We start from the raw sequence: 207,844 nt of genomic DNA, 5'->3' as shown, positions 1-207,844 counted from the left end.
AGACACTTTTTTACAATTTGTAAAAAAAAAAAAAAAAAAATCAAAATATCACAGAGGGACCTGTAAAGGCATTGCTGAGGTTTAGGTGATGTCACATGATTTAGGTGATGTCATTTTAATATGACATCTGGCCAGTATGGAGCTTAAAGATTATATAAAGATACAGAAACTTGGTGGTACATGGAAAAAAAAAAATGGACTCACAGACCCCTCAGAACTATCTGCTGTGTCATTAAAGAGGCCCACACTGACTAACCCTAATGTGGCTTTGTTTATGCATTGATTGATATGGTGTACAGTATCTGTATTGGCAGGAACTCAGATTCAGAAGTATTTCCTCTAGTTTATGATATATTTACATTATGTTTTGTCCATGTTTGATGTAAATATTCAGGATAACTGACAGAAAATAAGGCAAAGCTGAATAACTCCACTTTATAAGGTAGCATCTTTCTGAATGTTAAACACATGCTGTGAGACACAGGTACTCATGTCTGAACAAAATAACCTCTCTGTTAGCTGACATGTCATCACTTCCTTTGCCTGTGCCATCAGACAGTTTTGACAGCTCGTCTGGATCCAACGTGACGCCTGCAATTTGTCTGCATGACTGACGCCGCTCTACCTGCTCCCTGGTTCTTTTTCATACTCTTGTCTTTGGTTCGTGGTCAGTTTCCCTTCTTTTCCCTCTGTGGCGTCTTCCCTTTGTGAATTCTCGCCATCCAGATACTGTAGGATCAGACTGAGGATCTCAATAGCAGAAATGTTTTTAACAACTTTTTTTCTAAGGGAAAATAAGTGCATACAACAGATTAACTAGTCATAGATAACTGTCCCACAGCAAACCAGTGTTTTAGCAAGTTGGTAAAACACAATGTAAATGTAAAAAAGCTGCCTGGTGGAAGTTACGAGGATCAGTAAAGATCTGAACCTTCACCTCTGCTGTCTGACACTGAAGCAGAGAGTGCAGCAAGTTTATTCCTCCTGAAGTAAAGACTTAAAACGTACATAGTAAAGGCGGGTCTGCCTGTGGTGTCCCTCTGCGGGGACTCTCCTGCTGCATGATGGGAAACCCTGTTGATAAGACGATTCAATTCTTTTTCTTCTTTGGAAAAAAAAAATAGTGTTTTTGATTTATTTTATTCATATTTTTATGTGGCATGGTTTTGCTGACAGCTTCAATATTTTCTTTTGCATTTTATTTCTGGAAAGACTTCCGGTGACTTTAGTGCAGAAAAGTCACGAAACATTTTCCTGAAGACGCTCCGAGCGAAGGGCCCGCTCTGACTTAAAATAGATTACTGTGAAGCTTTTAACAGCCTCCAAACTAGATGAACATTAAAAGACAAATCTGGAAGCCCTTTGGTGGAGCAACATGAAAGGCTGCCTTAAGGTTACTGTGCACAGATCCTCTGCTGCTGCATGGCTGCAGAAGCTGAAGAGCTGATTTCTCCACTGACCTGCGCTCTCGCTGTGTGTGTGTGTGTGTGTGTGTGTGTGTGTTTAAATACCAGTGTGCTCGGGTAACCCTTCCTCTTACTGCCAAGGCGTTGCTATGGCAACAAATTTTTTTCTCTGTTGGCCTAGATGGGCAGGTAAATTAAAGGGTAAAAGAGACAGAAGGCAGACGGGTCAGGAAGGCTTCAAAGAGAGCCGTGTGAATGAGCGACACAATTGGGGCTACATGATAACTGATTTAATTTCTTTGGAGAGCCCGAGTGGGGAAAAAAAGAAATGAGTCTCCTCAGCTCAAGTTCAACAATCCATGAAAAAGAGACGGAAGAAATAATTTTCTAATCTTTTCAGGAGGGGAACTGAGAGCACGCCTTTAGGTTTTAACACTCAGTGCAAGAGTCAGATATTTAAAAATGAATCCAGCCAAAGTGTGTGATTCAATGGGCCTGTGTTTGATAACTCCTGGTGCGGAAATCACTGAATTTGCATCAGCAGCTTGAAATGATAAAGAAACGTCTGCCATTAAAAGTGCATCTGAATATATGATCAATCAAATCCAAAAATAAATGATCAAATAAATAAAATTAAGCTCCTGATGTCCTGCAATTTTTTTTGTTTGCTTTTTGTGTGCATAAAATAAAATTCACTGAATTCATCTATCATATGTCTGTGTGTACAATAATCAACAAGGGAAAAACTGATACTAACTTTGATACTTTGTCTCTTTTCAAACTGTTGTCATTTTCTTGTGTCTGCTATGTTTCTAACATTTTTGTGTTGCATTAAAAGTTGCATAAACACACATTTTCTTTGCAGCAGCATAAATGCTTTTGTCGTCGTGGGAAACGGGAACCATATTTTAAAAAGAAACTACTTTGGTTAAAGTTTGGTTAAAAAGGAGCTCGAGTTTACCGACCTGTTTGTACTGTTTTATGCTTACATGTGTTTACTCAGAGTACCTGCTTTGAGCTCGTCTCCCTGCCCACCTGACCCACTCTCACCCTGCACAAGAAGACTTTATCTCATTGTCACTTATCTGACCAACGGACTTTTACTTTGTAGCTTTCTGCACTGTGTGCTGTGCTGGAGCTGATAGCAGAACATGCACCGTTTTCCAAGGTTGTAAAATGCAGTCATTAGATTTCAGTTGAAAGTAAATGACTTTACTGACCTTTCTAAATAATAATTACAAAGCTCTAATTCTCTAGTTTCAGCTTTTACTGCTAATTATCGTTCAGTTGAGTGAACTTTCCGTTCTAAAAGGTGTGTGAGAAGCTGTGAAGGACATTTGTTTACTCTTACTTTTAAAATGTGATGCACAAAATAGTTAATTAGCAAACTGGCTGTGAAAATAACTGTTAGTAGGAATTAAAATGCAGACTGTGTTGCTTGGCTGGGATCGATGCTTAGAAAAGAGGAGAAAATTGTAATTTTTCAGCCTTTCATGCACAACTGGAAGGCAGAGAGATGCTGATGCTTCTTAAACTCTTAGCTTTTCGTTTGAAATCGCTTCTCTTACAGGTTTGAATCGCGGCCTTTGTGAACGGAGCCGGTCCACTCTCACCTCGATGTTTAGTCTTTTTTTTTCTTTACAGCAAAATGACATGCAGCTCAGGTCAAGTGGTGCTTTACAAATGCCCTCAGATAAAAAATATGGTCATGTTGGCTCCTTGTCAGCCTGACCGACTTTCAGTCAGTGCATGCTGGGATAGCTTTAAGGGACGCGGTGACCTTCACTAACACAGGCCAAATGAAACTGCACATGAATTTGTAGCTGTGGCAAATGAGACTGAGATACAAATATACAGGATACGGAAAGGAAAAATGTTTCACCCTCATGTTCAACACACTGAAATCCAAACTCTCACAAAAATGATGAGTAAAAAGAGAGAAACAAGTCTCAGACCTTTAAACACCCAGTGTTTGGTTTTTAATATAAAAGATATTTTTTCTAGTGGAATGTTTGACATTATTTCTCTCATCCAATATGTTTTAGTCTATGACTTCTTTTTTTTTTTTAACAAGTAAAATTTAAATTCCTGAGAGAAAATTATGAGAAGAAAACTCAAATCTAAGAGAAAAAATAAAAAATTAATATTTAAAAAAACTTTTTCCTGAGGAAGGAAGAAGTAAAAGCATGAGGAAATCCTCCACAGATTTATCAGGAAAACATTGAACACAGATTTTGAAGTTATGAAGAATAAATTACATATTTATATGAAAACGAGAAAAAATGAGCAAATTTATAGGATAAAACCCACAAAGTTAAAGGGAAAAACTGTCTTTGATCTACAGGGTTGATCTACCACGGCTGTTGTCTTCTTTAAAATAGTAAAAATTTGGTTTTTAAATTGCTGATTAGCTGTTCGCACTAAAAACTACTTTTTAATTAATTTAACTACAAAAATTTGAAATGCATTGCATTCCACATATTCCTCCTTTCATTCATTATATTCAGACTTATGTGTCTCTCTCGCCCCTGTGGGCGGTCTTTATCCTTCAAGCTCGGGTCCTGTACCAGAGGTCTGGGAGTTCGAGGGTCCTGTCTTTCTTTACGAGCGTCGCCATGATCCTATCGTTCAGGTCAGTTCCTCTCACACTCAATGCTACTTCTTCAGTCATACTTGGGGCTTGGTACGCAATCTCAGGTGGGGGTGATGATGATATCTCCCCCCTGACCTGTTGTCATGGCTCCCCCTTGCTGTAGCATATGTGTCGTATCTAGTCAATCTCTAGCTGTGAGAGCAGTTACTTCTTCTTAATATATATCTATATATAGATATATATATATATATATAGATAGATATAGAGAGATATAGATATACATATACATTTTCTGTCTTATTTCTTTATTGGAAACGCTTTTGAGACAGACCCGAGCTCTTTTGTCTTTTTGGCTCGCGTATATCACTGCAGGTCCTAGTTTACCCTTTGGATTAAGCATCGCATTAGTGGGCTCACTGGAATACAAAGTGAAGCTTTGCTATTTAGCTCAGTTGTCTCTGGTTTGCTGCCACCTGTATCCAGCCAAACTGGAAGAAAATCTGTTGATATAATGCCTGTGACAGCAGAATTAGGCTGCTTATGAAGTTTTCTTTGGACCAGAAATCTAACACTGACAAAGCAGGTGATTACTGTTATTTTGTAGCTGCCAAACCCAAATAGAGGTGCTTCCGTTAGGGTGAGGAAAGCCAGACAGCTCGCACACAGAGCAATCAGTTAGCAGCAAATTACTTGGGTAGATCATGTGTATGACTCATATTGTCAGTGTTTTGCCCTTTGGGAGCGCTGCAGCCACCAATCATGAACCCAACAACAAGCTAAGCATCGTAATCAAATCAAACCCAGTCCAAGAATACACCGTTGACACATTACAGCATAAAAGTCAAATGTTTTCACTGCTTATACGCTTCAAATGCTTTCCACATGTCTTTGTATTCCTTACAAAGTCAACTCACATATTTTCATAAAAAATGGGATTAAGTCAACGTTAATCAAATTACTAAACACACTTTAACTTTTTAAGGCTAAATATCTTCAACAGGAAACTCAAATTTGACAAACCATAACCAACAAAGATGGATCCCTTGGACACTGAGGTGTGCTGCATTCGAGGTGTTTCCTGTCTTGTGGATGCCTAATTGGCTGCTACACCAATAAGGTACTTATAACTTCCTTTTCCCACTAGGTGGCACTTTGACTGTGACTAAATATTAACATCTAGATGTCTCCAGATTTGGACTCAAACATGTGACGTTTGGAACATGTTGGACAATTCACCTTTGAGTCATAACAATCTCTTGTGCTGTGATGAATGATTGAAATTCAGCATGCTACAACATCTTAAATTTAAAAGTGTAGACTTCCAGTTGGATTTAATGTACAGACCCAGGAGGAATTTTTTTTATACATCATAGATTTTACATGATATGCTTGGATTTCATAAACAAAGGTGTAGTTAAGTGTAACGCCACGGCTGCTTCATAAACATTTTGTAGGTGGTGCTGAAGTCATTTTACAACATAAGACCCATAGGTAATGAAAGCTCTCATCGTTTCAGATGTATGTTGACAATTTTCGAGAACTTTTTAAGCCTTTTTGACCCCTGGAAAAGAACTTCCTGTTTCATGGTGAATCACTGTTGAATGAAAACCTTAAGAAACATCCCGGTCAGATGATTCTTCCTGATACTTTTCAGGAGGATGTTTCCAACCTATCTCACAGATGGCAGCCACAAATCCATGACTTCAGTACAACCAATCAAAATAAGAATTTGCAGATATCACTCTTATGGAGAATTCTGATGTACATTTATTCCGTTTTACATGGATCTTGTAAAATATGACGATCTGAATCCTTTCACTGTTCGTACGTCGTAAAATATTGAAAAGCTGTGCATGGATCAGTGTGGATGGAACAATGTCACCTCCGTCACAACCTTACGTTGTTTCACAATAAAGTGCTAGAGGAATACATTTTATCACCACCAGGGATTAAAAAAGTCCAGTTGCACCTGGGTTGTACGTCACCTACAGATTTTTCAGTTTTGCCTTACAATAACTGCACCACAAATGTGCCGTACAGAAGACAGAGAGCTCTAAAAGCTATTTTTACGTGTACAAATAGAAAATTTTGGTGTCAGCATATCAGCGTGAGCATAGAGTTTACAGCACTGGTACTGCACTGACGATGTGACCCAAATTTTAGTATTTAGTCTGCCAAATGGAGTGAGGGGGGAAGCTTCAGATCAATCCTTATTTATCTCTTCACTCTTCAAACATCACACTGCACATGATAACTTGAACAGACCCTGAGCAACTGCTGCAAGCTGGAACTATAAGAGACAGAACAACTAGGTCAGCTCCTATATTCACATATTTGCTCTCTTTTTTTGTCAAATCATAACTGTTCACACTGTAATATTATCAGCATGACAATGGAAATAATTTGAATTTGACAGGAATTTATTTTCACGTTGAGCAGAGCATCACTGCTCTCTCCTATCTGTGCTCAAACCAGTGGTCATCAACCCGCTGCACTCTTGGTGTCACAGCCTCGCTATTCTAAAGTGGAGGTAAAGGCAAAACAACTTTTTCATGTCAATATATGAAATGTAATACATTTAGAAAAAAACATAATGCATGCAGTTGTTGCTACTACAGATGTTTCTAGACACGCCCCCTCAGGACACGAACATGAACACGGTTGTGTTGGTTTTGTTTTTGCTTTCCATCCTCCTGTCTTTCTTGGTCATACTTGCTTTCATGGTAAAATAGTCTCCTCACATAAATACCTTCCACTCATCCTGAACCATTTGCACCAACATAATGATATTAAACGCACACAGTTAAATGAAAACAATAGAAATGAGTACAATGAAATTATCACGAAGCCACAAAAGCTTCACTCGATTATGATTTTTTGTTATTGAATTATACAGGAAGGAAATTCTTTCATCTCCTTTCATAAGTTTCAGTTATTTAAGATGATAAAATGTACGCCTTTCACTTTTTATGTGTGGATAATTAAAAAAAGGAGAATATCTTGTCACATTGTGCCATGTTGTGAATTTAATTAAAACTGAGCATTGTTACATCTGACATCATAAAATCCCGCGGTGGTTGGGCTATAATAAAACGATTTATGACACAGCTGCTGCGCCACTATCATATTTAATTGACGTCTCTTAAAAATAAGGCTCATTTTTGGTTAAATGCCCGTTTCCTTCAACTCCTCTCTGCTCTCATCTCGTCCTCACCTCCTCCGCTTGTGTTTCTGGTAGGAGTTAATAACACATAAAGAGAGGAGTCGAGGATGTGCGGTTTGAGTAATGAGAAAGGCGGCTCATCACTTTGCTCCTCTGTCAGTTTTCAGTTTTCACTGCTTTGTAATTGTCCGCCCCACCCTCACCAGTTTCATCTACACCCAATTAGGCGGTTGCCCTCGTTTGAGTGTGTCCAGCTCTTCCTCGTGTTGACCTCATGTTGTATGACCTCCTGGACTGCCTTTCCCCTGCTTCTCTCACCTGGATTGTTTACACAGTGTCTGCCTTCCTGTGCCTGACCACGGACTCCCCTGACTGTTAAATTGACCAGTATTACATAAAAAATTTAGATATTGACTCAGTGATAACTGAGAAGCATAAAAAAGAACAGCCGACAATTTTGTTGGGCAGCAACAGAAAGTTGAAGTAAAAAATCTATAATATATAGCATCTTAATAATTCTTTGCTGGTACTGCATCCTTGGCTGAGTGTGTTTTAGTGTTAAAATTTGCAGAGAGCAAGATTAAAAAGAAATGGCACATACTTGTACAGCACTCATTATTTCTCAACTGTTTATTTTTTGTGCCGGAGCTTTTCCATCCTAATTAATTAGTCAATATGAGCCCTGCTGCAGCAGCTCCCACAGTTCCAGTGGCTGCAACGCTTTCTCTTCTTTGTCTCTCTAAATCATTACATGACATCCAGGAGAGCCATTCAAATCTGTCCGCTCAGTCTTAGAAATGCATTAAAATAACATAGCGGGGTGTTTACCTGACCCACTTTTGGCATAATAACTCACATTCACGCAAGGATCAAAGTGTCTGTCTGCCCGATTCTTGTGAAGCCTAAAAATAGAAGAACTGAATTAAAACCAGAGCAGTGACAAACAAAAGGTGTTTGAGCCATTTAGCAGGGGCAGGGATAGCTCAGCAGGTAGAGTGGTGGCCCCATGATCGGGAGGTGGTTCAAATCCGCTGCCCACTGCTTCACTGAGTGAATGGGTTAAATGCAGAGATCAATAAAGTAGACATTCTTCTGAACCCAGATGGATGGCATCTAATTGAAAGGCAGCCTGAGACCGTTTCAATAATTTCATCCGTATTTAATGACAGACTTGCCCAATATAATATGTTAACACACTGATACATTAGTTTTATTGTTTTAATGACAAGGTGTCTTTGATTAATTCTGGCTTTATGTTGTTTTTTTCAGCAGGAGTTTGAAGCTTTTGATTCTCAGTTGCTAAAATGCCTCATCTATCAAGCTGTGGATTTAATGACTGTGAAACATGCTTTATTTCACTCTGATGTTCTCTTCTCTGTTTTTATATCCCTGTGTCTATCCAGGTTCGCCTCCTATCTGTTTAAACTCCAAAAATCCTCCTCCCAAACTACTCAGGATACCTCAGCTCTCTAAGGTATTGTGAGTTCTGCAGGCCTGTACTCATCCTGCATTTGCTAAGCTCATTTTTGGAAATGTCCAGTTATCTACAAGCATCTCTGAATTGATCCTGGACCTGACTGAGTCCTTAATGTGGGCTCTCTGACCTGACCTATAGCATAAAGCTGATAATGGAGGCCCAGAGCTGGCTGCTGGCACACCGCCTACGCCTGCAGCCAGCAATTAAAAACATATATAATTCATGGCTGCTGACCATGTAAAAGTCCACTGTGCTCGTGAGCCATCTTTGATCATATCTGTGGTGCGGTGCCATCAGATTTGCCCACACAAAATGTGGGGATTGTAAAGGCTGTAGCTTAAAGATGGTCATAACCACTGTGACGTTATAGTGACTGTATGCTGTCATCCAGCTTCGCTCCGTGCCCTCACAGGCTTCTCTGAGGTGGAGCACGTCTTTCACTAATAAGGAGGTTGGTGGAGTCGCTCCTGATGCATTCACAGGCGTCTCAATGTGTGTGAATAGATAGAAGTGCTAGAAAGCACTTAGAGACAGAAAGAAGTGGTTTCACGAGTGAACGAGGCATGTTGTATAAAGCACTTTGACTGCTCAAGTAAAAAAGAAAAGTGCAACACAAGAACCAGTCCATGTACCATTAAGTGACTTCCTCATGCAATAAGTTCCTCTCTTATCATATACTTTCTCTAGTTCCACAAAGACACAGTGCAGCTCCTGCTGACCTTCTCTGCAAGTGGCCTTAATTGGCATGACAAAATAAAGTCACTTGAGTGAGTGCATCAGGCTTTTTGACAGGAAATCATACAGGAATATTTGGAATTATAACTGCTGCATTAATTTTGGTAAAGCATCTGAATAAGATTGATGACCACCGTGATGATAACCAGGACAGCAAACTAACACGACGACTAAACTTTCAAAATAAGAGCCTGAAGTGAAAGTAAAATGAGCACAAATTGTGCAAATGAGTCGCCATTTATGCTCACGTCGGAAATTATCTGGGAAATAGTCTGAAAACATTTAGACATTTTCAGCATCATCAAATTGATAAATCTTTACCTTCATGACATTACAAAGGCCAGATTGTGCTTCATTCACTGGGTTTAGTAAGGTAGTAAAACATATTCCCCTAGCAGAGAATCTAAACTGCACTTAAGGATCAAAGAAAATGAGTCATTTCGTCTTATGTTAAACCCAGAACATGACCTACTCCTGACCAGATGACGCATTCGGCAAACATTACCATAGTGTGTTATTCAAGGTTCAGTTTATTCAGGTAGTTTTTCTGCTGTGATGTGATGCCACCACGATTCTTTTCTCTTGCTGCTCTAAAAGTACAGGTAGACTTTCATGACACTAGTGTAACTTTCTTTGACGGCATGCGTTATCGTGACAGGGGTGCCACTTTTTCATTTTCACCCGTGAACCTTCAGCGGGTCTGCGTACAGCCCTGCTGTCACTGGACTTGAACTGGTGTCCCCTTTTCCTGACATATGGCAGTTAACAGGGACACCGTGAGTCCTTTTGAAGTTCTCTCCACCTGCCTCTTCATCTGTCTGCGGGTAATTGCTGCCGCACGGCGTGGCGTATGTGGGGTTACAGCGCGTGTTTCCAGCATCGCGATTCATTATTCAGCCCCCCTGGCCAGACGTAGCAAGAGAGCAGCTGCTCTTCCTCTCACCGGTCAACCAGGAATCCATGAATCTCTAATTATCCTGTCATCTCTGTCTGTCTCTCTGCCTTTCCTCTCTTTTTCCTGTCACTGCTCTGTATTTATTCCTTCTCTCTTCATCTGTCTGTTTTTCTGCTTGGTCTGTCATTCAGGCCTGTCAGCCTGTCACCCCCTCAGTCTCCTCCTCCTCCTCCTCTTAGTGTTCTTTCTTTTAACCACAATCCCCCCTCCCGCATTCTGCACTGCTCTCCAAATTTTTGCTTTACATTTAAATATTGCAATCCAGTGTTTATGAAGTCAAAATCTGCTTTTAATCCACCTAAGAAGCATGTAAACAAGCCTTTTTCACCCCTCTGTAATTACATTTCCACTGTTTCTCTCTCCTCAGGGTGCATTTGTTTCTCGCTAAGCTGTGGCTGTGCGCGCTAATTGCTTCGCCACCTATAGAAAAGTGCCTCTGATGTCACCTCTCAATGAGCTTTCGAGAGAGAAATCAAGGCCGAGCATACATCACAATGTTATATGTTTCTATTAGCCACCTGTGACACCTGTGGGGGTGTGTATGTGTGCAGCAAAGTGAGGGCGAGTAGCTCAAGGGCAAAAAGCACACACTCCAGAGCATTATGACAAGCACACGAGCGTCCATCCATCCCCCCAAGGCCCAGTGAGTGCCATCTTTAATTTATAGCTATGTTTTATTTACCAGCACGTCAATTCAGGCCACTAGGCAACAAACAAGGCTCCGTGTTGGCGGCTGTACAGCATCCTGTCCACTCTGTCAGAGCACACATCCCACACTCGTCTCTTACATAAAAGTTTTAGTAAACTTTGTTCTAAGGTGCAGCAAAATTAAGAAGTTCAGTTTACACATCATTTACACACAAGCTACACTCATTAAATTAAATGCAATTATAACTGTGATCCTTTGATTTACATTATTGTATGTAATCATGGAACTGCATCATGTTACTTATCGAAGAAATTTGGCTAGCGAACCAACTTCCACTCAGATATCAGTGTTTCTGCCATTAGAAGCTTTGCACCCCAGGCTCGATTTATGTATTTTCTGGAACACAAAAACTCATAACCACTCACTGATTTATCTTATTAGCTAGTGATAGCACCCATGTACTTATCAGGAAAGTGTTTGCACAGGTCGAGGGAGGTTTTCCTGTAGAGTTTTCTAGGACTCTAGGACTTTTTGCAAAGAGGTGAGTCACCCCCTACTGGCCATTAGAATGCAGGCCTAAGGGTCTTGTGCACTGGCTTCATTATTCACAGTCAGAGGCTATGCACATGTTTTATACTGTCTGTGCTGGAAGTGAGAAGTGAACTTTTCCCCTAATTTTCATGGCACCCCTGTCGCGATAACACATGCCGTCAAAGAAAGTTACACTAGTGTCATGAAAGTCTACCTGTACTTTTAGAGCAGCAAAAGAAAAGAATCGTGGTGGCATCACATCACAGCAGAAAAACTACCTGAATAAACTGAACCTTGAATAACACACTATGGTAATGTGTGCCGAATGCATCATCTGGTCAGGAGTAGGTCATGTTCTGGGTTTAACATAAGACGGAAATTACTCTTTTTAAGTGCAGTTTAGATTCTCTGCTAGGGGAATATGTTTTACTACCTTACTAAACCCAGTGAATGAAGCACAATCTGGCCTTTGTAATGTCATGAAGGTAAAGATTTATCAATTTGATGATGCTGAAAATTCTAATCTGCTGCTAAGTCTCTTTAATGCTGCTGGAATTACAGCTATTAGAACACAGAACACACACCAAGAATACCTGCTCAATAATTAAAATCAATTTCACTTTATCTGCCGACAGACTAAATCAATTTCCTCGTCTCCCTTATTAAGCTGCAGGACCGTGACATTAGATGTATTCAGTTTAAAGTTCCCGAACTCGAATGTGTGCAGTCGTCACTTTAGAAACAAACAGCAGCGCTGAGAGCACACTCGGCGATATAATAATTCACTTTTAATTAAAATGTTTATTTTACTGCGCTGTGCGATAAATCCCACGATTAACAATTTTCTGGAGCATTAATGTCTTGTCTTTTTTGAAACAATGTTGCATTTTACTGTTACAGTGGGAGAAATAATTGTTTGATACCCCGCTTGATGTTTCTTGTAGTTGGTCACCGGGTTTTCACGCTTAGGATTTAGGCTGTGCAGAAAATTTTAGGTTTAGTCGAGCCGAGTGCATAATGGAATTTCGTTCGTAGCGTAGTCCTCTGGTCATTTGCTGGTGTTGGTGATTAGCTGATGAAAATAAATGTTAAAGAAAGGAAGCTTAGAGGGAGAATATTAGTCACGACTTATTTTAAAGTTACAATCTGTTCAGACACATGGCAATAATAATGATTTCATAGATGATAAATTCTAATCAGTGCTTATCATATTTATTTTCTATTATACTTCAGTGCACCTGTGTTTCCAGGGGAGTTCAGGATTTCTTTCTTACTTTCTCAGATGCTGTTTTGTGGCGGTCAAACTTTCCCCGCTCGCTTTCCTGGAGATCCTATTACCAGGTGTCACAGTGTGTGTGACGTACAGCCTCTCTGACCCTGAACACACACACGCTGTCTCATTAATTCATGGCCTTCAACTGCAGATTGAATTACAGCCGGTGCTGGGCCAGGATTTACTTTGACAATATCCCTTTGTAGTGGACACACCCATGCACACACACTCACACACACACAAAGATAAGCTGTGTCTGCACTGTTTCATCACACACGCGTACCCAGCACTGTTCTTGATATCCTGATATCAGTGTTTTCTATGCCACGCTATGCTTGCTGTTATTCATTATTTATCACGACCATTAGTTTGTCTGAGATACATCAGCATCCCCCCCTTTCCTTCACCCCCAATTTTCTGGATTCCTTTTCATCCTCCGATCGATCGCTTCCCCCTCCTCAGCTGCACAGGGAAAAGTGTCAAACCCACACAGTGATGCTGAATTACTGATGCTCCACACCACAGTATATTCCCACAGACACATGTGAGCGCACGATTCGGATCCTGTGCGTATCACGACGAGATCAAAGGCAGCGGGAACGGGGTGCAGTCCCTTTAAGAGAAGCAGGACGGGGAGGGCTGTGCATCCATAAAAGATGAGTTTATTCAGTGGCCATGCTAAGACATGGTTAGGAACGCCTCTGCACTCCGGCGTTCTCTCATATCCATCACAGGCGCTTCACACACTCACGCTGACACAGCTCCTGAAGAAGCCGAGACATGGACACGTTGAGAAGAAAGGGATAAAAACTGGACCTGAAGAAGAGAGGAAGCGGGAAGAAACAACAGCAGAAGAAGAGTAAAAGGGGAAGAAAGAAGAGGGAATAAAGAAGATAAAAGAGAAAGTGTGCAGTAGAGGAAAGTAAACAGGTGCATCAAGGCGGAGAATGGGCAATTCCTCCTTCCCAGGCATGTCCCCTCTCTCTCCGTCCATTCTGTAGTTGCAGGTATTTCTAACTTGAGTGCCTTTCTCTGACGTGCTGGGGGATGCTGGGAAAGTACCGCTCTCCCTCTTCTTCTCTTCAGTGTTTTGCTGTCTGTGTTGTTTCCACACATGTATCTTTGCCCTGCATGTTTTATGGAAGAAGACTTTTTTGAAGCTTCTCCAAACTTATTATTTTTTATTCATTTTCGAAACAGCTTCTGATTGAGTAACCGCATCACGTTGGAATAACCAGTTTTGAGTGCTGCAGTCCATTTTGTATGTATGAAAAGTGCCTTTGAAATGCATTTCAGTGCAGATATTGAGAGGACTCTGTGTGTATTTGGGGGTGTGAATGTCTGCTGGTGTCGGTTGCGTCTGGCAGCAGTTCTTGTTTACTGCCTGAGCGGATGGGAGGCTGTGGATGTCCTGGCTCTCAGAGGCTGGCATCTGGACCGGAGTGAAAGAGTGCTATTGATGGATTTACTGAGGCTGCTGTTGCTGCTGATCAGAGAGGAGATGGAAACAGTGATACAAGCAGGAAGAGAGCTGGACATTAATGCAGTGGCTGAAAAATATAAAAGCGGTGGAGACAAACACATCTAGTAAGCATATGTATCACCACTTTGATTCTTGGGTAGGTGGAGGAATGATCTAAGTGGATTTTTCGCATCTGCATTAAACTCACACAGGTAGCGCTTGGGTTTTTCTCAAAGTCCCTAAATAGAAGTCGGCAGTGAAGCCAAAAACTAATCTCTACTCTCCTCGTAGATTTTCAGCCATCTGGAGTTGGGAAGCTCTGCAAATGCCCGAAAGTCCACATACACTGATCAGCCACAACATTAAACCCACTGACAGGTGAAAAGACTAACACAGCTAATCTCACTGTAAGGCAGTGTGCAGCTGGTGAACCTTGGTTGTTGGCCTTCGTATGGACGCTGCTGACAGTATATAAACATTGCTGCAGACCAACCCCACCCCATGTCAGCAGCACTCCCAGTTGGACAGTGCTCCCTGCCAAATCTCAAAAAATGGCTCAAGAACAGAATGAAAAGGTTAAGGGATTAACTCAGACTCCAGTTTCCCACTCACAGAATTTCTGATCCTCAGGAAACCCGTAGAGGTCCTGTATCTCTACTCCAGCTCTTTAAAGCTAGCCTAGGATATAAAGTAGGTTGTTTTATTATTGTGGTTAACGGCTTAAAATCTGGCTTTCTCTCCATACTCTAATCATTGTGTTGTTCCTCGGTGAGATAACTGATATAGCTACTGTTATATAGTTACTGGGAATCCCAAATGCGGAAAATATATAACGCCGCTCTCTCAGCAGCATCGATGTTTCTGAGATGATGGGAAAGAACGTGGACTATACCACCTGAGAAGACAAGAATAATGATTTATCCTTACCTTAATTAACTATAACCCAGTGGTTCTCAGCTGAACTGCTAAAACTGTATCTATCAAAACAAGTGGGCAAAGGTGGTCCCGTAGAACTTCTAATCATGTCTGTAGTAAAATTATTTGTGACCACGTTTTCCATTTAGTCAGGCAGAAATATATTTTTATTAAAAGTGAAAGGCACAAAATAAAAATAAAGACTTCATCAAGTGACCAAAACCAGCAGCGAATAGCTCCAGCAAGAAAATGGCGATACAGTGCCTCTGTTTAACGCCATAAACACGTCCGGCGGTGTAGCGGTGCTGCTCAGCCATGTGTTCTAATCTTCCACTAACAATGGTGCAGTGAGGCACAGAAGACTAAGCTGCAGACAATATGTTTGTAGGATCAATTCAGTGTTGGGTTTGTTCTTTTGTTTTTGCTTTTTCTCTCTCTCTCTTCATGGGATTTGCTGGCAAGATGCAAAAACAAAGTCAACCACCCTTTAATGGCGTTCGCTCATCCAGATGAGAACATCACATTTCCTGTGATCGTCCAAAAAGAGAAGACAGTCTGACACTTTTTCATTTTCAGGTTTTTGTCCATTTTAATGAGTTTCCAGTCAAATATAAGTACAGTTTGGACCTGATGGCAGTCTCAAAAAGCTTGGTGCTATGTTAGCTTTCATGCTAGTTGCTAGTAAGAACGCTAGCATAGCATTGAGGACAGTCACGGTAAATCTTCATCAGTTTGACTAACAACAAGTTTTTAATTTTTCTCTGTGTCTATGTATATGCGTGTACTCCTCCTACTCCTTTTATACTTACAGTATACTTCCTGTTTTATTTTGTTGTCCTTGAGTGTCATATTTAGTTTTGACCTCCTTTCTTTATTCCACTGAGCTCAGTTCAGCCCTTTTGAAAGACAAAAAACTATTTATTGTTAACGTTAATGTTCACATGGCTTTTATTATATTTCCTTTATCCCACTGAAGTGCTTCTTGGATGGTCAAATCTCCCAAGTTGTTACGTTTTCCCACCAATTCTTTTAAACAAGAATGTAGAAATAACACGGATGCTGCAAGGCTGGTTTATTTTTACTGGTCGGAATATTAAAACAATGCATTGATAATTGTATATATAAGGTTACTATTTACCAGGATTGCTGCTAATAGATTGCTTGTTTAAAGAATGGATCACTTTATTAATTACTCTTGTTTACTCTGCATCAGAGAGCTGGAAAATCTGGATTTCTGCAAACTGCATATTCATGCAGGTGTCTGAGAGGTTCTGTAAGGGCGGTGTAAATACCTCCACTGTGGTGCCAAGTGTTGTTAAATGACCTTCTTGGTTTTTCTAAGATGACCGGGATGATCTTTCAGAGAAGATACTTATCTCTGTGATTCAAATTTAATGATAATGTACAAGAGGCACAGACTGCTGCTGCTGCTGACTGCAGGCTGGCAGAGTGCAAAATGGAGGTCTTCACTATCTCTAATCGCTATTGATTTACATGATACCCTCTTCTCTTTGCTCCCACTCTGCACAAATCTGTGTCGGAGCAAGAAAAGACCCGAGTCTCTTGAACGCGTTGGGAGACGCGGTTTGGAAAAACAGCCAGCTATCTTAAAATTCAGCGTTGGATATTGAGGCCTGTCACATCCCGCATGCCGTTTCACTCAGAAATCGCTGAGAGGATTAATTCTGAAGTGAGCGTTTTGAAACGCCAACTATACAGTCGCCCTTGAACATCTCAAACTTATCTCCTTTGTGCCGCATGACTGTGTGAGTCATGTCACCTCACTGACATGGCAGAGCCCTCCCCAGCTCCCCAGGAGGCTTTGACAGGGGCGGGGTTGCCGGGTGGCGGAGGTGGAGGGGAGCAGATCAAGCGTGCTGGAATCACAAGTGACTGGGGAGCAAAAGAAAAGGAGACAAGAGGCTGGAGGATCTGTCAGGGTGCTGAGGAGCGTCAGCCAAACAGCAGTTTTCCCACGTCAGCCTGATCAAACTTGTTGACATCTGGAAGGAGATGGAAGACAGACAGAGAAGGAGAAGAAGAGATGAAGGGCAGAGGGAGGAAGCTGCAGAGCAGAGGGTGCCGACATCAGAGAGCTGATTGATGCAGAGCCACCAGGTGAGGGTGAGCTGACTGTAATATTGACTCAGGGGATGTCTGTTCTCCCGAGAGCTGCCTCGCGCTCTGGCATTCAGAGACTCTGCTGCCTTTTCATCCTCGACGTTCAAGCGTTCGACTTCTTTTCATAAGTCAAAACAACATTTTTAAGAAATGTGTTTTCAGGCACTGAAACTGCAGCTTTATAATTGTGGAAAACCATCTGAAGAAATGTCTTCAGCTCACAGATGGCGAGCGGTAAAAAGTTAAATGTCTTTTCATCGTCTACAAACATCTCAGACATGAAGGTGCTTGACCTGCTTTCTCTTTCTTAATCCCTGGATTTACTTTTCTCACAACTTTTACACTATTTTCCGAGTCGATCTTTAACATCCCCGTGAGCTCGGTTGGACTGAAATGGAAGGACAGATATTTGTTCACTTATTTACAATGAATTATTTATAAAAAAAGTGCTGAAGTGAAAGATACTCCAGAGATTAAAGAGACTCTTTTAACCCTTGCTTTCTGTCTGGACCAAATTTGAGAAAATAAACCTAAATTTGACTGCTTTTCCTAAAGCGACCCACAAAAAGTTAAAACATGGTAACATTTTATGCTGTTGTACAAGTGCTACAAGTTTTTCAGGCTGTTCTGTGTCAGATTTGATTCTTATCCTTATCGTATCTGTTCAGGTGGATTTCAGAGCCACTGGTTTGGGTCAAATAAGCAATCGTAGTTTCTCAGAATTGTGACACGTCTGGGTGTATTTCTGTGGGACTGTGATGGCACCTTATTTCTCCAGGTTCCTGCAGCAAGATGGAGTTTGAAGGCTCCAATAAGTCTCAGAGTAAAACATGGTGCACATAAGAAACAGAGGTCATACAAAGGTCAAAGGGCGCCTCGAAGAGTGTGGGAAACACTCATCCCTAGCCTACATGAACAGGGTGTGTTAGTTGGTATTGAATATTGATTATATTTTTACATTGTCAGGGGCAGGGTCTGTGACCCAGCAGTTTTGAGTCGGTTTTGTATTTTTGTGTTCTTATATTGTGTTGAAAATATGTTAAGTTCTTGTGTTGCTGCTATTAGTTAGGATTTCGTTTCATTCTAGTTTGTCTCCTGATTTATAAGTCTTCTCTTCTCCTCTTTGTTGTCATGTCTATGTCTCTCCATGTTTCCTGTTTTATTTTGAAAGTCTTGTCTTTCTATGTTCAAAGTCGTTTTTTCCCAGTATAGGTTCTAGTTTTTGCTTACTCCCCCTGGATGATTCGCCTTGTTTTTATACTCATGTTTTCCGTCTTCTTCCGTGTCTGCATTTGGGTACGTTCCATAAACTCACCGGCGTGTCCCGCCGTGACATGCATCCTAAACAGAACAAATGGAAGTTGTTAATTTTAAAAAATGCTCTTCGTAGTCTTCGAAATTAACGAAAGATTAATCATCAAGTTTTTAATGCCAGATATGTTGTTTACATATTCTGTAGTTTAGACTTTGTTGTAGACACATTTGTGACCAAAACAGCCCCAAACCAGACTGTGAAGGTGTAGAATATCACCAGTATGTAAGGATAAGACTCGGTTTTACTGATGAGTACTAAGAACATTAATACTGTGTATACTGACACCAGCCTCTGGAGTCAGAGTTTGTCTGACAGCTGGCTCACACTGAGCAGTATCACAACAGCGACGTGAACAGCCTGCCCATAAGGAAATATGAGATGCCAAGGATGGGAGGTAGTTGGATAGCAGCTCCTGAAATTCCAGAATAAGACCAACAATAAATTTATTTTGTAATCTCGGATGTGGAAATAAATAAAAATATGTCACACAGTATATCTGCGTGGCCCGCCCAAGTAACGGCGCTCCAAATCTACCTCAAAGCAACTCAACCCCATAATGCAGACACTACATAGTGGCTAAATCAGTACTAGCACACATTTCACCCTATGATGTGCTGAAGGGGCCGGTGTACTGACAAAACACCCTGCCTATCAAGCTGCCCTACTTGTTGTTACTGCTCAAAAACTCAAAACGGCCATGTTTTCAGTGTTAATAGTACACGCCTATTATTTGATCCTACCCCGATCTCGTGCGTGTGAAAAAAGATTAGTATTATATGTTTTACTTCTTTATTACAGTTGATACTTGTTTCTTCTCAAGCCAACATGCGTTTTGTTTTTGTGCAAAAATACTCCAATTTGGATTCTCAGTTGAAGTCTTATTTCAGGTCTTGATTGAGTACTTCTGATAGTGAGCTCAAAGTGGCTTCTACGCTAAATATTTTCAGCATGTAGATGTTACCGACTCTTATCTGCATTGTGAAGGTGGGACACAGCTTGTATCCTAAAGTGTCTTTGTGAAGTATGAATCTTCCTGTTGTCTGAAGAGAGACTCTCCCCTTTGAAAACTGCCTTTTGAATGGAGTTCAGGACGCGAGCAGCACCTGTGGAGCTGGCAGGGAGTCTGTTTCCTGTTCAAGGACACTTTGTCGAAGTGAGCCACACTAAGTCTGCTCTCTTCAGTCCTGCAGAAATGCTGCCATTCATTCACTCGTTCATATAAAATGGATATTGATGGAAGTTCTTTTTATTGGTTGACTGTGTTATCACTGTAGAGCCCGCATTTAAGAGCTGCAGGGCTGAAATGGAGCAAGACTCTTAGCCAGTAAATGTGCATAATTAAACAATCTCGGCCTTCCCTTTGAGAGGAAGCAGTGAAACATTTATGACACAACACATCAGAGTGTTATTAACAATAAATCTCAGTTAATTTGGCTCTGTAAAGCTGACCGAGGATCTCAGCAGCCTGTCTGATTTATTCACAGAGTGAATGAGGCTTAGAAAGCTCATCAAAGCCTCACCTGAGTGGCTCAAGGTGTTCGAGACAGGATGACCTTACTTTGCTTGGCAGCTGAATTCTTGAGTCTTGCCGGTGTTGATGCCTGAATAAGCCGCACAATGGCAGGCCACCGCAGTACTCCACCTTTAGATCAGCGCCACAAAAAGAAAGGATGACCTATCTGCTGGTGCTGTGATCTAAATTATAGCACAATTTAGATCATAAAGGCAGACCAGTGTTCAATGAAACTTAAACTGCACACACAGTCTGAACAGCAGTTTGTGGCAGTGATGGTTGACGTGTTTTATAATGCATACATTTAGTCTTTTCTGGTACCTGGTAGCACATGCTACTTGTTACCTGCCAAATTATTGTCATGGTGAGATTTGATGCTTCTATACAAACAGGAAAAACAAAGGTGACTATAAGAGCTCTGTGTGCCGCTCCAAAAAATTAAAAAAAATGAGGTCCAAGACCTGGAAGTTGTCACTGTCAGATATCCAGCCTATTATTGTGTGTTGGGATGAGATTAGATGAGACTGTACAAGCTGGAAAAATATGCAACCAAATAGTGCTCTGGCCTCCAAACTGTGTGGGGAAAAAACAACCCAAAACCAAAAGAGCAAAAAGGAACCGCTGCAGAATGAAACTAGCATGCGACAGGTACGCTACAGCTATTTGCAGTCATTTGGAGAGATGAGTTAAAAGTAGGGTTTGGTGGTCTGTGCTGAACAAAAAGCGACGCACTAGAAAGTTCCTGTTTCTCAGGAACAGGTGCCCGAATGTGATGACATGGAACCTCCACTGCATCACCCATGATGGAGAGGACTAATGTTGGAAAGTGGACATCACATCAAAAACCAGACATACAGTATTTATCTTACTGGCTTGCTTTGTCTATTACACGGTCAGACATGTACTTATATACTTACAACTACTTGCAGTTTTTACATTGTGTCTTAAAGGCTTTAATGTGACAAATCAGTTCAATTAAAAAAGGTCACGTTGTTTAAATGTGACCTTTTAGAGGGAAACCAAATGCTCACAAAATAAACCTCCAAATTGCAAATTAACAAAGAGATTTTATCCTCAGGTCTTGATTTGTGAAACACTGGTTTTGATCTTCCTCATGCTCCGAAGTTTGTTGAACTGGTTGGCTAAAGGTAGCAGTGACAGACAGATGGTTCATCCAATTACCTGCCAAGTATTTAATTGCCAATGATGACTCCTCAGATGGCTCTTTATAAATAAACCATCTGTCCAATCAGGTTAGTCATGATCAGGAGAGTCACCACATTAGACTGGGGTTTCTTTGCAGGGTGTTTCTGTTTTTGAGTCCCACCACACTGTTTCTAGGACACTTTTAGAGCATCAATCCATCCACTTTAAAATTTTACCGACCTGACCTGCTTTAGGGCCCGGGGTGCATGTGACTTTCATCTTGCAAGCTCGCCTAAGACTGCTGCATTAGGCCATGCATGGCAGAGAAGAGACGGAGGATCATTCTTACAGGAGACGGTTGTTATTGGATGCTGATGATCTGTCCTGTATATGAAGATAAATATAACTGGCTAAAAAAGAGGCATTTGGCGAAAAAACCAATCTCAGAATGACAAATAGGAAAGGCAGACAAAAAGCAAAGCAACCTTTTTATGTTTTTGCTGGCGACCGTGTCATCAGTATTTATGCCATCCGGCTTCCAGTTGCTATGTGGAAGACAAATGGTCAGAATAAAGCAGAGAATTGTCTCTTGGGAAGGAGATTCTGGTTGCTTTTGTTATAAATCAGCTTAATTGCAAACTACTGTGTCAGATTTTTCTCGGTAGCAGCCTGTTCCCATTTTCTCTTCCAATTGGCAGTTTCTGGACATAAAGTGCTGATAATGACCTCAGGCCTGCTAATGTGTGCACTCTGGTACGGTATTTTCACATTTAAACTCAGTGAAAGGTTAGACAGTCGACCGTTTATCACAGTTTTCACAATAATTATACGTTATTGTGCAAGGCTGGACTTTTTAAATGCACGTGCTTGTAGACGTGCTTGATTACCATCATTAGTCAGTAGATCCCTGCAGTATGTATCAGCCTGAGTGGCATTACTAATGTGGCAGATGTTTGGTGGTGGACATGCAGCTCTTTAATGATTCTGCATGTTATGTGTTTATTTGAAAATGTGCTATGTACCACATTAAAGAGGCGTTTTTGTTCACCGGAGCCTAAAATATGATTTATTTTCATTTTCCTGCTTTATTGGGCACAAGGGGAATGCTAACAGAGCAAGAAATGGCTGAATTCTTAGGGAAAATTAAGATGTGAAATATAAACCACACCAACAACAGCAGTCATTTAGCACACAGTCGACTTGCTGTACGATTACATTAGAACTCGCAACACACGCTGACAAATGAGAATGTCAACAGTGTGGGAGGTTACCTTTGAAATTACAGAGCCATGCAGCTGCAACAGAGTCTTAATATCTATGACAACAAAGCCCACGAGGACCTCAGAGACCACTCAGTAGGAGTGGGCAAAATTGTAAACCAATTTACACATAGAAGTTTCCAGCAATGACTTAAAAATTTGGTTTAAAGTACTTACTTAATGAGGCTGAAATTTTGGAGCTCATAACTGACAATATCCTGTTGCTTTTAAATCTAAATTATATATCAATATCTAGGATGCACTTCTCTACTCTACTTAAAGCAAAAGCTTTATCGCAAAGGTCGTTTACTTAACTGCAAATTTTGCAAAGCTTTTTTGTTGTTGCAACATAATTTATTCTTTGTCTCTTGTGTTTAGATTTTAGTTTTGCCTCAGTGTGCTTCTGCCTTTGGTTTTGTACCTTTTCCCAGCCTCAAATAAACGGTTCGCCTTTTGTTAAATTATATTTTCGTTCCAGTTCCTGGTTCGCAGTTGGGTCCTCTTCCTCCCTCCACACGGTCTGCCAGTGCAAACCGTGACAGTACCTGTTCATGCATCTTAACTTAAGCAAAACTGCCATGACTTTGCAGGGGTGGATCAGGCTGTAGAGTCATCTACTAAGACGTTTGGTGGGTTGCTCCTTGGCTGCTTAAATCCACACCAAAGTTTCCTTTGCAACCCTGAGGTGCTCCTGATGCGTTCATTGGAGCATGAATGTAAGAAAGCACTTAGACATAGAAAGAAAAGTGCTTGTATGAGTGGGTGAAACGAGACATAATGTATGAAGTGCTTTGAGTGCTCCAGTACAAAAGCACTATATAAGAACCAGTCCATTTACTACAGGTAAAACTGCACACTTTAGCTCGCCAGGCTGAATGACCTTTGCACAAAAACTGCACTGCACCAAAACAAGTGTTAGGACAAACAGGATAAATGCTTCTTCGGCCAATGATTCATTGTTAATGGGTGTTAGAGGAGCTGAATTTCATTCCCATTCCATTGTTTCTGGTTCCCATGTTGCCGTGTCTTCCCCTTTACACGTGTGTTGCCTGAGGGCTGCATACGGGTAACTTCTGTGCTCCTCCTGTAGGCTGCACAATCGCTGACCTCCTTTCCTCCTGTGGTTACATTTTCAGCTCAAATATCACTGAACATGAACCTCTCACCCTGCTGTGTGCTGACGATGTTTGTTTAAATGATCATCACTGTCGCTGATGTTCTTCCTGGTGGTTGCTAACCAGTCACTGTTTGGGTTTTTGCTCCTTCCTGCCTGTCAAAGATCGTCGTTCTCTCAGGCTTCGTACTCATGCTTTACAAAGCTGCTCCAAATCTATTAGAACCATTTCCACGTCCTGATTAGCTCTTACTGTGACTTGCAAATTGACTTTGGCATATAAAATTGGTGAAATGCCTCTTTAACTCCCACCAGGGACTTGTTAAATGTTAACAGCTTGCAGACCTTTTCTCACAGCACACTTTTCTTGCCATTGTCCCTTTCCGTGGTCTTCATATTGTGCATGCTGGAACACTGGAGAGCTCGTAAATGTTATTAGCTATACCTGTAGCTGTAGAAGGTCAAAATGCCTGCCGTGAAAAGGGTCTATTAACTTTTTAACTTCTTTAATATACATGATTATTATATTAAAGTTCACAGTAAGGCTCTCTCTTGTTTTAAATCTCAGTTGTTGTTCGAGACAGAATCCACTGTTACACTTTAAAGGCTCCTTTGAAGCAGGCCCAGAGTTCCCAGCTGTGTATATTTAGTTGATGTTTGATTCCTAGCTCATCAGACACGTCGGCCAATCAGCTCGTCTCTGCAGCTTTCTCGTCTCCCTCAGCAGTCGGGGTAAATTCGAGAGCAGCATATGTTTTTACACAGGTGCTCTTGCATTCTTCCGCACCGTCTCTGGAGACGTAGCTCAAACGGTCTTTGTTGTAGCTTTGAAATGCTATAGGAGAGGCGTTTAAAACCATCATGGAGAAATGTGTATTCGAGGAGGTTATTTCAAGGTCTTCCTGCTGCTGTCACATACTCTCCGGGTGCAGTAGGAAATTCATAGACTAATTTGACAGCGCTCCCTGAGAGACTGACTCAGATATTCATCTCCAGATTTTTACAGCTGTAATGTTTTGTCCTTGATAAGGACTGCTATTTCCGTGGTATCTCAGGTAGAGAACAGCCTATCAGATGGCATTGCTGTCTCACGTCAGGTCACAAAAAGCACAAAGGAATCTGCTTCCAGGAGACGCACACTGTCACAGGTAGTGAGTATGCTGCAGGAAATGCCTCAATGTGTTTGTCTGTCTGTGTGACATTGATTTGGACTACAAGCACAACACCGCATGTTGCTTCATATATTCACAATTAATTGGGCACGCTCAGCGTGTAGCCAGACCCACTCTGACACCATAAAACATATTGCGTGCTGTTTCTTTAAAGGACAGGATTATATAGTGAATTTTGTAACCTGAATTGCACAGAAATTGATTTTAGAGATGAGAGCGAGTCTTGGTGTGTGACAGTTTGTTTTCTACTCAAAGTGAAAAACAAAAAGCAGCTTTTACACGTCCGCTGCAGATATCTGCGAGAAAAATAATGAGTGCAAACAGAACATAATGTTAAAGAACAACATATTGAGCTCCAACACAATGACTCCCTGTTCCAAGCATAGACTGCAGTTAAAAGATGGGAATAGGTGCCCTGACCCTCCCTTCTCTCACCAGCAGAGGGCAGATCCTCTGGTTAATAAAGGAAGTTTGACTGCCGAGAAGTACACAGGAAACCACCGCTCATGTGGTTTGTGACCTCAGTAAAGCTGATGAGCTAGTTTCATATCTTATTGTATATAATGTGATATTAGTTATTTAAATTACGATGTTATTCTACGCTTCACATAGGATAAGTCGTTAAAGTAACGAGTTTGGTCTTGGTTTCAGTGGCATCCACTCTGACCAAAAAACTCCATGTAAAACTTTTTTTTTTAATGAATAAAACTATTATTTTATTTGAAAGTTAAATACATTTCTAATGGACAGCAGGGGGCGTCTCCTCCATTTTCAGTAAGATATCTAGTTGTGAAGAAGTCACTGTGAAAATTTCTCTCAGTTTCCTTGATTCATGACCTCAGTAAACACTTAACTGAGACTGTAAAATCATCAGTAACAGCTTCAGGTCTGATTGAACATAAAACAATTTCTAAATTATGATTTTTATTAGTGCAGCCCGATGTTTACAAACAAGTGGTTTATGTCATGGTGGCTACTTCCATCTTTTATATACAGTTTATAGTTTCAAGTTTTCTGCAGCTCTCAATCCAAGAAATGTCGGCTTTTTGAAACATGACATAACAATTGGAATCTGCTACAGCTGGCTTATTTGTGCATATTAACCTATATGTTTAAAGGTATAACATGGCGCTTTTGTTAGTTTGTTTGTAGAGAAAACAAAGCAGAAAATTATAGTATGGAGTAAAAAAGCACAAATAAAGACTTCACACTGCTGTACAACTCTGCAGAAAGGTGATGCACTGCTATTTGTCTGCTATGCATTGTTGTTGTGGAGTAAAACTAACGAACAACCAGCAGACACTGACACTTAATTAGAGAATTTCCTGATGACTAATGCAGTAGTTGGACAATTCTCTTCTTCTGACAGACTCTTAAAGCAGTCAACATCGAGAACAAGCTTATGGGCAGTTTCAGCTTTGCTCATACAAATATTTGTATGTATTTAAAAGCCATCTGAGACTTTAAGCCAAATTCATCAGTAATCAAAATGTGTTTAAAATGCAGCTAAAATCTGAGGCTCTTTGCTTAACATCACAGCTGTAGCTAACATTTCAGTGCCGGTCTTTGCAGCACAGAAATGGATTGTGTTCATTTACGAATCCATTTCCATTCTTACATTACATGCTGGCATGTTTGCACAAGTGAGGAAATGAAATGGACTTTGAACCTGGCAGGTAACTAAAGACCTCAAACTCTACATTGATGATCTCAGGTCACCGTATCTCGGTCTGTGAAGAAAGAAGAGTAAAGAAAATCTTAACAGATTAACTTTAAAGAAATACTTTATCTTCTGAGATATTTCCAGTCTGTGTAAACAGCCTGCTTAGATGCCGCCATCTGCTTGCACACGTCATGCGGTTGTATGTGGAATTGTTGTGAGCAGTTTGTGTTTCTACATGTGCTATACGACAGCTCAGATCTCCCTCTGCTCTTTGGTATCTCTTAAGCTGGCGTGACAGCTCCGACACGTGTCCTCCGAAAGCAAACGCTGCAAATACCGCTCGGCAGCGCTGATGACTAAATTACAGTGAGCAACAGTTAACGAGCTGCTCATTAGCTGATTACACAGAGTAGCCCTCCTTAAACCCTGATCAGACTGTGAAATGAAAAGCTTCTGTCCTCTGGAATAATGGATCTCTGAAATGAGGAGAGAGACTTAGAGAAGGACAGAGGGAGGAGGTGATATCATTAGAAAAAGGCTGTGAGGTATAAAAAAGTTTAGAAGACAGACTTGGAAAACTTTGTCATAAGAGTTAATACCGGCAAAAAGAATCTCTAATGCATTTAAATCTTTTAAAAATGATATCTGCTTGTTAAATGAAGACATATCGACTCTGTTTCTGGATCCAAGTGTGCTGAAAGAGGTTCGTTTGTTTAAAAAATGCTAAATGTTGCAGTGCTTTGTCTCTCTTTATATATAAAAAAAGCTAGCACTAATCAAACATGTTTTTAAGCTAAGTTTGTGAAAACTGATGAAGGTCCGGGCACCGAATATTTAAACTCCTTAAAGAAGAATCAGTTTTTGTCCAACTAAGAGGTAAGATTAGGATCGGGTCATATTGACTGACTTTCTCTTACCTGCATTTGAGCTCATTTTCAGTGGGTGTTTTTCTCACCACATGATGGAATTTCTTCTTGCCAATCACTTTTATTGAGAGCTATGTTACCCTCCTCCTAAATCTTTACTGTGCTGGTGTGTTTATATTATCCCAAACATAGCTGTAGCTAGCCACCGGGTAAAGATGACCATGCAGCGCCCCAAAAACTTAAAGGAACACTTTGAAAACACATCAGATCTCAATGGGAAAAAGACGTTGGATACGTTGTTGGATACTGATTTGGACTGGGTAATGGGTTAGGAGTGAAAAAAATGACACATCGTTTGATGGAAATTAAAATGAAAACCGGCAGAGGTTTGAATTCACAGATACTTAGAAAATCAATGTGAAAAATAAAAGATTTGGCAGACCTGTTCATTTTGTCGAAATATCATCGCAGGAATTCGGGAGTTCACATGGCCCTACATGCTTGTATCCATCCCTGACAATGCTCCTAATGAGATGATGGATGTTGTGCTGGAGGATCTCCTCTCAGATATTGATCAGGGTATCGCTGAGCTCCAGGACAGTCAGAGGTGAAACCTAGAGGTGTCGGTTGAACCGAAACATAATGTCTCATGGCTGTTCTGGAACCCAGTGGAACCCACTGCATCAGTGTAGGGTCTGACAGTGGCCCAAGGATTTCATCCTGATACCTGATGGCAGTCGGGTGCTGTTGGCCAGCCTGTAGAGATCTGTGTCCCTCCGTGGACCATCGATGATGGTCCAAGTCTTCCTCAGAGCCTTTTTAAAGCTGCTCTCATCTGTGAAAAACACAGTTCTGCCAATTGTGTTATTCTGTGGAAAATGGCAGTCGGGCTCCACGGTGCCAGACAATAAGCACAGTGCACACTAAAAGAGGTCGAGCCCTCAGGTTTGGTGAGAGATATTCACACCAGCGTCCTGCTAGAGGTCATTTTGCAGCTCTGGCAGTGCACAAAGGAGCAGATATCAGATCTGATGGGTTAAGGACCTTCTACAGCTCTCCTGGAGTAACTGCCTCTCTCCTGGAATTTCCTCAATGCTCTTGTCTTCCTTCGTTGCTGCTTACATACAGAGTTAGTTACAAGTTATCATCTTTAGTTAGGAACTATCAGCTTTTTCATGGATACATGGATGTTAAGCACAGAGAACATCCACACTGATAACTTTATTGGAGCTTAAAGGATTTGAACTGTTCTGTGTTTGTTTGCTTTTAGGAACCAAAGGAGCATTTGAACCTGGCAAATGACACATTTAAGTTTATGCATTGTTTTGCATTTACAAGTAGAACAAGAGCTTTCATTCCAGGCTGTAATATTTCATATTCTATAGATATACTTAACATGGTACACTTTCTGTGAAAAAAAGGTGACGCCGTCATTCCCAGTGTGGCTCCAGCCTGTGGTTGTGTCAGTGCCACCCCAGCCTACCCTTCAGCCATGATCTGGGCTGAGAGTCTTACCCAGTTTTCTTTTTACTGCTGGTCAGAAACAACTAGTAGTTTGACTGTTACACAAAGTGAAAAAGAGATTTTTCAGTAGAAAAATAATAAAGAATGAGGCCGAACGCCTGATAAGAAAACTAATCAGTACTTCCAGCTTTGAGAAAAGAAAATCTGTTGAAATAAATCACACAGATTAGCAACTGCAGGCAATTCTTTTCCTACCAGAATCCACCTTTAATCATTTGGGGACTTGTGCTGCAGGTTAATTTATGGTACAGCCAAGTCCCGAAACCTCTTAGCATTTAGTCTTTTATATTTTTTTAATGAAAACATCAAACAGAGATTAAAACCACTGATGGGTGAATGTCATCACTCCCGCCGTTACAATGCAGTGTTCTGTTGGGAAATCTTTGGTCCTGGTGTTTACGTGGATTTCTGTTGTGAGCACAAATCTTTTGCTCTTGTTATTCTCAGTGTCAATGTTTGCAGCCAGATTTACATTTGAGGTTATGATGCTGTACTGCAGGATGAAGCAGACAGAAGCGCCTCAGTTTACTGCTGTTGCTTCACGGTGCTTCGCTGCTTTTCTGGGGCTCTTATTTCACAGCTGTCTGAGACCGTAAGCACTTCCCAGGTTTTATTAGATGCTGCTGCTTAAGGTAATAAACAAAGTTTGTTTTGGCTCAGTTAACCATAGCATCATGTTCGTCCACAGATACTAACTTTCAGGTTTTGTCTGATGGATGGCTCTGTCTTATGTTTCAAACTATTTTTGGAAGTACACATTCACGTTCTAAATGAACGTGAAATTGCATCATTTATTTTGTGCTTTGTAAAGGTTTACCGGAGTTTCTCACTTTTCCACTGCAGTCCAAGCTGGCAGAGAGCACTGGGCAACGAGGCACTTGGATGCATTTGCTGCAGTCAGAATTGCAGGTCACAGGATGCCCAATGGCTTTTTTCCATACATATATAAACAGCTTAGAAATTATTTTTCATGTGTGGAGAGCTAGCAGGAAGTCATTTCCCTCAGCTGGGGAAAAGCTGGATGTAAAATCTTTCTCTCTTTCATTCATTCACCACATCAGGTTTATTAATAGTGATGGCTAATGTTGAGTTTTTGCAACCAAATGCGGTGAAATGACTGTAATCTTCACATCTATAACATGTTGCACACTTTCTGACATAAGCAATGACTTAAAGTGAGTAAACTGTACTTGTTTGAGCGGTTTTAATGTAACATTTGAACTTTAATTTACTTTTAGATCGAACTTTATGCAGTTTTTTTTTTTTTTACCTTATGAAACGTTAAGAATGAGGCTGGACGATTCTGGCAATTATAAAACCAAGATAATCAAACACAAGTGTTTTCCGTCACAGTGACGTCTTTTCAACTCTCCCTAAAAGCACAAACTCACTAAGAGTTTAGTTCTTCTTGAGCCAAGATGACCCAAAGAAAGCCTTTGGTCACCAGCATCCATCTAGAGGAAGTAATTCACAAAAGCTCGGGTGTCCGCGAGTCTCTCAGCTGGTCTGCTTTCAGCAGTAACATGACCAAGGAGATCTGACAAAACATGGAGTGATATTACATGCTCATTGGCTGATGACAATCCCACAGCAAAGTATAATCCTTCTTTTTCTTCTACTGATTAAGTCAACAGACTGCACGCCACGGATTGCCTGGTCGGTCGCATCACTCGATGAGTCAGGAGACCTTCACGAAAATCATAAACCGGGCAACAACGGAAATGGCTACACAAAAAACATCACTGTGGTCCGTGAGTCTAAAAAAAGCCACATGCTGAGCGGTGGTACCATCGCCTCCATGTCCTCCGTTGTTGTGTTGCGTACAAATGTCGTCACAGGACTTTCTGCTGTATTTCTATAACAACCCTTTGCACATAAGGTGGTACTTCATTGTAATGGAAAACAACCAAAACAGAGTAGACAATGAGACCAGCAGGTACTAGTGGAAAAGGGCTATTAGAGTCACCACTTAACCTAACCTCAGTAACTGCGTGGGAAAAGACACGTAGCCACATGGTGGAGTCAAACCCAGGACCTTTTTGCTGTGAGGCAACAGCACTAACCATCGCACTACTGTGGCGCCCGGATTACAAAATAAACATCATTTTGTTGTCAGTAAGACGTGAAACCAGCAAGTTAGACTGTATCATGAAAATATTTACTGAGGTCACAGAAGCAAACAGATGTTTTCACCTCGCTAACCGTCAACATCACAAGAGCCATTTTAGCTCCTCCAATCAAACAACAGGAGTTAAAGCGCAGCACACGCAGGTGTTGGGGAACAGATAGGTGGATGACAGATGTAAATGGGATTGGGAGGATAAATTATCACATATAGTATATGTATTAGTAAGGTTATGGTTAACCCTCATTTTAATGTGTGGCTGCGAGCAGCATTCGGCTGAAGAGCCACATGTTGCTTCATAGAAAGTAGAGTTGCCCCCTGCTGACCTTTAGAGAGAATACAGATGTGTAAGAAAAGAGAATATAACTTTCTTATAGTTAAAACAGGTCCAGCAGCAAATAGCTTTACTACTTTCTCTCATGTGTGTTTGTATATAGAGCTATGTGATTAAAGCAAAACCCATAATTACTGTGCATATGTTTTGATTGATAAGTGTAATCTCGATTACTTAAAAATTATTAAAATAAATGGTGCATTATTAAACTTAAAGGACATGAGCATTTCTACAGGGGATTTTCTGAAACTTTAAAATTAGTCTGATTAAAAAAGTAATGAAATAAATAAACGAGGAAGGAGTTCGACCCAGACCTGTAAATGTTTTTGACCACCGGTAATGATTGTTCCACAGGTTTAGGTATCCAAACCTACTAGGACTTAATTGTTATAGATCTTGTTGCGAGTGAGTCTGGACTTGTGGCCAAAGAGTACCTTTAAAAAATGGCAAAAAAAATTTAATCATGTTATGATGCTTTTCTTTTTTTCTTAATAACTGAGAGTTGAGTTCGTAATGGAATCTGATTAATTAAGAGTGTGGTCGATATCTGAGTGCAAACATGGGGATATGACTTTCTGCCACTGCTCTTCTCAATCCCTGCCACCCGTTAATCAATCAAATTAACTGATGGATGAGTTTGGTGTTTGTATATTCTCTCTATGTGGGTCACTTTGGCTCTGCTTCGCTCCGGTCTATTTGGGTCAGGTCTGGCAGGGCTTAGACTCCCATCTGATTAGGTCTTTTTTGGAGGGAGGGGGGATTAATCTATACATGCCAGGACCAGTCAGATTTTCCACAGTAGTGAATCTGCTCATAGTTTGCACATAGAAACAGAATGTAGCGCACTACACAGTAAACTGGGAGGGATTTTGGACACGGATAATGAAGCATGAGGAAGCCTGGGAAGCAGTTTTGGCAGATGCACTTCAGCTGGTCGAAAACGTCCACCGTCGCATATCATCGTCTGTTTTATGGACAACAGCCTTTTGAACTTTATTACATATGCATTTATTGTTGTGTAATATTATCACATCTAAGGCAATTGTTTCCCTTTCACTCCTGCACTGAAACTAGTCGAGTGCAACTTTCACTGTACTGAACAGCAGATTTTCTTTCTGTTTTTGGATCACTGGGCTGGATGTTTGTTGCTGAATTTCATGTTGTTTGTTCATGTGTGGGAGCTGATTTAAGATTTGGATCTTCAAACACGGAGAAGTGTGAGGGGAAGCATGCCTATAAGCCTCCGCGATGTAATCAGCAAACAGTTTCTCGGTTGTATTTTCTCGGTCTCTTCCACTTGTCTCGCTACATGTCTTGCACATAAACACAGCTGCAACCCCTCTCCTCCAAAACGCACACACAGACACTCACAGGATCTCATCTTTTTCTGTGCAGCCCTCGCTTTCCTCAGCAGCCTTGGAGAATGATTTCATTGGGATGACAAGTGTGCCTCTCCCTCCATATTTCTGCCACCCGGGCCCCCAGCCTGCATCCAAATGCAGCATGCAGCACCATAGGTCCTCTTCTTTTTTTGCCTCTCCCCTTCTTCTATCCCTGTCTGCCCGATCTGATTTTAGCTCTGCTGAAAGTAACATTTCCTTCCAATCACAACAACGCCAGGGTTTACTTTCCTTCTTCTCCCTTCCCCTCACCATCCCACTTCATCCCCCACTGTCCACTAAGCAGAAAATGGGTGCAGGCGCCGTTGCAGGCTATTATCTGTTTGAGCTATCTATCTTGATAATTGACCAGTGAGGGTAAACGTGATGGTGATCGGCGTGACGCTAATATATTCTGCCAATTTGACGTACTCATAATCCGCCGGGCTCCAGTATCCATCCTGCAGCCATCCCGGCGAAGCGAGTGGTTTGACATGTTGGAGCTCTGTAGCATCATGGATACACACAGAGTAGGCTGAGAGTGTGGGGGTGGGTGGGGAGAAACTCTGGGGCTAAATTAGGAATCGGGAGCGTTTGAGTGGGCATGAAGGAAGAGGAAATTGGTCTAAACATGCAAAGAAACACAGACACATACAGATGGATGTAGCTCTGACAAACTGAAAGCCCAGCTAGAGGAAAAAGGCATATCTTAACATCATGACCAATTTGCTCTCTATGCTGCTGATTGCTCTTGCAGCAGTGAATAGCAGTGAAAGTGACTGACATAAATAGGCAGCATGCAGTACATCTGCAGCCAGTGAAGAGAAGATGCCTTTGACTCGTTCCACCTGGCACGACAGCTGGAATTATTGTAAAAATACCTGAGCAGCTTAAAGAAGGCCTATTCTGCTTTTACTTATTTTTTTGTCATCAATATATATGCAGCTGCAACGCTGTTATGTTCAAGAGTTCCTGAACCCACGCAGTGATTTCCGGTATAAAATGCCCAAGAGCTTGAAGAGAGCCATCTAAAACGGGCTTTCAGTCCTGAGAATTAACAGGATCAAACTCATTTTACTTCATGGGCCACGCATGTTAGTGGACCAGGCCAGTGGAACAACTGCAATATTGGCCTACAGCCCAGATATCCATAAAAGTTGGGATGCTGTGTAAATGTAAACGAAATGCAATGATTTGCAAATCTCATACGCTCATATTTTATTCAAAACAGAACACAGAAAACAAATGTTTAAACTGAGACATTTTAATATTTTATGAACTATATTAACTCAGTTTGAATTTGATGGCAGCAACATGGGCCAATAAGAGACTGGAAAATGGTACTACAAAGTAGGATCATAGGGATGTACTACGAAGTAAGATTTGAGGGTGAGCGAGCTGTGTCGAGCTTAAAGTCTGAGCTTTTTGTGTCACAAAAGTGGCTTTCTTTTTACCTTAATCACCATGGAAACTTATGCTGAACACATAACCTGGTCGGGAGCAGTATATTTTCCGAGTTTCGGTTTAAACTCAGCTGGAAGTGCCACATTTTCACTGGTCCATTTATTCACAGCGTGTTGTAAGTGTAGATTCACTGCTGGGGAAATATGTTTTATATGGGCAAGTTAAGCTGTACTAAAACCAGTGAACGAGGCAGAAACCGTGCGTGTATTAATTTAGTGATGCAGAAAATGTCTTATACTTGATTCTAACCTGCTGCCGAGTCTCTTTAACACTGCTGGAAATGCAGCTCCCAGTACACAGCACACACCATAAATACCTGTTCAATCAATTTAATTAATTTCACTTTGATTTGCCAACAACTAAAATACTTTCCACATCTCTTTATTTGGCTGTGAGACTTTAACCTTTAATGTTTAAATGGGTCCAGTGTAAAGTTTGAGAGCCCTAATGTGCGGTGCTCACCTTGGAAATAAACAGCAGCACTGAGAGCTCACTCGGTGCTAAAATAATTAACTGGAATGAAAACGTTTATTTTACCGCTATGTGTGATAAACGATTTTCTGCAGCATTAATTTCTTGTCTTATTTGCAACAGTGTTGCATTTTACTATTTGATTTTTTAGCTTCGTTATAGATCTTTAATCACCGTTTTATCATCTGATAGCATCTCTGATGGTGGCGCTCATAGGGATCATTTTGTGAGAAATAATACCTCCAAAACAGCCGTTTTTATGTGAGCTCACACAGAGCCTGAAGCAGAGAGCCCAGCTTAACAGGGAAAGTTGATAATCACAGTCAGGATAACAGTTAGCTTTAACTGGGGTTTTAGGTTTTTTCAAGCCAACAACACAAAGACAGTCATGATGAACTTGGTTCATAGTATAACCCTCGGGCATGATTGGGTATAAAAAAAGAGTTTCTTAGAGAGCCCGGGTTTCTCAGAGGCAAGGAAGGTCAGATATTCACAAATCTACAAAAACCTGCATCTACAAATTGTGGAACAATTTTGGAAAAAATTCTTCAACATATAATTATGAATATCTCATCATCTACGTAATCAAAAGATTCAAAGAATCTAGAGACATTTCTGTGTGCACGGGACAATGCAGAAAATAGTTTTTGGATGCTGCTTTAAAAACAGACATGATTCTGAGATGGAAATCACTGCATGGGCTCAGGAAAGTCCAGTTCGCTCTGCCATTCACAAATTAACATTAAAGCTTTTGTATCGTTATAGATGTTGAAACATGTTTTAATCAAGTTGGTACGGTTGTTGTCCTTAGTTGCAGTAATAAGTTGACAATACACTTTAGCTGTTAGCAGTGCCATTCATTTGACCTGAAACCTTGAATCTTGCTAATTATGTCCCTCCATCTATTTTCTATTTTGCTGTTTTGTTAATTTCATTTTCCTCCGTCTCTTCCTCACATCTTCAGAACTGCTGCATTTATTTTTAGTTTCTTTATGTTGTTTTCTCTCAGCTTTTCAGCTCTACCTTTTGGTCACTTCTTCCACGCTTAACTTTTTCTTCATGGTGCACGAGCGCACAGCGAAGGTAGGGGAGGGTGCAGTCGCATTAAGAGATATGATTGGGTATTCCAGTGAACAAATGGACTGCTGTCACTGTTTGGTGCAGAGGCCCTTCAGGCCAGTCCATCAGCCCAAAGTCAGATTACCAGTCCAGCCCTGGGTGGGACTACATAAGTGTTCCTTTTCAAGCATTAGTTAGGAAATTCACTTTGGAATTCTTAGTTTTGAAGATTTTCCCAAAACCTCAGGAACACGGTGGCAATATTAAATCTATTTAACTGCGGTGTACTTCGTTTATAACCCAATTGTGGCATTTTACTACTTATCTTTAAAAAATCATAATGGTAACATCAGTATCAAGTTCTCTTGCTCATTAAAACCTTTAACTGTCTACAGTAATGTGTCTTTAAAAAAGTCTTATGACTTTATGTTATACAGCTCAATATAAAATCTGCCTGCTCTAAAATCGGATTTTCACTGCAGGGATTGGTCCTCATTCAGCTGCAGGAGCGTTAGTAAGATCCCACACTGTTCTTGGGTGATGAGGCCTTGCTCTCAGTTGGTGTAAAATATAATTGCATAGTGTACTATGCGGGGTTGGAACTGATATTAATGATCTTCAAATGTCTTATTTTTCCCCTCCAGCAGTCTCAAAGTCAAATATATTCAGCTTGTTATCACAGAGGAGTAAGAAAACTAGAAAATATAAAATTTTATGACACAGAATTGGATTGTGTGGTGGAAACAAGGCAGAGGTCGCACACATGTAGAAGAAAGGAGACGCACTCATGCTTTATTATATAAATAATACCACATACAGATGGGGAAATAATTAAAAAATAATTAATGCTCGTTTACAAAGAAATTAACAGTCTCTAATCTTTACTGTAGTTTATTTTTAATGCAGAGAGACAGAAAATCAACCAAAAATATACACTTATACAAACTTAAACATTTATTTGCATGTCATTAAATGAAATCTGTATTTGAATCCTGGCTCTTGAGCTCTTACTCAAGATAGTTGACTTGCTCAAGTCTGGAGTGGTCTACAAGACCATCAGCAAGAGAAGCTTGGTGGGACAGTAATAACTGCTGCTGCGATTATTTGAAAGTGGAAGAAATATAAAGTGACCATCAGTCATCCTCAGTCTGGAGCTCCATGCAAGATCTCGCCTTATAGGGTGAGAAAGATCATGGGGAAAAAAATGGTGGATCAGCCCATAAGTACACGGGAGGAGCTTGATTAATGGAGGCTGGAGACAGCTGTGACCACAGTCACTAAGAACAGCATTGGTAATGAATGGAAATCTTGCAGCACCTGCAACATCCACACGCTCAAGAAGGCACCTTTAACCTCCTAGGACCTGGCGTCCACATATGTGGACATCACATTTTGGGACGTCTAGACCAAAATACTTTACATTACAAGGACATTATACTGCCACTGTTCTATCAAAATTTGAAACAAATGTCCTCATATGTGGATCTCATTTTTCTCAAAAAACAAAAATTACATTCTTTAGGTCCCAAGCAACCCAAATAGCAAAGAAAATTAAAAATGCATGCCATGAAAGAGTTCGGGTCTTAGGAGGTTAAATGATCCAGAGAAGGCTCGGGAGAAAGTGCTGTGGCCAGATGAAACCAAAATCGAACTCTCTGGCATCATCTTGAGCCGGGAGAGAAATATGTACGACCCAAAGAACACCATCAGCACAGTCACTTGATCTCCATGTTTTTAATTTAGCTGCTGTTGACTTCAGTTCTTGTTTTGATCTACTGTGATCATAAGCTCATGTAACTTCCTTCTCCAGCTACAATTAAGGCGGTGGTCTGACAGACCGTCAGAACCTCTAACTTGAGGGTGTTACAGAAATGAGTAACGGGCCCTTGGCTGATAGGCCACTCCTCTGCTAAGTTGACTGACATAAAGACTTCTTTTCAATGGATTAACTATCGAATGTTATGGTTTTCTAGGTGGTGCAGTTCACCAAGAACTTCAAGCTTCAGTTCTTTCTGGGTGAAATTCTAATATTTTATTAGTAGCTATTACTTTGCGATAAATCTGTGCAATGCACCAATAACATTTACAGGATGAAGCTGTTGGACCAAGCTAAATGCTGTTAGCTTGTTAGCCAAATAAGACTTAACTTCTAGCTCAAAATATTCAACATGACTGTGGTAAAAATTTGAATGTTTAATCTTCAAAATGTGCAAAACCAATTCAAAATAGGACTGCACACTAACAAACTGATGGTAGATGGCATAATTTCCTCAGATAAATATGAAGCGGGGAAACGGGCTAGCCGATTAGCATGAACTGAACTTTCAAAATGAGAATGAAGGGAAGCTGCCTTTGCTTCCAGCAAACCTTTCTACATTTGGTTGAGTTGACCCTTTTAACTTTAGAAAACTGAACTCTGACAACATGAAAAAGTTGGAAAGTTTAACCTCAAGACATCATTACCCAACGCTGTAGTCAGTACCCTCTCTAACACGTAGCATGGAGCCTGTCTTGATACGCTGCCAGACTTTTCCAGATGGGATAAAAGACGGTCTGAGTCACTCACAACATTTGCATAGTGTATCTCAACGTGCTGCCAGAAACGGGTACACAAAACTTCAAATGCAGCTGATGCCGCTTCACAAACAAGCCGCGACTCAAATCAGTGCGTCAGCGCCGAAATGACATCCGAAGGTATTACTGCGTCCTAAGTGCTCGTAAAAACAATAAACACGCATGTCTAAATAGCACAGCTGGAGAGACGGCCTAATCACTCGGAGTCACTGCGACACAAACGAGCGCGGTGGCGTCGTTAAAAACCTTAGCAAGTGGGGAGATAGAGTTGTAGCAGTCATTAAGGGCAGCACTGCTCTCTGCAATTCTGGCTTATCTACTGCAAGGTGGAGGCACGGGGAGGGTATTTCTGCTCGGGGCTCATGTGCAAAGCTGAGATACAGAACAAGAGGGAAGTGGAGGGAGAGAGAGGGAGAGCTAGAGCTGGTTCATTTGCAGCTCGTCCCTGTAGACTGTGGAAAGGATTATACTCACAGAGAGAGAGAGAGAGAGAGAGAGAGGGAGAGATGCACAGGCTCTGTCTTAGCACACACTGAGTACCCAGCCTCCAATCTTCTACACTGCACTGTGCACTCTCCCCGTCTCCTCAACAGCACTCACTTCTCTCTCTTTGCTCCATCACACACACACACACATATACACACACACACACACACGCACACACACACACACACGTGCAGACACAAACCCACCAGTGCCATGTAGCCTCGGCCAGAGGGGGACACCAACCTGCACAGGACCACGAGCCAGGTACGCTGCCTTCATTCATTCAATTTTTTTCGGCTCAAACTGCCACATTATGCACCAGCTGATTTATTTTTATTTATTTTTTTGGGAGGGTGGGGGGTGTTGTCGCTTTTAGTGATCCAGCCACTCACTCTCTGCAGAACACTCTGCATGCACCAAGATTATCTGGCTTCTTTGCATAGCCCCCAAGAGAAGCAAAAAGAAGAGATATCAGAGCTGGAAAGAGAGGGAGCAGCCAGAGGGGAGGAAACGGGGGAGACCAAAGTAAGCGGTGCATGTGCAGGGACCAGCTAACCTGGCTTGACCTTCACGTGGACGGCAGCTCACTCACTCACTTTGAGCACCTGTTCAGCAGTGCGTGGGACACTGCCCACTAAGACTTCACATGTAAAAACCAGCTCTTAAAAGGCACATTTAGCCCCCCCTTCCCTCCTCCCCAACACTTTATGTCTTCTCAAGAGGGCCGAGTTAATAATCATTCGTTCTGAGCGCGCTCAGGGGACTCGCTGCGGTTGCTTGAAATGCAAATGGCCAAGCGAACTGATTATTCATTCTTGTGAAATTAATTTGTATTGGTCACAGAGGCAGCGTGCTGGAGGGGTGGGTGGGCGGAAGGGTGGGCGGTTGACACATGCTTTCATTGCAATCTGAGGATTCATCTGAGAGATTTCCTTTTTTGCTTTTGCCTCTGTGAGGTGTGTCGAGTTTGCGCACAAACCCTCACGAGAGCAACACCTCTGACTCCCAGTTTGACTTCAGCTTTTTGAAGTGGATGTAGCACTCTGTTTGTATTTTTCTTTTCTGGTGACTCAGAGCGCGGGGCTTCAGAATTCACTTTGATGCTGGTTTCGAGATCAGCCTCGTACATCTCGAGACTGCAGGGGCCTTTTTCTTGTTGGAATATTTTGGAATGGAGTTGCGCTGGCCTGGAGAGGAAAAGGCAAAGCGAATGAAGTTTTAATCTGAGTCATTGCTGACGCTTTCCTTCTGATTTCTTTGATCTGTAGCACTTAGCAGAGAGTCAGGGCTGTCTGACAAATAGCTGCAAGATCAGAAACAAATCCTCGTGTTCGGATGGAGCTTTTCAAACAGCTGCAATTCTTCTTTGTGTTCGGGGGTTATGAAACACTTGGTATTAAAATTAAATGTGTGCAGTTTAAAAAGACTCTCAACATTTTTGACTTTCCTCATTCGCTGCATGCACTGATTCTGACTCCGATGCTTCTGATGGTTTACTGTAAACTGGCCCGTGGTGTTCTCAGTCTTACAGATTCTCACAGACTCACGCACAAACGCAGGATGACCTCACACTCTGTCAGAGGTGTTAAATTTATTTATTTTTTCTCTCTGCAACAACAGGGAAAAACCTCACTTTATTGCCACGTACAGTAGCGTCAGATTGTTCTTTTTTTGGTTTTAAACACAGGAGGCTGTGAAAAGATTCACTAACAAAACCATAAGTGCATAACAAAGTTTGAGTGGGAATTACCAAACATATGTACAGTGAGGCTGTGGGGACTTAAAGCACAAACAAGGGCCCACACTCCCACCACACACGCCGGAGCTGCACAGCTGCCATTTAACAAACAATTAGTAATGCAGTCTGAAGTGAAGACAGCAACATGTTTGAGGAAAGTATGGACTTACCGCACCGTTGACTGTTTCCCATACGTACGCTCAACTTGAGCAGCTGCCAGGTGTATTTGGCAACTGTCTTTAGCATTATATTCTATCGATCAGAGACAGAGATGCCACCCGCAATCAGTTTGCTAAACTTAACCTCTCTCTGAATCTACTGGAGAGATCCTCAATATTGTCCAGCTGATTGTGCTGTTGGATCAGAAATGAAAAAGATATAATGCTTTTAAAAGGTGCTGTAGTTGCATAAATGGGCATTGCCCATTGCCAGGTGGTTGCTAGGCAACTTGGTGACATTATAATATGTTATGTATAATTCAGGTTTCTGGACATAAAGAAAAAAATCTTCGCTATGGAATTAAAAGGACAGGTTGCTTTCATAAGGTGTTGTAGGTGCAAAAAAAAAAAAAACAGGTCATATATATTGCTAGGTGGTTGCTAAGCAACCTGAGGGTGTTGTCATATAGTGTAAGTTTTGGAGTGGAGATGTACATTAGAAGTGAAATAAAAATGATATATTTTTAAGATATTATACATTAATTCTTTCTAAATATGGGTCATTTGACTCTGTTGATTTGTGGTTGCTAGGCAACATCACAATGTCATAATATCTGATATAGATAAGAACCTTAATGAGTCTAAAATGTGTCTTTTGGGTTGTTCAGCCTTTGATATTGTAGGAGTTGGTGTAGAAAGAAAAGCAAGTAGAAAGTATAGAAAGTATAGAAAATATTTGTGCAAATTCAGACTTTCATGATTATTTTAAGCCCGTGTGCCTATATAAATCTGTCACCTGGGAAACACTGGACTAACATACCTACATATATTGTGGTCTCTTCAGCAATCACTGGAAATTGTTGAAACTTTTAAATTACACACCAGCAAATCTGTTTTTCATGTATTCTGCAGTGACCTCGGTTCACAGCTGCAACAACTAGACTGCTTTTAAACAAAGGCAATCATTCCAAAAAGGAAAAGAAATGCAGGAACTTTGATTTACTGCTGGTTGATCTGATGATCTTGTGTCATGGACGACCTTAATTTGGCAGACTCAGATTAGCCACAGTATTAAACCACTGGATGGGTCAACTAAGTGGCACTGAGTCTGTAGTAACAAATAACTGAACCAGGACGCAAGTTTTCCAGGGACATAATCAACAATAATTCTGTCACTCAAATGTAGGTGTGCTTTATCACATGACTAAAAAAAAAAAAAATTAACAAAATGAATGTCTTTGCTGTCTGAAAATGCCTACGCTTAGATAAATGCACAAAAGCATGATTGGATGTGGCACAATTAGTTGCACAATTGATGCCAACCTGTAAAACAACAAGGAGCGTCAGTTGACAAACATAAAGTTTATGATACATTTGGCCAGAATCTGTCCTTTAAAACCAACAAGGAACCAACAGTTGCTTTAATGTCAGCATGACGTAGCTTGATCTACTGCATATCTGGAAAACTTGTACAGGCAGAAGCCACAGCTCTCCTGAACCTTGAATCACAATCTACAGAAAATTCTTCAGCAGCAAAGGTAGTTGTAGAAGTACAACTTCTACAGGAAGAGGATTTTAAAATGACCTAATACACTTTGACTGGTATTTGACTCTATAGATGCAGGTTTTGTGACTTTGCCAGCTCAAGCCCAAACTACACTGTTGCTGAAATATTCATCGGCGGGGGCGTTTCCAGAGGGGATGCATTGGAGTAGAGTAATGTTAATCTTAAATTGCCTAATGTCATTGATTGAAAACATGGAAAAGAAAAGTGGTGGAATGTAACTTAATGCTTTAATTGAAGTACTTTACCACAGAACACTTTCAATGTCCATTTGTCTGTTTTCTCAACTACTTATTCATTCATCCTATACTGCTGACTTCTACTTGTACTCGATCCATGTTCGATCCATCCACCCATCCATCATTTTTCTTCTGTTTATCTGGTTGTGGTGGTAGAAGGCCAAGCACCGTGCTCCAGTTCCTCCTGGAGGATCCTGAGGTGTTCATAGGTAGATTTCTGGGTCTATCCCTGAGTTTCCTCCTAAGTGTGCATGTTTGAAAAACCTCCTGAGAGCTACATCTAGGAGACATACTGGTCGAGATGCCAACCTTTTGACACAAAGGTGCAGAAACCCCTCCAGATATCTGAGTTCCTCACCCTTCCTTGCAGGAAGCTCTTGTCTGTGGCTGGATCTGCAGTCTTATTCTTTCAATAACTACCCACATCCAATCATTAAACTTGGAGTATTGTGCTACTGTGAATGCCAATCCACCTTCCTCACTCGTAAACGCGACCCTCAGATATTTGAATACCCTAGCTCGAGGCAAATACTCTCCCCCAACCCAGAAGAAGCAATACTAGTTATTAAAACTAGTTATTAAAATTATATTTATTTACTTTTATTTAATTATTTACTTCCTACTTTGCACATTTTAAAATAAATCCACTGAAATATGATCCTTTATTGTTAGTCATCTAAAAGCAACATTAAAGTGATAAACACATGAATGAAATAATCGTTATGATCACGTATGTAATAAAAAGTGCTGTTGCTTTAAGAATATGTCTTTTACTTTACGTGAAATTTTTAAATACTTCTTGTGCACTTTATAAAATAGTTACTAACACAAAGTGATCTTTAAACTCTCTGGGCAGTGCAGCTTTTCCTATAATACATCTGTATGAGGCCACGAGCTGCACATAAAACCCAAAATCATACCTAATGTTTTCTACACCAGCTGTCTGCACTGTATCTGTTTTGATCAAATATTCCCATTTCCATTGGGCTCCTCCTCATTGAGTTACTCGCTTAAAAAGTCCCGGAAACGCCTCTGCAGTAGTGCACCAACTGTGCTTTGTTCCTCAGCTGAAAATAATCGCAGAAAACCAAAAACTGCCTGAGTGAAGTTTGATTAAAAACTTCAGTCATGAGGAAGGCTTTATCTTATGGTGAAAAGTCACTGTGCTGACACTGCTGATGCAGACACTACACAGTTCAAGATGATTCCCGCGCTGATTTACACAATCACCTGTGAGTGCCTCGCTTCCAGACAGCCATGTAATTGATGCCTAAGCACCGAGCACCAATCAATGTAGACATTACTGAAGCCTTTAGCCATGCAGCTGCTGTGCAGAAGTAGCTGCTGCTTGTGGACATGCTCAGTTGCCAGTCGGGTTTCAGTCATTAGCTCTACCTCATCGAATATGTAAGAAGGAAAGTCAGAGGTGACACCAACAGTGCTCCAGGAACATGACCCACCGAGCCACCGGGGCACGGCCTCCTGTTAGACAGACCATCAGGGTGTTGTTGCCCCTATATCCGCAGGGAGGCTGACCTGGAGCAGACACTATGATCGGCCCTGGCTCCGAGCCCACTGAGCTGTCAGCCTCGCACGCCGAGGGCTAAGTGGAGACGGGGGACATGAACAGCATGGAGGAGATCAGGGATAACGAGCAGATACGGAGGTAGACTGCAGTCTGTCTGAGACTGCCTGCATTAGTGAAGCTGAAAGAGAGCTGCAAGGCCACTGAACTGAATCATTGTGGGGGTTTGAGATGGTAAAGTGAGACCAGTTTGGGTTTTTCAGGGTTTTTTTTGCCATAGTGTGATTGTCCTATTGTCCCCGTGTGTCCAGTGAGCTATGCTGTCGTCGACAGGATGTGTAGATGGGGTTAATGTGCACTGTGGAAGCAATATCCACGCTCTATAATGCATAATGTGTAGCCCGAACACAAAAAACACAAGTGAGCTACGACTACTGCTGCTGCTGCGGCTGCTGTGGGAATTCTTTTCCCATACAATAAAGAAAAAGTAACCAGCAGGAGAGTCTGGCTCACAGACAACAATGAATCATGTAGCCACCATAATTAGTGGCTATAAGTGGGTGGATGTCAGCAGAATAGCTCAAACAGCATTAAGTCATAACATTTGCCTGGCTCTTGACTTTCTTCCTCGAGGGTTACAGTTTGACTAACGCCTTCTGTTTTTATATATTCATGAAACGTATCATCTGTCTCTTCTGCACTCTTCATTGTACCCTCCCCGTGCACAGCAGAGTCCTACAGTGACAAACACACGTACACACCCTGTGGAACAACAAGTAAAATCCTGTTAGAAAGCATGGAGCTGAATGTTTTTGCTGTCAGGTGATGATGAAGAGGTGCACACTGCATTCTCAAAGCGTAACAACTACAGGGTTTGTCCTCCTGTCTGACTCAAAAAATGGTCATAACCAACAAAAATAACCTCATAAAACTTAAAACTAGCAGCTGAGGCCAAAAACGTTCAGGAATATGTTTAGGGAGGCGACAGATCGGTGATGAGCGGTGGTGGGTGTATTTCCACTCGCTTCTATATGGTCCGAAGCTTTTTTGAAACTAGAGACAATGCCCCCTGCTGGTCATTAAAGAAAAACATCGCTACTTCCATCCCTTTTACACTGCTACACAGGTTTAAAATAACTACTTTGGGTTTCGTTTTTGTATACAGATGGAAGACGTTCTGTCTCATCAGGTAAAAACAAGTGTCAGGATGAGTTGGTGGATGTTTTTTCACGTGGTTATTTCTGGATTTGGCTAATATTTGTATACGTCTGACTGGCATTTACTTCATTATCAGCGACTGTGAGCTTTGAAATTCAAAAATATGCATATGTTGACTGGCAGGCAGGCAGATGCAGACATTACTGCACACAGACTGATTTCTTTGAAATGGCCTCCTCAGCTTAGTGGATTTCCCTCCTGCTTCACTTTTCCTCAGAGCACATCAGTCTTGCTAATTGCCTGGCTCGCTCCACTTTCTCCACACCCGTTGACTTATGGCCATTGATGTAACATGTTGCCAGTTAGGAAGCTGCTCATGTGCAGACCATGCTTGTGCACCATCTGCAGGCAGAGCATATTTTTAGACGCTATACCAGGAGAGGATCGTTTTCAGTAAAGTACTTTTATAAAGAGCACCATCTGGTTATGAACTACAAATTAAAACAAACCTTCTAATCACTCATAGACAGGGCTCTGTATTTTTTGACAGTGTAGGGAAGGAGAGCCTCAGAGGAATTGAGGTTTGGCAGGGAAACTGTTCTCATGATATTTGGTGTGTGTCTCAACCGCTACAGCAAAAAGATGTCCCGTATTTCACATTTTGACAAATCAAACTGGATGTTTCAGTGTTCTAGTTGAGACATTTTAAAGTGTTTCCCAACACTGTCACCTGCATGAGGAAAACACTCAGGACTCTTCCTTCTGTCTAAATCTAAGGCGTACATTACGCACAATAATAAGCCAACAGGAGCTGGGTCAAACCAGCTTGGGGTCCAGTGTTGGGGAATAGAACCACTGTCGGTGGGACATGGACAGGATAATTGTACACTCACCAGCCTTTTTATTAGGTACATCCGTCCAACAATACTCCCAAACAGCTCGGTGTTGATGCGTTAATCTAAATCAGATCCACAGACTGTATATAAAAGATGCGCATAGCTATCACGCTGTTACCTATTAACAATCAAAATTTTGTCTTGAAGCCTCACGTGTAACATTTTTGACTGTTTGTGTTTTTTATGGCACAATAAGTTGCCATGTTTGGACAAAAAGGTGGAGTGCTAATTTATCAGCTTATGCTAGCAGTCTCGGTTCACGCAGAAGCCCATATGTGATCTTTTAATATAATTATGGGCACAGAGAGACATATTTTAGGTTAGTTTTATTACAAATGAGATGCAGTTGGCTCTTAGCGGTTATAGTTTTTACTTTTATTTAGCTTTGATTTTAATCTAGCCCAAAGACCAGTGAGCTCACGCTTTGACATTTGACGTCTGTCCTTCAACAATTCATAAAAATCCTCCTCGAGCAGTGAAGTCGTTTAGTGAAACTCACGCACAGTGATCACCTAATGGGTCTTCATCGAATTCAAAGTCAATAGCTTGTGAAATGTGTTGGATCTGTTGAGTCAGATGAGCTTCTACGTCAGTTCAGTTGAACTTTGTTTGGTTTCCACGGTGGATTTGCTTCTTTCAGTTTGTTTTTCGTATGGGTGGCATTTCTCAGGGGGAAGATTTAAACAGCATCTTTGATTTTTATTTAACTAAAGTGTTTCTTTCACTCATAGTTTGAACTTTAGAAACCTCAGCTATCGAATCCCACCCGTCACAGAAAGTGGCCACGCCCCTCAAATGAAGTCATGATAGAAGTTAAGCGGCAGACTTTAGTCTCTGTGCATTTGTCATGAAGGGTGAAATTAGCCATAAAGATCAAAACCATTAACTTGGAAGTGGAAGTGGATTGACTCGCTTTAGGAGCCAGCTTGAAGTGGGCAGTCAGATCCATTAATCATCTAATAATTTCCTTTGAAGGCTAAACTGCTGCTAAAATTGTTACCCCTAAAAGCCTCAACCAAAGTGTTCAAACCCTCTGAACTGAATTTTATTCTGAAGGATTTTGACTGTTTGAACTCTCAGCACCTCAGATGCACGTCTAACTTTGTTAACGAGACTTATTTTATTTTAATTGACTTTTATGTTTTGCAGGGTTGTAAAATATGCATACAGTGTCTTTCTGCTCTTATCTTTAGTCTACAAAGGACAGACTGGAGGCCTTTCTCTTTAAGTAAGAAAGTCTTAGTAGATTTTCTCCATAAAAAAGCTTTTGTTCTGATGAAGAATTTGAGCATTTTTAAGCAGAAGTTGTCATTCATACAATACAAACTGATGCCAGTATAGTTTCTAATTGTGAGTCATCCTAATTTAGCACACTCCTTGGTTAAAGCTGCTTGTGTCTGAAAAGAGCCTGCGGGTTATTTTCTCTGCTCTCCACCTAAACGCTAAAAAGAATCATCTTTTATTTGGTCTTTGTTGCGGGAGTCGTCTGGCTCTGTCACTGATATTTATACACAGGGATGCTGATGTTCTGTCCCAGTGTTTATTTTATAAATGAATCATGCCCGTCAGATTTCAAAGACTCGAGGGTTGCCCTAGTTGCAGATGTTTTGAGTTGCATGCATTAATTCTGAAGAGTTTCCTTTTTAAATGAGATTTCCTCACACTGAAAAGAGTGACAGTCAGATAAAACGAGTGTGAGCACAAAAAAAGTACTGCCATTATAGGAGGATTTAACCATTTGCGTGCCTCGTGTTTGTTGGTATTTATGTTCAGTGCTTTTGCTCTCCTCTGTTTTCCCTGCTCTGTGACACAGCACAAAGCCGAGCCAGCAAGCCAGCACTCATCCAGCTGGCTGCCTCCCAGAGCCCAGTGTGAGTCTGATTAGTGGCCACTAATAGATCTCGATCCCTGACTCATCTGTCCCACTGTTCGCTCAATGATACCAATTACTCACCTTCAGGATGTGTCCTGGGCTCAGACAAGCCAAAAATATCACTTTCTAATTACCAGGACTTCCTCTTGGGGTCGGAATTGATGTCAGGCGTGGGACCGTGGTTTGGTCTGTGAAGTGGGAAAGGTGTAAAGCTGAGTGTTGCTGTAGGTGCAGTAATTTGGTGGTGAAACCAAAGAGGGATGTGTATTAGCTGTCTGGTCTTTGGGGGCAGAATTCAATCGTCTGTCTGTGATAGAAGGTAGCCGCTTGATAACCTCACTCACATACCTACACTCGCTCTTTCATCTGACATCCTCATCATGCGCTCGCTCGTCCTGCTTTAATGGCAGCAGGGATGGACCCCATCCTGACTGTTGGTGTATTGATGTACTGAGTGACTCAAGAATTGGATACTTTGACCAGGATGAGCTGACATGAGTGTAAAGTTTGGGGAACGAGTAGCAGCCTCACTGAACATACACGGTTAGATGATCAGAGAGATGACTGAGCCTCAGCTGTCCCCGCCCCTCTTCCACAGACTGTCCTGAATTATCATTCTCTTTGAAGATGGATCATCAAATTTAAGATCTAACCCCCAGTCATGCTCAGAAATCTGCCGATTGGTTTGTTCTCGGCGGAGCAGCTGACCCAGCTGGCTCTGATTTTCAGAGACGACACCCGGAAAGAAAGCGCCGACGTACGTGCGAGGCTAATGTTGATGCAGTGATAAATGTCAATGTTTACTGACCGTGTAACGACGTCAGCTGTGGATAAATGTCACGCCCGATTGTTTGTGATATAGATGTACCTTTATTAAAGCCCTCGTTCCTCATTTTCATCAGAATCAGAATCAGAAATACTTTATTAATCCCGAAGGAAATTATATCAATCCCAGCGTCCCGCCGACTGTGACCACACAGCCAGGAGACTGATGGGCACGGCGTGTCTTTGGTGGAAAGGCAAAGAGGCCGACGGTGTTCTGGAAGTCGATAAAAGCAAGTTTATGACACCCTGCCATGTTGAAAAGGACACATAAGAGACTTGCAGTGTAACTAGGCTATCAGCTTTCTGTGAACGGCTACAAAGCACATTATTTGTCTGTGCTTTTACAGTGACACAGAAATCTTTTCTGATGTGAGACAGCCTTTCAGAAATGTTCAGAAGCAAGCGATCCGATGCTTCCAACTGCTATCATCGTGTTTCCCTGCACTCTGACTATACTTGGGCTGTCCGTCTGGTTTATTTGGTGATTATTAGAGTAAATCAGACAAAGATGTGATTGATTTTACAGTCTTAGTTATTCAGTCACTGCTAACCAGCTCCGGCAATTTCCCCTGTATTGTTTGTTTATCACCAGGTTGGTCGGTTTGGGCTCACTAAGGCTGCAAGCCCAAATCATGGTTCAGTAAGTTCCTGCAGAGGATGAGGAACTTACTGGAAGGCAACTGTGGTGTATATGTTATCTGTCAGGGTTCAGATATGTGACAGGCACGATTTGGACCCGAATGCAGGACTCGGGAGACTCCAAAAAGCAGCTTTAATGCTGAACTCTTCCAAAAATACAATAACATAAAATAGCTGAGCAAGAACAAACAATCCAAAAATAAGGAATCTCCAGAGAAACATGGAACAAGGAAATACACAATCACAAGGGCTGATGCAACAAAGGGCAATGAAAGACACAGACAATAAATAGAAAACAGGTGAAAACACAGCAGAAGTCATTGAAATAATGAGTGGAAAATTGGAAGTTAACCTAAAAATGAGGCGCAGCGAACAATAAGTCACAAAATAAACCAGGAAACAACAAACTGAGGAATCACAAACAGAGATGAAGACACACAAGGATACAGAGAAGGTTGGATTACCTAATAATCCGAATATAAGCAGGAATCAACCTCAACAGAGACCAGACAAGGTAACAAGAACTAAAGAGAAAACACACCTTCAAGAGCTGCAGAAACGTGACAGTGTTATTTCGTAATTTAAAAAAGTACAGTCTAATTCTATGGGAGACACTTTATGGTCGTTTCTCATAAATACAGCATCTCCGAGGATCGGCTGGATGAGCTTCAAAACTGACGCCGCTGTTGCTGATGTTCTGACAAGGATCTTTTTGAAGACCCATTGGGCCCAATTTGTCTATCACAGCGCTGTGATCACAACCCTCAGGGTGTACCTTGTCAGCTGTGATAGTCTCCCCAACCTCACAACCCCCCTCGGGACCTTGAATTGGATAAGTGGTTAAGAAAATGGATGGATGGATTTTTCTGTGAGAATGTGTATTAATTACAGAAGTTTGAAAGTACAGCTTGTAACTGCATTTTCTGAAACACTAGCCATGCAGGCAAGTTAGATGGTTGTTTGTAGTGAATTTCGTGCAGCTCGCACGCTTTATTCATTGTGTGGCAGCTTTTAGTTGCTTTTCAGTAGCTGGGCCCACGTCCTCATTTTAGGTTTGACAGCGTTTTAGTAGGTAAAAGTGAATGTTTTGACATAAATGGGGAAGGCCTCGAAGGGGACTGGCGATGGCTCCCGGGCCTGGCAGATCCCCATGCACTAAATAGAAATGAAGAAGCTAAAGAATTGAAAACAAGGAGGGACGGTGGGGCACGTGAACGAGAATGAGCAGCTTGCAGAACTGGGGGAACCTATATAGATGACAGCTGGAAGGAGTGTGTTTGGAGGCGTGGTCCTGCTCCTGAAATTCTGATACATAATCTCCAATTATTCAAGTTAGTCTGCTGTAGTTGACCTTAAAACGCTGAAATGTACATTCACATTTTAGCTATGTTTTAGAAGGTATTATGGGGTGATAACAATGTTTGAAATGTGGAGCTCTTTCAGCTTTTCATTACCATCTCTGAACATCTGGCTAGTATGGGACAGATGTCACACACAGACATACGGTAACACAACAAAATGAAAAATCATGCTGGAACACTAAAATTAGGCTCTGATATCCATCTCCACGATCACTTATCAGTACACATTAGTTAATTGTGACTATTTCTCAACATGCTGTTGGATAATGACATCACTGGTGAACGATCAATAGCAGCCAACAAAGTGAATATTGGCTAATACTTGATGTTTGCACTGATTTGAGTAGAAATACTGTAACTTTGCTGTGCTCACAGCCTGTCAGGGTTTTAATTACAGGGAAGAAAATGTGCACTTATATTCTGAGCATACGGCTTTTTCTTTTCACCTTTTCTATCTTTCATTTACAGTTAATCTCCATATTATCAAATGCAAGTTGCATGTTGCTGCAACGGAGGTTTGCCTGGTGCCTCAGCGGTCATGTCAGCGGGGGGATCCGGGGGTTTCTCTGTGAATTTCACATTCCCGTGGCAGCGTGCTTGGTATTTGCTCAGAAGTTTAGGGTTTTTTTCACTGTAAAAAGAAGTTTTCTTCCCATGCACAGTGGACGCTAATGCTTTTGTCACTTTTTACGGAATCAAACTCAAAGTAACGTCAGTACTTCCACGCTTTAAACGCTGCACGGTTGTACTCTCCCTGCACTCTGCATATTATCCATTGTTGATCTGCACACGCCGCACACACTTACATCATTGCCATGAGACACTCTCACAAACAAAATCAGTTTAATAATGCAGTAACACAGCGTGCTTATGGGAAAGTAACAGTAATCTAATTACTTTTTTGCAATAGTAATCCCTTACTTTATTTATTTATTTTATTTATTTATTTCATTTAGAAAGAGGGGCAATACATATTAATGAACATTTTACAAATGTAAATATGCCAGATTACAGCCTTGGGCTCATTTCCATCTGCATCTGTAACCGGAAGGTCGCCGGTTCGATCCCTGGGCTCTCTGTCCTGGTCGTTGTGTCCTTGGGCAAGACACTTTACCTTACTTGCCTACTGGTGTTGGCCAGAGGGGCCGATGGCGCGATATGGCAGCCTCGCTTCTGTCAGTCTGCCCCAGGGCAGCTGTGGCTACAACTGTAGCTTGCCTCCACCAGTGTATGAATGTGAGAGTGAATGAATAGTGGCATTGTAAAGCGCTTTGGGTGCCTTGAAAAGCGCTATATAAATCCAATCCATTATATTAGACAAGCAGATTTAAATCATTTGAAATGAGTAAAATTTAGAAACTTGTATTTATCTAAAATTTGACAATACGAAAAAGGTTTACTTTACTCGCTACTTGAAAAAAGTAATCGGATTACGCCCATCTCTGAGAGTAAGTGACTGCAACTGGTTGCAGGTCTAGTTCCCAGTAATGAAGCAACCATTATTACTCACGTATGATTCATGCAGGTTTTTCAACCGTGGTCAAGTTGAGTATTTTTGGTGCACCCGTTTGAAATTTGTATTTCATGGCGTTTTGAAGCAGGAGATGTTGTGAATAGAAATGGGAGTGGTAAAGGAGGCGTGGGAGGTGGACAGAGGAGACAGAAGACAAAAGGCCAAACAGGTGAACTTGCTTTCTCAGCAGAGGAGAGGACACGGAGTTACCAGAGTGCAGCAGTGTTTATCTTAAGGATGTACTGCTAGACTGCTATCCACACACAGGCAGTGCTGGGCTGTGGAGAAAAACCTGTTTATCAACTCTGAACCTTTTAAAACATCTCTATCGATGTGCTGTCATCATTTAAAGGTAATACGCAACAACAAAGCTCAAAGAATCAATGTAATCTGCTTTTATTGGCTAAGCAAACATACACTGCAGGTTTGCTTTTTTAGCAGCAGCTGCTGATTTCTACAGCTACACAATTACATAATGTGTTACAGCTGCATCATTGTCCTGCAAATCCCCTGTGTGTTTGAATTCAAATCCACCGTGGGAAATGTCAACCTCTGCCTCGACAGATAAAACTACAATTCTGTAAGTCGACGGTGTCTGAGTGTAAACACATTACACGGCTACTGCTGGGAAAAAAATACCCTAAAAAGGGGCAAATATTTCAGTTTCATTTAGCAAAAATCTTACAGGCTCTTACATAATTTAATGTCATCATCATCATTAGGAATTATTGACATAAACTGTGGGAAGCTCTAAAACATATATTAAAAAATCTAAAGCTATATTGTCTCAGAGGGGTTCCCTCTGTACTTCCACTTTAAAATGTATGACTTTGAATCAAGCATTAAATAGCCTTAGTGTGGGATTAAAAGTGTCTTAAAAAGGCCAAGTTATATTAATAAAAATTTATTAGATATAATTGATTATCTTTCCCAAGCTGCTTGCTGATGCCAGAGGAGCTGATGCAAGAGAAATTTCTCCAAAGGGTTAAAACTTCATATTATATGCATGAAAGTGTCGGACTTCTAAAACTGACTTGACAAAATCATTTCTAGGGAGAGAAAAAAGCAAAGGAGATTATGAGTAAGAGTAGATGCTTGTTTACTTGTTCAGGACGACACTGGTAACATTTCCTTCTTAGCCAACATAAACATGAAGCAGGACTCGTCTTTGTGTGAATGACTTTTTATTTTTAGTAGTTTTATGAGAGATAAAGATGATGTGCAGGTGAATCCATTTTAGCAACCCACTGCACTCATTGTGTCACACTGTCTCTAATATTATAGGAAAGTAAATAAACCACAATGTGAGCAACTGATCTGTACAAATAGTAGAACTAACCATGGCAGAACATGGATACCACATGACCTTTACCCCAGAAAAAATGTTTAGTGTGAACGCAAAACCTCACACTTGCCTGTAGTGGCAGGCAGGAAACTTTTGGGTCATGCTATAGTCCAGTGTTTCCCAACCTTTTCGAGCCACAGCACCATTTCACATTAGAAAAATCACACGGCACACCACTGGACAAAAATGTGGCAAAAAGCATATTGATCATTTTTCCCCGTGCACCAGGTGTAGCAGAATTGGCTCAGGTTTGTCCCCAGTATACCGCTTTTGGCTACTACTCTTGCTAGGGCCTTCATCTGGGTAGGAATTTCCTCCAAGATCCAGGTCAGATTGACTACTTTTTCTTTTCAAATATTTGTCTTGTTATTATGCACTGCCTTGTTTCACTCCCAGCATGCAATTTCGTGTTCGTCTTCTTCTGTTTTAGTGGCGGTTGGCAACCCATTTAATTGGAGCAAGCGGTTGTTCTGCCCCTTACTCACGCCGGTCGCTTAGAGTACTAATCAGGTGAAATCAGATAATCTTCCACGGCACACCTATGTGCTGCGGCACATTGGTTGGGAAACACTGCTATTGTCAGCAACTGCAGACTAAAGCACTGCAAACGCTGGTTTGTATTTATTTAACATTGCATGGTTTATCCACCAGAGGGCACTCTGCAGATTGCCTATGGCAATACATGCATTCGGAAAATCACACACAAAACAACCAGCTGACCCACGCATAGTTGAGCAGAGCATAAACTAGTACGCAAATAACTACACACAACAAATATTAAGGAAAAACATTTGTGCGTTATGTAAATATTTGTCAGAATCTGTTCTGCTACTTTCTTCACCTCACCTATTCACAAGCGTTCATCACACCCGATGGGGAAACTAGGAAAATATTTGGAAAACTGATGTTAGTTTGCTAGAAATCCAGGTGCTAGCTGGGGTAGCAGCTCAGCTTATGGCAGATCAGCTGATACTGTTCTTCCTGCTCGCAAATCTCCCTTAAATTATGCTATTTAATCTGCTTTAGGCTCCAAGCCACTTTGCAACCCACCTCCACAGTAGTCACTTCTTTTCCATGAAATTTCTGCTCCCTATTCTGTCAGCTGATTTCCATTCTGTGGCGTTGCTGCTGTTCTCCTCACCTCTCTACTCTGCCACATGTGCAGCTGGGAGGGTAGGGATGTGTTAGGAATGAATATTTAAAGTAAAAATACTGCTTGATATTCCCTCCCAAGATTGCTCATCCCACTCCTCTCTTAAATGACTGTGCATAATTTTGTTTGACATGCTAGCTTCTTACCTGAAAGTTACAATGTGAATATTTTATTTATTCTCAGAAAACATAGAAAAAGTGACTAGAAATGTAAAACTATTGCTCACAGAGATTTTCAACATCAGCTAGAAGTTAAAGTTACTGTGGTACAAATGATAAAGCTGTAATAAAAAGCCAGTTGACAGTGTAGGCTATATTAGATCTGAAACTATCAGCCGATTAATCAGAAGACCTACATGTAGCTATGATAGTAAATGGAAAGATTTAACTATAAAGGCAGGTTATCAACGAGATCACTGCACTCACTGTCCACTTGTTGTATTTTTTGCAATATCATCCTGATCCAGTCACGTTAGCTGATCCCTTTTTCTAGACATACAAGCAACAATTTCTTGTGTTTTGGCGTTTTCTCCATATTCAACCTGCAGTCTCGCCTCTCTTATCTTCTCTATCTGTGCTCATCAGAGAATCAGTCAAAGCTGATGTTGCCTGAGGCTTCACAGAGCAGTCCTGTTCAGGGTTAGGTGTCCTTCAGGTCTATTTAGTCTGAAAACTGACAAAGGGTTTTGCAGCTCAGCTGTATGAAGCTGGACTCAGTGGTGGTGTGGCTGTAATATGGGTGGCTGTAATAGTAGGAAACATTTTAACTGCTATTTTGAGACACGGCCTAACTGTTTTTTTTTTTTTTTTAGTAAATAAATTATAAAACACTCTGAGGAGTGAACTGGAAGCTGAACTCAAGGTCAGAGAAAGTACCAGGGACTGGTAGATCTTGAAATTGTTAACTCAGGGTCCCTGTGCTGCATGGTACATGCTCTGCTCTGCCACAGTAGGAGTACTACTGCTTTTCCTGATAATAATTGCTGTAATTGCACATCTGAGAATAGTAACACTGTTAAATGTAGGCGGACATCTTACCTAAAGGGACGACACAGGCTGTTCTTGATACGGGTGATTCTAAGGTTAGACGTATGAGGCAATCACCTCGTCTTTTTAAAGCTCCACGCAGCCACATGCTGCTTCCCTGTGATCCTGAATGCAGCACCTCGCTGCTGGCAACAGTTTGGAGAAATTTTGTATTCAGCGAAGGCAGAGCTTGTTCCATTTATAGCCTGCTTGGAGTTTGCGTTCTGATCTTGTTTGGGTTTTATTTTAATTTTCGAGTGCCCCGGAGAACTGGATATTATAATTTGTGGATGGAGGAGCACCGTTTCGTTCTTTTTTTCTTCTTCCTCGCACTCATTCCTGCCACAGTGCCTTCCTCTGTAATTAATGGTCTCTGATGAGTAGTGAATTTGTGATGGGGAAGTAGAGAAAAAGACAGAGTGCACTCGGTTCCAGCCACTGGCATCCTTCCAATAGCTCATACTTGGAGTCTGATTGAGATTATGTAAAAATGATGAATGAATAAATGAGTGAGTCACTGGGAGGAGGGCTGAGAAATGAGGGAGAATTGATTAAAGTGGGAGAGAACGAAGGAAGTCTTAATAAACTGTTATTCACTGTTCATGATGGAAATATTTAAGTGATATTAAAAAGCAAACCGAGTACTGAATATTTCAGTGGGGGGTCATGTTTGGCCTGACATGCTGTAATGTGGTTTAGAGATTATTTCGTTTTAGAGCGTTAAAATGGGAAAAAAGAACGTTCCCGACCTATACTGTGGTTTTGGGGTAAATTCCTTGATGCTAATTTAATAAAGTACTCCTCTGTTACAAGTGGCAAACCTACATTGCTGCAGGTGACTCTTAACATTCTCTGACTCTAAAAAGAAGTACCTTACACACCAATAAAAAGGAGAAGTATTTGTCAGACAAACACCTGGCTGCTTATCCTCTTGATTTAGCTGAAAGTCAGTGGTGGTGATAAGCTGCTACACCTCTGCACTGAAACGTGGAGGTTGAATTACTTTGGGCATCTTGCTAGGATGCCTCTTAGGTAATGTTCAGGCGTGTCGAGCTGAGACGAGACCCTGGAGACGTGCTGGAGGGATGATGCCTTTGGTATGGTTATGCCTCAGTGCCCCACCTAGAAGAGCCAGAGGAGAGAGAGAGCTGGGCATCTCTGCTTAGACTACTTTCTCCACAATAGCAGCAGGGATGGATGGATGGATGGATGGATGGATGGATGGATCTATAGATGGATGCATGGAAGGATGGATGGATGGATGGATGCATGGTTGGATACATGGATGGATGGATGGATGGATTGATACATGGATGCATGGTTGGATACATGGATGGATACATGGATGGATGGCTGGATTGATAGATGGATGCATGGAAGGATGCATGGATGATGGATGCATGGTTGGATACATGGATGCATGGTTGGATACATGGATGCATGGTTGGATACATGGATGGATGGATGGATTGATAGATGGATGCATGGTTGGATACATGGATGGATACATGGATGGATGGCTGGATTGAGAATGATCATGGATGATGGATGCATGGTTGGATACATGGATGGATGGATGGATTGATAGATGGATGCATGGTTGGAGGTGAATTTTTCTTTGCAGTCTTGCAGCAGATTCGCCGTATACTGCACTGCTAGACTACAACTGCTGATTCATTGTTAATGCGAGGGCTGTTACACACAGCAGTGTCATCACCCTGTACTGCTGTAACAAACTCCGGCTTCTAAATCCAACATTCAGGGAGCAAAAATAATCTGAAGTAAATCTGAGTGAAGCACAGACGAGTATGAATGATTAGACCTCCACCCAATGAAACCATAAAGCTAACAAATGGCCTCTGTCAGACTCTTTGGCCAGCAGTGGCCAAGGCTGTGCTGCTGACACACACTTTTACACACTTAGAGGCTAGTAATGAGAAATGTTTGGACGCAGCCTTGAGCAGGTTTTGGAATGAGTTCCCGACAGCTGAAATATGGCATCAGTGGCCCAATCACAATCATTCTCTGGCTTTTTAGTCTCCCCTCAACTCTAATGAACACAGAAGAATGAATCATGCAGGGAGGTCAGCATGGCAACTTTGTATAAGCATGTGTGGGAGGAACAAACATCTTATTCTGTGAGTTTGCATTATTAGCATCCAGTAGAGAATGAAACAGACAATTTAATAGTTTAAGGGGACAGAGGGATTTATGATCTTGATATGGAAGGCCAGAATAGTCGAGTCCAAGTTTAGGCTTGGTTGTGATAAATGGAGGTAATTCCTTGGAATTATCCTCAGTGGGCTTGTACACAGGGTTTGCATCCATGCAAGCAAGGCAGAAATATGACAGTGACATCAGTGTCAACTTTAAAGATTCAACAATGTGAGTAAAATAAAACAATTCAAGGGCAATTCATCAGATGGACTGGCAGCACCGATAACAGCTGAAGAGCCGTAATAACAAAGGTGGTGCCAGTAGCAAGCTGGGAGGAGGTGGCAGCCCATTAACCATCACCAGGAGCAATAATAGCATGGTGGAGTTAAGGAGAAAAAACACCATGCAGGGCTGTAGCTGCTTTACACACGGATGAGTAATGCCATGATTTAAGTAACACGAGCTGCTCTGGGTTTTATGTGAACATTTGCCTACTTGAATTTACTAAACAAATGAGATACTAGAGGGAGGACTGGAATAAATTCACCTGAAATCAGTATGCAGTAAAACTGAGGCTCAAACGGAAAATGTCAGCATGTTCAGAGATGCTTTTTTAAAAGGAGATCTGATGAGCAAAGGTCAGCCATTAAAATCTGTCATCGGTAGGAGGTGGAAAAGTTTTGCCAGGGCTTCAAAACCTGTCGAAGGAGCCCAGAGGGGCCGTCAGTTCATTCAGTTATGTAAGAATTATGTAATCCAGCACTCATTACAGATAAAACAAGACACGGTGCTCAATTAGTACATCACCGGTGAATAAATTCAGTTAATATATGCAGGTGCATGTCCAAAGAGGGCCTCTCTTTCAATGTCAGGTTTATCCTCTGTTTTATTTATTTATAATCAAATTATCTGATTTCCTGTGGGATCCCCTGACTCAGTCCCCACCGCATCACCCAAATGGAAACTTTGGAAATGCCTCTGAAATATAGACTCACCCAACACTTTTTAGGTACATCTTGAGACCCCCTGGTGTCTCTGGAGCTGCCTTTGTTCTCTGTGGCACAGATTCAACAAGGTGCTGGAGAAATTCCATGTTCACATGAAAACATTGCACAGTTGTTGCAGATTAATCAGCTGTACACCTGTGATGTGAAACTCTCATTCCTCTGCATGCCAACGGTGCTCTGTTGGATTGAGGTCTGGGGACTGTGGAGGCCATTTCAATAAAATGAACTCATGCATCTAACTAAATGCATCAAATTCCTGCCATGTGATTGGCTCATGACATACTTGCATTAGCGAGCAGTTGAACAGGTGTACCTAATGAAATGGCTCATTCATGTATGTAGATGATAGCATTAAAACCATTGCATTTTCTTCAGGGAAACACAAAAGGAAACATTTTCCACAACTGGCTGTGAATTTGGAGAATTTTGGCCTCCTTGACCTGTTCTGGAGGCGCTCCTGAAGGCACTTCCTGCCATCAGGGAGGGCTGTTACCATGGGGTGATGTTTGGCAGCCGCAATGTTCAGGTGTGTGGTAGTAACATTCAGATAACCATGTTTTCCCAGCAGGACCTTACACTGGAATGAGTAGAGGTGTGGGAATATCAGGTTTCTGCAACTGTCTTCCACCCAACATCTTTGCATCTCCTGCCAAAGACAGAGAGGAGGGGGAGAAGCCATCTGTTGAGGGCTAGTTGAAGGTGGTGTCCCAACATCTGATAAGTACTGCATCAGTTAACCAAATCATTTCTCTCTCACATCCCTAATCTGAGATAATTTAGCACTAACCAGAGTGCAGAAACTGCATTTATGAGATGTGGGATGTCCAGTGATTTTGCCATTAAGAGTTCTTAATTCCAGTTAATAGAGTTTAATATTTTCCTCAGTCCTTCCCGCTGTTTTCTTTTTGTGTCTTTTCCTGTATCAAGTTTGTTTTTGCGTCTGAGTTTCCCGAGTTACTGTTACCTTCTTCCTGTTTTACTTTGATAGTTAGTTGCCGTCTGTGTCTTGTATCCAGTTTTACTTCCTCCCCTGTGGTTTTATTGATTGTGCACCTGTGTCTCATTTCCTCCCAGCTGTGTCTAATTCTTTTGATTAGCCCTCAGTGTGGGAGTATAAATGGTGTTGTCTTCCCTTTGTCTTTTGTTACAGCAACTGTTTGTGTTCTTTCTCTGTTTCCTTGTGTAACTTCTGTTGGATTTCTTTGGCTTTATAGACTTACTCTTGGACTTGGACACACATATCTGCTTGCCAGTGCTGAGTAATGAATTAATAAACACACGCAGAGAGTCGAGAGGTGCAGTTCAGTGACTCAGAGTAGCGGATGAGGCCTAGCAGACAGCGATGGGTTACAACTACCTGCATGTGGACACCTGCTAAACGGGCCAGATCTCTAAATACAGTTTGGATAATGTACTTTGGGGTCTGCATCATTTTCATAAAGGAATGAACCTTCCACAGAGGTGAAATGTGTATCTTGCAGCAGGCTCTAAACACGTTTGTTCTGCTATAAGTTTGGACACGTTAGCATGAGACTCATTTTTGGAGCCTCCAATGGCCGTTGGAGGAACTGCACTTTATGCCAGCACTAGCTTCACTTTCAGCCCTGGAGGTTGCTGCTTGGTCTGAACTAATTTTAGCTGTTAAGCTGTACTGTTGTACTCTGAGCACCGACTACCAAGTGTGTCTACATTTTGTGATTGAGTCACTGCGCTTTTGTTCTCCGATTAAAAAAATAAATCTGATATTATAGCAGGCCTGATCTGTAAAGACTGAAGTTTGGAGGAATTAAAAAAAATAATTAAAGCTTAGTTTGGAGTTGATTGCTTCTGTAACACAATTGTCATCAAACTGAAACTCTTTCCAGAGGAACAAATCTAATCTCGACAATCACACAATCAGACCGTTTCACATCTTTTTTCTTCATTTAGGAAACAAATCAAATTTTATAAGTAAAGACAACTGAACAAAACTGGGACAAAAGAGAATCTTATGACTGGAAAATGGGTCGGCTGTTATTGCCCACTGCCCCCAGCTGAACACTGGTTTTACTGGGCAGCTCCCAGTTGTGATTGTGTGTATTTGTTTGCATGTCGAGTTCACATTTTCACCAAACGGCTGGACCGAATAAGTCACGCTGAAATGTGGGACAGATGTTGTTGCACCATCACTGTAACACAGTTACTGTACAGTAAATCCCAGCAGGTATTGCAGCAGATGACCAGCAGTGCTCAGCCTGGTAAGATACAGCGTCTCTTTGCCCCACATACAAACTCCCACCACCTCCCCCTTTACTGCATATTGTGTTTGCAGAAGGCTTCACGTAATTTAAAGTGACAAGCCCCTGTCTCGACATTCCCTCCGTCTCTCCTGATCCCCCCACCCCCACTGCCTCTGTTTTATAACCTTCTTTTCTTTCCTGCCATGGATACACACCGGTATGTTGCTGAAGAATTACATCTGTGACCACCTCGGACGCTTTTCTTTCAGACTGTACGGCTACAAATATTTCTGTTGCCAGGCTGAATCCACAGACTGGCAACATTTCGGATTCACAGGCGCGAATGCAGACGAGTCATGGTGATGCACACCCCGACCCCGACCATTTCCAGAACCGTGGAACTTTGAACACCATGGGAACTTTCTGAGTGGTGTTTACTCAGCATGGCACTATCATTATGCAGCTTTAGATGGATTTCTAATAAAATATGCATAAATTATACATGCAAGGGCATCTGTAGCTTCAAGCTGTATGACAGTTTCTTAACTTTGAGTTTATAAAGTCAAAAGTCTTGCGTTAGTGCATCTGTGCTGCTCAGCAGGTCAATAAGAGGACCCGACGGGACAGATCAATAATGCACAGAGGCTCCGGCCGTCGAACGCTACACTACAGGGCCTGTAATTTACAGTTTGTTTGTAGTCCACCGCCGGTACATTATGTGCCTGTGTGTCTCGATGCATCACTCCCACTCCCATTAGCTGCAGAATAAAGTCAGGGGATGTGGCTGAAAACTCAACAGATAACCTCTGATCAGATTGAAGCTCTGTATTTGATTCAAATACCACAGGGTCAGCGTACTTGCTGTGTTTTATCAGATCCTCCTGCAGTGCTGCTGCTGTTTACTTTCTTCCTCTCTCTCTCTCTTTAGAGGGTTTAAACACTTTCATCATGCACAGCACAGGGCTGCTATCCCTTAAAAGTGGATACAAGCACCAAAATCTGAGAGTTTACCCTGATGCCATTCATTAGAAAAATCCCATCAGCAGCTTGAATTTTCTTGAATTGTCAAAATAACCATCGAGCAGCTATTTTACTGCAGAATTTTGACATTTCTGAAGTTTCACTGATGATCTCTCTATTTCTGACCATGACTAAGTCAAATTTATTCCCCAGAGCTTCCTTTACTTATTTCTTTTAATGAAAATCATCACAAACCTGCAATGGATCCATCCTGGGGATGAACCTCCCACCTCAACCCTTCACCATCAGCTGCTCTTTGTTATGCAGTATGGCCCTCGAAGAACAGCAGCTATCTAAGCGAAGCCTTTCAGTTGAAGAATTTTGCCAACAAGTGGATTCTTTTATTGATTAACTTCACTTTTATAACTTAAACCTGACTGTCAGTGCTGTGCTCTCTGTTAAGGTGGCAGAGCAGATATATTCCCTCAATCCTCTTTTATGTGATTGATGATTTTCTTTGGCACAAAAAAAGGCCAAGACCTCAAAGCCAAAAGCTAAAAATGAAATACTCTGACGGGGTTTGCAGTAAAGGTTGAAATTAGAAACAATTTCCACAAATGAACCTTTTTATTTATATACTGTGCAGGAGAGTGAAATATTTCTGCTTCATCCTCTTACCAAACATTTCAAAACATGTGGTTCGGGTCATAAACTCAATGAGCACATGAGTAAGTCAGGTGTATCCTGTTCCTTATCCTCTCCCTGCACATTATTTTCCTTTCTGTGTCTCCTTATAACTTGTGCATAAATAATGAAACTAAGCCTGTTCACTCATGCAAACAGCGCGCCGACTGAAACGGATCACCTCCACGAGGCCAGCCGTGCTTTATGCGTCAGCGGTCACAAGGGGGCACTAAACTGTTCCCCATGCACGGAGACTTCATTCCCATTCATGTCACTGTTTCCTTGACAGACTTTGACACGTGTGTGAGGCAGCGCTGCTGTCATGTGATAGCGAGAGATTTTGCTGTTCGACAGTTTTTTCTTTCGCCTCTGGGTTCCTGGGATAGTTGCAGTTGTTGGAATAGACAGATGTTCCCACTGTTTTCACACGGGGTATTTTGCCGGAGGTGTGTTTGTGTAACAGAACGACAGCAGTGTGTGTGTGTGTGTATGTGTGTGTGTGTGCGCGCGTGTGTATAGGGGGAGAGAACAGAGTGTTTTGTTGTGTACTGTGCAGGTTGCTGAAGGACAAAGTGAGTTTTTATGGCTGTTACTGCAGTATCATCGTTGGCCCTCACATTAACACTCACTGCTGACAAGCCTCAAGGTCCAAACTATTAACTACAGCATGTTTACACAGTTGGATCAGTGATATCAGAGATAACCACCTCATTCACTCACAGCCCAATGAGCAGATTAAAGCACATCTGCCTGTCCATTCTTTTACCAGCTGACTATAAACAGCATGTACAGTACATGCTACTGGAGTCTTATAATGCTCATGGAATGAAAGCTCGAATGGTGGAATAACAAATGACATTTATTACATTTAATTTTTATTACATTAAAATTAAAAATCTCTTTCATAAGAGTGTGCTTTCCAAGAATCATGAGCAATAACAATTAAACACAGAAATGGCTTTAAATTTGTGGAGTTCTTACTGATCTGCTGTTTGGGACAGATGGAAAGAATCTCAAGACCTAAAACAATAACTTCCCACATTTTTTTTGATGAATGCAATTCAGTAAGCGAGACAAGAATAACCTTATGAATGATAACATACAGGTGGTTGAGTGCAACACATGACACAGCGGACATAATGCATACTGACTGCTATTTTGTTGCTAAATCTTTTGCATTGTTTTTAAGCAGCTATTAACCGCAGAGTTCAAATATCTGTTCGGGTGTAAAGGGATGAATCTGTGCCAGTTCATCCGATGGCTCCCACCTGACCATCACAGACTTGGTTGGGAAAGATGGCCAGAATAAAACAAAGATTCAGGCTCTTGTTGTCACCCCCCCAAAATGTTAAAATCCCATTAGTTTTAATTATCAACTAATCAAGAACTAATGATTTTTTAGGTAAATCTGTGATGGTCAGGTGGGAAATGTTTTAAAATGTTGATGAACTGAGATGGAATGACTCCAATTTCAAGTGAGTTTCTCTCTCGTGCAGCTGCTTTTCCTGTGGTATCGTGTGTACTGGTGCACATGAGCCTGAAAATCATGCCACTGTTTTCAGATTTCATCGTAAGACATGATCTTGTTACCAAAGACATTTTTCACTGTCTCACCATTCACTCTTTAAATTCCCCTCCCTTCCATCTTCTGGCTGCAGGTCGAGAGAAGAGAAAGGGTCCCATGATCTCTGCCGGCGATGCCGAGTTCCCCCGGGATTACCACACCCTGGCTGCCACTGGTGGCCGCGGGGCCCGACGGTTCCCCGACAACAGCAACGGGGGATTCACGTCGTCCTCGCTGGACCGCCGGCACAACTCTGTGGCCGCCAAGAGCCTGGAGGCCCTGAACAGCATCCACAAGGCTGACATAGAGCGTCAGCGAGACGCCATCATGGACCTCCAGAAAAACAAGTTCTCCAACAGCCCCAGCATGTCACAGGGCTCCCCCGCTGCGGGCCGACAGGTACTTTCACACTTTCTGCTCTGACGTGAACAAACCAAAAAGAAACAATGAGCGGACGAATACTTCCCTTTGTGACATGAGTAATTATAACCGCAGCAGTGGTGGTCTTGGCACTTTAATCCTTGTTAATTCTACTTATAATGAGCTAAATCTCTCGCATTCACTCCCAATTTCCATAAAAATAGAAGGTGGGATTATTTTCCTGTTTCCATCAATCCTCCTGAGGACGATTGGTGCAGGATACACCACCTTCATCGTGACTCATACTGTTTATCTTAGCAGGCGGAAAGAAGTTTCTAATCAGTCGGCTGCAGTTTATGTGGTTTCTTTTATAGTTTGTCAGGAAATCGAGCGAACAGTCCTGCGAGAATACCTACAGAAGGCAGCATGCATACGCAAAATGATGAAGGGAACTCAAATGGCAGGTTTTTTAAGTCACAGTAGACACTTTGCTTTCACTGTGAGCTTCTGTCTTGTCACTGATGACAACAGCTGAGGTTATTGGAGTTAACTAAAATGAAAATAAACCAGGCGTGAAAAAAACACATTATAAGAATAAAAACTAGAATTCTGAAATCAACAAAAACCACCTGAAACCAGATTTTACTGCGCTGTCACTTTAATAAAAGCCCTTTATCAATCCAACTGATCAACAGCTTAAACATGACTCGATTTTTTTTAACTCCGACCATCCAATCTACCAATCGTTTTTACTCAGAGATCGTGTGTTTAAATTCAGAAGACAGAAATTCGATATTTATTTTTACCTTCTCCTGTATAAAACTATACAAAGGGTCAGTTAAGGTTTGCTCTGCTGCCTCGGTGGGGGACTAATTAAATCGACACCGTATACTTCACCTAGTATGCTCAAACCCACCTCCTCCGGCTCCTTTCGATGAAGAGGTGTAGCAGCTCTACTCCGAGCCGCTCCTGAAGGAGCTGCTCACCCTGTCTCTAAGGGAGAGCCCAGACAGCCTTTGGAGGAAGCTCATTTCTGCCACGATCCTACTCTTTTGGCACGCACAGCTTGTGGCCATAGACGAGGGCAGGAACATGGCTGTTTGTGTTTCACAACTTCCTCTCATTACCACAGCAGACTGATACAGCATCCACACCACTGCAGAAGCTGTGCAAATACATCTGTCAGTGTCCCGCTCCACTCACTTCTCACTTGTAAACCAGAGATACTCCAGGCAGGAGAGGGCAATCCAGCCCTTTCCAGTGGAGAATCACGGCTCAGACTCAGAGGGGCTAATTCTCTTTCCATGTGCTTCACACTTGGCTGCTCCAAATCGCCCCAGCGCAAGCTAGAGGTCACGTTTGATGAAGTCAGGAGGCAAGGATCGTCTGCAAAAAGAAAAGAGGATGATATCCTCTGCCTCTGCTCCCAGCAAATGTGTCCGGTATCGCTGACAGGGCAGCATGTCACAATTCAAATCATAAATATATCCATACATATCCATATCATATGAAAGGAAATATATAAGACATTGGAATAAAATTAGTTTGACAGTGACTTTCATCCATGTAGCCAGCTCCTACGCGAACAGATCAGAAAGAGTAAATGAATTCAGTACAAAAAGCAAAATAATTGGTGGTCATAGGGAACAAAAATACACCATCTGTTAAAGTTATTGATGCTTTTCTGGTCCTGTGCAACATTTTAATTGGTCAACAGATTTCTAGGATTGAACTAGGACTGATTCAGTGGTTTTAGAACCTCCCAGTAAGGACTTGTTTCCTTATGAAGTCCTAATTTGATCAATAAAAGCTCATATCGTGTATGGATTATGACACAGAGCCACATCCACAGTTTTATACAAATCTAGAGGGGGGTGCATCCTCGGGGGAGGTATGAGTGCTCTCCGAGGGCTGTCGGCTTCTACATGTGAACATTTTCTTCCTGAGAGATAATAGCAGCACATCGGCGGGCCTGCAAACCCAAACAAGAGCATTATGTGGCGAGACGCCTCTGGGGCTTTAGACACACGGATGCAGTGGAGGCATGTTTACGACCTGCTCGCTGGGCCAGAAATGGCCACCTTCTCAGCGGTTATTACCTGAAAAACGTCAGCAATAGAATATGGAGAAAAGAATTGAAGTGAGACAGCGAGCGAATGTCAAAATGTGAGACACCTCCCTTCATCAAATCTCCTCCCTCCCTTTGCTCTGTCTTTTTTTTCTTTGCTTCATATTCTCAGCTTCACTCTGCCATCCATCAACGCATGCTCTCATTTGATACCTGTGACAGATGGTCTGCTGCAGCTCTTCTCTGTTCGGCTTTAGGGAATAGCATTCAGCCATAGGGGCTTATTTTCAGTCTTTCTCAGAAGGAGATGATGTCATATCTAAAATGCGGGGCTGGAGCAAACAGCACCTGCCGGGGCTACAAAAATAAAGAAAAACCGCCGTTCCTCTAATGGCCACTTGAGTCTGGTTTCAAAAACGAGTCAATCCCGACAGACTTAAAATGTTAAAATGTACAACTTTACAGTGGAAATAGACATTTTCAAAACCCAGTGTGTCATGTCACGTTGCTATGTCCATTTTTCATAGTCTGTAGGGTCATTTGTGTCATGAATAGATTCATTTATCAGTTTTCTGATTTTTACCCCTGGTGGCTGGAACATGTACACTATCTATAGAGACCAAACATACTTTTAGGGATGTAAAGTTGAAAATTTTAACGTGGGGTTTATTTTGGTTTTCCAGAAAACCTCTGCTGGCCATTAGAGGAACTACAGTTTATTTCACTTCCATCTTGACTTTTTTTGCATTTATCTTTATTAGCACCCAAGGTTTCTCTAAGTTATAAAAGCAATAGATCCAATAAATTTAGTCCTTTGTCAGGACACATCGTCATGTAAACTTTAAAAAGATCCTACTGTACTCAATCCTGGTGCCAACCAGTGTGATGCTGTACCTTATTAGTGAAGGAAGAAGCCTGAATGACTCATACGAATGGTCAGCTGAGCTGACCTGGATCTGTTGCCTGAGAGAAAGTCAGAGGGACTAAAATGTCTCTGGGTTTCATGAGAGGCTTTTCCAGGGTCACAGAACTGGACTTGGCCTAACTTTGGTTTTCTGTGCAGGAGAAATGAGGGCAAATCCAGGTAGGGTGCAAGCATGCCATCCAACTCACTGCAAGCCGAGTCGCTCTGACCAGCTGTTGTTTAAAGAAAGCTCCAACATATAAAGGAGGGCCAGAATCCAAAGTGCTTGTTGAACCCCCAAGTTAAGGTCAGGCTGTCCTCATTCTTATGGGGAAAAAATGTGCAGATTTGTCAAAGGCTCTACTGTGTCCTAGTTATACAGAAGACATTCCTGCACCGACTTCTGGAATTACTGAGATAGTGCTGTCAGTTTCAACACATTATTTTTCTGCAGCAAACGGGTGCATTTTACCCCAAACAGGATTATTATATAGGCCAAAGTCTGCATTTGGAGCTTTGAAGGCTGGTGGTGACATCAGTTGCAGGTTTGTCCATCCCATCAGAACATTTACTTTCCACGTTGTTTGGCATTTCTTTCACTTGCAAATTTTAGTTTTTCTTTCACTTCTTTTTAGTGCTTTAGAGACTAAAACTCGGTTAGAATTGGAAAAACATTGTGGTTTTTATAAAAACCTTCAGGAGAGAAATGAAAGAAAAGACAAAAATCCCTTCACAACAATATCCCTCCTTATTAATAAATGATGGTTTGGGAATGACGATCCCACCTACCAACACTATAACCCAGTTTGTGAATGAGCCACGCCGGCGGTTGTAACAAAACAGCAAAGACCAACCTGGTTGTTGACCATCTAACATCTTTACATAGGCTTCCTTTGTCTCTGAACTTGGACTGTTATCTCTCTGCATCCAGTGTTCCCATTGGATGAAGGCACTTGGTATATAACGGCGTGATGAAAGCTGCATCTGACCATAAAACATCCTCATCTGATTACAAAAAAATGGCTAACAACTTGATATTCACAAGTTGTTGGACAATAAGCGCCGCCTGCTTTAGTGTTTTATTCAAGAAGATATGAAAGTAGTGATTGAGCCCATAAACAAAAGTGTTTCCTGAGGTCAAAGATTCATAGTTTTCCAATAGACTTCTATAAAGTCTGATCTCTTTTTGCAACCGATCACCGCCCTGCTAGCCATGAGAAAGAATGTGTTATTAAGGTAATTCTGGATGGGCTTGACTTTTGAGACTCAGAAGCAATGTTCCCTCTAATTTTTCACGTGTCTGAGCGAACACACAAACTCCCTGAGCGTCCCTTGGACCACTGTGAGCAACAGCAGACGTGTGCACTGTGGTCACGCCAGCATCGAATCCATCCAAGTTACATGGTTTATTAAAATAATCAAATTACAGCATTTATGTTAGACTACTTTTAATTAACTGCTTTAGCCCACTTACAATGAAAATGTAAAAAAAAACTTGTCCATGACCTGTGTAGCATGTTAACACTATTGGAAGGAAAAATAACTTGAACTCCAATTTTGAAAACACAACTTTCTTTTTTTTATTTTATTTTTTTTTTTTTATAAAGCTCTGACTTGTATTATGAGTCTGTGGTCTGGGAGAGAGTCTGTAACTCTGCAAAATACAGTATATATTGACCAATGTTGGGCAATTAATTATATAGTTACTTCTTCAAAAAAGTAACTGAGTTATGCAAACAAAGTTTTTTGCAGCTGTTTACCTAAAAATGCAGCCAAGGCGTTTTTTTTTTAAATAAACATTTCAAACTATTTACAGAACAATCAGCTGTTCTGCATCAAATTATTTGTGCCACTCCTAAAAATAATTTCTGTCCACTATGAGATGAAGGAGAACAACAGCCTGATACCTGCAGGCCTGACAGCAGGAGATGTATCACTGCTGTAACACCTGTAACATTCAGCAGTCACCTCATGGTGTCTAACAGTTTGGTCAGGACTGGACCGGGACAAAAAATCGGCCCGGGCAGCAGTTTAAGCAGAGACAGCCACGCCTCCCTCTCCCCACCCACCACTTCTAGCTGTCCTGGGACACTGAGGCATTCCCAGGGCAACAAACTCAATCTCTCCAGCCTGTCCTGTGTCTGCTCCGGGTTCTCTTGCCAGATGGGTATGCCCAAAGCACCTCACCTATAAGAACGTGTCCTCTGTGCCCCTCCCAAATGCCCGAGCCTATCTCTTAGCCCAGGCACATTTATGTATTATCACCTAAAGCAAAGAATTGCTGAAAATATCACAAATACTTTCAGATGTATTCTAGTCCCGACCTCATGAACTTTGTCTGTTGAGCAATGAGCAGCTGTGCTATTAATGTCTCCTACAGTCTGTGGCGTCATCCCTGTTTACAGCAGAGGAGTCCTTCCTCCTCTTTGCTCTGTGGCGGGCGGCTAATGCACAGACTGATTGATTACCTGTCCTGATTCCAGCTCTGTATTTAACACAGGCTGAAATTGATCTTCTCACATCACCCCGAGAACGAAAGCAAACAAACCTGAGCATTCTCCCTCTCCTCTTTCCCCTCCATGTGCTGCGTTTATTTACCCAGACCACACCTTCTTTCTACTGATGAAACAGGGTGGACCGAGGGAGAGGGAGAGAGAGATGGAGAAACAGGTGGAGTCTGCTGTCGTCATGGCAACCCACCGTTTCCCCATATAAGGCAACTGAGTGATATCATATGGTTGGCAATGCCTGGGCTTTGGAAGGAGGCACACGCTGTACTGAGTGAGAGGCGGCAGCAGCGGGAGAGAGAAGGAGCGACAAGGAGGGAGGGGTCGTTTTATCGTCTCTGTCCGGGATGGAGGGGGGCAAGATAGAGTGACAAACACAAGAGGACACAGAGAGAGAGAGAGAGGAGGAAGAGGAGGGTGAGGAGGAGGAGGAGGGGTAGGAAGACGTGCTAACTGCCTCTTAGGCGCTACTACGGGCACCGGCGAGGGGGGACTCTGGCGGATTCTCGGGGCAAGGGAAAGACACACACACACCAACACACTCACACACACGGAGAAGCCGCAGTGGAGAAAAAATGGAGAGGGGGGAGGAGGAAGAGGGAGGCGTGTGGAGCGGGAGGATGCGCCGTCTTTAAGTAGAAACGGTAACTCACTCTTTTTCCTGTGTGGTGCTGCCATGACTGTGACGCTTGGAAGGTGATGGAGAGGAGGGTGGTGGAGTAAAAGTAAAGGTGTGTGTGTGTGTGCTCCTCATGTATGTGGATGCAAAGCCAGGTAGAGCTGATGAGTGCACACACCTCTTGTGTTTGAGTTTGTGTGTGTGTGTGTGGTTTTTTTTTTAGAGGGGAGGGTCCAGTTGTTGTCATGTAGTCAGGTGAGGGTCAGGTGTGTCCGAGGTGCCGCAGTGATGCATGTGTGGACGCGTGTGAGGCTGGGAGTGCACATGTGTTGATGTGTTTGGGCTTGGAGAAGGAAACAGAGTGATGTGAGGGAGGGAAGGTGGGGGTGACGGGGGCACAAAGATGGCTAGTTGGCATGCAGGTCAGGCGTGCACGTCTCTCTCTGCTCATCCCTCTCTTTCCTTTCTACGAGTCCTGCCTGTCTCAGCGTGTATGTGCGCCTTGGGATTTCAGCTCAAGTGACTGAGAAATATTGCAGGCAGTAATCACCGAGTCACGGTGCATAGGGGGCCTGTTTGCGTTAGATGAGACAGGTTTTATGTTCCAAAAAATGTCCGCTTGTTGGTGCATTAAATTATCTGTGGAGTGACTTGGCGGTGGATTCCTTTTCTTTTCTTTTCGCCACTCCAATTTAAGGCGAATAAACGTGGCGAGCAGGTGATTACCCAGCACACAGCTCGGTGCGAATGGGAACGTGTCAGAGATTAGAACACAATGGGTGCTTGACTTTGCAATTATCAGATGTTTGTTGCTGTTGCTGTAATTCACACGAGAACCTGGGAGAAGGACGGTGACATTAACGCCTATTTTCCTCCTGCTGACGTGTAATTATGAAGCCGGCGCGCAAAAGTGCCTCCGAGCTGAAAATGTGAAGCCAGCTGGAGGTTAGAGGTTGTAAGCTCTACATATAGAGAAATAATCCTTGACAGGATTAAGTTTCTTTGGAGAGAAATAGTCAGAAAGTGAAATTGGGATACATGAATTTTATTTTGATGGCAACCTTTTGATGACGAGAGGGCAAATTCAGGCAGGATGGCGATTAAACCAGAGTTTTTCCTACATCCTTTTCCTGCCGCTTGCATTGTAATGAAAAGTTTTTACTTACTGGGGTTTAAATTACTCGAGCATAGCAGACATTTCTGCGTATCAAATAATCAGAAAATGAATAACTTTTATTATCAAATAAAGAAACACACACATGCTGGATGTTTTTAGGAGAAAAATATGCATACTAAATGTGCTTATGTGTGCAGCTACCCCCCCAAAAGCCCATTCTCAGCCAGGAAAACCCCTGTGTATGAGATATATTGCAATATTTTATATGAAAGCAACATGTGGGAGCAATAAAATCTGTACTGATTACATTTAAAAGCAGTTTCACACAACAGAGCAAGTGTTGAAGAGGTTAAAGCTTTAGCCATCCTTATTTTCTTCATTTTTATGGGCTAAATTTCAAATAAGCCAGTATTTAAACACACATTTAATCACATATTCTACCTGTCATATGATCAATGCTAAACTTGAATGAAAAGGGAAAAGGAGGAAGTTAAAAGCTCCCTCTGAGATTTCTTCATTTGATGAAGTTGTAATATTTGAAGATGTGTTATGGTCAGTATTGATATGAAGGTTTCTTCCTTCCATATTATACTGGAATATTGATTTCTATCCAGTATTCTATATAATTAAGCTGAAATCTTCTACATTTTGAATATCAGACCTGTAAGTCACTGAATGGTGATTTAATGGCCACAAAGACTGTTTGGGAAGAAGATTCAAGGGTAACACATGAGGCTGATGATGGGAACAGGCTTTATTGAGTCATTGGTACCGAATCAGTGATATGAGGTGATGATGATGTTCTTTAGTTATACCAACATAGCTGCCCATTGGCTCATGGGAAACGCCGGCAATACAATAGGACCCATTTCTAGCAGATGAGGGGAAATGCAATCCAAATAAATCCAACATCAGCTTCAGACTACACACCCTGATTACGGCTGGATGGGGAGAATGTAGGACGGCTCTTTGCGATGGGAACAAAACTGTTCAAACCTCTATTGTAAGTCTTTATGAACAAAAAGCAGCGCTGCTTCTTGAACTCAGCACGATGTCTAAATAGAAAGACGAGTAGGTTCAAAATTCTTCCCTTGATTTCTGCACGTTGAACCAATAAAAACACGAGCTGTCGGGCGTTTTTTTTTATACCATTAAGCATCGTACAACTTCAATCAGAGCACAGCAGAGGAGAAACGATGTCGCCTCTGTAGTTTGTTGGAGTATATAGTCAGTATTACACACATGGCTCTTTTATGCTCCATGTTTTTGAAAATTGCAAACGACTGCCTTCTTCCCGATGATGTCGTGTGCGTTGTGTAAGACGCCCTGCGTGCTTCGCTGGGGAGGAGTGAGCAGTTTACCAGATCTCTCAGGCACGATGTTATGACTCTAATATGTCACAGTGACCTTTAACAAATAAGGCCAGGAGATTAATCAAATTTGACTTTCAGTTCTGGTTTCTGGCTTCGACTGGTTATAAAATCCAAATAATTGTGATTAAAGACTTCAGCTGCAAAACTAACTGTAGGTAAACCTGTGGAAGGGTTAATAAGAGTTGCATTTGTCTCCTGGTCACTTGGGGCCTTTCACCTAATTTGAAAACTGACAGCCAAGTCACCGCTTTCTATTGGCTTCCCTTTGCCTCCATCAGTATGACATCATGTGACAGAGATGGCCACCTTCGCCAGAAAGGCTTTATGGTTAAAAAACAGGTGCTAGTCTTTGATTTTTTGCTCCCTATCAGAGTACTCTGTGTCCCCAACAGAGCTTCTTTTATCCATTTACTCTCCAAACGAATTTTATTTAAAATGGTAAAATGCTTGTGCGTCTGTCTCTTGGATCCTTCTGATCATATAGATAAGATAAAAAAGCAGAAGAGAAAGCAAAAAAAACGAATACATTTGGATTAAAAATGTGCTTGTGTGAGTGTTAAATGTTTGATTGGAAGTGTCTGAGTTAGGCTGAGGCACACTGAGGCTGGGTGGCATGAGATCAGGTACAGCATGATGGCTCTGTTTTGGTCACCAGGCTTGGAGAGCGGCCTGGAAGCCTCACACTGCTCTGAAATCTGGGTCACGACAGCCCACAGGCCTGTTGAGGTCTTTGTTTCCTCTGCCCTGCTTCCTTCACTCCATATTTAAAAACAGCGAGATGAATTTTGCAAAGTTTAAACTTGAGTTTCCAGGAGAGACAAGAGAAAATACTGGGGATCTATACAGCTCCCAGAACAGCTGCTCAAACAAGAATTAAGTTCCACCTACACCTTCATTTTAATTATTAAGGGAATTTGTTATTTCAAAGCTCTCACCGCGTTTTAATGAAGTTTAGACGCACCGACAGAAAGAAACCCACCTGTGCTTTATTAAAAACACCCCAAACTGCAAGTCGGTATTCAAATTAAAAGCCCTGAAAGCACATTTTCTCAATCAGCTTCTGACTGGGAACGAAGCGCTCCAGAGTGAACAGTTTCTGCTTTTTACATGACAGATTTTCTATATTTCTGTTTTGTTTTCGCTCTGCTCGTCTCACTGGTGTTCAGTGTGAAAAGGTGCTTCCACGTATGTCCACCCACCAGTCAGTATTTTTGGCAGCTTTTTAAACAGAAATGCCAAATGACAGTAGTGTGCTTGTTTTTGAGAGTGGAAGTCTCAGCAAACTAGAGGTCATTGTGTTTGAGGCTAAGACACCTCTGAGCATGTTCACATTCCCACTCATGAGTAGTCATTGTGGAAAAATGTTCTCATAAACATATCTGCTGTGGCAGGTACCAACACAAAGGTCAGATTCGGTATTTTGTAAAGTCTTTATACGTGGCAGGTTTGGGGATGAGTGCGATCCAGTCACAGACTGTATGAAAAAGATGGTTTTGCAGATTTTCGCCACCGTATAAGACTTGTAATTCTGCCTCAGGGTCACGGGGGGTCTGGAGCCTAAGCCTGATGCCGGGCTACACCCTGGATAAATCACCAGCAGGGTCAACCGAGAGAATTCAATTCATTTGGATGCAATTCAGTTTTACTTTCAGTGCCAAACCACTACAACGGTCAACTCAAGGCTGTTTATACAATACAGTAATAAAGAGAAACCCAAAACAAACAAATAATCAAGTGAGCAAGCACTTGGTGACAGTTGGAAAGAAAAACCTCGTTTTAACATGAAGATCCTGGCTCAGGGAGGGGCAGCCAGTTGGGGACTAATCACCAATCACCTTTTTGTGTGGCGTTTGTGGCTTCCTTCCACAGTCCGAAGACATACAGGTTCTTTAGTCCTCTGACAGACCGGCAACCTGTCCAGGGTGAACCCTGCCTCTCACCCTGAAACAGCCCTGGGATAGGCTCCAGTCCCCTTGCAATACTTAATTGGATCTAAAATAATATCATTACCCATATAATGTAAATACAGACTTTATTTTCATCTAAACTGTAATTTGCATCAATGTGCTTGAATTTACTTGAGTATCTGTTTTGTAGAACAGAAGCAGAGAAAAACAAAGGAATTAAAAAATGTAAAAACTAGCTTTTTCTGTTGCTGCCTTTACTGCAGTGACTTTCTTCTGAATTCTTCTGGACAGTATAAAGATGGAAAGCAGTCAGTGAATCTAATCAGTATCGTTTTAACATTACCTTAAATCTAATTTGATCTTTTCTACCCTTTATGCAATCTAAAACTGACCATGAACACCACAGCTGCTCCGCACCAGAAAATTACTGTAAACTAATGATGCAAACTAACCCCCCCCTTTTTTTTAGCTGGTATTCTATTTTTGCGAGGTGTTTCACAATAAATAGTTGTTCAAAAAAGCTCTAAATAAATAAGGACATTACATGTCAGCTTTAAACTTCCAGCCTATCAAATGTCACTGAGCAGTGTTTACCTTTAAATCTAATCTCCATTCTTCCACTCCTGACTTGTCTTTCTTGCATCTTTCTTGCATCTTTCTCGCATCCCTGAGTGAAGTTATCTCACTTTCCTTTCTCTCAGTTTGAAATACAGCAGCTGTACTTTTAGCTTGCAGACACACTGTGTATCAAACAGGACAGAAACAGTTTGTGTGTTTGCTGCTATATGAGCTCATAGAAATGATGTATTTGAAAATAAATGCCACTTAAAAAATGTTACTTCGCTTTATGCTTTATTCTTCATTCCAGCCCACTCTGACGTCTGAATGTAGTAAATAAAATTATGCATGGATTATGTGGGTTTTTTTTTTTTTGCCTCTCATTGTGTCTAATAAGCACCAATACTGGATTTTCTTTTATGTTTCTTTGTCCATTCATTTCTGGAGGCAAACAGTGATGTAAAAAAAAATAGCTCCCCTTAGTTGTCTTAAACCTAAAGTAATGAGTCTGTAGGGAGTAAAAGTAAAACGTTCTCAGAAAAGCAGATACTCAAGTAAAGTACAAATTCCTGGAAAAATGAAGTATTTGTTAGGGTCCACCTCTGCTGGAAAGCTGTAGTTTTTTTTTTTTTTCTAGTTAACTGTAACTGGTTAACTGGTTTTCTAGGGTTTCCATCTCCCTGCTCCCTCCCATCCTGCTGTTTCTCTCATATAACTGCTTTACTTCAGTTATGATTGATTGGACTGAACGTTTGTTTAATTTCACCCAAGTTGACAGATTTTCTATGAAACACAGTCTGCACACTAAATCCGTAGTGTGGCTTTTTTACAGTCTTCCTTACTTCACCCCAAACCAGTCACTGCAGATGGCCCCGCCCCTCACTGAGCCTGGTTCTACCAGAGGTTTCTTCCTGTTAAATAGGAGTTTTTCTTTCCCACTGTCACCAAGTGTTAGCTTATATGGGGCCATCTGGTTATTGAGGTTTATACTCCATTATTGTAAGTTCTTTAGCTTAGAATATGATTTCAAGGAGCAACATGGCAGCTCATAACAACAAGCTAATTACTGCATAGACACTCCAGCTAAATGCTGAATGAAGCAGTTGCTCTCTGAGCTGTTGTTTTCACCATTTCAGGTGTCCTTATGACAAAGATGCATTGAAGAGTGAGAATAAATAGCGGCAATTCGAGCCACATGTGTGATTTTTCTTCTTTCTAGATTTGTACAATGGGTAGCTCAGTGCAGTTGGAAAGATAATTATTGATTTCATCTTCTGGAATCAATAACTCATATTTGAAATATTGTAGAAATACAAACAATGTCTCTTTCCAGCTGTAGACAACGAGTTGTAACATTTTTCATCAAAATTCTCTGATCTGGACAATTTGATGAGAAAGTGTGCAGAATGAGAGATGTGTCCTGAAATGTCTACAAAGTGCAACATCAGAAAAACTGAAAAAGTACAAAAAAATTCTATATATGAGATAAAATCATTTCACACATCACTGTTGGTCTCCTGCTGTTTATTGTAGAAAACTGTTGGGGAAAAAAACACTTTTTCCCATTTAATTCCATTTAGGAAAAATATTTGTTACACTGTATAACTTCAGTTATCTAATGTCATCTAATGACTTCACGCATCAGTAGTCTTGTGAATATGCCTGCCAGATTAGGCCATAACATCTGGAATCCCCAAACCCTCCTCACACACTAAATGGGGTGGCTGTAGCTCAGGAGGTAGAGCAGGTCCTCCATGAATTAGAAAGGTGGTGGTTCTATCTTTGGCTGCTCGAGTGTGCATGCCAAAGTGTCCTTGGGCAAAATACTCAACCCCAAGATACTCATGTATGTGAATGTTGGATAGAAAGCACTTAGGTGTAGAAATAAGCGCTTGGGTGAATGAGGAGTGTTGAACAAAGTGTTTTGAGAACTTACGTATAGTAGAAGAGTCCTGTATAGGAACTGGGATTTTACCATTTAAATAGGAAAACCTAGTCAAAGAGATTTTTTTGAAACATGCTGTAAACATGTTGGACATTTTAACATGGAAGTCTTTTGGAACCGGCCTCACGTGACCATTAGAGGAACTTTTTTGGCTTTATTTTTTCATCTGGGAGGTCGTCAGATCCATTTTCTGCTTGTCCAGCAAGGGGGTGTGGCCAATTCTAGGTGTCATTGATGTCATGGGCTGTGAGGTGGGGCAAACACAGGACAATTCACCTGTCTACAGTAAGCATGTAGTTTTTGTCATGTTTTCTGAATTAGGTGCAAGTGCAACGAATTTGATACTCTAGTTACGTGAGAGTTTCACGACTCTTCTGTGATCCTGACTTTTTAAAAATAAAATCTGTCCATAATCTGGCAGACAGGCATATAAAGACCTGGCAAAGCATTCAAAAACACCTCTGTGGTAGATTCAGCTACAGCAAGTGAACCTAGGATCACATTTGTTCTGCACTGTGTTGACTTTTTCTCTGGACTTTAACTTTGTTGCTTCCTTTTGTAGTCATGAATATTTGATGCCATGCAGCAGTGTTGTAAAGCGCTGGGGCAACTGCATTACTATGATCAGTTCTGCACACTCACTTCTCCTGAAATTGTTGCAAATCGTTTGTTGTCACAGCTTTTTGTAGATTTTTTAGAGTTCTGTATTGAAGACAGTGCAAACTGAGATCTGAGCGTGAGAAGATAGCTTTGCAAACACGGCGCTCTGTGATATATTAGAATGCACTGAAAGGTAATTGAGCTGGGAGCAGTTAGGAGAGGTGTGTTCTTCCACATGAGTAATGATTTATTGTAGTAATGTAGATGGTAATCATACAGCACAAAGTAATTGTGGAGAGGGAGTTACGCTTCTCAACTCAGTGCTGCTTTATTTTGTAAACAGCTAATAGCCAAAATGTGCTGTGCTTTAATATTTTTCCCTTTAACCTTTGTTCTTGACTTGACTTGGTTATAAGTCAGACATTCATCATTTACTGTTGACTCAACCTCTCACAGAGGCCTGACATCAATCAGATATTACTGAGACGTGTTGTCAAATAGCAATAAAATGCAATTATTAAACATGTGACATCTGGCTTGGAAAGCTCCGTGTTGTTGATTTTAAAGGCTTACTTCTATGATGAGTGTGCTAATTTAAATCCCACTTGGTAGATAACAATGGAGTAAGGTCAGACTGTATAGTGTTGTTGGCGGTGAGTAAGCCCAACTGTTTTTTTTTTTTTTTGGAAAATAAACGAAATAAATCCTGATCACAGATCTCTGCCAACGCTTTTTAATTCTCTCAGTTCGTTATTTAGATACTGGAAAATATCAACATTCTTCAAGTCCTCCGCTTAAATGTTTGTTGTTGCTGCTTCAGTGATCTATGAGGGATCTGCTTGGTGCTTCTGGTCCAAATGCAATTATGGGAATGACTTTATTTTACTTTATTTGACAGAAAGCTATTCCACAGTGATTTTTGACCATTAGATAAACAAATGTCTCTGTAAGTGAATGAAGTCCCGATTTACAGCATTGGTTAGAATCATTTCTACAGTTTTAGTTTGAAAATTAAACAAAAAAAAGGAAAATTCAGGTGGAAAAAAACATGAATTGGAATTAAAAAAAAATAACTGGAGAAAACTGAAATAACTTTAATGTAATGTAATATGCTTTGTTCATATTGTTTAACATACTGTCATTAAAAATGTCTTAAATGTTAATATTTTTAAACATTTTAAGTATTTGAAGTAGAAACAAAACAAAAATAAACTCGAAATGAACCTTCAAAACCAATGAAAACGACAAAACTACGACGACACACACAACAAAAGTTTCTCTTTGTAGGGATACCCCATATTAACCACATACGAGAGTGTTTCTATTTTAAAATATCACCAAACTGCTCATTAAAAGACAAAGACAGATGACTTTTAACCAGGAGAGCTGAGTGCACGATGCACGGGGGACTGTTGAGTCATTGCTGCTGGCATGTTTGGTTAAGCTTAGGCACTAAAAAGTCTCAGATATGGAAGAGACTGTGATTTGGTTACAGACAGAACATTTCGTGATACCAAACACATGCTGGTTAGTAGCTGACAAGTTGACAACAGCAGCACATATTTTGCTGCTGAAGGCAAAAACAGCCTGTTGAGAATCAGCATCAAATACACACACAGTGACACGCTGGTAGACATTTTTATTGGGTTATTTTTCATCTACCCACAAGTTCAGTAGTCCGTGCAGTGACGACTTAACTGTTGTCTGTTTTTTTTCCTGCCAAATATTAAAACAATTGAAATAAAAGGTTCCTTGAAATAGAAAAAGAAGCTACGTGTCGAATAACAGACTTTTCATACACTGCAAAGGGGTCTTCAGAGTACCAGCATCCTTTATGTGTATTGTCTTTCTCACTATCATAAAGATTTGTATGAACATGCCTGTCTTTAGTTCACTCATTCAGCCAGCATCTACATATAAGTGAAAGTTGAGGAAAATAGTGGCCGGTGATTTCTCTCTTCATTCAGGAAAGACTGGCTCTGATATCAGTCATCATCGAGCATAACATTTATTCAGTGTAAAAGCTGTGGGCTTTACTTGAGTGGTTTCACCCTTTCTAGCAGATGTTGAACCTGCTGCAGGGATTTGAATTTCCCCTTCGGCTACAAGAGCAGATGATGAGGTCTTCAGTCAGTGTTCGAGTCCATCCTGCAGGTTTTTAATGGGACCTGGTGTTTAAGTTCTTCCACATCAAAGTGAGAACATTTTGTTTGGTTTTGTGCACAAAAGTGTTCGATGGGAATAGGTGAAACTGTTTTAAACTGTTTTAAAAAGTAAGACTTCGTAAATTAGCTCATGCGTCAGTTCAATAAGGAAGATCTGGATCCCTCATCTTCCTGTTTGCTCGGGTGTTCAGCCGCCAGTCTGTTCTTTACATCACTACCACTTTCCCACGCTGTCAAACTCAAAGCTGTCATCATTTCATTAATCCAGTCGTTTTCTTTCCTGCCTTTTTTTAGCCAGTCAGCCTCCAGTTTGCATCCTTTATTCTTTCCCTCGTAAAGACGAGGCCTGGCGACGTCCATGGTACCCTTAAGGACGAGTTTTGAAACTTCAGTATACATAAATAAGGACTTGGTTTGAGGACTATTAAAATAGTTTCCAAGGGTAGCTCCAAAGCTAGAGACCTAGACCCTATACTGCAGGTGCCCAGTCCTAAATCCTGTCACCACTGGGATTCCATTCTGCCACAATGGATCATTGGAGTCTAATTGCCAAATACATTCATTGATTTCTCTGTCTCAATAAATCATGTTCAGTTCTTCCAGATGAACTAACAATTGCTAGTTTGCTGAAATCATTAAGTAAATGAGGAGATTGATGATGCTACTGAAGGGTTCCCTATAAACTTCAAAAATAGGATTGGTTGTAAGGGATTGGACAGCCTGCCTGTAAGATCACTAATAACCCAAACAGTTACCACCATGGACTTCTTAAGGTGGAGCAGTTCACCCTTTTATAATGCACACTGTGCTTCTCAAACATAACAACAATACAGCTGCTGCTGAGAGATGGAAAAGCACTCTGGGAAGTTTATTTCTCACTTCCAGTTTGGATAAAAAAGAAGGTAGACTGTCGGAGAGCGTTATTCACATACAGTAATGAGTGATTTAGCCGGCTGTAATTAGTGACCATAGAGAGATGGATGTCTGCTAAATGGCTAAAACAGTATTAAATTATGGTGTCATAGCACAGACGTCTTTCATAGACTAACCCATTCGTTTGGACGAGATAATCCAGTGTCTCTGAAAACTGCTGAACTACACACACCTTAATCTAGGCAGATTAAATTTATTGCACATCTAATAATATTGGAGACAATGCTTTAACATAAGAATTCCTTTGCTTTGCAGGCAAGTAACGCTAAGTTATCCGCTAATCCTAGCTTGTTTGGGCTGCATTCATAAAGTTGAATGAGAGGAACGCAGAGATGCAGATACCTGCTAATTAGTGCTAAATAATCAACTGTTGCACACATTTCTTGGACAGTCTATTCTTTGATGGCTGTTTTAATCAACAATACTATTGAATATTCACTGGGAAGTATTAGACTGTACTAAAACTATCCTCAAATGTCCAGCACGTCTGTCTCCAGTGGATCTAATTTTTCGTCTTTTGAACTTTTTGACAACTATCATCTTTTGATTTGCATATTTTTCCATTTTTTGGAGGAACGTGTCATCTCAAAGACAGATGACGTTTATTGATCTGATGCCTGGTTGTTAATGAGTTCTTCTTCCATTACTGCCACCTTCTAGCTGTAGGAGCAACTTACATCCCCCTTGTACTGAAAAACCAAAGAAAAATATATATATTCAAGAGAAAACATAGTTGGTTAAACTTCAGTATTTTCTAACTAACTTAAAGGAAATGTAAACATTTGAAAATCATGGTTCTTCCCATCTGTACCTCAAGTTATTTTTCAGATAAACAAATAATCAATAACATGCACACGTGCATTTTTCAGCAGGTATTTAACCTATCTGTGTATTGTACAGATTGAATGCTCCATCCTGCACTGTTGCCTTAACAGTCTCCTGCAGGGCGTGAGAGGTGTTGTCCAAAATGGACATTATCTTGGCCAACAGATTTCTGGAACACTCTGTAAGCATGTCAAAGGAGCTTGCAAAGAAAAGCGTCTGGACTTTCTGTAAGCATGTTTACTTGGGAGTTTATGAGTATTGACTTGCTTTTGGACTTAATTTTTGACTCTTCACATTTTCGTATTTCAGTTTAATTTTCCAGTTCGGTGTCTTTATGCTTTACCACCTTGTTGGTTTTGTCGTTTTCGTAGAGATTATTAGCAATACCAAATCAGATCAAACATCAGTGCAGAAAGGTGGCAGAAATTTGCCCTGACTGGGTCATTCAAATACTTTTGAAGGGTCACACAGGGTCGTACTATGGAACGTATCAATTCATGAGCTCTGACTGAAGGTGACGGATCCGTGCATAAACTCTCTCAGTGTCTGCATCTTCAGGAATCAGAGTAATGCTGACCTGAGCACTGGCTTCCTTCCAGATCAAGTAAAAATGGCAGCTTGTTAATCCAGTGTCTGTGCATTGCTTTAATCCCGGTCCTGGGTACACGCCAGCAAACTCTGCAAGTGAGCCTGTGGGGCTGGTTTTAGGAGCTGCCTGGCCCTGCATCATTAGTATGTGTGAAGTCACTGTAAACATTTGATTAATTGCTGAGAAGCAATTACAAGCAATTAAAGTCCTATTATGATGGCAGTGAAGGACAACGCAAGTTAATCTGGCTATCATCACGATAATTAGCTCATCATTTCCTCACCAGGCCTAATGTACAGAAAATAATAAATAAAAAGGGTAATTTTTGGTTTTCTTGCTTAAGCTTTGCTACAATGTGTGGGCATTTTAAGCAAAGCGGCCTTTGTGTTTTGGGGCATATCATTCTCGCTGTGTAAAAACGACGTACCATTAAACCTCTCAAACTTCATTAGGCACACTTTGCGGTATCACTTGCAAATCTTCGCATGGCGACTGAGTGACAAAGCATTTTCTCTCTCTGTTCTGGTTCTAACCAGTCGGTTTTGTGCTTTGTGCATTTCTAGTGTGGCATTTGCAGAAAAAAAAGTCTCACACTCAGTCGTTCTTTTTCTCCCTCTTTCACCCTCCCTGCCCCTCTTCTGTCTCCTTTACTCTTTGTTTTTCTTTCCTCCCCCTCTAGCAACAACCAAACTACTGGAGCTTCAAGGTCAGTGCCAATATTGTGTTTGTGTTTCAGCGTAAATCTGTGCCTCTGTGTGGATTCGTCTCTTAATAGGATAACTCCATTGTGTCTTTGCATGCCTGCTTCTCCACTGCATTAGCGCTGGTCACACGTTGGCACTCACTTCTGCATTTAACTCTTTTAACACTCTTGTGCTGCATGCTGCGACATTTCTCCCTCAGAGTGTTCACATAAGAAAGAAAAAAATCCCTGCATGAATCAAATAAGTGCTTTGGTTCACTTTAAACTATGCAAGTAAGATTTCTGATATGCAATTATTGAACACAATATGCCTGTTTCATCAAATATGAGGCAAGAAAAGGTCCAGTTCAGCCTGAGAGCTGCTGGCTGGAGCTTAACTTACTGCTGCTGCTCGCTAAAATTTCCCTATAAAAAGGCACTGTACCAAGCTTGTTATTGGCTGTCTCCAGACCTGCAGATCCCTGCCTACAACTCCCATGTTGTCTGTAATTCAAATTAGGCCTGGTGTTGGTCTCCGATGGTAAAACTAAATCAATGAGAGTTTAGCAGGCAGGATGTGCAGTGGGATTGTCATTAGTGACAGAAATATGGATCAGACTGATTCTGTTCTGCAGGTTGTGCAGATGAATTATTCACCTGTTTGATTGCTGTGATAAATATTTGTTACTTGCATCATAACTAAAGCTAAGATTCCCACAGATTGAGATTTGATGTATGATATGCAAATATGTGCACGCATGTATGGGGCTAGTTTTGCTGTGCACAGGGTTTTTATCAGCAGTCTTTAGATGTATTACCTCTCTGAGTTTCTTCTGTGCAGGCAATGTAAGTGCCACGCACTTTGTGACAATCAATATTTGAGCAACAGAATTAGCCGTTGCTCCATCAAGTTTTATTATCTTGTGAAAGAACTTTATCGCCAACATTTTGGACCTCATCTGTTGAAGGTAGTCTAATTCGCCAAAGCAGAGCGAGGGCTATGATAAGCAGCTGCAAGATGGTGAAGTATAGGGAGTAACTAATTCAGGACCGCCACAATAGCAATGTGGCCATCGGGGAGGTTGGTAGACAATACAACAGCAGTCCCCAACCTTTTTTGCGCCACAGACCGGTTTATGTCCGACAATATTTTCACGGACCGTCCTTTAAGGCGTCACCGATAAATACAACAAAATAAAACCAGTACCAAAACATTGAAGATTTATTCATAACACACAGGAAAAGTCCCAGGGAAACCGAGTTAACGATAAAAAACGATTCACACCCAAGCCTCAACTCTTGTGGCCCGGTACCAAACAACTCACGCACCAGCCGGGGGGGACCGCTGCGATACAAGACAGCTGGTTTGCAACCGAAGACCAAAAGGGTTGTTTTTTTAGTAACATGGATAACTTCATCCATTCTCTGAGATGGATAAAGAAGATCTAAGTCTATAAATAGGAGTAGCCCACCAAAGTAAAGTCTGTGTAGGAAACATCGTGAAGTGCGATCGTGGCTCAAGAGTTGGGAGTTCGCCTTGTAATTGGAAGGTTGCCGGTTTGAGCCCCGGCTCCGACAGTCTCTGTTGTTGTGTCCTTGGGCAAGACACTTGACCTGTTGCCTACTGGTGGTGGTCAGAGGGCCCGGTGGCGCCAGTGTCCGGCAGCCTCGCCTCTGTCAGTGCGCCCCAGGGTGGCTGTGGCTGCAATGTAGCTGCCATCACCAGTGTGTGAATGCGTGGATGACTGGATGTGTAAAGCACTTTGGGGTCCTTTGGGACTAGTAAAGCGCTATACAAATACAGGCCATTTAAATGAAGTGTCAGATCGATCCGATTTTCAGCCTAAGCCTGACAGGTTGTTGACAGACACAAAATTCCTCTGAATCTTAACGACTCTGATGATATTTGCACAGATGCACGTGTACCTGTAGGCAGGGCACAAGGTTTTTAGCACCAGAAGCTTTCTGGTTTTCATTTCCAGTCCGCTTTGTTGTCAGACTTCTTTTGACCATTTGTGTTTGAGCAGCCTCAAAGGTTAACCAGCAATCTTAAAATTTATCTGCCACCATAAACGATGCCTGGTGGTTGGAGTGGGAGGTTTTGGCCCGTGTAAATTTTTTGCTTTTTTTAATTTGTGGTTAAACTCCTTTATTTGAAAAATAGTCTCATTGAAGCTTTTATGACTACAGTGATGTCTGTGTACTGATAGTGTTTTGGTTGGACTGTGGGCCAGCTGCTTGTAGATACTGCAGAGACATAATGTCTTTCCTTATCTGGACAGTTGGAACAGGGTCATGAAACTGCATGATCACAGCTGCTGCAAAATGTCTCTCCCATTCTCCTTGATATCGAGACAGTTCCCACAATAATGTTTGCTTCAATTCATCTGCATCTCCTCAACAATTATTTCTGCACGAGGTTAATCCTGGTCTCATTGTAAATTCCATAACAACCTTGATACCTGCAGGCTATCCCAGAAGCCCCGAAAAATTTGCCTTTTAGGCTTAAGCAGTCTGAAAGGCGTAGTATCCTCCAACAGTAGAGAACCCACTGATCTGGGAACCGTGCATCTATGTTTTAATTTCTCTGTTTGGTCATTGTTTCTGGTCCAGCAAAGAAGTGCATAAACGTAGAGTGTTTTGAAATATACTGTAAAAAGATGCAGACTTTGGCTACCATATTTGCTTCAACAGTTCATGTATTCAGATTACATACTCAGTAAGAAAAATGGTGCATTCCATCCATCAGTCCTGTCACCACAAATACACCATTAATCCTCTTACGTTTCCTTTAATACAACCAAGAGGCCAATTTAACATTTTGAGTCTAATTTCTTAACATCTAGCGCACAGATTGTCTTTAAATTTCCAGCACGTTTTCATTTCCCTTTTTATCAACTTTCAGCAGAGTTCGGTGCCTTTAAAGGCTATGTGTACTTTCTGTGCAGGCATAGGCTGTGAAGGATATCAGACTACCTCTTGGAAGTGTGAACTTTACATTTGGCGTTCTCTGTAGCGGCGAGAAAGGGATGAATGTGACCTAAAGCTGGAGCATATTACCTTCTCATGCATGGATGGATGGATTCAAAAGAGTGATTCGGACCGGAAGCGAGCAGCAGAATCATTTTCTCGTAGAAGTCTTTACACTCACAGGGTCGCCCTCTGGTGGCCCTTAGAAAGAATGAAGGTGTAGCTCTTTACACCTTGAAACCTTGCATCAGAAGGTAGTGAGGGTGGTCTCCAGCTGTGCAGTTACCCTTGGAAATACAATGGAAACTATTCTAACCTATTAACCAATTAAAAGGTAAGAAAACTACAGGTGCAGACGAGGTCATCAGATGTCGTCTTTATGGGGGAAACAGTTAAGGGCTTCAGAGCCCATGTTCTTATTTCCCTGTGATGGGCTACCCTGGCTTTTACCCAGTAACATCTGGGATAGGCTCCAGCCCTCCCAGGACCTTGAACTGATTAAGCAGTTTAAAATATAGATTGATGACTGCATTCATCTTTTAAATACAGTTTATACACAATTCAGGAACCTTATATAAGTGTAGTTAGTAAACCTTAGTAAACCTTTAGGTGTCATTATCAGGCATCCACTCCCTTAAACGTATTTATAAGACATTTTTAATCAGGTTATTTCAGTTCAAGGTGCTTTAAGAATGATTCCCATGAAGAATAAATGTAAAACAAAAGAAAAATTCTAGTTTAAAGTAGCATATAATATTTTATTTAACATGCAGCAACTGAAGTAAATAAAATAAGATAAATAAAAGCAAAAAAAGATTAAAAAAGATTAGCTAAATGGAAGCCGTGAAGTCATTAATCATGCCCTCTTATTCTTTGTGGTTTTATTGAATGCAATCTGGACTCAGTTACACACTTAGTGACAGAAAATATTAGAGATAGGATTAGTTGACATGTAGCAAAAATCCAGAGCCAAATTTAAACCCACGCTATCACAAACACGCGGTCTGCTATCCAAGATTATGAAAACACTCAGAGACCCCTGAGTGCGCCCTTATTGAATCCAGCCATCGGAATGAAACCTTGTTTCCGGCTGGAGTCGGAAATTTCACCAAGCGCTGGCGAGGCTGCAATGCAAATCGCATGACATGAAAGGATTAATTTGAAAACAGGCCCATTAGTGGTCATCACTCACTGCCAGCTTCAGCGGCTGTGGAGCTACCAGCTGGTTTCAAACCGAGGAACTTGCTCCCACTCTGTGAAAAATTATATAAAGTGACAGAGCGAGTTTACATCCAGCATCTGCAGACAGTGTTTGTGCCTTCAGCTGTGTTAGCACAGGCACGTTTGAAGAATGTCACTTAAGTTCAAGTGTCAGCTAAATAATAAGAAAACGGATCATTCAGGGTGAGCTGGAGTGTGGGCAGACTCCAGGTTTGTTGTGCGTCTGTTGTTGTGTGCGGTCTAATCATAGATTGTTGCCACTGTGACATCACCCATTGGTTCTGAAGCCTTGGCGTTACCATTTTGGCCCCTGCTATGTTGTTGTTTTAGAGCTAGTAGCAACCATATACAAGTTATTAGCAGAGCTTGGTTAGCAAGGTGCATAGCTGTAGAGCACAGGTATCTAATTATTGCTAAATACAGACTGATTGGACAGTCTTTACCACACAGGAAGCCGTATTATTTGTCACACAATCCCAATAAAAATGTTCCAAATGGCACCAGCAGCACAAAAACCTGTTGGGAGATCTAGTTCTGTGTCTCGAATTAGTGGAGATGAGGCAAATCTTTAACTTTTAAGACTTAAAAATATAAAAATGGGTTCATTATAAAAATCCTCATACACCATACAGATGTTTATATGTAAAACTATCCATAGAGGCTAAAGCTGCTTTTGGTCCCAGGCTGTGAACATATTTATTTCTGCTGTAAAGTTGGACATTTTAACATGTGAAGTATTTGGACGGACTTGGTTTTGGAGTCAACCCCATGTGGCCGTTAGAAGAACTGCAGGTCCACTTTGGTTTTTATTTTTTAGCCCTGGAGGTTGATGACTGGGTATAATAAGTATCACATTTCCTGTAATTATGTCCAGAGGATCAGCAATTAAAACAAAAGTCACAATAATTAATGAGCTGATCTTACTAAATGAATTTCAGGTGATTTAAACTGAGCTGGAGGCAGCTGCTACAGGCGGCAGATGTTCTGTGTGAACACTCCTGCTCCTGTTTCTGGCCCCAGACAATAACTTACTCTGATGTTTGAAGTTTCCTTTAGCTTTGAATTTATAATTTTGGGTATTTTTATGTTTCATTCTTCACCTCATGCACATTTCTGTACCTATTTTGTGCATTTTGCTGTGTGTGTTTCTGTGTGTTACTAGTCTGTGCAGCCACCAGTTGTACATCTGCGTGTGCTGGCCAGGACACTCTTGCAAAAGAGATTTTTAATCTCGAGAGTCATAAAGGTTTAATAAATAAAAAAATGAATAGCGATAAATAGATCCCGCTGAGGATTTATGTGCCTCAGTTCTTCTGAGATATTAAACTTTAATAGCAAACAAAGAAATTAGATTGGAATTGGGATGCTGTTTATAAAAAGAAAGAGTGATTTTCGCCCCACAACAAACCATTTTAACCTTTAGTATATAGATGTGGAGTCAAGTTCTTCAGCTCACATAATCATATCAACACTATTAATGACTAGATAAACTGAAAGTAGATGAGAAAACAAAGCAGTTTTTTCAGACTTGACAGTTGGAAAATAGAAAAATGCTCAAAGGAAACAGTTTAAGTTGTTTTGTGGAAGAAGAATCAAATTTCTTTACATCTCGGCCATGTAAGGATCAACGTGAGACTAAAATGCATTATTAGTTCCACATCAGGCTTGAATAAATTATGCACATTGAACGGACCCATGTGACCCTTACTTTCATTGAGCTTGTGTTGTGCATGTGCTAACCTAAGCACTTACTGCAGCTTACATCATCTTAACCATAAAATTACTTGATAATCTGAAAGGCATCCTTGCATACCTACTGCTGATGCAGCAAATCTGAACTCTGCTCAAGGATTTTCTGTAATGGAACAATGAGAATGCTGCTGCTTTTTGAATTAAATGGGATGTGAAATGTCAAAGGATAAGGTTGAGGGGATAAAACCAAAACTAACAATGAACTTGTGTGTCTGTATGTGTGTGTGTGTCTCGTTCCTCTCTGCAGTGGAGCTCCACCCCTGTCCAAAACAGCTGTCCTCTTTACCATGAACACAGCAAACTGTAGTTTATATATAGCACCTGCACAACATTACACAAATATTGTTAGTCAATACAGCAGTAAGGATGCTCTGAATTAAAGTTTCTGGCCCTGGAGCAACCTTAAAAACAAAAATCAAGGTCAGTGAAATTTTATACCTTCATTTGTAGAGAAGTTAAAGGTTGTGCTGCTAGTAAGTCCAACTCATTCACACCAGGTAGCAGTTTGCAACATGACAGAGCTGACCACGACGGCTAATATGTTCAAACCCTCCCCTATGGCCACAAAATGTAGGTGTGACTGCAGGGCAGACCCAGAGTGGACTTGCGAGGTTATCTCTAAGGTGGCTTTGGAAAAACTCAGCATTCCCTGTAAGAGCTGGAGGCAGTGGCTGAGGAGAGGGAGATCTGAGAAGCTGTGCTAAGATTCCTGCCTGTAGGACCAGGACTCAGAGACCCTGCAGGATGGAGCTGATAAACTATCTTTGCTCTGTCCAGCAAAGCACCTAACCCATAAATAACCCCCAAGAAAAACACTGTGCAAGTGCAAACAGTTACTTCACTGCTTCTCTTTGCATTCACTGAACAAAGATGACATGTAGAGAGGTGTGCCTGCAGCAGGACTGCAAGACCTCACACTTCCAGGCTGTATAATTAGTCTTTGTCCAAAAAATATCTTGACTTTTTTTTTCTGAAGTCCCTACTTTTACAATTACCTAAAAACGCTGTATAGCTCTACTTTGTGGTAGAGAGGAGCATTCATGGTTCCATCAGTTACAGCAAGTCGTGCAGGTCCTGACTGTAGGACAGCAGCCCCAACATCATGTTTAACTGTTGCGGTGATGTTTTTTATTAAATGTGTTTAGTTTTAGTCCAGATGGGACTCAAAAGTTGAACCTTTTAGAAGATTTGTCTCTTTTCAGTCCACAGAATATTTTTCCCCCCAATTTTTTTTTCTTTGGCAAAAGTTGAGCTGTTGTGTTGTTTTTCATCAGTCTCTTTCTTATGGTTGGATCATGAACTCTGACCTTAACTGAGGCAAGTGAGGACTGCAGTTCTTATTCTGGGTTCTTCTGTGACCTCCTGGGTGATGCATTGATGTGCTCTTGGAGTAATTTTGGTAGACAGGCCACTCCTAGGAAGGTTCACCTTTTTTCCAAGCTTTCTTAGAATTAGCTATTTTGTTAACTACATAATGTTCTCTAAGACAGCTGTTTGTACATCAAAGTACAAGCAGAAATTTCAAGCCATCAGCCTGTATATCATCATACACTTTGCCAATTTTCCTTCTCGTCCCATTTGTACTCACCACTCAGTTAGCATACATCTTGCCCGGACCTTGTCAGACGATTTAACATAGCCTACCAAACATATTGTTGCTTTTGGTTCAGTGAGGACTCTTTCAAAGGAGGTCAAACTTCTCTAAGAACTAATGCTCTTTAGCTTACCTGGCGCTATGTTAGCATTCACAGCATGTCTTTATCCTGTCTTCCTTCTCTCACCCAAACCGGTCGCAGCAGATGGCCCCGCCCCTCCCTGAGCCTGGTTTTGCTGGAGGTTTCTTCCTGTTAAAAGGGAGTTTTTCCTTCCCACTGTCGCCAAAGTGCTTGCTCATAGTGGGTCATCTGATTGTTGGGTTTTTCCCTGTATGTATTATTGTAGGGTCTACCTTACAATATAAAGCGCCTTGAGGCGACTGTTGTTGTGATTCAGCGCTGTGTAAATAAAACTCAATTGAACTGAATTCATCAACTTCTGCTAACAGGTGATGTGCTCTGTCCCTGGGCCGCCTGAAGCCCTAAGACATTTAGCTTTCATGATATAGTGTCCTGAATGTTTGGAGCTCTTTTGGTCTCATAATTCCCACCTATGGGCGCTGCACGCCGTTACCTAAACCCTCTTTGACAGAATTTTCTTTAAGGATATTTAACAGGAAACAGATACTGAAGCAGCAAATTAATTCATTCATAGCTTTTGTGCAGTTTTTCATTGCAGAATGTTCAGTGGTCAAATATTCCCACCCTGCACCCAGCGAGAACCACTGTTCAACAGCTAAATTCACTGCTGTGCTTTTTAAGAGAGCAATAATCTTAGAATAAATACAATTATTTTGTAACAGGCGCTCAGTTAAGTCAAATGAGGCAAAAGCATCAAATTGAAAGGCACTGGAATTATCCTTGACTATACATGAATACACAAAACAAACTATTATTAGTTTCAGACGATGTGGGAGGGCTTACGGATTGATTAAAAAAAACATCCAAGTTGAGTCATTTGCAGAAGTAGCACACAAAAATTGTCGATTAATCCACGGCTGAAAATAGTCCTTAGCAAATCGAGTATTTCCTCCTTTGTGCTATAAGTGCCCATCTGTTTGTAAAATGACTGTGCCTGTTTTCATAAAATGAAAGTGTATATTTAGGAGTATTTCTTAAATACTTCCAGAAATCACTGAGCTTGAGAGCTGAGCATCAGAGACAGGGTAGGGACAGATGGGCACATTGTCGGTTTGGGTTTTTTCAGAGGATCGTCGACAATAAGAAATTAGAGTGACGGCTTTATCCTTTAACACAGACAGACAATAACAAATGCTCGGCTGTGCTGAAAGTGCTTGAATATCGGTGCTTAATTACATATACATCCAGCATATGTACTTTGCAAAAATAGCCTCTTTTATTTTGATATATGGCTAATCTCTCGTGTTACAGTTTGCATCTCGTGCTCCTTTCGTCATGTACGTTCACAGTAGCTCTCTCGCTGCCTCGTCTGTTTAGCTGGTGACAAACACACATGCTGGCTTTTTTCCCATTCTCCCCCTATTTGTTGCTGGTCTGCTGCCCATACAGGATTGGTTATCGCTCCTCTTCCTCTCAGGGAGACGGGGAGTCTCGCCTCCTCTTCTGATGCAATAGAAACCCCTGCAGCAGTGCACCGCTGTGCTCATGTGTGTGAGGCTGTGTATGTGTTTAATAGTCCCCTGCTATTCCCCCTTTGATGTCTCCAGCTTGCTAAATGCACACAAACATCGGTGGCGCTCGTACTGATTGGACGCAAGCAAATGGGAATATAGATTCTTATATTATATCACACATTTCCTCTCACACGCTCCCCTTGCATGAGGATTTTCAGCTCGTCAGCGGGGCTGAACATGGATTCAAACACCAGGCAGCAATTGCTGCTGACAGTGTCAAAGACACAATGGAGCAGAGTGCTGCATAATTCTCCTCTTTTCATCACTCCCAGCCTCACTTATACAAATATTAATGCTGCATTTTACATCTCATGTCCGCTTGTCTTTCTGTCGACAGTGGCCAGAGTAATCACCGCCTATTGTCGCTTTTTCTTTGCCTTGGTGTTTAATTTGGGGCGGGGGTGGGGGGGGGGGGGGGGGGGGGTGGACCATACTGTGGGGCTTAGATAGGGAGTGGGGATCCTACTGAAGCTGCATCCAGTATTGCACTTGTTCATCAGCCTTCTTCGTTACTGAGGGAATGATAATGGGGCCTACTGGGATTATTTTGTAACCATAGTGACGAAGCAGAGGAAATGTTTAAATATGCATACCTGGCTTTATTACATCTTGTGTTCCTCAAACCTCACCGATGTTTATCAGGTTATGTCTGTGCAGCTACTAGATTTTGTCATTTTTATAAAACGGATCAAAAATTTGCATGTTTCATGTGAACAGAAATATTTTTCTGTGGATCCGTTTTAAAAATATAACGTGTACATGTGAACGTAGCTCAAGGCTGAAGTGGCAAAAACGGCAGTTCCTTCGGTTGTCGTGGGCATGGTTGGTCTTATTATTATTATTATTTCTATTAAATACATATATTATTTGTCACATAAACAATACAACATATAGTGAACATGCAGTGAAATGCTGGTGTCTGAGCTGTGGGCAGGATGCAGTCGTAGGGAGAGAAGTTCATTCATTCAGCAGGGGTCCAGAGTAGAGGCGCTTCTCCTCCTTAAAAAGAGCCAGTTGAGATGGTCCCCTCCTGGGTCAGGTGTTCCAGGCATGTCCTCCCAGGAGGAGACCTGCTGGATAAATTATATCTCTCATCTGACCTGGGAATGCCTCGGTGTTCCCCAGGATAAGCTGGAGGAGGTGGTTGATGAGAGGGAGGTTTGGACCTCTCTGCTTAGGCTGACCTGCGAGTTGTCTCGGGATAGGTGGAAAAAAATGGATGGATGATTTGTTTGTTATTATTTTAGATGTTTTTTTCTTTTATTGGGATGGTTGTCTTATATTATAGAAAAATTATATGCACAATGCACCACACATTTCAATGGCAACGTGATAATTTAATAATGTGTCTTTGTATTTAACAGCTCATTTCAAGCGTTTTTCTTCTTCGTTATCATTTTAGAGTTAACGTGTTCATAAGCAGCACTAAAAGGATGATTAAAGATGATTAAAGATTAAAGACAGTTTTAAAGACAGTTTTTGATATTGTCCATTAAAAAGTAATCAAAATTTATTTTGATATCTGAGTGTTTCTTAGTTTTACACTAGTTGTTTCATTTTTTTTCACCAGGAGCATCCCTGTTAGATTAGTGTCTGCTAGGAAGCTAAGTGGAATCACTGAACTGGACTTTTCCAATGTGTTATTGCCTTTAAGAACATTTTATAGTCTTTTTCTCTTCTCAGCAGTCTCGTAAATGTTTCAGTAATGAAGAGAATCATCCACTAAAACTTTTATTTTCATTCAAAGGACATTTTTTAAAGGATTTGTCTCTTTTGGGAGCCCAGAAGCATTGCAAGACACTTGTTCGTCTTTCATGAGTCTTACACAGAGAATATGGCAGACAGAGCAGTTTCCATACAGAGACATCCCCAGACTACCCGTGCCATATTTGTCCCAGTGAGCTAGCTCATCTCTAACGCATTCAGACAACAGCTTCTGTGGCCCTCGTGCTGTTTGGCTGTTGATATGATGCTTGGTGGAAAATCGCTATTCCCCAATCTGACTCGGAGAATAGCCGGAGCGTTTTCCGCCGCTAAAAGGCTTAGGAGGCCGACTGCTGCAGCGCTCCCCGACTGGCGCTGCGCTGAGGCACGTGGCCAGAATCACTTATTGACACTTCACTGCCATCTGCCAAGACTGCGAGGTTTGTTTAGCAGGCTGAACTCTGTGGAAAGCAATAACTGGATGAGAACTTCCCTCTAGATTTTATGTGAAAGAAAATGATCCTTCACTTTAGGCTATATAACTGAAGTAATGTAGAGATGAAAGGCTGTATTTACACCCCAGACTTGGCTGGCTGTAGGGTTCACAAGGGTTTTTTTTTTTATTATTTATTTTGTAAATAAACTAAAAATCGGGTCACATACACTTTGATGCTAAAGTATAAAAGCTCAGATCAAAATACTTCAAAATTGTCAATAGGGAAAATCCGAGCAGGGAAATGAGCAAAAGGCTCCCTGCTCTCATGGAGGTTTTGCCTCTAACTCGAAAACAAGTGCCCTTGAGCAAGGCAATTAACCCCCAGCTGCTCCTGCGAAGCTGCTCTGTGGGAAATAACTGCGGCTGTATCGGGCAGCGCACCACTGAACACATCACGCGTGCTCCTCCTTCACCTGCCTCTCCCCCCTCGGGCTGTTGTTGCAAAGATGTGCGGCCTGCCGACTCGCATCTTCCAGCCGAGGCTGCTTTGTAAAAAGTCCTCGTATAATGTGGCACCCAAACATGCCGTTAGGCGGGTAGGGATTGGGATGCTCTCAGTTGTGAGTCTCACTGGAAAGGAATGCCACGGCATGTAGAGGTAATGTCCATGAAATTGCTGGGTCCAGGGGTGTGGCAGCTGTGTCAGGGGTGGGGGCTCTGCACAGCTGTGCACAGCTGCATCTTAAGTCAGTATCTTGTGTGTTAGCTGGTAGTAACCATTCAGAGTTGCCACACTGAGGTTTGGAAAGCATCAGAAAGAGCTGTGAATATTTTTACAGAAGCCTCTAAAGAGATCAAGGTGAGGAGCTAATGAAGCTGAAGCTCTTTTCATGCTTTTAAACAAGAATCTGGAAGTAGAGGTAAGGGTCAACTGTGCTGAATGGAACATGATATTTAGTGTAAATCTTTTCAAAAACTCAGTGAGAGGTTTTTAAGTTATAAGTAGCACGATATTGTGTTTAACTTGATTCATACTCTTAATAACACCACGTTTTTTCTGCCTGGTATTAACTGAAATTGTTTAACATTAGCTGAACTGAGAGTCGTGTTTCAGCTCGCACTGAGGTAAAAATCTCAATCTGTCATTTTCTTTCCTGCAAAGAATAAATGTTGTTTTCAATAACACTTACAAAAATGTCAAACGCACACTTGCCACCATGACACCAGAAAGGCTGTTAAAAAAGATTAAAAATCAAAATATTCACACTCTGCTCCTCACTTGATATTTTCTCTTTTTCAAACTGTTCTCTGTACCAAGAGATGGTTGTGTGGGAAAATCCCAGTAGATCTGCAGTTTCTGAGCAGCCAGTCTGGCACCAAGAACCACGCCCCCCTTCAAAGTCACTAAAAATCACCTTTCCTCTCTATTTCCTTCTACTTAGCAGGTCCTCTTGACCACTTCTATATGCCTAAATGAGAGAATTAGTGAGAAAATGTTAGTTTTAAGGAATCCTGGAGTCCTGCCAGTCATGTGACAGAGCTCGAGGGGCACCTTGACACTTGAACTGTCTGCATTCCCACCACATTCGCCCAGATCCCTGCAGAGATGCCTGCTGGTCTCTGGAGGATCACTGGGGGAGTTTTAAAACAGTAAAACAGCACAGGAATGATTAAATATGGTGCTCAGGTGGGGATAAAAGGTCAGACAGAGGTCTGAGGGGCCTTGACACAGAAATAGTTGAGCCAAAATTGATATCCAACAATAGCCAACCAAGTCACCATTTTCCCCACATCATTCTTCCATTTTAAATAATTAGGGTGATTTTGTTGGCTCAGGATTGTTGCCGTGATCATAACATCGCACAGAGTTCACCTCTCCCCGTGTTGGCAGTAGGAACAGACCTGGTGAGCAGCCAGCTGCTTGTTTATTGTCATGGAAAAAAAGACACAGCAGATGACTAATGTTTCAAGATATTAAATTGATTTCCACTTAAATTAATATATCATATTTCATGTGACAGATAAGAAGTGGCTCGTTACTGATAAAGTCAGGGAGAAAGCAGGTTTTTTAAGTTACTGCCTCGTGTTACAAGCTGTTGAACCACAGACTGTGTTTCACACAGGACCGTAGAGTCCTGCGCAGGTAACGCATCATGGTCTGAATCTGGTGTTTTTTTCTTTAGTCATTAAATAGTGATAAAGCCCACACATTTCCATCTGTGCTGGTAACAAATTGTTGGTTTGGTGCAATTGAAAGCCGGGTTTACACGAGTACATTTAAAAAGACATGAGCTCAAACTGCAGGTGCCTGGAATAAACCAGGCTGTCCTTTGCAGTACAACACCGAGGAGCATTTTCTACATAAAAAATGTATTAATGGAAAGTTGACAGTTTTATTCTGTAACGGCTCATATAGTCTGACAAAGGTGGAACAAGTGAAATTATCCACGTTGTCTTCCTTCAGTGATTACAGTTCAATTTGAAAGAGAAAGCCATGTGATTATGTGCACCGCCCTTCTGCGCTCATGAAATTCATTGAATCTCTCATGCAAGAAAACGTATGCACTGGATGCTTCAGCTTTCAGGGAAGACTGATGTTTAAAGCACTCCGTGTAGCTGGATCGACTTCACAGACCTTTGTGTCCATTGCAGAGTAATAAGACTCTGAGAATGCCTCCTTAAACAAGGAGCCTGAATATATTCAAGCTAAACAGAGATCAGGACAAAATTTATTGACTGCAATCAGTCAGTCCAGTGTCTCAGCAGGGCTGGAGCCTGTCCCGGGTGTCACTGAGCGAGTAACCCATTTTATTCATATTAGGAATCATTTTTTATGTAAAAAAATAGCTTATCCTTATTTTGAAGAGCTAATGCTAGCTTGATTAGCAAGCTGTATTCATGAATTGTATATGAGCAAGCCACAAACGCCTGCTAATTAGCGCCGAGTTGTAAACCATCCATCCTTCCAGGACTTCTGCTGTAATTTCTCCAGCATGCCCTGGGGTCTCCTCCAAGCTGGACATGCCTGAAACACATCACTGTATAAACACATCACTTTATGAACACATCACTTAATAATTCATTCACAGAGCAACAATTTGGGGTTCAGTGTGCTCACCGTCTGGCCAGGAGGAGCAACGCTCTTCCACCCCTGCTGGAGCCCCCGCTGCTGCCACCGTTCCCAGTGTGTGTAATAATAATCATTCACAGTTTATTTGGTGTGTCCTGCACCTCAGCAGGGAGGATTCGTAAACTGGTCTCTTAGTTAATGCAAAAACAATGTAAGCAGTGATACACGGTGGCTAAAAAAAATAATCTCTGTCGGAGTAGTAGAGTAAAGCAGCAGCTTGTCACTGAGTCAGGCAGAAGAAGAACTAAAGGTTATGTGGTTTGTGTATAAGATCAAGTCACTGAACTGAAACACTCTACTGTGTTTGCACTGATGGTGCTTTCTGGAGCATTTTAATGAAATTATTTCACCATTCCTGTGGGCTGCTGTGTGAAACAGACCATCCAAGAGGTTTGTGAGTCAGATTTAGTGAGTCGAATTATTGCGTTTTATTATTCTGTTGGGGATGAGTTGGTACCCCGAGTATCACGGGGCCTTGTTCATGAATTGGGGGAAGAAGGAAGGAGAGACTAACTATGTGTTGGTTCGGCATCTGCACTGATGTGCTGATGCAACACTGGTCTGCTGTGGTGAAGAGCGGGCTGAGTGTGGAGGTGAAGCTGTCGATTTTTGTTCCTCACTCTCAGTTATGGTTATGAGCTCTCGCTAGTGACTGAAAGAAAGAGATCCCAGACACAAGCGTCCATCCAGAACGTCTCCCTGGATTATGGGCGGTGTTATTGGAATGGAGATGGTGTTTCTGCCTCTAAAGTGTTTGTCAGTATGCGGGCTGAACCTTTCTCCTTCAGAACCCACACATCATTTAGCCTTTGATGCTGCGCCTCGACATCAGAAATGATTTCAGTAAAGCACGAGATGAAAAGAGTTGCTTTTAATCACTTCAGTGTAAAAACGAATCACTTGGAAGAACAGGCAATAAAAAGAGCACTTGTCATAATTTCAGAATTGCTAAGAGCACTTTTCTTTGAAACATCTGATTTTTTTTTAATTTATATATCTGATTTAGCGTTATCCGACCTTTCAGAGGTTCTCTGGCTCTCTCGAGGCCTTAGCATTACACAAATCAATTTTATGTACACTTCAGATTTGAAAATTGATCACGCTTTCCATGAGATTTGAAAAATATATCACTGTGCATGTGTTTCTTTGCCCAGCTTATCACTGCAGCCAAAGTCATTTTAATGAGTCTTGTGAGGGGAGTGTGAGGGAGGAGGTCCTCTGGGAGAGATCCTGTGGGAAGCTTTATTGACTGTTACTGTGGAAAATAAAACGGCGGAGTTAAACGTACAGCCAAGCTTCACGTCTGTCTGTTAACCGAAATTAAAAGAGAGAATCTTTTTTACTCTGTTTACTCTCCCCTTTCTCTGGTGAATATACGCTCTGTTTCTAACCCTTATCTGCTCTTTTTCCCTTCTTCCCTTCACGATTCGCTGAACACAAACTTTATAATTCCCGGCTCTTTTCTCCCCGCCAGCTTGATTCTTGTGCGCTGGAAGGCAGAAGGTGTGCAGTGTCTGGCTGTCGAGCGCACTCCGAGACCATAAATCTCCAAACATATGAGAGGAGGCACACATAGTCTGTCAGCCTGTTCTCGGTGTTAAAAGACATGTGGGTGCATGTGTTTCGCCATTTTTTTTTAATTTAAAGGACTCTTGAAATGATATTAATGAAGAAAGAGCAAACCCCCAAGAGATAATTTAGTGGAGCAGACTGTAAGTGTGCATTTTATCCTCAGATTTGATGTCTTTTGACGTGATTGTTGGCGTTTCCTACATGTTTGCGCACACATGCGTGGCCCGCTGTAGCCTCCAGAAATCAAACAGCACCCATAGAGTGTTAGTGAGGACTAAGCAAAGAGCACGGATGCATAAGACAATTGGGGCTGGCTTCACGTGGCACTGTGGGAGCTCATTACTGTAGTCTTTGGGCTGGAAAATGTCTGTCAGTAAGGATTCATTAAAAGCCAACCTGCTGCAGGAGCTCCTGGTAGGGCTGTAATGAGAGGTCCTTCTCAATTTGGGCTTCCCAGTGGTTTCAGATTGGACAGGTGAAATATTAGCAGCAATCTGCATTACAGATAGAGGGGCTGTCCAGGCCAGAGTTTGGATTTGCTGGAGTCATTAGCATCACAATGCCCCAGTTGGCTCAGTTTTTTTTAGGAGTATTTGAAACCACCAGGCTCTCGGTCACGTGCTCTGAGCCACCAGCAGAATATCATCCACTTATTTCAGCTTCAGAAAGATTTGTCAGCACCAGCTGCTGCCTCCTACATATCAGAACATTTAGTGGAAACATTGTTTGAATAGTTTTTTGTGTCCCATTAACGCAGGCGGCCCTGAGTTTGACTCGTGGGTTTGTTTAACCTGGCTGTCTGAGCTGCTCTAATTTTAGGCTTCGGCTCACTTTGTTTTGAGTCTCTGTGCGTAGATGAAGACGTAAAGCTTCTTTGTCTGAGGTTAAATGTGTGTATTTGTGCTAAAAGCAGGTTTTTACAGTCTCTTTTGTTTCTTTGCATTGATTTCCCGAGGCCAATTTTGTTTGCTTTCTGTTCTCCATGTGTTTTTGGTGTCAGCTCATTGATCGCTCTGCATCATCCGTGCTTTTATTTTTCTCTCCTGACTTCTCGACTTCTGTCTCGCAGACTCGCACGCCACGTGTGACACGACTCAGCCCGACACAGCCAGCTCTCGCCGACCAGGCCAGCAGGGTATCCTTCGCGTCAGCCGAAAATCTGGAGAGCATGTCAGACCCTGATATTCCCATCGGCTTCAACAGGATGAACCGGCTCCGCCAGAGCCTGCCGCTGGCCCGCTCGTCCAGCCAGGCCAAGCTGCGGGCGCCAGGTCAGTCCGCTGTCTTTGAGTAAAATTGAAAAATTTCATATCTCTCATATTTAGATTGTGTCGAGGCCCATCTGTGATATCCACTCAGCAGAAATGACGAAAACGACTTGAACCTTTCCGATTCTGTGCAATAAATGAGATCATGTAGGGGTTAGACATGTGCACGTACAATCTGCTCACGGCGATGATGACTACAAACTTTCTACAATAAAATCCAAAGATGTTTCAGGAGATTGGAGCCTTCAATTATGCAGACAGCTTTTAGTTTCATTCAGCAAAATTTTTATTCAGACTAAAGTTTAAAATCTTGACATTTTAGGGTGTGGTTGTCCTTTTTTCCTGTTTATTCATAAAGTCTCTGTAATGTTGTTTTAATAGTAAATTATTTCAGTGGGAAAAAAACACCTCAGTTGTCATTTTAAACTCTGTGCGGGTGAAATCTGTTTCTCATTTCTTTGAACCACAAATGAGAAGTCGCGACAGGATTCATCTCCCAGTAATAACATTTACTTTTTTTTATTGCAGTCACACTTTCAGACTTTTTTGGCTGATTGGTCAGAGATAACAAGCTTGTTACTCCAAGGATGGTTCCCACTGCTTCTCCAAACTCTGAGTTAAATTGCTGACTGCAGACTGATGATTACAAAGAAGTGATGCTTGAGAGAAAAACACTGTTACAAGTACTGATTTTTTTTTTAATGTTAGCTCATTTTATTTGAGGCTTATTTTTTACTTCTAGACTAACTTTTGAGATTAAAAATCTTTATTTGTGCTGACATCTCTGCTGGTGGCCATTACCGAGACTCCTTTGATTAAAGGGGAGCTTTGCCAACAGCTCTTGGCTTAAATTTACCCACTGCTGCACCCATTGGCTCAGTGAAATCCTCAAACCAGAGAAAAATGTAGAGCAACAGACTCACAAGACATTTATCGATATCAATGCTCCCCCAAGATGTTTTTTTTCACCGCCCAGAAACCCTGACACAGGTGTGATGTGATGACTGACCTTGTTTCCGAGTCATTGGCTCCAGCCCCAATAATGCTGGGAACCGGAGATCTTACAGCCGAGGCAATGCAAGTGTAAAGCAGGACCAATGGAGTCAAGGGACTGTCCTGCTATCTTTATTGAACTATATGAGGGTCTGAAGGTTAAGTCACATTTGGTGGCGCGCTCAAAGGCACAAGTCAGAATTACTGTGCCAAAATTCAGCAGTGTCTGTAGCTCAATCTTTAAAAAAATAGTGTGGTTTCACAGACTCGCACAGAAGGGCTGGGACTGGAGGGATGTTTGGCTGCCCACCTCTCATTAGAGAGTGATAACCCGAGCCTTCAGACATGCACTGCACCCCTGAAGCTTCGTAAATATTACCCAGGGGAGCTGAACGTGAGAATAGAAGTGTCAGACTCGGTTGGATCAAACATTAAACGGTGTTTAATGTTTGATCCAACCAGCTCCAACTCTGGAGCTGGTTGGAGTACTGTGTGGTGTCTGAATGAGCACCTGTATGAATAGAACAAGTCATTATCCACAGAATTTATGACAAACAAGTGGGTATCATGTGTCCTCGTGTACGCTCTACCCGAGCATATCCCTCTGCTAAAAGTATTTCCAGGAGTCACAAAAATGTGCGAAAATGTTTGTAAATGAGTCCCAAATCACCGTTAGCACTGGCTGTTCACTCAATTTCAACCCATCAACCCCATTCAACCCTTCTAAACTGTTGTAGTTTGAGCTTAGCATAAGCACATCCTGACTGAGCCACTGCACAGCTGTGGACACAGCTTACCTTGACTTATGAAAAGTTTCTGACTACAGTTGGTTACTTGCACAGCAGCTTCCCCTCCCGAGATCCTCAAACAAACTACACGTCAGGTCCTTTTACATGTTTGACCTGTGAAACGCAAATTTTAGTGCTTTCGCTGCGATTCGATGCTGTTTTCTGATTCCCTTTAACATTTTATTCTCACCATTCGTCTCCACTTTCTTCCTGGTTATGTTTGGAGCTTGATATGAGAGTAAAGGTTGTCTGATTCCAGTCACTGATTCAAATCTGTCCACTGAGGTTTCATTTCATCAACAGTCAGCACAGCAGGCGGAGCTAATTGACTCTTATTTTCACTTCTTCTATCAGCCTTCATTTGTGGACGTGTATTGACAACCTCACTTTGATTGATACGTCGGGCGGCCATCACTCGCTTAATCTGATTTGATGTTTCTGACAGGCAGCCGTAAACAAGACACATTAGCTCTGTTCCTGTACGGCACTGTCCTCCTTCAGGTAATGTTTGAGTTGACTGAAGGCATCGAGTGTTAATCTAGTGAAGCTGGCGAGGCCCTCTGAGTGTCAAGTGAAAGTCAGACTTCAGTGCACTGCCTATAGGAGTGCTGAATATAAACAGAGCTGTCTAATGCCTCCAAATGATCTCGCCGAGTTACCTGTCGTCTTTGATTAATGGCCGTGGCAGCAAGCGAAACCATTTCCTCCTTAAAAGCATCTTTATAGCATTTGCAGGACACAGAAAATGTAGGACAAGCCAGAAAAATGTCAAGAGTTTCAAATGTTTTATACCACATAAACAGCATATTAAGATAAGCATCAACTCTCTGTGAAACGTTCTATCATTTCATTTCATGTTTGCTCTTCTTCATGCTTTACCAGGCTGTAGCGCAGGCGTCAGTTTTTTTTATATTATCCTCAATCGTGAGCTAAAACCCCAAACGTGTAAGTTGCCTCCATCCTTAGGGATATCTCACCATCACCTCCGCCCTTCAAAAGGTTTAAACTGTTCTCTAAAAACGAGCCTTTTACATTATAACACATCTGAGTCAGTGTTAATTTTACTTTCTGCACTTGGAGTCGGTGAGAATTTCACTGCGTCCACTCGGAATTCCAGCTTCCATTTAAAGTGAGGCTGATAATTATGTGTTGCTCCATGTGACTTTTCGCATTTCACAGCACAGCAGTGTGAGCCTTAGCTATAGTAGCCTCTTTATTAGGTACATCAATACATTTCGTCAACTGTTCTGCCATCACATTCTTTTTTTATTGATCCGCTTTCAGTTACATGTTTTATAACAGACATCACAATCTCAGAATGTAAAGGAACAAGGAGAACAAACCATTAGAAATATGTCGATGTCGATGTCGATAATGTTGTTTTTATCCCAGCACCACTGTAAACAGATATGTTCTTTAAGTGAGAAACTGCAAAATGAACAGGAGCTGGGGTGAAGGTGGGTTGCAAAGATGCTTGCATATCAACACCAAATGTGCACAGGCTGAAGCAGCTTGAATTATGGTCCATGTTTAAGCTACTCAATTGGATGTGCATATGGGCATCACCTGAACTGTCAGCTAATATTAGCTGGCACTGACATCAGCTGATCTACAGAGCTTATCCCAGCTGAAACAGGGCGAGAGGCGGGGTACACGCTGGACATATCGCCAGCCTGTTGCAGGGCAAACACAAAATAGACTAGTCTGAGCTCAATTTAATGGACGGTGTGCTTAAAAGAGCTGTTTGAACCCGTTTTTCAGCCATAGAATAGTATTTTTAAAAGCTGTTGAAATGTGTGATATCACACACACAAAGGCATCAGCACCTTTCCTTTCAAGTTAATGACCACACACCTGTGCAGGCTGGTTATGCCAAAGAAGTGCTGATTATTGACATCAAACTTGGTCAGTAGACCCGAAAGCATAGCTCACTGTTGAGTCTAAAAACCAAGTCATGACGTCTTGATGCTTAAATCCATCTTTTGCACTGGAAGACCCACAAATTAACCACCCAGCGTGCCACAGGCTGGGTCTCTGACCCAGCGCGCTGAGTGTAGTTGGTATTTGTCTTATGTCTGCGAAGGTTCTCAGTCATCCAGGTCATCGTAGTCAAAGGAGCTTGCAAAGAAAAGCGTCTGGACTTCTTTAAGTTGCTTGAAGACGTTTCACCTCTTCAAGCAAGGTGAATCACATGATAAGGTGACCCCACCTTATCATGCGATTTCCTGGTGTGGGTGGGGCCAGGTTTCACAATGAGCTCACCCGAAACCCTGCCTGATTGGGACCCACACCCGTTTTCACACCTTGGCTCATGTGATTAGAGGATCATCAGGAGGTCCTTTATCCCTCTGTGGGGGGATACTCCCACTGGGTTTACATCTGGGACTCTCCGCCATTTGACCTTAGAACTGAAGAAGCTTCTCGGATGAGAGGTGAAACGTCTTCAAGCAACTTAAAGAAGTCCAGACGCTTTTCTTTGCAAGCTCCTTTGAATAATGTCTATAGGTTTTTCTTAGTTATATATTTTACCACTGCTTACAGCCAAATAAAGGCTCGCCTTTTGTTAACTCCTGCAACTCCTCTCTGCATCCGCTTCTGGGTCCTATAAACAAAACACACCGGCGCACCCCGCTGTGACACAGCGTTTCTTTTGCCCAGAAGCAAGAGCATCAGTTTTTTAATTTTAGTCAACTAGTGATGCAAATCCCAAACTGGACACTTCAAACCCAGTGCATGGCTGAAAAAACCCAGTGCAGGTCATAGATAACTTTGGAGCACAATGTGCTTCAAAGCTCGGTGGTGTCTAAAAAGAAAAAAGTGATTCCTTTCATGAAACATACTTTCATTTGACAAACATTAGTTCCAGTGTCGTGCTGACTTGGGGTGAAAAACGAATGTATCGCATTTTGTCAGCATTTCTCCATTTGCCATCAGACTCGGCTGCTTTCTAGGCTGTCGGGAGACTTTGTGCTGCACAAAACTAAACGTTGGGTTTCATCGTGATGCTGCTGCTGGCAACATTAGATCTGCATCAGATTAACTTATCCTGGGTCAGTTATTACCACCGAAAAAAATCGCCTGTGTCTATACATTATGCACTTAATAAATTATCGTTGACCCTACGGGTTTTATTGTAAAACAAGTATGAAATGCCTTTGTGTTGCATTAAAAGGTCTCAGAAAGTCTTGAATTTAATTTGGTAAACACTGCAGAAACCCTGACTAATGGTGAGCAGGAGGAACATTTACAATCTGACCACTGACATTTAGATCAATCTGCAGCACAGCATACAGGCCACGTATAATTAAACAGGAACTTAACACTAAAATTCATTAAATCATTTTGTGTAACATATCGATTTTGACCTCAGTCTTCAGTATTTATTCCAACTAATTTAGTTAATTGCCTTTTTTTTAACAGTAAATTAAGTTGAACAAAGTAAAACATGTTGTACTCTCACCCTGCTCCCACATATGGGTTTCGTTGAGATGGAGAGCTTTAGATCGGAGGTGGTAACGAGGGAAGTGCCTGCTGTATAGACGGTAAGAGCAGCGCAAACGGAGGGATTATGCCAAGCAGTGTGCTTTCAGCTAAAATGGATGATTATTAGCTGCTTCTACACTGTTGAAAACTTTAAGGTGAAAATTGTTCGTACGCTCTCTGCCTTCATCACCGACTCCAAACTTCACCCCACCCCCATCTACCACTGTGAATCTCCCCCATTGCTCCTCCCCATCCATAAATGCAGGGATCTTGTTCCTCCAGCTTGGGGAGGAGACTCGCAGGGTTCACCTGACCCACGAGCTGACCAGCCTGGACACTCTGAGGGCCCTCATCGTGCACATGTTCCCCCAAAGGCTCACCATGGCCATGCTCAGGTAGGTCGACATCCACGAACGCAGGATATTAACACGTCTGCATGTTTATCGATCTGTTTAGATCTTTTACAAACGTTCTGCAGTGCGATATTTACACTTCATTTATGGCATGTTTTATAAATCAATCTCAAGGTCAGAGGCTGTCGGTGATTCATTTCAGCTCCATCCTCAACCAGCCACACATGAAAATTCATTTCTTTAAACAGATGGGGGATAAAAGCAGGAGAGGGCACTGAAAATGACGATGACTTATATTTTTCTTTAAATATCCTTTAAATGCCACATTTCATTTCCAAAAATGTCTAAAACAACCCTCAATTTAATGTTTTTGGTTAGCTTAGCTTGCTAATGCTGACTACTAATTTCTCTCCATGTAACCAGAGAACAACCCCAGAATTGAACTCATCATATATCATCATATTTTTGGTAAAAATGAGATATGTAGCTTTATCAGCTAGATTTAAATCAACCTTATTTTTGATCTATTTTCATTTTAATAACTTTTGATGGTGAAGTTCTACTAAAAAATTGTGAAAATATGTATTTTAAGACCAGAAATGATCACAGAGAAGATTTAGTTTTTATATATGATTTAATAACTGTTTGAATATTTGAAAACCGTGACCATCATTAGCTTGTCGTGCTGCTCTTTTATCGCTATGTTCTTTAACCAGAAAGGAAACGGTTTGGCTACCATAAGCCATCTCTAATGGGTTTTGATGTGATGGTGGAAAGTGAGCAGACTGTAAAAAGTCAACGGTCCTTGTGTTAATCTTGTGTCCATCCACACATTTTGCAGAATTACTTAAATAAAACGACGCGATTCTGCACCAAAAATCTAAAGGATTCTTCTATTTTTCATGTTAAGCCACTAAGTTTGATAAATTCAGCCTATTTTTTTTTATCAACTCTTGTCTTGGTTGCAGCAAATACATATAAATAAAAATCTCATGTGGTGTCTTTGGTTTGAAAGTTGCACTGCTGACCAACACCAATAAGCTGCCCCATTCATTTAATCTTAGCTGCAATATGTTTTTGAACACGTGTGCGTTCAGGACAAAGAACTGGGTCAAAAACATCAATAATCATTTTCATTAAGTTCTAAATTTTCATTTCTCTCTAGAATCTCCCATGTTAGTTATCCACAGCACTTTTTTACCTTTAAACACTGAACATTAGATTTCTGATTAACCTAATATCAGTCCGCTTCCAGCTGATTCTCTCATTACGAGCACCTCATGCAGTTAGAAATCCTCCTCCCACTCTCCAAGTGAACGTACATCACTGTATCATATTAGTGTGTAACAGATGCTGAAATTGTCTTTGCATGGACTGTTTATCAGTGTTTGCGTCTTTTTGTGTGTGTGCGTTGACAACTATTGATATTCAGGTCTCCCAGCACGGCTCTGTTGATTAAAGATGAGACCCGTAATGTCTTCTATGAGCTGGAGGACCCACGGGACGTTCAGGACCGCTGCGTAATTAAGATTTACTGCAAAGAGCCCATCTACAGCACCTACCCTGGACATCACAACCCACACCTGGCAAACGGAGACCTGCGGGTAAGTGTGAGTCTGCGTGCACACAAACGCCTGGAGGAAAGAGACAAATAAGCCTTGATGTTCAAAACATGGGAAATAGAGAAAGAGGGTTAAACGCTACAGGTGCATTCATGAACAGCTTCTCCCATTTTTCTCCTTCTCTCTGGCCGTGAGGACAGCGTGTGTCTACAGAACTAAAAGAATAAACTTCGCCAAGGTCAAACACTCATGTTTTTTACTCCTCAGCTGTTTTTAAGCCGCCAGGTGAGAGGCCGGGTGGGCGGCGTGGACACCCAAGTTTGTGAAGGCGATAACTCAAGAACGAGGCGACATCAGAGTTTCATATTCATATCATTGGTGTACCTACTAAAAATCTTGGATCACTTTGGGTCTGGCGAGGTGTTGTAAAATTTTGAAGTTGATAGCGGATAGCATAAGTGTTTCTACCATGTGGCCGCCAGTACTTTTATTATTTATTGTTCATTTAGATGAGGAGATTTTTAATGCTGGATTTTCTGCTTCCCTTTAGGGTTAGAAATATGATAAACATTCATGGGTAGAGAATATTTCTGCTATTTAAAATTGCAAAACACCAGTAGACCAGGAGGTTGAACAAAGCCCTAAACCAAAAGAAATATGGAGTTTGGAAATTTGCCTTTAAACGTCTTTAGAAATACAGTATCCTACTTTAATAATCAGTTCTCTGTTTAAGTGTTTTACCAAAATGCAAAGTAAGGGCAGAAGATGATCCCTTTTCTTCATTGCAGACTCACACTCTGTGCAGTCCTGTCATAAATAATGTTTCATAATTCCCTTTGAAAACTCTTATTCATATACCCTCACGCCCACATCAATCTCCCATGAAACACTGATTTTATATCTCTTTACACATGCTAGTTTGCATTACACAATGTGTTCAGGCTTAAGTTAGTTTCATTCACTCGTCGAGAGTGAGTCATGTGACTTTTTCCCAACACTGAGCCTGGACGAGCGCCAGTCTTTCACATCTCCCGTGCTGAGTGGGCTGCATGCCAGCAGACTGCAAAACTGCAGAAACACTTCTCTGAGATGACACTCGTACTCCAGTTCGTCTGAGGACTGACTCGTGGATGCAGTCTTTTAATTGCTGAAGCTGAGGTATTATTTCCCTAACTTCAAATGAAAACAGTTCCCACCGACTCACCATATGCACATGCAAGCTAGTGCTGTTCAAATAGACCAGAGAGCCAAACTACCATTACAGCCAGATTAAATATGGCATTGCTTCCACAGGAGAGCAAATGAATGCAGTGTATTTCAACCTAAACACGTCTAGGAAACAAATAATAACAATATTAATACAAGTTCTGCTTTGGGAAACATGGGAAAAATCTCCCCAGTAGTCAGTCAATCATTCAGTCAGAACTGTTAACATTTCAAGATTTAGGGATTTCTGGGATTCTGAGGGGATCAGTCTGGGAACCCATCATCTAGTCTGCTGGCTTGGCCTTTTGATGCTTTCTTTCAAGGCTTTCTGGGTGGCCAGCAGTTATCTGGGGGGACACTTCCTGTTGTGTCCACAAGTTTAATGGATTTAAAAAGCTAAAATCTTCCCAAACAAAATTTTTTTTTTTTTTACACTAAACACTATTAATAGCCGTTAGACTACAAATTGAAAGCATAATGCTAATAATCTTGTCCTTTATCCAAAGATAATGAACATCTATGCACAGATATCTCTTTGGAGCGATTCATTTTGACTCATTTTTAGATCTTCCAGAGTATAAAAGATGAACATGCCTTACAGGTTTGAAAGGTGAAGCCTTGATACCTGAATCCTTCAGTAGGAGCAGACTCATCTGATGGCAAAATAAGTTCTGATTGTGAAGAAGTCCTTCGGATGTCCTTTTTTTCCCCTGATGAGTTTATGGAATCAGTCACTAGATTCAAGCATAAGCAAGTATTTTGGAGACGTTGGGAAGGAAAAACTCCCTTTTTGCAGGAAAAAACTTCTGGCAGAAGCTTAGGATGTGCAGCCCTCTGCGAGGGGAGGAAGACAGGACAAAGACTGAGATTCAGTAATGAAATATGAAGTTCATTTTGTAAATTTTGATCAATGTTTGAGTAATAAAGGAGGCTGATGCTTGGTTAGGGTTTGTGTTAATGACTGGTCAATCACAAGTCATTAACCAAAGTGTCCCTCGGTTTCTCAGAGAGGTCTCAGTTTTCATTGTGCTATAAAACTACTGGTGTATTAAAATGTACTTATCAACCCATCTTTATTTGAGCTGATGATCAGCCGCCTGTAAATCACATCCTCCTGTCCAGCAGCCACAGTGGGATTTATTTTAACACATCAATCAGTTTCTGGCAACATAAATGTGGCATCTGCTTCATTAGCATGATTACTAATGCTTCATGCATTTTGTTACAGCAGGAGCAAAGCAAACCTTTGCATGTCATTCATTTTTCGCAGCGTTGGCATTTTCAGCACAAAACCCCGAATGCATTTTGTTGCCTCCTAATTACAGTGTGATTATGGAAATGAGGATCTGCAATTTAAAGTGTTAGAGAACGCTCCTTTTATAGGATAAAGCAAATGATGAACTAGATAAATTACATTACAGGAAGGCAGACATATGCAGCGCACATGCTGTGAAAAACGAATCTACGTATTTAACAGCTGAAGTGAGGCGAGTGCCGTCGGCAGCGGCGTGTTTTCTGACACATTTCGGTGTTTCAGTTTGCTGTCTATGAAACATCCTGGGGCTTTTTGTTTGCGTGTGTGCATGCGATTGGTTTACTGTCGGCCTGTGTGCGTGATTTGCAGCTGCCCGCTAATGCGCTGGAGGTCAGCTGTTCCCAAGGGATTGTTCCCCGTCTTCAGCTCTGAAATCTTCGTAGCGTTTTACAGTCTTATCAAACCAGCAGGCTTACCTTGAGCTGGATGTGTGTGAGGTGCATTGTCAAGGTGAGGACGAGGACGTGTGTGTGTATGTGTGAGCTTATTGAACTCTTGCCAGCATAGCCAAAGATCACTCCCTGATTGCAGGCCACAAAAGCATGACGAGGATTACTGAAGTCGGCCTGTGTGACTGGAGAACAGAATGAAGAGGAGATTGATTGGTAGATTTCCCACAGCGGGAGAACGGGCAGTTTTGAATGGCACAGTGGGATGAAGCTTTCAGGAGCGCACCTGCGATAGGCGTCTTGCGACTTTAGGGGGTGGAATGAAATGTCTGCATGTCTTCGGCGCACTTAAAGGATGGTGTCGATACGAGGCTGTTGCTAAGATACAAGATGGAAGATGATGGCCCCAGAGTGCTGCGAGGCTGTCCACTGGGTGTTGTTAGAAAAGACCCGAGGGTTATTATGTGGAAATATTGGCTTTTCAATTTGCATCATCTCCAGGAGAGATAGCTCTGTGCGTCACAAGCAATTACAGCGTCGTCTTCTTTTGTGCTTCTTTGCCGTATCTATTACTCTTCTGTCTGGTCGCCTTCAAAGCACGGCTTTTACTCACACCCTCCGCTCCCCGCTTTGTTTTGTCTTTCAATCTGACATGTGGGTCTGATGCCAAAAGATTATCCCTTCATGCACAGCCTGTCAATAAAGCATCAAGTGCAACTTAAACTGCACTCAGAGGGGCAATTTAGAGTCCTTCCTGTCAATCAGGAAGTGGCATCTATGAACTACTGACTGTTACAGTAAGTTGCCCTTTTTTAAAGAAATAGCTAGTTGTCAAGCTGATTGTTGAATTTCTGAAAAGTCAAAAACTGACAGACGTTATGGGTAAAGCATTCTAGTATCATTGTGAAATCTCTGCCTCTCCTTAACTGTGTTCAACCACAGTGAGAACAAATTGTATCCCTTCCCCAAAGTGATTAATGCCACCAGTGAAATCAGACTTGGACGTTCAGTCGCTGCTCTTCTGATGGTGCAGATAAAACCATATACAGTGCGTGATCCTTTTCCAAATCTACCCTAATACCTGCCATCAATAGATCTCTTTAGCTTGAAAACTGCCTCAAAAACTTCTGAATTGCAGACAAGAGGTTACCTCCTTTTCCCGTCCAGAGATTTGGAGAGATGTGGATAAAAGAGAGGTGACATGCTGCAGAATATGTAATGTCTTTTATATAATAGCAGTGTGATGACGTGCTATAATCATCAAGTCTTCTTCATTTTAATGCTGAACTCCACAACAACTAGCTCGCTTTCTCTGGATGCTTTTATAACATGATTTGATTGGCCTGCAGCAGCTAAATGACATTTAATCTTCTGTGTTGTGTTTGATTGAATCCACTGTGTACAAGCGCAAAACACGAGATTAAGAATATTTTGTGAATGAACTGATTAATATCATTAGAGAGTCAGGAGTCAAGTTTAGGTTCTAAACTTGTTTAGTTTGAATTCATGATTATTATATGAAGTTACCCTAACAGAAGCAATAAATAATAAATATAATAGCACTCTTCATGGCCTGTAGGTCCATTATGGTTGCTGCGTTTCATTATTCATGAATGTGAAAATTTTTAATCTCCCCGGCTCAACATCAAATTCCTTTTTCCTCCACAAATCGCACTTTTAGTATAACTTTAAATTTTAAACTGTTACTTTATTGATATTTCTAAAGAATCTCGTTATTGGATTTGAACAAGTCGTTTCAGACCTCAGAACTCCATCGAATTATTAATAACTATAATGATATTCAGCTAGGTGACGGACACCATCCTCAGTATCGCACTCTATTTAAACCTCACTTCCAGGCCCATGACAGCTGTCGTGGGATTGGAAGTGTGGACTAGAGATAAGATGGGGAAAGGACATAAAATCAGTAAAGCACTGATTCAGTCTGTTAACACACTCACAATCTGTCCAACAACCTGTGAGATTGCAGCAACTTCCACCAAAGAGTTTGTGACTATTTTGCCTGTTCATGTTCAGTAACACCACGTCTCTGAGTTCTCTCTATGCACCACCTCACTCATGCAGACTCCCAACATGTGACGTGGTATCTCTTCCCTTTGACTGGGTAAGAACGGATAAATGGCTTCAATCTCATAATGTCATTTACCAATAAACCATTTTCTTCAACATTCAACATTGGCGAGCCTCCCATGTGGCTTGAACAAAAATGAATACAGATCATTTGGTTTAGCTGCGTGACAAATCCCTCTTAGCCCTATCCAAACACTTAATGTACATTGCCTATATTATGGACACATCTTAGTATTCAGTGACTTTGCTAATGATCTAAAAGCACAGTTGCTGACTTGTTTAGCAAAATTTACTGTGAACAAAAACAGTGGAGCCGCTAAGATTTACACAGGCCAAAAGAGTTGACCTTGATTTTTGCCACTGTAATGTTATCCAGGTCTGATTCACTGAGGCAGCGGTCTAAATAAAGATGCCCAGACCGACCTTCTCGCCTCCAGCTCATCTGGGGGGATGCTGAATCATTCTCAGGCAAACCAACTGACATAATTGTCTCTAGTATATCCTGGGTCTGCCCTGGGGTCTCCTTTTAGTTAGATATGCCTCAAGGAGGCCTTCTAGTCAGATATGTGAATAACCTCAAATGACTCCCTTTGATGCAAAAAAAGCAGCAGGTCTACTCTAAACCCCTCTTGAGTTGCTGACCTCCTCACCCTGTCTCTGTAACTCTAGATCTCGTTTGGAGGAAGGTCATTTCCACCACTTATATTATTGATATTAGTCTTTTAGAGACTACTTTCAATTCATGGCAATAGGTGAGAGTGAACCGACTATTAAATTTACTTGCAGTGGTCCTAAAGCACCCCCAAAAGGATTCCCCAAGGTTCCACACAAAGCCTTCTGCAAGTTTAACAACCACTTGTGGACTTGTTGGGAAAAACTCCCACACGCCTTTAAATTTTCACGAGAGTGTAAAGAATAGATGTTCAACAAAGCCCACAATGTTCTTCCCAAATTATACTTTTGACTTGTGGGCAAACTTTCCAGCACCCTGTACTGATCTGTACTCGATGGACATGTGCTATGTAACCAGGAATAACAGTTATGTTCTTTGTTTGTAGAGGGAGATGGTGTATGCACCCCAGGACTCTCCACCCAACCGCCGCCTGAGCAATCCACCGATGTCTTCCCAGCATTCATCTTCCTCTGCTTCCCCTCCCCAAGGCTCACCGTCCCGTGCTCGTCTACTTTACAGTGGCGGAAGGCCTTCTTCCTATGCCGGGCCACACCACCACACCCACTCCCTGCCTCACCCTCACTCCCAGTCCCACCACTCCTCTCCTCACCAGCAGCCCCAGCTCCACCAGCCCCACCAGCCCCACCAGCCCCACCACCCCCAGCCGGCCTTCTGCGCCTCCTCCAGTGCCATACTTGAGCGCAGGGACGTGAAGCCCGACGATGAAATGGGGGGATCCAGAAGCATGGTGCTGCTGAGGGGGGATGATCGTGGTGGGGGCGGGATTTACGCAGACCCCTACACTCTGGGTCCAGATCCGAGTCGGCTTAGCCTCGCAGGGGGTCCTCACTCTCCTTTGCCAGCAAGAGCCGACCCATACGGCTCCTTATACCGCCGTGGTGGAGGTGGGGGTGGTGGAGGTGCTGCATCAGTGCGTTCACTCACCTCCTATTCAGCAGCTGCACTACAAGGAGAACTGATGGAAAACAGCGCTCTCTACAGGCCCGGAGGACCTCTTTATAACGATGCCTATGCTGCGTCTCTGTTGGCCATGGGGTTGCGGGTGCCTCCACCCTCCTCCCCGCAGAAGATACCTGACATGAGAGATTCCTATGGAGCAACCATGCCCAATCGGGGTTCTCCAGGGAGACAGAGTTTGCGAAGAGACTCTGTGACCTCTTCTGTGTTTGGGGAAAGTCCCAAAGCCCGGGGTCAGGGACCAGGACTGGGTCTCACCTCAGAGCAGCTGTGCCTGTTGGCTGGAGCCGGAGGGGATGGAGGTGGACCTGGAAGCTTCGGCTCACCTCTGCTGGGGAATGAGACAGAAACCAGGTACTTATCATTTTTTATTAATTGCTGGCAATTCATATGTGTATGTGTGGAGGATGTCTACTTTGTTTTCCTATGGTAATGTTAACAGACTTCATGAGTGATTTTGATAATTTTGCCATTAAAACTAGAAATTACTCGCACCTTACCAACAACCAGTTTGTGCTCAGAGCTTGGTGATCTTGCATCTCTTCTAATATGAGATTGTCAGTACTGTTTATCACTGGTAGATGTGCAGATTTATGAATCACTCCCCAGGTGCTTTATTCTTATGGTAGAGATTAGTGATCCTGAGAAGCTTACATAGAGAAACACGTGAGATTGCAGGTGAATCACGGGCAAAGATGAGGACTTCAGGGATATCTGCTTATGTACAGTTTTAAGCAAGCGCACAAGCAAGAAATTAGATATATATGAAGACAAATCGTATACAACAGTTATGACCAATCTCAAGTACTATAAAATTTGTACAGTTTAGCAGAACTGATCAATATTAAAAATATGATTAAAAAAATTATGCTACTATCATAGTTATGTAGCGGTGGCAATGTGTTTTAAAAAAAATGGATGCAGATATTTAGTTTTGTTCTAAAGCCTCAATTGTGGCATATTGCCCACTGCCATGTTTTTTTGTTTGTTTTGAAGTGATGAGAGTTTGATGGTGATATAATTTTATTTGCTAACATCAGCTAGCTTGGCTAGCAAGCTGCATCTTTAACTGTACGAGTGCAATGCAGAGAGACCTATATCTGCCATTTAGTGATAGTTTATAAACTAATGAAGTACTAGAATTGTATTTACTTTACAAAATGAAAGCACACACTTCTTAAATGTTCTGGTTTAGTGAGGTTTAGTGTAGAGCTCCCAGTGACGACACAAGTGTTGCTCAAAGTGGCCACGCCTCTAATTTCAAGTCTTAAAATACAAAAGGGCATGCTAAAACAATGCATCCATATTGCAGTTGTTATAATGTAGCAAACTATACTTAGAGGCCAGAACCATTTTTGTAGCATTTAGCACGAGAGTCTGTGGCATATGATTCACTTTGGAGCCAGCTTCATGTGCCATTGGCATGCGACACTTATTTGCTTTTTCAGTCCTGATAGCTGCTGTTTAAGCAAAAGTAGATTTATTTTTATGTGAGGAGGTAATTTCATTGATTTCATAACACAAAAAACTCAAAAGTAATCACACTTGACTTTACATTTTAAATGAGGACTAAAAACTGAGAAACCTTTTAAGTTATGTTTCATGTAAAATGTGTGTGAAACATCTGTTAGCCACCATTTCTGTGCATCTTTGAATCCAGGGAGCGTATGGAGGCGATGGAGAAGCAGATAGCCAGCCTGACCGGGCTGCTGCAGAGAGTACTGAGCAAAGCGCCTGAGGCAGAAAGCCCGTAAGACACACACTCACACGCAACAAACACGCATAGAAATCCTGTGAAAACACTTCATTTATACACACAAACACAGACACACGTTTGTCTGAAGCGAACAAATCCATTTTGTAGTTGTTACCTAGTGTACGATTTGTTCTTACACTTCTTTTGAACTAATCCAAAGCCCATTTACAGATCCATTCCTTACACACTGCCCTGAAAACTTGGAAATACAGAAAAGTACATGAAGTACGACCTACCCACATCCATAAAAAGTCTGATAAGAATTCAGTTCAGTTGATAATGTGTTAGAAAATATAACATTTACAACATTTGTAGACTGCTGGGAGATTTGCAGCGTGCAGCTTTAGCATTCAGGCTTAAAGTTTTATGTGATCGAAGTTTGTAAGATATTAATGAAGTGGACAGAAACATATTGTTAGTGTGATAAAGGCTTTTTTAACAGGCTTTACACGGCAGGCTGTGGCTGAGAGGGAATGTCAGGATGCTTCTTCATCAGAGGGTCAGGGGTTTGAGTCTTGGCTCTTCCTATGAGCATGTTGAAGTGTCCTCGGGTAAACTTTGAATTCTTCATTCGGGTACTCCCTTTAGGGCTCACCACAGCAGATCTCTATCATCCTCCTCTGCTACACCAAACCTCTGCATGTCCTTCTTCATCACACCCATGAACCTCCTTTCAGGCCTCTTCTCCTCCTGCCTGGCAGCTCCATCTTCAGCGTCCTTTGTCCAATATATTCACTATCCCTCCTCTGCACATGTCCAAACCATCTCAGCCATGGCTCTCTAATTTTGTCTCCAAACTGCTCAACCTGAGCTCACCCTTGACAATCACCTCCACCCACTCCTCCCCGCCTGCACTCTCTTCTTCACCTCTCTTTTGCACTTGCTTTGGATGTTTGACCCCAGCTTTTTAAACTCATCTACCTTCACAACCTCTGATATTTATAGTTTCATTGTTACACCTGTCTCGCTCTCAGTCACACGCATGAATTTTATTCTACTTCTACTGACGTTCATTCTTCTTCTCTCCAGAGCATACCTCCACCTCTCCAAGCTTTCTTCCACCTGATAAAAATGTCTGCAAACATCATAGTACACAGAGACTCCTGCATGACCTCATTGATCAGCCTGTCCATCACCACAGCAAACAGCTGATCCCTGATTTAATCCCATCCCCACTTTGAATCCGAGTCGCTTCAACTACACCCCTCACCTTTGTCTTGCTGTCCTCATACATTTCCTACACCAGCCTGACATACTTCTCTGCCGCTCCTGAAAGTCAATACCAGTACAGTACACTTCCCCTCCATTCTTCAGGGGTCTTGTGTTAAACATTCAGGATTAAAAAAAAAGCCCACTAGAGATCTCAATACTTCCTAAACTCCAGTCATGCATCAGTCAGTGTGCCCATGACTGATAAAAACAATTTAAGGCAAAGTGCTGTGTGTGCATGCAAAAGTGCAGCACTTTCTAAGTACCAGGCCAAGCTGTGAGAGAAACAGGGAAAGACTTATCATTGCATGTTTTGGTTATGTCGAGTTGTTTGACCAGAGTTTGTGGTGAAGTCAAAAACTTTTGCAAAGATCCAGAGAAAAGCTGTTTGTCACCAACATTAAACACCTCCAAACTGCTGACCTTTTGCCGTGAGCTTCCTCCCTGCTGTAGCAGCCAGCGCACTGCTGATGTGCTGATGAAGTTAATTCAGTTCACCCAGGGGCCACCGATACCCACTCGAGCTCTCTGAGTAGGATCGGGTTGATATTCGATCCAAATGTTGGAGCCGAGCATCCTTAATTAAGTCCTTTAATTTGTCTTTCAGGGATTTTGTATTAACAGATGAGATTGGATGGATGGATATATTTGGTATTACTGGAGCCAGAGACATGCTGACAGATGCTGTTTTTTGGTTATGTGTTTCTTGGTGTGTGTGTGTGTGTTTCTGGGAGGCATTAGAGACTCAGCAGGATAGCATTTGGAAGCCCCGGGAAGCCTCAGATTTGCTGTACCCCAACATCATTAAAACATAAGACAAATTTAAACACTGTGGGAAAATAGAAGAAGGGCAGGTTACAATCCAAGTACTGTTTATGAAACTGAAGAGAAACTGTTTTTGATTCTGTGTTGTGCACTTTATTGCAATGTCATATTAAAGAAAATGAAGCTGCTGACTGGAACCTTAAAGGCGAGAAGCCCTACTGATGCTTTTAGTTTGTAGCAGCCAGGATTCCTGTGTCCTGAACCTCCCACATTTCTTTTGAGTCACTCTTGTGGGTGTTCATTTTAACATCCAAAAACCAGGGAAACCTTTTAATAAATGCATATATTTAATAAATAACTGCAGGCCTTATCATCTCTGTTGGTTTTCCGCCTTTTTTCTGGTTGTTATGATGTGGAAAAAGCTTTAAAATTCATATGTGTTTTGCTTCAGCTGAGGAAGAAAAAATGTAAATTTATGTTAAACAGCGATCTTCCCACTACTGTAGATCATGTAGGGAATAGTGAAGGAGCGAGGGAAAAAATCCCGACTACAGCAGCACGCACACTACATTCACACATTTTCCACCATATATCAATAGCTTCTCAGTAGCTCAGTCGATAGTGTGTTCTGGCTGTAAGTACTTTAACACTTGCCTCTTCCAGGGAGAAGATTGAGTCAGCCAGTGACTGCTCAGGAACTGACAGTAAGTGCTCACTACCAAAAAAAAAAAAAGAAAAGGAGACAAAGTATTTCCTATCACTGCCTGTCACTGCTTCACACTGCTGCCTGTTTGATAGCCACATAAATTAGCTCTTTTTCCTCACACAGAGCTGCTGCTATTTCATTTTCTCTGCATAATTCTTAAGGAGCCTCATATGTGATTGTAATGGCTGATTCTGCAAGCTTCCTCATACTGTACTGTACTGTACACGCTGGCTTTTGCTGCTCTGTAACTGGTGCCCATGCTTCTTGTTTTAGCTGGACGAACTATAAAAAAGAAAGGTAGCTACTGTATGTGTTCCTGAAGTGTCTGGTACCCCCTGTCTCACCCCTTCCCTGTTTTTATCTGGAGTCCCATGAGTTCCTAGTACATGTATACATGTCATTTTGAAGGATCTGCCTCTCTGACACCTTGTGTCCTTCACTTTCCCCTTGTTCTATGGAGGGCCTAAACTGCCAAAATTAGAAATGATTAAATAAACAAATAAATAAAACTGGCTTAATAAAAAAATGTCATTAAATACACAGAAGCACATTTAAAATATGTGATATTTCTGTTTTATTTGCATTTGCATAACATGTTTCTTCGCTAGTTCACCTTTTTATTTGCTCTTCATAACCTCAGGAGACTTTTATACCTGACTATCAGTTTACTGATGAATTTAACTCGGACTGCCCATGCCAAGCACATTGAGTAGCTAAGTAATAGCCAGCTGGGTAACTGCCCCCTGTTAGTTTGTATTATACAAAGCAAATGTTAAGTATACAATCATCAGCCACTTTTTTAGGGACAGCTGCTCATTAGGGCAAAATATCAGCCAATCATGTGGCAGGAACTCATTTAGGGATGTACATATGGTCACATGGAACAACCTCCTGAAGTTCAAACTAATCATCAGGTAATTTAAGTGAATAGCCAGACTTCTTCAGGTTAATAAGACACTTTAACACACTATAAGTAAGACATGAAGTGCAGCGTCTCTGAATGCACCGTCATGGGAGCCACTTTGCGGTGCCGTAATGGCATAAGGAGACTTTGGGCTGCACTCCATCAATCGAATACGTTTCTGTTGTCAATCATAATTTTACCCTCACGCCTAAAATACTATTTATATGATAATCCAGACATATTACTCGTTGCAGTAGCTGGCTAACCTTAGCTCGCTTGCTCACTAAGTTGTCACTGGCAGACTTTTGAATTATCTGATGATATGATGATTGGCTCAGAGAATATTTTAATTCCTGTCATCCATTCTACCATCAGACAACAGATGGATCCAAATTCAACCTCACGACACTTTTTCAAATGACAGCTGTGCTCAAATGTTGCATGGAAACAGAGATGAAGAAAGAAGCCAGGGAATACATCTGGAAAATTATAATTAAATGATTCGTAAAATTGTCTATAAAAAAATAAAATGTATATTTAAAAAACAGAATCAAATAGGAAAAACAATATGTGTGTGTGGGTATAACATATCAACTACAATAAAAAAAATTTCTTTAGTGGATTATTCCTTACATTATGCACATTTTTAAACTTGAGCCATTTATTTTTTTTCTTTATTGCATTGTAATTTTGGCAGTTTTTGTCCTCCATAGTTTCCTGTGTTTTTGAGTGAGAAATCGCTGAGTTGCATTAAATTGGACACGACAAACTCTTTGTTTTGTCAAAGTTTTTCCCTTCAGCTTTTCAACTAAGGATGAATTTGCAGGCGATCAAAAGAGTTTGATGTTTGAACGTTTGTGCGTCAGAAAATTAGCTGCTTGTGGGAAACGCGGAAACATCTTTAGAAACATTGATTTCTTCACATAAAGTGTTCAGTTTTAGCCTCCTTTTTTTCCTATTAAGGATCCAAAAAGATGATATTTTGCAATTTCAATTCATATCTTATTTCATCGCAAATTACAGATAAGTCTGGATGTTCTGAGTCCCTTGCGACTTGAATTAGACTCTTCTGAAGAGTCGTTTTAGTTGTGATTTTTATATTTTAACTTCTCCCATTCACTCCAGCTGCTCCTTTTTTCTCCTGTCAGATTTTTATCTGCGTGTCTCACTGAATGATAAAAGTTAGTCAGTAATGGTTCGATTTTCTTGAGCTCTTATCTGTGGACTCTGTGCTGGCAGTTAAAAGCTTACAGAAAGATGAAGGCTGTGCTGAATTCTGGTTGACCGGGAGAGCTGCAGCAACTGTGCCCATAATCAGTTATACACAGAACCATTTCTTCACCTGTACAGGTGTCAGCATTGGGGTGTTACAGTCTTCCTCCTTGGTGTGGACAGCTGTAATTAGTTTTAAAAGAAGCCTTGAAATGCAACTCTTACACCCCCTCCTCTGTTACTAACTGACTGTCTTCCAGTTACTTTCCTTTGTCTTGTTCTGCATGATGCGTGTGTCAGAACGTAGCACTCATCGCCATTCAAGAGGATTTTCTCATTTAGAAACACTCACACTTTGTGGCTGTCTGGGAGACGCCTCTATAACGAGACTCTCGGATTAAGTGGAACTGCTGTTTTTCACTCCCGATCCTGTTTGTCCCCGAAGCCTCCCCATGCTGTTTATCACTGTTGAGTCTACATAAGACTGTAATCTCCACCTCTGACCTGCAGCACAGATAGAACTTGTCCTGGATTTCTGTTTTCAAATGTGCAAACATCCAGTATATTCTGTATTCATGCAGTCAACCAGCAGATGTTTCTCAAAATGCAGATTTCATTTGAAGCCTCTGATTTGGTAACAGTGCTCTGGGACAATTTTCTATCAGCTCTAAATGTGCTCTAAAGGATCCCAATACAAGGAATGAATGAGTTCCCTGAAATGAATATCACTTTCTGCCGGGCAGCTTTGACACCATCTGCTCCTCTGGCCCTGATGCCTCCTCCACCCTCGGGGCCCAACCAGCCTGTGACGGTGTCCCGTCTGCAGATGCAGCTCCACCTACAAAGCCTGCAGCAGAACACCAACGCCCTGCGCAAACAGCTGTCACAGCTACGCAACATGCAGGTTTGTAAACAGACAATTTTGACTGAAAACTATTTTCAAATATGCAAACTAGCGTGTCACCCACACTTTTCCCCTCCCGTGATGTCATACGTTTTTGTCAGCAAGGTTGTGCAAGCTTGGACCAAATATTAATATTAATGCCCCACTGTACAATACATTGAATAGCATTGATCAGCTCTACCTGCTTCCCTCCTTTGCTCTCTGTTTCACTGTTGGTGGGTCTCCTCGGCTCTGCGCCAGCAGCAGAGGAAAAGCAGATTTTTTAGAAAAGAACTAAAGTGAAACGAGTTCACAAAGATTAGGAGAATAATATACATTTATTTTCATCATTTATTATTATATATTGTTTAAAATGTAGAACTTATAGAATCCTTTAAGAACTAGTTTGGCTTTTTGATCCATGTTTCATATTATTGCACTTTATTTAAAAGAGCCGTGTAACCATTGAGTTAAGAGGGTTTTATCTATGTGCGGTAGCCTCAAAGGGGGATATGTAATATGTGCAGCTTGCAGTACTGTTAGAGTTGAGTCCCTCGATTAAGATAAAGGATTATTGGGGAGTTTTCCTCTAACAGAGTAGGAGCTCTTTTTGCAAACAGACCAACACACCAGATGTTGTTTGTTCCCTCAGGAGAGTAAGTTTTAACTTCAGTACATTTACCTCATAAACTCACAAATGCAGTTTGAATATTTGGGTACGTGCACTCATGCAATAGTGTGAATGGAAACCAGTTCAAGTTTTAAGCTGTGACTCTGTTTCCCAGCTGGAGAACCAGGACTCGGTGCTCGCCCTGCTGAGACAGACGGAGTCTGAACTGAGCCTCATGATGCTGGATGCCATGCGCACCCAGGAGGACCCGCTTCAGAGACAGCGCCTCCTAGTGGAGGAGGAGAGGCTCAAATACCTAAACCAGGAGGAGCTGCTCATCCAACAGCTGCAGTGAGTTTGATCTTAAGTAAGAAGCACAGCAAACAGTCAGGTGGTCTCGGTTGGTTCGGTGAGGTGAACGATTCATGATGTTTCCAGTTGTTTACGCAAAGTGTAGACAGTGTTTCCTGGTATGTTTAGCTGAAGTTTCATTATTTCCTGGTTTAAGCTTCACATCAAAATCAAACCAGGAAAAAATAACTTTTTGCATTCATCTGCTAAACGATGGTGCTGACAACAAGCACAATTTTGGGACTATTTTGTAAATGTTTTGGAAGCCAGTAGTAGATGAGTAGTAGTACATGAATAAAGTCTTACACTCAGTTTTAAAATTTGCAGGGCATCCACTGTGAATTCAGGTGTGAACAGTTACATTTTCAAAATAAAAGACATTTACAAATTTCTGTCCTTCACAGCGACCTGGAGAAGTCTGTGGAGGAGCTCCAGAGGAACTCGTCCGTGAATCACGGGCTCGTGACGGAGCAGGACGTGGAGCAGAAGAGCAAAGAGCTGAGGATGCTGGGAGAGACACTCACTGAGCTAAAAAGTAAATGCTGTCATGACCAAATCTGTGATGTTTTGTTTGTTCTTTGAATGTTCGACGCTTTAAAATCCTCTCAGTTAACGAGACTAGAGGACATAAACTACATCTGCCATTACTGATCAGGAAGCCCTTCCCTAACCCCTGGAGTGTTTAACTCCTCGACCTTTCACCTTTTGTGTTACGTCTCTGTGTTTCAGTCTTTGATCCCTCGATCCCGTTTGCTTGTTAAGTGATGATGTTTTGACCTCGTTTGCAGTCATGTCCTGCGTTGGATGAGGCTCTCATTGCTTTAGTGCGCTGTTTATATTTTATCAACATGAAATGAGACCCCCAGAAGTTTCCAGCTGTCTTTCTGTCCATCTTTCTAGTAGCACTATTCATGTGCAGTGCACCTTTAAGGTATTTTAATCACACGGTGCACACCACAGTCTGGAATCACTCTTGGGCTGGCTAAGATTTTAGTGTGGACATTAAGCTTAGCATCAAGACTCATTCATAGAAAGTCATCAAAACCATGGATGAGCATATTAATAACTGTTGTCAGACATTCTCTCAGCTGAAGTTTGATGTTTATTTCGTCTTCCTGCCGTTTGCTGCTGCCCACCAGGAACATTAACCTGTTATTGATAAGTTTAACCCTCATCCTACATCTTCCCTCTGATAATCTGTTTATATTAGCCCGACCATATCTCTGTAGCTTTATGCCACATAGAAAATTATTATATGTCAAACATGCTATGTTCCAACTTGCACTGAGGAACTGTTGGCACCATTGTCTCGCAGCACAAAAGCTATTTGTTTGAATCTGCTCTCCCGAGCTCTTGTGTGGAGTTTGCATGTTTTCTGCGACTACCTCGCACAGTCCAAAGAGATGTGTGGTAGGTTAATCTGTGATAAACTAATCGTGTGATTAGGCAGAGGATCCATAGTCGGGTCCACGACCCTCTAAGGGACACTTTCAATAGGGCATAAAAACCTGGGATTCTCCACCAGTTGCTCTTAGAAGTGAAGAAGCTTCTAAAGACGTCCAGGTGCTTTTCTTTCCGAGCTCCTTTGGTCATCAAGAATAGAAAATTGCTAAATGAAGATCAGTCTATTTCCTTGTCACCAATCCTCCACACAGCGCTGGTGTTTATTTTTACATCGTTGATTACGTCCATCGTCGTGCTTTACCTTTGAGTTTCTTTTTAGAATGAATTCAGAGCATGCGGTATCATTTTCAGATGTTAATTAGTGACCTACCGTGACTTCCTGCTGACTTCTAACTGCTAAATGTCATAAATCCTCTTTTTCATGAATTTCTGGATATTAAACTGTATTACAACAACTGAGGGAACGTTCATGCTGATCTTTGTGTTGGAACTGATTTGGATGCTTTAGTGGAACATCTGTACTGATGACTGGTTAATGAAATTAACCACTTAGTTAAGATAAAAGCTTTTTAATTTTACTGGTATATGCAAATGATACCCCACCGCTCCGCTGGTGAGCAGCTCTGTGTCTGTCGGTGCTTTTAACTTTAAACTGCAACAAATTCAAAGGAAAAAGGTTTCAAACACCTGCCAGGCTTAGCTGCACTTTCCAGCACTGTTGCTTCACCTCTGCTGTAGCCCAGCGAGACATTAACACATATCTTTGTTTACAGGATGAGACTGGATTAGCTGAAGTAATCTCCCTCTGAAAGTGGTCCCATACAAATTCATTTTTACACTTATTTGTTTTGCAAAAGGAAAAGTGCTGAGACGTGAATCTAAATGAAGCTGAAACACTTTGTTTTTAAAGCTTCGTATCATCATAATTGCGTCACTGTAATTGCAAATATTTTGTGGCTGAGGGTCCAGAAGCCAGATTTTTAAAATTTATTTTAGTGCCATGAAATGCAACAGATAAATTCCCTGTAATATTTATTACTACTACTAATGTATTTTTCTAGAAAAGCCAGCGTGTGATGGTGTAAACACTCACTAACAGGACTTTACAATCAAATGTTTCATACAAACACTGATAATCATGAAATCTCTCCACGTACAGTACTGTAGTTACAGGTCACAGTTCAGGTGCTAACACTGCCAAAATACTGTGTTTGTCCATTTTCATGTTATGCACACGCAGATTAATATTTATGAGTCTTATTGTCCTTTAATTGATATTCATGAACTTCTGTTCCTGCTGCTTTGACCTGTGTACTCATGTCTCTATCCTGAATATTAACAAGCAATTCCAAATCTCTTTGAAGCTCATTGTGTTGTGAGCCTGGATCCTACAAGTTTAACAGTGTCCTCCACTATTTTATATTTAATGTGAACTTAGAAAATGGAAAAATAATTTTTATTTAGTTGGTTTTATAAGTTCTCAGTAGGACAAGACAGCAAAAGAAAAGGGACTGAAAATAAGGAATTATTTTTTAAAAAGTCATAAAAAGTGTTGCAGGTTAGACCATAAACAGGAAGTTACTGAAAAAGAAAATAAAATCCAACAACAGGGAAGATGCATACTAAATACACACTAAGCAGAGAAGCAAAATAAGGGGCAGGTGAACCCAATCAGACCTTAATACAAACTCAACTTGGACGTCTACCTCTCCTCCCACCTTTGCACACTGAGGAGATTTTATTTATGAGTCAAATGGAAGAATTACTTATGTGTAAACCAGATACTCAGAGTTGATTTAATAAGGGATTGGGATGCTTTCTTCAGTAATACCATAATATGTCTCAGAAGCAGTTCAATTTGATTTCAATTCAGTTTTATTTATACAGCTTTAAATCACAATAACAGTCGCCTCAAGGCGCTGTTTATCGTGAGCTACAGATCGGCCAGTAATAGAGAGAAAACTCTGAAAATCAGACAACAGTGACAACATTTATAAAAGATGGAAATCGCTTGGAATCACTCACTAGTTGCAAGTTTTAATTCAATTAAGTTTTAATTCTGTAGCATCAAACAGTAAAGTAAAGATCCTACAATTTTACAGAGAAACCAGAAAAATCCAGGCACGATGAGGGGCGGCCGTCTGCCACGACTGATTGGGGTGAGAGGAGGAAAGCATGACAAAGACATGCTGTGGAAGAGAGCCAGAGATTAATGATAACTAATGATTAAATGCAGAGAGGTGTAAAGACACATAATGAGGGGGAAAGTGACTGAAGAGAAACACTCAGTGCATCATGGGAATCCCCCAGCAGCCTACACCTATTGTAGCATTAATAAGGGAGGATTCAGGGTCGCCTGAATACATGCTTTAGCAAAAAGGAAAGTTTGAAGCCTAATCTTGAAAGTAGAGATAGTGTCTGTCTCCTGAATCTAAACTGGGAGCTGGTTCCACAGAAGAGGGGCCTGAAAACTGAAGGCTCTGCCTCCCAGTCTACTTTTAAATCCTATAGGAACAACAACTAGGTCTTTATTAGGATGATGCGGTACTATGAGGTGGTAAAGAGGAGATGGGTCCTGATTATACAAGGGGCAGGATTTTAACTTTGATTTAGCAGGAAGCAGAGATCTTTACTCTCATCCAGTAAGACGTAGAGGTTATTTATTTAACTTGTTCTTGGTCATATTTCTTTAAAGTGACTGTTGTAGCAGTCGCATCATCTTCAATTTCCCATGTGCCTCACAGCCTCTAGTTTGTTCTTTATGTTTATGTTTATTATGGAAAAACAAAAAACAATAAATAAAATAATATTTTTTTAAAAACAAGGGCGGGAAAAGAACAAAGGAGGGAAGCGAAATTATAGAAAACCACACGAGGAACTAACCTCCAAAATAAAATGGGAAATAAGAGGGACCAAATGAAAAGACACAAACATCAGACTCAGATGAAGGGGAACACATTTGGAAGAAACAAGAAGTGAGAGAACAAAACATCATCAGTAGGCAAGAAAAACAGAACAATGGATAAAACAAAGCTAACATATTTAACACTTTACTTCAACCAACATCCATCCATTCTTCTACCTGCTCATGGGTGGAGAACGACTTTGTCTTTTCTGCATTTCTTTTATTATGAAAAACAGAAGAAGAAGAGTCTGAATCTGAGGCGTATACGGCTTGTTACCAACACACACCCAAACAGGACATATAAATACTACGAAGAATGAAAAACATCTACAGAGCAATATCTGTACATATGTTAAAAAAAAGTTTATGTACAGATAAGAAGACATGGCCCAGGACACGCCCCTGAGGCGCCGCCATTTCTGCTGAAATCCAACATCTCAGATCTTACAACAAGCTAACATGTCCTTACTTCTCGTTTAGCTGACCCCCGCTGAGCCCTCCTCATAGGAATCATCTGGATATGACAGGAAACTCCTGGGTGACAGAAACAGCATCCCGTCTTCCCTTTATGTCCCCTTCCCTGTAATCCGCCCCCTCCCGCCGTCCCTGCTCTCCGGCTCTATTTCTTCTCACATCAACATTTCAACATATCTCTCTGACACACAGCTTTCTGTTTTCACTGATGCCTCTTTCCTCCCCGCCCTGTGCAGACCAGTTCCCGAGCCTTCAGAGTAAGATGCGCGTGGTGCTGAGGGTGGAGGTGGAGGCTGTGAAGTTCCTGAAAGAGGAGCCTCATCGTCTGGATGCCCTGCTGAAGCGCTGCAACACCATGACGGATGCTCTCAGCACGCTGCGCAGGTACTCGAATTAAAAGTGAAATGAACCCTCGCTCAGTTATTAAAGCAGCTCAAGTATTTTCTGCAAGATTTACATCAAACCACACAGTCAGTCATCATTTTTTAGTAATTTGGTTTAGATAATACAGCTGACGTCAGTCTTATCAGGACCAATCAATTATTTAAATAAATATTTTTTTATCATTTGATTATAAAAAATAGTTTTTTCTTTATTTACAGATTATAAAAGGACTTAAATAAGGATATTAAACTACAATATATACACAACATGTGATCGAGGTTTTAGGAACGAGCCCGGATAAATCAAAAATCGTACTTGATCTCCGCTTCACGGTCATTTTCCCGTTCACCTCTGAATTCTTTTCATCACAGCTGCTCATTTGAGATCTCTCAGTAGAAGTGTCCTTATGCTTCTCCCCCTGTGATGTGTTCTGGATCGGCTCCATCGTCTAAAAACAGCATCTTGATTTCAACTTGATTTTCATTTTTTGGATGGAGCACAGGGATGCAAGTCTGGTGAGAGCAAAATGCTCAGAGTTTTTCATTTGCCGTGTCACCGTCACTCCTAGAAGTTCCCCCTCAGACACTTCAGCAGGTTACAGTAGAACAGCTGGCAGCCCCACCTGGGTGGATGAATTTAATGCATTAGACTGTGAATGTTTAACGTTGCTGCAATATGAGCGGGTGGTGTCCTGACCATCTTTGGTTCGCCACATCTGGTTTCAAACATCGAGATGGCAAAAGGCAAAAATGGTCACCTTCTGATGTCAAAAGTACGACTTTATAAACCAAGTGAGAGTGACTACATCCATCGTTTATATACAGTCTATGAGCCAAAAAGAACGATGAGCTCGTGCCACGCCGAGGCGTCTGTCCATCTGCGTCTCTACTCCCCCTTTACCTTTACTCAGAATTTAACTAAGCTTGCACAAACTGCTCACGATTGAGGTTACACTCATTTTAGAGGCAGTAACTGCGATGAGGTGATGCATCTGTTTCATCAGAAGGTCTTTTCCAACCACTAAAAGGGACCTAGTTACATCTTGGCGCCAGATGCCAACACAATATCAGGCAGGTGGTCATTATGTTTTGCCTGATCGGTATATATTAACATCTACACAGATTTAATAGAAACAAAGGCTTGTGCGGTGCTAATGACTACATAAAAGTTCTGCAAAGGTCCAGGATTGAAAAAGGATTCGTTGTAATGTGGAATCAGTGGAATGCAGCTTATATGGGATTCCCAATTATGTGTTTAAGATTAACATTTAAGGAAGTAAAATCAGAATTGATGCACGACTGCGCTGCCAAACGCTGAATAATGCCCGTGAGTCCTGTGTGAACACCGAGAACATCAGAGGAGAGCTGACGGGCGCAGCAGTCTCTCCTTTCCACTGTTGGTATTTCTGATTAATGGTTAAACGTTCTGGTCATCAGACAGCACGCCTCGTTTCTGCTGATATCAAAATGATAACATGTCATATATCGAGGTTTTTGTATTTATTTTTAATTGAAAGCAAAAGTCGAAAGTTAAAAACTGTCCAAGCAGCCGTTCGGGAACTTCAGATTAAGACGTCTGAATCCTGTAAACGGGATTATAAATCTCAGAAAAATGTTGATGCCGGATTTCTTGGGGAGCTGCAGGACTTTAATGTAAGATCAGTGGGATTAAAATATGTGAGAAACTCCTCTCCGGTACACCAAGTATGGCCAATTATTTCAGCTGTGTCATCTTTCTTCAGTTCCTCATATGCGGTAATTCAATCGTTCATGCGATGAGTAATATATCACTTACCCTCGGTGGTGATCTGCAGTGATGTTTGTTTTAATAATCCTTTATCTAACTAGGTAAAAAAAGTCTCATTCAGACCGAAAATATCATCTTGAAGATGGCAGCAAACATCGTTACATTTATAGACACAAACAAACAGACAAATAAAACTGTCACACAGAACAGATGAACCCGGGATGTGCCGGGCGCAGCTGTGTCGCTTTCAGGTTCCGACGTGGCCACGGGAGCTAATGGCGCCCGCCCCGAACGGTGATGGCACGTCTGGCAGACGTTTCAGAAGCATCTGAGGAGTAGCTCTCAGCAGCAGAGGGAAGGGCAGGAAGATATACACAGAAGTATCATAGGGAAGCCAGTTAATTTCAAAATAAAAGAACCCATTCAGAGTCAGTGCTTTACAATGCGCCTGGTTTGATTTGAAGCTTTGTGTAGATGTGACATCATATGACATCCTGATCAAAGCTCCAAGTTTGAACGGGTTCATGTGCAAACAAACTTTCAGAACCATTTTGTTCTTGATCTTTACTTGCACGATTGTCAAAAGGCAGTCAAAACATTTAATAGGAGCTTTGGGTTTAATAAGTTTGCCTGAGCTGACCCAAAGGTGGCACAACCAGGAGCAGGGTCGTATTTACGTCAACATTTACAGCTTTGTGAGCCATAAACAGGATCAGACCATAAGGGCCTCGTTCTGCTGTAACATCCTGAGACGCGTTGAAGGCTTTCTGTCCGACGCAATGAAGGTTCCTCTACAGGTGCTCAGAACAAGATTTCCAGGAGAGATCTAATTAGCAGGAGTGCTGGAGCCAGTGTTTTACAACATAAAGACTTTTTATGGGTTCAACAGTTCAAGTTTTTGATATTTGAGTTTTTGCAGTCAGTCAGCAACAGTTTGGATCATTTATGATTCGTTACCAGAGTTTGTTAAAGTAAACGTAATAAAAGCTGGTTAATCAATGACAATAGACTTCATTGTGTTAGCTGATGACCTTACCGTTATTCTGTTGTCCCCTTTGTTAAAAGACAAGTCACCGAGGGGGTGTGGAAGAGCCCCGAGGACCTCTCCAGCCAACCGCAGAAACGAGCCGATGACCTGAGTCGTACCTCTGATCTCGACATCCTGAACAGTCCTCCTCTCAGCCTCACCGATCTCAGCACCAGCGCCGGCCTGGCCAACTGGATGCCCGTGTCTGCCGGCGACGCGGACACCTCGGGCCCCGAGCAGGACATCCAGCCTACGATGACCTTTAGAAATCGAGTTCTTGATGAGCTGCCAAGCCGGCGTCCTCCTGATAAGTCTGTGTCCGCCGAAGTGCGACTGGTAATGAGCTGCTCATTATGACTGTTTTTCTTCATCTTGCTGTTGTGAACAATCTTAATGTGCACGTTGTCAGGATCGGCCAGATGGCAAATATCCATTTACATTTGAAATTGCATCTGAAGGTACTTAAATCCCTCCATGAGACCGTGTTCACACGCCAGCAGTTTGTTTATAATTCCATTTGTCCATGCAGCATTAGAAAACAAACTGCTTCTCTCTGCCTCGGTTATGTGTTTCCAGCTCTGCCTCTTAGTAGTTTGCATGTTAGGGCATATCATTTGTCTATATCTGTATTTATGTCAGGCGGCCGAGCGGGACTGGGAGGAGAAGCGTGCCAGCTTGACCCAGTTCAGCGCCCAGGACATCAATCGTTTGCTGGAAGAGACTCAGGCAGAGCTGATGAAAGCCATCCCCGACCTTGACTTCGCTGCCAGGCACATAAACAAGCCGGCAGTGCCCCCAAAGCCCCAGATCACCATCCCAATAACGTCCGCCGCAGCTACCTCTGCAGCTGGGACCACTGGGACCACAGCCACGACCTCCACCACTACAAACACCACACCCAGCGGGGACCAGCAGCCTGGAAAGGTGCAGCTGGCTGCCCAGAAGCTGAACAGCATGGAGGGGGCTGGTTTGCATCGAGGCTCAGGTCAGTTTGTGTTTCAGATTTAAATCTGAGCTTTCAGCTTTGACTGAAGTGCCTTTGTGCCGTCTTCCTCTCCTCACCCCTAACCAGCTGGGGTGAGGGGAGGGATATTACCTTACAATATAAAGCACCTTAAGGCGTTAGGTGTTATTTAAACAAAATGAAAGTTAAAATACTAAAAATCTGTTTATTTTTAAAGTGGACCTCAACGTGGCCAAGTATCGAACAGAAAAGCCCTCCAAGTCTCCTCCTCCGCCTCCACCTCGCCGAAGCTTCCCCTCCGCTCACGGCCTCACCACAAACCGTACTGGAGAAGTCATCGTCACCTCCAAGAACCTGAAGGTGAGACTCCGTCAGGGTTCAGTATCCAGAACCACATATGAGTCATACCTTGATTGTTGGGCCACAGTTTCAGTATTTTAGATAACAACCACAGAACCGATCACTTGATCCTGTTTGAATACATCCATCTATTTCCTGAGCCACTTTTCCAATAAGGGTCACATGGTGGCTGAAGTCTATCCCAGCTGTCGAGGGGTGAGAGGCGAGGTTCTCCTTGGACCGGTCACCAGTCCATCACAGGGCTAACATGGACACACGTGTGCTTATAGTCATATCTTCTAACTAACATGTTTGAGCCTTCCACTTTACTTACCTGAGCGATCTTTGAGTAATGCAGGTTTCCCCAGATTAGTGCGAGTTAACCAGGCTTTAACAGCTTTAACAGCACTTTCAGGATTATTGCCATGCTGCTACGTCGACAGGTTTTTACCACACAGCTTCAGATTTTGGCAGATCTCTGCAGACTTTGCTGCAGGCTCACAGCAGCATGCTGCCTCTTTCAGCTCACACTATAAATCAAGTTTCTGTATTTGCCCTCTGGTCCACAGTGTTGTTAATGCATATGGATTGTTTTGGTGGGAACTTTTCTACTTGTTTTTTTAGGTATATGCTGTAAATGTCTGCCTTTTCTCAAATCTATTAGAAATAAACGTCTCTATTTTCTTTATACAAACTACCCCCACTAACCAGAGTTGTTTCATCCTGTCACGCTTTCATAACTAAAGCCTGTCAGAAGTGGACTTAAATCTCCGTCTCTACAGTGATGTAGACATGTGGCACCACAAAGAAATGTAGCTCCCTTTTTGAGCAAGCCAGTCATTTCTGGTGCAAGTGCTCTCCATGGTGGTTCTGTTATATTCTGTTACATACAGTGGATCTCCATCATTGTCTTGTCTTCTTCTCCACATCCCAAACTGGGCGTGTCAGATGGCCGCCCCATCCTGAGCCTGGTTCTGCCAGAGGTCTCATCCTGTTAAAAGGGAGTTTTTCCTTCCCACTGTCGCCAAAGCTCTGCTCAAAGGGGATCATATGGTTGTTGGGGTTTTCTTTTGTTTTCATTGTAGGGTTTTTACCTTGACAAACTTCAATTTGGTGCTATATGAATAAAATGGAATTTAACTAAATTAAATGAAATTGAATTTGACATGTTTGCCGTGGCAGGTCAGTCCTTAGAAATGTTGTTGTCTTTATTTTGTCCTTTTGTAGATGGAAGAAGATGGTGACCTGCCAAAAACCCTGGTGAAACTGAGGCGGACCCCCTCCGATGCCCCCCGACCTGCCTCGACACCTCCCGTGATCGCAGCCTCGGCCGTACAAGATGAAGACGACGAAGAGAAGATTATTGCCGAGCTGGAGGTACATTAGTCTGGATTTTTAAGTGAGAAGTTATTCATCTGATTTGTGCTGCAGATTTCTGTTATTACATGTTGTCTCGGTGTGATAACGTGTCTTTCATAAAACTACAAAGATATTTCAGAGAATGCCTGTAAAAGATTGTAATAAAGGGTACAGCAGCCCAGCAAAGGCCACCCCCACCTCTCCCTGCATCATGGGCAGAAAGGTAAATTAAGAACCTCCAGCTGCCTTCTGTCTCCGCCACACCTGTGGGCTCTGCTTCTGTTTCTGCTCATTCCCCCTTTCTTTGTATTTCCTACTACTGCTGAAGCTTTTGTAGCGACTAATACAAAGAGTCAACACCTTTTTCAGGGTCACACTGAAATAAGCAGCGGAAACACAGCTGTAAAAAGCCAGCAGACTAAATCGTAGACAGCACTTTAATCTGGTGTTTTTCTGACCTTGGTTTAAGAAAACACCAGCATTTCCCACCATTTATACATTCTGCTTTCATGTAATCAGCCTTATACTGTGAGGTTTCTGTTAGAGGAGAAAAACACACGGCGAGGAAAATCTGGTGATTCATCTCAGCGCGCTAGCAGTGACTGAATTTATTTACTGATTATAATTCAATTTAAATACAATAACTGGCTTTACAGGAGCGAGGAAGAGAGAGCACCGTGGGCACCATGCAAAAGTCTTCTTTACATTTTGCATTTTGTTTCTGAGGAGCGAGACTTCCTTATATTTGTTTCGCTTGTACAAGTCGTGCAAACAACGGTGAAGGGTGTCATGTGACTGCAGCGTCACAGTGTTTTCTGTCACTGTGCACGCAGTACTGCGAGCCGTGACTGATGGCATTAATCTGCTGTTTGCTGCTATGTGGATAAATGACTGGGGGAGTAACGATGACCTGTTTTAACAGAAAACTAGATAAAGTGTTAAAATCTATTAAAGTTGCCATGTCAACAGCACTGTATGTGAATCAGATTGTTTCAGTTTGTTTGGTGATGCTTAATTACTTTTCTGTGATAATGTAAGCTAATTAAAGTGTATGCTATATTTAAAACATCCTATTTAGTTTTTTTATTTTTTACTCCTATGTGGGATCAACAGACGCTGAAATATATCAAAGATTAAAAGAAATAACAGGATTTTCTGGTGGCGTGTATTCAAAATGGAAATTGTGTGTTTTCCACATTCATATTTAAAAATCCAGTTGTAGGCAGAAGGCTGAATATGAATTTAAGGTGGCTGAACTTTTCTTCTCTTTCTAACCCTGTTAATGTGTCCTCTCCTCTGCTGACTTTCAGTCTTGCATATTGTGATGTTTGTTTATAAAACGTGCATTAAGTCTCTGTAACCGCTGCAGCAGCTCCTTGTAGCTGACGGCGTGATGCGATGTGCAGTGAGTCAGCACGGATCGAAGCAGATCATGCATTTAGTTTAGAGTGCTCTTTATGACAGCTCTGCTGGCACGTTGAGCCGAGAAAAGAGGTCTTGTTTTTGTTGGAATTATCGCACAACGCCACTAAGCAGGTAGCTGTCAAAATAAAGGGACGGTGAGACGAGGAGGGAGGGCGAGGGAGGGGATTTCAGGTTCAGAGCTGCAGACAGAAACGTTTCTCTGAAAGAATCTATTTTCTCACATGCAGGTGCTTTAAATTCAGATCCCGCTTTTGTTTGCTGAAGGCGTTTCGAGCAGCGTGGCATCTTTAAAGTTCCTGCCAACAGTGATTAAAGTCAGCAGAAATAAATTGTCTCTTTCTAATACTGGTCATTAAATCTGTGCTTTCCTGTGGTAGAATATTTTTACTGAAATTTGGTCCAGAGAGACGCAAAAAAGGTTAAAGGTTAAAACTCAAGAATGGTGAACACCGGCACCCAGATCCTCTCTGTACAGCTGCTCTCTACAGACGTGTAGACATTATGCAATCATTCGTCACAGCGCAGCACTGTAATAGATGTAAATCCAGTCATCAATGAAGATTTTTTTTGTCACTTTTTAACAATTTAAGCTCAGTCAGAATCATTTTTTTTCAAAAGATGTCCTTCCACAGTACATTGATTCACCACCCTTCACTGCACATGCACGGAAAAGAGTGAACGTCAGTGACAGCAGATGTAATGTTAATGAAGACGTAAGGATGCAAGGCTAAAGGAGCTTAAACAGGAAGCTCTGTATGACATGGGTGTGTAGATGGGTATCAGCTGATGCAGCCTGGCACAGAAAACAACTGATCTGAAGTATTTTTTTTTTACAAAAGTCTGGTATACAGATCTTAAAAGTGTATGAAGACCTACTTTATTAAGTACATTGTTCTAGTGTGCAATTTGTTCCATATTTATGTGATAACATCACAAAGTTGCTGCAGATTTGATGATGTCAATCTCTCGTTTCACCACATCCCAAAGACTGGATTAAAATCTGGTGACAGTGGAGGTCATTTGAGTTCAGTGAGCTCGTTTTCATGCTCCAGGAACCAGTTTGTTGACGTGCAGCTGGATGGATCCATGTTTTTATGTTGTTTACATCAAATTGTCACTCAACCATCTGATTGTTACAGCAGAAGTCGCCTCAGACCAGGAAACATTTTTCTAAATCTTCTTTTGCCCAATTTCAGTGAGAAAATATGAAATGTAGCCTCAGTCTCAAGACGTTAGCTGACAGTAGAGGCGTCTGGTCTTCTGCTGCTGTGCCCAGGCTGCTTCAAGGTTCAATATTTGTGTGCTCAACGATGCTCCTCTGCATACTTTGGTGGTTAGCTGAGTAGCTATTAGCTTACTGCTATCGTCTTAAAGCAGTTTGGTCCTCTGACGTGAAAAAAAAGGCATTTTCTCCCACAGAACTGCTTCTCACCACATAGCTTCTCTTTTTCTGACCAGTCTCCGTAAACACTAGAGATGGTTTTTAGGGAAAATCTCAGCAGATCACCAGTTTCTGAAATACTCAGAACAGCCCAGCCGCTACAAACAGTCATGTTACATTAAAAGTCCCTTAAATCTAATTTCCTTGTCGTTCTTGAACATGTCCATGTGCTTAAATTGGTACGCTAACAGATATTTGTGTCAATGAGCAGTTGAACAGGTGTGTCTAATAAAGTGGCCGGTGGCTGCATACAGCATCACTATAAACTGTAGTAGCATTGTGGAGTCAATGGTTCTGATCGTACAAGTATTTGAGATTCCAATCAGGACAAGACAAAAGTAGACACTGATTTTAGGACTCGCATATCTTAAATATCCATAAGATATGTTCAGCATCTGTTGCCATGGTGATCTAGTGAGGTAAAAGACTTAATGATAGCTGCACTGGTGGAACAATACTGTGATGTTGGGATATCGGATTGTGCAGAAAAAAAGACCCATTAATGAAGCTATTCAAAAACAACAAATATAATCTACAACACATGGCCAAAAAAATAAGTACACTTTCAGCATGTGCTGTGTTTTCATTTGGAGGGCTTGCAGATCACAGTCACGAATCATTACAGTCATGCCAACATGAACACAAGCCAAAGTAAGTTAAATTAAAATGACGGTGCTCTCTCTCTCTCGGCTCCCACAGTACAGCAGTAACTCTCCCGGCCCGACGAAGGGACCCACCGTCGCCGCCCGGCTCAAACACCTCCAGCAAGGCAGCCTGGAGAGGCCCAAAACCCGCAGGCAAAAAGAGGAGATCCCCAAAGTCCAGGGTCAGCAGCAGGTATTCCACTTCTAAAAAGTCCACCTCTGATGCTTCGTCTGCCTCTGCCTCTCCTCTCTGCTGTCACTCCAAAGGAAGTCCCGCTCCCTTCCTCGGTGACTTCTGCGAGATGAAAACTGTATAGGCCTGACCGGCAGACGACACGAGATCAAACACAAACCAGTGGGGGAGAATATCTACAGAAACCTTGGTTTTTTTTACCAGTTCTTGATGTGTGTTTTGAGTTACTGGATCTAACCTAGCTTGCTTAGAGGTCAAGTTTTTGTCGTGCGAGTACGTCAATGTTTTGATTTCCTGAGGAAGGTCTCGGTGCTTGTGACTGACTAAACTAGCTTTATTATGATAGATCTATTCCGATACATCCTCTGCCTCTGTTGTGTGAAATAAGCTTCAGTAATGCCACGGAAAGACTTCATATCTCAGAGTCACAGAGATGATATTTCACCCTGATCCAACCATGTTTTCTCTCACTGAATCCTCCTCATCTCTCAGTCTGTTCATCCAGTAATGACCACATGCTGCTCTTTTTCTATTACCCATCATTTAGACCTCAAGGTCAGCAGGCAGGGCTGCAGCAGGCGCTGAAAAACCTGAAGGGTTCACATTCCAGCCGCTAGGCCAGTCCATAACGCTAGCTTACTTGCCTTTTTTGAAAGCCAGGATGCTATGATTATTTTGCAAGACACCAAGCGCAGAACACAAGGCATAAGGTCAGCAGAAGATGGTGTGCAGGTTTCAGTTTAGTGTCTGCAGTAAGCAGAGTTAAAGTAGCACCCTTAGCAGTGATGTTAAAACAAAGACGAATCGATGGAAAGAATGGAAGCAAGGACCACAACCCAAACAGATAATGAAGATGAGCTGAACGAGAAGCAGCGAGACAACAGGCTGCAATTTGGGGAAGACCTTAGTGAGGATCAGGGGCAACAGATCCCCAAAGAAAGCCACCTTCCCCTGGAAGCAGTGATTGAGCGTTTTGCACATTTTGAAAACTGTAGCAGTTGTAAAACTGGTAGAAGCGACCGTGACTTTGAATAGGTTGTGTGGGAATCCTTTGCTGAAGGCAGACGTGGTTGTTCTACTACTGAAGGAGGGGCCAGGTCAGAAACCAAACCTCAGCAAATTCAAGACAGTGTGGGGACTTGACTTTACAGAGGGGAAGGAACCAGAATTGGATGGGCGGGGCTGTGATGGAGGGGTGTGTGGGGCAAGCAGACATTAAAGATATGTGACAGGAAGAGGAGTCTTTGGGGTGTCCTGCTAGTGAACTTCAGATAAATTATTTCCAATCATTGATCTGAATATAAAACGGGGTGTAAGGAAAGTTTCAGGAAAAACTTTTGAACTAATGTCAAGTTCTCTAAAAGTTATTTTCATTTCAACGTCTAAAAATTTAACTTAAAATTCAAACTTTCTCGTTAGCTTCTATCCATAGACTGTATATAAAAGATGGACACATCAGTAAGAAGTCCTGTTTTGAAACCTCGAGGTTAATTTTTCACCGCTGTCAATCTTGGCATTTTAAAACCAGATGTGACAACTCAGTAGCCAATGAACACCCCCTACATAATCCTCCTTTCTGACTCTAATAATGACAATAATTTACAAAATTATTTACAAAACAGCCTTCATGTTTATTTAACTAAACCTGAAATGATGATTTAATGATCTGAAAGTGTTTTCTGAGATCACAAGGCTGCTGTCCCATAGTCTCCTATCAAAGATGAGTCACGTGAGTCTCCCCCTGCTGGCTGTTAGAAGAATGCAGGTCTTTATGTTGGCTTCACCTATCAGACCTGAGCATTCGGTCCATCTTTTATACTGCCTGTGGCTCTATTGGTCATGTGACCCAGTAACCATCTGTCGTTTTAATTACCACTGACACTAAAGGAAGTGGGGTTGAATATCAGCCACTTTTATCAATGACCGGCGGCGAGACGTGGTCGGGTAACGAGTTAAACTTTTCTTAACTTTGAAGCGAGCGACAGAGGCGAACACTAACTGGAGATGAACTAGATATACAGAAGCAACCGACTGTCGGCTGTAAAGCTGAGAGCAGGATTTGTCATTTTCAGTTAATTAAGCTGCACGTTATTTTCCCAGTTGATAATTTGTTTGAACCTTTTTATTTGCTGTTGCTTTTGACCTTGATAAACAGGTGAATTATTCTGTTTTAGCTCCAGTTGTGCTTGAATTACAAAACCAGGCATTTATTTGCTTTAAAAAACTCTCTAACACTTCTTTCTTATCACAAACACAACCGCGACCTTCCTTTCCGCAAGACAAACTTGAGACTTATCTTGGTTCCCTTAAATATCCTTAACAGGCAAGTTTGATAAGAAAAGGAGGCATGAGAAGCCAATATTCAGGATGGGGGAAACCTGGAGTATGTCCGTGTGACAGAAAGAGCAGAACTGGGACGATTTACAGTGCACACATTCAGGAGTTATCTGTAGAAAATGCAGATAAAGTAGATTTTTTTGTGAGTTCCTGGTTGCACAAAGACTAAAAAGTAAACCTTACAAATTTTTTTATGGACTCCTGCAGTGTTTCATTATTAAAGTGCTGTGACGGCTTTGTACAATTCCAAACTACTTAACCACGATGTTTGTTGGCAAATTAAACCTCCAGTTTAATCACTTTTACACAGAAAGAGGCTTCTGAGCTAATCCAGGCATCTTGAATAAATAAAAATGTCGCGTACGCTAGCACACCTTTCGCAGCCGATTCTGAATCTGCCACAAATTCCCATCCGCTATGTCGCCGTGCACCAGCACAGTACAAAGAGAGAAATCGGTGAGTAAATCAGCAGCTCGGTGTAAAACACGTCGCCTCCTCCTGAGCGTGTCTGTGCAAACGGGAGGTTAAAGTTGGCTGATGAACCCTCAAGCACGGCCCTTTCGCCGCGGAGCTCCACTCGCTCTTATCTGGTCCTGCAGGCGCTCCGGGCTGCCCCTGACCTGCTGAGCGTAACAGCCTTGACCCATCCTTGGCTACGATCCTTTTTGAGTAAATACTGACAATGAAAATAAAAACGCATCCAGCTGGTGCCTCTCAGGCAGGCAGGCAGCGGGTCACTGTCAATCATCCTCTCATGTGTCAGCGCTGGTTTTGATTAATGATTAATGATTTTTCCATGAGATATCCGTCATTAACTCAAAGCAGCTCCTCCACATGAGCCCAGATATCTTTATAGACTTCGCTTTCATGTATGCGAGCAGGCCAGCGTCTTTAACAATGCCTCATATTAGCAGTAACAGCCGTTCACATGCGGCCAACATGGCTGACCTCCAGTTGACACGCGATGCCATCTGGGCGCTCGTGGACGAAGAGGCCGTGAGGATTAGTATTCAGCTCCGGTGCCATCTTGTACCGGTCTGAATATTAACTCACTTTTTTTTTGCACCTCATTTCCCTTATTGCTTTTTAAAAATTCATGATTTTATAACCACACAGCCTGAAAGCAAATGGTCAAATAATGTACTGTAATTTTTCTATTACGCAGGCCGGAGCCAACGCACGGCTGAGATAATGTCATCGAACGTGCTGTTAATATTATGCACAAACATGTTCTCTTATCGCATCTGGCTAAATTAACTGTAGAGCATCACTTGTAATGGAAACGCTGGGATAACAGCGTGGCTCATCTGTGTCATGTCAATGTCAGCCTCTACTGTACATACAACCATGCGGCCAAATGAAGCCTCGTGTAAACGAGTTAATGTAAAGAGAAGGGAGGCAGTGAAGAGTAAAGAATACACAACTGGGGGAGGCGGCAGCGAGTTTACTCACTGAAGCTAGGAGCTGGAATTAGAAACCACCTCACAGGAATGTTAATGTTTTACCTTCTTCCTGTTGATGGACAAAGATGCTGTTCCAAACTCAGTGGCTGCCTCACTCCTTTTGGCTTCTGCTCTACTTTAAATTAAATGAAAATGGGTCAAAATTGTGCTTCAAATCTGCAGAAATCTACAAAAAAAGGCGGTGAAAGCCAGAACGTAGGAACTAAATTTGAACTTTGTTGTCTGTAAACTGAAGTCGCGATCGCTCTTTCTGCCACGACTCGACAGACGCTTCTTTTCCCTCAGGATCGGTGACCTGGAGCGAAGTCTGCCTTATGACAAATGAACAGAACCAAGGGTTCAGCTCTGCTTCTTACCAAAAAAATCTCTCACTGCTGCTGCTTTCACTCATTCTTTAGGAAAATGGCAGGGAACTCCTGCAGTAGCAGCTCCATACCTGCTGACATCAGTGGTTCCAGCTTGTTTTTCTTTTTTTGCTGCAGCCAGGTATTTAGCAGCAGTAGCAGCACGAGGCTTTTATTGGTGGACGTGCATGATACTATATTTGGTATCAAGATGAAAAAGGGCTAACCTCAGCAAGGCCTCGGCCACCGCTGACAAAGTGTGGCCAGCCGTTTATTCCCCCTACACGCAGCCGATGAGGACGCCTGTTAGGGGGCCGTTCACGTGCTCATAAAGCTGACTTTACATCCTGTTACTGCTTCCCCAGCAGAAACGATTATGTGCAGATATGATTCAGTAACAGTAACAAAGAGGAACTGAAGCATGTAACTATGGTTTATCTCAAGCTTATACACCACTGGTCCAAAAAAAAAAAAAAAGGTCACACATTGATACTTCATTGGCCACCGTTAGCTCTGGCACACGTTCACTGTGGCATCATTGCAGTAAGCTTATGCAGTGTCACATTTATTTCTGGGCTGCTGTCTTCTTTTGTTACTGCTGGGAGAGTCAGACCGCTGCGTAAAGCCTTCCCTAGCACATCCCAAAGATTCTCAGTGGGGTTCAGGTTTGGACTCTATGGGGTCCGATCCATGTGTGGAAATGATGTCTCATTTTCCCTGAACCACTCTTTTTTACAATCTGAGGCTGACGAATCATCTTGGATAAGCCCATGCCATCAGGGAAGACAAACCTGGTCATTCAGTGCAGGATACCTCACATATTACTGAGTCAGACCCCTAATCCAATGGTGGGCTCCCACCCACAATGCCCTGCCCCCAAGTAGTGATTTTTTTTGGGTTTTTTTTTTTGCCAAACACTGAGCAATTTACATGACTTCAAAGCCACATTATAAGTTCGAGAGTATTTGGCAAATATGGAATTTTTGCACATTAAAGAAAATAAAACAGCAAAATAAAGACATCCAGATGAATCAAACTGTAGCCGACCTAACTAGCTTAGCAGCTCTCTGTAGCTGCGATTACACCTTTTAAAAAGTGAATCGATGCTTAAATCACATAGTTAAATCTATTAAAGTCTATATTTTATTATATTGGCTTACATGTTAATGTGATGAGTGTTAATAGTATTCAGACAGATGGAACCAATTCCCCATAAGCTGCAGTTGTAAAATAAGGCTTATTCTCTTGAAAATTAAAAAGAACAAGACAGTTGAAAGAGCAGTTTGAAGATGAAGTGTCCATTTCTGCAGTTTTAGGTAGTCTGAAGGATCTGCTGTGTGGAGGTAAAGTTATGAAGGTGAAAAGGAGGAAAGTTAAACCGTTTTCCTCCCCACGCTGCTTCTGTTTTTGCTGTAGGCGGGTAAACTTCACATGATGCCCGCGTCTCCATCAGCTGAACTGGTGTGATGTTGCTCCGGGCAGACGAATGCTTTTAGATTCAGAGTGTCAGGCATCGGGATCTGCCAAAATAATGTGAAGCGATGCAACATATTTGATCTCTTCATGACTAGATTTACTCTTTTGCTTCACTGTTTTGGTTTTCTTGTGGTATCGGCTGCTGTTTAGCATTCTTCAGTTTGACGGAGAAGCTGCTGTGCTGCGTAGAGGAGGCGGTACGCTTTTAAAAATCCCCTCCGGAGCCTGGGCGGTGCGTCTGTCTCTGCTCGTTCTTTTGTTCCCGAGAGCGCCTCAGATGTACCTGTGTCCCCCCCGGGGCTCCAGGCAGCACCTTGTCACCACAAACAGTTTTCTTTTATTGCTGAACTTAAGCTGTTGTCGAGTTGGATTCTTCCCCCTTTGTACGCCCTGTTCCAACAAGGTTACAGACAATACCAGCGCTCACACGTTTTATCCAACCAGCCTTTTATTGGCCTAAACTGATTTTTCTATTTGCTGGTGTTTTCTTCCGTTGCACTGCATTTGACCTCCCAGCGCAACCGTAGTTAGGTGTTTAAAGAAGTCATAAATTAACAGAAAGCAGATTTATCTCAAGCTTCTTCTTGCTGCCAGATTATGCCCCCCTTGGTGGCATCTTTTATATACAGTCTGTGGCCAAACGTTGAGATAATTCTAGAAAACACCAGAAGAAGTCCTTTAAGTTTGCTGCTACTCAAGTACGCACCGAGTACCCATCCATCAGGTAAACAAGAGTCGCAACGACGTTCTTGGCACATGCATCAAATCTCTCTTTACACACCCAGTGCGGTAAACCATCTCCATCGTCAATCTTCCTGAACGTAACTTGTTTGTCTTTCGGCCGGCCGAACATTTGGATGGACAGACCGTTTCGGGCCGTGTGTGGCTCATAGAAGTGTAATGGGAGGGAAAATCTGTAGCCCACTCATGTGCAGAGCCGTTCATTAGCAGTGGCAGCAGAGGGGGCCGGGGGACGGCCAGCCGCTGGTTGTTTTTCCACTTGGTTTATTTATTTGGCACACAGAGGAGCTGCAGAGGCTGCTGCTGCTGCTGAAGGCGAGGTGTTTAAAGTGAGAGCAGGTCAGAAACATAAATGTTTTCTCAGGAACACCCCAGAGCCCCGGCTAATACAGAGCTGTGGTCAGAGGAAAACTCGCTTCTGCTACACCTTATCTTTCCTCCTACGTCACGTTCCTTTCCTCGTCTCCTCTGCTTGTCTCCTTTTCTTTTTCCACTGTTCTACTCGCTTCATTGTTTCCTTTCATCCCTTTTTTCTTCGTCCAGTCGTTCCTATCCTTATCCATCCCTTCGTTATCTCCCTCATGATTTCTTCTCCTCTTTCCTTATCTCCCCTTCGTATCTTCTTCATTTTTCATTTCCTCATTCCCACTCATTTCTTCCTCCGCTTCCTCCTTCCATTCCCATTCTTCTCTCTGCTTTCCTTTTCTTCCATCTTTTCTCAATCTGTTTTAACCTGTTATTCCACCGGCCTCATTCCCATGTTTCCTTATCCTTTCCTTCCTTTCCCTTCCTATCTTTATTCTCACTCATGCCTTTCTCCCTTATCTCTTCTTTTTGTTTCCTTTCTTATCTCCTTTCCATCCTTTTCTTTTAGATTTCTCTCCCTCATTCCTCATTTGATCTTGCCCTTCTTGTTTCCTCTATTTTGTACTTCTCATCTTTCCTTTTTTCTTGTCCCCACTTCCTCTTTCCTTGCCTTTTACATCTCTTTCTTCCTCGTCTTCTTTCCTCATCCCTGGCTACCTCTCCTTTTCTCCTCTCAATGTTTCCTACTCTTGTCTCCCCTTGCTGTTTATTCTCCTCTCCTTTTTTTAGCTTCTCTGCTCATCCTGTCTTCTTCCTCCCTGTCCTTCTTGTCTGATGCATTTGTTTCCTTGTGTCATAATCTCATTCCTCCTTTCCTTGTCACCCTTCGTCATTTGTCGTCTTCTTGTTTTCTCTCCTCGTCTCCTTTTCATCCTCCTTCCACTCCCGTTTCCTCTTCCTCCTGTCACTGCGTCACACACAGAAGAGGAAGAAGAGCTGAATAAGGGCAGATTTTCTGTCCCTCGTCTCTGACAGCAGCAGCTCTGTGATCATTTCTGCCCATCTGCAGCCCAGCGACAGCTTCGCACTCTTCTCTCTAGTCTACCCACAAGCACGAGGGCTGTCACGCCGATGCACCAAAAACCTGACGTCCCCAGCGGCCAATCACATCCAAGCGGAAAGTAGTGGTAGCGCAGGAGGGGGACAGGGAGGGGGAAGGGGCGGTGGAGGAGATCATAAATCATGGATGATTTAACAGAAACTTGAAATACATTTGTCTGTTTGTAAAATTTGATTTTTGTCTTTTTTTCTTTTTTCCCTTCCCTTTCACCGCTTCTCGTTTCCATTCTAATTTTTTCTTCCTTTGCTCCCGAATCTTCCCTCTCTGCTTGCTTTTTTGGGGCAGTGCTGAGCTTTTGTCACCGCTACAGCAGAAACGCCGCTCATTGATCTGGGCGATCATCATCACCACATCACCATCAGTTTCGCTGACGTTTTCCCCTCGCTGCTTTTTCGCACATCATTTTGGTCCGTGAGCCAGTCTCCTTTCTTCCTCCTCTCTCTCCTTGCTTTGCCTTTTTTCATTCTCTGTCTGCTTCTCAGGTCTCTCAGGCCTCAGCTGGACTAATAACGTGAGGAGTGAGTACTCGGATCGTTCTGGTTTTGGACTCCTAAATCCTAGCTCAGACCTTGAAGGTGTGACATTTTGTCATTAGCGTAATTTGTCTGACTCTCTCGGCTGCTGTAGAGGTCGTTTTCACATTAAGGAGCCAAATTAAAAGGGTAAAATTTATTCTGCACATTTGGAGGTTTTTCCATCGGCTCCAGACCTGCGTTGTGAAGCAGTGCGAGGATTTCACCTCTAACATGTATGTCGCAAATCCATCTTTTACCATAACTAACAGCTAAACACAATACCTGTGTCCCAGCTTCGCACCGGCTCAGCTACCTTAAAAAATAACTTTTACGCTCAGTAAAAAAATGCTGCTTTGGGGGATTTTTGAACAAGAATATACAAACAAAGCTTAAAAAGACAGGGCAAAAAAACCTAAAATTTGTGACTATGCCGAAATACATATGATAAGCAGTAACACAGCAACAGAACCATAAAAATGTCAGAGCTTTCAGTGAGGGAGGATAGATTTGGGTGCCTAGCCGGAGCTTGGAACGTCCACGATGAGTGGCCAACAGTTAGCTACAAAGTGATGCACAACAAACAAACTTTTACTATCTAACTAGTCATGCACACTGCGAGTTTTATCCTCTCTAACCACGCCCCCCCTTCTCTAAGTCACACGCCCAGTGACTTTAGCCACTCCCACTCATTCACTCCCATTTGTAAAATAAACAATGCGAAATATTTGCAAATCCAGTCAAAAATAAAATGATGAAAATGATGATCATTACTAAAATAAACTCTCCTCTTCGCAGGTGTGTGAAAGTGTGAAACTGGGACACAGCGAATCGTGTTACCTTTACCTTTTGTCTGCAACACGTATGTTGTCAGAGTTTAACCCGTTCCCAAATCAGTGTGTTATAAAAGTTTTAATGAATGTGACAAGTCGAGTTTGGATTAAAGCGCAGAAATGCAGCGAGCTGAGACGAAAGGTTTCATGTAAACCGAATCTAAAGTGACAAGATAAATAATCCTGCGCGCACCCGGTGCTCGACGCGGTGCGTGACATCTTGCTGGAGGGAAATCTGACACTGACTGTGTATTTATACCACCGGCACACAGTAAATTACAAGCAGACATTTTATTATATAGTTAATACATTTATGGAATGTATTAGTAGTGTCAGAAATAGCATTAAAAGCTAGCACGCAGTTAAAGTATAACCTAAACCACTTCAGATATATTGTATGTATATTAACAATCATTTAGTTTAAATTTGGGAGAGAACATGTAAAAAAGAAAAAAGTGTCATCTATGTTTTATATAATCAAGCTTTTTTTGTATTTTTATACTTGAAGAGGATTCATACGCACGTTTAACACATTTATTCTGTAAATTTTTATTTTTCTGCGTTAAAGATTTCTTTATTTTTTCTGCTAACCATGAAACAAACCATTAACACATTGTATCGTAGAGACCAGGAGAGGCGCCAGATGCTCGCGGCGGGCAGGAACATGTATAGAAAGCACATGAAACAATCACCTCTCTGATAGGATGGCCTCATTTTGTAGCTGTTTTCCTCTACTATAACCAATAGTGTGCGCACACTACACAGATGATACAATTCAAACTGTTTATCGATGGTTTCTTGATGAATGTGTGATTGTTCAAACCATTTGTGGGTGTTCAAATCATGTATATAAACCCAGATAATATATAACAAAATGGATTTTATGTGAAACTTTTATAGAAGGAATTAAAAAAAGAGGAAAAAACTCTCCAAAATGGCATGCATACTGTATACATTCCTGGAAATCTGCACGCTGGGTCAACAGAGGTCTCATTTTCTTGTCAAAAATTCTGTGTATACTTGTGAGTGTATGATAGAGTAAAACAAAAATTGTACAGTTACATAGATTTTTGTATTATGTTCCAAATGGCAAAGTAAAGCCCCCAGAGAAAAAAAAAAGAAAAGAAAAAACACGACTATTATACCTTCAGAGAAATGAACGATATTGTATATCAACTAAATGATGAGTGGTGCTTGCTGTGTGGGGTAAGTGTTGTTTGTGAATCGTGAAGAAGAATGATAAACTACTACAAAGTCAGTATAACTAAAGACCAACTAAACAGTGCAAAAACACTGCGCAACTTTGTGTGTGGAAGCTAAAAGTTGCTGCTTCGTGTGAGAAAAACCAACCGAATGAAAAAGGTTGCTGCTTTTGTACATCCTGTTGTGTTTTTGTGACAATAAAGGTGACCCTCTTATAAACGACGAGTGTCGGCGCCTCATTTATTTGACTCGGGCAGCTCATCCTTAATGAATGATAAATGTATTACCGTGTAACGATGAGAGGAACCGCTTTAATCTTGTTGATTCTGGAGCCTTCCCTCTGGACAAATAAAGGTCTCAGATTAGTTTAAACACTAACCAAATATGCGCTCGGTTAAACCTGAGCTGCGGCGCGATGAGGTCGGATCAACTTTCATTTAGATTAGATGAAAGTTTAATGAATTATGAAGGGAAGCCGAGCGTAATGAAGAAGATTAACAAAGAGAAGGTGTAAGCCTCTAAACATGCTGGTATTTATGTAGCTAGAGTCATCTGAAGGTGCTTTACTAGTTCGTACATAGTACAAAAGAATTAGAAAAACCATCAAAAGTTTATTTATTTCACAATTCAATTAAAAAGGCAAACTTTCACATTTACTCATATATTGTGTAAATCCCCTTTTTTTGCTTTACTTTGAATGATGGTGGTTTATAGGTTAGGAAAATCTGAAATCCAGGCATCAAGTTATTAGAATCCATCAAAAAAAGGATATGTAATGCAGAAACGTCCAACTTATGAAGAGCATGTCTGTATTTTAAGGTTGGCTGTTTCTAATCTTCCAGGTCCAGTCTGACAACAGTCAGCAAACCACTTTCTAGTTATTCGACAATATATGGAGGCGCTAAGTCCTGCCAGACAAGTTATCAGCAAACGGAAGCACAAAGTGCTCTAAAATATCTTCCTAGACACGGTGTTGACTTTGGACTTGATAAAACACAGTGGACCAACCCACACCAGCAGATGACAGATGGCCCAAAGTCTCACAGATTGTGGAACATTTACACTGGACTTCACGCACCTTGGATTCAGTCTGTCTCCAGTCTTCCTCCAGACTTTAGAACTAAATAAAATGAAAACTTTACCTTGATCTGAAGAAGACTGTTTTCCCCACTTATGCTATTATTCAGAGGTGGTTTGATATCAGTAAGGGGACATTGATGGTGGCCCCTGATGCTCTAACACAAGCCTCAGTCTGCTGCTTGTGAAGCTCTGCTGAGATCTTGACTCAACTTTTCCTTAGAGTCCTACTTTTCCCTTTGGTAATCCCCAACTTTCCATTAATAAGCTTCAGTACTGTCTTAAAACACTGTGTGGCAGGCAAGATACGGACTCAAAATGCACGACTCAGGAGACAGAATGTGGAAAAAGGGCAGTTCTAATGCTGAAGACTTTCCAAAATTCAAAAATAGGGCAGGGCTGGAGCCAGGAATATAAAACTAGGAGTCTAGGGAACGCGACAGCACAAAGGAGCACACGGCGTTGAGTAAGGATGTGACAAAGGACAAGAGGAGATTCAGAGAATAAATACACACTGGGTAAAGAGGGGAGTGGAAACAGCAGACAGCACAGCTGGAACAAATCAGAGATAACAAGACAGGGAAGTCAAACTAGATAGAAATCACAAGAGACCATCAAAATAAAACTGGAAATAACCAAGACAGAGACTCAAACATCTGAGACTGACAGAGACGTAACACAAACACGGAGACAAGACTAAACGAACAGAATAGGATCACAAACGGGAACTACCGAACCATATTTAGCTTAGAGCAAACAAGGCACTACAGACACACAACCCAACTCGAACATAACCCTGGAAGATATAATAAATCAAGGGAAACAGGAACATTAACACTGATGTAACAAAACGAGAGAAACTTAGACACAAATGTCTTCAAAACAAACCGTATCACAAATCCACGGAGAAATTCAAGACCCAGGGGCCAAGACAAATACAGCAAGCCTTTTCAGCAGCGCCCTTCTGTGGCTTATTCACGTCATCTGGACAACTGTCAAGTCTGCAGACTTCCCCATGATGAAAAAAGTTCTTTTTTGTACTTTATTATCTACTATCAACGTTGCCTTTGCCCTACATATTACACCACGTATAAAGACTGAAATTACAGTCACACCTACTCTGGTAAGAAAATCAACTGAAAACAAACAAACGTTCAAAATGAAACAGAAAAATGCAAAACTTGTCAACAATTTGCACAGTTACAGTGTTGTCCAGGTCCTTTTTGCTGCCAGAACAGCCCGGCCCTCTCGAGTCATTGACTCCATCAGACCCCTGAAGGTGTACTGCGGTATCTGCACCAACATGTTAGCAACAGATCCCGTAAGTTGAAAGGTGGGGCCTCCATGTTGGACTTGTTTATCTAGTTCTGTCTCTACCTCACTTGTGGACTCAGCTTCTATTTTTACTGATCCCCCTTTTGATTTACCGCCATTTATTTCCTGCAACTACTAATGGTTAACACAAAGAGTCCTTTTTCAGGGTCACAGTGAAAATAAAAAAGGAAACACAGCTGTATAAAGTGTTGGCTAAATCATAGACTGCTTTAACTTGGTAGTTTTCTCATCTGGATTTGAAAGGCCAACATTTCATATCGTTTACACATCTGGATCCTTTCATACGCATTCGTTTGTTCAGGCTTTTACTGTGAAGTTTCTGTTAGAGAAGAAAAAACTGAAAAAGATGGCCAAAGATCAGAAATAACGAGATGAGTTTATATGCAAATTATATAAAGTTTTTTTTCTCCAGAGGCCACACTGAACTTTCACACCTTGCATTGATGACGCAGTCATGTATAATTATATCTTCACATATTTAGTTTTAGTTTTTTGCATGCTGTGACTTAGAGTCCGCCTTTATCTTAACTTTGGCACTGTTTCCTTCAGCATACCGAACAGGCTACATTTCAAAGTCAAGCTCTTGTCAGGCGTTCCCTATCATCTGCAATTTATTCATATAGAACAGGCACATAGCTTCATACCAGCAGCCCTTCCCTCTTACTCCGATTCTTGACTTCCTGATTCCTGCTCTGAACTAACCCCAGCCTAATATTCTCTTTTACCCACTTCTGTGAAAGTGCTGTCTGTTTCAAGAAGAAAGAACCAAAAGCATCGTTGAGGCATCGAAAGACAGATAACAGTGAGTATGGATGAGCCTCAAAATTAATCTAAGTCATCATGACCCTAAATATAACCTGTGAGAATATGTCATTTTGTTTTAAATTGCTCTCCTAAGGCTGGGTAACGACACGGGGGTCAGGGTTTGGGATAGAGGTCAGTTTTTTTTTTTGTTTTTGTCCTTATTATTATTCATAATTAATTTATACCATGTACAAATGTTTACTATGTACGATACAATACACTAGAAGACATGCATATGCACAGAAAGTGCTGTGGGAACGTATTGTTATGTGCAGTGTTATGTTACCACATGAATTGAATGTCAAACATTTCAATAGCAACTTAAAAGGTTGTCAAGCATTTGGGAAAAACAGAAGATGCAAAGATAACCGATTTGAAATGTGACAAGGCTGTTGTACAAATTTAATCAGTCAGATGAAGGGTGATAAAAAAAACAACCTTCCTGAAAAAAACAGGTTTGGTTTTGTTTTATCACTCTTCATCTGACTGATTAAATTTATGTGGTTGAATAAAATCTAGTCACTTCAGAATGTATTCAAATCTCCCCTCTTCACCCCCTCATTTATTAGACTGTAGATTTCATAAAACAACGAATGAGATTGTTTGAGACAGTCATGGCTGAGTCATCCAAACTCTGGGGACCCCTGATGATTGCCCCTTTTCCACTAGCACCTTTTTGCCTCGACCGAACTCTAATAGGTTTTTAGAGTTTTCCATAGAGTTTACCAGGTACTTTTTTGTACCTACTTTCCCAGGGTTCCAAGCGAGCTGAGTTGGGTCAAAAATGTGATGTCAGCAGATGGAAAGTCACCGATTGGCCAGGGAGTGACGTCACTGGCTAAGTCATGAAAGCAACCCGTTCGCGAAGAATCAAACCCTATTTTTGAAACGAGAGAAGTGGGCACGCACAAACCAACACGGTGGTCCGACATAGGGCTGGGTATCGTCACCGATTTCTAGAATCGATTCAATTCCGATTCACAAGGTCCCGAATCGATTCGATCCACGATTTGATTTAATTCGATTTAATTCGATTCGATTTGATTTAAATCTGGGAAATTTTGACAGTCAGAAATATTATAAGTCAGATCAGTACATTTACATATTTTTGTATCAATAAAAAGGAAGCTGACACACGCAAGACTTTATCAAAGGTGTGAGCGCACAAGTCTACTGTAAACAACGGTAGACTTGTGCGTAACAAGCAAGCGAATAATGAAGAAAGGGAAACTGTTCTTGAAGTACAGAGAGAGAGAGAGAGAGAGAGAGAGAGAGTGAGAGAGAGAGAGAGAGAGAGAGCTGTGCATTGCGGTGGAAGCAAAACAGTAAAAGTCAGAGTGAATTCATGACGATGTTTATGTGAAGTGTTCGGATCTTCTTTTGCTGCTGGTTCGGTCAATATTGTTTGGAGAGACATCAAACTAACAGCTTTAGAATCAGCGCATAAAGGGCGGGAACACAAAGCGCGGACCCGCCGACAGATCAGAATCAGCGAGCTGTCGGCTTTCAGCCCCGACCGTGAGAAAGGCGACAGCTAACTGATTCTGATCCGCGGGTCGCGCTGTGTGTTTAAGTCTATGTGCAGAATCCGTGTACCTGCTCTCATTTACTGTCTTAACTGTTTGGTGGTTCTTGAAATTTTGTGAGATGTCACCAGAGATTCTGGCATTTCGGGCAAAATAAATTTATATTAAAAAAATCGATTCAGGATTTTAATGAATCGATTTTACGTTATCCAAGCCAGAATCGATTTTAATCGATGAATCGATTATAAAAACCCACCCCTAGTCCGACACTGAGGAGCAGGTATACCATCACCTCCATGTCCTTCATTTTTGTGTTGTGTTTGTGCGGCAGGCAAATGACATCACAGCTCTTTCAGGCTGCCTCGCTATAACAACCCCACCCAGACTGAGGTGTGACTCGGTTGTATTGGAAAACAAGCAAAACCAAGCAGAGTAAAGTTGAGCCAAGCAGGTGCTAGTGGAAAAAAGGCACGACATCATTTTCTCATTACGACGTCTCCAGCTAACAGGTGGGCTATTGGCTAACTTTTACAATTTTGTAAGTGTTTCCACAGCACAAAATACTGAATTTTAAGGCAGTGCAAAATTAAAAAAAAAAAAAGGTGTTAGGGGTTCATTAAAAAGAGTTTAAAAAGATGTGAATCATCTGGTTTCACGTCCTGTTATTTTTCTTTGCAGGGAGGAAAATACAAACATCAGCCACTTCAAGGACAAGAACTTGATTGATTTATCTTCTTCTAAACAGCAGTTGACTTTATATTTAGCTTGAGGTGGATTATTGTGCAGCGCAAACATAAAAATGGAAATGTTTTGGGCCACATTTGGATTCACGGCTTCAACTGACCTGGATGAAAATGGCAAAGCACGTTTGGAGAGATTTAGGAGGCTGTACGACCAACTTGAAGATGGCCTTGGGCGAGATTCTAAGTGCTTTGTACAGGCAGCTGCTGCAGATGATGCAAATCTGGAGGGTTCTCGGAACGAGGTGGTCCAAGCTCCGTTTGTTTGGTTTGGAGGCACTTTTAGTGGAACTTTTGGAGGCATCATTGGTGCAACATGTGCCACTTTGGGAGCGGTTTGCGCAATGATTTACTCCAAACTTTGTGGAGATGTTGATACAGTTAGTGCAACGGTTGGCTTTGTGAGCAGCGTATTTGGGGGAGTAGTTGGAGGAGCGTTTACCGGTGCAGTTAGTGGGTCGGTGAATGTCGCAGCTTTAGTAAAAGATAGAGAAGATTATGGCTTTTTTGGCGAAGTGTTATGTTTCACTGTTGGCTGGGCAATCGGTCACGGAATCGGCCGCTGTTTTGGTCGGCAAGTAGGTGCAGCAGGTGGTGCTATAGGTGGAGGATTTGGGGCTTTGTATGCAACGAGAGCCACAGTTCATTTAAGCAGAAGTTTAATCAAATATAATTATAAGAAAAATCCAAAAGCAGAAATGATGAGGAACGCTAGGGGAGACAAAAGCTTCCAAACACTTGTAAAAGAGTTGAAAACAATCGAAAAGACTTTCAACAACATGTTCTCCAGCGATGCTGTGAAAGACGTCGTGGATTAGAGTGCAAAGATTCTGACTGTTGTGACAGGGATGGAGAAGTGTGTGACGAACGGTCAGTGGACGGCAAACGGTCAGAGTTCCTCTCCTGTTTTTTAAGAAGCACCAATCCCAGAAGAGCTGCAGAGGATGAGCGAGGGAGTGGAGAAACTGAGGCTGTCAGTGAAACAGCAGCTCTGAACATTTAGTGTTTATATTTAGTTGATTTTTTTTCTGAGTTCCTAAATTCTCTTTTTTGATTCATTAATTTTTCCAAAATGCTACAATATCGAAACTCAACTCTTGTTAAACATGTCAGTGGGATTTGGGGATGCTTTAACAACTGCTGTCAGATTTCTGTGTAATGTTGTTTAACTGCTGTTGTTCTTTCTACTTTGTGCTCTTTATGATGCTTGTTACCCCCACAGAGAGGGGAAATCCCTGCCCTCTCAGATACTGTTCAAAGATGAAGGCAAGGCAAGTTTATTTATATTGCACAATTCAACAACAAGGTGATTCAAAGTGCTTTACAGAGACATTAAAAAACAAAAACAATAAAAAGCATGATTTAAAATTGATAAAAAAAAAAAACAGTAGATAAAATCAGTAGTTAAAATATAAGTTTTGAAATTTAAGCTTAAAAGTGTGGATTTTGTGTTTTTATTCAAATGCAGCTGAGAACAGGTGAGTCTTCAACCTGGATTTAAATAAACTGAGTGTTTCAGCTGATCTGAGGCTTTCTGGGAGTTTGTTCCAGATATAAGGAGCATAAAAGCTGAATGCAGCTTCTCCGTGTCTGGTTCTGACTCTGGGAACTGATAAAAGACCGGATCCAGATGACCTGAGGGATCTGGAAGGTTCATACTGGGTCAGGAGGTCACTGCTATAAAGATTTAATTTATAGCTTTATACAAATAAAGCTATAAATTACATCTATAATGATATTTTTAAACTTTTTAAATGTAAAATGATTTCTGGTTAACTTTTGCTCATTACACCTTTGCTTCTTTTTACAAAGAGGCTTGTCTGATGTTTCCTTATTTGTCTCGTTGTAATCATGTGGAAGTGGCACAGTTTCACAGCAACAGGCCCGCCCTCCTCCTCTGAACACTCCCCAACCTCAAACATTACTTTCACTATTTCTGTGCAAGTGCAGTTCATTTTGTGAAGAACGCACCAAATGTAATGGAAATGTCTCTCTGTCAAGCTGACCTTACTTAATGAAAGGCTACATAGTTTGTTAATAGAGCTCCAAAGACATACCACATGTTGATGTACAGCAGAAGGTTTCACACACTGCTCTGAATTTGTTTGGTTAACATATCAGATAAGTAACTCGTCTCTGTTGTTTAAATTGTTTGTAAAGGGATAAAATAAAAATATTCATGAATACCTGGTGGTGTGCACCTCGAGCTTTGTGTCAACAGTGGGATCGACTGGTTGATTGGATATGGGGCCTAAACAAAAACGTAGAACCTAAACAGGGAGGAAACTAGAAACAAGTATAAAGTAACTGAACTTGACACAACTACATGGGAAATCAGAGAAGGCCAGGACAAGCTCAACATGGAGACACGACTGGGAAAGCAGAAAGGGATCACAGAACATAGTAACTAAATATTACCAAAAACCAAGCACAGGTACTTTGTTACTGTGCTTAAGTAGAATTTTCAGGTAACAGTACTTGAGTTGTTTTTTTCTGACAACTTTTTGATTTACTCCCTACATTTTAAATCAAATATCTACTTTCTACTCCTTACATTTTCAGAACAGGCTTGTTACTTTTAGTTTAAGGTATTTGAGGCTAGTTATTAGTTAGTTATTCAAGTCACTACGAACCTTCAAACATCAAACTGATTTGCGCCTAAACAGTAAAACATCAAAGGGAATCCTGTTTGTGTATTAATCACCAGGTAAAAAGAGATAAAAGAGGCAAAACTGTATACAGTGGTCCTTCGCTTTAACGCAGTTCACTTTTCGCTGCCTCGCTGTTTGGCTGATTTTTTTTTTTTCGGTGCAGTTTTGCATGCTTTTTGTTTTTACAGCACGTTGTGTTCTCCGTCCTGATTGGCTGTAGAACATTGTCAATCAATCTTGTGCCGTGTCTCCTGTCCAGTACAGAATGCGTTCAGTTTGTCAAATTTAGATAAATCTTTGATTGCTAGCAGTGTGACTCTGAAGTGCTGCACTGTATGTTTGTAAGTTTTCCCCCAAACAAACACAACAATGTCGAGGAAACGTTTTGCACTGTCAAAGGCACCTGCGGTAGCACCCAGAAGGCAGAGGATGATGGTAACCATCGCACAAAAAATTGGACTTCTGGACATGCTAAAGGAAGGTAGAAGTTACCATATTTTCCAGACTATACGGCTCATTAAGCGAAACAAAACATTCAGATAAGTCAAACTTTACTCAACTCATTCTTCTCGCTTCCTCCACTTCAGTACCATTGATTCATTAATGTTGAATTCTCTCACAGCTGCTCTATTCTCATGTTCTGGACCTGAAAACAGGGTTTGATCTTTGGTTTCATTCTATAATAGTGGACTTATTTTTCTACGAAGGTTTGACTGAGGGTGTGTAAACAAGAGAGAAAAGTGTGAAAATGTTCCTGCCTGTCTGAGAAAAGTGTATAAAGTGTGCAGTGAGGGGTTTTACAGCCTTAAAATGGTTAATAATAATAATTGTAAAAAATGAAGTCAGCTACTTTGCGGATTTCACCGAGCGGGAGCGTAACTCCCGCGATAAACGAGGGACTGCTGTACCACAGTCAGGGGTTAAAGTGTGCCGGGGGGTTATTTATCAATATTTAAGGACTGCAGGGGTCCATAAGTTGCGGTACTTTGGCATGAAGGGAGTGATTTTTAAATGTCAGGTTATTTGAAATGCAACCTTTTTATCAGCTTGCGACACATTAGCAAACACACAACCTGTTTGTGTGCAGTCTGTCACACAGTGTGTTGTTAGCTAAAGGTGCAGCTGCTGTACTTTACAGGAAGAGAAAAGAAACAGTGAACTTCACTCAGAGATGGAGAAAGATAAGAAAGGCATGACAGACCAGGAAGAAGAGCGCTTCGATTTAAAGATAAGGACTGCTCAGTGGGGATTGATAAACTGGAAATATAAAGCTTAGATGTAAGCCCTCAAAGGTTCAACGAAAATATTCAGGAAACTACTGCAGGTTAATGCAGGATGAACAGGTTAGTTTGCTGTACTGTGATGGACTTAAAGTTTCTCCCACTGTAACCTCTTCTATACTCAAGTCACCCTCTACAACGGAAGCAACAGAAAACAGAGTTTTCTCAGCTCATGTTCTACTTAACTGATTAAACCCAAGAAGATTTATAAGAAATAAAAAAAAGGTTTGTATTTCTATGTACTAATATAATTTTATTGTTACAGTACTGGATCTGCAACTCAGTGTTTTGTGTATTTTAGTTTTATTCTTTGATTATTGTATGTTCTGAGTGTTTCCTGTTTTATGTTCTGTAAAAGTCTGCTGTGTCGTTATCATTGTTTTTAGGTTCCCTTCGGCTGTAACGTCGTTAGGCTCATTTGTGTCTGCTGCTTCCTCATGTGTTTCCACTCCCCCTGATTACTAGGGCTGGGTATCGTCACTGATTTCTAGAATCGATTCGATTTCGATTCACAAGGTTTCGAATCGATTTGATCCAATTCAATTCGATTTGAATCGGGTCAATTTTGCCTCAGACAGTCAAAAATATTGTAATTCTGATCGCGTATCAGTACATTTCCATATCTTTATTTCTATAAAAAGAAAGCTGACACTTGCGAGACTTTATCAAAGGTGTGAGCATCACAGCAGATGCCTTTGTGTCAAAGTAACAGGATAAAACACAGAAAAACATGAAGGCGACGTTCCTGGCCTGATTTTATAGCAGATGGCCTTAAAATATTCTGCAGTAGATCAAAAATGAAAGAAAACCATTAATCAACACATGAACATTACCTGATGCTGCTGAAGTGAAGCAGAGCAAAGTTACAGAGGTTTTATTAGAGACACAGCTGAGCCTTTTGCAATTTTGCATAATTTTAAAAAGTTTAAATTTGTTCAGTAACCTATTAAACAGCAGAAATGAGGCTTTCTTTTCGGAAGTAAGTAAAAGGAAAAAAACAGCGGCCGACAGCGCTGTAACAAGCAAGCGAATAATGTAGAAAATAGATTTTTAGACGGGAAACTGAGAGAAAGAGAGAGAGACAGCAAACTCTGCATGAAGTGTGATTTTATTGTGGTGGAAGCAAAACAGGAAAAGTAAGAGTGAATTCAGGATCATTCGTTCCACGGGCTGCACAACAGTCAGGTGCGGTGGTAAGGTGGACTAATGGGCATAATAATGCCCTTTCACAAGCTTGCCCACACACTCAAAAACCAAATCACAACATAGAAAAATTCAACTCAATTTAAAGCAAATTAGCCGGAATTAAACTGAATTAATATGAAGTGAACTGAAACCAAAATACAACAGCTTACCTCTTAAACTGACAGTAACAAGAGAAAAGTTTTCAAAATAAAATGCAGCTCACATCTACTTACTGTACAACTTCAAACTCACACAAAGAAAAAAAGAGGATGGGAAGAGCAGCACAGGCGTGTCAGGAAAAACAAGCATGAAGACGTTACAGTTGGCAGCCATCTTGGCTCAGTTGTCCTCAGGAGCCAATCATGTATAAGCGGTACATTATCACAGAGTACAACCAGGCAACAACGTTTGCTGGTAATTTACGAAAAACTAGTAACAGTAAAAACAAATAACTCCAGAGTATGTTTAGATCAAGTGTGGCAGCATTTTGAAAATCTACAGAAATCTACAACATTTCTATCAGGTTTTAAAAGTCAAAAGAGCTTAATATACATGAAGGGAACTGAACTAAAAAGAATAAAATAAGAAAAATAAAATAAACAGCTCCATAATAAAGCTTCATACTGAAGCTGGAAGAAAATAAAAGCAGGTCTGGGCTCCTGTTCTTCAGAGAATCCCGAAGTTCCTCCTCTTCCTCTGAATCGGCTCCGGGGTTTTCTTTCACTGGCTCAATGCTCATTTAAGAGGAAATCTGACACATCAGAATCTGCCTGACTGTGGCCCACTGTCCTCTGTGTCTCAGTCACAGCAGTCGGTGTCTTTGTAATTTGTCCTGCATCAGTAGAGGTCATTTTGTCCTAAATCTCTTTAACTGTTTTCAGCCTACTTTCACCTCCGCTCTTCTGTGCTGTTATAATAACTGGCTAACTCTCCAAGTACAAAAACTCCAGCTCTTGTAGCCAGTGCACCATATCCACCACCAACAGCACCCCTGGTGTACCACCGATTGCAAAGCCAACAGTGAACCATAACACATCGCTGACCACGCCGTGAATTTCTCTACCAGCTGCTAGACTAGCAGCATTCATTAAAGTGTTAGCAGCCCCAGAAATGCCCCTCCCAGTATTCACCCAAATAAACTGCTCACAAAGCCGACAGTCGCACCGACCGCGTCAACATCTCATCAAAATCAGCTGAAAGCTGCTGCACAAACTGCCCCCAAAGTGCCACATACTCCATCAATACAGCATCCATAAACTCCCCTCCAACTGCTCCACATATAGTAAATAGTGCTTGGAGCCTTTTCACAAAACTCTCCTCTCTTTCTTTGTGTGGAAACTGACTGGTGAAGATGTTTGCATTCACTGTGGAGCCACATGTCGCTGCTGCACACAAATCCACATGTAACTGAAAGCACGTCTGCCTGAGTGGGAATGAGAGGTCAGGCTCAGAGGTAGTTTGACATTAATAAACAGAGTTCTTCTCCTTGAAGAGATTCAGGTTAAGAGTCTTTCCCTGAAAATAAAAACAAAAAGATTTGAAACTTGTCCATCAGATTCTGATTTTTCTTTTTCCAATTTTGCTTTAAAATCTAACATTGTTTACCGTCTAAAACTTGTCAATGTGTGAAAACCCCTCAGACTCTATTGAAATGGTAGACAAAGCCACTAAATAACCAAAGACAAGCTTCAAAATCAGAAAGGTACCAAAGCTTGGTGTGCACTGTCATGATGTGTGCTGCGGCAGGCAGGGGGAAGGACCCAAAAGTTAAACTCAAAGCGGCAGCTTTATTTGCTGGGGAAAACTCGAACATGAATACAAGGAAACAAAACTAGAAACTCGAAGCAATAAGCACCAACTAGAAAACTGGGAAACTATCAAACAAAACTGTGAACAGAGAACTCGAAAGCCACCATTAACACAAGGAGAAAACGCAGCACGGAGAGGGTGTGACACAGCAACGATCAGGGGAAGACTAAAATACACAGGCAGGAACATGACAGGATGGGGAACTGGTGGAAACACTGTTGGGCCTAAAAGACAAAATAAAACAAGGGAAAGAAAAACTAGATACTAGGACAAGGGCTATGAAAACAAAACAAGAAACACACAGACCGAAACTTAGACTGAGGACACACAAGCTTAACGCAGTAACTGGGGAGAATTGTTCATAAACATAAACTCACAAAAATCCAAACTAGACACAGAAAATGACAACTAGAAACAAAACACTGGAAATGAGAACTAAAACACTAAGAAACGTGGAACTAACACTGAAAGCAGTTACACGGGGAGATGTAGACACACGCCAAGATAACTACTAAGGGGGGAAAGGACTACAATGACCAAGAGCTAAAGAAAACCCAAACTATGAACAAGAATAATCGAATAATAAAATGACAGAGTCTGAAACACAAGTACAATGACATGACCAGAGATGGGCAGTAACGCGTTACTTGTAACGCGTTACTGTAATCTGATTACTTTTTTCAAGTAACGAGTAAAGTAAGGGATTACTATTGCAAAAACGGTAATTAGATTACCGTTACTTTCCCGTAGGAACGCTGCGTTACTGCGTTACTAAAACCGTGATTTTTTGCGAGAATGTCTCACGACAGTGACGTAAGCGAGTGCGCCGTTAGTGACAACAGCTGTGTGCAGATCAACAATGGATCATATATCAAGTGCAGGAGAGAGTATGAGCGTGCAGCGTTTAAAGCGTGGAGCATCCATCGTGCGTGGGAGGAAAACATCTTTTTACAGCGAAAAAAACCCCTAAACTTCCGAGCAAGCACCGAGTAGCTACGACGTAATGGGAAACTCACAGAGAAACTCACGGATTCTTCCACTGACTGCGGCACACCTGCACCAGGGTAAACCTCCACCTACCCCAGTCCTGCTATACAGGTGAAAATAGAGCAACAGGACCGCTGAGTCTTTGACTTTATTTATTTTCTGCTGTGTTTTACTTGCATCTATTTGAAAGACTGAGTGTAAACACACAAAAAATATTTTATTTTATGTGCTGGAATGTGCAGAAAATAGGTTTAAATGTTAAACTAATTTATTCAAGTCAGAGAATGTTGCTTATAGTTTAATTTTTACTTGATGCATAAAGTTAAAAGATTAAAACTAATAAACAAGTTTTAAAAAGAGACTTTTCCATTTGATTACATTTTGTATGATGGATTATGCAGAAAAAGTAGAATTGGGCTGAAAGATCTATCGCTTTATCACCTATTCAGGTTGTAAATCGTGTTTTTAAAAAGTAACTAAGTAACTAAGTAATTAATTACTTTTGAAAATAAGTAATCAGTAAAGTAACGGGATTACTTTTTTGGGGAAGTAATCAGTAATTAGTTACTGATTACTTTTTTCAAGTAACTTGACCAACACTGGACATGACCCATACCAAGAAGTGGCAAGACTGTCCGAGGGTCAGCCAGCCTGTCAGTCCCTGAGAGCACGATACAATGTCTGTTGATAGGTGGTCACACATGTGTCCAATGAAAGAGAAAACAAAAAAAACTTGTGAATTTCTTTCCATTGGCATGAAAATATGTCTTTTTTTATGCAGATCAGCTGTTGGATGTGATGCAATGACAAAATGAGTAAATGAACACACTACAGAGTGCATATCACTGAGTGCCAATTAAGGGACCAACGCGTGACTGAGGTCCATCCACATCAAACTCTTTCTGTCATGTCTGGTGACTCCATGTTTATGTTTTGTGTTTATCAGTTTTTAGTGTTTTCTAGTTTTTTGTTTGTTTTTCCAGTGTTTAGGTGTTCTCTGTGCGCCCTTTGTTTTCATGCTATTTTACTTGACGGTCCCTTGTCTCATGTCTGTGTCTCTTACCTCCCCTTGTCTTGTCAAGTGTGATCAGTCCCAGCTGTGCTCTCCTCCTGTGTCCATTCCCTCGTTATCCCTCAGTGTATTTTAGCCCTGTGTTTCTCTCTGTCAGTGCCGTGTCGTCTCCTTATGCTGTGTGGGTTTCTCCTGTTGGGCTCCCCCGAGATCGCCATCCCTAGTTTCCCAGTGTTTTGCTTTTAGGTCCCAGTTTCTAGGTTTTAGTTTGGTTTTTTTAAGTGTTTTTTTTGTGTAAGTTGCAGTAAAGCAGCCTCCTTCAGTTCATCCCCGTGTTTGAATTCTGCACTTGGGTCCTTTCTCCTGCGTGCCACAGCAGAGAAAGGACGGCAGTGACTACATTACATTCCTCCATGTAAATTCCAATTAGTAAGTTGTGGAGCAGGAAGTGAGCAAAAAATGTCCGTTTACATTCATGATCAATCCCTGCCGCAATTTTTACATTTTCCAACAGCTTTGTTTGTTTTTTCATGACAGAGTTCTAGGTTGACATTAAAGTGTATATTAACCCTCTGAGGTCTAACTGGTAATAACGAATGTGAAAATAAAACCAAAAAATCCCCCAAACGACATATTTGGTTTTATTAGGATTAATGTTTGTTTCATTGCTGATGAAGACTAAAACCTCAGAAGTTGAACCCGAGCCATGACAAAGTCGGTGTGGCAGCTTATTAACTAAGGTACAAAGCAAAACGTTCTTGCAACTTAGGAGTAAAATCTGATGTTTTAGTGCTGTTCACAAGTCATTATTTGCAAGTCTCAAGTCTCTAACGGCTGAAATTGATGTTCTAACGTCCAATAAACACCAAATAGTCTCCCCAAAACAACTTGTGTTATGTTATATGGTTTGTGCTGTATTGATGCTCCACAATTAGAGCACACTCACTTAAGAGGACTGCTTCAATAAACATGAATAAAAACAAGTAAAGTGAAAACTTGCTCAGTTGAAGTCGATAAATTTGAACTTTATTGTTTGTTACAACTGGATGCAAGACTCGAGTCCCAAACCTCGACTCTGAGTCTTTATTGTACAAGTCCAAGTCCAAGTCTGAAGTCTTTGGTTTTTTGAAGTGTAAACGGTTTTCAATGCATACTAGAATTGTTATCTCTATTGTACACTGACTGAAATACTTCAGACAACAATAAAAAATAAATAAATGATATATCCTGATATGGAAAAAGACTTTCGGACTGCCTCGAAGAGATTCTGGCAAACTGTCAGGCGTCTCAGGAGGGGAAAGCGGTGCTCTACCTGCGCTGTGTATAGTGCTGGCGGAGCGCTGTTGACGTCGACTGAGAAAATTGTCGGGCGGTGGAAGGAATACTTCGAGGACCTCCTTAATCCCACTGACACGTCTTCCGAGGAGGAAGCAGAGTCTGGGGACGAGGGGTATGACCCGCCAATTTCCGGGGGCGAGGTCACTGAGGCAGTTAAACAACTCCTTGGTGGCAGAGCCCCTGGTGTTGATGAGGTCCGCCCCGAGTTCCTGAAGGCGCTGGACGTTGTAGGGCTGTCTTGGTTGACACGTCTCTGCAATGTTGCGTGGAGATCAGGGGCAGTGCCTGTGGACTGGCAGACCGGGGTGGTGGTCCCCATCTTTAAGAAGGGGGACCGGAGGGTGTGTTCCAACTACAGGGGGATCACACTCCTCAGCCTCCCTGGGAAAGTCTATGCCAGGGTGCTGGAGAGGAGAGTTCGTCCGCTAGTCGAACCTCGGATACAGGAGGAACAATGCGGTTTTCGTCCTGGTCGCGGAACACTGGACCAGCTCTTTATCCTCTCCAGGATACTTGAGGGTGCATGGGAGTTTGCCCAACCAGTCTACATGTGTTTTGTGGACCTGGAGAAGGCATTCGACCGTGTCCCTCGGGGTGTCCTGTGGGAGGTGTTGCGGGAGTATGGGGTGTCTGGCCCATTGCTACGGGCCATTCAATCCCTATACAACCGTTGCAAGAGCTTGGTTCGCATTGCCGGCAATAAGTCGGACTCGTTCCCGGTGGGTGATGGGCTCCGCCAGGGCTGCCCTTTGTCTCCGGTTCTGTTCATAATTTTTATGGACAGGATTTCTAGGCGCAGCCAAGTGGCGGAGGGCTTTCGCTTTGGTGGCCTCAGAATCTCATCTCTGATTTTTGCGGATGATGTGGTTCTGTTGGCTTCATCGGGTGAGGGCCTCCAGCTCGCACTGGAGCGGTTCGCAGCCGAGTGTGACGCAGCGGGAATGAGGATCAGCACCTCCAAATCTGAGGCCATGGTTCTCAGCCGGAAAAGGGTGGAGTGCCCACTCCGGGTCGGGGATGAGTTCCTGCCCCAAGTGGAGGAGTTCAAGTATCTCGGGGTCTTGTTCGCGAGTGATGGGAGAAGGGAGCCGGAGATCGACAGACGGATTGGGGCTGCGGCTGCAGTAATGCGGACGCTGCACCGGTCAGTCGTGGTGAAGAGGGAGCTGAGTGTAAAAGCGAAGCTCTCAATTTACCGGTCGATCTACGTCCCTACCCTCACCTATGGCCACGAGCTGTGGGTAGTGACCGAAAGAACGAGATCGCGGATACAAGCGGCGGAAATGAGCTTCCTCCGAAGGGTGGCTGGCCTCTCCCTTAGAGATAGGGTGAAAAGTTCGGCCATCCGGGAGGGGCTCAGAGTAGAGCAGCTGCTGCTCCACATCGAAAGGAGCCAGCTGAGGTGGTTCGGGCATCTGGCAAGGATGCCCCCTGGGCGCCTCCTGGGCGAGGTGTTCCAGGCATGTCCCACCGGGAGGAGGCCCCGGGGCAGACCCAGGACACGCTGGAGAGATTATATCTCTCGGCTGGCCTGGGAACGCCTTGGTATTCCCCCGGACAAGCTGGAGGAGGTGGCTGGGGAGAGGGAGGTCTGGACCTCTTTGCTTAGGCTGCTACCCCCGCGACCCGACCTCGGATAAGCGGATGAAGATGGATGGATGGATGGATATATCCTGATATTGTTATTGCAACAATGATGACTTAGACCTCCAAAAGTCACACTGAGTTTGCAATGTTTACCTGTACGCAGTTTTTCAATGAACCAGCAACTGTTTTCACAGAAATTAAAACTCCACTGAAATAAGATCATTTAAATCGTCTCTATTTGCTGCAGCCCAGTTGTCAAAAGGGATAAAAACATTACTTGGTTATCTCTCCCCCCCCCTTTAAGCCTTCCTCCTTCTGATTTGCAGATCCTCCAAAATAAACATTGTTTTGCTGGTGGGCGGGGCTTCAGTGGCAGCGGCGACTGTGAGGGATATTTCTTCTCATTCACATTGTACACAGAGTGGACAAAAAATGAACCTTTATAATACAAACATCCTCCAGTGTAACAATATACATATATGATAGAACATAATGAACGACACAGGAAATCATTCCTGCCTGTTGCCATCTCTCTGTACAACTCCTCCATCTAACATGCTTTTTAAAATAATTTTGGAAAATTTTGGAAAAGTTCAAAAACCTGAGGTGAAAAAATGCACATGAACTGAGATAAAAATCAATAAATAAAACAACTATTTCTGACTCTTATTTTGAAAATCATTGTAAAGCTCAAGCATTCACCTGCTCATCAAGTCTAACCTTGGTAGCATCTGGTAACATTTACATTGAATGCATTTATTGATCCTTTTGTATGTAGACGCTTTTACTCAGTTGATCCTTAAATTCTGGGTCTTGTGCGTTTCCATTTCTGCAGGAGATCAGTGAATTAGCCAAAGACCTGTATTCATTTATAAAATGTGTCTGCGCACTAGTTTTGCCTTTTTAATGAACTGAAGCTGGGATCAGAGTGTCAGTGGACACTAATCAGTGTTAAAGAGCTCTTTGTTTACCTTCAGGGACATGAGCTGGAGGCTTAAGATGATCCGCGACTCAATCAGCTCCACAAAGAGCAGAAAGTGAATTATTATGCAAAGCAGACTTCAGCTTGACCTTCATCCTCTGCTGTCAGGCGGACCCCTTCGGCTCGACTGGACTGATTTTAGACACTCAGTTCCTGAAAAACACACCTTATAAACCTCTTTATTAACATTATATTCTTTTACACTTTTATTTTTTTTTAATGCTTAAACGTCACTTACAATCAACTGTTCTCCCCTTTTTACTTTTGCATGCTGAAACACGCCCTATTTTTCCCCTAGAGGCATCTGGGACTGTTTTAGTAACAGCCCGGCCCTGCTTTCACTCTTCCATTTCCTGCTTTCTCATCTGAACAAACCTCACGCTCTGCATACGTTACTTTATCTGATTCCATATGAACGACGCGTTTCTAGGCATCGCTGAGCCGACAGCAGTCAGAGCTTCATTGAAATAAGTGGGGCAGCCGACAGACAGTGAGTACAGATGAATTTACAGAAGCACTGAATTGAAACTCCGGCTTCCTTGTCAGCGGCACGTCAAATTTAATCCCTCATTCATAACAAGTTCATGCTTTGTACACTTATTTTCCACACAAAAATGTGTCACTTCAGCTCGTTGACTCAATTTAACACAAAACTATCAAGTTAACTTGTTCAGTGATCCAATAGCAGCTTTGTGTGCAATTATATATGTCAAAAGCCAAGCTGAGAAAAAACATATTCTGAAGATTTATTGCGACTTGCGTAACTTAATTCCTTGCATACACTAACACAAAAAAGCCGTCACATAAGTAAAAGTGCCTGCTCTGTGAAGATTCATAATTTTACAGGTACCTCTGCTCTCAGAGCTGCTCGCATGATTCAACCTTAATTTTGACATTTTGGAGAGCGTCGGTCAAAGGAAACCCGTTTTAAACCATATAGTTTGCAGAGTCCACAGTTATTGGTTGCTTTGTGAGATTCCAGTTTGTTTATAGAAATGGGGAGTTCTACTCACACACTAGTGTTAGTTATGGGGTTCCACAGGGTTCTGTGTCGGGACCAGTTGTATTTATAATATTCGTGCTTCCCTTATGCTATGCCCTATTAGAAGGCACAGCATACAAAGCAGTCCATATACACAGGACTGTGCAATAGTTTTAGGCAGGTGAGAAAAACATGCTGTAAACAAAGGGTGCTTTCAAAAATGGAAGTGTTAATCATGTATTTTCATCGATGAACAAAATGCAGTGAATGGATAAAAGAGAAATGTAAAACAAACTCGATGATGTTGAGATGTTAAGATGTTGTCTGTGGGGGCCAAACCATCACTTCCAGTACTCGTTGTTCTTCTTTACACTGACGATAGTTCTTAATGACTTTGGCTGTGTGTGTTTGGGGTCGTTGTCCTGCTGCAGAATACATTTGGGGCCAATAAACAATCATTTATATTTCTGGAAGCTTTCTTTGTTTACAGCATTTCTTCACACCTGCCTAAACATGGACTTTCTACCAAGAAAAAGTTTGTCTTCATTTTTTTTTCTACTATCAATTACCAGTGTTATGACATCAGCGTTTCAGCCACATCTGCTGGGTGTTTTATGTTTAAAAATTGCTTATAGATTTGGTTTTAGACGGTGCTGAACAATGACGTGTACAGTTTTCTTCTTTTAATTTAAATCTACGTTTGCTAACAATATTTAGAAATTCTTTAGAGAATCTTGGCAGTGCTCAGCTGTGGCAAACACCTAACAACAGTGGCATCAGAATTCAAAATCCCCTATGACGAGTTCCCCAGTCTAGGCCAAAAAGTTTAGATTCCCCAAAAGATCAAGTTGAAGCATTTTTTCTGCACAGAACGTTTTAGTTGATGGTAGTTTATCTCATAAGTTTCAGATCCTTTTTGTTTCTGACTTGCAGGAAGAAAAAAAATATTAACCTCGGCCTTTTCAAAGACAAGCCTCGATTCACGCATCTTCTACAACTTCTAAAGACCTGAACTCTCGACTCTCATCACCAAGGTTTCTTCAGGTGTTTTTTGGGGGGCGGCAGCAGAAACGTAAAAATGTGGAGCACATTTACATTCAACACTTCGGCTGACATCAGTAAAAATCTCAGAACAAGTCTGGAGACTTTTGTGAGGCTCTATGGCCAACGCAAAGATGATCTTCAGCAAGCTTCTGAGCATTTCATGCACGCAGCAGCTCTAGTTGATAAAAAGCATGAGGATGACAAGATGGCCCAGGCTCTGTTAGGTGTGTTTGGAGGGGCTATTGGTATAGTCTTTGGGGGTGTTACTGGTGGTGTATGGGCTGCTTTGGGAGCAGTTAGTGCAGCAACTTATGCCAAGTTTTGTGGCAACGTTAGTGCAGCAAGTGCAACTGTGGGCTTTGTAGGCGGTGTCTTTGGGGGAGTGGTGGGAGGAGCATTTTCGGGGTTTATTGGTGGATCAGTTGGTGTTGCAGCTCTAGCAGCGGGTATAGAAGCTCATGGGATCGTGAGTGATTCATTATGGTTTACTGTTGGCTTCGCCACTGGTGGTGCAACTGGTAGCACATTTGGCGGGTCAGTTGGTGCAGCAGGTGGTGCTGTTGGTGGTGGTTTTGGTGCTTTGCACGGTACAAAAGCTGCAGTTTATCTGGTCAGAAAAGCCATCGATTTTCCTTCTAAAACAAAAGTTCGAAAAGGAAATGGAAAGCTAACGAAAGAAGTAGTGACCATGCAGAAAACTGGAGCAGATTTCATTAAAAGCGTCGAACCGCTGGTGGACGAGCTAAAAACGGTGCAAGAGATTTGTGACCAAATGGCCTCCTGTGATGCTGTGAAAGGCGTCGCTAATCAGACTGCAAAGACTCTGGCTGCAGTGAACGCAATGGAGAAAACGATGAACCACAGTCAGATGGAGGCGGACGAGTCAGAGTTTCTCCGCTGTGTTAAAGAAGCATCGAGCCAATGCAAGATAATCCCCGTGGAGCTGCAGATGATGAGAGAGGAAGTGGAGAAACTTCTGGTTTCACTGTAGAAACACTGATGCTGTCGGTGAAACAGGAGCTGTTCTGTTGTCTTGATGGTTTCATCTGTTTTACGTAGCTGTTTAGTTGTTATTTGTTTAGTTTCTGTTTTTAACTGCTCATTTTGTAGTTCTTATACGCTCTTCATACAGAATCAGCTGTGTTAATATATGTTGGTTGTCTCATCTTTATACAAAATACTGTTATACTAAATTCTAAATTCACAATCTGCACGTTACACTGGCAAAAACATTAAAAAAAAACCTCTAACAAAAAGCTTGAAGTGGAATGACAGAATGACAAAGTTAAAAGAAATTAAAAATAATTACAAAAATAAATTATCTGGATCTAAAGCAGTTATACAGTAAAGTGAATATTTAACATATTTAACATACAATTAAATAAAAAAGATTTATATATATATAATAAAATAGATGAAGTAAAATGAAGGTTTTGGGGACCAAAGCTGTTCTAAAGCCTCTAAGCTTGGCGTCTCAAACCCGCGGCCCACATCACCCTACTTGGGTTGTTGAGTGTAATGTTAAAATAACTTATTTAAAAAGCAAAATAAATAAATAAATAAATAAATAAATAAATAATAATAATAATAATAACAATAATATGAAGGCAACGGGAGCAGAGAGTACAAACATGTGGAGGGATTGGCTGTGTTAGTTCAGCGAGAGTCAAAAACGAATGTGTACACTTACGTCTGCTTTTTTATTCTGTTACGAACGAAATGTTAGCAGCAGTGCTGCCACGTGTCTGGCCACATGGAGAGCACCAATGTGTTTATTTGGTAGTTCAATGAAAGGTTTCAGTTAAAGTAAGAAAATACATTTGCGGTTTTATTTTGTTATAAACAAAGATGTTAAGATTTCGCAGCGCCCCGCAGCAAAATCTTAATCTCCTGACAGTCGTGTTGAAAGAGAAGTTTTTTGTTTTTACATTATAGCAGCAGTCAAACAGGATCTATAATACATGGAACTCAGAGCTTGTTTGTTTTCTTTGGCTGGGTAAACCTGTTTGTTTTTAGAACATGTAAGGATTTGTTAAGTTTGTTGAAGTGTATGAAGCTGTGTTTCAACTGGATTAAAAATGTCACTGGGGAGCTGCATTGGTTTTATTTTTCTGTCTAGGATTTGACTGTAATGGTTGTAAATTTCCTCAATCCTGTTTCCACTTCAGCTTTATAAACTGAGCCACTGTGACCATACTGCCACTGCCACTGAAACATTTTTATAGCCACATTAACCAATTCTTTCCCTATAAACTCACTCCTGGTGGGTGCTTGTCGGGGCCTGGAACCTGGGGCTCGCTTGGGCCTCTTCGGGGGTGGGGTGCCCTCGACCTCTCGGCCTGGGGCTCGGTCACTCTGGCACAGATGGCTGCTGGCGGTGCTCACGGGCACTAGGTAGAGTATACTAGAAGATGTAAATGCAGCATCACAGAAAATCCTTATGATCACTGAAACCGACCAGCTCATCGATTTCACAACAACAGTTATCTTTGGCTACAAAACGAACAGACACAAGGAGCAGTACCAAGTTGAAGCAACAACTGTGAAATCTGCACAACCTCAGATTTCTTAGATTCATCAACACAGGCTGGGAACCACATCTCACATGGACACAAAATAACCATCACAGCACTTCTGAAAGAATTAGTCCATTGTACAGTTGCCATGGTTCTGGATCAGTTGACCCAGCATTTTGAGTTTATTGTGTTTTTGTGATTTATTTGTGTTGTAATGTTTCAGTTTTCTATTGTCGTTTTTATCCCTACAAAACTAACTTTATTTCTCATGGCACTGATCCAAAATTCCCCAGAAACATTCTTGAGTTATTCAGCTTCAAGCTATAAACAAATATTGGAAATTTGCAGGTTGCTCATCCAGCACATTCCAACAATGCCGTAGTAGATTGAGATCTGACGATTGTAAATGCCTTTAAGCACAATGAACTCATAGTCATGAAACCAGTTTTAGATGAAGTGAGCTTTGTGATAACTCATGTTATCCTGCTGGAAGTAGTCACCAGTATATGTGTACACTGAGTTATTAGGTAGGGGTGGACTAAGTGCTTGTACAGTAGTTAAAGAAGAGTGTCAGTATTTTTTAAAATAAAAGGAAGGTTGGAGACTGGCCTATAATTACTTAACACAGCTGGGTGAGGGGATGGCTTTTTAAGTAATGGTTTAATTACTGCCACCTTGCCATTAATAGCAAAAGTTTGGTTGTATTTTAGATCAAAGCAATAACTAATGGAAGGATTTCCTTAAGCACTCTGTGGTCTAATAAACACAGATGGTTTAGAGGAAGGACCTGTTGAAGTTAACTTAAGGAGTTGCTGTACATAATAATATATAACATACAGCAACATCTGAGACAGATGTGAATAACCTTTTTCTCTAACCATTTTATTTTAATCATTGGTTGTGCTGAAAAGAAACCTGATGAATATTAAGATAACCCAGCTTTACACAGTCCTATAATGTAGAGCAACAGGCACTTTGAAGCTCTTTAAAGGCTTAATGAAGCCCTTCAAAATGAGTAAGATGCTATTTCCTCACCAACCTATGAATCATGTGTTTTAAGGTGTGTTTTTGTGAGTTATACCAGGCACAGCACAGCAGCCACAGTATCCAGGGTCAAACCGATTGAAGAGATGACACTTGTCAACCCAATCACAACAAAGTGTGTAACTTGATGGGATGTTACACTTTGCCTCTCCATTGGGTGAAATGGACACACATTGATATATTTTTATATTATATATATATTTAAAGTTAAGAACTCGTTAGTGACCAAGGAAGGTATGACGTCTCTAATTCAGGCTCCTTGTACCCCAGTGTTAGTAATGACTCTAAACATTTTTAAACATGATGATTTTCATGTTTGCTTGAAATAAAATATCTCCCTCTGCTGGTACAGCAGCTTAGGACAACTTGCAACTCCAGCATGTGTGTCCATTTATTGTCAACCTCTGAGGGAGTAGAGTCGAGGTAGTTGTGCTGTGCTGTACTGTACAAGCTCATGGCGTTGAAGATGAAGAAATATATCCTTAAACTTGGAGCACTTTTAGAAAGACATCTACTGTAATGGAATGTATTGAAGGTATGAAATGTAAGCATACAAAAGTTTTGAGTTTTAGGATAGACACAAATAAAACAGACAAAAACCCCAGAACAGTATAAAATGTTTTATTTGTTGAAATGCAGAAGCAAAGTAGAAGCTTGCTGTTTTTGTACTTACACAGTAATAAAAATAAGTTAAATATATTATAAATCTTTCCCATAATTTTTGAGACCTACTGCAGACACGGAAAGAGTGATGGGACGATTAAAATTCTGTTTAAACTAAAACTAATAAAAAAATATCAAAATGATCCACGAGTCTATCAGCTTTTTGCCTTTGAAGATGAATTTTCTGGTGAGGCTCTGATGTCTTAGCGGCTGTAATGAAGCGCTCGTGTTACCTCTCAGCTGAGTGGCTCGTTCTTCCATGTAATTGTCTTTATTACCTCGGATGGCATCCAGTGTCATTAGCACTGAGCACAGCTAATAATTCGCCCTCTTTAACATTTAATCACTCAAATCACAGAACATTTCTACAGTCAGTTTGAAGTTTATCCAGAGAGGTGCCCTAATGCAGCAGAAATATGCGTGTGTGTGTGTGTGCATTAGCTTATGTTTTTGTCTCTTTAGGGATCTTCTTGCATGCATTTCCACCCCTGCATTCGTCCACATGCTTGAGAGTGATAAGACTGTCACCATAGTGAGTCAAATACGTTGTGCTTGTAAAGCCACGATGATGAGCCCAGTCCGCGTTGTTGTGTTTCAGAGGGAGATGTCTGAGGATACCTGCAGCTGTTGCCCTGGTTTCCACTTGGCGCTGCGTCGGCCGACGTCCCCCCGTCTGTACGGCTGATTTCTCAGATCTGACGAAAAAGAACAAACACGAATAATCCACGTGAGACAAGAGGCTTCAGAACAGCCCGCTGACATATGTCAAAGGCAAACTAAGGGCCTGTTGGGCTTTATTTACTGAGCCATAAAATACATATTTCTATTCATCAAATTGGCCATAAAAAAACAACAACACAAAAACAAACAAACAGGAAAATGCGAAGACGTCTGGTATGAAAGAGTCACTGCCAAGCCATCCTGGCTCTTATAAAATCTTAATTAGAATCTGTGTCAGACATGGATAGAGTGTGGGACAATGAGCCCCTCAGCATAAGCTTTTAAAAGACCCACAGAAGGCACCAGCGTGTTCTTTTGCATTTCACTTTTTGTCTCTCAGTTGTTTTTCATGTCTTTGTGGTATTTTGCACATCTTTGTGGGCGTGTGAGGCTGCTTTGTGGTAATCTTTGTTGTGTTTTGCTGCTTTAAAAAAAAAAAAAAAACACCTTTTAAACCTTTTTGTGTGTCTTTCTCACCTTCGTCTCTTCACAGGTGTGACGTGATGTACGATCAATCTTAAAAGGAATCTATTATGCTGATTTCCAACTTCGTGTTTTTGTTCTTGGACGTTACAGGAGTAACTTTACAGCATTCACAGCTCATAATAATCATTGTAGAGAATTATATGAATGTACTGTGATCAGCTCATCTAAAGATATACTGCAGCCCCTCCATCATTTAAGCTTTCTCTTTTCTGATAAAATGTTTACACAGAATGTTTTTGTGGGTACTGCATAGAAAAAACTGTAATTGTAATTTAAGTGTTCAGAGCAGGCTGTGCTTGTGATGACTGATACATACACTGACCAACATGAACCTTCCAACACTTTTTAAACGACTGGTAGAAGTATACTTTTGGACAGCATAGCGTAGTACAGAGATGTCGTACGTCCCGCACCACAGATTGAAATAAAAAGGGAAGAGCTTTGACAGTTTTTGGGTGAGTAAATTAGTTTAAAAATCACTGTTATCAGTCTAAGAATTAGCGTATATCTCCATTACCGTTGTTTGTGCAATTTAAATTCAGCCTCTAAGACATTAAATGATGTTATTTAACAAGCCTGTGAAATTCTTGAGATAAAGTCTTTTGTGCTGCGGGCCTGCATCAGCAGGATTAACTACAACTCAACAAACTCCACACAGCTGGACGTTGTGTGGCTCTGAAACCAGGACCCATTAACAAATGAGGCAACAGTGCTAAATGTCCTTTACTTTAGTGCCCTTTAATATATTGAATATATCTTTATTATCCAAGCACTCTAACAGTACTTTTATGACTGGAAACAAGGAAAACATAATAGATCTCCTTTAACCTTTAAATTCAAGACAGGCTATCTACAGCATATTCTTGTGTTTTAGTTTGAGCTGCTCTCCTTCTCTTTGAAAGCCATTTAAAGTGTGTCAGAAAACCTCTGGAGAGAACTCAGACACGAGGCATAAATCCAATAAACAGCACCCAAAATATTCCTTCAAGGGCAGACTGTCTGGGATACAGTTACATTGGGAAGGCAGAGCAGGACAATTTCTATGCAGTTTTAGTGCCATATAATGTGTTTCTAATATTTTTGTGTTTATTGTTGTTATTCACTGTTGAGTTTGTCTCATGTCCACGACTGGAGCAGAAATAGAAGCTGGGCTCAAAGGATTATAAGTGACCTCTACACTCTGTATCCACCATCTCTTCCTGGTTATAAATACAATGACAGTGTCATGATCAGCAGGAGCGGATTTGAAAACATCACCTCTTCACTGAAGACGGAGTCGCAGAAGAGACGAGAGGAGCGTTTGGCAGAGCGAGCCGTGAAGGGCACGGATTTAAGAGCTGAAGACAGAAGAGAGAAAAAAAACCAACAGGGACAGGAAGAGAGGAGGGACAAACAAGGGCACAGGAGAGGGACGTAAGCCTTAGTGAAAGTTTGTTGAACTAAGGGAATTTTAAAAAAGAGCACTGCTGGAGAGGAAATAGGATAAAATGTTAATGAGATTAACAGCTGCTTAGATAAGAAAGTAAAAACACTGAGGACGATTAGTGTGAAAAAAAGTGTGTGACAGCAGAAGGTACAGAAAAATAAAAATTAATGGACTAGAGCGTCCATCAAAACTAGAGCTGGAAATCAGGAGATAGTTAGCTTAGCTTAGTCAGCGCTCAGTGACGAGTTCTTGCTGTTGGGAAAAATCTGTACTCCCCAATCGGTTGGGGAGTGGTTGCTGGAGCACAACATAAACAAGTGCAGAGAAACAGTTTGTGGCTTATGTTGATTTAGCTGCTGCCTTTAAAGTTTGTAGACAAAACAAACAAAAAAACAAAACAAATTAAAAAATCTAGTTCTAATCTATGAAAAAGTGATCAGTTTAGTTGTTAGCTAGTTAATTAGCAAGCATTAGTGTGTAAGTGTTGCTATGTTAGCAGCTAAACTTCACTTGATACAATGTTTGAACTTTAATTACGTAGCTGTCACTGTGTAGCTTTAGCACCACACGAACCTGTAACTGCATAGCTGCATCTTTCTGTTGCCTTGGCAGCGTGAGCTCTGTGTAACTAACCCCTCCTGATAATTGCTGATAACGGTTCACAACACATATACAAAAAACAGACAGTTTGTTGTGTACCTGTGATAATGTCCTCGATGGCTCCGTCTTTCCCCTCCCTCACCAGAGGAGACATCTGCCTCTTCTTCAGCTCTGCTATCAGGTCCATCTGGGGCGGTCTGGGCATCGTGGGACCCTGAAACAACAAATCAGATTTAGTTGAATGCAACTTTTTACAACATGCTTTGAGAGTTTTAGTTCTTTTTATGTCCAATAGTCTGGTCGTTTTTATGCATGAAAGTTATAATCTCAAGGAATGTCCTTAAAGTGTGGAAGTCTGATAGGTGAAGAAGTACAAGCGGTCAGCAACACAGAGCTGATCAAATGTTTCAATTCGAAAATTAAAACTAACTAAAACAAAAAGAATTGACCATTTTAAGAAAGAAAAATATTGTCTTATTTAGAATTTGATGGCAGCACGGACCATGTTTACCACTTTCGTTAATAACAGTTCATATATGACTGGGAACTGAAGAGAGCTGTTTGGACATCGAACAGGGCAGTCCAGCTCCAGGCTTGTTCCAGATCCAATACCTTATATTATTATATTTTATGGTAGTTTATCTGTCTTTGTACTTGACATGGCTGACTGGAGCATCACACTAGTTTTTGTTGATACTTTGACCTTTTAATGTCGTGGGTCTTTGTACACATTTCTCTAAAAGCAAAGCAGTTTTCCTCTAAACTGAGATCATTAATGTCTCTACCAGAGGAAAAGGGCTTTCAGAGAAGAGTATTTCTCTCTGTCCTTCACTGAGAAGAAGTACTTTTTGAAGGGTGGTGTTTCCCTTGCTGAATATCACTTTAAAAAAAAATCAAAAAAGAAAGGGCCGACAGATAAAGTCTGAGGTCTACTGTCAGCTTTTAAAGTGTTGTTGCAAAATGACACAGTCTAATTATTCAGGAGAAAATCATCTTTATGTGCTTGGAAAGTTTGTAGACACACTTGAAAGTGCTTTTCCTGCACTGACTGTTTATCGTTCCCACCTTGTTCCCCATGACTTCAGGTTTAGGAGGAGTTAAAGGAGCCTCGTGTTGCTTGTTTCTCTGCTCGATGTCCAGCTCTGCTTGCTGGCAAACACAAAAACAATGTTTCAGAGGTCAGATTATAAACAGTCACTGATGGCTGCAGGTGTAATGTAAAAGCTCTTGGTGCATATCAGTGAAGCAGCTGTCTGTTATCTGACCTTGTACGCTTTGATGAATCTGACAAAAATAGGGAAGAACATAGAGGGCGGCGTTGTTTTGGGGTTTTCTCCGAAGTACTCCACAGCTGAGTCATAAGCATCCTGCAAAAGAAGGTCATGATCAGCCATGAACTGACAAGTACTTCCTGTTCCTAACATCGACAGAGACGAATCTGGATAATTTCCTCAGGGATTAATAAAGTATTCTGATTTTGATAATTAAATCCGACCTGTGCGGTCTTTCCATCGGCTACGAGACCGTTGAGCAGCTCCACGTTGGTGTTGAGAAAACGCTGCAGCACTAGATTGTCTTTTTCTATGGAGAACTCCCTCTTCGTCCCCTCCATGCCTCTCTCCAGAGCCTGAAGGTCCTGCAGGATACTGTCCACAGAAACTAAAAGAGACAAAGACTTCAAGGTGAAGTTAGAGCTTCAAATTAACATTCTTATCATTGCTTATCAAACATCAACTAGATTATGATGTACTTTAGAAGACTGAAGGGTTATGCAAGGTGTTGCATGAATAAAGTGATTCTACTGCTGTCATAACACCTTGTGAGCATTTGTCATTTTATCATCAGTGTATTTACAATCTGTGGTATTAGTTTAAACTAAAATGTATGTGATTAAAGTTTGACCACCTTTAACAGTAATAATAAAAGTTTCGAAAGTATAGCCAATGACTCTGGCTTTGTGTAGGTTTTATCCTCTTGGTCATCTCAGACATACCAGTCAGCATCTCCATAGAAACTTCTAGGTGTTCTCCAATTGTTGGTGAGTGGTTGCAGCAGTTTCATGTCAGTTACAAGGTGAAAACATGGTGCTACACTGAAAACGCCCCATGACTGCTTTGGTTTCTAGCAGGTTGCCTTAATCAAGTGTAGTTTACAAGGGAGATTCAGGCTACATCCACATGTACACGGATATTTTGGTAAACACAGATTTTTCTGTGAATTTTGTCCTTTTGTCCTGAGGGTCACTAAAAATAAAGCTTTTCATTTACAGAAACTCTGCTGCATTTAAATGTGGAAAAGAGAAACAGCGATTTTGTCTCGTAAGATCAAAGTTATGTGCCTTCACCTCCCTTTTGACTACACTCTGTCTTTTTATTTGCCAGTATTTCTTCACACTTAGGGTTATATCACCACCTGTTTCTTTGGCATGCACTTGACAGACTTTGAGATCTTTTTGGGGGGCTTTTCATGTTCATGGAGATATTTAACATTTTTTTTAAAACCATTTTTAAAAAATGACCTCAGGCCTACACTCACAGCATCTTGGACACACGATTAAAAAAAAAGGGGGTCAGGAAGTCAGAAGTTAAAAAGGCAACACAGGTCAAAACATCCGATTACTACAGGGCTACAAACCACAAATACAGTTAATAAAAACAAGACTTTTTGATTGCCCCCTTTTTCTTTTATAGCAGCAACTCTTGAGCTACTGTCAGGAATCATACTGTGCTGTGCTTTATTTCTTTATTTATTTGCAGCTTTGTTTCATAGTTTAGAGTTTAATTACATAATTTGGGAGGGATGTAGTGGATCCGCTTGGATCTTGGACCTTTGTAAACTGTGACAGGAGTTCAGCCATCATTAATCACTGTACACATGTGAGGATGTGCTTACCAAGTGCCGCCTTATCCAGGAAGTGCAGCTCTGTGGGGAAGGATTGCAGCTCTGGGTATCTCTCCTGGATGATGTTGACGATGAAGTGCATCAGCGTCTGTTTTCGGTCTGTAGATTTGGTGTCCAACAGCTTGGGAGAGCCAGCAAAGAATGAAAAGTCTGACATTAGATCGATAAAAACAACAGGTTGCACTAAATATTTTTGAATTATCTACAGAAATAGCAACCGAAGCAAAAAGCCATCTGTAGTTGCAGGAAAAAACTGCATTAATTTTCTCACCAAGTCTAAGCTTTGCAGACGGAAGCCATATGCTGCTCCTCGCTTGCTGCTGTTCATGTAGTTTCCAAATGCCAAGATGATCTTTACATCAGCAACAGACAGAAAAGTATGTTGTCAGATGTGACACAAAGTGACAGCATGTGTGATTTGCAGCCCACACAGACTCAAAAATAAACCTGCAGTGAAAAACAAAACTTGAAATCTGTCACAGAGGTAAAACACAAAACCTCTCCCTTTCCAGAAACAACTCATCGTTGTTTTTATGCCACTTTAAATTTAGGGAAAAAAACAACAACAACCAAAGTTGAAGGAAAAAGCGAGACAAATTCCTCGGGGTTAAAGACACAGCATGTTTGGTCTCACATTACAGCAGCTGTGCTCTTGCAAGCTTTGGAGGCTACTTTCCCAGAACTGCTGAACTGGACCTGAAATTATTTCCATCAAAGCCTGAAAACACTCTGGCACAGAATAATGTGAATGGGTGAATGAGGCTCATAGCAGAAAGCAGCGTATAAGTACCAGTCTGTGAGACAAATTACAAGGCTCTGTTTTTCTAGTGTTCCAGGTTTCTACCATTAACTAATATCAGTGTTTGTGTATTGCATGTATACAGTGCACTGACACAGCTCACTAACCCAGTGCTGTCCAAACCCAGGCCTCGAGGGCCGGTGTCCTGCAGGTTTTAGATGTGTCCTTGATCCAACACAACTGATTTAAATGGCTAAATAACCTCCTCAACATGTCTTGAAGTTCTCCATCGTTTGGTCCATCGTTTATTTACAGCTTATGTGAGATCTTGGCTGAATGTGTTTCTGTTGTTTTGCTGAGAGCCCCCCAGCAACCAGTATTTTAAAATGAAATTAGAAGAATAAACAAATTAAAAATGTTATAAGCCAGGATTTGACTGTAATTTTTAATGCTAATTAGGAGGTCAGTGACTTTGATTCCATTTTGCCGTTGCTGAGGATTCACAGGAAGTCACAGAGAAGCAGTCCTAACCAGTAAAGGTTATTATTCAGTCATGAACTAGAGCTCTGTGACACTTCAAATAAAAGTAAGAATCACCTCGAGAATTTTCTTCAGCTTAGTGGAAGACTTGATGGACATCGAGGCCGCGATGATGGCATTCAGTTGCTGTAAGAAATAATGCAAAGATCAGTGCGTGCACATTACAGTATACACTAACATTTTTATTTTAAAGGACTAGTTCTACTTTTTTGTAATTCTCGCAGAGTCAGAGGACAAGAGTGATTCCACTGTAAATATAAAGCCAGAGTGCTGATAAGGAGAAATTTCCCCGTGTTAAACCTCAGTACCTGAATAAATGCCTTTTATTCCTAGAAGTGGGCTTTTATTCAGCCCACTTCTAGGAATAAACTCTAACAGAATAACTGCCTTTTCCTCGGCATGACTGTGAAATCCCCTGTTGTAAACTTTGCTTAATTCTCTTCCCTCAAATACAGTTCAACCGTGGACTCACAGGCTGTATCAGCTGGACGCTCTCAGGGAAATTGCCCATGAAGGTGAGAGTGCTGATGCGCTGGGAAAGCCGCGGGATCTTGCTAAAGCGCACCATGAAGCGGTCCTCCTCGCTGAGCTCGTCCAGGGGCCTGCCCTCGCACTCGTAGTTGTGGATGAGCTTCATTTCATACTCTGTGGGGATGAAACGCTCCAACAGCTCGAGGAAGTCCAGGCTCAGAGCTTTCAGGTTGTACCTGCGGGGACGGTGCACGTTCTGAATATAAAGTGTCTTTGCAATATATTCAGATTTTCTTTTTATTGCCGTATTATTCAGCTGATGCACAAACAGGGTTTAACACATACGTCTCTATGACACAGCAGATATCGGAGGCAGCCATTCCTTCTTTACGCAGGGTGATGGCCAGGTTTTTGGCCCTGTTGGGCTCCATTAGAGACACTTTACTGGGACTCTTGTGGGCCATTTTCTTCTTTAGGGTTCCCAGATCTACAGGGGTCGACTGGGCTTTGGTCTTAAACTGCTCCTCAAAGGCAGCCATGTTTAGCTCCTAATAACAGGGTTCAAATACAGAAACAGAGACCATTAAGATTTTTTAATACTCAGATTAAACTTTCACTTTTGTTTACTGTAAGTCACGTAGCAGCCTATTACAGACTAAACTACTTCCTGATAAAGCATGTGACTGCTGGAAAAATTCCTGGAAAATTTGTTCTAAAGATTATTTTAAATTTAGTTTTGTTCTTTTTAAAATACTCACAAAGGTTTGCAAATGGAGAAAAGCATGGAAGAATATCCATGGATTTAAGTGATGTAGAATAAATACAAGTTCCCATGATAATACATTACTGCTATTCCAATGTAACACAAAAACACAGTACTGTCTTAATAGGATTGATTGCACTAATATAGAAGAAAAGAAATGCATAGATTGCATGTTGTTGTTTTCTGCTAAATGATTTGCACCACAATTGGATTAAAACCCAACCTGCAACCTCCACGTCTGAAAATGAAGCCAGTGCAGAAATACCAAAACTACTGTAGTTCCACTTATGGCCACTGGAGGCTGACTCCAAACCAGTGCTCAACTCTCATGTAAAAAATGTCAAACACGTTGCAAAGTGTGTTGACAGCCTGGCACAAAACACTGTTTGGGTCTCTACGGGTAGTTTCCACCATCAACTGTTCAGGAGGTGAGGGTTTATTTGTTTGTTTGTTTGCTTGTTTTTTTAAATAATTCATCTGCCCAGTGTTTGCGATGCTTTTTGTTGGATCTTTAATAAAATTATCTGACAAAATGACTTTCCAAAGAACTTTGTCTTCCACTTTAGTGACTTTTCAAGCATAATTAGTCTGTTACTTACTAATTAGCTAATTGTCTGTGTGCTGCTTTTCCTAACCAGACTAGCTACACTTAGCTGAAAACTTAGCACAGTACCCTCTGACTCCAAAATGCAGCAACCAAAACCAGCAGGTGTGATCATGTTGGCTGCGTGCATCTTGTAAACACTGTCCATGAAGGAACCCAGGTCCAGATGTTTTTTGGGACAGCAGAGGAAACATGAACAAACCTCTAAGATGCGCTCGTCGTCCACCTCACTGAAGATTGTTCCTGCGACCTGGTTGGATTTGAGGGCCTGCCAGTTGAACAGCGGCATGCGGTATTTGGTTTGAATGGCCTTCTTCTTTTTACAGTCTGTAAGAGAAATGTTCATATTGTAACAGAGATATCTTCCTAAATATTGCGTTGGGGAATCTGCCGTTTGTTACTTTCACAAGAAAAGACACTGAAATCTTTACTAAAAGTTCCCAAAGTGGAGCTGGAAAACTTTGGTTTCTCCAACATGTCTCCTCTCTCTGTGGTATTTCTTGATTTTCTATAAAGTTTAACATTTTTTAAATCTCTACAATCAGTTCGATAAAAGCTGGAAACTTTTGCTTGTTGTAATCATTCTTCATTTTCAAGTTTGATGTATAAAAAGAAAAAAATCATCTCTTCTTTAAGATATAAAGGACAAGAAAATAAAATATGAACCAAAATTGCTAAACCTGATTGTTTTTAAAGACCTACTAAGACCTTCATTTTGCTCTGATTGTGGACTCACTTGAGGTCCCTGCTGACGCCTCCGTCCTACCGCCTCCAGAAGGCAGGAGAGCTGATGGTGGTGGAGGAGGTGGAGGTGGAGCTGTGGTTGAGGACGGAGCTGGAAGTGGAGGAGGAGGGGGAGGAGGAGCTTGTACCGACTGTGGAGGAACTTCTGTTGTAGGAACGGCCTGAAGGTTGTTTCCTGTATCGACCTGATCTGCAGCTGTCAGGAAATAGTCTACACATCAACTTGCAGTTACAATGTAGCTGTAATTAAGGAATAAATCTGATTACACGAATCAATATCCCATAATGATGCCCGTCAGGGAAATACAAAGAGCTTCTAATTATCCGCACACCAAGGTCTGAAGTATCATCTCGGACTGGCGATGCACTTTTCGGACTCAATGGCGGTTTCAGATCTTTTGATCTCTTATCTTGAGTTATAAAAACAGAAATTGGAGGTAGGCCTTGTCTATGTGCAGGTAAGTTACCATGAAAATGTACCACCAGCGCATCACCTTTGTAATGCTGTAAACCCAGAGTTCACCCTGACGTTACCTGGATAGGTGCAGCACAGCTATCTGGTCACTAAAAATGGGAACTTCTGAATCCAGCTCATAAAACTCAAACTTGAATTGTTCACGCTGTGAGTGTATGTGTGGTTACTGAGGATTTAGGAAGGTGTGATAAAACATTGCCGACCTTTCTGCTTCTTGTTCTGCTGCACCACCTGAACAGCTAGGTGTCCAGAGGAAGAGCGCCCCATTTGGACAAGACCCTGGTCCACCAGAGCCTGAACTTTGACCTCGAGCTCCTTCAGTGCCTGGGTGTCTTGTTCTTTCTCCTGCTTGAGCTCACGTTCTTGCTCTCGCTGCTGCAGCAGAATCACCTGCGAGCGAGACTCCCGCAGACTCTCCTGTGACACAGAAGCAGATGTGTCTTTAATCAGGCTGGACCTGTTCTGTCAGCTTAAAAAAAGAAATATGTGATCTGGTGTGATCGTCTTGGCAAAAGGACATGCGTGCTCACAGCACTTTGGCTCATTAATATGCAGATTTATGCAGCTGCAACACTAAACTCTAATCAGATCATCTTCACCAGGTGGGGTACCTGCGGTGAGAGTGCTGCTATGTGCTTTTTCTTGACTAACGTTCACAAGAACAATCAGTCTCTCCCTAATTAAGCCAATTAGTTCCTCTATTTTCAAAGCTGTACTTCAACGCCAACACGTTTGTCTCTGCATGCTACATGTCTGCTACTAATTTGAACTCATCAGCCTGAAGTGAGAAAGAGAATTCAGCATCGCAGGAAGCATTTCTTTCCTCGTTAGCATTCAAATTTATGCAGAAAGGTGCTTAAAAATCAAATCACATCTCTTCCATGTGGTGGACATGTGGTGTAGGTGTGAGGTTTCAGTATACTGTAGTTATCATAGTGGGTCACAGCTTTGGGTTACTGAGATACTGGCAGAGCTGAGCGATTGATTTTTTCCTCTCTGTAAAACTCAAAAAACAAACAAAAAGACGAAGATCGCTGGCTGAGCTTTTGCCCTTCCTCGTGTTGGAACCACAAACAAAAATATCAAGCAGCATAAAAACTCTATAAAGCAGAACTGAGTGGTTTTTAAGTCTTTATCAGTAAATGGATTTGAACTGAGCCCTGATCTAAAAAACAGGTTCAAGCAACTCTGAGTTTAACTTTAAACTCTGAGTTATCAGTTCCAGAAAAGCTGATCAGTTATTTCAGACTATTATTAAATTTAGCAAAACTGCACTTTTTATTTGACTTTATCTTCCGCACAATTTAAAAACAAAGGAGTTCAAATATTTTCTTTTTGTTAATGTTTGGAGTAAAAACCATAAATGTACTGTACTCTTTAAAAAGTGATTACTTGTGAACTATTTCTGTTCTGGTGTTTAAGAGAAGACACAGATAAAAGCACAGAAACATGAAATGGATTATTATGTCTCTATTTAAGGCCTTTTTTTCTGTTACTAAGCCACATTCGCCCATTTACCTTATTCTAGGAACCTTTATCTGTCAGGTGACACGATGTGGATTCATGTTTGATATGTTGGCTCTAATGTTTCTGCTACCATCTGACTGCTTGGCACTGTCTGTGTTTCTGTATGAAAACATGTAAGCATGAACTTGCTGTTCTCTACCTTCAGGAGCTCCACTTCTTTGGTGGTCTGAATGAGCTTCTTCTCAAGCTCGGAGGCTTTCTCCATCGCCTCAGTCTCGGTCTCCTGAAGTCTGCTGGTGAGCTGTGACACCAGAGTGGTCATGGGTAATGGGTAAATGTATTTTTACACAGAGAGCAGCAAACATAGAAGAAAACTAACACTAAAGTGGACTTATAATGTATTACATTTTCTCTCATGTATGTACTGCTTGTGTAATTTTGAATTCCTACACGATTAATATCACAGTAATGTTTAAAGTTTTCGTTTACCAGACAAAGTCATGAAATTTCACCCGAACATTTTTCTGTATAGATAATCTAAAGAGCAACCGCATGTTGCTGCTGGAGAGTTTAACACGTAGTATGATTTTTTTCTTCGGTAGCTTAATTTAAAAAAAATATATATGTATTTTACTAGAGAAGGAAGCTAATGTGAATAAGCTAGGCTAAGGTAGTTAGCTTTAGAGCCATGAGTCTATCAGCTTCCTGTTAACTGCATCATTCAACAGATTCAGCTGCTGCTTCATTTGTGTGATACAATGTGGCAGCCGTGAAATTATTTAATTTCTTAAACACAAAAATGGAGGAAATGTCTCAATTAGACTTAGACTTGGATTAACTAATAAGCTAGCTGCATTTAATAAAAGAAACAATTACAGTTTTGCTTTAAAGCAATAAAGTTGGAAAATATTCAGGTTTATTTCAGCTTGATGTATTTCCTGTCATTCTGTAGTGTTTTTTGAAAGGTGAATAAATATCAGCTCTGACAACGACACTGCATGTAGCAGGTCCATGTGACCATTGCACCTGTGAGCGTGCTCATCCACACTCACAGGTTTATTTGAAAACCTGTCCTGGCCAGACTGATGGAAATCATGCTGATATGATACAGACTGTCTTTAAGGTTAGTTTGTATTTAATGCATTTACATCCAGACCTGTGCGTTGTGTTCCTGCAGTTCCTCCATGTGTTCTAGCAATGCGTTCTTGGTCTCAGCGTCCTCCAGCAAAGCGCCAACATCGAACACGTTGTCCAGGTAGGCCTGAATCTGCACCAGCAGCCTGTCGCTCTCTGTGAACTTTAATTTCTACAAAGAGAAAACACCAGAGTAAAAAATAATCAACTCAGTTTAACTGAAAGCTGTGACTCTGAGTCCAAGATAAGTTTAAAGCTGTTACTTTGGCAAACAAGTTTACACTTGCCTCCAGGTATTCATCCAGGCCATGCTGCGTGAACTCATACTGGAGGTGGACTCTGAAGTTCATGTTTTCCACTGAGTGGACCACAATGTTGATGAACTGCATACAGGCAACCTGGTGGCAAAAAGAATTCATTTGTGCAACAGGAAGCAGCGTCACCTACTCAGACCAGTGTCCGACACCATCACCAGGACCATCACCAGGACAGGGGCTACAAGTTTAAAAGTTTACACGCGCGACGTAAAGAAAGTCTGCTTACAGAGAGCAGAACGTCAGTAGAGCTAATGAAAGCGAGGAGGCCAAACTGCTGACACGAGCAGCTGCTGCACAATATTAGACACGAGCTTCAGAACACGACGTGTGAACAAGTACCGCTGACATAAAATGTTTCACACAGGCTCTGTAATGTTCACTTTGGTGGAAGGCATATTTTGTGACCTCAGACCATCTGCTTCTCAGTGAAGTTGTTGGTAATTGTCCAGAGTTTCCCACTTTGAGTTTGTTAAGTTTAAAGAGGCCAATTAAAAGTTCTGCAGATTTCAAGCGGACTAAAACGCAGCTCCAGACAGCTGGCAGCCGCTCCTGCAGCTGACTGAGGAAACACTGAAAACCGTTAAAACTAAACTCGCTAATTGTTCTTTTTTTTTTCCCAATAAACAACTGCAGCAATAATCACTTCTCAGGGGTGAAATTGTGTTGCGTTTCTTTTTCTTACTACAAACTCATTAACTTTAGTTATTAGATTGTTATCTTGGGCTCCGGGAAGCTGCAGTTTGCATTTTTCTTTTTTGTTTCCTGATCGATTCGTTGATTAGTCGAGGAGTTTTGTTCCTCCCGTCTCCTAAAGTAACCTTAAATAAACGCCTCTCCTGCAAATTTACGACATCATTAAATTAAATTCTGAATTCGTGGCAGACTTTGGATTACCGTCCTCAGCTGTTCTACTTACAGCTCTGATCTTGTTTAAAAGAAAGTGGAGAACAAACTTTTAGGAATACACAAGCCTTCTTCACAGCACTCTGCATATTATATATAATTGCACACAATCTGTCTAATTAAAAGAAAAGCTGTCATTTTACAAAAGGCTCAGCCTGAAAGCTTTTAATTATAAAAACTAATTACCCCTATTCTTTATTATTTTAGCTTGTTTTTGTAAATTCTCACACAAAGGAGGACTTTTTGTGTCCCAGAGCAAATTGTGCACATAAATAATATATTTATTCTTTTTTTTTCTGGCAGTTACCAGTATTAGAAAAACACCACCAGTCAACTCCAACTGAAGCCCCTCTCAGGTCTACAGTTAATCAATCAATCAACAAATGATTTACAATAATCTGCTGCAGCTGTACAGACACGAGGAGAGATTGTTAAATCACAGATGTTACAAACACAAACATTTTTCAAGGGAATTTCACATCCCTGATGATTATGCATTTCTTTAAAAAATCATATTATTACTGCAGAGTAAAAGCAGGTTTAATTTAGGGCCTTTTTTCATGATTTGCACACCAAATTCAAAGAAAATGTTCATTTTGAAATGACGCTGACAGAGCTGGAGGGATGTAGTAATGTCAGTTTAGAGCTGGCCTTATTCAACCTGAGGATAACATCGACACGCATTAAGAGGCCGGAGACTGACCAGGTAGATCACAGAATAAACGTTATTCCTGATGACAGGAATTGTCTACCTCTGTCAGTTGCTTAAGGGGACTCAACATCTGGCAGCTCCACATGTTGGATTTGGCAGTTTTTATGCCAGATGCTATTTCTGACACCGCCCCAAAGGGATCTGTGTCTCCTGCTGGGAATAAACCTGGGATCTTTTGCTTGTTAGACAAAAAACTGAACATTTGCCAAAAAGACAAATGTGACGTATTTTTATAGATCAGCTGAATCTCGTTGCATGAAAACTTTAGAAGGACAGCTTATAGAGCAGGTTCAGAATAACAAACGTATTACTTTGAAGCCTTGCACAGTCTTGCTCTCACATTATAGATTTACCTGATATTTAAATCCTGTCGTCTTCCAATTTAATCACACTCTTTTTCTGGTTCATGTCATGTTTTTTTTCCCGTTCTTTTGTTATCCGTGCACTTTTCTTTTTTATGTTGATGTTTTCTACTTTACAAATAAATGTTCATATGTTGTCATTACATAGTGAACCTGAAAAGTGTTTTGCATGCATGTATTTGAATGCAATTGCTGCTTTACCATGAAGTCGATGTTGCTTTCTTCATTGTGGAAATACTCAATGAGCTTCTCGAATCGGTTTTTCTCCCCACAAACCTGAAAACAATAATAATAATAATAAAGATCAAACAGCAGCTGAGTATTCAACCCTCTTATTCTTTTTATTGTGCCCATTGCAGGTTTATAAATCTAGGTGACGTCCGTGGAGATTTGGAGCTTGCTGCCTTCCCCGTGTGTGCACACATGGGGGCAGTGTGCTCACACAGAAACATCGTTGCAGCCGTAACGATGCATAAGGATTTCAGCAAACATGCGGTCTAATTAAACAGCGCAGCGTTGAGAGAGAGGAGGCTCTGTCGGCTGTTTGTGGAGAATTTCAGCTCATTTCAGGGACAAACAGAAATAATGGTTGTAATAAAAGCAGCACAGGATGATTGCAGCTCGCTCTGCAGGTGTAAACAATCCCCGGTGTTTGTGTGCCGCATGATTTCCTGGCAGAGAAAACGTGGCTTCTTTATGACTGTGTTTTCCTAACTGCTGGCATGTCAGCAAGCTCCCTGTCTCATCCGTTGCTGTGTGGTAATCTACCTGCCCCTTTCTTGCCCACTCATGTCCACTGAATAATGCAGCAGGCCAATCGAACAGCCAGCACAACCCTAAACAAAGCCCATGTTCTGCTGCTGAGGGACACATGAGCCAGCTCCTGGCCCCGCGCCCGGCCGCCTCTATCGCTCTCCCCATCTTCTTCCAGCTCTCGCCCACACACACATGCCGACACTGCTGCGGCACCGACGACAAGCTCCGCTCACGGTGACACTCAAGTCACAGCTCTGATAATCGATGCCACATTAATCAAACGGGTTAAAGCTGATGCAGCCAGAGGGTTTACAAACGGACGGGTGTTTAATTCATCGCTTCATTTTTTTTAAGATGTATATAGAAGTCTTTTTAAAGAAACTCCGCAAACACCAAAACATGAAAGAATGGCATTGACCTGAACACACAGAGCTGCTTTAGAGATGACAGGGGTCTTATTTTCTGTCTTAACAACTTAACGACTGGCCAACCAACCAATTCCCAAGGATATTGCGTGGTAGGTGAGATTTCAGAGCATCTAAAGATCTCCGAATGGCATCCATTCATTCATCCATGCATTCACAGGAGGACAGACCCATGTCTCCTCTTCAGGCTGTGCCCTGCAGGCCCCATGGGCTGAGGCCTTGCCAGTAGGCACTCTCCCTCACCTGCTCCTGGCTCCAGGGTGGTGCCCCGGTTACTCTATGCCAGGCAGGGTAAACTGGATCCTGGATTTTTTGTTTTTCATGTCATCATCCGAATGACTCTTCATTTGCCTCTTCACCCAGGACTAATTTGCCTTGGGAGACGTAACCAAGTGCAAAAAGCCCCGGACAAGATATCCTCAGAAGCAGAAGATCAATCAAACTCAGTATAAGAGAAATAGGGATTATTTTAAACTGTGAATGATGCAAAGCTACCGTAATCAGATCCTTTAATAAAAAAATGCAGAACGAGAAATAGAGAAAAGATCCTCTTTAAGTATAAATTGAAATAAAATTGTTCTGTGTTTTGTACTCCTCCAGGGTAAATCCATTATTTAAAATGAGCTCAAATGTGAGATGTGCTTACATTTTAATATTTAAATTAACATAACAGTGACCAAAGAAGCAATTTAATACGAGGGGTCAGTTTAGCTCGCTGTAAGCAACTGAAAGAAATACTGAATGGGTGTCTGCTTGTTGCAGAGCAGCTTTTAACTTCCTGAATATTTTCTCCTGGTTCGGGTTTAAGCTTCTGTCTCCACAGCCACAGGAAGCAACAGGTGCTGCTTTCTCAATCAAAGACAGAAGAAGGTCAAGGAGAGGTGAGAGGCCACTCAGCAAGTGTTTCACATATTTATACCTCTTCGGTCAGTGTTGTTTGGCAGAGGAACAGCTGGACGGAGCAGCTGACGGCGGGCAGCTCGACCTGGGGTTCCCCCATAACCTGCTGGTATGTGAGTGCTGTGCCATAGATCTATGTTAAGCTTCTGATCCCTTAAGTGTTAATGTAAGATGAGTCATCACTGCTGAACACAGAAAGAAGGTCTAAAACCATGTTTGGCTTTGCACGATCTCCTTGTTCCTGTGTGGGGTTTCTCTGGGATTCTAATCAGTCCAAAGACCTGCTTTTAGGATAATCTGTGATTCTAAATTGGCTATAGTTATGTTAGACCTGTGATGGATAAGCAGTCCATCCAGGATGTATCCTAATAACAAGGTAAGCCCTAGACCTCTGAAATGGATATGTGGTTCAGAAAATTGGAAAAGAAAGCAGATTTTTGCAGCTCAAACAGCACAAATTATTTACTAAATGACCTAAACTTTAAATTTCAGCCAGATCAGCGGATTAACTGATATTTTCCATTATATTTTAAGTTATATGTTCATATTATTTTGGTAAGAACTCATAAAAACTACATATAATGAATGTGAATAAAAAAAAGTCATTTTAAAATTACTAAATATCCATATGAGTCTTAAAAATCCTAAACTTTTCGTGCTCTAAATGAGATACTTGTGGAGAAATCCCCTTTACAGCGAGCACCCAGCTTAAATCTAACATGCATGCTTTAGTATGGAGGGCCAAAACTTCAAAAATTACATAACAAAACACATCATTACTACTAGAAGCTGTCTCAGCTTATTTCTGGTCATCTTCTTGTTCACCAATGTTGATTAAATCAATCAGAAGCTCAAATTAATTCAGTTAATTAATGTTCACACAGAGAGCAGGAATCTCTTAAAGCGGCAGCTACCAATGACACACCTCAAAAATACATGTGATGACTGTCAGCCACTGCAATGACTCTACTGACCTCTTTGAAGTTGTCAAAGGCGGCGAGGATGATGTCATGACCTCCTCTCACCAAACACACGGCCGCCAGCAGCTCCAGCACCAGAGCTTTAGTCCTGAAAAGACGATTGACCTTTATGCACTGTGCAATGCCCAGCAACTACTTTAAGATAAGATAAGATAAGATAAGATAACATACCTTTATTAGTCCCACGTCCCACGAGTGGGAAATTTCATTTCCCACTCGTGGGACGGACATTTAAAGTCCGTCCTGAACACTAACACCTCGTAGATAATCACATCCATAGTTCTTGTACATTTTTCAGCTTATAGTTTAGTATACAGCGGCTTGCAAAAGTATTCGGCCCCCTTGAACTTTTCCACATTTTGTCACATTACAGCCACAAACATGAATCAATTTTATTGGAATTCCACGTGAAAGACCAACAAGATCTGAAAACTGCTGTTCACAAACGCTGTCCATCTAATCTGACTGAGCTGGAGCTGTTTTGCAAAGAAGAATGTGCAAAGATTTCAGTCTGTAGATGTGCAAAGCTGGTAGAGACAGACCCTAAAAGACCGGCAGCTGTAACTGCAGCAAAAGGTGGTTCAACAAAGTATTGACTCAGGGGGCTGAATAATTACGCACACCCCACTTTGCAGTTATTTATTTGTAAAAAATGTTTGGAATCATGCATGATTTTCGTTCCACTTCTCACGTGTGCACCACTTCGTGTTGGTCTTTCACGTGGAATTCCAATAAAATTGATTCATGTTTGTGGCTGTAATGTGACAAAATGTGGAAAAGTTCAAGGGGGCCGAATACTTTTGCAAGCCGCTGTAGTTTCATGTTCAGGCTGTGCGTGGTGTTTACCTCGGGTTTCTGTCGTTCAGGCTGAGCGTGATCTCGTTCACGCAGGAGGGATGCTTCATCACTTGGTTAAACCCCGACTAAGTAAAAAAACACAAAAATCTGCCAACAGTTTGCCAAATAAGATTAAAGAATGAAATGAAACATGACCAGATTAAGTGGCTCTTGTGTGGACCAGAAAACAATATGAACTGCTGAAATGAAACAATACTTTAAAATTGAACTGAACTCTGACCTTACATATGGCATTTGTTTCTTAATATGAATTTAAAACAGCAAAGGACAAGTGTATAATAAGTGAATATCAACATGAAAAAATTACATTACCTATTCTGACATTTTTTGCTATCTTTAGAGAATGACTGATGGGAAATAAAAGTTAAACTCTAAGGATCAATTAATAAATAACAATAATACATAGTGTGTAAGTGGTTTTAGGTACCTGGTAATTCATGATGGCACGCAGACACATGATGCAGAGATGAACATCATCTTTCTGGCTCGCAACACGCGAGTTCCTCAAGGCTTTTCTGTTTTAGAGAGGTAAATCAGCCAGGTTTAACTGAGGCTTAACTGAAGAGCCGCTTTATTAATAAGACCTAGAATAGCACTGAAAATAAAGCCAATAATTATTACCCATTTACCCACTTTTTTAGAAGAATGTGCCAACTAATTCTTAATGAATTAATTTAGAAATAAATAAATAAATAAATAAAGTCCATCGTCAGAAACTGCAGACTCTGTTTTAAGAAGCTCAAAAACTTCTGCAGTAAATACTTCAAATAATACTCATGCCAGCCATCATTCACCAGATGAAAACAAAACCACTGAGAGCATGCTCTCATAATTGTATTTTGCGTCACTTAGCGACATGTCTCACAGTCACACCTAAGCACACCCCGTCTGAACAAAAGGACCCCAAACACCTACGTAAGGAGGCGTACTCGCTATGAGAGGAATGCAGCCACTTCCCATCAGAAAGATAAGAAGGACACGTCTGCAGCTGCTGAAGGTGAAGGCTAGGAGGAGATCATGATTTGAGTTTAATACCATGTGACCCTGCTCATTCCCAAATGACCTGTTAGGAGTGACCAATCACTCTCACTTATGCATTAAAACAGCGCATCACAGCACACACTCCAAAGGACACTTTACGTGTAAATTAGCCACATCGGCAGCTTTTTAAAGTGGTACTAATTGAGTCTCCAGGGTTGAGAATGAGCTCCTACGACTACATCAGCTGAATGGAAATAGGTCCCTGCAGCCAGCTTTAAGAAATCCTTAACAAGTTTTGCAGTGAGATGTGGATCATGGGCGTGCTGTCGATATACCCTCGGCCATGTGTCTATTTTTAGTTAAAAAACTTGTTTTTGGATAAACACTTAAGTCAGTTTAAAATTTTACTTTTCTCACTTTTCAGAGTATCAATAACGTCAGTAAGTCATTTTAATGTAATAACAATGAAATAAATTAAAGTAGCCCATACATTTATCACTGTGCTTTTGGTGTTTGTCACACTGTACCTGACTGTGAAGGCCTTGCCGCCCTTCAAGGCGCTGTGTGTGGGTGAGTTGCTGGCACTTCTTTTCAGATCTTCCCCTGGTTTGTCAGTAGTTTTGCCTTTGTCTGTGGGCAGCGTGCCGTTGTCCACAGTCTCCACCTCATACCTGTGAGTATCACCATTAAAAGTAATGTTAATAAGTTTCGTGACCTTCTTGGACTAGTGAGTGACTGTGTGGCTGAGACAGTTCAGCAGCTGATACCTACGTGACAGCGCTGTGGGCGACAGACAGATAATCCACAAGAACGTCCAAACCCTGGTTCTCCTCATTTAAGAACTCCTGAGCCCAGCTACAGCAGGACAACACAAAACAAATGTAACTCAGAGGCAGAGCATGGCAGGAAAAGTTAGTAAAGAAGTGTTTTAAAAACATGAGTTAAAAGTTGTAATTTTGCTAATACACACTATATTTCATTAAATGTGTTACACGTGGTTGAAGAATTCACATTTTTATTTGAATTCATTGCTTCGGTGTAATTTGTGTGCTATAATCAGCTTCTTATCTCTATCAATGGTACAATCATATTGTACCCACATGGGAGAGACTCACCCGATGTGATTGGTCCTCAGGGAAATCTCCAGCTCTCTCAGGACCTGTGTGGATTCCTGGACGCGTCTCCTAAACTGATAAAGCATATACAAGGTGAGAATGAGGTCAAAAAATACTTAAAGATATCTTATTATACTCATTATAATATATTAAGTAATTGATCATTATGTGCCTCTCTGCTCTTCATCCATTTAAAGTAATCCACCTAAAGAACCTGCTTTTTCAGGTTCGAGAAACTGATAATTCAAAACAAACAAACAAAAAAACAACATTACTAAAGTTAAAGGTGGTTCTGCGAGCTACGGAGCTATCAGGTAGTCTTTTAGTTGCATGGACTGGACTGGACTGGATTTAGTTTGCACTTAGTTTGTTGGATAAAACAGCTGAAATACCAATATTTGAAATACTTTTAGATTACAGGTGATGAAAAAAGACTGCATATTGCCAGAAGGCTTAGCTGGAGGTGTGTCACTGCATAGCTACTGACTAACCAGAGCAGTTTGGAGGTTTTCTTTTATTATTTTTAAAGAATTAAATAGAAACATTTCAGTTTTTCCAAACATATAGCCAAGGCTCTATAGTCTATGAACCTTGGCTTATCCAGGTGTTGGCTTTACATAACATGATAAAGGAATGCTGGATATATTTGCAGTCAGGAACGGGGGTATCCTAAATATTTTTAATAACTACAGAACAGTAATCACAGCACACAAAGTAACTCTGCCTGAACAGACAGGGCCAACTTCAACCCACAAATATTTCTTACAGTAAAATATTTGTGGTGCCGTTCTATTTCCTGCCTCAAAAAGCTCAAGAATTTTATCAAAAGGTCTAAAATCAATGAAGCTTTTTCAAGAAGTTCATGTTTACTTTTCGAAAACAAACAGAAGCTTGAAATTAAAATGTTTGATTTGAGTTTGCTCCGATGTACCTTTCGACTGACTCCTCCGTGATCCACAAAGCTTTTCAGCTTCTCCAAGTAAGCAGATGGTGGATTCTTCACTTGAAAGCGCTCCTAAAGATGGAGGAAAGAAACATTCAGACCTCTAATTATGTTTGATTGCAGCGCTGCAGCGATGGGGAAGGCAGGGCAGAGCTCAGCCGGGGTCTCACAGGAACAGGCTGATTACACCGCCTCAGTTATGCAAATGGTTGAAATGATTCGACTGCCATGCAGCGGCTACGTTCTCACACACACACTTTTCACTGTTCACGGCCTTTAGTTAAACCAAAAAGCTGACACTTTCTGAAATGTGCCAAACTGTTTACTTGAGAAGCTGTATGACAGCGACGGGTTTATCTATCGCTCTCGCATCAACACACAGGTTGTTATGGACTCTCTTGTAGTTGCTATGGTGGTGTACAATATTGATGAGCTTCCTTGTGTTAGTATATACGTAAGTCTGTGTTGGTTTGTTAAGTTTGGCATTCAGCCATCTTACAAGAAGTTCAATTCGATTAATTAATTAAAACCGTCCTTTAACGTTTCTTCTTTTATCTACCTTTAATGGCTTCTCATGTTTGTTTACACTCCAAGCCTATTAACATGTGCTTTACTACAAAGCAGAATCTCTTGCTTAGCGAGGTAACTTTACATTTACCTCATTGTCAGTGTTTACATTGCTGTGGTAATTTGTGCTGTATCACTGCCTGCTGAGCATAAACCCCAGTGTGCAGGTAGAGTAGTAGGAGGGTCTGTAGGATTTTAAAATCTTTGTCTTTCACTGTTATGACTATAAAATAATAAGAAATGCATGTTTTTAGGAACATCTTTATTTCTCCTTTTTTCTGTTGTCTCCAAAACATTTGTATTTTCTTAAGCCTTATAGACTTCTCCTTGCAGGCCTTTTTTGTTCTTTGCAGCTCAACCCACTGCAACAGAAAAACTCAGTTACAGTTTATTAGAATAAAAAAAAAAAAGTAAATAAGTCCTGAACAGAATATTGAAAGTCTACCTGGTCACAGATCAGGTCCCACTTCTTCTCACTGTCGTACTGGCTGAGGATCTTGACCTTGTCTGGAGGAAGATTCATCGTGTTCTGGAAGCAGAAACACATGAAATAAATGTTAAAAAGTCAAATGTGTCGATTGGAAGCAATAACCTGCAGAGCTTTTTCACATTGTTCACTTTTTATGTAGAGGTAAGTCAAAGAAAGTTCCATCAGAGATACAAATGCCGTTGATGGTTCACTTATGTACGGGCACTTAGGTTGAATGTGACATGTGAAACAAACACAAATGGAGGGTGTAACATGATATCCACAGGGGAACGATGAATGAAAATAAAACATAGGAAAATCAAAATAACTGGGATTTACCCCATTGCAGAGGAGACAGTACACATAGACATTCATATGCATACACTACGATCATTAGAGTCATATAAATGTTCCACATTTACAGTTTGATTACACTCAGGTCCATGTGAAATCACTCATTTTGGTAGTCAAATGCTAATTTGTATTTTGAACAAAGGTGTGTCCTAAAGGTGTGTCGGAGCTGCTGCACCACTGAAATCTACAATAAGACTGCAAAGTAAATAACTTCAGCATTCTTAGTGTACAACTACAACAACTACAAGTACAAACTAGGTAAATGTTGCTCAACACAAGCAAGTTACAGTTCATATACTTAGCCTATTATGATGCAACAGCAATTACCACAAAAAATGAATAAATAAAAAATAAAATAGTGAGGTACATGTTCTATTGAGGACAAAAGGACAATTTGACATTTTTTAAGAAATGCTATTTAAGATTAATATTGATCATTGTGCTAATGGCTCACATGCATGCAAGGTGTGGTCAGACTGCTCTTCTGGTTGGATGTTGGAGTAACTGAGGCGTTTCTTGTGTGAGAATGTGGAGACTTTAAATTCACCCGTTTATCACAGGCTTTTGTAAGTGGTCAGTGTGTACTACGCTTCACCGCCGCTAGCTGGAGTCACTAAACTGAACTTCTCCACTGTGTGTGGGCTTTTTAATGACATAATTAAAAGAAGAACAGCACTATTGTGTAGTACAAACCATCCAAATTCTAGCATTTTAGCAGTGTTACTCAACACTAAACAGCAGATATCTGCATTGCTCTTCTATTTTGTTGTTTACACAGTCAATTACCCTCATCCTCTGGTCTGTAATTTATTTTTTTATTTAATAAAAAATAAATAAATAAATTACATATATATAATTGTACCATGCTACCTTGTAGCTCTTTCTTAAAGAGGCTTGTGAAAGAAGGCCTACTGTGCGTTATTTTTCATTTTTAAACAGCATCAGACCATGCTGCCACAGTAACCTATATTCTCATTGATCTCTCTGTGCTCTGAATTATTTACAGATACATTCTGTGTTGAAAAACAGTCATGTGAATGTGTGAATATGGAGATCTTCCAGGAACCAACATGGTCACAGGCACGGGGTCCTCTCAAGCCCCCTTGACGACTTCTTCAATAATTAAAGACTCTGCTGCAGGCCGTTATAAGTCTGGCAGTGAGTTACTCTGAGAGTCACAGGTCTTTGTAATTATCAGCTGTATGCTGTCATGTTACACTGCAGTTTAATCACATATAGCCTACGTCTCAGAGCGGGATTTTAGTTCACATTGTGTTTTGAAGAGTGTGTGCTGATCCTCCCCTCTGATAAAGTGCAAGTCAGGATGCTGCTGGTTCTATACTCCTGATGTCAGCTGTTTGACAGATGAGTCAGATACTGTCAACCAGACATTTGCTTTTGTTTATGATAACTGATATCAGATTATAAAAGTTGCTGAGAAGTAAAGATAAAAGATTGTCACCACATTCCTCCCATTTTCACAACTGGGTGGTGTCCCAAACAACAAACACAGACACACGAGCGGCACCGACTATAACCCACAGAGTTGTGAAACTAGGCTAGACGACAGGAGAATCCCGCTCAAGCATGACACACAGCTCCTCGTATCTTATCTGGTATCCTGAGCAACTCGGGCATCACAACCTCAGCGCGGTGTCAGTGACACTGACTCAGTCTGCTCAGGAATGTCCCTGTCATGTCACCAACAAACAAATTCACACCACTGTCTGAATTTGAAATTCTCAAAAATGTAAGTCAGGCTTTTTATTCATCCAGAAGTAGAGGCCGAATCCCACTAAATGCTAAACGATGGAGAGCTGCTGTCAGGCATGTCAATCTGGAAAATGGGTCAGTAGATCAATGCTGGATGTGCATCTGATAAATCAAGCCTGATGAATGAAGCTGGTGGGTCAATACGTGCTGGTTATGTGTGGCCGGATGGAAACTGAAAGAGAAAAACAGCACTGGCATTTTCCAGTGTTGGGTTTAAAATACAACATCAGCAGGACGCGACACGGCTTTGGCTCCAATATAGTAACATAACACAGACCTGTGTGTGACCCAAAAACACAAAAACCTTGTAAGTTATCAGACTTTAAATCATATTGTGTGTGTGTGTGTGTGTGGGGGGGGGGGGGGGGGGTTGCCCTTTTGTCATCTCTTCCCAGTCTCTACTGAATAATCTACCACATCTGATGAACCAGTCGAAAATGCCTGACACGGTTCAAACTTATAGTCAGTCTGAGACAAAATCCCTGAAGGAAGTCCAGTCTATTTGATTATTATCCTGAACTGCATGCAGTACTTGTTTTCTAAAGCAATATGCAAGGGGTTTAATGTGTTTTATTCTCCACCATCATGCAATACAATCACCAGATGTTTTGCACGAGGGCTGCAAACTACTTGGATGAAATTTCATGCCAACTAGGAAGCATAAAAACTGCAGTTCACTGACAGGTGTGTCATCACAGCTCACTGTGCTTGTGCTTTTCTAGATTCTGTGGATTGTTGTGGTTAATTAATCAGACCAGTAAAACTAGTAAGATTCTATCCATCTCTTAAGTCTGATGTGATCAGCCATCTGGTCTAAACTCTTCTTCGATTCCAAAACTCAAACATGACTGAGAGCTAAAAATGGCCCAAATACTTTCATCTTCAATGAATTGTGAGCATGGCTGCTCTCTCAGGTGTCACACTGAAGTTCAACAACATGGCAGTGATGAAAAAAAGGATTTAGAGGTTAAACTGACATAGACGTTAGCGGGAAGTTGGCTTGTTAGTTTCCATCTAAGGATGAAATCCCACGTTATGACTCAGAGATTTATAAAAACTGAAACGTGCAGCTGTATTGCTTCATAAATGAAGATAGAAAGCTAAACAGCAGCCATGTTTATGGGGTTATTGAAGATGGGCTAGCTAGCATATAATGGTGTGCTACTAGGTGGCTGCCTACAGACCTATGGTTAGGATAATATAGGAAAGCAAAGATGGAGGATGAATTTTAGACTTTTATCTCTCAAAAAAAATCAGTGTGAGGGTGTAAAAGAGATGAATGCAATCATATGTCAGAGAAAAGATGCTGAAAACGAAGCAAACTTCAGTCCAGAGAAGACCTGAGACAACCAGTCAACACGCTGCTGTGTGGTTTGGATTACTCGCTATGAAAAAGTCTCATGCCCACTCTTTTCTGAAGCATTTATATGTTCGGTGTCCAGCAAACTATGAGCCCAAGAGTTGAAAAAGACAACAGTTAATGAAAGCAGCTTGGAGCACAGAAGAGCTAGCTTAGACCTTCATTCGATCCTCTCATCTAAACACTAAGCACTAGCAGAGGCTACTACAGATGTGCACCTACACATACGTACATGTACAAAAAACACGAGCGAGGTTGTTATGTATTGATTTTGTTGCAGTAAAATAATAATATTCCTACAAAATGCTAACATCTGTATTCATACAGCTGCTTTTCCATAACAGCTGGTTCAGCGATGAAATGCTTTTAAATCTTTAAAGCCATTTGCCCCCAACTAATAACATAAACTGACAACAGGCAGCCTGCAGTGCTAAACATGGAAGCAGGGAGAGGCTATAAAAATACTTTACATAAATGAGCCATTATAACCTGTATGGAAATCTTCTGATAGTCTAGGAAGATTATGAGAGGCATATAATGATGATATAAACAGACATGGTGTGTAACTGTAGACTTTTCCTTCTGCAGGAGGACACAGGCAGTCTTGCTGATGGTAGATTCAGGCGCCAGAGATAAAAATTCCCCTTTCAACAAACAGCAACACAGACAGGATGAACTTGTTTTACATGTAACATAAACCCCAAAATAAATGATAACAATTACTTTATTTTTAGGTTTCTTGTATATTTCAGTTTGATAATGTTTTAGAGCTTTTGTAACCTGTTACCTCTTTTTAATCCCTTAGATTAACAAAACAGTTATTATTTTGGCAATTTTTGACATTTATGACAGCAGGAGGTGCTGTTAAAGTTCAGTTATCTGATGAAATCAACTCTGCTATGGCTTACATATCTTTTATTTTTATTTTTTTGCTTCTTGTATTTTATTTCTTGCTTTTTCCTTTTTTTTTTTTCTTTTAAATCGGTTCAATTTTCTTTAAACATTTCTAAAAAAATAATTTAAATTTAAATGAATTAATGTATTTACTGTGTCACTCCTGGCACTCTTGGAGCCTTTTTCTTTGTTAATTCTTGTCATTAACTCTCTGTTGTGACAATGCCAATTGTGTGCTTGTTGCTGTATACGTTCACTTTTTCTCTTAGTAGGACGAAACTATTTGTTTCCGTCTTTACATGTGATTTAGTTATAATACCAAGAATATTACTAGACGTGTGCTCCAATTTAGGCAGAAACAATGAAGCTGGCATGCTGCACAGCTTGTTTGCCAAAAGACTTTAAGGTTGTCAGCAAACCCCATTTATGTCTAAATGCTCTCTAAATTAAGATCATCTTTTTTTTCCACCGAGTATGTTCGGATGCACAAAGAAATATTCTGTGCTAGCAGCTGATCACATAATCACTTCCCCTGTGTGTCGTTAAAGGCGCGATCTTCTCTAACATCATCAGGTCAGCAGGGAGTTGTGCATGTGACAGTAACATAAAACACAATCTGTGAGGTGCTGCAGTCATCAGGCTTCACATGTTAATGAGTTTAATTTTCATCTCGAGCTTGCTCTTGGCTGTGTGCCCTCTGCGGCTCATTTTTATTTTTTAAGACCTGCTAAGTGTGAAGGCATGTGGCAATCTCCATGGCAACCTGCACCGTAACTGCCTCAGTGCTTTGTAGGCTCACGAATCCCCCCGGCTATTTTTTAAAATTAAGTGGCGTTACACAATAAAATCAGTGACCTTTACACCTGCTACTACACCACCAGAGAAGCGGTGAGACTCAGAGGCTCAAAGCAGCAGCAGAGATGGAGGACAGGGTATCATTTCTACAAGCAGAGTAAAGCTAAACGATGCATGATGCTGACTTCCTGAATCCCTGATGGTTCTGATTGTCCCAAAAGGATGGATCAGTGAAATTATTATGTTCACAGAAAATGAATAATTACTTATGATTCAGTGCTTTTCCTATCTTTTCCTACTGGATGTATATGCTTTCATCTTATGCTAAAGGCGATCATCACTGCTCACTAATCTACCTTTAAGTAACCCCACAAATAGCTAATTAGAAAAGTAGAATTGGGAAAAATACCCCAAATGATTTTCCAAAGTTCAAGATGACATCTTCAGATGATTTGTATTTTTTGGCCTACAATTTCCTGACATTCTGTTTTCATTCTGTTATCAACTACCTGCTGCAGTATTGTCACTTTATGATTTGTTCACAGTTCCTAAATATCAAGATGTTTGAGAAAAATTACAACATAGATTGATGCAATACAAAAATGATTGTGAGGGTGCTGGGAATTCCCCAATTTGGCACAAGTTTTATTATAAGGAGGGCCTGAATGGAGTCCCCCAATTATCCACTGTTAGTGGGATAAACCATCAGAGAGTTGAGGGTTGTTTAGTTGATTGCTAGGATAATAATCACACAATAACAGGATGATGGGAAAACTAGGCTAGTATGGCATCATTCTATCACAACATACAAAGATGAAGGTAGAATTCGAGATGGTAGGATTCCCACAAATACAGGCTCTTGTTCATTTTCATTCTGTTATTATTACATTATTGCTGTACTGAGTTGATGCATGATAATGTTCTGCAAAGTGCGTGACACCCCAAGCTGCAGTGAATTGCATCCACATCTGCTCTGCTTTTAATGTACTTCCACAAATCTGTGGACATGAGACATTAAAATGTCTCATGGAAATACAGCCAGTGTTTTCTATATTTTGTTTGAAACTGATTGTGGGATATTGGGTATAGATATCAGCGGGGTTACAGAGGAGACAGATGATGAAGAAACAGAAATAACAACAAAACCCCACCAGTAGTTAAAGAAAAGAAGCTGGTTATTCTATAACGCTACAACAATAGATTGATACTGGCAAAATGTGATTATGAATTGTTGAGTTCACAACGCTACTGAATCCACCGTGATAATCGTCGTGATTCTGGGATTTCACACAGATTGCCAGACACAGCATCTTTGTATTTTGGTCGGAGATAATGATTCTAAAAAAAATTTCAGATTCATTGGAGTTACAAAAAAGTTGCTGTTGTTTTTAATAGCTTTACTTGAGCTTTAATTATAATGATGAGGAAAAAAGAAAATGAACTAAAGGGAGGGACTGAATTCACACTTTTATAGAGGGGCAAAAATACAGCACATGGATGTGCTGAAAGGTGAGATGAGCAGTGCATCACTATAACTATTTTATCTTAACTATATTGTTTTGATAAGGGTGTGCCCTGAGTTAAAATGTGATTAATTGCACAGAACTGAAACTTACTGCAAAAATTGAATAAGTGGAGTTAATGCCCCTCAATGCTTAAAAGAAACCAACACTTATAACTTATAATCCTGTAGAAAAGTACAGACTATCTAAAAAAGAAACTGAATGTTCTCTTCTCTGCTTCTTCCTGACTTTGTGCATCAGTTTATAAGTACAGTACACAAATCCGCAGATGTACATTTACAAATCCACCCACCTGCCGCATTCCCTGTTGGGAAATATGCAAAGTGTTATGTAAAACACTGAAGGGAAAAGTACTAACTGTAAATTTGGACGTGACTGAAGCCTTTGTGCAGTCACTTTGTCATTCTGTGCTCTATGTTCTCTGCAGGTTTCTGCAGCTTTAGCATTGATTCTTTTATTGCGGATTCACATCAAAGCATCAAAATGTGAGTAAAGTATCGATAAATGCTGCCTCACAAACAAACCTGATGGCTCATTTTACAAACAAATACATGCAAATGCGCACATGCTGAACACACAGAGCATTATCCACCTCTCATCTCCGAGCCCTCTGACACACTCTCTCCGCTCGTCCTTCTGAGCCACTGCGGAAGGAAACCAGCAGCGCTTTGCACACCAACAGGCAGAAACTGGTTTGTATGCAGACAGAGTATCTTCAACACTGAGCACAGGAGATTCAATTTATTATGCACACTCGGCAGAAGACATAAGGGTGGGAGGGATAATCTATATTTGGTAGGATAGAGAGGTGATGTAGCAAAAAGACAGAGAGATTGGGGGTAGACGCGGTTGCAGGATTTAGGCTGTTATTATTATGGAGACACCTGAACATTCATACAAAGTGCTGCAGCTCTGCAATCAGTGACGCCTGCAGCAGTTGGCACAAGACGCTTGCTGCTGGCACATTAATTCATTGCTGTATCTTTCACACAAATCCTTCCACTGCAACACTGGCCGAGTTTACTCTGATACTGTAAACACATTCAAATGAAAGCAAAGACTGCGAAGACTGCAAAGACTGCAGTTTAGGCTTAGAAAAAGATATTGAAATAATGAAAAAAAGGTTTGTAATTCAACATGACTTATTTGATAACTGGAGTGTTATTATGATGTTATTATTATATTCTGCATGTAAAGTGACAAAAAGACTCACAGATTAAAGGTGGGGACCCTATAATATTTTTTTGTGTGAAACATCTTAAAAAATAAACGGAATTATTATCATTTTGTGCTGAAAACTATCTGAAAATACAGGGTAGTATGCAAACTGGCAAAACTCGGTAGTTTGCAGCATTGTGGTGAAGTTTATGGTAATACGTCATGTTGGACTGAAGATGCTGATTAGACTCAGAGCCATGAAAGCTTCTGAATGAACAGGTTCAATCCAGATAATCTCAGAGCAGCAGAGCAGGTCAGCTGATCACTGCCTATAAACAAATCTACTGGAGCTCACAAGGAAATGATTAGATGACGTTCTTTTCTCCACATTACAGTACTACATCAGATTTTAGGATTTTCCTGCTTGCCAGACGCCCCTGGCTTCACCCATTAGTTTGTGAACTCACATTTTGAAGCTTAGGATTCAGGATTTTGGTCAAAACTTCTGAAAGCATTGCTTGGACAGTGCTTACGGCTCTGCTCTGAGTTGGTAAACCCTGACATCACTTCAGAATCGAAGGTAAATTAATTGGACTCTCAGGGCTCATGTGATTCTGCTAAATGAATTTCATCCCGACTGTCCACTAAATATCAAAGAAATCAGCTGAAGTGGTTTGGAGATATCCCACTGAAGGAAAATAAAACATTATCTCCTCAGCAGAGGAAATTACAACTCTGCCTCTCACAGGCAGCATTTTCTGCTCACACACACACACACTGACTGAAGTGCTTCACTTGGAAGGGAGCAGCATTTATCAGTGCGTTAACTGATTGCCTTTCACCTTTAGGAGCCGGTTTTGCTAAGTGTGCTCACTGACAGCACGTCTGGGGCCTGTTAGCTGTGTTTCACACTATCAACTCTTCAGTGTGCAGCCCATCATTATGATAGGACTCAGAAAAGAGGAATGCGGTTAATCATAGAAGAAGCTGTCTGACCACATATTGATCATAGCTGCCGTCTCTCTTTCACTTTAGCTGTCACTGTGTAGACACGAGTTCAGTCACTGTTGCTGCACATGTAACAGCTCAGTCACAGCTGGAGTTGCACTCAAGCAATGCTTTGAAGACTTAATGATTCTGTCATCCACCCCACTGGGTGGTGTGGAAAACAGGCGGGCTTTTCAATGAAAACACAGTATGCTGCTGAAGTTGGAGAAACACCACAACAACAGGCTCCCACCATCTGGTTTCTGTCTTCCTACTAAAGTTTTGCTTCAGGAATTTGCTCCACCTCAAGCTCATGAGCAGCACTGAGGTCGGGGCACAAGCGTGACCTCCCCTGGTGCAAATGTCAAAGTAATGTTATCAGCAGAGGTGCTTTAATCGCTTTTACATCTTTGTGTTCAACATCTGGTCTTGGGTAAAAGAAATGTTCCAACATCTGTGCAGATGTTGAGGACGACTCCCAGTCCTAACCTGTAACCGCTTTCTTATTATCTGAACTAGCCGGGGTTTTATAATGCTCAAAACGCAAGGAGGATGTTTTCCAACAGTTAAGGCACATTAAGTTCACCATGCAACAAATGAGGCACAATTTAAGTGTGGATAAACAGAAAAATGGGTGTTGTCCAAAGAAAGGCTGTAGCGTATATGGCGAGGAGACTGTGTGACCATCTTTTTTGCAAATCAAAAGTTAAGAAACAAAGGCACGTGTCTGCATGTCGGTATTTCATGCTTCGGCTGACTGTATCTATGTTGTGCATGGAAAAAATCGGGGCGATAATGCTGCTGTTTCAGGTGGATTTATCTGTTTTGCTCATTTCAGTTTACTTTCTGTTTCTAGATTCTAGATTTAATGATTTAAGCAGATATGTGGGCAGGTGACGAGCTTAGTCTTAGACTGTTGTCTGGTAGGTAAAGTAATGAGGAAAGTAATGACTTGTTTTCAAAGGAAGTTACTTTTATGAGCCCAACACCAAAAACAAACATTGTTGTCGGCGAGTTCTGTGATGCCGAATAAATCACAAGAAAATCATTTAAGATATCCCAAAACACCTGAGTATCTAAAGAAGGACTAAAAAACACACACTGACAGAATATATTTATGGCCTCTGTAATGATCTACATCCATTCAATATCACAGTGTCGTTAGATTTCAGTGATGTAGCTTCTGAATTATTATCTATCTCTCTGATTTTCTTTCCCTTACAGCTACGCTCCTCTCATTTGAGCTTCTTTTTCAGAGCTTAAAGTTTAATTCTGTTTACTAATTCTCTTGATTTGATAAGCGCCCCCTACAGGAATAATAAAGTAATGACTTTGAGAAGACTAACGAGGACCAACTTAAGGCACCTGCATTTCACTAAATATAAAATCAAGCAACAAAGGTGATGCAGCATATGACCTAATCTACATTGTCTCTTTCCTAATATCCAAGGGTATTTTTGGCAACGTAATCTTCTCTCATTGGTAAAACTTTGATACATGAGTGATTTATAAGTACTAGTATAAGTACTGAGATAGAGCAGTAAAGAATAGAGGCACCTTTTACTAAGCTGTAAACAGACCTGACTTCCTCGTATCATTCTTTCTCTAACAGGGAGCAGTGAGCCTAAAGCTGCGGTAAGCCTGAGCATAAAGGAGCTCTTATGTATCTTTTCACAGCAGCTTTGTGTACCTGGCACAACGATAAGCTTGTCCCGAGGACGTGCACATTTTCAACATATTCCACATTCTTTGTTTCTTTCTATTGTGGCACTCTTGCTTTTTCCACTTGCAGCACAAAGTCATGCATTCGCGACTCACCAGCACAGCGTTGAAGCGTTCCTCCAGCTCTTCTTCAGGTGGCATCGGGAGTTTCGCCCCGGCTGTTTGTCTCTGGGGCCCCGTGGACCCCGGGCCCGATGGCTTGCCATCCTTTCCCTGAGAAACCTCAAGGCTTCCTGCTGCATTCCCCATGACTGACAATCCAATAGATCCAAAAAACACACATATGCACAAAACTCAAAAAACAGTCACTGCCAAAGTCTCAAAAAGGATCAAATGTGGGTCTGTCTGCTCATCCAAAGTTAGGTTCTGTGTAGCTTGTGGCCTTCCATTATCTCCACAACTCCTCTGTGTTGGTTAACATTTATTACTTGTCAGCTTTCAGTTTTCTGACAAACAGAAGAATGAAATCCACCCCAGCCTCTGAATGACAGCTCAGACCTGGCTCAGGTCCTAGTGTATTATGAAACCCTAGAAAGAGGGAAGGGGATATCCTGACAGGGACGGACGGACTGACAGCTGAGCGAGTGACAGAGGAAAGGGGGAGGAGGGAGACTTCAGAGCCTGAAGCAACTGCTGAACAGCAGGCTGAAATAACAACAGGAAAAAAATCAACAGAAGAAGATAAACAGCAAAATATAGGCAGCACTTTGGTGTGGAGGAAACTCAGGAGGAAACTACTCCCAAAGCTGCTGCAGGTAAGCACACTCAGCTGGAGCTCCAGGTGATCTGTGGAGGTTCTTCATCTGCTGCTGGATGCTGGTAGTCGGTGGACCTCTGAACTCCATATCCAGAGTAAAAGAAAAAAAGAGGGGAAAAAACAGGGAAGAGCAGAGAACCGGCAGGCAGCTACTCTGTCTATCCGACAGGAGAGAAACTGAAGGCAGCAGTGGCATTAGTTAATAGCACAGAGCACTCTGGGTCCTAATGCCTCCCTCTTCAGGCTGCACCTGACCATGGGAGCTTTCAGAGCAGGTGTGTCAGATGCATTTTAGTTCATAGGCCACATGACACTCAGTCAAGTTCAAGTGGGCCGAACCAGTTAAAGCCAAACAATATACAAAAAATATCTTTAGTTCATGAATGCAAAGAAGTACATTCTGAAAATCACATGTTTTTACTTTTAAAGAGGAACTCGTTTACAACAATTTGATCAACAGCTACTAATCTCTAAGAAAAAATGAGATTGCTGCAGTGAAAACATTAAACTCAACCAGAGCAACAGAATAGCTTAAATAAAGAATAATTAATAAATTAAAGGAGCATCTCAAGAAAAAATGAAAGAAGTTACAATATCATATGATTGTTGGGTTTTTCTCTGTATGTATGATTGTAGGGTCTGCCTTACAATATAAACTGCCTCGAGGCGACTGCTGTTGTGATTTGGTGCTGTATAAATAAAATTGAATTTAATTTACAATCTAAATAACATGCAGTTCTCTGACGACTCTGCAATAGTCGGCCTCATCACTGATGGGGACGACAGGAAGTACAGAGAACTAACACAAGGCTTTGTGGACTGGTGCCAGCAGAACTACCTCCAGATCAACACTAATAAAACCAAGGAGCTGGTGGTAGACTTCCGCAGGCACAAACATCCTCCTCTGCAACCACTGAACATCCAAGGTATGG

The 207,844-nt window shown here is 41.4% G+C and overlaps 3 protein-coding genes across 12 annotated transcripts; 2 read left to right on the top strand and 1 right to left on the bottom strand.

The window, feature by feature from the left end:
• The first annotated feature begins 13,268 nt into the window (after positions 1 to 13,268).
• On the top strand, positions 13,269 to 147,862 carry LOC120723060 (SRC kinase signaling inhibitor 1-like). 9 transcript variants are annotated; one of them, XM_040014348.1, is made up of 21 exons: positions 13,269 to 13,751; positions 64,442 to 64,746; positions 83,497 to 83,523; positions 100,604 to 100,805; positions 106,332 to 106,461; positions 107,852 to 108,023; positions 114,041 to 114,987; positions 116,294 to 116,383; positions 119,027 to 119,067; positions 119,343 to 119,366; positions 121,929 to 122,089; positions 122,854 to 123,029; positions 123,434 to 123,564; positions 128,049 to 128,196; positions 131,008 to 131,305; positions 131,609 to 131,954; positions 132,151 to 132,293; positions 133,500 to 133,649; positions 133,762 to 133,854; positions 137,197 to 137,334; positions 145,407 to 147,862. In XM_040014348.1, the coding sequence occupies exons 1-21, from the start codon at positions 13,730 to 13,732 to the stop codon at positions 145,410 to 145,412; spliced, it is 3,750 nt and encodes a 1,249-aa protein (XP_039870282.1). In that variant the 5' UTR covers positions 13,269 to 13,729; the 3' UTR covers positions 145,413 to 147,862. The 9 variants fall into 9 exon arrangements, with proteins under 9 accessions (XP_039870282.1, XP_039870284.1, XP_039870281.1 ...); XM_040014347.1 differs by lacking the exon at positions 145,407 to 147,862 and having other exon boundaries at positions 13,275 to 13,751; positions 137,197 to 142,478; XM_040014351.1 differs by lacking the exon at positions 145,407 to 147,862 and having other exon boundaries at positions 13,279 to 13,789; positions 137,197 to 142,478.
• Positions 147,863 to 165,679: 17,817 nt separating this feature from the next.
• On the top strand, positions 165,680 to 170,099 carry LOC120723041 (keratin, type I cytoskeletal 9-like). Its single transcript, XM_040014298.1, has 2 exons — positions 165,680 to 166,472; positions 167,898 to 170,099. Exon 2 carries the CDS (start codon positions 168,043 to 168,045, stop codon positions 168,997 to 168,999), a length of 957 nt encoding a protein of 318 aa, XP_039870232.1. The 5' UTR covers positions 165,680 to 166,472; positions 167,898 to 168,042; the 3' UTR covers positions 169,000 to 170,099.
• Positions 170,100 to 172,173: 2,074 nt separating this feature from the next.
• fmnl1b (formin-like 1b) lies at positions 172,174 to 207,096 on the bottom strand. 2 transcript variants are annotated; one of them, XM_040014297.1, is made up of 27 exons: positions 206,252 to 207,096; positions 195,566 to 195,649; positions 194,542 to 194,625; positions 193,611 to 193,684; positions 193,267 to 193,350; positions 193,023 to 193,166; positions 191,942 to 192,029; positions 191,503 to 191,579; positions 190,651 to 190,744; positions 187,797 to 187,871; positions 185,589 to 185,699; positions 185,324 to 185,473; positions 184,367 to 184,468; positions 182,904 to 183,117; positions 182,218 to 182,421; positions 181,684 to 181,808; positions 180,460 to 180,662; positions 180,116 to 180,350; positions 179,701 to 179,769; positions 178,636 to 178,716; positions 178,356 to 178,485; positions 176,959 to 177,122; positions 176,729 to 176,830; positions 176,529 to 176,612; positions 175,563 to 175,677; positions 174,695 to 174,774; positions 172,811 to 172,926 (listed from the first exon to the last, which is right to left on the bottom strand). In XM_040014297.1, the coding sequence occupies exons 1-27, from the start codon at positions 206,402 to 206,404 to the stop codon at positions 172,921 to 172,923; spliced, it is 3,132 nt and encodes a 1,043-aa protein (XP_039870231.1). In that variant the 5' UTR covers positions 206,405 to 207,096; the 3' UTR covers positions 172,811 to 172,920. The 2 variants fall into 2 exon arrangements, with proteins under 2 accessions (XP_039870230.1, XP_039870231.1); XM_040014296.1 differs by lacking the exon at positions 174,695 to 174,774 and having other exon boundaries at positions 172,174 to 172,926.
• Between the last annotated feature and the right edge of the window lie 748 nt (positions 207,097 to 207,844).

This window comes from Simochromis diagramma, unplaced genomic scaffold, assembly GCF_900408965.1.
Source record: "Simochromis diagramma unplaced genomic scaffold, fSimDia1.1 OVJJ01000669.1, whole genome shotgun sequence".
NCBI lineage: Eukaryota > Metazoa > Chordata > Actinopteri > Cichliformes > Cichlidae > Simochromis > Simochromis diagramma.
This window is presented reverse-complemented; position numbering and strand designations above follow the sequence as displayed.

What these genes read in the sequence shown, in the direction of transcription:
- LOC120723041 (XM_040014298.1), top strand. Translation starts at nt 168,043, where the DNA reads ATGTGGAGCACATTTACATTCAACACTTCGGCTGACATCAGTAAAAAT.
- fmnl1b (XM_040014296.1), bottom strand. Translation starts at nt 206,404, where the DNA reads ATGGGGAATGCAGCAGGAAGCCTTGAGGTTTCTCAGGGAAAGGATGGC. An exon ending in GTGCCATCATGAATTACCAG is followed by an intron (nt 191,580 to 191,941) that starts GTACCTAAAACC and finishes TTTTTTACTTAG; the next exon opens with TCGGGGTTTAACCAAGTGAT. An exon ending in GGCGTCAGCAGGGACCTCAA is followed by an intron (nt 181,809 to 182,217) that starts GTGAGTCCACAA and finishes TTTCTCTTACAG; the next exon opens with ACTGTAAAAAGAAGAAGGCC.
- LOC120723060 (XM_040014347.1), top strand. Translation starts at nt 13,730, where the DNA reads ATGGGCAATTCCTCCTTCCCAG. An exon ending in CAAACTACTGGAGCTTCAAG is followed by an intron (nt 83,524 to 100,603) that starts GTCAGTGCCAAT and finishes TCTGTCTCGCAG; the next exon opens with ACTCGCACGCCACGTGTGAC. An exon ending in GACACTCACTGAGCTAAAAA is followed by an intron (nt 123,565 to 128,048) that starts GTAAATGCTGTC and finishes CGCCCTGTGCAG; the next exon opens with ACCAGTTCCCGAGCCTTCAG.